The sequence below is a fragment of the Periplaneta americana genome, chromosome 9 (genome assembly GCF_040183065.1).
Source record: "Periplaneta americana isolate PAMFEO1 chromosome 9, P.americana_PAMFEO1_priV1, whole genome shotgun sequence".
Classification (NCBI taxonomy): domain Eukaryota; kingdom Metazoa; phylum Arthropoda; class Insecta; order Blattodea; family Blattidae; genus Periplaneta; species Periplaneta americana.
The window spans coordinates 127,905,927-128,194,284 of record NC_091125.1 but is presented as its reverse complement, the minus strand read 5'-3'; the positions used below and the strand labels follow the sequence as shown (position 1 = coordinate 128,194,284).

The 288,358-nt window shown below is 35.2% G+C and overlaps 8 protein-coding genes and 1 non-coding gene across 12 annotated transcripts in view; 5 read left to right on the top strand and 4 right to left on the bottom strand.

Moving 5' to 3' along the window:
- Scox (Synthesis of cytochrome c oxidase) overlaps positions 1–21,129 on the bottom strand; it is a 21,458-nt gene extending 329 nt beyond the window's left edge. Inside the window, exons 1-5 of the mRNA XM_069835826.1 lie at positions 20,801–21,129; positions 20,087–20,279; positions 18,975–19,172; positions 18,119–18,327; positions 1–13,770 (exon numbers count right to left, since the gene is read on the bottom strand). The exon at positions 1–13,770 is cut by the window's left edge and continues 329 nt beyond it. Of these exons, the coding sequence (XP_069691927.1) occupies positions 13,621–13,770; positions 18,119–18,327; positions 18,975–19,172; positions 20,087–20,279; positions 20,801–20,851 (801 nt within the window). The 5' untranslated portion in view covers positions 20,852–21,129 and the 3' untranslated portion in view covers positions 1–13,620. The remainder of the gene's footprint in view (positions 13,771–18,118; positions 18,328–18,974; positions 19,173–20,086; positions 20,280–20,800) is intronic.
- A 432-nt stretch (positions 21,130–21,561) lies between these two features.
- On the top strand, positions 21,562–31,408 carry LOC138705613 (cyclin N-terminal domain-containing protein 1-like). Its single transcript, XM_069834213.1, has 6 exons — positions 21,562–21,613; positions 21,891–22,080; positions 24,832–25,000; positions 25,845–25,955; positions 27,263–27,459; positions 30,831–31,408. Exons 1-6 carry the CDS (start codon positions 21,562–21,564, stop codon positions 31,039–31,041), a joined length of 930 nt encoding a protein of 309 aa, XP_069690314.1. The 3' UTR covers positions 31,042–31,408.
- Positions 25,364–25,436, top strand: TRNAS-GGA (transfer RNA serine (anticodon GGA)). The gene has a single exon. It is a non-coding gene; the product is annotated as a tRNA-Ser (tRNA).
- A 29,184-nt stretch (positions 31,409–60,592) lies between the features above and the next one.
- Positions 60,593–83,327, bottom strand: LOC138706498 (protein RCC2 homolog). The gene is made up of 9 exons (XM_069835848.1): positions 83,215–83,327; positions 79,814–79,957; positions 78,464–78,595; positions 75,476–75,564; positions 72,224–72,338; positions 69,970–70,136; positions 66,346–66,526; positions 63,890–64,068; positions 60,593–61,603 (listed from the first exon to the last, which is right to left on the bottom strand). Exons 1-9 carry the CDS (start codon positions 83,273–83,275, stop codon positions 61,433–61,435), a joined length of 1,239 nt encoding a protein of 412 aa, XP_069691949.1. The 5' UTR covers positions 83,276–83,327; the 3' UTR covers positions 60,593–61,432.
- Positions 83,328–84,733: 1,406 nt separating this feature from the next.
- LOC138706493 (zinc finger CCCH domain-containing protein 10-like) lies at positions 84,734–95,209 on the top strand. Its single transcript, XM_069835840.1, has 7 exons — positions 84,734–85,691; positions 87,013–87,168; positions 88,769–88,994; positions 90,545–90,686; positions 91,458–91,775; positions 92,870–93,047; positions 94,421–95,209. Exons 1-7 carry the CDS (start codon positions 85,544–85,546, stop codon positions 94,597–94,599), a joined length of 1,347 nt encoding a protein of 448 aa, XP_069691941.1. The 5' UTR covers positions 84,734–85,543; the 3' UTR covers positions 94,600–95,209.
- Positions 95,210–106,847: 11,638 nt separating this feature from the next.
- On the bottom strand, positions 106,848–135,772 carry Dpck (Dephospho-CoA kinase). The gene is made up of 5 exons (XM_069835847.1): positions 135,295–135,772; positions 123,109–123,312; positions 120,045–120,132; positions 118,287–118,446; positions 106,848–109,594 (listed from the first exon to the last, which is right to left on the bottom strand). Exons 1-5 carry the CDS (start codon positions 135,404–135,406, stop codon positions 109,439–109,441), a joined length of 720 nt encoding a protein of 239 aa, XP_069691948.1. The 5' UTR covers positions 135,407–135,772; the 3' UTR covers positions 106,848–109,438.
- Positions 135,773–135,967: 195 nt separating this feature from the next.
- LOC138706495 (RNA-binding protein 48) lies at positions 135,968–150,645 on the top strand. Of its 2 annotated transcripts, XM_069835842.1 has the most exons (8): positions 135,969–136,226; positions 137,429–137,670; positions 139,837–140,027; positions 141,643–141,809; positions 143,586–143,767; positions 146,375–146,559; positions 150,203–150,377; positions 150,485–150,645. In XM_069835842.1, the coding sequence occupies exons 2-8, from the start codon at positions 137,665–137,667 to the stop codon at positions 150,593–150,595; spliced, it is 1,017 nt and encodes a 338-aa protein (XP_069691943.1). In that variant the 5' UTR covers positions 135,969–136,226; positions 137,429–137,664; the 3' UTR covers positions 150,596–150,645. The 2 variants fall into 2 exon arrangements, with proteins under 2 accessions (XP_069691942.1, XP_069691943.1); XM_069835841.1 differs by lacking the exon at positions 137,429–137,670 and having other exon boundaries at positions 135,968–136,226.
- Positions 150,646–151,345: 700 nt separating this feature from the next.
- On the bottom strand, positions 151,346–272,483 carry LOC138706496 (uncharacterized). 3 transcript variants are annotated; one of them, XM_069835844.1, is made up of 6 exons: positions 272,351–272,483; positions 172,278–172,427; positions 166,524–166,709; positions 164,866–165,072; positions 157,944–158,228; positions 151,346–155,489 (listed from the first exon to the last, which is right to left on the bottom strand). In XM_069835844.1, exons 2-6 carry the CDS (start codon positions 172,422–172,424, stop codon positions 155,280–155,282), a joined length of 1,035 nt encoding a protein of 344 aa, XP_069691945.1. In that variant the 5' UTR covers positions 172,425–172,427; positions 272,351–272,483; the 3' UTR covers positions 151,346–155,279. The 3 variants fall into 3 exon arrangements, with proteins under 3 accessions (XP_069691945.1, XP_069691944.1, XP_069691947.1); XM_069835843.1 differs by lacking the exon at positions 272,351–272,483 and adding an exon at positions 172,579–172,711; XM_069835846.1 differs by lacking the exon at positions 272,351–272,483 and adding an exon at positions 172,579–172,711 and having other exon boundaries at positions 157,971–158,228.
- On the top strand, positions 172,947–180,975 carry LOC138706481 (uncharacterized). Its single transcript, XM_069835817.1, has 6 exons — positions 172,947–173,075; positions 173,168–173,225; positions 173,568–173,729; positions 177,397–177,478; positions 177,826–178,010; positions 180,668–180,975. Exons 2-6 carry the CDS (start codon positions 173,223–173,225, stop codon positions 180,755–180,757), a joined length of 522 nt encoding a protein of 173 aa, XP_069691918.1. The 5' UTR covers positions 172,947–173,075; positions 173,168–173,222; the 3' UTR covers positions 180,758–180,975.
- Positions 272,484–288,358: the final 15,875 nt, after the last annotated feature.

Here is a 288,358-nt window from a genome sequence, read left to right as displayed (position 1 = left end):
TTCATGGCAATGGCTCTGGAACTAAATTAATCATTTCAGTAATCAATGCTTATATAAAACTGGCAACTCTACTGCTTTTTTTTTGTTTTGTGTGTATGTGTCTTTTTTTTTTTGTGTGTCAACAACATCTTCTGACACAAAACATTTCACTTAACATTCTTCAGCAACAGATGTTGAATTTTCAAGACGAAAAATCTCCATCAAAAGAGTATAAGGTAAATGTGTATGATATAAATAATACATTTACATTAATTGTAATTGCATATTTATAGCGTATATTTGCACGCAAATATCAGTTTATGTTTTGGTGTACACCATCTTTCATAAGTCCGTGAAAAATTTTAGAAATTCTCCACAAATAAACTAAGCAACAGATAACTGCAATTCTTATACCGATAGAATGAGAAACTCTCCAAGTTTTGTTAGGAAAAAGCCTGTATTGCATAGTTGTCATGGTGTGGTGGCCACCCAGGTCACCGGATTTAACATCTTGCGATTTTTTATTGTGGAAATTTGTGAAGGACATTGCTTTGTACCCCCACTCCCCACTAAACTTCAGGAACTTCTCGACCATATGACCACGGCTATGGCACTGACTGATCATCTGATCACAATATGCTGACACACGTGTGAGATAAAATGGATTATCAGCTGGATATCTGTCATATCAGCAAGGGTGGACACACTGAGCATTTGTGGGATGTATAAAAAAAACTTGGAGAGTTTACCTACATTTCTGTGTAATAAAATGTAGTAACCGTTGCTTAGTTTATTTGTGGTGAATTTCTAACATGTTTCATGAACTTATGAAAGACTCAGTATATGAATCCGGGTTCTAGCGGTAACAAATGCAGGCTTGAGTGAAAATAAATATTGCAATTCAGCAAGTCTCTGCTAAGCTTGAAAATATTTAGAGTAAAGTTCTTATGACTGTACATTTAGGCCATATGTGAAATGAGGGAATGGAGCATTAACTCTTATTATAAACCTCTACAAATCCATTTTTAAATAAAATTAGACAATATAAACCCTTAATTTCCCTTAGTATAATGCAATCACTAAATCACTAATGTAAATAACTCAAAGGCTAAATGGGTTGATGTTTGCTTCTCAATATTAAAAATTGACGGAAAAGAAAAGTAAATTGGACCCGGCAAGGATCAAATCGCAATTCAGATTTCTGACACTTGATTACAATTAGTATATAACAAAGTGAATCTTCAGTTTGTAAATGTTAAGTACATAGAGCAATTTTGTCGAGAAAGGTTAAGACAGAAAAATTACCGACATCTTCAAATAGGCTTTCTTACAAATATCATCTCATCTAAATTATGTAAACCTTCACCTTCTCCAAAGTGAGCAATGTATGAATTATCAGCTTGTAACTGAGCAATGTAGTAATACTACGTGAATACATTCACCATTCAGGGAAACTCTGTTACACAATTTATTCTTGAGTTACTTTGATGTTCCTATTTTCTTAATTGCCTCAATTTCCCAGACTTTTCAGTACACACGAAAAGTAAAAAAATGGAATGACAACTACACATTATGTTTAGGAACTCTTAACTGAAAGGCCTCAAGTTAAGATAACAATATAGATGAGAGGATATTTAAGAAAAACAGATTTTAAATTTCTGAACTAATACAGGCTCCTACAAAAGACCTTTCTGGTTTCGAACACATGTAATTTATGTTTTATGAATCTGAGGTGCATGAAAATAGCAATAATGGAAAGAGAAACTCGAAAAATTTAGTTGTGGCAATATTGTTTTCCTAGCTGGTAACACTGCCTCATAATTTGTTCGCTGTTGAGGCAAAATGGCTGATATAGAGGACAGCTTTTTATGTGCTTGATTTTCATGTATAATGGCATTACTGAACAAAGTTTGGTGCAGATCTACCCAGTGTGCTTACATTGATTTTAAGACAAGATTCTTAGCAAGCAGTTGCGATTTCATCCGTACTGACTACAGTTGCTGCAAGCCCTAAAACCAGAGGACAAAGTGTTACAAAGAAATTTCTGCATAAGTATGCAAACTTTAACTGAAAACGATGAGGAATTTATTCATTCTGTGGTCTTTTCTGACGAAACCACTTTTCATCTTTGGTCTTTTGTGAGAGCCCTGTATTCTATTAGCAAAGAAAGTTCAAGGTTGGGAATAAATTTCGGGTTCCAATAAAGGAATATCAAAATATCAGTAATTTTTCTTCCCACTGTTATACACAACATTCTTTTACTTTAGGTCATTAGCAAACACATAACAATAATAAATAATAATAATAATAATAATAATAATAATAATAATAATAATAATAATAATAAATCTACCAACAACTACAGTTAGAACAGTGTCATCTAATAAGCATAACAGTAAAAAGAATCAGAAAACCAATATTCCTAACAAGAGATTGCGCAATTTCATGAGATAAAAACAAAAAATTCTTTTGTAAGTGGAAAACAATGCATACTGAACAGCAAAACAATAATCATTCATGGGTGTTATTGATTCAATTTGTAAGTAATAATTTTATTACATTCACTTCAAATTCATTTGAAAGACATTTCAGGAAAGCAGTGAATTACAGAACTGCAATAAAATCAATTCTCCTGTAAACTATAAACATATTAAGAAAATATCTAATGTGAAATAAAATGCTGTTGTATAACTTCTGTAAATATGCCCAGATATTTAACTCGAAAGTTGTATCTCCATGACACTATACTCTAGGTTCATTAGATTTATTACAATTATTATTATTACTATTACTATCAGTATTACTACATCCTTATCCTGTAACACAGAACTCGAGAAGTGAGTGTAGAAAAATGTTATTTTGTTTTAAATATTTCTATAATTCGTCTTAAATGACATAAAAATTGTGTCTGCTTAACCATGAGAATGTAATTTAATTTACAACGTGACTAAGTAATTATTATTTACGGAAAATTGAAAATCAGGCTTCATCGAGGTCTGAATTTTATGAAAACACGTTACTTACAATGAATCCTGCTGGCACTGAAATGGGTATAATATGGTGTAAATTTGCACGACTTCATACATGAAAATTCTATAAAAATTTAGTTTCTTGGGTTTTTCTCGTAATATAAAAATATTCCTCATTCCACAGCACAATTATTCAGTCTAAATCTCTGGCTTTTTTAAACAAATTACGTCAATGCAAACCAGTAAAAATACGAAAACAAAAACATGACACTAACAAATGCAGTAAGAACGCTCATTTTAGAAATGTAGGGAAGACCAATTCTTGAACACTCCATTGAGAGAAATCGTAAAATATGAGGAAACTTAAAAAGATTTATGTGAATGAGAAAGTGAAAACAAACTGTGGACCGTGAATATTAACAGAGGATTCTTCCAAATACAAGAAGTGTGACCAAATGAAAATAGTTTGTTTCACTGTGTGTTTGAACCAGTATTATCTGGTTCGAACTGATTTATGGCAGAAATTTTTAAACATTCTCGTGACGTAAGAACCACCCCAGAGGCTAATGTAAAAAAGACGTACCTGTAAAATAAAAAAAAAAACAGTGGTTATTGTAATGAATATAGATGTAATGTAATTTTTAATAAAAAAAAAGCCGCCCTAAATAAGGGTTCGAATAGATCGGCCTACTAATCAATTCATTAAGAATAATCATGAAAACCAATTGTGTGACAATTTGAAAGGAAAATGAAAACATTAAGATAAATGATTTGAAAACATAGGAAATCATTTACAATAAAAGTTTGTTGGGTACAAATGATTACTAATTATAGCTAAGAATGATTTTAACACATGAGATCCTATGGTATCAATCGTTGCGTCAGAAATTTTAAATTGTTTAAGTTGATTTAAAGTTTCTCGTGGGATCGTGCCACGGGCACTGAACATGAGCCCAAAAACTGTCCAATGTATGATGTGGTATTGTGCTCCAAGATGCTGACAACAAGGCTCATATATGACTTGTTTTTCACGACACACCTCTTGTGACTGTTGCTCATTCATCTCGAAACGGATTGTGGGATCAAGAATGACACCCTTATCCTTCTGCTGATCAATTATGATGATATCAGCACATCTAGTAGAGCCATCAGAAGAGACGCAACCAACCTCCTCATAAACCTCATAGGAAGCATTCTGACAGATTGAAGATGTGATGAGAGAACGAACCTTATTATGTCTGTTGATTCGGAGCAATTCTCCATGATGGCAGAAACCCAAGACGTGAGAAAGCGTTTCTTGCTCGTCGCATCTTCTGCAATGGGTTGAGTCAAGAGTTCTACCAGGGAGAGTATGTACAGGTATTGTATTACAGTTCATCTTAATGGCTTGCGTCCACTGACTGCTCGAAAGTCCCTTTTTGGTTGAGATCCACGAATTACCTTTCTTCCAGTGGGAATAGAAAACAACTTCCAAACCTTTACTTTTCATTTGCTCCATTGCTCTACTTAGTAACCTGGTTACTATACGTTTTGTTTTATGTTGGAGTTGCTGTGGCAGACATCTTAGAAACAGGCAGTACTACAGCTTTTCACTGCTTAAGGTTGCCATGTATGGAAAATCATAGGTAAAAACCCATCCTCGATCTCTATGAAAGAAACGACAAAATAAGTATGTACAAGAGACCATAAAGTTTTATAGCATCCACTGTATAGCTCGGAATTACCACCATTGGATTTTCAAGCATTCAGTTATTTTAAGAAACCTTAAAGGTTACAAATTCATTAGAAATAAAAACACTATGAAATTCTCCACAAATTATTCGACAAACAGTAAATGTATAACTTCGTGGATGAAACTGAGAAATCAATGAAGCTATGAGGTAGACGTCTGAACACACAAAAAGGCTTCTTCTAACATCAAAGTTTACAGAAAACACACTGATAGCAGCAAAATTTTCAATTAAATTACAATTCATAATTCTAAAACAGAGCATAAGTAGATTTCATCTGATCACACTTCATATTTATATAAATTATTATATTGCAGACATCTGAATTCTAAACACAAACTCTTACGAACAATAAAATCTAAACAGAGCAAGCAAATCAAACTTCAAGAACAATGTTCAAAGGATGATATCTTATGTAGACATACCGAAATATTATAAGCAAATTACGAACTAAAATATTCCTACAATAACAAATAACAATGCTAAGATAAACTAATTCACACCATTATTTCAAATACAAAACATATGAAACAAAACAGGTAGTAAATCGTACATTATGAAATCTCTGTACAGGCAGACATGAAACAGAAAAAGTGTGAAAAGAAAGTTGCCTATTAACGATGATTGTTAAAGGTATAGCTTTTTCGTTAGTCAGCAGCCAATATGATGAAAAAAAAATCCAATGAAAAGAGACCGAAAAAAAAAATCTAAATTTTCGAACTTATTATCTGACATAAACGAACAATTAGCATCATGCTGCAAGTATTTAGTTCAGAATTACAGGAGGCAACAATGGAATCTATAAAAATTCTCGGGAGTGACAAGGAAAAAAGTTTTTTGCCTCTCTCACATTGTAAGCAATGTTATATTAAGATACTGAATTTATCCTATTCCACTTTTTCATTTAACTTGATCTCTAATATTAAAATATTTTTGGATACTTTTTAGTAATACTTAAATACCTAACTCAACAATTTTCTCCACATGCATGCCTCACTTTGACATTCATATGATATCTATATGATTACATTTTATTGAAATGATTATTCATTAAACAGATCCTTCTTCTGAAAAACTTAAAGTTTGGACTATTTAGTGTCTAGTCTTTTATGATCTCTTCTAGCATATCAGCCAGATAATTCGAAACATGAGACATTCTTACAAATTGTTTCAATCTCAGCACCATGTCTTACTTGATTCTCGCTTGATTCTCGCAGGTTAGGCCTACTTATTTCAAACATATATGTTATTTTCAAGCACAAGCTGTGATACATTCACATATTCTATTGATCCAATGGCCGATTTTTTTCATTATACTAATTTTTGTAGCTTTTGTCACTAAAAAGGAAAGAGAATAATAATATAAATTTCAGAAAATGTTGTTTCTAGTTCACATTAAAATAGTGAAGGAGAGACAATGACTGTTCAAACATTGATTTAAGCTACCGGTACATCAATATTATGAATTCATTTGTCACATTTCACTTGGTTTAAAAATTAAAATAAATTTTAGTCATTTCGCTGATACTGCAAGTTAATAAATTTCTGATAGAATTAAAAAGGAACATTTTAAACCTAACCTCAAATAAATAAGTCATTTAGACACACGATGTGTTTATTCTGCTCAATGAACTAACGATGTTTATACAATACCAAATAAATTACAGCTTCAGATTAAGTATTAAATTAAAGTATTAAACTCAAACTACCGGTATATAACCTTGCATCCTTGTGCCTAAATGAAATTAACTTTTTCCACTGACAAACATAATGCATTCATTCTTGAAAACATGTACTATGAGACATTACAAATAATTATCATTGTAAATATAAGTGAAATCACTTAAGTGTGTGTGTGTCCAATGCCTGCCTACTTTACTTAAGTGATTCGGTTCTGCTTATTGCGGAATAACATATAATCAGACCTGTAGTTTATATTTTTCTCATTGTTTATATATTTTTAATAATTAGATAATTTTAATACAAACATCTTTCTCTTCAGCCTATAACAGAAATAAATTATCAATAACATAATATAATATAATCTAACTACTGCATGTAATAAATTGTATTTAACATTCCAATGAAATGTAATAAAATATATGTTTCAGAGGTCTATGAACCTATATAAAATTTTGGGATAATGATAAGAATATGTTCTCGTAAAAAAATTATTATTATTATTTTTACCAAAACAAAAGTACCCATTTCAGTCTATTTTTAAGTCTTATTGCTTGAACAAACAGTTATCATCTTAGGAATTAAATTCAGTACTATTTCATAAATGCTACAAAGATTTATATAACTGATTTTCTACTGAGCTGCCTTGTAAATGCAAAACTCTATCACTGGTTCCCAGCATTCATTTGAGACACACATTATAGCAGAAATCAAACTTCATGATATGAAACTGAGCAGATGTTGACTATTTCTATTGTCTTCTGATATGGTTATCTATCACCATTCGAGATAAAGACATGTATAGAGCACAATTAATTACGTCCAATGATAGAGTAACAGAACAGACTAGTAGTTGAATTGTGAAGTGGGAGAGAAATATTAAATTTTACTCTGAGTCCACTCATTTAAAGATTTGGTTCCTTTATATGCTATAAATTCAAGGACTAATGCCCACATCAAAATTCTTTGATCACTTCTTGTCCACATAAAAATTCAACAATCATTCTTGTTATATAAAATTTCATCAATCATTTCTTGCCCACATCAAAAGTGATTGAACATTTCTTATATAAATCAAAATTCATACATCAAAATTCATTGATCATTTCTTGTATACATCAAAATTCATTGATCATTTCTTGTCCACATTAAAATCCATTGACCATTTCTAGTTCACATCAAAATTCATCAATCATTTTTGGACCACATTAATTCTCATCAATCATTGTTTGAACGCACCAAAATTCGTCTATCATTTCTTGTCCACATCAAAATTAATTTATTTCTTGTTCACATCACAATCCATTGACCATTTGTTGTCAACATCAAAATTCACTGATCATTTCTTATCCATAAAAAATTTATAAACCATATCTAGTTCATATCAAAATTCAGCTATTTCTTGTTCACATTCAGTTCTACTGTTCATTTCTTGTACACATGAAAATTCACAGATTATTTCCTGTTCGCATCAAAATTCATCATTAATTTCTTGTCCACATCAATCATCAATCACTTCTTAGCCCTATCAAAATTTATCAATCATATTTTGCTCCCATAAAATTTATCAATAATTTTTTGTTCAATTGAAAATTCATCAATCATTTTTGCCCACATCAGAATTTATGGAACTTGTCCACAACAAAATTCAATGACAATTTCTTGTCAACATCAAAATTCATCAACCATTTACTTGCCTATGATCCTATCACTGGAGTAATAGACAGGTTTCTCGATCTCAGAAATGGAATTCTACTTTGCCAGACTGACCAAGTCGAGGAAGGCCATAAATGATGACCATATCTGGAGCTATTAGAAACCATCCAACCACATTAACACGAAGTTCAATCACAAAAAAATTAAGAAAACATGTCTGTATACCGAAAATGTTAAATTAATGTCAATTTACAAATATAATCTACAACAGCCTGCTCAAAGAAATAGTGCTGTTTTGTACACTATGAACTTCAGACTTGGATTGATTTGAGTTTATACAAGGAATGAGGTTGGACATAAAAAAAAAAAAAAAAAAAAAAAAAAAAGACTGAATTCCGTGATTTCAATATAAAGTGCTGGAAACATCGCATTCATTTAAAGGAACAATTTACTCGTGTAACAATTAACTCCCATAATCATAAATTAACTCAAAAGGAAAAATACAGAACACATAAATCATAGCAGATTTTAAACTGTGCTAACTTTTGATATTTATATTAAAATTAAAAAGTTTCTGTAAAAAACTGACACAATTTTAATTCACATGCCTTCACTTACAAGCACTTGAATTTCATAGGACATTTAAATGTTTATGCCAGTGGTTTTCAACCTCCAGTGGTGACCCTGATGAGAAATGTGGGAAGACTGATGTTGAGTTGTAAGGAGGTTTTATGAAGAACTTGATAATTTTATTGAGAAAGAAAAATGAATAAATGAAAAATGTGTCTCAATTAAAACAAAACAAAAATATATTATTGAATATGTGTTTATTAATTCTAGACAGACTGCAAAAATGTAATTAAAAATTTATGAACTAAATTATTTCCATAATGTTAATGTTAGTACTGCAATAAAATTTTAAATAAATAAAATAGTTTAATTCTGAGGTACTGGGTTTATTATTGGCAGCCAGGTAGCTCAGTTGGTATAAAAACTGACTACAGACTGGAAAGTCTAGGGTTCAATCAGGATGGTGGCGGAAGTTTTCTAATTACCAAAATTTCCACAATAGACCCAAAGTCCACTCAGTGTCTTGTCAAATTGAGTACAAAGTCTTTTCTGAAGGTAATAAATGCAATCCGAGCATGGTACCAACCACACCACCTCAGTGTAGTGTCAAGGTCACAGAAGCATAGAGCCGCATCTCCATATTCCCATGCACCTTTACAGCATTAAAAGGAATATATTATTATTATTGGGTGCATGATTTTAATGCTGAACACTTGATCTTATGTCAATGACACTTCTTAATTACTCTTGGCATAAGTGATACCAGTTTTCAATTTCTGCATCTTCTATATGCATGTTGGAAAATATTGCTGCAGTTTGGCAAGATTCAAAATGAACATATTCTTGCAGGCTTGAACTCTCAACTCTGCCACCATATATATATCTTTATTCATGAACAAAGATATTTTTCACATGTCATAATTAACTCTATCTAAAGAAACTGCATTAATTTAGATAGCTTTCTGTCTAAAAATTCATCACGAGGTTCGATCCCATGACACTTTAGCTCAGAATGAAGCAAAATAATCACTATATCACAAAGGATGAAGGATTTCTTTATTATTAACATTACTGAATTCCTTCTGTGCTAAGTACGTATTATCCAATAAACTACAAATATATTTCATTTCAATTCTTGTATTAACATCAAAGTCACTAATGTAATAAAGGTAAAGGTACAGACGCCATGAAGGTGTATGGGAGGCATGGCAAGTTTCTATGACCTCAGCACTAGAATGAAGTTAAAATAAGTAACACATGTATTACATCTTTCAAAGACAAAACTTCTGACATTAATGTTCTGTTCATTATATGTGATATTGCGTATGTCCAGTATTTCACATTTTATTCAGAAGTAAATTAGGCTTTCATTATTATTATATGAAAATCCTTCTGCTAAGCCTGTAACAGAAATAAATTTAATTAAAAATCTGTTTCTTGTGTGTTTCGTATGTGTAATATTATTCTATATTATCAAAAAAGTACAGTAATAATTTTTAAGACACAATGTTTATAAAGTTTAAAAAAAAAAGAAGGTATTAGCATCAGTTCATTTGTTTTGTGCCCATCAATGCCCATCACATTAAAAGATTGCCCATTTCAGAATGCCCCTGCACATGTGCTCACACAGTAATGTGTAGATTAGTTTTAGTCTCTAGAAAGTTTTCTTGCAGTGTACATTATGTATTCTGAGTTATACTTATTCAATATATTTCAGAATAATTATTCCTAATTTTAACATGTGACAGAGGACATGTAATTAAACATATTTTTGTTAATAAAATAGTGTCTGAAAGTGCTTCTGTATCAAGATATAATGATATGAAAGAAATTACGATTTCAAAGAATCTCTATGTGAAGACATTGACCTAACCTTCAAAATGTTGTGCAACAGGGAATATGACGCTGAGGATGTTGCTCTGCATAAATTCGCCATGTATTATTAGCATTGCCATAAACTGCCCCATATGCCATATACATCCGCTAATTCAATATTCGCAAATAAATGCATTTTTGATTGGAAATTCATAAACAGGTCTGACAAAAGCTATTTTTGATCACCTCTGTGGTGTAGGGGTCAGCATGCTGGTCTCTTATGCAGAGGGCCCGGGTTCGATTCCCAGTCGGCTTGAATTTCCTGGTTGAGGTTTTTCAGGGTTTTCCTCAACCGTAAGGCAAATGCCAGTAAATTCGGGCCACAGCATCCCTGAAAATCACCGGCCTCATTCATCACCGAAATCATATTCATAACAAATCAGTAATATATATATATATATATATATATATATATATACAGTCGCCATCTAGTTCACAACAATAGAACCAGTCTCAACAATAGTACACAGGCCTTCGGATTTCAACCAAAGATTAACTCGCGATAGACCAGAGATGTTATAGCGAGTATAAATAACAGCGAGGAAAAAAAAAAGCTATTTTTTGACATAAAATGAAAACAAATCAACTTTAATTGTTTCCATGCTAATGGGAATAGCTGAAAAACAATAATATTAAAGACAGCCGTGGACAATAATAAGGTCAATGAAAAGTTTTTACTTTTACCATATTATGTGGATACTGAAGCATTTCCGGACATTAATTTATTAAGAAAAAATGTCTAATTACGTATCTTCCACAGCTGTTAGTTAATGGAAGTTTAAAAAGGGCGCATCAGCTATTATGGCTATTTGCGACCTTACCAAAAAAAAAAAAAAACCCATAGGCTGAATTCTAACACGAACTAAAAAACGTCACATTAAAAACGAGGTACTTTCACATATGAAAATTAGAAACAGTTATTCTGACACATCCTGTAGACTAAATGAATTCTATTAAAAATAACAACATAGCCTAGATTATTAAATTTCACTAGGGAAAATGACAGTAGTGGGCATCAGGTTATTCATAGATAGGTAGAATGCCAGTTTACTTTGTTTATCACTTCTTACAGCAGGAAAAAGACAGAGGACTATTCATGCTCAGTGATGTCAGGCTGCAGAACCATACTTCTTAAGTTTGTGAAGGAAGTATAGAGTTTGTTTTCTCTCTCTCTTCTTTGGCCTGAAGTGACAACAGAGTGTTTTATATCTTCATCCTTTCCTTGTGCACCAATTGCCTCCTAACATAATGGGACACACACAAATATCACTGGCTATTGCCATTTATAAGCTGGGATTGCCAGTTATATAATATTTCGTAGTTTAGAGTCACACATTTGGAAGGTTGGAAACCGCTGATTTATTGCATGAAAGAAGTGCTATGAGACTTAATGCCAGATATGTTGTTGATTATTATTACTGCGAAAATTGGACATCATAGGACTATCACTAAAACCATTCATAAAGTGCTCACTTCTATACAGAAAGACAGATGAAGGCTGTAATCCACCGTTCTATGTCAAATTAAAGACATTAAAAAGACAGAAAATCTATACATATTTAATTATATTATGTTGTATTAATTCTAATTGTGAAATGAAAATAAAGTAAAAACTGAAATGGAATAAAATTACATTATCTACAGAAATTAAGTAAATTATAACCAAATCAGACATAAATGTGTACTGGGAGACTGGAAGATAAACTTCGTGTCTCAGTAAGATTGTGATACAAATGAAAACAGAAACTCCTATGCTGCATGTTAGGCACTAATCACAGCTAGCTGCTAACACATCTCTAATTAACTCATTTTTACAATGTTAGAACAAACAAACATGGAGTACAACATTAATCAACATTCTTTTTGAGAAGTGTACAGAAACTTGAGGAAATCTGCACGGAACTCATCTCTTCAACTCTCAAAGCTAGGAAAGGCAGAGGCTGAAAACAAAATAAGTTTCAAAGGCTGGGCAAAGATTTGTAAAATTGTTTCTGTGAACCAAAGATTACATATGGTGCTATGTTTTACAGAAAAAATTTGCTTTGATTTGAGAATAGTTTTAGTAGTGTAAAGTAGTATTATTATTACTGTTTTTAATATTAAAAAGAAAAATGGGTATAGGAATATTTATTTTTCACGGGGGAGTATATCATACAGTTACTTGAGAGGATAATTAAAGATGGTGAGTCAATGTTCATGTGACCAGAAATTGCATGTTTGCCTCGGACTGGATGGTCAGGAAAGCAGGGGTACAAAGAGTAGCAATAGGGGCAGTTGGACGTGTGTACACATTCCACATATTCCTTAAATGATCGCAAATATGTGTCGAGAACAGTACTAGTCGTTTCCTGAAACTAGACAAACTTCAGCCTTTAGTGTAATAACATTTATATCAATTAACACAATGTGAAAACTCAAGTGCGCAGGTTGACAAAAGTTGAAGGTGGATGACGGGAAATAGATTTTCCCCTCCCTTTATGCGCATTTTTTTGTCAATCACCAATGACAGCTTTTGCGACCATTTCCTCTCCAAATGTGCTTGTTTGTCATTACATCATTTCTCATATGACAATTACAAAAACAGAATCGTTAATGGAAACTTGCTGAGGGAAAAATATGCCCTGAAGTCCTCTCTGACTTGCAACACCTGAAGAGATGACTTCTGGGTTCTGGTAAACAAACGAGTGCTTCTCATCTCAAATCACACAGAAAGTGAAAAACAGCGAAGAGTAACTTTCAATGTGGAGCTGGTGAAGATGATGGAGACACAAAAGTGATGGGGACTGTCTCATCATCCAGCTTGGCCTATTACAAACTGTACACTGTACATTTGCTTAACAAATATAATATCTCCTGAAGCTCAAATGCCAGCAAACGACCAGTAATGATCACTGGAAGATTTCTTAAAACTTTCAAAGTTTTAATAACATGAACAAGAGTACAATCTGCTCTTGAATTTCAAGATGTCCATAACAACTTTGCTATTTGCTCCTGTAAGTACTCCAAAAGCATGAAGGACACATAGCAAAGTGACTTAATAACGCCACCTCGAGACAATTTGTTAGTACAACACTACAATAATTCTAGCAAGGCGCAAACTTCAAGAACGTCATGTTAGGACTTAGAACACTCTTTGGAGTTGAGGACCTGGTATGTCCTCTTCAGAACCAGCTCGGATTGTTAAACTGATCCCACTTAGCCATGTTCACTCGGATACTGCTGGTAATTTCTTCCACTAGTCGGTTCTGTCCATAATAGTCCACAAATTCGCCATCTGGATTCACCAGGTACATGATAATAGTGTGGTCCACCTGTCAAACAACGTAACCATTACTATTACCTCTGCAAACTCATACTGTAAAAGGAGATGAACAACTTGAAAATGAAATATAAAACATGAAACTAAGCAATAATGATGTTATATTACCATTATGAGACCTAAACTACGATGGTTGGATGATGTTCAGGATGATCTAGTTAAAGCAGGAATTAAGAGATGGAGACGAAGAGCCCTAGAGAGGGAAGATTGGGCGGCAATTCTTAAGGAGGTCAAGGCTAAACTAAAAGGGCTGTATGACCACAGATGATGATGATGATTACCATTATGATCCAGTACCAAGGGCTGAGGTTCTTGATGCATGGTACTTGAGTTCGCGACTTACAAACATTTTCACATACCAATAATTTAATATAAATAATACAGTATAAATTATATTTCATAACTGATATTTTCATAACATGTGCGCTGTTTCTATTTTTATATCTCAAGAATTTTTTATTATCATTATTACTGATGTTGTTGTTCTTACAGTTGTTATTTAAGCTTGCACGCAACTCTAGACTCGAAAAATGAAAATAAACAAGAATGAACTACAGTAGACTCTTGCTAATCCGGCCATTCCTTGCACAGAGAGGTGCCAGATTACTGAGAATGCTTAAAAATGTCATTAACTCAATGTTGTAAGCTGCGCCAACCACTCCACTTGCACTTCTAAATCAAAACTGTAACGTTCCACATATGGCTGGCATGTATACATGTATGTACGTACAGTAGTGGCAAAAAAAAAAAAACAGACTGACCCTTGTAGCTGATTTCACAGCCTTGTTCACTCTAGAGCATGATAGACTGGTAACTAAGACTTTCGCGGTTCGAATCCTGCCTGGGAAGGAAACTTTTTTTTGTTCCTTATTCAAATTTATTCCCAATACTTTTCAATTGCCGGTAAAATTCATGTTCTGGGAATAATAAGTTAATTAAGTAGTAAAATATCGCTGCAATCGAAAAGTATTGGGAATAAATTTGAATAAGGAACAAAAAAAAAGTTTCCTTTCCAGGCAGGATTCGAACCACAAAAGTCTTAGTTACCAGTCTATCGTGCTCTGGAGTGAACAAGGCTCTGAAATCAGCTACAAGGGTCGCCCCGGTTTTTTTGCCACTACTGTACATACGTGTGTAAGTAATATTATAATGTAACATATGGCGCTGGTGCAAATTTCCCAGAAAACTATTATAGTAGAAGTGATAGGAAGTACACTAGAAGGAGGCCAGATTAGCGAGTCTAGTGTATTGGTATATTCTTAGAATTATAATTAAAAAGATCATGATTCAGGCACACTGTTATTCAAATGGCTAACAGCATCAGCTTCCCATGCTGGTAACTGGGTTCGAATTTTGGTGGGTCTAACAAGCAAACATTCTTATGGCGGCAGATAAAGTTTTTTTTCTTCCACCATAACAATAATGCCAAAACAAGTGCTTATACAAATTTTGGCCACTTGAGCACAATTACGAGGGCCATAAAAATAAGTTTCCCTGGAATCGTTTACAGAAAGGAAACACAATTTCATGGAAAGATTTATTGGAACAGATACAGCAATTGTTGAGCTATTTTTCAACATATTCCCCACCGGAATTAAGACATTTGTCATTCCATGGGATAGATTTTTGTGTCCCTGTGTCGTAGAAGTCTGCCACCTGGGATCGGAACCAATGTGTGACAGCTATCTGCACCTTTCTGTTGATATCATGGTATGACGAATGTTTCAATTCCAGTGGGGAATATGTTGAAAAATAACTCAACAGTAGTTATATCTGTTCCAATAAATTTTTTCAATGAAGCTGTGTTTTCTTTCTGTAAACAATCCCAGACAAAACTTATTTTTTATGCCCCTCGTAATGCGCTCGAGTGCCAAAATTTGTACAAGCACTTGTTTTGACATTATTAACATGGTGGAAGAAAGAAAATTAACTTCTTTATCTGTCTCCTTGAGAATGTTTGCTTATAAGAGGAATTTGTGGTGGACATAGACTGTCAGCGTTGCCAACTCATCTTGAAAAAAATATACCAGATGAGCAAAAGAGTAAGCTCTTATGTGTAAAAAGAACATCTAGATTGCGGGAATATGCCAACAATTACACATGCAAGGCTAGGCTAGATTCGTTCTTATAAACTATGGTTATCAGTGTTATCACGATTAACTTAGTAATTGTGCTGATTTTATCATAATTCATTAGGATCAGTCTGCACTGTCGTAATGATGATAAAGTTAAGCTTTCTATTGGTAATTTAAAACATATATCAATAGAATATAAAAGGCACTATTACATATAAATATTACATAAAATTTATCTACGAACACAAGTCTAACACACATTAGTTTAACTATTTGAATTATTTATTTATAATATCAACATTTATATCACTAAACTTTCCTTAAAGAATGCATTGTTGTACTACTGTTAAAATATAACTACAAGTTGAAAGCACTGAGCGAGCAGGAAATGAGAGAAAGTGAAGAAAAGAGTGAATGAATGATTATTGCGTCTATAGTGATATGATCTGTGATTACATAGCAGACCGAGAACATTCGTGCTATGTGCAAATCAAACAATAAAATGATATGAAATTTTTAAAGCATTCATGATACAACATCTTAAATTAAATGGTTTCATGTAAGCTTTATTTCTGTATGATATTTTAGAATCAAATATTAAAAAAAAAAAAAAAAAAAAAAGCTATACTTTGGCCAGTCAGTCATATAAAATATCCTACATTTCAGGCTATAAGCATTTCTCGAATTACTATGGCTAAGTGTCACTCTAATGCTGGGTTGCAAGAAATCTGTTCCATAAATTGCTATTCTCTCGTTAAGTAATGGACCTTTAAAGTATAGGTCGTTGCAAATGTGATATTTAACGATCTGTTAGCTATTCCACCTTTAAGCGGTAAAAATTCAAAATGACAGAGCCATCGTAGCCGGCACAAATAATTTGCTTATTATACATGCGTGTCGCTATGGTAATATTGTGTTTTTGGATAGTCATTGTTTTCAAACTTTGCACGACAGGCATCAAATACTGACCCAGGCCAACATGCAACGATTCTTGGTATAGATTGATAGAGAAGTAAACTTTCCTGTTTCGGTACATCTCATTCAAGTGTCCAATAGGGCTTTGAATTTTCATATGGCTACAGTCTATGCACCAATAACGTTGGAAAAATTGAAAATTGAGAAGAAATCGTGTTTTACTGTTTGTACAGAATTTCCTTGAGGCATAGTAATGTATTGTTCTCTCATTCTTGCAATGCAGTCACACATCTTATTATTCTACAAACTGTAGATTTATAAACATGAATATGATCCACTATCACATTCTGAAATGCTCCTATTGCGTAATAGCGCAAGGCAATTTACTGCGTGCGATTTGTTTTCCAATATAATGCCCTATTTCATGCAACAGAGCCATGAATGTGTCTTTCGATAATCTAAATCTAACCTTAAAATCAATATTATCGCATTCTTCTCGAGGATTCGATCTGTCTCTTAGTATTCTTGGTCTTGGTAGATGTTGTATCATATCAAACATAACCTCTACGTCAGATGATTCTATAATAGTAATAAAATTATTTTATTTACAAAACTTTTCCTATACACACATGAATCTCGAGTTCACTGTGATATGTATATTACATTTCACTTACTTCTGATGATAACATATCCACGAAATTACTTAATACTGTCAGATACAAAAACAAGAAATATACGTACAATATAGCAGCTAACGATTCGTTAACAGTTTATAGCTCCGATTTTAGACCTATAGTTTACAGAGTGCTTTAAAGAACCAATAGCTTTAAAGGTCGTTCTTGCAACGCTTACTGACGCTAAATGAACAGTTATAGGACCAATAGTGTTTAATGAACCTATAAATGCTTTCTTGCAACCCAGCATAAATATGTTAGATTTAGCCACAAAATGGCTAAGTTGGCAACATTGTTACAACTGTGTTTCGTGTTAGGTTTTTACGGGATACTCCCATTTCTTCTACCAGTACTGCACCAGTGCTCTATTAAACATCATGCAGTGCTTTGTGGATTGCTCAGGAAAATGTTACAATCACAATAAGATCTAACATTAAATTTATCACTACTAGAGGAGGGACACTCAGGTAAATGATGCGAAGTCAAGTACTCTCCGCTGAGTTAAAAAAACTATGACGTTATGTATTTCTATTCTGAGATCCATATATTTAGTTTCGTTTTATTAGCATATTATTATTATTATTATTATTATTATTATTATTATTATTATTATTAGTACTATTATTACAAAAACGCGAAACAACTGTAAACCACAATTAAAAACGATTGCACTCACAATGTAGTCCTCGTCCTTGTCCCTTGGCCCTGCACTGAAGTATACTCTGTAGGCTTTGCAGGCCTTCTCCACCTGTTCGACGCTGCCAGTCAGTCCCAAGATGCGTGGAGAGAACTCCTCCACATACTTTCGCACAACCTCAGCTGTGTCCCTCAGAGGGTCCACAGTTATAAACAAAGGCAGCACTGGAGGGACAACTTTCTCTGCATCTAGCAAACACAACTCTCTGATATAAGCTCAAATACAACATGTACTACTAATTGCAAATTCAGTTTATTTGTCTGAACAGAATTCAAACAGAGCTCTTAGTTCTAGTTCCTTTCACTACACATTTTGTTGTTTCCAAAGGAATCATTCTCTCTTCTCACTCTCCCCTTTTTTTATGACTTTTCTCTTTTTTTCTGTAATTATGCTGTATTCCGGATTCTCTGTGCATTTCCGAACATAGACTATGTTAATATGAACTTTTTTTTTTCCTTTTCCTGTCAGGAATCACTTCCTGAAGTTTGTCCCTATAGTTTATATATTTGGGAACGGATGCACACAGCCCCTTTCTGGTACCTCTTGTAAAATAGTATAAAACTACTAAATAAAGTGGACTGTTTTTTGTATAATTCAGACCCAATAATGGCTGACCTAGACTATATTTGTGCCAACCATTGTCGTACAAATATCACCAACTATCTACATTAAATACTATTGAGTATCCTAAACAATATTCTTTAATAGCATGCCACAAAAATCATCTTGCAGTATGTAGGAGTTTTCTCATTATTGTGGTATTTAAATGCTGTTAATAAATATGCAATAACATAAGTTACCAGATAGAAATTCTGTATCAAATGTTTGCACTTACCAAGTGCCTTTATAACTGCTGCCATTTTCTCAAGTTCATCTGGACAAATATCAGGGCAATGTGTGAAACCAAAATAAATCAGAAGCCATTGCCCTAAAAAGTCTTCACTCTTACGAACTTTATTGTTGTGATCAATTAATTCGAAACTTCCTCCAATAGACGCCTTCCCCAGCTGTCGTTTCCGCTCTTTCTGAATGGCTAAAATCATAATATAATTAAAAATAAACAATGTGCATGTAGCTTTGAATCTAAACAACTATGTTCAATCATTGAAACTGTGATAATTCAGTATTGCATAATTACACATTTTTCTGCGGTAAATTTAAAGATACGATGGAAAAGTATGTCACTGATGACTCACAAGGTAGTTATCATAGGGGCGTGCTTCCGAACAGGGGCAGCGGAATTTCCCCTAAGGTTAGAGCTCAATTTAGGTGTGTGTGTATTAATCGAAAATTAGTGGCTAGAAAATATTGAGAATAGGACGCATGTTTATATGACATTTTTTTCGATTAATACACACACACACAAACACACCTAAACTGAGCTCTAACCTTAGGGGAAATGTCACTGCCCCTGTTCGGAAGAACGCCCAGAACTATATTCGGGGGGGGGGGGGTTCAATTTCTGCTTGGTATCTAGCCATATACCATCTCGCTATTACCAATTCCATAGACGCTAAATACCCTAGTAGTTGATACAGTGTCGTTAAATAACTACTTAAAAAAATCATCTTACACCACGTATTTTCATTTATTTTAGTAGGTTATTTTACGACGCTTTTTCAACATCTTAGGTTATTTAGCGTCTGAATGAGATGAAGGTGATAATGCCGGTGAAATGAGTCCGGGGTCCAGCACCGAAAGTTACCTAGCATTTACTCATATTGGGTTGAGGGAAAACCCTGGAAAAAACGTCACCAGGTAACTTGACCCGACCGGGACTCGAACTCGGGCCACCTGGTTTCACGGCCAGACGCGATAACCGTTACTCCACAGGTGTGGACACCACCACGTATATTTTTATCCCAAATAACAGGCCCATATATCTGTAGGGCCTCATCAGTGATAGGACCTACTTAACAGTAACTTTACAAAATCATGAAACCATACCTATTTCCTTTTCACGCTTCAAATATAACATAAATGCTAACAATCCTCCTCCAATTACAGCTGTTATAGAAAGACTTTTCCAAGTTATGGGTCCTCTTGATTCTTTCGGCTTTTTTGGTGGAAGCGCAGCATTACAGTATAGTCTTGTAAGACCAATATTACTCAAAGGCTTTCGAGGCACACAGCCAACAACCTAGAAAAAAATATATACAGCAATGGGTAAGGTTCGCAATGAATTTTAGCTACTGTTTTTTCTAAAATATCTCTCCTGAAGATAAGAGTGAACAGATTTATCCATGCCAGTTAAACGTAATTGAATACTACCATAAAAGGCCTGTTTCAGAACACGGATTCCTTCCTTTCCCTCTTACTTCAAAATTCCAACCTTGTGCACATAAAATAAATTATTGGCACTGAAAAGTGCCTTTTCGTAAGCATGATGATGCGCATTCGACAAACGCAGACAAATCTGCTCTTTTTAGTATTGTAAGATATAAATGTCAGTGAGGAATCCGTATACCGAAATTTTCCCAAATAAATTACGTAACTTTTGTTATTTTGTGAATTCCATACAGACAATAAAGGACATAAACTATTATAAATAAAACTCCAAACAAATTTCTAGGCCTACCGTAGGCCTACTACTTCCAGAAATTTACTCTTCAATTGTTTTAACGAAGTATAAGCTACAAGCAGATGATAATGTTAACCTACCGCTTCTCTCATGTTCGACATCAAACGGCATCTCGTAATATAAACAGACATCGTGAACGATTATAAAAATGAGAGATGTTCACACGCCCTGCTGTAACTAGGTTATGGGATGTCAACGTTTTATATGTATTATCTTTTCACGATAAGAACTTCATTTACTACCATGGGCACCAAATATAATATGCAAACGCGTCTCATTTATATGAATATAATCATAGAATATTAATAACCAATTACAGACTTTATTAAAATAATCACAACTATTTAACCAAAAACCTTAGAAGTAAGCCGCTCCCAACATCCATTCCGATCCTATCACAATCAGTGTGGCCAACTCGATTCTTAGAAAACTGCTATGAATCAGTGCAGAAACCGCTAAATTGTTATGCTGTAAATGTGAAATGAAATTATTTTGCCACTGTGAGTGCTAAAATATCCGCTAAACCCGTATATCAGTAATATAAATTTTATAAATTTTACTCGCTAAATGAACACATAAAAACGTCAGATCTAGCGGGGAAACCGCTGAATTGGCGACACTGATCACAATATTTATTGTATTGAAATGAATTTCCCTCTCATGAAAAGTAAATTCCCCCTACAGCTACCCGTGCCTGCAAGAAGGTAAAGATGAAACCTTCACTCCCACTACATGTTACATGTGACTAGCGCGTTATTTGAATTTGTTTAAATACCTGTTACCCGTATTTAAATGACATATTGATATCACTGTGTTGATATGGTAAAAATCATGAATTACTATGGAGGAAGATGTTGATACAAATTTTAATAGGTGGAACACAGAATATATAGGTAAGACAATAATGTCCTTTAGACAGATTGACAATGTAAGGTTAAGGAATTGAAATTAATTTATTACGGGTACTTTACTGATGGTATTCGTTTTTAATAGAGATAGTCATCATTATCTACTATTTTATTTTTGAATGTATACAACAGATCAAAAAATTCTGTAAGTTCTAATCGATTAGGCAGTATCTCAGTAATTTTAATATGAAAGAGAACAAATTAAAAACGATAGGCTTGGTATTTGTGTAACTACGCACTAATGCATTTGTATTTATTTCAGATCTTTATCAGGAGGAATGGTGGAGACAGTTGGATTGTCACAGTAAAACGGCTTATAACGAATGGGTTATAGATAAAGTTGTTCCTTTTATCATTCTGTCACCTACAATTGTTGAAGTGATATTTTCAATATGCAAGAAACTTGACCAACCTCCTGAAACACGGTATCTCACAATTGAAATATTTGACAGGTAAGCATAAAGTACTTTAGCCTACACTGGTCTTTGTATAAAAAGGGAAGAGTGGATTTGATCTTCATATCTCGAATATTATTTACTAAGAAATATTTCATATATGGGGAGAGGGTTAAGACGATTACTTGTTGACATTAACTTCGACGGTCAACATGGACACGGAGCATTTGATTTGTGTTGTGGAATGTTGAAATAAACTATGGTGAATATTACTTATATCTCAGCCACTATAGGAACTTGATACAATGCCTTGGATTTATAGTATTGATTAGTAGAAATTGATTTGATCACTGGGAGAGCTATAAGCCCACTCTAACTTAAATACGTACCTTACTTATATATGAATAATTTCACGTAGTGTTCATTTTTTCTAGCTGTCTTCAAAAAGAGTACTACTAATACCTTCCTTCTGCACTTCACTTCGTACTCGAAATCATTCTCCATACTAATATTAAAACCTTTCAGTGCTTTTCTGTTACAATCTTCTCTTTAATCATCGCATTCGACAATTTCACTAATACTGGGTGTTCAGTTCAAAATGTGTCATGGCTCGCTGTATGTCGTCATGTGGCTATCCGATGAGCCTAGAGAATTCAATCTTCCTACACTTCCACAGAGGCGTATTACCTAAATGCGAGAGAAGTTGCCTAGCAAGTACGGCGTTCATTCTGAAGATTACTTACCGATACGTACGGTAACGCCAATAGTGGCAACAATGTGAACTGTTTGGAAACACATACTGAAGTGAGTTTTTTTTCTTACTGTCGGGATATGGGGAGAGGGTTAAGACGATTACTTGTTGACATTAACTTCGACGGTCAACATGGACACGGAGCATTTGATTTGTGTTGTGGAATGTTGCCGTATGCAATCGATGATAACAAATACCCTGCGTACGACTTGCCCGCGCAAAACACAGTTCGAAAGAGGTTATGGTAGCACACAGACTTTACAGACCGCCATCTGTTGCTACGACATTCAAGTTATACCATACACGTTCTCAAGTTCAGATTGAACTCCTTGAATAATAGGCAACTTCTCTGACATAAAAGCTGAAACTCGCTTCAAATCGCTGACTCACAACAGTGACGTCATGACACTTTGAAATGAACACCCAGTATAGGCCTGTTATTACCACGTCTCTACCTATAAATTTCTTTAACTTGCATCTCCAATATCTATTCCCATCCATTCCCAACACACATTCACTAACACTTTCTATGTTTCTTATAACTGTTCTTTCCTTGCTCTTCAATTCCAAAAAAAATTAAGTTGTTCTTTCTTTTTTCTCCTTCCCTTACTTAGTTATTTTCGCTTTGTAATTTTCGAATTTTTTATTAATAAAATTACATCAATGCTCTCTCTTCAAAGCTATAGATATTCATTCTATTTCACTCTTTCACCACACTTATTTCTCACTTTATATCGATTTATGTACGGTACACTACTTCGCTTTGCTACGTTAGCAAGAGCTTGGTCACGCACTTCTTACACGTCGCACTGCTCATTGAGGAGTGGGGGGCTGCCTGATAATATACGGTATTTACCCTAAAAATTTTGTAATATACCTGTACGAGTATTTCGTGGTTCTAAAGCGACAACTGGTAAGCACATGAGTTTTTGTTGTCAATATTAGCTGAGTATCCAAAATTTAGCAAGTATTTTAATGTTTACATATCAGTTAATGAAGGGGATTACCTCACTATAAATGAAGTATAAAACAAATTGGCTTTAGTAAACTCTTTAAAGCAATTAATATCATAAGAATTTATAATTTTTCTACTATTTCATCACTACTGGCTCTTTTTATTTTACAATCCTTTGTTATTAAGTTTGGAATAGCAACAATATTGAAAAGCAAAGGGAGAGAGAGAGAGAGTTCACGAGGGGATGGAACTTTAAGTAGTTCTGAAACTGAATATGAGGTAAAATTCTCATAGAATTTAGCGTGAAGCAAGGTTTTTGAACTTTTGAAGGATATGATAGGTACTGAAACATTTTTAAGTCTCCAGTTCTACAGAGTAACTCTTGTATGAACCCAATAAATACTCCAATTCATGTTGAATCTTTCTTACGCTACTTTTAACACTTGAATATAAATAATTGATTAAATGGGGATCTTACTCGTGTTAATTATGTAAGCATGTGTGGCTTACAGCTGTTTCGGTGTTGCTTGACACTATCCTCAGAGCCTACTAGATCCTACACATACAACCCAAAAACCAAAAACTCAACACACTAGAACAATATGAAATATACAGACACACTAAAACACACTCTAATCAAATTCTCAACACACAGATCAATTTCAGAACACACACACTGTTTGACACAACTCTTCATCACACGAACGCACCCGCACAACAGGCAGCGAAGTTGAGATGATGCCGAGACACAGAAGGCTCTGAGGATGATGTCAAGCAACACCGAAACAGCTGTAAGCCACACATGCTTACATAATTAACACGAATAAGATCGCCATTTAATCAATTATTTAACTCCAATTCAGTTCTTTCATCTGATAGTGGAGCAGACACATAGCTCCTAAACGCTATATCTATATCTATGACCCAAAAATCTTGAACCTGCAGTTTAGGAATGTAGAAAAAATTACATTTCAAGACAATAGCAAATCTTAAAATTTTAATTAACATTCAAAGACTAAACTTTGATAAAAATATTGAGAAATAAAAATGAGCTCATTGTTTCTAACACAAAATTAAAATTTATATTGATTGTTATTGACAGATTTATGGCACGACATCATAAGCAGTTACACGAATGCATTTGGGACAGATCTCCTGACAATCATCTGTTACGCCAGTGGGAACGTGTAACTGAGAGAATACAGAGGCAGATGATTCTACGTGCAATGTCCTGTATGCAGCTTGCCTCTAAGTTCGTCAACTATAAGAAGGTATGTATCTTGAGAATCATGCCCACAACATTACGTACGAATAGCCTAGCTTGATCTATAATGGAGAATTAAGTCTGTTCTTTTATAAAGAGCGTGGCAGAGGTATCTGATGATTTGAAAAGTCGAGGTTGTGAAATTTTTCTTTCATACTTTGACATGATTGTGACTATAATAGTATTTAAATTCATTAATATGTCACATCAACGGACGTGTATACGTCACCAAACATCGTAAGATGAAGATTACATTTGTAAAGTTTCTTTCAACCCATAAGCGGTGCTGACTAGATCAGACGCTATGGACAGTACTCTATAACAGAGTCGCCAGTATGAAAGGATAATTTCAAGGCTTTGGCATGAGACGAACTCGATAGCTCAGTGGTAGAGCGCCTGACTGGAAAACAGGAAGTCGCAGGTTCGATTCCTGCTCGAGGTTGTAAAATTTTTCTTTCATACTATGGCATGATTGTGACTATAATAGTATTTAAATTCATAAATATAACTCTTTGAAGTGATATAGTTAAATGAATTTATTAGTAATTTCTAAGGGAAGCATGTGAACTAAGTGCAGCAAAAATTCAAATAATAAGTAAATAGCATTAAAAGTACCCTTTAAATATTTCTATGGAGTGGAGGTGGGGACAGAATGATGGACACTGACCCACTGAAATTTCTTTCCTAGTTCCGCCTCTGCACAAAAGCCTACACACTAGAAACGACAGCACTATGAATAAAATCTGTATTATTAAATCTATTGTTCACTAGATTTCTAAAATATTACTAAATGTTGGTTTTGAAACGATTATCCATTTCTTGCAGTACAACATTTATTTTCTCTATTACAGTGTCTGCATTCTTCAGTTATTATGAACTACTTGAAGAGCGTTGGCCAAAGTTTTACGTTACACAATATCATGGCTTCAGAGAAAAGAGTGTATGAAACACTCAATTTTAAGGTATGAACGAAATTGCAATACAATGTGTTCTTCTTAATGTGGTAATCCAGGTGAAGAACGTGGAAGTCTGATCTTTATGTTTCCTCACAAAACAAATAAAAGGAAAATAAATTCATTCTTCTAAATTTACAATGCAGTATTAATTAGTAAAACACAATAAATAAAATAAAAAGGAAAAAATAATTGAAGGGTACACGGAAAAAAATAATCTAAGTTCAAAAATTCTGATGCCATATTATTAAATAGGATCTGCACTACAATTTTGACAATACTGCACATCTTTATTACACACTTTTAATAGTTTGTATCACTTAAGAATTTACTTACTTACTTACTGGCTTTTAAGGAACCCGGAGGTTCATTGCCGCCCTCACACAAGCCCGCCATTGGTCTCTATCCTGAGCAAGATAATCTACTCTCTACCATCATATCCCACCTCCCTCAAATCCATTTTAATATTATCCTCCCGTCTACGTCTCGGCCTCCCCAAAGGTCTTTTTCCCTCTGGACTCCCAACTATCACTCTATATGCATTTCTGGATTCACCTGTACGTGCTACATGCCCTGCCCATCTCAAAGTCTGGATTTAATGTTCCTAATTATGTCAGGTGAAGAATACAATGCGTTGTGTAACTTTCTCCATTCTCCTGTAACTTCATACCTCTTAGCCCCAAATATTTTCCTAAGAACCTTATTCTCAAACACCCTTAATCTCTGTTCCTCTCTCAAAGTGAGAGTCCAAGTTTCATAGCCATACAGAACAACCAGTAATATAACTGTTTTATAAATCACTTAAGAATTTAGTTATAATAAATTAAGTTGTGTCGGACAAAGTGGGTGAAGAAAGAATGATGCTGAAACTGATCAGGAAGAGGAAAGGGAATTGGTTGGGTCATTGGTTGAGAAGAAACTCATGTGTCAAAGGAAGAACAATTGTTTGTATGCATCTGAAACCTGACTAGTGTAATATGTAGCTAGTCGGCGATGTATGCAATGGAGGGGGAAAAGAGCTGGCCACTCTACTCAATTATCTCCTGGCCTAGTTGCCTTATAAGTGGTGCCTTGTTGATATCACTTGTGAGGTTCAGACAGTTGACTAAACAATCTCAACAGTTACATGTTATTTTTAAGGGCTTTACGACTTGTTTTATAGTTTCTTTTTTATTTCAAGAATCAACAAAGTACAAGTTTTGGTAAAGGCGAAACAATTTGGCGTAACATTGTTTAACAGAAAAATCTCCATATGACTAAGATTTTCAGGTTAAAGTGTAATTAGCATATATTATCTTGAAGGTTATATTTTACAGCTGCCATTATATCATCCACTGATGTATGTTGACTATCTAACAGAAAGGCTTTCAAAACTGGAAGTAATTAGTGATATAAAATTACTGCATTCTACAAGCATCAGTGTTCTGGACGTGGTTTACATTCAGCATAAAGAAATATACTCGAGGCTCTTTCATATGATATCTGGCAGATGGGAACGCACAGAGGCAGAAAGGTACTTGCAATATTCAACCTAGAATATAAGTATTTCAGAAGCTTACATTAATGCAGGGATGTGCATGCAGATACAGAATACTTTTCAGCATTCGTACAAGGAAGTTAAATTAAAAATTATAAAGAAATTCGTTACATAAAAATAAAATGTTAAATACAGCTATGATTAAGATCTGTCTAGATTCTATTGGTCTTACATTGTGCAAAAATCCTCTTTTCTGAAGTGAGGCCACCTTAAGGGAGTATTTCATTACTGGTACTTCTAACAACAGAATGACAGAGTTTAATTTTGAAGTATTCAGTAAATTTTGTTTGGAGTCTTCTCATCAAGTGTATGATTCTTCTTAAGTGTTGTCAATCAACGATATTGATTTTTAATTTATTTTTGTTCAGGAAAAGACCATGCAATAAAGGTTGGTTTTTGAAATTCTTTGCTTTTTCTAGTAACTGGTTCATTGAGAATATGTAGTCTATGCATAATGTATCTTTTTGAAACCATATAGGCCTACTTCTGAAAGGAGTACTTATATTTTATTTCAATGAGTCTACTAGTTAGTATTTCTGCATTATTTTGTAGCATGTATTTAGTAGACTTATTCCCCTGTAATTTTCACAATTATTTTTAAGCCTTCTTTGGATAGGGGTATCGTATTGGCAATTTTCCATTCTTCCGGTATATGTCCATATTTCCAACATAAAGTGTTAAGATCTAAAAGTCTTATAAGTAAGGCGAGAGGAGCTTATTTTATAAATTCAAAATTTGCTCCATCGGTTCCTGGAATCATCTTATTTTTTAGCTGATTTAATGTTATGAGTTCATCTAATGTTGTTGTCTTCTAATGCCAGGCATTTGACAAAGCCATTTGACCTCTTGCACTCCAATATTTTTCAAAAACATTATCATGGTCAGCCACTGAAGCACAGATTTTGAGGTGTTCCGAATCCATTTCTTGGTTTGAGTTGCACAATGGGCAGTTAGGGGGACTGATATATTCCAATTCTATGCAGGTGTTTGGCCAAACAACCATGGCCTGTTGCCAATCTAAATGCAGCTACAGACGATTTTCGTGGTAAATCGGGAATTAACTGTGGATTATGATGCAGAGAGTTCCATTTTTTTCCCTTGAGATTGTGTTGAAACTATAAGTTTGATTGTTCATCTAATGTAATTGGATCTACATCTCCTTCATTTTTTGAGATAGTAATAAAATCATCTTCCCCTGTCCTGTCTCTGTAGTAATTTTCCCATTTATCTAATGCAATTGGGTTTATGCCTGCTGTTGGTATCCTTTTCATTTTCACTTAGCATTTTTATTATTTTGCAACTTGTATTGAAATGTAATATTTCTAGTAAGTATCAGTATGTGGTAGTTATAAAATAGATGAGATAGATGTATGGCAAAACTGGTATTATTTCTAAATGCACGACTTAAGGACTCATCCTTAAGCTAACGATACAGAATGAGTACTTGTTCGAGTCCTTATGGGGGAAAAAAATTTTCTCATTAAATATGGACCCATGTCAACCCAGCATCATGACGAATTTCGGGAGCTAAAATGAGTAATGAAGTTCTGTTTTGTAAGCAAGATAGTGACCACATTACTCTTGTACTAGGTGGAGAATCGTTCACTTCTACTAAGGCATGTGAACGTGAGCAGTTGGCTGGTCGGCTTTGGCTCTCCATGGGCTGTCACACCACGTATTTATTTATTTATTATTTCTAAGTGGAAGATTTTTAATACCTGTTACACCACTGTTTAATTTTACAGTTCCTTCTTTTGTACAGTTGTTATGCTGGATTTGTTTTCTGTTCTCAGTTGCCGGTTAGTCAAACTTAGCCATGTGTTATAGTCTCAACAAGTAATTTGCTTTTCTTTCTTTCTTTCTTTCATCTGAAGAGGAAGTTAGATTTATGTCCAACCTTTTAAACATCTTGCACTCTATATTTCATAGGGGAAGTCCAATGCTTCCTCTTCTATTTAAATAATTTTATCCTTTATCATAATAGTTGGCTTTCATACACAGTGTGCATGTAATACTTACTTACTGGCTTTTAAGGAACCTGGAGGTTCATTGCCGCCCTCACATAAGCCCGCCATTGGTCCATATCCTGAGCAAGATTAATCCAGTCTCTACCATCATATCCCACCTCCCTCAAATCCATTTTAATATTATCTTCCAATCTATGTCTCGGCCTCCCCAAAGGTCTTTTTCTCTCTGGCCTCCCAACTAACACTCTATATGCAATTCTGGATTCGCTCATACGTGCTACATGTCCTGCCCATCTCAAACGTCTGGATTTTAAGTTCCTAATTATGTCAGGTGAAGAATACAATGCGTGCAGCTCTGCGTTGTGTAACTTTCTCCATTCTCCTGTAACTTCATCCCTCTTAGCCCCAAATATTTTTCTAAGAACCTTATTCTCAGACACCCTTAATCTCTGTTCCTCTCTCAAAGTGAGAGTCCAAGTTTCACAACCATAAAGAACAACTGGTAATATAACTGTTTTATAAATTCTAACTTTCAGACTTTTTGACAGAAGACTAGATGACAAAAGCCTCTCAACCGAATAATAACAGGCATTTCCCATATTTATTCTGCGTTTAATTTCCTCCCGAGTATCATTTATATTTGTTACTGTTGCTCCAAGATATTTGAATTTTTCCACCTCTTCGAAGGATAAATCCAATTTTTATAGTTCCATTTCGTACAATAGTCTGGTCACGAGACATAATCATATACCCTTAGTCTTTTCGGGATTTACTTCCAACCCTATCTCTTTACTTGCTTCAACTAGAATTTCCGCGTTTTTCCTAATCGTTTGTGGATTTTCTCATAACATATTCACGTCATCCGCATAGACAAGAAGCTGATGTAACCTGTTCAATTCCAAACCCTCTGTGTTATCCTGAACTTTCTTAATGGCATATTCTAGAGCAAAGTTAAAAAGTAAATGTGATAGTGCATCTCCCTGCTTTAGCCCGCAGTGAATTGGAAAAGCATCAGATAGAAACTGGCCTATACGGACTCTGCTGTAAGTTTCACTAAGACACATTTTAATTAATCGAACTAGTTTCTTGGGAATACCAAATTCAGTAAGAATATTAAATAAAACTTCTCTCTTAACCGAGTCATACGCCTTTTTGAAATCTATAAATAACTGATGTACTGTACCCTTATACTCCCATTTTTTCTCTAATATCTGTCGAATACAAAATAGAATGTATGTAATGTGCATGTAATATAATTCAAAATTTTTATTCAGCAAAACACGTGTCCAATTTGTAATCTGCATTCTGCTACAACTTTAGTATAGGTTTTCCCAAATTCTCATTCACTGGTAACAGCTTGCCTTCACTTTGTTCTTTCAGGGAGAGCTTCTTGGCAGTGGAATGTGATAAGTTATTCCTGGCCTGCGCTGTTGTGGCATGTGCAGCTGAAATCTCAGAACCCAACAATGGAGCAATTATCCAACGGTTGAGTCAAGAGACAGGCTGCCTTCTTCAAGATATCGAAGGCCTGTCTTCTATTATATCTGAGATTATTCTTCCAGACAAAAATGCTGCTTATGTAAAACCATGAAACACATTTTTTACCTGGACTGTGCTGCTAGATCTCGTTGAAAGGCATAACAAGATAATGATGTTTTATTCTTTTGTAAGATATATTCTGCTTGTTGATGATGAATGGAATAGTGTGCATATTTATATTATTTTTACTTGAAAAAGGAAAGGGAGAAACTCTCATCCAGAGCAAAGTTTCTTGACCTCCAGGCCATTTGAACCCTTCTGAATCTATAGTGTCAAATAAAAAAAAAAATGATATTCTTTTTAAGGATCCTCTAACTCCTAATAACTCAAGCAGTTAAGATTTTTAATTAATAAACATGGGCTTAAAGACCAGGATTAATTAACTTTGTAAATAATGTTTCTATGTGAATAAATGTAATAACAAGTGTAAAATATTTATTAATTTCTACACCTTTTTCTAATTCAAGAAATGAGATTATCAAAGCTGATACATTTTTCAATTGTTTTTGGGTGACATATACGCCATCTTTTGCCATTTTTTATTTGTAACATTTCCTGGCTCCCAGAATTTACGTACTGTATTAACAAGATCATGGATCACTGAATGATTTGGAATGTTAATACCTGCAATCCTTTTTGATACTATCTTTGAACTTTAAAGACTGAATTTGTTGACACATACAGTAATTACTGTGCATGAACACTTACTGTGCAATATTACCATGAGATCCAATGAACAACAGAGTTTCCAGCCATGCACACAAGGTCACGAATGTTGTGGGAAGGTGTGATGGGGAAATCCCATCAGCAGTCAACAGCCCAGTTTGGTGAAAAGATGATGTACTGGTTACGTGTTGTGTTCATTGTGACATTATTTATGAGTGTTAGTGTTTGGCAAATTAAGAAAGTGAAATGGCTTTCACTATAACTCAGAGAATTTTTGTTGTAGAACAATTAATGAGACAGAAAGGTTAAAAGAAATTGAAGCAACATTATTTATATGAGAGTAGGCTATCTGGAAACACGAGTTCCTTCATAATCATAGGCTTATAGACTAAACTTCTTCTTAAGTAGAGGTCTACGGCATCTGCATATGATAAAAAAAAAGGACTGCTGTAAACAATCTTGTGAACGAAAGGGTTAATGACATTCGACATTCGAGCGTGCCTGGAATTGAGTCCCAAAAAAACTTTGGAAGTGGAGGATACTCACTTTGAGCAATATATTTAAATTTGGTAAGTACACCTAATGTCATTTTTAATTAATTTATTAATTTAATAGAATATTCTATACCGTGGTTCAAGCAGTGACAAAACCAGACAGGTGACAGAAGAATTCACTTTTCGTTGGATCCCCCTGTGTATCTACAGTAGAACCTCTTTTTAATGAATCTCTGAGGGATTACTTTTTCTGTTTTTCCTTAAATAGGGGTTTTCCTTAAAAGGAGATGTACATAAAATGGGAAGGAAAGGCTAAAATAATTAGTACTAACATGTGTGTTATATATCAAACTTACAGTTTTTTATTTGGCTGAATCCGAACCACACTGAAACTCGGCATTGAAAATTTATTCTTTCTTCTTCATTATTCCCCATAATAAAGTAGTTAGAAAACCATGCCTTTTTGCCATATGCGATGTTATTTGAGGATTAGCCTCGACATCCCTTATTATATTCACTTTCTGTCTGATAGTTAATTTCTTCCATATAGTCGCCATTTTAACAATGCATAAACTAACAAAAAAAACTTGGAAACAAGATCCACATAACTCGAGAGAACAAAGCAAGCAAAGCAACCACTCTGTGAAAGCAATGCAAAGCAAGACTATAAAGATGATAAAGAATAATGTTGCTACGTTACTATCAATTGAGATGTGCTATTAAATATGCCAGTACTATTGATTATTGAAAGCCGATTATTAATATTTCAGGCTTCATTATCACAAAATCAATTGAAAGCATTCTTTAAAAGTGGAATTTCCCTTTAACTGGTTTTCCTTAAAAGTGGGAATTAATTATTCTTATGGTAATTTGGCTGGGACTTAAACAGACATGTTAAAACAGGGTTTTACTGTATAAGCCATTTTAAGTTTGTTACAAGTACGAACACACAAGTGTACAACTATTCCATATTCTCGCCCACTCAGACTGATGAGAATCGTAATGTTGACCAAGATTCTGATATATACTATGCAATTGCTCACTAACAGCAATTTTGCACTTTATAGCAAGAGATAATCTGCTCACCCAATAATAAACTTCTTATTGTAGATAACATTATGTCTCCCTCTGGCGTTCTGTGTTAGGTTTATGTCGGAAATAGGCCTGCTTAATTGTTTTATTTCGTTTCTTCTAAACTTGTAGAAGTAAAACACGTTTTCAGTAAACTGTCCACTGCATTCCCATTGATTCAAAATAAATATGTAGGTAAATACTAGAAAAACAGTTCTGATATTTGAACAGTTAAACTCATACTGAGCTAATATTTCAATAGCCTACAGAATGACAACCAACAATGCTAAGTCACCCATAACTCATGCATGAGCACAACAGTTTCTTATGACTGCTTTGTTGGTAATACATACTTTTATTCTAACATACTAGGATTTTTGATGAAGTATACCTATTATTCGCAGAAGTAACAATAATTTTCAACATTTTCATAAATTAAATAAATAATGTAAGATTGCGTACTCTGAATAAGAAAAAGAAATATTTTAATCAACACAGTGTGGTATAGCTTATTAGTACATCAAGACTGGCTGCCATTGGAGGACACCCTGTTTGTTAAACAAGTTAGAACTGTCTGGAACACAACAAATACAAATTAAATGTCACGAATATCTAGAACCCTGTTGATTATATTCAGTATCTAATTCTAACAACGAACAGAATAAATAATTTGAAACACATCAAAGTTTTCCAAAACTTTATTCAACTTGCATGGTTTTGAACACCGTTGGACAGATGGACATTTAAGTTGAAAGTCTGTTGACACAGGTTTTCTATCTAATGAGGTAGTTCAGTCCTTCTCTTGTACAGCAATGCACTGACGAACGACAGTGACATTATTCAGGACTAAATACTCTACATTGGTGCAAAGACTAAGATTCTCTATCAGCTTCTTTTGTTTTCAATTAGATAAATGGAAACAAACGACCAAAAGTCACTTAACTTATGGGAGCAGATTTAACTACATAATATGTCAAGACATTACATTAATCAGTGTATGTTAATAATTTTCTGTGGCTAGATGGTAATAGTAATCCTTTTATGCAGCAAAGTAATCCTTTTATAACCATTACTGCGTACTGAATTGCTTAATTCCTTTTACTGTTTTCAAGCAGGTAAGAACAATGCGGGATACAAGTTCTTTTTCTTCTGATCTTTTCCATAAACTGTTATATTTGTTTATGCAGAGGTTATAGTTTGTTTGAACTCTGAATGGAAAGTACAATCATTTGTTTTTTTTTTTTTTAATTAGGCCTATTATTTTCTTCAGTTGCACGTGGAAGGAAACAGCAATGAAGTTAATATTCGTCATATGAACAAAAATATTTCTTTCTTATTAGGATCAAGGGAAGTTTCTATGAAAGGGAATTCCTTCATAGCACCATACACATTCCACTGGCAGTCTTTTACTTCCTTTTGATTCAAAACAAGTATTATTGTTATTATTATTATTATTATTATTATTATCATTATTATTATTATTATTAAAAGATGAAACGAATGAACTACTACCAACAAAATTAATTCATGCTCACGACTTAAGTTTTTTCAAAAACAATTTAAGAAAGATAAACAGTATCAATGAATTTATTAATGGGAGATGAATTATTTAATATTTCTCTCTCTTGAAAGATTTTTTCAACTTCAAGCGAGGATTTTACTCTAAGCACATATCTTTTGCTTTTCAACTTACAGTAAAAGGACATGTGGTGGGGCTCTCATGATATGAGGTCAGACTTTTACTTAAGACATGGGTGAGAACGGACAAACGTATGCTCTAGACAGGATATGAACCCACGATTGGGACTTCCACACAACATTAGAGCATCATTCAGTAGTCATTACCAGTATTGGAAGGAAATTGGTGTGTAATGTTATCCTACCTTTGGAAAATGTAAGATGCTTCTTGCATGAAATGCTAATTCAAGCATATTTTCACTATGTGTGATTTGTCACTCTAAAACCACAACATTTTTATTTAATATTTTAAATTTTCATTATTGAACATTTCCATGACTGACTATGAGCCGCCACTAACTACTTGCATAGGCCTCAGACATTGTTTACACTATGGCAGATTTATTTAATATTAGTAGTGGCTTATGTTTTACATAAAACTAAACTCATAATAATGATGATAAAGAAATTAACTTGTTAGATTAGGTCTTAAAGGCCTCTTGCACGTCAACCTAAAAGGCTTATTGTGCATCCCCATTGGAATGGGCACTAGCATTGTCTTCCAAAAATTAACTTGTTGATGATGGCTTTATTTTGTAAATATGAAAATAGGTTACATTACACATACGATGAAAACTGAATATAATATCAGGCAGTATCTTTACCCTGAGGGGTAAAGATCAGTCTTTTGGGGATCAGTAGGGATTTTGACTACTTATGTTTCTTTTTCCAAGACAAACAACTTGAATGACACATGACTGCAGTAATTATACCTGCTTCCATGAGTTTAATGTGAGAAGCTGAATGCCACTTTTGGTCTGTGAAATACATAATAAAATTAGTACTTCCACCTCACACAGAACCAGTTAGTCAATTTTCTTTATCTTCTGAAACAAATGACAAAGCACCATTTAAATATTCAACTCCACAGACTTGAATTATCCCTAACGAATTACGAGTACCACATACCATCCATTTTCCATAATTAAATACTACAGCAAAGAACTATCAAAACTATATTACAATACAAAATACCATCAATATTTAAATAACTATATCTAAGTATAGAGTACACAAAATAAAATGTGAGATCTCTCATTACCTTACAACACACGTTCTCCAATGACCAACAGTAAATGAATCATCACAAAATGTAATTAAAGATGAAAAGTTTCATTTCTTTCATAAGGCGTAATATCAAAGAAATTATGGTACTCGTTTAAAAAATTGCAGTCTTCTTTCTTTGTACGAATAAACAAAAATCTGGTAAATACAGTATTATCACTACCAGTGATTTTCGCCAGTTTGTACTTGTTTTATTTCCCAACAATACGATGTTTCGTATTAGTAACTGATCATATCAGCAATACAGTTTCCACACCGGTACTAAAATAATTCAGTCTAGCATATGTAAGCTTTAAATTCAATTTATACAAACTAGAATCATGTTTACATCATATGAGAATACTGGTTCTGAACTTTTTAAGCTCAGTAATAAAATTTGTATAAAAAGTAAATGTAATGTTCTAAATAGATTAATTGTCTACATATTAATTTGTATCATAAAATGCTGAAATCAATACCACTTACAATCAACGATTAAATACTAATCTTTGGTGCTATTGTTTGAAAAAAAAAAATACATTTGTGTATAAATACGATATGATTAGGAATTCATAAATTCATTTCAAACTCCAAAAATATCGTCAAAAACACTGAAAAAGTAGTTTTTAAGCAAATAAAAATTATAACTTATGTATTAATTAAGTCTTCTTATGGCTTGTAAATTAGTCACGTTTTACTACAATTAAACACGCTATATTATGTATATAACAAATACAAATAGCATTACAAATTTTTCTCCTAGTATTCATGCTCAAAATTGTGCATGTCTATTGTTGAGATAAAGGCATACCATCATTTATATTCTGAGGCACAAACGGATTCATTAGTTAATATCAAGGTTTGGTTCGTATATTTCCAAATACAAGGGTCATTTATGTGCCTGGGGTACACATCTGGAAATTGTAGTAAAGAGAATATAATCTCTTAATCTGAATACAAAACCTCATAAAGGAACAAAATGTTCACGTTTCTCCAAAGGCTGTACAGTAGTATACACCTTATAAGATTGTTTAGGATACATTATTCAAGAAGTACTGTTATTGTAATGTCAGTTTTCATGCCAGAGAGCTGGGTTCAAAATTCCAGCAAATCCTAAAAGAATTTGTGGTCGACAATAAGTATTAGAACAGATTTCCTCAAGGTAATGATATTTTCCTTGTAATAATACTTCACAATTTCTCCATTTGCTATTGCTTTTATACATAAAAGAAACAGATGTGCAAAGATGTAATGTCAATGTGATGTGACCATGAGTCTGCAACGGCAGATGCTATCATTACTGATCCATAATAGATACTTACGGACTTAGTCCAACAGACTGCGAGTTAAGTAACAAAAAAATGGGATATTTATATATTCTCATCGTTTTCCTGAAGTAGATGTATCAGTGGCAGCTCTGGAGTGAAGAAATGACTCGCCAACAAAAGGGGTTCTCTCTCTCTCAAGATGAGTAAATTTCTCTCCAAACCGCAATCTATTGTTAAATTACCGAACATGCTTTCATAGTACCACTGGTAATAATACTAGACACTTTAATTATTGCAATTAAAATTAAAAGTCACCTCATTGTCTGTAAATCATATCAATTTTTCTGTTTTTTTTATTTTTTTTTATTTTAGCAAAGCACTGGTTAAGGTCTACAAAAATTAAACAAATCCTTCTTGTCTTCCTCTTTCCAAAGCGAAAATGGAGTTTCAGATGAAATGCATACTAAATCGTTTGTGGGATTAATTGTACGCTAATTAGTGCAATGAAAATCACTATAAAATCACAAAATATTTAATACACTAAAATTAATACATCATCCATTTCTGTAACTTAAAACTACTATAGAGTATGTTGCAAGTTCCATGACAATATATAGAATATGACGTATGCTAATCTTACACATTAGTATAATCCAGGCATGTCAAAACCCTGCACATTGTGCAACTGTCTATGTGCGATGTGCATTCTCCATTCCCCTACCTGAGGGAGTGAATCGCCTTGGAGGGGAATGCGACAGGGGTACACAATACCTGCAGCAGGTTTTGTTTCAGTACGAGTGCCGATTTGGCTGTGTCTGTGAATGAGTTACGATAAATAAAGTGAGGAGTTCCCAGATAACGAAGAAGAGAAATTACGAATCATATAACATAATTGTTATAATGTTTTCCTCAGCCAACAACAATAATTATTTTAAAATCCAAGTCTCTCATTAGCCTATGTCGAGGTAATAGTGTTGTGAGGTGACAATTTAGATCAGATTAGTAAAGTTCTCAAAATATGATATTGCCAGCACTTATTTCTTAATCAGTACTCTCACGTCAAAAGTACTTGACAATGGCGTTGTTTTGGAGTCTGTACTAACACAGCCATCAAAGGTTAGACGACTTACGACTTTCATTTCATAAATATAGTGAGGAATACATGTGAGGCTCTTGAGGTTGCAAGGAGAGAAGAAAACAACTATTTGCAAGGCAGAAAAATTTTCTGGAAGAATATATAATGGCAAATTTTCCATCTCACGTCACAATATTAATTCAATATACTGATATTAATACATTTTTAAATCTGACATAAAGAGAATATCGTTGCTTCACAGCTTGTGAACTACACTTTTAATTTCTTTGAGTAACGCTCCCAACTTTTCAATACTTGCTCTCAACGTTTTCAAATAAACTATATGTGAATTTAAATTCTAAGCTTAATTTATATTTATTAATATTAATATTAATTTATATTGACATACAGCAAAGAAATGACTTCAGTGTAAAAACTTCACAATGTCCTACTGCATATAATTAATTGGGAATATAATATTTTCTTCAGCATTTGTGTACCGATGGTCACAGTAAATAATAATGCTTGACGAACAATGAAAGAGTAGGTTCTATTACTTTAAAATAATTAGTACCTACTACGTAAAATGAAATACTTGTTCATTTCTTGTTGTTTCGAAATTACCGCAATTTTTTTCTTTAAATACTGTATAAAAATCATATTAATAAATTATGCTTTACAAACCACCACTTTGTGAAGTATAACTGAGTAAGCCTAAAGTTTCTTGTATTACAATTGTCAAATATAGACAATGATAATAACTGTGTTTTTTTCGTTCTGCTAACTATGTTTATAATGTTCAAATGTCTATTTAATTCAACCCTAGATTATTGTACACCCCTCCAGCTAAGAACGGGTAAGAGCAACGCTTGATTGATGCAACCTGCACAGACCGGCGATCTGCGCACATAACTGCACATTTAGAGTCTGATTTCTGACATGCCTGGTATAATCGCTATGTGGAACACTCCCGCAATGCAGTACTCAAATACTAGTTGACACGAAATGAATACTCTGCTTGTATTGTGTTAGTTGCCATGTCAACACAGGGCACTTTCCTTGCCTCTCAACAACAGACCCACCCTCAACACAAGACCACAGAGATGAGTTGTTAGCGAATTGCATCAGTAACTGATTTAATTGTGGTTCAGAGCTGTCTGTTCAGAGAAATTCTGTATATAACAGTGTTGATGGTAACATTTAACTAGCAGCAAAAAAACAGTGAATAATATTTATAAAAACATAATAATAAATTCAATTGTTGGAAAAAAAAAATGTTTTTCTCAAAAAATAGTAACTCGACAATTCAACACTTCAATGGAGAACTGCCACTGATATATATATATATATATATATATATATATATATAATGTTATGTAATTATTACAAAATTACTTTCTTTTTATTGTGACCAATGGATTTTTAAGTAATTTCAAATTGTTATGATAATCAATTTGATGGACTATTGAACAGAAGAATGAGTCTATGTGTTGTCAAACATATAAACATGAAATAGATTATATTCTACAACTACTGACAAACATGACATAATGTCACGAGCTTCCACTATCCAGAGAATAAAATTTCAAAATTAATATCTCTCTGTGGGAGATGACATGCAAATCCCAAAACCATGGACATAACAATCATTCAAATGATTGCCCAGAACAGAACAAAACATACAAACTGACAGCCATCACTAGTTGTAAAAATAAATAAAACTACAACTTTCATTTTTAAATCTGCGAGTGTCATTCAATGGAAGTCATTGGAATGTTCCTTTATACAATGTCATAAGAACAGTATTTATAGAACAAAATAATAATCCACATTCCACAATATAATATAAACTTATACCTCTAAAAATTTTAGTTATACTAAAGTAATTTTTGACACAGAGAAATAAAACAAAGTGTTACATTAACTGAAGGGAAGCAGAGGTGTAGTCCTAAAAGAAATGTCAAAGTCTTTATAAATTTCTGTAATTTGTATTAAGTAACACTGAACTTCAAGTTGTCTTCCTATTTACTGTAGATCTTACAAGTATTTGAAAATTTAAGCAGCAGATATACAATTAATATAAAATTAAAAGAAAAAAAAAATGTCATAAAACTGCTTGATATACATCGTGCTTCTTTTCCTTTATACATTAAATTAATACGTTAGTTTTCCTGAACTTCAAATGCATGTATATGTATTTTCCTCTATTTTTGACATGTGTTATTGATGCTGCAGTTAAGTGATTCATAGACACATATGTGGGGTCATAATAATTTTAGGAATGAAAGATTGTGAAGAAGAGATAGTCCAGAAACAATAAATAATTATTCTTCTTGTAGTTCACTTAAAAAAAATTAATACTCATTGATAAAACGTAAAAGTTCAAAAGAGTTAAAACTGTTTTTTTTTTTAAAGATAATGTATAAGGTTATTCAAAAGTAGGTTCCCATTTTGAAACAGCTGTATCTTCTGTACATATCAGCAGTTTGGTTTCATATAGGTACCATTACAGTTTAGAAGGTTTGGGGTTTTTTTTTATCGATGTGTGTTTTGTTGCTATGGTTATTGTGTCACACTTGTATAAACAATAATTGTTGTTCAAAATACAGACGACAGTAAGAGAGTAATTTTAATAATTTTTACAATAGTTTTACCTTTACATGACATGAAGATTACTGTCTGATGTGGTTTTATGTCACATTTTATAATAGGACTGTATTTCTATGAAGAAATTGAAAATGGGCAAACAGAAACAGTGATGGTAACTGGGCAGCAATATTTTCAAATGTTGCAAGACTTTGCAATACCAGCATTACAGAATCATGAACTCGAAAACATTGTTTTCATGCAAGACGACACTCCATCTCACATAAACAATAATGTAAAGCACTATTGTGCAATACATTTGGTAATTGTGTAATTAGTAGGCATTCTCCGAACAGTTGGCCTTCTAGGTCACCAGACATAAATCCAGCTAATGGGATTATTTAAAAGACAGTCAATATCGGATGTCATTGAAAACATCCCTAGGAATGTGCTTACTAATGCCGTTTATAGCATAGAAGAAAGACTATTTCTTATTGAACAACACGATAGTGGTCATATTTAATTTTTTCGTGTTTTAATAAAATCTCATTTCTTTACGAACAAATTGGTGTTTTTATTATTTGACAAACTTATCACTATTTCAAAATGGGAACTTATTTTTGAATAACTTTATACCTACTTTGAATTTCCATATAGTCCTGTTTCGGTGTGGTTTTCACGATCATCAGTGGTCTACTGTATCAGCTGTTGTGCTTATCCTTGTTTTGCTATCCTCCGTCTTCTATGAATAAAGGATGTTTAGATGGTGGTGAGGATGACTGTCAAATATTATGTCAAATAATGTATGGGTGTTAAATTGTAATCGAGTATTGACTATGTTTTGTGGATACGTTATTGTGTGTTTATTTATTTGCTATTCTAATATATTCAGTTACTGACTTCCTGGGGAAATGCGTAATATCTCCATGTTTGTTTCTATATTATTTGAAACAATAAGATACAATAAATATATTAAAGCAATTAGCAAATCACATAACACTTCAAATTATGCCGAACATATCACTCACTAATAATAATCATCACAATTACAATAATACAGAAAGACATGGAAATTTTACACATCACACTAAAGAGAAAATAAAACTGAACATATTAAAATAATACGAAGTATATAAACATACGATAACATATCTGCAACAGATATTAAATAATTACAATTAAACACCCATACCCTACCCCATTACCTCCTGGCCTAGTTGTCTCATTAGTGATGCCTTGTTGGTGTCATTTGTGGGGTCCAGACCTGTCTTTGGACAGTTGACTAAACAATAACAATGATTTAATGTCACGTAACAATCAACTCCACCAACATCCAAATATCCCCACCTATAGAAGACAGAAGAGCAGAACAAGGAATAAGTATGACAGTTGATGCAGTAGACTGCTCATGATGGCGAAAATCACACCAAAACGGGACAGTACAGTAACACAACGTACATTACCTTATAAGAAAACTTTGTAAAGTTATAAAGTTGTCACATTTTTATAATGAAATTATTAGTATTGCCTGAATAAAAATAATTCAGTATGATGTGTGATAAAAACTAAAATGAAAAGAATATTATTAGGTAAAATCTATAATAATATTAATCATTACAATATACAAAATATTAAAAAAAACACAGAGTCCTCTGGGTTACTCAGTAAATAAAGTGTGATTGCATGAAAAGTTCTATTCTCATTGTTAACCAAAAACTTCACTACACCTGTGCTGGTAAGGAAAAATACAACACGAATTACATGCTTATTAAAGAAAATCAGCATTTCTTCAAACTCAGAAACTCTCTCAACTAATTTCAGTAACAAAGAACTGTAGCCGAGAATCAAATTATATTCTAACAGATAAAAAAAAAAAAAGGAATATTAGAATGCTATTAATATTTCTATATAATATGTAACTCTATCATTTTTCGCTAGTTCAAACATGAATCTTGAAAGCTTAAAAAATATGTCATTGAAATGCATTCAAAATAATTTTTTTCTTATGCATTTGAATCAGAATTCTTTACTTCCAGAGCGTATCCCTGGAAGATATGCAAATAATTTTCAACACATTAGATCTATTTCTAGGAGACAACTAATTATTGCATTAACACAAACATCTGGATTTACAATCTTAAATTAAACAGACAAAATTTTCAAATTTCTTTGGTGTAAAAAATATTTCAATTTCTCTTTGAAAAATGTGAATAGAAATTAAGAAGAGGAAAAATAACTGTGCATTTTAAAATATACACTATGTAACTCTTCTGAAATTAGTTTTTATTTTATAATGATATAAAATTTCTTCGAAGAAATAACTGCAAAAAGTCAATGAATAATGACAAATATGTGTTTATTAAAGACGCTCTTTCAATGACATTGTACAATTTCAGTCCAGTAAGAAATCCACACAATAAAATTCACTGAGATCAAATTACTTCCTTTGTTGTATCGAAGTTTATTACAGATAGATTCGTTACGACAGATGTTTTGCTGTATACATTTTCAAAACTATAATTTATCAGTCACTGTCTGTCAGAAGTTATCAACTCAAGACAAGGAATTAATATCATAAATTGTCATTAAAAAGAACACATGTACACTAGTGCTCTGTATTAGAAAGGCAAATGTCATTCTTAATTCTCAGCATGTGATTTGTAAATTGATCAAAAGATTGTAAATGCTCTCATTAAATGTTACAACAGTCATCAGAATCAGTTTACATGTATAGGAACTATGGACTTGCACAAGAAATGTCGTAATAATATTCCAGATAGGTGCAGTAGTACAAGAAAACAACGGAGTGCAATGCATTGTGTCCTTCTGGCATTAGACATAAAGTGAAACGGGAAGTACCTAGTTAATAGTAACTAATTTGAGATACAACTTTGAAAAGTATCTGTGAAGATACCACTGAGTCATATAAGAGACCGGGCGGTAGAAATTTCATGTTCTTTATAACTCTGCACAAGAAGGGAGCGATGTACCTCCCAAAAAAGAACCAGTGCTCAAATTTTGTAATAGACTTGGTAGACTCCAATGTTTTTCTAGAAGTTGTGACAAAATGAAAACTCCTACTCTGATATAAATCTGAACCTGGACTCTCCATTATACAGTCTGTCACTCTACTTGTTACAACTTAAATCTAAAGATATAACAGTTAACACATAAAAAGACAGCTTTAAAGTGGACGTGTAATATCTAGTATAGTTTGAGTCCAGCCTTCGCTAAAATTGATAGCAAGTGGGAGACATTAACTCTTGCATTTTTCTTGTATGTAAGTTTGGGTATCACTATCATTATTGTAAAGTTTGAGTCAACCTCCACTAAAACCAAATGCATATAGCTGGTATGTCTAGTATGAAATGAATTTGATAACTTTGTGGTACCGGTAGTGTTTTATTTTTACAAATGAGAAGTGAATAGGTATACTGTGGAACAGAGTTCTTCTATAGGTATGACATTTTCGTAAGAAGAGAGAAGAGAATGCCAGAGAAAATTTTGTAGAAAATATTTAAATTCTGCAGTATCAAGTAAATTTACTATTTATAAATTGGTAAAAAATATCAGGAAAGGTACTCAATAAAATGAGAACCCAAGGGTTACTGAAGAAAAATTGGATGAAAGTACGTGTTCAATTAGAAGCGAGGAGAAAAAAAAAACGCACACACACATACACACACGTGCATGGTCATTTCGTAAGTCATAGCAACTATGTTATAGTTATTTTACGACAGCTTAGGTTATTTAGTGTCTGAATGAGGTGAAGGTGATAATGCCAGTGAAATGAGTCCAGGGTCCAGCACCGAAAGTTACCCAGCATTTACTCATATTGGGTTGATGAAAAACCCCGGAAAAAACCTCAACCAGGTAACTTGCTCCGACCGGGAATCGAACCGGGGCCACCTGGTTTCGTGGCCAGATGTGCTGCCGTTACTCCACAGGTGTGGACACTATGTTATATCTTCTGAATAACTGAAAATGTGGTTAGTTCAGTATATACAAGTGAAAACCTGTTGTACATTGTACGAGATGCCAGATTGCATCTGTGTTCAGTGGTGGCTAGTTTACAGCACACACAAAATTTAGTATGCTGAGGCAGTGCTCCAAGATGAATGTAAGTAAAGTTGAACAGCGGTTATACGTGAAAATTGCAGTTCTTTTGGCAGAAAACTCGTCAGAAGGGTGTTAGCTGTGAGTAAAGTATTTTGTTTCCTTTTGTGCATAATAAAACAATGATTTCTATTTACACATCTTTCAATTTCCCTTACCCATTACCTTCTGTACCCGGATCCAATTTGGTACTAGCATTGTGAAGCACATTCCAGTGACCTTCAATCGTAGATAGTGAATTTCTATTCCTGCAGCTTTATTGGCTTATATAATATAGTTGCCATGATTTATGAAATGACCATATATACACACATATACACCTCGAGTATCAGAAATGATATTACACAGATCAAATTTCTGCATATTTAAAGAACAAAACTAAAATCCTTTCAACCATATATTATCACAATACACTGCTCTCTTAAATTGACTGAGCATTTTGGGTATTAAATCAATGGCTTTCCCAAAACACGCTATGAAATTTTTCATATGTAACAATTCTTTTCTCGCAAAGGAAGCAAAAACGAGCAAAATTATATTAAACTTTTTTGTTTGAAATATCTCAAAGAATAACCTCCTGAAATTAATGACATTACTTATGGTTCATCCTGTATATTTTTTTAGTTGGTTATTTAACGACGCTGTATCAACCACTAGGTTATTTAGAGTTGACAGAATTGGTGATGGTGAGAGCTATTTGGCAAGATGATGCCGAGGATTTGCCATAGATTACCTGACATTCGCCTTATGGTTGGGGAAAACCTCGGGAAAAATTCAGGTCATCAGCCCCAGCGGGAATCGAATCCATATCCAAGCACAGCTCCGGAGCAGTAGGCAAGTGTCTCCATTGACTGAGCTGCGCTGTGCTTCTCATTTATATTATATTATTTATATACATAAATTATTACAGTAAAAACAGAATTTTCACGCAAATGTGTCACTTAAATCCTCACTTACTTCAAGTTTTCAATTATAAAAATCAATTTTTAAAAGTGATATAAATATAAAAATGTTTCTTCCATTTAATTTTAAATCTTTAAAAACCTTTCTTTATTAGTTCATCAAAGCATAACAATTATGCTTACGAAGAGATGGTAAATTCTTGACAGTGAGCCCACTCTACCATGTATCCTAACACCTTGAACACTTCGATGAATTCACAGCAAAAAGCAAAAATTAATTCTGCATATAACAATTAGAGATCAGATTTTTATGTACTAAAAATAATATAACAACTGGTTATAGTTATAAACGAGTAAGCAATAACCCCATTCTGGTATAAACAATGCCACTGTATTTGAAAGTAATAGCCAATTATAGCTAATGCACAAACTTGGTTGGTTGTGTACAGTAACTGACGAAGTTCGTGCCATTCCCTATAATTGGCTACAACTTTCATGATGTAGACTTGTGAGGTGGTTTTAGTGGATGGTGCTTGTTTTTCCAATGCAAGTTCAACTGAATGGACTGAAATGTTGGTTACAAATTAGCAAACACATTTCACTAGATTCATTCTCCCAGTCTTTGTTACCCTGCTCTTCATTGTTAAATTTCAGAGTTTTGTCAACAAGACCTCAAAATCGTTCTAACCTACATCACATCCACTCAAGTATACATGGTGTTATTTTCAACTTTTAGTTCATAAAAACTCGGACTCTAATAATTAATTCATCTCAGCCAAACATTTGTTCTGTAAATATTATGTGACCAGTCTCATTTATCAATTTATTTGGAGTACTTGTAATAAAAAAAAAATCACAACCAAAAATTGTGTGACAATTTAAGTTTAGTGTCACTGTATGTTTTTGATTTTAAATAAAGACCTATTAAATTTTTATTAAAAATTATTATATTTTATGTGCATGACTACCAGATACAATGATTTCTAGATACTGAATATGAACACAATCCTACCAATAGTTAAAAAGAAATTTCTGTGTATAAACAGCATGGCCAAAACACTTTTTTTATATCAGGGATGCTGAAAACATTTGTGAAAATCTCGAAATTAATTTTTTTGCAGCAACACAATAATTTCTCTAATAAGTATTATATAACTAGACTTTGCTACACTTCGGTTCAAATCACTAAATTAAATATGAAACAGTTTTCAAAGTCGTTAATCTGAAATATTCTCTTTTCGCATATAGCAAGTTTTGTGGCTAGTGTGTAATTCTTTAATTTCCTTCATGAAATGAAAGAAATAATTACCTCAGCCTCACTCTTAGGATAAAGACAGATGAAGTTTCGCAGGAAAAAATTCTACCTTACTTAGAAACAGGGGCGATTTCTCCGGGCATGCTATGCTTGCTGCGCAAGCCCAATATTTTCGTAGAATGTATATTTCTCAAAATGGCGTTACGTATATTAAAATTTATTTTGAATTTTGGAATACTGTATAGGCGTAATATCATCCGCAGGTTGCATACCGTAAGTATCCCAACGCTTGTTCGTTTCTTGGAGCTACAGGAAAGACGTAGAAATAGCGAGAATATGATTCGAGCGCAAGTGCCTTCCTCCTTAGTCCATCCTAGGCGCACATGCTTCTGTTGTGTGTCATTTGAAGCTCTGGTCCGAGAGCTACACCAACGACTATTTAACGTTACACAGAGCAGTATTGACAGCGGGAATGTGCTGTGATTTGCGAGTGCAATGTAATTGTATGAGCGGAATGCATATGTTAGCTGCTGCATGTATTATTAATTCTTAAACATTAATTTGAAGTATTGCAATGAGTTCGGAATTGTGTGTTATTGAAATCTTATTATTAAATCCATTTTCCCGAAGGACTATTCAAGAGAAGACAGACATTATAGAGAATATGTGCTCAATACAACAATATGCATTGGTTGGCAGGGTCGAAAAAACTAAATAAAATGTTTTGTTGGTTATGTTTGTTATATTATATCGAACTTCTACATCTGATATGCGAATATGATCCATGACTCATAATGATTTCATAATTATAAAATAAATTATTTACGTGGGTCTGATTATTTTGATTAATTATGAATTATTATATCCTCCCATCTTCCCCTATGAATAAAAGAGCAAGCCTAACTTTCGTGACTAGCATTCGCCCCTGCTTAGAAATAACTCTTGGCTTGGCTTTTCGAGAGCTGGATGTTGAATAGATCTTTGCACTTAGGCTTGCTTCGGCCCATTATGTGCCCTATATATGCGATGACTGTCCAAGTCTCACAAGTCGATCTCGGCAGCGTAGTCGGTATAGCGCTGGCCTTTATGCTCGAGGTTCCGGGTTCGATCCCGTCAGTAGATTTACTGGCATGCAAAAGAACTCTTGCAGGACAAAATTCCAGCACACCGGCGACGCTGATATAACCTCTGCAGTTGCAAGTGTCGTTAAATTACCATAATTTAATTTTCCAAGTCTCACAGGTGGTCTGGGTGGCATCCTTGAATCCTATGTTGACAGGTGAACTATCCTTCCCCAACAATGATAAAGCCAGATCCCACCTGCAGATGAGTAGCCTGATAAGCACTACAGCTGAGAGCCCCAAGTCCTTCCTGTAACAACATTGGAAACCTGAACTACCCTCGACCTATTTTCATCTAATGCAGATGATAGATGAAATGATGGGAAGGTGGAGTGTGTTCGTGGAATGATAGAAACAGGAGTATCTCGAGAATGTCTGGTGTATCCACTACAAATTCCTTCATGGCATGCCCGGAGTTCAAACCCAGGCCACATGGATAGAAAACCAGAATACTAGCGCCTCAACCAAAGATGCAGTGAATCAAACCAACATTTACAGCTCATATACAACTTGTCTCAAAAGCAGTAATCAAACACAACATACAATTGGAAGGCAGAGTAGTATTAATTATAGGAATATATCAACAACCAGTTCTCTTTGCTACTGCACCTAGCAGAATAAACTCTTTCACTGGTGTGATGCATATTGCTAGAGAATATGAAATACAGCTGTCTCTTATAAGATTGCTCAAATGAAAGACTGTATCGCAGCAAACTCGAGATTACAATTCTTGGATAAATTGCCTACAAACTCAGGAACTGGTAGCTAAAGCAGCTCTCCTTATTTCCAAGGCAACATGACAACCGTAAGCTATTCTTACAATCCATTTACAGTGAAACGTGATTTCTCTTTTCATAGATCTGAGTGAGGACGAGAGCAATGGTGGATTGATATCTGGCAATGGAGTGGAGTGAAATCCTGTCATAAGACAGCTATATGTAACGATCCCGAGAAGTAGGTTTTCTTCTTACCTGATGAAGAAGATAGAACCAATCTTCGAAACATTGTGAATTTATTTTATATTTTATCACCATCAATGGAAAAAGTCACTCCACTTCATCGCTTTTCCTTTCATGATTTAATTGGCTTTTCGCAGTTTTGAGTAACAGGTTTTCCTTAATGGTCAGGTGGTTACCATGTTCTTCACTGAACCTGATGTTCACAGGTTCAAACCCAACAAATATCTGGGCCTATGTAGGTTTAGAGGCAACAAACAATAATGCAATATTTTTTAGTATTTACGCCTTTCACAGTTGTTGAAATATCCAATATTCCAGTTTTGCACATAGATCCAATCACCAGAAAAAAGGGGAACCCATGTATTAAATCCATTACTAAGAGCTAACTGGACCTAATAGATAGGTTCCTCCCCTTCACCCACTGTGTAAGTGGTGTAAATACCCACAAAAACCTTGCAACTTGCTGAACCCTGCAAAAATCTAAAATCAATATGTGATAAACATTCTTTGGTAGGAAAGTGATGCCGGAGGTCCCACCTCGTAGATTTACAGCAAGTAAAAGAACACTGATGCTGAATGATACGATTCTAGACAAAATTTAGTGGTCATTTCTATTCCATAGTCAACATTAAAACCTAGCATTTAACTTTTCAGGTGCCTCTATCACAGGCATGAATTTCCACAATGCCAAACTAATAGTCCAGGAATGTCCTTGTGCATATCTGGAGGATGATCAATGATCAGGACCAGACCAATAAAACAAAATAATTTCAAGTGTAACAAATGAATGTTTCTGTTTCATTTCTTTATTTTTTGGTTAGGCATAGCAGTTGCCTCTAATGCTCTTTTCTCTCAATAGAGGAGAGCACATTAAGTCAATTGCCACTACTTCTCGGACAGATGGCCAGCCTGTCGTATTTTTTTTTTTAATTCTTTAGATTCTGAATAATGTGGAAGTTAAAAAAACTTTAAATTATTCTGCAATATGTGGAACCAGGTACACTCTTACTGAAACCTATTGTCAGTTTTTTTCATTTTAGTATCTTCTGACTTTTATCCAATACAGCTCTTCTCCATCTTCATATTTTCTTTTCTGGCATTTAATTGACAGATCCAACAAGTAAGTAGGACTTTCCTCAGTTCTACTAGTATTGCAATGATGAATTTTGTTTCTGAGGCAAGAGCATCTGAAAGACAAAATTGTTTACCCTCAGTAAAAGGATCGTATGCGACAATGACTAGCAGAACATATTTTAATGTGAATAAAATATGGCAACTGAATTTTTCCTGGGATCTTCATGCTATTTGCTATGTTTAATGTACAAACCTTGAATCTAATTAAAAGCATAAAAACCATGTAATCATTGGAGATGATTGATAATTTATACAAATTGAATTTGAACAATGACAAATTTTTCACAGAACCCTTTATTTAAGCAATATAAGCCGTAAATCTACGATACTAGACTCCAGCTTTATTACTCTTCTGAAAAAAGCCACTGTCTGGGTTTGAACCCATAAACCTCAGATCTACTGACAATCATGGCCACCACTCAATCACTGGAGGTGATTAACTCAATATAATATTCAAAGATGAAAACAACTATGTTTGCATATTGTCTTCTAAACAGATACAACACAGTTCGACATTACAAAATCCATCTTTATGTACGCAAGGTTAACGAACTTCCAAGAATTTCATCTCTCTGTGGAATAAGCTGCAACTATGGCACAGAAGATACTGATGACTACTGCAACATGCTTACAATGAAGATGCAAGATGAAATAAAACCATCATAGGTATCTGATGCATTTCTCAACATCATTTATAGACTTTGTCACTGTTACTACATGTACACCCCAAATTTTTTTTTTATATGAGGTGTAATGAGGGTTCTTACACCATAAATACACATATATATTTACCTGAATATGTAAAAGCATCCACTATCTCTAAATTTTCTGCAACAAAAATCTTGTATCAAAATGAATTGGTAAAAATGCTTGTATGGATATCATTTCTTAAAAGTTCTAATATCAGTACATAAATATGAAAGATTATTTCAGTTCTAAATGTTGTCGATAGGCCATATGACACAATATTTATACAGAGTAATTGTGCAAAACGAACAACTATAACAAAAGTGAACATTATTATACTGTAGGCAAATTTCAATGAACACAACGTTTTGAACTACGGTACACAAAATGCATTAAATAGAAGCGAAGTATTCTTATTTCAAATAATTTTGGCAAAGACTACCTCGAGAAACTAAACTAAAATGCATAGCTCTTCCAAGTGACTCCACAGTTTTTTTGTTACTCTGGTTCCTTCAAAGAAAATACAAGATCTCTTGACCCTGATGAATACACAGCTATAAAATCATCCCCTAATTGCAAAATGTTTTTCACAATGTGGAATCAAGCAATGTGTTCATATAAAAGTGAAGTGTACATGACAAAAAAAAATGAATGTCTGTCAATCCAGACTCACAACTACTTGCAAAAGAGTGACTAAATAAAATCTTATATATTTAACATAAAACTATACACCCAGTATATATATTTTTAAGTTTGAATTGAATATGATTTTAAAGAGAGAACGTTGCCATTCTGTTTTATCTGTCAGTTCAAGAATTATCTTTGTCACAGTGGCACCTTACATAATATAAAAACCAATATTTAAATGGTTGGTTATTGATGACATTTTTTGCCACCTTCTCAAGTAAAAAACCATCTATCGTCAGGACGTGGACAGGCCACGTGTTTTAAGAGATGAAGATATATTTAACTATTAACGAGGCAGTTCCAGATAATGAAGTCAATGTAGTTAAAAGGATTAAATATATAGTAATTACTAGTTCTGAATAAGTACCTGACACCGAGGCAGGCATTTAATTTTCATTCTTCTTATGTACATAACATCCATCACATAGAATACACAGGTACTTTCCATACCGAATTTCTTCTGAATCTAACAATGTCCGTTTGTAATCATGGCGACAAGAACCAAGTTTAGAGAGAAATTTAACAGTTAGCAAACACACATTTTACGAAAATAAGAAAGGATAGCAGATGTTGTAAAGGAATATAAATTGCAAATTTTGAGATGTGAGTGCAATTAAAATATGGGGGATGTTTAAGTGTTCCTTTAACGGATGTATACCATTTGAATATTAAATGTATATCTTATATTATAATGAACTGTATTTCAAAGTCTGGCATTCTATAGAATCTAAAATAGATTGCCTACTAATATTTTCACCTTAATACCTAAAATATCGTATACAAATAAATGCTATCATATCACTTCTCAAGACGAAAAGTTTGCTTGCTTATTGTAACAGTTATATCAAGTGTGTGCCGTGATATATTATATACATTTTGTCATTATTGATGATTTTCACTTAGTTGACATTTGCAATTAACATCCACATGTTAGTCCCGAGGAAGACAATACTATTAAAACAGAATCAAAGACAAAGATGTTAGCTATCGGTACTTCGATGAGAAGTTGCACTTCTTTTCTGCTTTCATATTTTCAAATGTAATAAGAAAACTTTAATTTCAACCTTTCTAAGACCACTATTACTAAAAAATAAATGGATATTCATATAAAGAGAATCTGTTTCATAATGACGCATACCTTGTAAATAAAAAAATACCTAGTTTTCACAAACCACAGATTCGCGGTTTTTTTTATATGACAAAACAAACATTTTATGTTTCAAGCCCAGGTAAATATAGTCAGTTGAACTCGCAAAAAAAAAAAAAAAAAAAAAAAAAAAAAAAAAAAAAAAAAAAAAAAAAACCCGAAATATTGGTGTATATCGATTTTTTTAAGAAATTTTAATTTGAAGTGCCCGAAGACTGATATTTTGCCCAGCGAATAGGGATTATAAAGAATGGACACTGAGCGAATTTTCCTGTGTTTTGTTTCTCTGTGCGCCAGCGTATAGTTCCACTTTCAAGCGCTAGAGGTTAGTGTAATCGAGCATACGCTAAGATAATAATTGAGAATAGAGTTGAGACACAGGATCCAAACATCGCCTACCTTACTGCATAATCTAGTAACGCTTTGCTTCAAATAAATTCAAGTTAACAGCTTTTCCTTATTTCTCAGTGACAAACTAGTTGTAATAATAATATTTTATATTTCAGATATCATAAATTATATTATGAAATAATATAATACATTATAAAAATTAAGTATCGAATTCGTTTAATATTTGTATATAATATAATATAGGTATATGGTTTTACTTCTCATAAGAGTTTTGTTTTTCCATTTTCAGCGCTATCAAATCATTACATATTTTAATTGTTGTTGGGGTCAACGTCTCAACTCTCATTATAAAGGAACTCTAGAGTCTAGACATTACAGTTAATGACGGATTTATTATTTTATGGATCCAATTTATTTTGAGTACATAATGTGCCTAGATATATTAATTATATTTCCGCTGTGTCGACAGCTAGCTGGTGTGATGTCAGCGCCAACTCTAGGGATAAAGCAGAATCTCACGCTTTAGCTGGCTTGAAGGTCATTGAAATCAGTCCGGCTACATCAAAAGTACCAACGCGAAGTGTCCATTCTTTATAATCTCTATTCACTGTTTTGCCTATGTACAACATTTTGAAATTAATATTTAAATCCTATTTCAATACAAAATTATTTAGAATCTAACATTCAAAATGGATTTTTGAGTGACTATTTTTTAATATAAAGTAAAAATAGCCTAGATGTATTGTAGTGCCTATTAGTCTACATTAGGTTTGCTCCAGCACGGTTCAGAATCAATTCTGAACTGCCTGCTCATGCACAGTAGCTTATGTGCGTTCCAACAAGACTATAACTGATTCCAAACCAATACTGAAGTGCCAGTTCCCTGTTCCAATGTGCTTTAGAACTCGTTCGGAATGAGTGAAATTAGTTCTTGATTAAAAGCAGGAATTGGGAATTCTTAACTACTGACACATGTGCAGATGGTTCAATCTGAAGTTATGGTTAAAATGCTTCAAGACTAGACAGGTTAAAAAAAAAAAAAGTCCATCATGAGTGATTTGGATAGCGAATATTTTATGAAGAATTAAATTCGAAAGATGAATATAATTTTAATATGAGAAAAAACTCCGAAGGCCATGAAAGAAAAGTTCAAGAAACATTCCAACAATGTAAAATCTCGAACTAGTTCTGACACTGTACATAACTGGCACATGCATCGAAAGAAGTTTGGTATTAGTTCAGAACACGTTCTGAATTCCTTGCTGGAACAAACCTATTATTCACACAGGATGAGAGGCTGTTACACAAATTTCTGTACACAACATGTAAGTGCTGATAAAAAACTGTTAGTACTTTTAAAATATACAAAGAACCTTAAAATTCTCTTGATACAAACCTCTAGTCTTTGTAGAAATATACAGTTTTTGCATGACGCAAGTCAGAAAGACATTTCTCAAATGTGAAATAACATTGGCTTTATGTTTTTTTTTGTGCGAAATAATATAAAAAATAAGCAGATTTTTATACCGAAATTTAAGATTTATATTCACTGTAAAATAGGATCCCTACTTATAAAAACATGTTTTATCATCTAGAGAGTGATACACAGTGGTGGCTCATGGATAAGTAACAGTGCAGTTACAATTTACATAATTAGAAAGGATATACAATACTATTAAAATGTCCTTTCCATTTTTTTAAAACCATAAATAGGTTCTGTGTGTATTTCGAAAACGGTACAGTTATAACAATTATTGTAAATTAACACTCGATTGTTTCAAATTTCGAACATCTAAGTGTGAAAATTAAAAACTATATGAAGACTGTAGAATAACCCACATAGTAGCTATAAATTCCTGTCTATATATCTCAGACGACAAGGATGAGGGATTGAGGTAAGCCATCAACGTAGCTCAACAGTAGCAAGCTCGACTCGAGATCTGAGGTTGCACTCAGGTGTGGATTCGAATTCCACTTGGGTTCATATCTGGTTGAGTTTTTCCCGAGTTTTCCCCAACTGTAAAACGATTGATTGTCTTTGACTACTGTTCCTCACACAATCACTCACGAAACACGATTTTTTTTTTTCTGAGGCATCATGACACATTCACTGAACTCAAGACTCAATACTAAGACTATACACTTTTGGGCAACAGGGTGAGGGTTGTTACCTTCAGTTGTTTGCTGGTGATTAGAGACAAAAGCCTAAAAATACGACCCTATGTTAAGGTCTTTTGAGAAAAAGCAAAATTGGCAGATGTAGAGTCAACTCTTTACTGTGTACCTGATTTTAAAATCGTTATGAATTCAATGCACTTTACAGAACTATTCAGAATTTAAACACTGTCATGAATATTACAGTAAAAGGGGGCTAGAAATGGCACGGAACTCTCTGTCAACTCAAGATAGGGTTGGTAATAAATTGAAATGTAGACTAGTTTATTGAATATCTACAATGAAAAATTTTACTAAAAATAGTGTTTTTGTTTTTGGGGAGGAGGAACATATTCTTCACTGTGTTATATCCGAATCTGTGGTGTATTGGACCGCGTTATATTGGGCTTCTACTGTATATGATTTGTTCTATATTATACAAACAAGTAAAATGTATATTTATAGCAGAAAATAAATATATATTTAACCAAAACTGCAAATTTACTAAAGCACATGAGCTCATAAAGGGCAGCCACCACTGGAGATATCAGAGATTAACAGAAATTTCATTAAAAGCATTTGATATTTCCAAAACTTATCAGAATGTTTGTTTTTGCATTTATTACAACTTCTTCCTTGCTCCTTAAATATGGTCTTCTGGGCACATAAATAGCAGTGACTTTTTTAAATTTCAAATGTCCCGAAACTAATCAGCAAACAGAATATGCCGAAGTTCAAATGAAACAAACTGAATTTGTATTCTGAAAACTAGAGCTATTACAAAACTCTCATAAAATTACTCCATTCTCCTATAATATTCTGCACATCTGTATAAATTACTCACCTGCTTCTGAAAAAGTGCTCTTAAGGGAAGACTCCACTGAAAATCATGAAAATTTTTCCAAATTTTTTTAGCTATTTCATTTATTCAGAATTTATATTTTCATATCCCAAATGGATTCAGCTCAATTCTGATTACAAATACTCGTATGTTTACACTTTGAAAATTAAGGCTGGAAGGGGGTGTGGAATTTAAAGAGCTGTCAAAATTGTTTTTCATCGAAGAATTATTTTTTAAAATGTCTGATTACAAATCTAGTAGCTTTTTGTTGGCTCCCTGAAGTTACTAGATGAATATAGCGGAGTAGAATATTAATTTGCATAAATATTCATTTTATTTTCAAATCTATTTTTCTGTGTTCATTGTTGTTGATTCAACACCAACTGTCTTATGCCAAATATTAATCAATTTGGATAAAATTTTTACTGCAAGTATTTGTGAAAATTATTAATAAAATAAACTAGCAGTATTTCTCACAAAATAAATGCATAGAAACATGCAGCTACCTCATAAAAACTTGCAATAAAAATTTCATCCAGATTGATTAATATTTCGCATAAGAAAGTTGGTGTTGAATCAACAAAAATGAACACAGAAAAATAGATTTGAAAATAAAATGAATATTTATGTAAATTAATATTCTCCTCCGCTACATTCATCTACTAACTTCAGAGAGCCAACAAAAAGTTACTAGATTTGTAATCAGACATTTTAAAAAAGAATTCTTCGATGAAAAACAATTTTGACAGTTCTTTAAATTCCACGCCCCCTTCCAGCCTTAATTTAAAAAGTGTAAACATACGAGTATTTCTAATCAGAATTGAGCTGAATCCATTTGGGGTATGAAAATATAAATTCTGAATAAGTGAAATAGCTAAAAAAAATTTGGAAAAATTTTCATGATTTTCAGTGGAGTCTTCCTTTAAACGTATTACATAGTCCAATATAGTACTGAAGACCAGTTGCATATACTAGATGCAGAGAAAGAATGTGCAACACATTTCAGTATGATGAAAGTAATATTTAGAGCACTAACAATTCTGTACACATGTCTCAATTTTAATAAAGTGATTATTTTTAGTTACTTTACAGTATCAATACAATCATATCTAATAAAAAGGTTAAAGACGTTCTTATTACAGACCATGGGGCCCAAAGAGCAGAGGGAGGTTAAGGTTACCCACCTTCTCTAGGCAATAGGCATTAGTAGCAGTCCTACGTGCTTGCTGCCTTTACTCCCAAGAAAATACTCATATTCACTTCTGTTAGAAACTGAGTAAACCCTAGGACCACAGTGCGACTGGAAGGATTAGATAAATGCAGAAAATTCATGATCCTATCATAAATCGAACCTGCGACATTCTGGCTTGCAGCAAAATGCCTTAACCACGTCACTACCACATGTCCCCTCATTTCTAAGAGCATGTCAAATAATCAATCAAAGTTGTTCAGAAAGCTAGAAAATTATAAGAACTTCACAAGAGTTAAAGAAAGAGAGGGAAAAATTTTGTGATGTTATCTCACATATGAGATATGAGAAACGAAGTTCCAGATTCACTGAGGAAGAGAGAAAGAAACTGTGCTAATAAGAATAAAAATAAAAAAACTGAAGTAAAGTAATAACACAAACAAATGGATAAAAGAAAATGTCCTCTATCAGAATTCATCAAGAATAGACAAGAGCATTAATACACTCTACAAAACAGAAAATACATATTATTTTGTCACTAGTGTGAAGTGAATATGTATGTACTGTGAAACATGGAGTTTTTATATCCGATATGGTCAAATGACTTTATTGTCAAACGTCCGGCATTAGAAAACAACAACAACATATCCGATATTTTTGTGAAGTTCCCATAACAAGGAAAGTGCTTATGAAAATTGTTGGAGAAAATATTCACATACAGCAGTGAAAGTGTTGTAGTTGTTAAATCACTTAGCTCTCTTGTTCTCCAATATAGGAGAGTGATGTAGCAAAAAATATAACCATTTTGTAGAAATGGATGGCTTATATTCACGAAAAATATTCAATGCTAAAAAAAAAAAAAGACTGACTGAATATCACGAGGCAAGAATTACATTGTACTATTAAGCACATCTTTAGAAAATATGATGCATGTATCTATGAAGGGATCATCACTTCGAAATTATACTTTAAGGGTTGTATTCATAAACGAGACTGTGGTTTAAAACTTCACAAAATCGACTTTCGTAGCAAAATTTAACTTTGTTGGAAGTTCTATATATAGAATACTTCTGAGACTTTGACTTTGGTAAGTCGACATCTGACAATCTGATTATAATGTTGGCAATCACAATCATGGTCTTCCAAACAAATTAAATTAATGGACAGTTGAAGTAGAGTAGGCATTGTCACAAACAGAGCCATCTTTTATTGAGTCAGAAATCAATGTAACAACTGAACATCAGTTCACATTACACGATTGTTAGCTATTATTGCAGCTTTATATGAGAATAATTATTTTATTGTCAAATAATTCTGAAGACATGGAAGATACGAAGATGCCACCAGTGACAAACTTATGAAAGAGTTTAAATTATGTACGAAGCTTTATTATACACTTAACTGATGAAAATCATTCATAGTACGGATTATCCAATTTTTTCGATTAACCATTCAGTTCACCTCCTTCATTACCACGGATAATAGAGGTTCTACTGTATTCCTCTATTAAGCCTGGTTCAGACGGTGCGTGTTTCTGTGATGGATTCCAAGGTGGGTGCGTGGATGGGTAACCTGCGTACTGACTGGCTGGCTCCCGTGTTGCCTACGGTGATGGGATTTGTTCACACAGAGCTGGCTCTTTTCACAGTTCAAATGGGAAAATCATCTGCTTCTTCATCTGTTGCCAACACTCATGGTCAGAAAGAAACTAAACCGTGAGTGGAAAACAACTAAAGTCCTACATTAACAGTAGTAAATGTCGTAATAAAGTAATTACACCATAAGTGCAAAACAGTTAAAGTCCGATATTTAATTGTTGTTTCTTAGAAACTAACGAATATAAAAAAAACTGGTTTAGTTGGAAAACAACGAACATGGCGACATGGTTTCAGTGGTGATATTATATGATCATCTTTGGTTTCCAGCCTGCAAACCATCACGAAAAATAGCAAGGAACCTACCCTCGAAATCCAGCAAGCTAGCCATCCACAGAGCCACCAGAGCGCATTACTTCTGGTGAGTGACCACGGAGGCTACCCATCCGCGCAGCCACCTTGGAATCCATCACAGAAACACGCACCGTCTGAACCGGGCTTTACAGATTAATTCAATGCCACCAAAGGTAGAAAAATAAAATAAAATTAGTATATCACTGTATGTGTGCAATAAATGTTTTGTTACGTTACATTTCAATAATTCAACTACCTTAATCATCAATCTCCTTTAAAATTTTCATGTGACTATGACCTATAACCTCACAGGCTTTATATCTACCAGTGATGAGCAGAATCGAATAATTTATTCAAATAAAAGTTCTCGAATAATTTTATCATTTAAATAACGATTTGATTACTCATTGGCAGTTTCTCGGTTCTCTTATTCAATATCCAGCATGACAGTGATAGCAACAGCAGTAATCTGTGACAGCAGTGTATTATGCAAGCACAGGAGTTTATATATATTTTTTTTATTATTCTAATCACATGCTGTAGTTATCTGCAACTTCTGATAAAGGTGATGCTCCGTAATTAGATGAGGAAAAGAAAGAGAGAGGTGAGACATAGAGATAGAGAGAAAGAGAGAGATGATCTGGAGCAATTCTTTATTGCACGCAACTACGTCATGTTTATATGTATACGATTGATGATCAATCGGTGTTCTCTATACTGTTCCCTTCTGTTCTCATTCTTCACTTCTCGCAGCATCTACCATCTGAGTAAAGTATTCGAATACTTGTTCATGATTCGAGATATATCTCGAGAACTTACTTGTTCATGATTCGAGATATATCTCGAGAACTTACAAAAATCGAATAATTCGTTTTTTTTTTATTCGAATACTCCCATCACTAATATCTACTGCTGATGATATGGTGCTACCATCTGTACCTGGCATCATGACCCCAAGAATAACAAAACCAGTTCTCAGCAGTCAGTTTTCCTGACAATATAATGCTATGTCAACCAAGTTACATACACTTCTTTCTCTGTGTCTAATAACACAACAGTGTCTCACCTTTACTATACAAAACTTCAGTTACTAGAGAGACGGATTTTGAATTTTACTATATTCTGACTGGTATCAGGATGTGGATAAAAAAAATGTCATGGGTAACCATCTGGTTTTGATATTTTTATTGCAGAATTTAGTATATTATACTAATAAAAATTATAAAACTGTATAATACAAAGTAAATATGTATAAAGAGTTACTGTGAGTAAAGTGCACACATCAATACTGATCGGCTGTAATACCTGATAAAAGTAATTTGCTGAAACCAGTCTTGAAGTAGCAATTATTGCTTCAGTTTGTCTGGGAGCCTTGTATGCCCGACACCCATATTCTCTCGATCTATTTCACAAACATTAGATAAACATTTCGAACAAACTTGCCTACCTCTGTCAAAAAGGAAGGCTCACTCTATTATTACACAATACTGAGTTGTCAGATGTATCAAGAGTTGTTGAAAACCTACCAAGACAAATTTTGTAGCAAAACTTACTATTCTTAAAAGTACATACCTAACCTTAAAAGTAAATAATTAAAGGCCCTTTTAATGTTTAGCAATGAATCAGTGCTGGAGGAAAATGGCAAGAAAAAAAAAATTTTCAATACTACAGCTAATGTTTGTTCAGATCTTATAAAATTACATATAAATTACAGAAGGTCCATAGAAGTTGGCACCTCTGTCAAACCATAAATTACATGTATATTCAGGTAAATATAGCAACTCACTCCCTTGGAACTGTTAAATTAAAGGCATGTTCAAAAACATCTAAAAGTCCAGGCAGAAAATTAAACACCACTTGTATGACATATCCTCTGACGAGAATGTGCTCGGCAACACCACTTCCTTCTCCCATAAACATAAATCATGCACCCTTATGTTACTGCAACCACCTCACTTCCTCCCACACATGAAGGCATAGAACCAACCACACGTGGCAAGGTGAACTGGCTCACGGGGTGAACTCTGGCAGCTTCATGAGCCTGGCCTTCTCCTGCTCTGTGTGGTCTCTTGCTATGAGCATCGTGTGTCCTAGCCCACAAGAGACTTGTTGTACGTAGATTCCCTCCAATGCTTTCACCTCCATTGGAGTAGTCGAGGACTTGTGCAACTCTCCAAAACCCTAACATGATACAAAATGAAGTATTAAATAATAACTAGGGGTGTGATTTTTTGGTAATAACGATATATGCGAAATGTGTTAAAAATTTAATTTTATGCATGAAAAATGTAAATCCCTTAATGAAAGTCCAAATTAAGTGAAATACAGCCACAAATTTTCGCGAAATTGATAAAAATCCACGAAATTACTTCATAACAGGTTTCATGGAGAATTCGCAGGAAAAATGACTCTTTCTTCCAACTAAAAAGTGAACATTTTCTTCATTATAAAATATACATGACATTTCTACTTATTTCATCATTCAGCATTACATGCATGTGACATCTGGCAATAATGTATGCATAGTTTCAGAAACTATTTCCATGGAGTAGTGTAAGCAAACAGGCATTTCTTCTTCCCGCAATAAAAAAAATCTTCATGTGATCAAGAAGGCAGTGCCATCACCCCTTCACAGTTGAATGAAAATTAATGATGCAAACAATTTTCTGTTAGTTCCAAAGAGGTTGTTTCAATAATAATTTAAAAAATGTTATTTTATAATTATCTGAGTTTATCTAGAGTGCGAAATATGCACGAAATTGCTTGTTTTCTTTTGACGAAATATTCACTAAAATCAAACCATTTTCATCATCAAAATCAATATAAAATAATCACCATAAAATCACACCTCTAATAACAACACTTAATCAACATCATCACCATCGTCGTCATCATCATTATCATCATCGTCAATTTTGTTATTGTGATCATCAGTCATTATTAAACTGAGGGGAAAAGGCACTAAAAATAGGAAATCAGCAGCCTAAAAGCATTAAAAATATTAAAACGGGCACTGCAAGTTTAGATGCTAAATTTTAACTAAGGGTTTAACAACAAAAAATTTAGATATGGAACCATTCCATCTGAAAGCGAGATGCCTCTTTGAAAATACAGATAAACCACAGCCATCTTATGTGGTGTGGTTAACTGTTGAGAACAAGGTTACTAATGCATGTACTTGCACTCTTTACAATATGATGCAGAATATCGAATCACCATTTGTTGTAAAATTTGGATCATTATTAATCCACTGCTTATATAGCAGGAATACTTTAGGCAGTTTTTGTTTCGGCATTCTACTGAATTACAACTATGCTGAAAACTAAAATTGATACAGGCTACTACTTGAAAACGCAATACTAACACGAAACTACATAATCTACTACCTACAATGTATTTCAACACAGGTTGCAAATGAACACAAAAAAGAGATTTGATTATTTAAAAGATACCCGCTTCTAATATGAACTATTTAACCGTGGCTACTATACACATTCTTCAAATGTTATTCCATCAACACTGACTGTTGGCTTGTTGACACAACTGTCAACTGTATTGCTCCAACTAACATTGTACTTAGTACTATTTCAACTATAATGAGAAATTTATTAAATTTATAAATTCGGAGATTGTTTTTGCGTAATTCTGATATTTTAGGCACTTAAATAGGTTTTTGCATAATTCTGATATTTTAGGCACTTAAATAGGCAATAGACAAAAAAAAAAATGCAATTTAAAATAGTATTTGTAGGCAGTGACTTATGGCAGTGAAGCATGGACAATCAGAAAAGCTGATGAGAAAAGGCTAACAGTAGCTGAAATGAGGTTTATGAGATGGACAGCAGGATGCTCATTGCTCGAACACCGTAAAAATGAAGACATACTGAAAGGACTAAAAACAGATCCTATAGTTCATTTTGTTCAACAATATAGACTTCAGTGAGAAGAAACATGTCGAAAGGATGGATCACACTAGATGGCGTAGACAAATTCTTGCCTTTGTACCAAGAGAAAGGAGAAATTTGGGAAGACTACAAAAATGCTGGAATGAGACCGTACCGGATCCACAAGGATCTAATACATGAAGGACATGATGATGATGATGATGATGATTTATAGGCACTGATATGTGCCTTCCATGTAACACACGTTGATCTGAAATAGATTTTTAACTTTAATTCCCATGTTTTACAATGAAAAGAAAAGATAGGCATTTCAGACCATGTCCTCAGCTTAGCCATTATCATCACTATAATTGTGATAATCACTAATACGATCACTTCATTATGATCAACAATACTTCTGCCATTATCGTCATTATGATCATCAACATCATGAACACAATCACTATTGTCATTCTTGATATTGTTTTTGTGATCACCACCACTGTAATCATTATCATCATCACCACCACCATCTACTATCTGGATCTGCTAAATATGATGAAAGAATGTTGCATCTACATACCAATTCACCGTATGTAGGACTTGGACCCCAGGCAATGACACTGTCATCGGCTGCCATAACAATGCTAGTAAATCCACAGCCTACACTGCGAACAGCCCAACCTGTCAAGTCCTGGATTGGCTTTGGATACATATTGGCCTCACCAGTTCGTTTTGTTTGACCAAATAAGTACACGGCACCTGGAACACAGAAATATCAAATACTAATAACACTCTGGTTACTCACCTCAGGAGCCCAAATATTAATTTCTTTAAAATAACCTTTTCACGGTCTTCTTGTTAAGTATCTCTATTTTACTTACTTACTTACAAATGGCTTTTAAGGAACCCGAAGGTTCATTGCCAATGTCTACACCGTCACATAATGATAAGGAAAGCAAGAGAAGGAAATAGAAAAATAACAAGAAAAACTAACTTCAGAGCTTCCCCCCCCCCTCCCACCCCGTCAAAGGGAGAAAAAAAAGATTGCAGCAAAAAGTCAGATTATGCAATAGATCCAATTTACATTTCCACAAGACAGAAATCAGTAAGTTATTTTTATTTGTTTGTTTTTTAACAACGCTAAATAAACTGCGAGGTTATTTAGCACAGATGGAACTGTGAGATGGAACTGAGGATCCACCTGACTTCCACCTTACAGTTAGGGAAAACCTCAGAAAAACCTAACAAGGTATCTGCCCAACAGAATTGAAATCCACGCCCAGTACAATCTCAGTTGCACAAAAGGATGTAGGAATGGATGAAATTTCGTGTGGACATATTCCTGACCTAATCTCTGGAAGTAAATTGTCAGATAACATTGCAATATTATGTTCAATTCAGATGTTCTCTGGTAAACCGTAGGTAAATACTTTATTCCAGCCATACATGGTTTCTTGATTTATTCTGGATAAAGCATACATTTCAGATGTAATGTTCAATGCAGGCAAACTCTGCAGTGTAGTTTTGAAAGTGAAGCCTGTAATCTACATATTCAGTGTGAATGTTCTTTTGCTCTGTTTTCCATCCACCAAGCTGCCAAGTCTACTGTATCCTTCAAAATATGTAAATGAAAAGAGTCTGACTTCAGCACAAACTTGCAAATTCACTTTCATATTTCAATTATTTCTAAAATAAAATAGTCGGCTACCTTCAATTAGGATTGAAGTTTTGTCAACAGTAATCTCACTAGAGCTTTTTGATTTTAACAGAGAAAATCAAAACTCGAGTGGCATTTAATTGACTATTACACAATTAGAAGAAAGTATATAAAGATTAGAAGTAACAAAGTACTCCAATACAATAAAATATTAATTGGCTTACGAAAATACAAGTGTCTTCAAATGTATTATTGTACCATCTCAATATTACGCTAGATGGCTGTAATGTTTTATGATTATGTTTTCTTGTTATCAGTTGTGCCAACTATGGAATCTTCATTGAACTCTGTGGATGGTTACTAGTCAAGAAGGCTTTGTTGATTCAGTTTCATTTTTATTAAAACATTTGCATTCCACTTCAATCATCCGGATCCCAGTAATCAACGTCACTTGACAGATGATTTTCAATAAATCTTAGTATTAAACAATCTCTGATACGTGACTATCCATAATATCATATAGCAGAAGCTATAACAAATATAAACTAAATAATATAAACAAGTGTTAGAAAAGTTTTAATTAGGGATGATGAAATAAACAAGAAACGTTTTAATTAACGATGATGAAATAAAAAATAAACATGAATAATTTTAAAAGAAACAATTATTGAAAGTACAATTTTCAAATTTGAATGTTTTAGTGGTTGGTGGTTCAGTTGATGTTATATTGGACGTGTGCATAAAAGAAGTGAACTTGTTGATGTACATGGTGTATCCCTCAACTTATTCAGGATTTCCGAATGGTGCTCTTCATATATGACCAGTGATCTTTATTAATTCTTGTTCTTGAATGCCAATGCGAGTCATATTTGAAAGTGCTGTGCATCGACTGGAGTGGTTTGTAATTTTCTGTTGTTTGAAGTCCAGACCAGTGCAGTTTGAAATGTTGGCAAACAAAGAAACAAATGCTAGGGTAGTGATAAAAATAAACAAATGCTAGGGATGCGATAAAATTGTGTGATAAGCAGCCATGATTGGTTGAAAGACGTCCTTTCGTAACGTTTTATTGGTCAAAAGTAGTGTGACGTAGTAAAAGTGTAATAGTCAGTAAAAATCAATTTTCATAGGGGTAAAAATCAGTTTTGTCACTGTATTTTTTTAGCTGGTTATTTAACGACGCTGTATCAACTACGACGTTATTTAGCGTCGATGAGATTGGTGATATGAGGCCGAGGATTCGCCATAGATTACCTGGCATTCACCTGTCCACTGTTCTGGCCAATGTTTAAATTTAATTACTTTTATCAAAGCTGATAACAATAAAGTTATACAAATTCTGGTTTTGAAAGTTTACATAACATCTGTTCAGCACAACTCACCTAGTTCATTAATGGCAAGACTGAACGAGCTGCCACAATGTACAGATTTAACACCTCGAGACTGAGTGTCAAAGAATTTAATAAGTCGAGGAATCATCTCATCCTTCTGCTCTGCATGACCCAGACGGCCCAGTCCTCCCCAGCCCCAGGAGAAGACTCTTTTGTGGGAGTCTACTGCAACCTAGTGACAGACAAATATATACATTTTACTAACAAAAACATCTACACTTACTGTATAGAATTTATTTTAAGAAAATCGTCTGCCAGACATCTTGGGGTTGCCAAGAACACAGAATAATATTATGCATACAAGAATAATAACTATTACACTAAGTAAATGAGTCAAATTTACGTGAACATAGAATATGAAATTTAGAAATAATATAAATTATACATAAATTTTTACAATCACAAACTAAAGAAAAAAGGGGAGGAACTATAATATTCGATATAAATGGTTTTTCATGATTGTCACAGACCCTTTAATGGTTGAAGTGATTATTTTAGGAATATCATGGATTCCAAAGACAAATAGGGTTATCAGAAAGGTGACATCAGTGTAGGTACAATTGTGTAACAATGTGACCTGTTGTGGCTCTTGTTAAAAATGTCTGAACATGTCTGGGCAAGTTTTTGTACATTTCCAGATCATTTGGTTTCTTTCGTATGGACTGTAAACCTTTTCCTTATTCAGAAGAAAGCCAAATTGTTGATCCATAGGTTTATAAAATGAGACTTTACTGAAGCAAAGGCACTGGATAGAGATATCACTTGAAGAAGTCTTGGAACACATTCTTCTATACTGTCCATCCATAAACTACAAAAGAAGTAAATTAAAATCATCAGTACCAGTTGCAGAAGTCACAGCTCTGCAGTATATATTGACTACATCCCAACTCTGGCTACTAGCAACAGGGATCTATAATGAACACCGATCAAAATACCCCTCATTTCTCATGAAAAACAAAACTGAAGAGACTATAGTGGACTTTATGTTGTCAGCAAACAGCTGGATACATTAAGATGATTTATTGACGGATTCCAAATTTTTTAAAAGTATTAACAGTTAATTTTGGGATGGTGCCCCTCGCTCCAATCATTAAACCATGCACTTCCCAGACGCCTTCCATCTGGTATTTTTCTCCAAAATACGAAATAGTAGACTCATAAATTTATTGTTTTTAATAAAAGGCTCAATGGAACACAGTTTCGAAAACAGACGAACTAAACAGAAAAAAATAGCATTCTTGATATCTGAGATGACTAGGAGAATTTATCTAGAAATAAGTTAGGTCCGCCATAAGCATTTCAACCCCAATGGGTATGTCATTATCAACTACATGGGTTAGCCTAATCAGCCTGTTCTGCCAATGTTTAAGGCAGGAGTCTATCTTTTTTGTCTTCTCACCGTTCTTCTTCCTCTGGGGTTATAATGAAGGACTTTCTTTGGTATTCCACTGTCGTCCATCCTTGGTATGTGTTCTGTCCAGTTTCGTTGGTAGACATATATCTTATCATTTCTTCTTTGTGTTCCTAATTTTTTATGTATATCCATATTCTTGATTTTATCCATAATCGAGCATCTTTTCACCCATCTTAAATTATATCATCTCTGCAGTCTGTATCCTACTTCTTTCTTTTATTCCCATTCATAGCTATGTACAACTAATATTTTTAATCTTAAGAAAGTACAGGTAAATATGTTCAGTGGCTTTCATGCATCTTTTAGACAGCAATGCCAATCCTTCAATCTAGAGACACTGGCACTTCTAGCTTTTTTAAATGTATGAAACCACTGTTCTTGTAGAAATACCTATTGTCATTCATAGTCTGCTGCTGCAACATCTGGACTCTGCTAGATGACACAGAACTCTGTTCACATCTAATACCTGGCTTTTGCCTAGAATACAGATATACTGTCTTGCTGAGGGAATACTGGTACACATCTGCTGATCAAAACTTGATAGCAATATTTCAAAATAGTTGTTCTGAGTAGAGAGAGTTCCATATCAACAGCACAACCATCTGAGACATGTCTGAAGCTCACAATATCACCGTAATTTCACAAAACACAAAGCATTTAAACGACTCCGGCTAATTCTTCATTAGAGTTCTTAAACATAGGGTACTACCCACTGATTTCTTCTTTCAAGATCAAAAAGAAAAATCCATTTTTTATCACGAGTCAGTAACCATTTCTAGAGCCAATTACCTATGGTTAGAGATGGTGGATTTTCGCAATCACGACAAATGCGAAATATGCCCAATTGTTGTCGAAATACTAAGTAATTTTTTGTAGTTGTAGTAGTAGTAGGCTCTTGAATGGTCTTCATTTGCTTTCTCACTTTCCAGTAAGGTTGCCAACTGTTTTTGAAGAAAATATAGGAGACTAAAGAATCGACAAAATTTCACATAGAAAATGGTCAAATTATTCGGTTCAGATACTAAAAAAACAACTTTATTCTACACTTCGGTAGCTAGGCTTAAATTAAGTGTATTTTGAGACAGATTTTGTCTCACGAAATAGTTGTAGTTGACTGCAGTTTTCAGCTCTGATTTGATTAACTGTATCGTGCTCCTGTTTCGAACATCTGTCCAATTATTGTTCATGACATGAAACACTCTGTATATATGAGCATTACTACTTGGTATGCTTAGAACAAAACTAGCCAGTTATTATTATTATTTTTTTTTTCAAATTTATAACATTAACACTGTTAGATTTTAAATGGGGGAGTACTAAAACCCATTCTTGCCAAGCATTATGTAAAGACTGCATATTTTAATGCATCTCTTGAGCAAAACTCATCATATAAACCAGGGGTAGGAAACTCGTATTGTAAACAGAGCAGTCAGGCTGAGTATCTACGTACAACAGTAACTGTAGCGGGAGAAGCTAAGCTCTCTGAGAGTGGCTGTTTCCCGTCCCTGATATAAACAATCATCACTCATGACAATATCAAATGTTTAGGATAAAAAATTTTACATTATGCAAAAATAAGGGAGAAAAATGCTTGGAGAAGAATAATTCGGGACCCGGGAGACTGCAAACATAGGAGATCCTGGGAAATATGGGAGGGTTGACAACCCTACTTCCCAGTAAAATTTTGGTGTTGAGTCCAGATGGGATGGCCTCAGATTTGAGCATTTCTAAAATGCTCCATGTCCATCATTGAGTCTTCTTTAATACAAAGAACACATTTTGAGTGATTTAAAAAAGTTCTGCATAAATGTGCTGCCAAGAAATTATTAGCTGAAACATTGCTAAAAGTATAGTCATACCACAGTCTAGTATATCGAAGCTTGAGTTGTTGAGGTTGCTAGGAACAATAGACTGTGCAAGTACTATTTCGCATTGTCTGTAATGAGGTGATAGTAGCGATCCTAGCATCTATGGATGCATATTTATTACATATTGAGCTTCGTGACTGTATATACTAGACTGTGGTCATACTAAAGCTAAAATTATCTAAAAAGCATTTCACCCTGAACATATACTAATACTTACATACAAGTTTAACTATGTGTGATTAACATTTGAATAAAAACTTCATATTGCTCTTCATAAATTTGTATGAAAATTTTTTGAATGAACAACAAATAAATGTAATGCATTCTACTAACTGTGTGATTTGATCCACAGGAGAAATCGACTATCTCGACAACTTCTACCGGGGTGATGTGCCCATCCTTTGCCTTCTCTATGTAGAAAACAATACGTTTTGGAGCAGTTTCACAATGGAACCCAAGCTTATTGCATGTTACAAAGTACTTTCCATCTGTATTGTGACCTGTAAAATAAAATAAATAAATAAAAGTGATATAATTCATTCATTCATTCTGACCATGCTGTATATGTCACAAGACACTTGAAATGACAATGTTATTCAAAATTCTAGATTTTGGTATGAGACTTGTTGTTGTTGTTGTTCAGTCAACTGTCCGAAGACAGGTTTGAACCTCATAAGTAACACCAGTAAGTAGGGGTGGGATTTTACAATACACAAGAAATGTGTTAAAAAAGTAATTTTATGCATGGAAATTGCAATTCCCTTAATGAAAGTCCAAAATTAAGTGACATATATCCGCCAGTTTTCGCGAAATTACTTCATAAACACGATATTTTCAACAAAGAACAGGTTTTATGGAGAATTCGCATGAAAAATAACTCCTTCTTCCAAAGAAAAAGTTAAAATTTTCGTTATAAATATACATGAACATTTCTCACCTAATCGTTCAGTATTACATATGAAGGGTACACGGGAAAAACGATCAAGGTCCATCAAAAATCGAAATTGAGTTAATAATCCTATCTTATAGTGGAAAAGAAGTACTATCATGTGGCCTAGCTAGTAATAAGAAATCATCGTTCTTGACATTCCACTACGTCAATTTCTATTAAATACACACATAACAAAGTATTAAGTGCTTAAACTTTAAAATTCGTTTTTCTCGAAACTTTCTAAAATGGACCTTGATCGTTATTCCCGTGTACCCTTCATATGTGTGGCATCTGGCAATGATATAAGCATAGTTTCAGGGACTACTTCTAGGGAGCAGAGCAAGCAGACAACAGTCATGTCACTTTCCCGTAACAACTACCTTTGTGTGATCTAGAAGGCAGTTCCCTCACACCCTCATAGTTGAATGAAATTGAATTATGGATTTAATTAATGATGCAAACAATTATCTGTTAGTTCTACTAAAGAGAGTGTTTCAATAATCATTTTACAAAATGTTATTTTATTATTTTTAAATTTCTTTAGAGTACGAAATATGCACGAAATTACTTGTTATTTTACGAAGTCATTTGATGAAGGAATCCAGTTGTGGGGTAGAGGTGCTAACAGTTATATGCAATGGAATTTCGTAAAAAAAAAAAAAAAAAAAAAAAAAAAAAATGCACAATGCACGCAGACACAAAAATGCGACACTTCCATTCATTACAGAAAAGTATAGCTAAAATGATGTTATTAACGCAAATGAGAAAAAAAAATGTTTTTGAGTAGAATGTTTTCTCATATATGACATTCAAATTTTTTGTCCCTAGAAAATCGTACTAACGAGATTCTACTATATATATCATTCCCCCCCCCCCCCCCCCCCAGATTTTTAACTGTGCTATTAATTTAATGCAGTAATTTTGATTTGATAGAAAAATAATAATTAAAAAAAATTAAGTCAAATTTAAAATTTATTTGTGAAAGGCCTAAATAAAAAGTATTGTATTTCATCTTCCAAATGCGACAAACCCCAAATCTCAACTATATATAGATCCAGAGTAGTAAGTGATCTCATGTTACAATGTATGCATAAATTTGGGTAATTTCAAATAGTCATAACTACATAAATAATAAATAATTGTCGAAACAAAAAAATATGTCTCTCCTTATTAGTTGCCTGGAATTCATGGAAAAAAAAAATCAGGCCATTTACAGGAATATTAAAATATTCCACAATGCCTCAGTGCTAATAATATCGTAACATGACAAGACAGAAAATTAATTCTGTATTTGTATAAAGCTTGATAAGTTGTAGACTGAAATTATATCACAAAATATTTTAATATTCAATTCCAACTTATCGGAAACCAAACCTCAATATAACTCTCAAGCATTTACAAGAAGGTCGTGTTTAGTCAATGTGCATTTTGACATGGAATGACTCATGTGTGCTATTAAAATCAATGTGATATACAACACCATACCTTTGTGAAATAGGCCTCAGAAGTTGTTTTGCGCAAAACTCACCTCTATCCTTTTTAGAGTATTTGTTACTCATTAGAATGCTCAAAGTCATGGTTTGTAAAATATGGAGTTCAGTATAGTGACATGAGGTAAAAAAAATATACATTATCACTACAAGATAAGTAACTTACCAAGCTGTCCATATTCTGGTAAGCCAAAAGAATGCAATGCTCCCTTGCAGTCCAGAATCATACTGAATTCTGCCCCACAACCAAGTTTCACTATTGGTGGACCTTTGTAACTGATCTGAAAGTAAAGTAAACAATTTTTTAATGTAGCAACTTAAAGGAATTAAAAAAAGCAAAATCATTATGTTACTTCACATCTGATTTTACCATAAACACATACGTAAACATTTTCAAGCACTGTACATATTTTGAAGCCACAAACTGTATTTTTTGTAAGTAAACATAGCAAGACATTCATCAGACACAGAAGGTGACGATGTAAAGATTTTCTAGGAACATTATTAACCATGTCTTGACTGCGAAAAGGATTGATTTAAGGACATTTTTGAGATGACCAATTTTGATAATACTGTTTTAGATGAAAGTTAACTTAAAACGAAGTATAATACAGCACAAGTACATTAATTCATAGTCTTCTGCCAAAGAGCAGGTCCTTTGCTGCAAACCCAGAATTTTTAATCTTCTCTCTTTTCTGCCTTCCTTTTAGTCTCCATGTACTATCCAGATATCTTAATGTTGTCTATCATCCGATATCTACTTCTGCCCTGAAATTTTTTCCTTCCAGTGCATCCTTCAATAGACAGTTTTTTCTTAGCCAGTGACTCAGACAATATTACTCATATATCAACAATCAAAGAGAAAGTTGCAGCCTGTCATCTTTGGTCAGGTACAATATTAATCTTCCTTTTACTTTCATCAGATTGCATCACTACTTCAATGCGTAGCTGTAGCATTTGTAATGGAAAAGTCCTGAGTTCGAATACTGTTTGGACTATCTTTTTGTTTGTTACTGGCTTACTATGTTATTCTAAGTTTTGAATTATTACCATAACTTATGCACAGAAGCATTTCTCGTATGATCAAAATAGAGAAAGAGGTGTATATACAGTAATTTTTTTATTACAATGTCTCACAGTAAACATCATCATTATTCTTAACCCGCATTTGCATTTCTATGGCATGTTTCTATTTCAGAGATGTAAAGAACATAGTAACAGTTGAATAATTTCAAGGAAAAATTGTTCCAGAGCCGGGTATCGATCAATTTTTCCTTGAAATTATTCAAACCTGCTTTACAGGGAGCTACTACCTGAAAGCCAGATTTGTATAGTAACAGTTCTTTGTTAACTGAAGTATATGTCTCAATAGCATTAGATAATGCCTATTATTTAGGTGTCTTTGTCATAAAAAAAAACAATGGCACCACCATCTTCGCGTAAATAGAGGTTACTACTTGCCAATAACAAATACTAGAAATGCAGTGATTTTCAGTAAGAAAATAATGTTTAGGTAGTTGATTCAAAGTAAAATAATTAGGGGAAAGAGCAGTAGCTGTCTTTCTCTATTACCGGTATTTTAAATATATGAAAACAAATTACAGCAATGATTCAAAACTTAGAATAATATGGTAAAAAAAAAAAATAATAAATAATAATAATAATAATAATAATAATAATAATAATCTTTTACTGTCACATACCTATGTCCTGAACTATCAATGTGACCAGATTGAAGTAGAGGGAAGGTAACATTAACTTACAAGGTGAGTTTATAGTGTTCAGCTTTACTACACCTCTTGTTGCACCATTAACTTCCATCTCAACCAGTGTCATTAATATCAATGATCTCAGAAACATCTTCACCTTTCAGTGTAATATTATGTAAGTTATAACATATATCTATTGAGGCATATATTGTAAAGGTAACAAATTACATATAAATGTGCCAGTGCTTTATTCATCTACTGGGTTCAAAAAGTTCCCGGAATTTTACTACCATTTTTCGTATTAATATATAACAAGGGATATTATACATTTGTTTTGTTGGTAACATTCATGATGTCATTTCCTTAAAGTTTGTTGATAATGGCGATTGTTGGTTTTAAGTTGTAGGCAATTGTTTATCATAGTGTTTTGTTTGTTCGTCGCATTTTGTAATTATGTCCACAGAGCAACGTACAAACATCAAGTTCTGTGTTTTGTTACACAAAATTCCTGCAGAGACATTAAGATTGTTGGAAGAAGCATATGGCGAAGCAGCAATGAAAAAAACTCAAGTGTATGCCTGGCATAAATGCTTTTCTGGTGGCCGCAATAGCATCAAAGATGACGTATGCAGCGGCCGACCAACAATTGCAACAAATGAAGCAATCGCTCAGCGTGTGCGTAATGTTGTGAGGGACGACCGACGTAAAACCATAAGAGATAGCATCAGAGGTCGGAATATCAGTCGGAAGTGTACACAATGTTCTTCACAAGCATCTCAACATGCATTACGTGTCTCAGAATTTAGTTCCGAAAATGTTGTCGACAAAACAGAAAGAAACAAGAATGACTCTTGCTGGGGACATGATCAGTATGGCTGATGAAGATGGTGATTTCTTAAACAAAATTATTGCTGGTGATGAAACTTGGTGTTACTTGTACGACCCAGTCCCTAAACGACAGTCATCTGAGTGGAAATCGAAAACATCTCCTCGGAAGCAAAAATTTCCTAGGGACACTTCCAAAGGCAAAGTTATGTTGGAAGTTTTCTTCGACTCTCAGGGTCTCAACCACCATGAGTTCATTCCAGAAGGTCGTACTGTAACGAAAGAATTGTACGTAGAAATCCTCCGTCGCCTCCGGGACGCAGTGAGAAGGAAACGTCCAGAAAAGTGGGTAGAAAACAGCTGGTTCCTTATGCATGTCAATGCACCTGCTCATCGCGCAATTATTGTAAAGAATTTTCTTGTCAGACACAACATAACTGCTTTGGATCATCCACCATACTCTCCTGATCTCTCACCACCTGATTACTTTCTGTTTCCCCGTCTGAAAAGTCATCTGAAAGGACGGAGATTCAATGCTGAAGAGGTTATCGCAAACGCGACGAGAGCACTAAGATGGGTTTCACAAAATGGCTTCCAGGCCTGCTTCCAGGAACTCTACACGTGTTGGCAAAAGTGTGGTGTTGCGGAAGGCAACTATTTTGAAGGGAATGCTGTAGAATAGTGTTTAAGGTACGTTGTTTCTATGATACTAGCAAATTCTGGGAACTTTTTGAACCTAGTATGTATATTTTACTGATTATAACATGTATCAAATGGATTTATTATTCTTTCATAGAAGAATTCATTGGTTTTACATCTAGATAAATAAAAATCTATACTTAGGATTAGGTATACTTGAAACTAGTTCCATCTGGTATACTTACGGCCATGGCATTTAGGATGGTTGGATTTTGATTTCCTACACCACATTGGCCAAATTTGTTGTCTCCACATGCATACACAACACCACGATCTGTTGGAAAAGAAAAAAAATTACTAGTTGTCTTCAACATTCCACAAAGCCAATACAACACAAGTACTTGAAGTCATGGCTTTGCAGAGTAAGTTCACATTTTTCTAAATTAAAGAGCTATGACATATGAAGCAGAGGAAGATGACTATGAAATACCTAACAAAAGGGACTGTGTAATGAAAAGTGAATATATTGGTAGGCTAGATTTCTTCTGAACTATCGCTATGCTTTGATGTCAGTCAAATCATACTGTTCAGTTTAAAAAAATTCCATGATCTCATTTTAACTGGCCACAAATTCCAATTTCTCACAACACAATCTTCTGTAGGGAATTCAACAAAAAGACAGAAACTAACGAACATTATCCTTTTAGGAATAGGAAACACATCCAAAAATGGTAACCATAACCATTTCATGAGAAAAACAAGTTAACAGGCAACATAAAGATGAGAAACTGAAATAAGAATAATGGGCATTATTACAACACTCACACAGTGAAAACTGTGCAGTGCGCAAATATGTGAGTAAGCAAGTAAAATTCAAATGACGACTTCAGTTAAATAAGTTAATTCATTGGCCATATTTCATTAGGCCCACATTTCTGCTTAATAGCACAGACAGCATGACAAGGAGAAACAAACAAATGACTTTGTAATGCAGATTGTTATGCGTGTATGTTAAAACTGAAAACATTGACTACTCACTGCTCTGTATGTTGTTTCTCTATTCCAGTGAAGTAATTGAGTCTAACAGTGACACTAAGTTAAGTGGATATTTTTAATTTCAGCAGTGTGAAGTATTTGTTTTCATACAGATAATGTCGCCACACCTGTCCCTTCCTCCCGCAGGAATCAAAATCGTTATCATAACAGTTTTGAGGCTTGAGATATCCTGTGGCCACTGTATGTTCATTTGTCTAGTCTGCCGACCCATACAAGGTGCACATATGGAGATTTATTGATCACCATAAATACTTGGCGAGATTCTCAATTTTTTGTAGCAAACAGCATTTGAACAAATCTGCCGGTTGCTGAGTTGTAAAACTTTATCAGTAGTGTTCATCCCGAACACTCTATATGTAAATCAGAATACTGAATTCTGACAAAATAACGAAAGAGAAGTTCCAGAAATTTTATTCTTCTGACGTTATCAAAAGGCTCATCATACAAGAAATAAAGGCATTTAAAACAGAATTACACTTTCCAACTTATAATAAAACATATTACAATACTATATCCGCTTAGAGAACGACTCTGACAGTTGTGTGTGGCGTTGTCAATATGCACCGGTCGAAGCTACGGAGCTACTTGACTTGCGCGGCGGGACAATGGAAAGTGTTTCGTTTACTATTACCACCACCCACCGCATGGATGCCTGACAACTGACCACGTTGCTGTTCCGAGAGACATGGCAATGCCAAGCTTTTACCATGGAGATGTTTACAAATCCCAGTAAAGGGAGAGGCCAGCTCAAGGTGTTTCATCTCTCTCGGTTCCTCTCTCCCTTCCACACAAGAACTGTCAGAGTTGTTCTCTACTAAGCAGATATACAGTAAAACCTTGATAAGATGTGCCTGCTTATTACGCTATCTCGTGTAATACGCTTTTTTCGTCCGCTCCCTGCACATTTCATATATAACGCCTTTATAAAATACCCCGTTTGTTGCGCTCAAGTCCCGCATAATACGCTGATTTTGTGGAATATTTTCGATGTAATTTTCAGCAATGTAATGTAACAGCAATGAAACATCTTGGTCATTGAACTCACTGGTGCCATTAACCTGAAAAGTATTGGTATTCGACCCTTTACCTGAGCATTTAAACCTTCATACTTCATACCTTAGTATACCCCACCCCCCTTTTTACGCTCTCTTATGCGCGGTTAAAGCCTACATACAGTTACAATACCTCACCCTCTCTCAAACAGCATTCCTCACTTGGCAGTAATAAAATTCTGGAAATTTTTGCTGGGCAGTTTGTTGTCCTTTAGTGTATTGAAGTGTCTGTGAATGTGATTACAATAAGTGTTAAACAAAAAGCACTTTCTGTGTCGAAAAAATTGGAAATCTTACGAAAGTATGAGAACAGTACTCTTACTCAGAAACAACTCTCTGATTCATTAGGAATGCCATCATCGATATTAAGAACGATAATAAAAAATCGCGACTCAATCACTGCAGCTGCGATGTCGAGAGGATGTAATCGCAGGAAACTGAAGTGTGGTAAACATGAGGATTTGGGGTACACGCACATGGCAAACAACTATAAATGACTTTTTTTTCGAAAGAATTAAGTATAGTATGTGTTTGATGTACAGTAGGCTACAGTAATTACATAATGGAGTAATACTGTATTACCTTTCATGAATCATGTATTTCAATAAAGAAAAATGCTAATAGATACTGTATATAAGTCAAAATTAGTATACCCGCCTAATACGCGGTCCCAGTTAATACGCAGTTTACACCTGATCCCTTGAACAGCATCTTATCGGGGTTTTACTGTAGTATAGTTAAGATGACATGACTAGGAGAAGAAAACTATCTGAAATACACCCAAAATTATTTTTTCAACATAAACTTATAAGCAGAAGATCAATGAAGCAGCAATGAAGAGATTTAGGAAAATAACAGACATCACTTCCACGTGGTGTCCAACTGGTAGAATTACAACAGAGCTCAAAATACAACCTAGTAAAATTCCACTGAGATGAAAGATGGTAATAACTAGTCATTAGCAACGAAACAAAATTTACTGTAAATCTTTGCCTCAGAGGAAAACCAGTTCACACAAACTACTGCAGTGTCAGTAAAGGATGATAATAACGACATATGACAACACTGATAAAGAAAAATCCATTAATCATTTTAAAAATAAATAAATGAATAAAATAAAATTACCTGTAAGGAATAAAGTATGGTTTTTTCCACATGCTGCTCCTACAATGTTGTGGTCTTTCACGCCCTCAATGAGAGTGGGTAGGTCTCGACGCTTTATGTCACCTACTCCAAGTTGTCCCTTTTCGTTACGACCTAATATGACAAAATACAAGTATTACATACTACTGCGAGAGATGCAATTGGACTGCTAAGAACAATTGGCAAAAGATACCTAGAGAAGAATAAAGAAGTGTATGTAGTACTTGTGGACCTAGAAAAGGCTTTTGACAGAGTGGATTGGAATAAAGTGATGGGGATCCTAAAGAAAATTGGTGTGGATTGGAAAGAGAGACGACTGTTCAGTAATCTTTATATGAAACGAGTCAAAGTCAGGATAGGAGAAGAAATGTCAGAAGGAAGTGAAATTGTGAGAGGAGTACATCAAGGATGTCCTTTATCACCTACCCTATTCAACATCTACTTGGAGGATATAGTGAAGAACTGTTTTCAGAACATGGGAGGAGTGATAGCAGGAGGAAGAAAAATAAGTGCATAAGATTTGCTGATGATATGGCATTGTTAGCAGAAGAGGAAATGATACTAAAGAATATGCTACTGGAGCTAAATGACAGCTGTGAGCAGTATGGAATGGAAATAAATGCCAACAAGATGAAGACCATAGTCTTAGGAAGAAAAATGCAGTATATAAATTTGCGAATTCTAAATGAGGGAGTAGAGCAAGTGGACAGCTTCAAATACGTGGGGTATACTATAAGTAGTAACATAAGCTGCTGTCAGGAAGTCAAAAGAAGGATAGCAATGGCCAAGGAAGCTTTTAATAGAAAAAGGAGCATCTTCTGCAGACCTCTGGAAAAACAACTAAGGAAGAGACTAGTGCTGTAGTGCTTTGTATGGAGTGTAGCATCGTATGGGGCAGAAACATGGACATTACGATGAAATGAAGAGAAGCGACTAGAAGCATTTGAAATATGAATATGGAGAAGAGGAACATGTGACATGGACAGACAGAATAAAAAATGAAGCTGTGTTGGAAAGGGTGGGTGAAGAAAGAATGATCTGAAACTGATCAGGAAGAGGAAAAGGAATTGGTTGGGTCACTGGCTGAGAAGAAACTGCCTACTGAAGAATGCACTGGACGGAATGGTGAACAGGAGAAGAGTTCGAGGTAGAAGAAGATATCAGATGATAGATGATATTAAAATATATGGATCATATGAGGAAACAAAGAGAAAGGCAGAAAATAGGAAAGATTGGAGAAAGCTGGGTTTGCAGTGAAAGACCTGCCCTTGGGCAGAACACTAAATGAATGAATGAATTGCTAACAACCAAGATACGCTATTAGAAAATTACCAAAACTCATAGCTTTTCCCTCGTCTGTCACTATAATACTGTGAACACTGTTGCTCCCTGATGCAACCAGTCGTACCCGCACACCATTTAGTGGGGTGAAGCGATGTGGTGACCACAGGTTTCGTCCAGTTGCTCCTTTCGTACCTATTCAAAAAGATACGAAATAAATTATTTCAATTATATTTAAGTAATGAACTATGATGAAGATTGATGACTACTGTATATTAGTAACGTCATATCATAAGATTCTAAAAATCACCATCATTCAAACAAGTAAAAGGCCCAAGGTCTGTTACAATCTCAGTGAGTCATTCTTGGTCCACCCCCTTCCTCCCCCCTTTTTTTGGCGTCCCAAAGATCTCTTCCCCTGAGGATGGTATTTTTTTATTAGGTTATTTTACGACGCTGTATCAACACCTCAGGTTATTTAGCGTCTGAATGAGCTGAAGGTGATAATGAAGGTGAAATGAGTCTGGGGTCCAGCACCGAAAGTTACCCAACATTTGCTCGTATTGGGTTGAGGGAAAACCCCGGAAAAAACCTCAACCAGGTAACTTGCCCCGACCGAGATTCGAAACCAAGCCACCTGGTTTCGCGGCCAGATGCGCTGACCGTTACTCCACAGGTGTGGACTAGGAAAGTATTGGAGGATGGCTTTTGGAAGTCTATTATGCATTCGTTGGATATGGTTTTTCCACTGCAGCTGGTACTTGTTTATAAACTGTGAGACTAATTTAATATAATTGAAGTTTTTAAGATTGTAATACAAAATAGGAAAATGCATCAAGCTGCAACAAAATCTGTGCTCTGCCTTTTGAACAGTGAGAAGAAAGAGAACTGAAGGACTATTTCAAAATCCAAAACGTTAACTATCTAAAGAACATAAGTGTAGGAATTTATAGAACTAAAAGTTAATTAATATTTCTACAAGCCATGCATCTACTTCTTTCAGATGGCATTCTTGTCGTTCCACTTAGGTATCATTAATGGTCTTTAACACTCCTAAACACCACGCACAAATCACCACATGTTTTACAACATGCATTATTCAGTCCTTGTAACTCAGTTCTCAGGGTTTTGTGAACCATACTTAAGATGGACACCATCCATTCAACTACACTTGTGTCATTAATGATTCTTTTCTCTCTTGTACGGGAACCTGGAGGCTTACACTGCAGCCTAAGGCTTATAATGCTTACCACTCCTGTTCTGTAAATAACTGGGTAGTCGAACAGCCGTACTCTTGTACAAGTACAGCACGCCACACTATGAACTTAACCCGGGCTATGGTGGTTGAGGGAAAAAATTCCAATCAGGTAATTTGTCACAACCAGGATTTGAACCCGGATCCGCTTGTTTCATGATCAGATGTACTAACCGTTACTCCACAGTAATGGGCTGTCATTAATAATTTATAATGTCTATAGATCCGGCCACTAGCGATAAAAATGTGCTAAGGTATGATGTTAAAAAAAAAATTCACAGTCAGCTCAAAGATATCCTGCAACAACTCTGATATTGATTAATTTTTTTTTTAAATCTAATGACAGATACTTAACACTGTGCCATTCACTCAAGTGTTCCCATCTAGGAGTGATGCACCAAAGCTGTGGTTCTTTTTGCCACTGTAGGTGTTGCACTCAATGCACAATGGGAGGCAAACTACATAGGACCACACGATAATGATTAATAAAGCTGGAATGCTGGTAGAGGAAACAGGAGTACCCTAGCAAAACCTACTACCAAGCATTGCTTTTGTCCACATACATTCCACTTGGACCTGTAAAATTATATTGTTTTTGATAGCGAAAGTGTTGTTTGCTATGGAATCTTGTCTTACAGCTCGAGTAATTAGGAATTATATTTGGGATTTAATAAATATCTGCATGAGGCAGAGAGAAGAAGAAAAAGGCTCATGCCATGGAGAGGGGAGAACTGAAAGCTACATCACAATAACAGGCTATATTATCTTTTTTTTCCTCGTTCCCCCACCACTAGGAGATCCCTCTTCCACATCCAGCTCGCACCTCTTCTTTCTATAGTATAATATCGACATGACACAGTATACATAATTTTCGAAACTTATTGCTGACAATGTGGTTACTTGTCACTATCTCTACATAACCTTATCACTGATAGTGTGGCTACTTGTCACTAATATATCTCCTCATCAAACTCAACTTAACTTCGTTACTCAAAGTGGGGCTATTTGTCACTAACTGTAAGTGTTAAGGGGAAGGAGCAGGAGGGATAGAGAAGGATATCAAATTTTCCCTCTAACAACAGTACAAATTAACGTCATGTCTATTATCCTTCTGTTCGGTTTGATTTAGCTTAAGCTTACATTAATGATTCCTCAAAATCTGTGCTTCATTGGCTGGTCATGATAATATCTTTGAAAAATATTGGAGTGCAAGAGGTCAAAATGACTTTATTGTCAAACGCCTGGCATTAGAAAACAACAACATTAATGATTCAGTTTCAGCTTCAAGACCTCATAGCACCTACTCAGGACGATCAAATATCTGAGGAAAACAGCAACTGCCCAAGACAACTTCTCGAATCTGGGATGTTGCAAATACGCAAAGCATATTTTTTACCCAGTTATTTTACGACTCTTTATCAACTGTTGTGGTTAACTAGCGTCTGAGTGGGATGAAGGTAATAATGACAGTGAGATGAGTCCAGGGTCCAGTGCCGAAAGTTACCTTCCATTTGCTCTTAATGGGTTGAGGAAAAACCCGGAAAAACCTCAAACAGGTAACTTGTCCCTACCAGAATTTGAACTCAGGACTGCTACCCAAACATTCTAATGTCATACAGTCCAAAGGTTCAGGTGATTTTTTGCATTTCTCACGATACAGCGCTCCAAGCAGTTACCAACTGTGAGTACTAGGAATAATAGACTGTGCCTGTACTATTTCGCATTTTCTATGATGAGGTGATAGTAGAGATCCTATTGGCTAGCAACTAAAATTCAACTGTCACTGGATGCATATTTCCTATGTAGGCCTACTGAGCTTCCTGACTATATATACTAGACTGTGATATTACTATGTCTGTTACAATAAATGTGTAATTGTGCGCATTATCTATATTAGCATAATGTTTAAATGTTATTGCTGAGCAATATTAACGACACTTTATGACCTAAAACAAATATTAAAATTTCTTAAAAGTTGAAATTTCCCTGGTACTAATGCTTGAGATGGGCAGGGCATGTAGACATATGGGCGAATCCAGAAATGCACATAGTGTTAGTTGGTAGGCCGGAGGAAATAAGACCTTTGGGGAGGCCGAGATGTAGATGGGAGGAAAATATTAAAATGGATGAGGGAGGTGTGATAGACAATGAACTTCTGGGTTTCTTAAAAACCATAAGTAAGTAACTAAATGCTTACCTTTGGGTACATTCTTCCGTCCTGTGAGATCCCAATTAGTACCTCCACAAACAAGGAACATGCCACAGTCATCTGGTCCTTTCACTTTCTGTTGAGAGAATTAATGCATTAAGTCTTGTACATGAACATTATAGTATATGTAAATATACTGTCACGTAAGCGAAAAGGAAGGTGTAGACCTACCACCTACGTGAAGACAATTACAAATGTTAAAAAATACCATTATGTGACTTTATTTACTTTTATCTAGAATGAACTTGAAACTCACGCCAAGATTTAGCAAGATTATTAAAATGATGTGTATTATAAAGAAGGGAATTCCAGTAAAGGTCGGTTCACAATAAACCGGGAACAGAAACGACAAGAACGAGAACGGAAATATTTATTTTAACAATATTTCCGTTCTCGTGCTTGTCGTTTCCGTTCCTGGCTTATTGTGAACCAGCCTTTAGTAAAACCGTGTTAAGGTTGAGTGATAAACAGTAGTGATTTTTTTTGTAATTAGAGGGGGAGGGGGAGTTAGGAAAATGTTAGGAGGCTATAATGATTTGAAATTGGGCAGATAGTTAAAATTTAAGAACGATATTTTGAAAGAGTAATAATGAACAATAGAATATACTGTATAAAAATAGCAGATTGTTGCAATAACTTCAAACCTATAATATGTAAAAGGCTAAAGCAGAAAGAATAAGATGAAATGTAGGAAGACTATAATTATAAATTATGGTAGGAAGAATAGAATGCAGGAAGGAACGTGAGTGGAGTGTGATTTGGGAAGAGTAATATCAGATGGTGAATATTTAAGATCAGTAAAAAGAAATGGACTGTTTGAAGTTAATATCAGGATTAGTGGCGTTATTAGTTAAACAGACTGTCGGGATTTCATATTAATTGTAGGAAAATGTAATAGAAAGTTATGGTGGATCCCGTATACAGAAATGTGATGGTACATCACAACTGTTATAGATGTTGAAGACAATAAATATTATCATATCATATAGGCCTATTATTATTTACTCTTATGCCTATTTAGAGCAAATTATATATTTGACATATAACAAATTATTCTAATTTTCTTTTGAAATTCTGACTGTAAACGTTATCTGCATTCACTCAACATAATAAACAAATAAAGCACCGATATCCAATAATAATGGAATACACGCAAATTTGTTAGCCGAGCAGACATATCGAAGTGGGCCAATATTAAATAAATTACACCGAATATTGAAAGCAATAATGTAGATCTACGGGGTTAATTTGCAGCCTCTTCTGAGTATATGTTTCAAAACTAATGTATTTTAAATAGAATTAGGAATCGAGGGGGTATGCAATTCTTCGCACAAACATTAAGTGGTCCTTTAACGCTTCATAACACCCGGACACATTGATTAATGAAAGCGCCAATCGAGGTGAAAGTGTTGAACGACTACAGCATCGCAACTAAGAAATGCAATATATTCAGACACCAGACAGTGTGCAAGGAACAAATTTTGCACATGTTTAGCATTCATATAATATAACAAACTTGCCACATCTTTGTCGTCTTTTTTGTCACAAGTACCGGCTGAAGCAAATCCATCCTGACTTCCGTTCTCATTGTCATTGTTCGCTGTAGGAAGAGGCGATTCCGTTTCGCCGTTTTCTTCTTCTTTCGCACTAATATCTTCATTATCTTCCTTTTTTTCTGCTTTATGTTGCTTGTTATCAGATTCTTCACCAATATCTTCAGCTTTCCTTTTCCCTGACATGTTCAAATTTAACAGTTTTTAACATCAAATGCGGTGTAAACAAAATTATCGATCGCTCTTTCTATTGTTCTCTTCTTTGCGGCTTTTAACGCTACCTCGTGAAAAAATATTGAATTCCTACTTTTAATTTGTAACCATTAGATGGCGTGTGTAATCAAGCTCTGAAACGACTAAAATGAAACACAAATAACACGAAGTAGGAACATGGCCGAAATGTTACCTTTGTGTTGATATAATTATTGCATTTATATTTTCCAAAAATGGCTAATATTGTGTAATGTGATTATGAGAGATGCGACAGCATATTTAACGAATTACTGTGTTTTTTTGTAATAATAAGTTGCTAATTTCGAAGTAAACTGGAAATGTTTTATTGTTGATTAAAGCAGGATATGTCACACTGTGGGGTTGGTATATAAAAATATTACCAAAAATAAATACTTTGAAGTTTAGTACCAGGAATATTTACGTATTGTTCCGCAGTAAGTGGCATTGGTATGTTCATTATGTTGACATTTATGAAATCAAGTTTCTGAGAAACAGTCCCCGAAGTTCATTTATGAAAGAACAAATGAACAATGTCGTCAGAAAATGGTTCAGATAGCCCAAACGGAGACAGAAATAGTGAAAATGGAGAGCTTGTGTGCCGCGATTTTCTTCGTAAAGTATGCCACCGAGGGAAGCGTTGCAAGTACTTGCATCCCAATGAAAAAGAACAAGACGGAGGTGAGATATTAAGTAATTTATTCTTATGCTTACCCACAGATTCACATTACAGCTTGTCATCTACTCAACTCTTAAAAATAATGACACATTGTATATTAGAAACAACAGTACTTTGTGTTTATATTATCGAAATAAAAAAATATGAGATGAAATCTGGCCAGATTAATATATCAGAAATATCGTTTTCTCTAAAATTTGTAAGGGTATTTGTTTACATTAGCGGCACTAACTGTAGCTAGATGAGGGAAACAGGAGGCCTAGCAACATTTGTGACTAATCTTGTCACAGCCCTCGATCTCATGTCACTTAGCTATCCTCTCATCTAATTCATTTTATAACCTTGTCACATTCGCGGTCTCATGTCACTTAGTTATCCCACCTAGAACTCAATATCTGTTGCTGCAATCAGTTTCCCTATAGCCACCCACAAGTAATGCATATTCGACACTTCGTAAAATAACACAGAAGCAGCTTATATTAGGTTTTTTCGTTACCTTCCCTCCATCTAATCCACTCTTAAACTTGTCACATTTCTCGGCCTCATGTTACTTAGCTATCCCCTCATATAACCGACTCTAACCTTATCACATTGTTGGCCTTATGTCACTTATTTATCCCCTCATCTGATCTAACCTTTGACTCACAATATTTTCGGAAATGTACATTGGCGAAGGGTAAATAACATGCAACACGATCAGACGCTACCACTAACGTATGCCAAATATGATAAATCCACGGTGCTGTTGAAGTAAATAATTATGTTTGTAAGTACAAGTATTGGTTAAACGAGCGTTGAGCGGATTCTGCCGATTTTGGAATAGACACCGACGCACTTAATCGAGCGCGCTTCACTCCATGAAGGCATTTGCAAGGCATGGAGGTAGAGGATTTAGCATTAGAATGAGGTGGTGTGATCGGCACTAAGATGTTCTGACTGCCTTTTACACTTAGGAATGGCACAGCACTCAGTTTGATAGGAGACTTGGTAAAGTTCTTGGCCATTCTAGAAGTTCTGACAACGAGAAAATTTCTTCACCACCCAGAGGTCGGAATTGAATTTGAGACTTTCCAGTCCGTAACCAATTCCTCTATCAACTGAACTATCCATCAGTTGATGAAGGATAAGAATAAAGTGCAGTTTTTATGAATTTTACAAACATTTGTAAGAAAAATTCACGTACTGTCAGATGACCTTCACCAGTTTGCAAGGTAATATATTTTTGACTTGTTCAACAACTGACAGAACTTTTTTTCTGTAAATAGAAGAAAACTTGTAGGGTTGCTAGAAAGACTAATAGCCTATGTTTTTATTTTGTTGTAGAAGGGAAGTTCGAGTTCATTTTCTGCCACGATTACCAGAACTCCCAGTGCTCGCGCAGCACATGTCGCTTTGTCCATGGAACTCGTGAGGAAGAGGAGTATTATAAAGCAACAGGAGAGTTGCCATCACACGTGCTGGAAGCTGTTGTCCGCAAGGGTAAGTGAGATTGATTGTTTGGACATGTTGCATTAGGCCTATACCAGTGGCAATTTGTGATATTATTTATAGGTGATTGCAATTAACTTGTATCCATAAATTTTACTTGCTTATTTACTCACTTACGGCTTTTAAGGAACCCGGAGGTTCATTGCCACCCTCATATCAGCCCAACATCGGTTCCTATTCTGAGCAAGATTAATCCAGTGTCTACAATCATATCCCACCTCCCTAAAATCCATTTTATTATTATCCACCCATCTACGTCTCGGCCTCTCCAAAGATCTTTTTCCTTCGGTCTCTCAACTAACACTGTATATGTATTTCTGAATTCGCCCATATGTGCTACATGCTCTTTCCATCTCAGACATCTGGAATTAATGTTCCTAATTATGTCAGGCGAAGAATAAAATGCATGCAGTTCATTGTTGTGTAACTTTCTCCATTCTCCTGTAACTTCATCCCTCTTGGCTCCAAATATTTTCCTAAGCACCTTCTCAAACACCCTTAACCTCTCTCGAAGTGAGAGTCCAAGTTTCACAACAATGCAGAACAACCAGTAATATAAAAACTTCTCAACTGAATAATAACAGGCATTTCCCATATTTATTCTGCATTTAATTTCCTCCTGAATGTCATTTATATTTGTTACTGTTGCTCCAAGATCTATAAATTTTACAACCATGCAACATAGATTTAATCCTGACTGAAAGAAATAAGTAACGAAATACGAATAAAGCATTTACTATGTGTGATATCAGCTATTATTAGATTATATGTTGATTTCCGCCACCATTCGCAACACATAGCTTAACAGCTGCATTTGTGAGATTGCTATATTAGATTTGCATGCACGAGAGATGATTCAGCTGTGTGGCACACCTCGCTGGACTGAATGGAGACGAATATTGTGTCACTGTTATACGAATCATTGCTCAGAAAGAATTAATTAAAATTTTGTTGAGAGACTTTCGGTGTTGGACCTTGGACTCATTTCACTGGCATTATCACCTTCATCTCATTCAGACGCTAAATAGCTTAAGCTGTTGATAAAGCGTCGTAAAATAACCTACTAAATATAAAAAAAATTGTTGGGAGAAGTAACAATTCAACCTGGATTCAGTTAAAAGACTATAATAAAGATGGTGGTTGTGAAATGCAAACCTGCATCCAGGCCAGAAACCGCCAGTGCATTGTACTATCATTAACTTTGAAATAGACAGGTAACTCGCATGAAGGTGAAGAAAAGGGTTCTAAATTAAAGCAGCCGTAACATCATAGATAACTTGCTTGCCATTATATCTTGAGTTTGTGCAGTAAGACACTACCGAAGATGAATTTTAAGGGGCAGTACAATTTTTAATATGGTTTCCTTGCAAGAGTAGATTGATAATTGCATTTAATTTTGATATATTAGGGTGAAATTGTTCTAGAATATATATCTATGATTATATGCAAATTTTTTTATCCATATGACAGTGGGTGCATAATTTAGTATACGATTTTTTCCAAAACTTTTTATTTTTTATATTTATTGGTTAAAAATTTACACCAACAGTAACTTCGTTCTAAACAATTGAATGTGAATTTATGCATGCAGGCATTGCACCAGATGTCCCTCGACCTGGGGAAGCTCCTGTTTGCAAGGATTACTTAAAAGGTGAATGTCGACGTGGAGGAAAATGCAAGTTTCGTCATCTGTCTGTGAGAGAATATGAGGTGGAATTGACGTTTGGGGTGAGGAACCCCCCAATTACCAATGTCACAACAAATGGCATTGGGCTTCTCACTAGAAGAAGAGAAAGATTTGAATTTGAAGATACAAGGTAATACTATTTGCAATGCTTTGATTCTGTAGTTCCTTGAGAAGCATGCTCTATTATTATATTTTCCACTGAACTACATGTTTGCATACTTAAAATGTTGAGGTGGGGGCTTACTGTATAGTTTTTGCCAATAATTTTTTTCACAATTGGAAACTTTTATTCCCCCTCCCTTCTTCTGTCCATTTATCCTACGAATTAACATGGTGAGACTCAAAATGCCAAAGATGCATAGTAAAACAGCAGTTTGCTGTTTACTCACCTGTTTCCTAATCTTCATTTACTGTTTTCTGAGAAAATCAATCTAGATCCGTGGCCACTTCTTTCTCTTGATACAGTAGAAGGTAGTTAGTGTACCTTGCTTGTTGTTTTCATGCTGCTTGTGAGAACAATAACTCATGAATTGACATTAATTGACTGGGTCACCCCAACAACGTTGTAACAACCACAAGTTATAAGGTTCAGAATGTTGGGGAAACATAGTTTTTAACGAAATACCCACTCTAGAAGGTTTAGTTGTGCATTTACTTAAATCCACGAATTACATAGATTTAATTATAAAACTCAACTAAACCTTCATGGAGTGTGGATATTTTGTTAAAAATACTTTTTCCAAAATTCTGAACCTTATAACTTGTGGCTGTTACAATGTTGTTGGGGTAACCTATTCAATTCTAAAACGAAACAGTAAAAGAAAGAGAGTACAAAAATACAGTTAATACAGCAGTTTTGTAATTGATTTCACCGCTTTATATGTAGGCCTGAGTAGTTTTTGATAAAATGCTATATACAAATAAATTTATTTACTCATTTATGACCGTGTAGGAAAAAACGTACCAGTAACATACGCGTCTGCTACAAAAGAACGACTAAATAATAGAGATATAACATGCAAATTTCTCTCTATTTATAAATGATCTAGTATATTATGAATAAAAACAAAGGATTTATTAATGATTTAATTCCCAGTTTTTGAATAGCTTAGAATTAAGCTGAAGTAGTTTAGATAAACTTAGAATTCTTTGAATTCATTCCTTGATATTGTTCATAACCCTTAAAAAGGCACCAGATAACAAATATATCTTTATTAATTAATTGGTTAATGTGACTGACATTAATTTAGCCATTTGTAACGACTCCAGTGACTAGGATAGCTTTCTCACTATTTTTTTCACCAGAAAATTAAGGTACACAGATTCATCCTTCATAAACGAGTTTTTGTATACTTCAGTCACACTGAAAACATTCCATGCTATACGATCCTTTATGGCTAGCTCTGTGTTAGGAAATTTGAATAGCACTTGAAAGGATTAGGCCATTCATGTAGGCAGATTATTAGACATTTTATAGAAGAGAATGAAGCATCTAGAGCTTAAGATTGTGTTCCGTTTCTTAGTATTCTCTCTCTGTTACATGATTTCTTTGTTGGAATATGTTATTAAATGGAAAAGGTATACCAACATAGTGATTTTAACAAAGAAAATTAACACGACTTTGTCAGAATTCTAATAGCGTAGCTGTTCTGAGAATCCTTCTTATTTCATTTTTTTAAGGTTTGATTGCTTTCCTGGCACCGGAAGTAACGTAGTTCTGGAGAGAGAGTTTGGCCCACCTGAGGCAAAGAGACGTCATTTCATTACCCCTGAATTACAGCAGAATAATCAACTGATAATTGCAAGGGAGAACCACAATCAGGTACGTAAACTAACTTAATTTGAAATCGGAAAGACAGTTATGCATTGCTTTTCTTTACTGGAAGTTTCGAAGTATGATTATGTTTCCTTATTGAGTAAACATTTAAAAGGACATTATCATGTTATATTAATATAGTAGAGCCCCGGTAATTTGAGCTAATTGGGGCTGAGGCACCTCGAATTATAAAAAACTCGGATTATACGAAAATATTACTAAGTCAAAGGGTAAATAATGAATAAATATTTAGCACAATACAGTACATATTTTGATGCACAAAACAACTGGAAACTTATTATTTTGCCATATCTGAACACTGTAACAATCCCATGCAGTTGCTTTTTTGAGACAGTGCAATAGTTTCGTATTTCATTTTGTACCAGTGATGAGGTTGATTGTGAATTATGGAAAATAAGGTAATGATGGTAGGGGAAACGGAAGTACTCTTGAAAATATGTTCTAACACCACATCCAATAATTTTGACTAACATTTATAAAAAGAAAAAGTCGTCATCTTTATCATCGTCATCATCACCTACACTTTCAGGGTTTAGACCAGTTGACATTTTCAGTTCCAAAACAACCCGAGAGTATGTCTTCCTCTACTTCATCTTAGCACATGTTCTTGTTATTTTTCTTAATATTATTTAATTAATGTTATTTTTGGTGGCCTTATTAAATAAAATAAATTAACCCATTGTAAATATCTTGAAAATATTTTTCCATAATTTTGAAGTTAGTAGCAAGAGATTTAAAGTAGGCTTTTAATTTCAGCCAACACCACACAATCACTGTTATTCGGCAACAGTGTTGTCACATGCAGAAGCACGTACATTACTACTGGATGATGAGAATGCAATGCTCCGCAAGAAGATAGAAGAACTGAAGAAACAGGTGTCGGATCTTACAGCTACAAACGAGTTCCTTCTGGATCAAAATGCCCAGCTGAGGATGGGAACCAAGCGCACAGCCAATGTTACAGCTGTCACAGTGCCTGCTGTCACCATCACCAACACAGGCGCTCCCACCATGCAAGTCCAACCAATCACAGCACAGATCCAGCCTGCTCAGGCACCTACACCTCAGCAGATGGTAAGACTTCGTATTGTAGTACTTGCTGTGTTCTTTGTCTGTGCTTGAAAGAATTATTACATACTTCATTCTGGGTAAAAAGTTTCTATAGCTGTTGTGGAAAATTGTAGCATGATCTTCATCTCTCTATTCACAATCCTTTTCCGTCTATTTTTGTATTCGTAATCCTTTCCGTCTTAGTCATTTTATTGATTCACAGTTTTTGCTTTCCCTTATTCTTATTTTTCTCTTTTCTCCTTTTCCTTCTCGTCTGGCTGGCTTTTCAAGGGCTGGACCCAGAATGAAGCTATGCATTTAATCTTTCATTGGCCCACTGTGCACTCTATATGTGTTGATTGTTTATTTCGACAGGTGGCCGAGGTGGCATTTGGGAATACAATACAACAGGTGGGCCATCCTGCCTCTGCCCTGATAGAGCCGCTCTTATCTCCAGATGAGTACCTGACAAGCCCTGAGCCCCAAGTCCTTCCTGTACTACCCCAAGACTTCACCCAGCCTATTTTTAACTATTGCAGATGATATATGAAATGGAAGATGGAGTGTGTTGGTGGAATGAAAGATGGAAATGAGTGTACCCCGAGAAAACCCTCCTGCAACATATGCTTTGTCCAACACAGATTCCATTCATGATCTGGCTGGGGATCGAACCCGGGCACTGAGACACAAATGCGGTTTTTCTTCTTATACTTCTTTATGTTCTCCATTATTGTATGCTATTTTCTTTCTTATTCATGTCTCGTGTCGTTTTCCTCTACATGACGTGCTCCCTCTTTTTATCTTTCTTTCCTTCATTGTTCTCCCCTCCTTGTTTTTTCGTCGTCCTTCTATTCATCATCCTTCACTACTTTTCTTTATTGTCCTGCATTATTTTCCTCTTCTTTGTTCCCTGTCTTCTTTTCCTTTCGTCTCCACTGCTTTTTCTTACCTCTTGTATCTCTTTTATATTTAATTTCCTCTTTTGCATCCATTTCTTCCCTCCTTTTCTACTCTTCTTTCTCCCTCTTTCTTTTTGTGCTACATATAGGTTGTCTTTGTCCTTGTAAGTAATGTAAGTAACCAAAGTTTCTAAAATTGCTCATCTATTGTTATTCCAGGTGAATGCAGCTGTGGCAGCTGGCACTTTGCGCACCGTGACAGCTAGTGTAGCAACTGTACCAGTATCCATTGCTGCAGTGGCCGGGGCTCCAGTGTCGATAGCAACTGTGTCCATGGCTCCTGTGCAGATTCCACCACCAGTTGTGACAATGGCCCAGCAGACACTTGCAGTGGAAGGTATGCACCAAATTTTGAACCTAAAGCTTAAATTTCCATTTATAAAATGAGGAGTGGCGAACAAAACGAGTTTAGTCACGTAAATAAGAATTTTCAGGAGAGACAAAAAACTGTTATTTTTAATATACCTTTGAAAACATTAAATGTTTACATTATCCCAGTTTATGACACTTTGGATATTGTTTCATTGACATTTTGAAATCAAAGTTGTGTTATTTGTATTTTAAACACATTTAAATATTGGACTAAATCTTTTTTGATCAACTCAGGGTGGACATAATCTTTTTTGAATGACCACTGAAGCCTTTGTTGGCTTCACTGATACAACACTGTCTTCAATATCACTCATTGTTTCAAAATGGATAAAATAATATACATTTAAAACAAGATGTAAAATGGCCAGCACTAAAAATTAGCAGTACAGATTAAGAACATAAACAATGTACAAAGCATGATGGGATCATAGTTGTTAATGGGATAAAATTTCTTTTGATCAATTTTAATGTGAACACATTGTAGGAGAAAGTATCCTTAAATCAATCTTTTTTTGTGACTAAACTCGTTTTATATATTTTAATGTACCGAAGTACATATGACATTTCCATGCAGATATTCTGCGTCATCATATGATGAAAGAGTAATGGAACAGAGAAAAATTCTCTCCGGCACCGGGATTTGAACCTGGGTTTTCAGTTCTACGTGCTGATGCTTTATCCACTAAGCCACACCGGATACCCATCACGGTGCTGGACAGAATCATCTCAGTTTAAGTTCCAACTCCTGAGTTCCCTCTAGTGGCCGCCCTCTTACTACGTCATAGATGTCTATGAACATAGGACTGAAGTCCACACATGTGCTGAGGTGCACTCGTTATGAGTGACTAGTTGGCTGGGATCTGACGGAATAAGCGCCGTCTTAAATCACGAAGTAATTTACGCATATCATATATATATATATAAATTTTTTTATATTTTAATGTACCGAAGTACATATATTTCCATGCAGATGTTCTGCGTCATCAATATCGTTTTGTTCGCCACCTCCTCAAATAGCTATTTTATACCTGTAATTAAAAAGTTCGACATTTTACTGAAGAGAAAAAAGAATATTTCTTTAAAACTTTTTTGTCAAAAAATTAGTGTGCTGCTCAAACTTACGTTAACTTTCAAGTAGAAAGACATGATGCTAGGGACTGGATTAATCTTGCTCAGGATAGGGACTGATGTTGGGCTTATGTGAGGGCGGCAATGAACCTCCAGGTTCTCTAAAAGCCATTTGTAAGTAGGTGATGAATAAACTTACTTGCACAGTTTCATTGCATTGATGAAATTGTCTAATGACTTGATGAGGAGTATCTGCATTACTTGTTTCAGGGCCACAACCACCACAGCAGCCAGGCGCTCCCCCACAGCAAGGACAGCAGCAAAATCCTCAGCAGGGTGGGCCACAGTCACTCCCTATGTCAATCAGTGGGGCTACAGCTCCTCTTGTGTCATACCCGATTATGACACAGGACCTCCGACCAGTTCTCCAGACAAGTCTCTCTCACTAAATTTGTTTTTATTTTCATTTGGTTCGTGTACTTTATTTAATTTCGTGTAAAGGATTAGTGATACCCAGGGACCAGACTCATAGTGTATCATGTACCTTTATTTCTTTTGATTTTTGTGCACTGATGTAGAGTATTCTGTATACATCTGTTTTGTTGCAAGGAAAGGAAAAAAGCAAGTTAAACAGAGACATAATAATTTGAATATGCTTTTTATTTGTAATAGAAACATAGCAATAGTGATTGTTACAAGGATTGACTCTTGTAAGGAAAGGGACTAACAGGAGTGGAAGTATCTTATTCTGTGGTGCACAGAACATTGCACTGTCGTGGTTTATGTCGTTTCTTTAAGACCGAATTTGTGGTGAATCCCTAGGAATTGGGTGTTGTTTCAGTTTGTGTGTACCCCCATGTATGTGTGTGATATTGTACAATTTGTACAATGACATATTTCACCTTCACTTTTTACCTCCTCTGTTCTGAGAGAGGTTTTATTATTATTTTTAATTACAGGTGTATATTATGAATAGGACAAATTGTCATGGAATGAACTTTTTGGGAAATATTTGTGCTAACCTATAGTGTATATTATTATACTGCCTCTTGACTGTCACTGCGTTTTTGTTATCAGAATGTGGAATACAACCTTATACCATGCATAATCATCAACAATAGTAATCAAGTATTTAGTAATATTTGCCTATTTAGATCTCTTCAGCAAATGTGTTCTTTGCCTGTACATATAATAATTTTGGGCACCCAGTTAATCTTATTCTCACATGTTGATACACTTCTCTATTTTATTTTCTCCAGGCCTGCATAGTTCAGTCTTACATCTCATGAAACAAAGCCCATATGTCACTTTTGCACTGTTCAATATAAGAAGCGGTAGTTGGCTTAATATGTTGATTTTCTTGAGTTCCACATTGTAGAGACTAAATTTCGTAGGATTTGAACAGTGTTACAATATGAAATGTTATCGAAAGTAAGCAAAATAATAAACAGAAGTTTGCAAATATTGCAACAAGAGTGTGGTTACAAAGCCATGGGGCATAGACACAACATTTTGCGAAAAGTTGGTGCCAATTGGTGCCAGTCTGGATGATGATGCACAATTGAAAATATGTGTCCTTTTGGCCAATTTCCCTCCCTCCAAAAAAATAAAGACTATTTTCAGAGAAATTTACTAATATGGACATCACAGCTGGGAAAATTGAATGTGCATAAAGTGCCACAATTATGCCGTTTGTATTAACAGTAGCCAGTTTATGAAATAATTGACTCTGCCAGTTTTCAGTGTCAAGATTCCAATAGATTTAATACCTATAAATGGAACTTTCAACTACTGTCACGTTTCCAAGGCTTGTGAAATGCAATACAGATTTCATTTGTGTATTGATAGAATCAGTTGGCATGATATTGTACATTCAACAGTAAATAACCTACATGATTTAAAGCTTAGTAATAATAATTCAGAAACAGGGAATGTTACGAACATAGTTCAAAATATGTATGAATTGATTGGTACATAAATTGACTTCATATTAGGAACGCATAGCTCCCAAAGAGGAACTTGTAATCTCATTGAGTGTCATTATTCCCAGAGGAAATCGAGATTCATTTAGGATCTGCCAGTCTGCTACAGGACTACATTGTGAAGTTCACCATTAATTGCAGACTTGTCATGTCTTCTACATGCCTTATTAGCATTGGTATAGTCAAGAGGATTAACTTTACATTACACGCACCCTATTAACTATTCTTAGGGCTGTACAGGATGTCTCTGTGTACTCTAATTAGAAATTCTAATTCCACCAAGTTGTCTTTCAACATTTCTGAACTTCTCCCCTGGCAGCAGTTTATGTGTAACTCACTTCAGAGACTGGAGTGCCTAGAAGGCAGTGTTACATTACTGGTAACCCAAAGATATGGTAAGATGACTACGTATGATTATGTGGCTCCAGGAGATGTTTTAAATCTAAACTCAGTATAAATTCCAGACCATGAACGAACACAGGAACAATCCCTCCAAGGAAAAAATTTCTGTGCTCTGACTAGGAATCGAACCTGGGACCTCATGAACTGTAGCCAGAAGCTCTGACCACTAGACCAGAAGGCTCGTCATATCCTTTGGAAAAACATTCATATACAATATTATCAAAAACTCGTTTGTTAAAAAAAAAAAAATCTAATTCTGAAATTCCATCCAGAACATAGTCAAGCTGACTACATATTGGAAGAGCCCAAGTTCAGTTCCAAGTGGAGGATTTTTTTTTTTTTTTTTTTTTTTTTTTTTAACCCTCAGAGGATTTTCAAGTATATTTAAATAATTTACATATAGGCGGAAATTCAATTCGGATTTGAGATTCATGTAAACATGGATTCTGTCTTCTCATTTTGTATGGCATTTTGCCTTCTTTCTTCCTGCACATAAATCATAATATTTTCTTCGGCATTTTGAAATTTTCATTGTGTTACAGCTTCTCATTCACTATTTTTCACTTTTATTTTGTAGATCATCCATAACGAATGATTTCAGTGGTCAAATATGTATATAGCTCCTTCACTTGTTCATTTATGACTGTCAGAATAGCACAAAAAGTGGTAATTTTTTCCTCGCATTTGGCTGCATTCCTCTTATCTCCGTGACTCCAATGTCACCCATCACGGCATGCATATGTTCTCACCTTTCCACGTGATACCACTGCCATCCTTCTCCAACTGTTACATGCAAGCGACAAGTGTTTCAAATTTCACCCTTTTTCGTCACACCTGATCTGCTGGCATGGTCTCCCATACCAAGTGCAAACAAAAACATTTCCTACGTCAAAAAGAAACAATCTTACTGCAAATAACATGCAGACTAACTTTCTCTATCCCTGTTTTAGAGACTGAATTATGATTTGAAATATTCTGGCAATTTTATATTGTAGACCACCAGTTCTGTGGATAATCATCAGTAGATGTTTCCATTCAGTTGTGGTTCGTCTCAGAACATAGCCTCCTTCATAAAGTCTCATCTTGCTTCTCTTCCCCTCCTCCCCCCATGCGTACTTGATCTAACGCTCTAGTCCAGTGGTTGCAATTGTGACGCAATAGAAATGCAACCCACACACCACTATAGCAGGGAGACGGGTGGAGTGGGTACCTCCTCAGGTAATGCAGTGAATAACAGTGCAGAGACGGACTGTGACCAAAAAACGAAAGCAATATAATATTCTTTTACTTATTAACTATACATACTATACTTTTTTCCATGTTAATTTTTTATCCTCCTATTAATTATTTTTGTATTATTAATAAAATAAAATAAATTTATTTTCTTATTTACCATAGAAAGAGCGTGTACTTTACATCAGCAGATATTTGAAATTAGAAAAACGTACCAGGCTGGTCACGAAGTTGTAAATTACACTACATACTTCAAAAAGCCGTTGAAGTATTTCACTCCGATTAAGACATAGAAGCCGATACTTTTATTGTTCATTTATTATTCAAGTTACAGGTAAGGGCGTGGTAGTCTTCATAACAAGAAAAATAATGACAACGTACATTGTTCTTTTATACTTCATTTAACATTTTACAACAAATTAAGTATCTCATATTTTTGCCATTTGCACAAAATAAATACTTTTCCTTCCATGCTCCTTAAAATTAAGTTTTTACTTACAATCTGTTTTGGAAAAGACATCGAAACATATTATCCTATACACTTGTAACATTACATGTGTATGTCCGCTGCTGATAAATGTCTTTACTTATATCGAAGTGATGGCTGTAAACAGAGGGTGGGGATATGTCATGGTTATGCTTGAGTGGAGACAAGGGCTTGTGTTGCGACACAGCTTTTGGCGATCACTGCTCTAGTCCAAGGGTCTTCCTAATGTACACCTTTGACTTTCATTTCCAATGCCATTCTTGGTATTCTTCTTTCATTAGTCCTTTTTTAAATGACTGAACCATTTTAATCTCATTTTCATTATTGCATCTTTTAATTTTTTAACTTCTAATGTCTAATAGCTTAATTTATGATTTTGTCCCTTCTTGTTTTCTTTTTTATGCTTCTTAAAAATGTCATTTCTCCTGCCTGGATTCTACTTATGTCCTTCTCAGTAATGGTTCAAGTCTCAGTACTGTATGTAACTATAGGCATGTAATACCATCTATACATCATTTTGATTTCTTTTGACACCTCCCAGTTCCACAAAATATTTTTTACTGTGTCATAAAATTTAGCACCTAGTCCTATTAGTAATTTCTTGTTGAATTTTTCCTGTGCAATGAAATCCTGCTTCCTAGATAATCTACTTAAACTTCTTTTAAGATGTGATTTCCGATTTTAATGTAACTGTTATTTGTGGATAAGGAAGCTTAATCTTATTTATGATTTTGAACGAAGTTAGTTTAAAATTAAATCCTTGAAGTTATTAGTTTCTCCACTATTTCATTGATCTAGAAACATACAACTGTCTTCCCTGGATCATGGAGCCTATGTATGGCTTTGGAACTTGGATATATCTACGACAGTGTAAAAAATCTCAACATGTTGAAAACATTGAAAGTTTCAAATGATATAATCAATATTTGAAATTGTGATCTACTCCATATTTCTTTCACTCTACCACCAGACTGTTTACTATGTCAGTATATTCATTCACTGTTTTATGCCCAAGTGTAGGTCCTTTACTACAAACCCAGCATTCTCCAAACTTCCCCTCTTTTCTGCCTTTCTCTTAATCTCCACATAAGGCATGCATTTCATGTATACTGTCTTTTCAAGTATAGAATAATTTGGCAAATTCACATCTCTATAAAACAATTCAGTTCTTTAATTTTAAATAGTGGTAACTCTTGAGACGTGTGTTACAATTTGTTTGGGGATATTGTCACTTTTAGATGGAAATAAAACTAAGCTTTGAAAGTAATTTCTCGAGATGTGAATTCAGTCAGAGACAAATGCGTCACTCTCACATACCGATTATGGGAGTATACTGATGATAATAAAATGCAGTAGACACTGTCTAGAGGTTCTACAGAAATGGAAGTGGTAAAAGAGAAAAGTAGTATTAACTGTGTAATAATGTAATAAGACTGGTTTGTCTGTAGCATAGAATTATTCAAAATGGATTTTCATTTCAGGAATTAATGAAAATAGTTCATTCAAGGGCAACGAATTACTGTAGAAGTTTAAACACTGCAAGGAAAGGGTTCCATTGGTTTCACCATTTAGTACTGTTCGATTGAATAATAATGAACATGATTGAATTGCAATCAGTACAGTTCAGATGAGACATTAACAAGTAAGTACCTGTCACTCAAAAGCCTCAGAAAAAAAAAATCACATGGCCACTATGATCTCGTAATGTGTAAGGTTTTATAGTGATAGAAAATTGCCGTCATCAGAAAATTTGAAGGCTTTTGTAATTCTGTTCCAATGCTATAATTGTTAGTTACAATAAGCACCAATACTGAAATAGTCCGTGTAATTTCAAGTTTTATTTCAATATACTGTCATTACCATTTCAAACTGTAACTACATTAAACATTGTTTGGGAGAAGGTTAATTAAAACTACTGATTCGAAATGCTGAGATTTTTTTATCTCAGGGAAATTGAAAATATGATATGGTTATGAAATTTTTTTTGTTTTGTTTGGATTCAGACAACTGGGATATAACCTCAGAAGAATTCAAAGGATATATATATATATTTTTTCTTTTTACAGAATTATATTTCTTCTTATATGGATCAACACTTAGAAATAAAGTTTATAAGTTGAAATGATATTTTTCTTTGGTGAAACCTTTCCTCTTCTAATCCTTCTATTGGTGCATATACACTTACAATAATGTAATAGATACATGTCTTTCATATGAAAAAGTAAAGGATATCGATACTAAAATAACTAATTTTGTAAAAGTTATTGGCATCATCAGTTTACTTTTCAAACCTAACTTAGTACAGAAACATACAAGATTAAAGATGTACTGTACATTTTGGCATGACCCACTTAGTCTATGGATCAGAAGCCTGACAAAAAAAAATGTTCAATGTATAACTTTCAACAAAATGAGATCCATGAGGAAAACAGCATGATACACACTTTGGGACAGAAAACGAAATACAGAAATTTTGGAAGCATTGAACGTCCAACTTATAAATAATTGATTAAATGGCGATCTTACTCGTGTTAATTGTGTAAGCATGTGCGGCTTACAGCTGTTTTGGTGCTTCTTCACACCATCCTCAGAGCCTACTAGATCTCGGCGTCATCTCGAACTTCGCTGCCTGTTGTGTGGGTGCGTTCGATTGTTGAAGTGTTGAAATGTGGTGTCAAATAGTGTGTGTGTTCTGAAATTGATCTGTGTGTTGAGAATTTGATCAGGTTGTGTTTTAGTGTGTCTGTATATTTCATATTGTTCTAGTGTGTCGAGTTTTTGGATTGTATGTGTAGGATTTCCATATCTGTATTTATGTTATTGTATGTGTGGTTAGCATTAGTTATGTGTTCGGCATATGTAGATATATTGTGTCCTCTGGTTATTGCTTTAATGTGTTCTTTGTATCGAGTTTGGAATGATCTGCCTGTCTGTCCAATGTAGAAACTGTCGCAATTATTGCATGTGTGGTTGTATTTATTTGTTTGTGTTGTTTGTGTGTTGAGATGTCTTTGTAGTGTGTTTTCTGTTCTGTATGCTATGTTGTATTTCTGTTTTCTGAATGAGGATGCCAATTTGTGTGTTTGTTTTCGTATGTTAGTGTGATGTATTTCTTGTGTTCTTGTGTTTGTTCAGTTTTGTTTTGTTTATTGAACGCACCCTCACAACAGGCAGAGTGTGATGTATTTCTTGTGTTTGTTCAGTTTTGTTTTGTTTATTGAACGCACCCACACAACAGGCAGCGAAGTTCGAGATGACGCCAAGATCTAGTAGGCTCTGAGGATGGTGTGAAGAAGCACCGAAACAGCTGTAAGCCGCAAATGCTTACACAATTAACACGAGTAAGATCGCCATTTAATCAATTATATATTCAAGTGTTAAAAATAGTGTACGAAAGATTCAACATGGGTCCAACCTATATTAAATTTTCTTCAAATCTACAGAGTTCATTGGAAACAGCATATCGAGAGAATGCCAACAGAAAGATGGCCAAAGGCAGTGTTACATTACCGCCCTTCTGGACAACAATCTGTTGGAAGACCATTAAAAAAGATGGCATGAAATCGCAACAGACCACTAGATCTAGTGCTTGAATTGCATGATGATAAAACCTTTCCTCTGCCAAAAATCATGACCAGGCTATTATACCCTTCACAGATGTTTTATAAGTTGCATTACAGATTAAATTAAAACATAAAATACACTTGTGGAAATGGAAAAGAAAACCTTAAGAATCTGCTGGATATAAAATATGATTTTGCTGTATGTGGAGGGACACTGTATGACTAAAATTACAAAATTCTTGGAAAATCTTTGCAACATTATTCCTAATGACCAGCCTCATGGTCTAGTGGTCAGAGCTTCTGGCTATAGTTCATGAGGTCCCGGGTTCGATTCCCGGTTAGAGCACAGGAATTTTTCCTTAAAGGGATTATTCCTGTGTTCGTCCATGGTCTGGAATTTAGGTTAAGTTTAGATTTAAGACCTCTCCTGGCACCACATTATCATAATCATCTTATCACATCATCGGGGTAATGTAACTCCGCCTTCCAGGCGCCCCAACCTCAGGAGTGGGTTACAACTAAGCCACGGCCAGGAGAGAAGACCAGAAATGTCGAAAAGACAACCTGGTGGCATTGGATAAAAAAAAAAAAAACATTATTCCTAATCTTCCTTAGAATATGGTATGTGCACTTGCTGAGTGACACACTAGTATACATCGTGGCAAAGAATTCTGCCCTGAAAACAGATGACTGGACAAGCTGTGAGGTTGTTGTAAGTTTCTGCCTACTTAGTAGACATAACTAGTTGTCTGGCTAAGCACCTGCATTCTATATGACCGTGCGTTTTTTAAAGTGCTTTATGACTTTGCTGCAGCAAAAAGATGGTCGAAAAAACGCAATTCAACCAGCTGATTGCAAAATGGTGGACATAATGTTCACTGCAGTAATAAATTTAACCTTAAAAGAAACTAACATGTTAAATAGTTTGGACTTCCATGATAATGAAATGAAATTACTATTACTAGACGATTTTAACAATAATAAACGTTGCAAAAGACCAAAACACACATTCCGCCATGATGGATTGTGGAGAAAACTCGTGAAATGGTGTTGGATTTGCTGCAGCGAAGGTAAAGCAAATGTAATAAAAGAATGGTCTTGCTTCACGTTTCACTTTAAAAACACGCACAGTGAGCAAGAGGAAGAAATGGACAAGCACCATCTAAGATGATGTCCAGCACTGAAGACAACAAAGGTACTGGGAGGAAAGCAAGGGACAGTTTATGGGTGTGTAATTTTATCAATGTACCTGTCATGGGGATAATTAAATTATTGAATTTTGACGGTCTGATGTTGAACACTGATGCATCAGAACATTTAGGTGCCTTCCTGCAGTCATATTGTGGGGGTCCTTTGGCTCATTAAGGAGTATACATGTTGTGTGTAAATGAAAAGAAGGTACTGCAGATGATTACATGGCGTTTCCTGTTTTTTTCCCCTCTTGTTCTCTTTTAAGAACTTTAGGTTTCTTGCTGTTTTTGATCAAATTCCATTTTGGACCAAATCACTTCATCAATATTTTCATGTAAGCCATTAGAAAGTATTCAAGATTGCTTTTGAAGTCATTGTTCTTTCGTTTGTAGAAACTACAGTGAAACCTGTTCAAATCGGAACCTGAATAATCCGGAATCCTATTTCGGAACAATTTATTGGTTCCGGCGAAATTCATATGTATTATGTGTAATGTTTCCTGAATAAAACGGAAACTGTCCAAAGTGGAAACGGAAACTGTCTGCTACTGTTCAAAACGGAAATAATATTTTGGAAACACTACTTTAATGTAAACTGTATTTTGAAACAGTATGTGCTTTCAAGGAATGTACGAAATACGTAAGTCACTAAGATAAAAATAAGTTTTCTTTGTAAAATTTTTGAGGGTGCGAGGGTGTGTTGGCCTGGTGATCATAAATTTTGTTACCCTATTGACTAGGCAGACGACTCCCTTCAAAGATGTTCAATGCTTCACTCCTGTATAAGCTACTGTTGTAGCTGGGTAGAACACAAGTGTATTAGTGATTTCGTGATAAAAAAAAGTTGCGTAATATGTTGCACTATCATTAATTGATGAAGTAAAAGTTATCGAGGAAAATGAGAAACGAAGAGTATGGAAAATAATGTTGAAATTTATGAATGGAAAACTCAGGTGTAACTTAACACTTTAAAAAATAAAGGCCGTATCATGACTGAGTGGCTTGGGGTCAATAATGGTTACATAAAAGGAAACAGAAAACAACTGGTTACATAGAAATAAATAAACTGTTGTGGGAGTGGATTGTTCTTGCCCTTTCAAAGATCATGCAAATTTCTGGACCTATTCTGCAAAGAAAACCCTTGAACTGGCAAAAAAATTAGATAACCCAGAATTCAAGACCTCTAGGCTCCCAGTCCAATTAAATAATGTGCTGTGATATACAGTACAGTATTATAGTATAGTGTTAGATATTAAATTTGGTGTAGGCTAATTAATAAACTTTATAATGTTTAATGAGTGAGGTATGGTACAATTTATACAGGAAATAAGATTTTCATCAAGATCATTCTCCAATTAAATAAGCGACAGGGAACTGATTTAATGCCAGTAGTGTTAAACGGAATATTTTGTAATTTCTACAATTTGCGGCATGCCATTTTGTTTTTCATTTATACAAATGATAAAATATTCCATTTTAACTTCACACCTGAATAACACGGAAACCTGTCCATAACGGAAAAAAAATTAGGACAGTATCACTTCCGTCTTGAACAGGTTTCACTGTAGTTACAAAGTTCCTCCACCCCCTCTGTAAGATATAAAACAAAGAATTGATTGTGAAACACAGATGAAAACACCAAAAGTAAACATCTGAAATCAAATCTTATGAGTCTGTTAATAGCCAGCAGCACAACATTTGTTTCACCATAAAACACATTCTCAATTTATTTCCATCACTCACATAAAGAGTGTCACAAGCTCAATTTTCAGGTGAAAAACATCATCTTCCTGCTTATTAGTTTCACCTCGAGGAAGGTATTTTTTTTATATAAAACACTGGACAACAAATTTTAGCTTATTTTATGCTTTGGAAATTAAAAAAAAAAAAAAGTGCATTCCCTCGTTCATTTTTAGCTGTTGAATACGAAAGTTATTTTAAAAATGCTGGATTGGTTATCATTTATGAGTAATCAAAGAAAGTATTGGGTACATTATTAATGTATCTTTTTTTACATGGTCTAACTAATAAAACAATAGTTTATCTCTATATTACAAAATGCGCCTCTTTGCCTGTCACTTGTACACCAGCTCTGGAACATTCCTTACAATGATCCAGCAATAATCAACGGGAAAAGAGATGTTCCACCAGCCCTGGTATTGTCTCTTCATTGTGGAAATTACTTAGTGGAAATGTTCTCCATGCTAGTCACTCACTGCACTGCAATTGCCTGGGAAGAAGTCTAAATGGGAGTGTAACATATGTATTTTGAGTGACATATTGCACCACTTTGGTAGGATATTAGACATTCCATTAGTTCTTTATGTTTTTCAGCCGTCACGTTTCCCAGAAATTGTCACCATGTTTTAGAAAGCATCCCATGTTTGAAAAATAAGGGGATCAAAATTTATCATGTAAAATAATTATTTCTGGGAAATCAGGAAATCTAAGCACAAAGGAATGGAAGGACTCATCTTAGGGGTTTTTATACCTTTCTTAAAAAAACTGTAATTCTGAGCAAAGATCTTTTGCATCCATATTTGTTACTTTGATTTCTGTCTTGTTCTTCAAGGGTCTCTGTCACTTCACACATGGTCCTGCAGAGATAAATGTAATCAAACGATGTTGACTCAGACATCATGGGATAAGAAAAAGTTAGCCATTAACTTGGTTTGTCTCTACTAAATAGGACTTCTAGTTTCACTACTCTTCAAAAGAAAGTCATGTTAAGAAGTTTTATTGCCTCTTAAAAATTCATTGCTCTTTATCTGGTTTACGTCAGCAAATTCTGAAGTCTGTGATAAGCATAGTACCGGTAAGCATTGTACTTTAACTGAGCTTCAAATTGCGGACCTCAGATCTAATGGCAAACTTAGTAGTCACTACCATTCAGGACAATACCTAGTACTAGAGTCGACGGCAATTCGGAAGGCAGTAGTCTGCTAGCGTTTGCGACAGATAAAGAGAGCAAGGCAGCGTACAACATTGCCACATCGTACTTCATGCGCACGAGCAATACAAATAGCGTACGAAAGAATTTAAATTATCAAAAGACAATAATGACCTTAGCCGTTGATTACTGTAAGCATGACACCAAACAAACTGTCTTTCCTTCAATAACAATATTCTTTGCACGGTTCTCAATCCCACACCACATGCTTCTGCAGTAGTTTCTTGCGCCTTGGCAATGTTGCAGCCAGCATCAAGATGGCCGGCAGCATTCTGCTCGTCGTTTTTTAAATAATTATACACCTTAAACAATATTTTCCGCGCCTGCCTGTGCAATACTTGTCTTTTTACAGTCTCTTCTTCCATTTATTTATCTTACACTCACACACACAGTAAATGTTAGTTTTACTTATTCAATGTATTGGAACACTCACACGTGAACAAACAAACTCGGCAAGTACTTGTTATAGACTGATTCCAATTGGTTCTACTGTATAAGCTTGTGACGTCACATACCAGAAATGCTATGGCGCATATAGCAGGTAACCACCTTCCGAAATGCCATCTAGTCTAGTACACTAGTATGAAAGTAGATTTTATATTAGACTCAAAAATGATGACCAGTTTTACCACTGCACTACAACATGACACTGGAAACATGTTAAAAGCTGTACTATATATTTTCAAATCTTAGAAGTTGCTGACATTTAAACTGATCTGCAATGTTCTCTTTTCTTACTTCCAACAAAGCACATAATGCATCGTAACATTTTCTTAAGTATTCCTTCATCTCTACATTTACAAAAATCCTGATAACTTTCAGCTTAAATCACAAATCCAGAGTACGGTATATAACATATCGTCCACAAAAGAAAGAAATTCTACAATGGGTTTCAGATCAACAAAGCCTTATACTCTTTATTTTCATATTCTAGTAGAATAACAATTTTAATTAATGCTTACAAAAGATATCTTAAACTTTAAAATACTTATTTCAAAGTCCATTGTGTTAAACGTGTAAAAGGTCCTTGAACACTCAGGAATTTGGCAATAGCAATCTCCTGACATCTTCATACAAAGTGTTTCAGAATAACTATTCCTAATTTTCATATGTGATAGAGGGCATGTAATTAAACATTTTTTCTTAATAAAGTAATGTACGAAAATGTTTCCTAATTTTCATATGTGATAGAGGGCATGTAATTAAAACATTTTTCCTAATAAAGTAATGTCGGAAAATGTTTCCATAATATGGTAGAAGTTAAAACTCTTCATTGATCTTATTATCATTCATGGCTGTCTTTAAAATGTTTTGGCTATAATTGTTTTTTTTTTTCTTCTGAGGAGCGCCCAAAGGCTTGCACCACAGCCTGAGGTTTATGGTGTTGATTTCCTAATTGTGGGATGATTGTTAAAGTTCTTAGGATGGCATTCCTTTAAGTACCAGTGACGAAGCTAAGGTGTAAATACTAGGTAGACTGAAAAAATCTGCTTACCTTATATCTTTTTACAGCAGACGTTTCTTGGCTTTTCTATCAAAATTTTTTGTGACATAGACCCCACAAGATGATGACCTATTTTCACCCTCAAACACAACACAGGTATAACCCTAACTTAATTGTCTCAGAGCATTCTGTTAGCCAAGGATATTTCTTATAGGGTACCATGAAAATTGAAATGTTCTATTTTGTCTTCCTCCAGCCGCTATTTTAATATGTAAATATGATGTCGATATCCTATCTTTGTAAGCTCATTTTGTTTCATACGCCAACTTCAAAACGGTTTTTCTTTTAATTCCACAAATAATGACCTCCATGTTCTCTCAGTATGAGCCATTTCACACAAAATTAATATGTAACAAACACACGCCTGCACTTTTGATTAAATTAACACTAAACAATGCAGCGCATTCATGGAACACAAACATAGCAAGGCCATTATGCCTCGCTACCAAAAGTCTCTTGCAGTGAAAAAATTGCTACCAGTGAATTTAATAAATGGAAGGATTGGAGTGAAACCAAGTGTTACAATAAATCGTTATTACTAACTTATACTGTTACTACATATAACTTTAATTTTTTGGGTAAGATAAGCCTCAAAAGGCTCCTAAAAGCTTCGTCACTGTTAGGTACGTGATTTACTGCTTGGTGCCATCTTATCGATTCAGCTATGGCATCCAGGTCTAATGAAGTCTCCCTGTTGATATTCCACAGCCTTCTCAGATCAATGGCATCTGTTTGCAGATCACATACTATGTTCTGCTGTATCCTATATTGACCTGAAGATCGCAGCAAAGTAAATACCATGACTCACCATCTGTTCGAGGGAGCTACAGAGCTACCAGGTCCCTGGTTTGTCATAGTCCGCTGTGAAAGCCCCTATGACTCTCTGGGATCATATGCAGCTCCTCCAGACAGATGACACCTGTAGGTGAATCATGGCACATCTGCTGAATCTCCCAGCCGACCTAGAACTACTGAATATAATAGATGAAGTTGAAATCAATGAAGGCGAAATGAGTCCTAGGAACAATGCCGAAAGTTACCCAGCAATTCTGCTTCAAATGATTGAGAGGGGAAACCTCGGAAAAAAAACCCCAATCAGGATTTGATCCTGGGCCTACTAATTTTACAGTCAGACATGCCAACTGTTACTCTACAATGGTGGACTGTCCATTACCTTGGAAACAATTAAAGTTGATTGTTTTTGTTGTTCGTCACAAAATAACTTCTGTCAGATCTTACTAATTGTTAAAATTGCAACAGTTTACAAAGGTTGAATTAACAGACATGCATATGGCATATGGAACAGCTTACACCAATGGTAATGAGGCCATAATTTTCAATAGTTTTTATAATTTTTCAATACAATTTTCATGATATTTAAACAATTTACTATACAGCCATCAAAATGCAAAACAAGTTACTTTTCACATCGAGATTCTTTGAAATCCTCATTTCTTTCATATCATTATATCTTGATATAGAAGCATTTCCGGACACTACTGTTTTACGAAAAAAATGTTTTATTACATGCCCTCTACCACATCTGAAAATTAGGAATAGTTATTCTGAAACACCCTGTATATAGTATCGCCTTAAAAGCGTGGCTGTAAATTATTCTGCTCAAAATAAGTTAAAATAAGCTCTTTATATACAAATTACTTAATACAGTTAAGGCAAATTCTTACAGAAAAGTACCTGAAAAAAATGAATGTAGTATTTTGTTATCTTAATGATTCTTACTTCAAAGAAATGACAAATAAAAACTTTTATTTTCTACACAGCCATTATGTTAATTATTTTATATTGGGCTTTCACTGCCTATTGTAATCAAATGATACTTAGCTACAAGTAATGTGTTTTAGAGTGACGAAGGTTACTATCGTACATAATGACTTAAAATGGAATCTATAAATTAAATAACCCTGCCTAAGCAAATGCTGTTCTGCAATGGACTAGATAACAGTATGGCAGCAATGACTACCGACGACGAGTAATAGTTGACTGCTGGGAGTAAAAAACCTTGAAACCAATCCATATCAGCAGTGAAACAAGACCAGTGCAACAAAGACCTGCAATAGCCCGCAACTTCCAATGTGCTTTGTAGCTTCTCAGGACAGATAATATCCGCAGCACCTGCCAATAAAACCAAGTGTAAATATCGATGAAGCTGATAAAATATAAGGTGACTTGAAAGATTTTAGAACAACAAAGGTATTTAAGTTGGAGACAGAACGTTTAGGATTGAATGGATTGGTTTTCAAGAGGTCAAGGCTGTTATAGAAGAAATAAGACGTAAAATCTGTAACAGCAGAATAAACAAACTAGGAATGGTAGAGGTATTTTAAGTTAAAAAATCAGCACTATAGCACAAACATTTAAATACAGAAGAAAAATCTAGGAATAGCAGCAACAGAATCAAAGTACAGTAATAACCATAATAAACTTTCTATTACAGTCTAAAACAGGATTCTTACTGAACTCATGTCGGAATCTACTCCAAAAATGGCACAAACAGATCTCCACAATAGATAAATGCAAAATATATATATATATATATATATCTGCCTATACTATTTATTTATTTATTTATTTATTTAAGTATAAGACTGAGAAATTGAAGCTTGAATGAAATATTATCCAAATACTGAATTTCCCCTGCCATGTCACGTGACAGTGCAGGCAGTCACGTAAAATGTCAACTCAAATACTAAACAGAGTCACCATTGACATTATTAACATGGTGAGAATTTTTTATGCCAGTATGTCACTGATGGAAATATTGAAATTAAGAAAAACTACTATGGTGGGACTCGAACGTACTACTTTTCGGTCTGACGCGTTATCTGTTACACCAGAGTTTCATGCAGATAAATATATTCTCAAATAAGTACGATAACAAGTGCGCGCCATTGTTTCTTCTTAATCAGAGTAGATTTTACAACCTTGCAATTAGTATGCAAATCTAGTCTTTCAGGTAAAGCTCCCTATAAAGCAGATTTGAATAATTTCAAGGGAAAAATTGTTCTGGGGCCGGGTATCGATCCCGGGACCTCTGGTTGAACGTACCAGCGCTCTGCAACTGAGCTACCCGGGAACTCCACCCGACACCATCTCAATTTTTCCCTTTTATATCCACACAACTCGCGTGGGCTGACGAAACGCCAGAGGACTCAATGTGGATCTCTGGCGTTTCGTCAGCCCACGCGAGTTGTGTGGATATAAAAGGGAAAAATTGAGACGGTGTCGGGTGGAGTTCCCGGGTAGCTCAGTTGCAGAGCGCTGGTACGTTCAACCAGAGGTCCCGGGATCGATACCCGGCCCCAGAACAATTTTTCCCTTGAAATTATTCTTGCAATTAGTAGTTTGTATATGTACCTAATTCTTTGTATTTATCTATTTTGCTGTGAAGATCTATGTGCGCAGTTTGATTTTGATACGAGTTCATTAAAAGTTCCCTTAAAAATGTAAATAAATCCATTAGGTTCGAGAATTAGGAAGACGACAAAAAAAACATCTAAGAACATCACTAAACACATCTTAATTCTAAAAAGAATTTAACTGATGGTCTTACACACACCCCATCCAGTGGTACAAAAATAAATTCCTTCATTAACCATCTGGGTAACTTAAACAGGAAGTGCATATGTTAACACTGTTCACCACAGTACATCCTCTAGTTATATTCTATTCCTACTTCTTGGACACAGGACCTCCCGCTCCTAACCTGCTTTCCATTCTTAAGGAAGCCATGCAAAGGATTGTTTTTCTCCTTTGATGCAGCCCTTATATGGTCAGTAACATTGATCAGTAATAATGAGTCAATAATACTGGCAGTACGCATCAATATTTTAGCAACTCTACACAATCAATATTAGTGTTAATATTTCTGGTCAGTATTAATGCACTTCTTGTTCAGTACAGAAGCACAAGTACAATGCATCCTAATAAAAGGAAGACATGTTTAGCTATAATATTAGCATTCGTCACAAAACACAGAGTTAAACATAAATGACGGGTTAAAGATTGGCTAGAGAGATGTAACCTTATATTGGCTAGAGAGATGTAGCCTTACATGTATTTGTTAGGGAAATACAGCTTCTTGATGAGAAAATTTAAAAAACTATTTCCGAATGAATGAGAGTCTACCTTACGAAAATTACTTTGAATGGTACATCCCTTTTTAGTAGGGCAGAATACGAACATGAGGTCCCTTTTATGAGTTGAAGGGAGACAGGCTGTAACATCGCGATATTTTGCAAATGGGAAGAGTTTTGAAGATTTTAAGTTTCCACTGCACTATTGTCTATCAGTTCAGCAAAAAAAAGTTGTGCCTCCTTTATGGATAAACTGAAAAAATACCAAATGATAAATAATTTATTTTAATAATAATGCAATATTTGTTTATTATAATATACAAACAGAAATATAAGAATTAGGTTCATTCTCCCAATTATGAGGAGAAAAGTGTCAGTAGATTGTTGTGCTGAGCATATATCTCTCAAGCAATCATTCTGATGGGGGCAGATAAAGTCAATTTTTTTCTTCCACTATGTTAATAATGTCAAAACAAATATTTATATGTAAATTTTGACCACTCAAGCGCAATTACGAGGGCCGTAAAGAAAATAAGTTTCTGTGGGACTGTTTATGGAAAGAAAACACAATTTCATAGAAAAATTTATTGAAACAGATACAACAATTGTTGAGCTATTTTTCAACATATTTCCCACTGGAAATGACACATTTGTCATACCGTGGGATCAGCTTTTGTATCCTGTGTCGTAGAAGTCTGCCACCTGGGATCGGAACCAGTGTGTGACATCCATCTGCACCTGTCTGTTGATCCCACAGTATGACAAATATCTCAAATCCAGTGGGAATATGTTGAAAAATAGCTCAACAATTGCCGTATCTTTTCTAATAATTCTTTCCATGAAATTGTGTTTTCTTTCTGTAAACAGCCCCAGGAAAACTTACTTTCTAGACAGCTCTCGTAATTGTGCTCGAGTGGCCAAAATTTGTATAAGCACTTGTTTTGGCGTTATTAACATGCTGGAAGAAAAACAAATCAAATTTTTTATGTGCTCACATAAGAATGTTTGTCAGTTGAATGACGTGTACAGTGGAGTTCAGTGTGTAGACTAGTAGACTAGATATATGCACACAAAGCTTAGGAGTTGAAAGTTGTGTTGAGAGAAACAGGAGCTTTTGATTTCTTTGAAATATAAGTGCACGAAACATCCATGACGATTGTTCACACTAATCATCTGTATCAGTTCCTTAGTTAGAGCTACGATGTTATTATCTTCTTAATTTCTTCCATTAATTAGAAAACAAGATGTGTATTTTTTCATCATCCATGGCTGCGCCTTAAAATACTGACGGAAATACTGATGAGCTCCTTTAAAAGACCAGTATAACTGTCAGTATCCCCACCACTCTGGTGCTCGAAAATCAGGAAATTCGAATCTCTTTCAGTATTGGCCGTCATTCCAGTGCTCACTCATATGATCAGTATTTGTTAATAGTGACGGTATTATTGACCATGTAAGGTCTGCATAAAAGCTATTGCCCTCAATCAGATTTAAACCTGCAAGGCTCGCATGTACTTGTGAGTGCAGTAACCACACAAATCATCCAAAATGACAGCAGGTGCGACCTTTCTGTAGCATTTTCTTAATAACGGAGTCACTCTCAATCACTGAATGGTTACTATATTCGTAATTTAATCTGAACTTCGGAGTTTGGGCTAGATCAAGGATTTTGGATTTTTAAAGCAGACAAAAATCCTAAACAGGGTAAACTTTGGAAGGGGAGTAAAAGTAAGAGGGCTCCAAGGAAAATTTACTAGTCATTTCTTGCCCATATTTCTGCTTCATCATGCACAGACGTCTTTACAGGCTTGTAAGACTAGTACTGAATACATTCAGTTTCTTATGGAAAAGATATATAAAACATAGGGAAGGGACTGAATATGGGTTTATAAAGTAAAATTAACGTATTAAAGAAGAAGTAATATATTATTTAAAAAAAATAACAGATACTTCTGTGTACGAGATAAACAGTATCTCTCCAATCTACTTTACAATTTATATTATAGTAGATCCTCGTCTATTGGAATTAAAGGGGTGGTGAAAGAGGGCAGATCCATTTCAGACAGTTGTTGTCTAGTGCCTTGCATCTGGCAATGAAGCCATTAGCAGTCGTGCTTTCCAATACTTTTGAACTGTAGTTTCTTCTGATCTTAATGCTTCACAGGTCTTCAAGTGATCTTCATTCATTTCTGCTGGATCGTTACACAGGACACATATTGGTGAAGCTGAGATACCTATTCTGTAGAGATGACTTGCTAGACAGTCATGATTTGTCAATAGTCTGAAGGCTGCAACTGCTGTTTTCCTTGGTCTCTGGGGGATTATATCTGAGTTGGAAAGTAGTGTAATCCATTTGTTGTCTTTAGCATTTGATTCTATTTCTTGTAGATATGAATGAGAAAATTTTGTAGTGATCAAGCGTTTTATTGAGGAATATGACAATCCAATGCCACCAGGTTGTCTTTTCGACATTTCTGGTCTTCTCTCCTGGCATTGGCTTAGTTGTAACTCACTTCTGAGGTTGGGGCGCCTGGAAGGCGGAGTTACATTACCCCGATGATGTGATAGGATGATTATGATAATGTGGTGCCAGGAGAGGTCTTAAATCTAAACTTAACCTAAATTCCAGACCATGCTGTGCTCTAACCGGGAATCGAACCCGGGACCCCATGAACTATAGCCAGAAGCTCTAACCACTAGACCATGAGGCTGGTCGGAATATGAGAAATTAAATTTAGGCTTTTGTTTTATTGTTGTGCCTTTCTTTGCAAGTATGTCTGTGGTTTCATTCCCCATGACTCCACAGTGTGCTGGAATCCATTGGAGATGGACAATCTTATTAACTTTTTGGAGTTGTGTTAACATTTTGTAGCATTCTCTTATTTTTGTTGACTTCTTTGTAGCATTTGAACATATTCCCTGAATTGCAGCTTTAGAATCTGAAAGAATTACTGTCTTGTATTTATTTAAGGGAAGATAATAATTGTCGGAGAGCAATGTGTATAGCCTCTATTTCACCATCATAATTTGTTGTGTCTCTGCCAACAGAATGATAAAAGGAAAAATGTGTACATGTAACCCCAGCTCCAGTAAGGTTTTCTGTGGTGGATCCATCGGTGTATATGTGTAGCCATTCTTCTGTAGGGTATCTAGTATTGATCGTTTCCAGTGCTAGAAGTTTTTGTATTTCAGATAGTTCATGGTAGTGAAATGAAGAGACTGCAGTCTTAATACGTACTAACAGTGTGAAACAAAAGCATGCACTTCATTATATTACATAATACACTCTACACAGTTTTTTTGTCAATGTAAAAGCACACACCTGATAAAATAACACCTACATCACAACCAGTTGTTATCTCTCATTCAACTGTAACTGGTTTCACAATTTATTCTTCGGTTAAGGTGTTGATAAACAAAAGGTACGTAAACAAACAATAATTTTCACGTGACAAGACCAACACTGGCCCTTACTGAACACAAAACAAGTGAACTGAGGGTGTGAAAAGCAAATTTTTTCTACCTATCGTATTCATTAAAGGGCACTTACCCTTATTTGTAGCCTTGCTTTGGGGTGAGAACAAGGTGATGGTTGTTTCATTGCATTGGCGTGCATTGACAGACCTCCAGAACATGATGCAGTTATATTGTAGAAAGAATTTTTTTAGGGAAAAAGTGTGTGTTTTACTTACTTACTTACTTACTTACTGGCTTTTAAGGAACCCGGAGGTTCATTGCTGCCCTCACATAAGCCTGCCATTGGTCCCTATCCTGAGCAAGACCAAACCAGTCCCTACCATCACATCCCACCTCCCTCAAATCCATTTTAATATTATCCTCCCATCTACGTCTCGGCCTCCCCAAAGGTCGTTTCCTCTCAGGCCTCCCAACTAACACTCTATATGCATTTCTGGATTCGCCCATACGTGCTACATGCCCTGCCCATCTCAAACGTCTGGATTTAATGTTCCTAATTATGTCAGGCGAATAATACAATGCGTGCAGCTCTGTGTTGTGTAACTTTCTCCATTCTCCTGTAACTTCATCCCTCTTAGCCCCAAATATTTTCCTAAGAACCTTATTCTCAAAAACCCTCAATCTCTGTTCCTCTCTCAAGTTTCACAGCCATACAGAACAACCGATAATATAACTGTTTTATAAATTCTAACTTTCAGATTTTTTGACAGCAGACTAGATGACAAAAGCTTCTCAACCGAATAATAACAGGCATTTCCCATATTTATTCTGCGTTTAATTTCCTCCTTAGTGTCATTCACATCGTTCACATTTGTTACTGTTGCTGTTTATTTGATTGTTCTATCTTATTGTTAGGTTTCGTAACAAGCTGTTTTTTACAGTGATGGGTTGTTAACCCTTAGCCCAACCCCCAAGCTGGAGGACCACCCCTTATTGGCTTTCCACGACTGCTTATTCAATATATTTGCAGCTACCCTCCATATCTGGAGGCGTCTCCTCTATCGGCAAAAGTGTGTGTTATGATGCAAAAAATATTGTATGTAAGCAAAAGATAAAATATACCCGAACACATAAATGGAAATAACATCTGAACAGACAATCTAATAATATATTGCTAAACAGACTTTTACAGTATATAGCAAGAGATAATAGAAGTATAGGGGCGACCAAATTCAAGATGGTTACAGCAAATTTTTGAGGTTGTAACCAGCAATGATGCCTAATCCCCATTGAAAAAGAAGAATATTTTTAATCCATTATTTCAGTTAAGTCTGGTTTAATTTTTATACAACTTCAGTTAATCTTGTTACTAAAGTAGATATTTAAAAATACACATCGCAGAAAAAAATTCAACGACAAAATTCGTGAGGTAATAAGTGAATCCCAGGCAAGTAATTTGAACAATAAATCTAAGACAGGAAATGTCATCATTTGCCACTAGAGGGAATCGATGTTGTCACTACAGAAATTCCTTAAAAAGCTTCAATGTTTGCGATGTGAGGCTAGTCTGAAAGTTATGGGTGACAAATAAAATTTGGAAGAGGGGAGGGATTTCAGATGCTACAATTTATACAATGAACATTTAATAACAAAATGAAAGGAAAACATACTTTAAAACAGAAATGAATACACATGTAACTAACAAGTCTTCCACAGACCATTGCAAAATTCACAAAAATTGTTCAAACTGGAGTCCACATGCCTAATGCATACACTACACGCCAAGATTAAACCTTATCAGCTAACTGCTGGCTAATGTCCACATGGCTCAGCATAGGCTGAATGATCATCCAACCAGTACAGAGATTACGTGTGGTCAACATGATGATTGCTCCAGTCGAAACTGGATTTCGCTATTTTCTGTAGCTCCCTAAATTCATCACAATTCGGGGTGGACACCAGTCCCATATACTGACCAAAATTTCATTAGAAAAGATGCCGACGACAATATGAGGATGATGATGATGATGATGATGATAATAATAATATTTCATATTATTAATAATAATAATAATAATAATAATAATAATAATAATAATAATAATAATGATGCATTTCTAAGTACGAATATTTGACCTAATTCATTATGATAATCTCGGAAAGTGAGGAAAATTCATTTTCTATTGGCCATCTCAAGGATCTAAACTACGTAAGACTGCAACAGTTTCTCATGTTGAAATAAGGAAAATTGAAAATATTCCACAATTGCAGCAAGGGTTTCGATAGCCCATAGACTATAGTTAAAGCTGCAGGAGGAATAGTACAAAATGTCAACATGCTGTGACAATTATATAGAGCCTTAATATAATCATATTTTCAACACTGCACACATGCACAAATAGGGTTGCCAACTCACCTGTATTTCCCGGGATCTCCCGTATTTGACCCTAATTTTTAACAGTCTCCTGGCTCCCATATTATTCTTCTTCTCTTCGAGCATTTTTCTCCCTTATTTTTGTATAATGTAAAAATTTTTATTCTAAACATTTGAAGGGTTGGCGGGAAGAATGATGAGGGTCCATAAAATGAAATTTTTTAGTTAGAGGTGCCATCTATTGGATTATGTTAAGAACTAATAGAGGCTTACATGGTTATTACAAAATCTCCAAGTGCAATAAAAAAATTAAAAGTAATGACATTAAGCATACAAATTAAAACAGTGTGTTTTAAAGTTTAAAATTCATTTTTCTCTAAAGTTTGTTATTTGGACCCTCATCGTTATTCTCACTAACCCTTCATTTGATTTTGCTGTGATTTGTTTAAATGATGAGTTTTTTTGTTCAAGAGATGCATTAAAATATGCAGTAATTATTAATAGAACGTAATGCTTGCCAAGAATGGGTTTTAAAATCAAACAGTATTGTTACAAATTTGGGGAAAGTGGCTAGTTCTGTTCTAAGCATACCAAATAGTAATGCTCATGCAAAGAGGTTATTTCATCGCATAAATAATAACTGGACAGATATTCGAAACATGAGCACAACACATTTAATCAAATCAGAGCTGAAAACTGCAGTTGACTTCAACTATTACTGTAGGATAAAGATGTTTTTTTAGAAACTGAACCGAATAATTTGTCTATTTTATATGTGAAACTTTGTCTATTCTTTAATCTCCCGCATTTTCTTAAAAAAAAAAAGTTGGCAACCCTACGTACACATATTCCACTTTCATACACGCACACACAGCAAATAAAATCTTGCAAGAGTGTTCCACATACACACAATATAATCTGGCAACTGTGTTCAACTTACCTGTTCATGAGTATCACTTATTGTCCCTGAGTTTTCCACAACGAAGTGTGCCTGCTCGCATTTACGTTCTAGTGACATCTGGACACCAATGCGCTTCTTGGCTTTAGCTTCTGACATCGAATTACGGTCCATCAGTCGCTGAAGCTGAAGGTCTTCCTCACTGCACAACCACGACAAACATACGTAATTCTAAACTACACTCTTTATAACTTACTGCCTTCAACTTTATTTTAAAATATATAGCAATTATACATCTTGATTACACAACTTTTAACACTGTATCACTTCGGAATATGTATGATAAGACTTTCTTGTGTTAAATTTTAACGTACCTTGTTTACATGTTTCGACCTATTTATGGGTCATCTTCAGAACTGGTCGTTGTTGGTCTTGGTGCCTCTTGTTGTTTCCTGTGAGGGTGCGTTCGTAGTGTAGAGTCAAAGAGTGTATGTGTTTTTAAATTGAGTTGTGTGTTGAGAATATCGTTGGGGTGTGTTTTCGTGTGTCTGTATATTTCACATTGTTCTAGTGTGTTGAGTTTCTGGCTTTTTGGTTGGATATGCAGTATTTTCATGTCTGTGTTGATGTCTCTGTAGGTATGGTTGGCATTTGTGATGTGTTCTGCATATGTGGAGATGTTTTGTAATTTTGTTATGGCTGTGATGTGTTCTTTGTAACGTGTTTGAAATGATCTGCCTGTCTGTCCTATGTAGACGTTGTTGCAGGTGTTACATTTGAGTTTGTATACGCCTGTGTGGTTGTATTTGTTTGTTTGTGTTGTTTGTGTGTTGAGATGTTTTTGTAGAGTGTTATTTGTTCTGTATGCGACCTCATTCAAGAAATTAAATTACAACATCGCATACAGAACAAATAACATTCTACAAAAACATCTCAACACACAAACAACACAAACAAACAAATACAACCACACAGGCGTATACAAACTCAAATGTAACACCTGCAACAACTTCTACATAGGACAGACAGGCAGATCATTTCAAACACGTTACAAAGAACACATCACAGCCATAACAAAATTACAAAACATCTCCACATATGCAGAACACATCACAAATGCCAACCACACCTACAGAGACATCAACACAGACATGAAAATACTGCACATCCAACCAAAAAGCCAGAAACTCAACACACTAGAACAATATGAAATATACAGACACACGAAAATACACCCCAATGATATTCTCAACACACAACTCAATTTCAAAACACATACTCTCTTTGACTCTACACTACGAACGCACCCTCACAGGAAGCAACAAGAGGCGCCAAGACCAACAACGACCAGTTCTGAAGATGACCCATAAATAGGTCGAAACATGTAAACAAGGTACATTAAAATTTAACACAAGAAAGTCTTATCATACATATTCCGAAAATATAGCAATTATTTACTGATGTAAATGTGGGGAAAAGCATGTAATGGTTTATTTCTAGTTACTTGAAACAACACACGGGAAAGATAACTAAAATTTAAATTACTGTACATGTAGCTAAAAAAAAAAAGCATGCACACGCTCGCACACACACACACATTAAATAGGGCTCACATACAAACTTCTTTCAGGACATGGAAAAATGTAAGAATTTGATTTTATCATCATGCACAACATACTACATCCTTATATCATTATTAAGGCCGTGACGTGTTCGAAAATAACATGTCATCGTTATTGAAGGCATGTCTTTATCAGTATACTATGTTTTCTAATAAAATTCCTACGTTCAGATACTTACCAAGTTACAACTATTATCTTATAGAGGTAATCTAACATGCTTCCAGATTCAAACAGGAGTGGTAAGTCCATTACTATGAACTGATGACCTGTAACATTACAAAGGAACATCCTTGAGCTTTAATGTTCTGCAACAATAAATTTTTCTATGTAGCATTTCAAATAAATGTCAATAATAATAATAATAATAATAATAATAATAATAATAATAATAATAATAATAATAATAATAATAATAATAGTAATAATAATAATAATAATAATAATAATAATGTCTGTTGTTGTTTAGTCAACTGTCCAGCTTGAACTTCATAACTGACACCAATAAGGCATCACTCATGAGGAAACTAAGCCAGGAGATCTTATTCGTGATTGAAGGATTAATGAAGATAAATAAAATTAATATTAAGATGGTCACTGCCACCACCATCACCACGACTACTACAAGAAATGTATCTTCTCACATTTCTTCTGAAATTTTTAATTCTGTTTTAAAATTTGTAAAACTATGATTATAGTCCAGAGAAAAAATATACGCAAAGCATGTGTGCTACATTTTGTAAGTATTACTCGCACAAAATAGCCACGATTAACAGGTTGGGTTTCTGTTCCACCACAAAGTCAGTTTTTCTACAGAATTCCTTGCAGTTACAGTGCCACTTGTGGTTATTTTCAATGCACTATACACAATATGTAAACATTAGCTAATTTAAGAAATGTCGGAAATCAAGGGGTCCCTTACAAGGTCCCTATTTCACTCAGCCTACTGCAATGCCAGTGATTTTACTTAAACATTTCACTATTCTTGCCAGACCCTGTAGTAGATTTAATGTATACAAAATACAGTTTTCTTCATACTGTACTCCAACCACGAGAAAGTCTTTGGGGACTGAGACGAAGCGGGGTAATGCTGTGAATGAATGTTGATGTCATAAGATGTCATAAGGTCACACACGTGGGTACTCGTATCTGTATTGGCTAGCTCTCACAGCACAAACAATAACATTGATACACACATATTGATACTACCCTAGTTACAAAATTAGATCACTGTTAATCTCCTGGTCTTTTAATCTCTCCATACAGGAAATGTTGTTGTTGTTGTTTTCTAATGCCAGGCGTTTGACAATAAAGTCATTTGACCTCTTGCACTCCAATATTTTTCAAAGATATTATCATGACCAGCCACTGAAGCACAGATTTTGAGGTGTTCCGAATCCATTTCTTGGTTTGAGTTGCACAATGGGCAGTTAGGGGACGATATATTCCAATTCTATGCAGGTGTTTGGCCAAACAATCATGGCCTGTTGCCAATCTAAATGCAGCTACAGACGATTTTCGTGGTAAATCGGGAATTAACTGTGGATTTTGATGCAGAGAGTTCCATTTTTTCCCTTGGGATTGAGTTATCAAATTTTGTTTGTTGAAGTCTAAGTATGTAGATTTAATAAATCTCTTCACAGAGTAATACGTAGATTTAGTAACAGGTCTGTAAGTAGCAGTGCTGCCCTTCTTTGCTAAAGCATCTGCATTCTCGTTTCCCAGAATTCCACAATGGGACGGTATCCATTGGAATACAATTCTTTTATTGAGTGATATTAATTGAGAGAGCATTTTAGTTATTTCTGCTGTTTGAGATGAAGGTGTGTGTTTAGAGACGATTGATAGAATAGCTGCTTTGGAGTCTGACAATATAACTGCATTCTTAAATTTATTGATGTGGCATAGAAGATTCCTGAGACTCTCACTTACTGCAATGATTTCACCATCAAAACTTGTTGTTCCATATCCAAGAGATCTATAAAGTGAGAAGAGACAGCACGTAACACCTGCACCGGCACCTTGTTCTCTGGAGATCAAGGATCCGTCATTGTATAAATGAAGCCAGTTTTGTGGAGGGTACCTAATATTAATTGTCTATAAAGACAATTGTTTCAGTATTTCAGTGTTTACTTCTGATTTCTGTATTTCTTCTGTTAAATTTAGATTATATTCTATATTTAATAGAGTTAATAGGAAATAACATATGCAGGAGAGCGCATGGTTTTTAAACTGACGTTATAAGGGTAATATTATCTATCTACTGCGCTCCAATAGATGACGCAATAGTAAGCACATTCCTTTCATGGTTGATCTCCTGGTTGGAGAACAGTACATTAAGAACAAAAACAAAATTCCACAACTAGACCCACCAATAGTATGCTCTCTGCTATTAGTAACAGATAACACCTAAGTATCAATCATAATAGTACCAGTAGCTGAAAATAAAAGAGTGTAAGCATGTTAATTCAAAATCTCACTGTCTACAACTTTCTATGTGTAGCAATACCTACCTACCAACATATGCATACAAGGTGCATATATTAAAAATTGGTGTCACTTTCTAATTAGAAACTTTACAAGTTCTATATATACATTGAGTCTCTAAGGTCACACAGCAACTAGTGAATGCATCCTGCCTCAACTGAAGTGGGCATTCTCCCCCGATTAAATTAGTCTCGTAGACACGGCAAGAAAAAAACGGACACAATTACAAGGACGAATCTGTACATTTGAAGTCCTCCATTTGGACTGGCTGTTGTTCAGTTTGTCACATAGCTCTGTTCCGTGGAGTACTGTATGACAGTGAACAACGTTTTCAGTTCATTTGGTGTTGCTAGTGCATGCATGGTGTATTGTGGGTCCCTATCACCATAGCATGGCACATCTTCAGGTTGTGGATACAGGAGACGGCCTCCAGATATGGAAGGCAGCTCCGAATATATTGAATAAACAATCACGGACAGTCAATATGGGGTGGTCCTCCAATTTAGGGGTTGGACAAGGGCTAACAACACATCACCGTAAAAAAGAGCTTGTTACGAAACCCCAACATTAGCCTCGGAATGAGACTGATTCTTTGCCACGACCACAGCAAAGGAATAAGGTTATGAGATTTGGTATTTGGAATATCACAAGTCTTTATAGAAGAGGAGGGGTAACATTAGTAGCAAAATAACTAGCCAGATATAGAATAGATTTTGTGAGTGCACAGGAGGTTAGGTCATGCGTAACTGTCAACTTGCCTTGGAAAAAACATCTTACAGCCGCCCAAAACATCTCACTGTAGATTTCTGGATGTGTAATTTCATTTAATAATCTTCTCTTCTCCACATTGTCGAAGATGATCTCTCCGAGTGCCTCGCGATTGAGTTGTCCATCTTTGTGAAAAACTTCTTCCCCAAATTCCTTTCTTATCCTATGCCACGCTTTCCTTCCAGGCTCGACAACTGCAACATATTACAGAAGTACATCATATGAATAAAGACAATTTTAATTGCGCCATTTTGATTACCACGAAGTGAAGTGAGATAATCATTTTCATTCTACTCTTAGCTCTAACTTTCGCAAAAGTGGAAATAAGCAAATCAATAAAATACATTCATATTAATTTCAAATGATTGGATATGTTTTAATCAGTGTTTTATCCTTAATACAATTATAAAAAATAAAATATGGGTGATCAACGTTATCCCTCAGTAAGACTGACCACCATACAACAGCAGCACAGAATTATAGAGGCAGCATTGAAAGATAATCATTCTAACCACCATTAAATTTCATCAAGCAGTTTTTAAATTATGTGGGGTGAGATTGATCAAAACCCAACCAGTAATCAGCCCAAGCAGGAATCGAACCTACAACCGGGCGCAACTCTGGATCTGCAGGCAAGAGTCTCAGCCAACTGAGCTACACCGGTGGCTTTCTTCATCTTGAGTCCATATATTTTTTGTAGAGAGTACCATATCTAAGCCTGTACTTCTCCGCAGCTTTTTGTAAGGACATATCAGCGGTCCCTAGGAAGAACACTGTAACTGAAATTTTGATGAATTTGAGTTTTAATCATAGACCAGAAGGTTTTAAACCATCTGTGGTATAAATATGATTAAAATCGACTGGATGTTTGGGCAGGACAGAAATACTGTAACCAACATTGATTATATTATGTAGAATAATATTGTAGCCTATCTCACTTAAGAATTTGTCGACTATATTTTCGCAATAATGCCCTGTTAAAATTATTCTAAGTGACATACCATAGTCTTCTCTGTAGGAAATGAATGAATAATTGAATCAGTGTATGTAATTTGAAGGTATTGTATCTGCATTCTGCAACAACATGTAGACCTATAGTCATCTTATTCCATTCTAAGTTGTCAGCTTTGTGTGAAACGAGAAACAACAAAAGACGCTACAATACAGCAAAGTAAGCGAGGATGTTATTTCTTGCAAAGGAGGTGTATCTATGAAGATGTAGAAGAAAATTTTCCTGCTATGGTAAGTTTGATTATGCTGTGTTTTGTTGTTACTTACTGTATGATGTGTTTTTGATAGATATGGACTGACAACTTCAAAAAGTGTCCAGCCTTTCAATGCTCCTCAAAGTTAAACAATAATAATAATAATAATAATAATAATAATAATAATAATAATAATAATAATAATAATTGAGAGTTGGCCATGACAATATGTTTCTCAGTCCTAAATGTGCCTCTACATTATTTATGTGTTTTCAAGAAGTATTGCCTTTTGTTTGTATTCATTTATGTTCATGTTATAAGAAATAGTGATCTGTGATCGTGTTCATGTTAGTGTTGTGTTCTCTTAAATATTTTATTGACATATGGTCATTTTATTCATTCGTGTGTGTTTAATGATTTTCGTTAGCAACACTTTTCCTATCTTCCTACGTTGAATAGGAAGTTAATCTCTTGACTTTATATGTTGCAGTACATTCATTTAATTTAAATGGCATAATTAATTGTGAACTGTGATTGTGGACGTGTTCGTGAATTGAACTATTAAGTAGGTTAATGAAATATTGACATTTTCATTGTGCAAGAGTTTATTTATATTCGTTAGCAACACGTTGCTATATGTTTGTTTTATTTAACCTGATTCATATCTTCGTTTATGAATGCCAGTGAATCCATTAAATGCCTGCTCTGTGATAATCCTAGAACTTCTGAAGAATATAGTTTAATTTTATGTGCAGAGTGTAAGTGCTGGTTCCACTGCAGCTGTGTCTATCTATGCAGTGATGAAGTAAGAGTCCTCGGTGAGTCTAACTCCCCCTGGCTCTGTCCATCTTGTTCATCAAAAGGTGGAACACATAATATCTCAGCCCTAATTATGTCGAATTAGTCTCGTGCCCAATTTGCACTGGCAGTGATGTTAAATATTACAAAGGCTTGAAAGGACTGCGAATACACTGGGCTAGGGCTCATCCCAATGAACCTCCTGACGATCTTCTGTTAAATTCAGAAAATACTTCTTTTGAGTTTTTCCATCAAAAGATTGCTAATTGTAAACTCAATACAAGGTCTTGATAATCCATTTTTGAATCTTGTGTACACCACTTTTAACACTTGAATATAATTAATTGATGAACTAGTGGACTTACTCGTGTTAAATATGTAATATTCGTCCGGCTTACAGCTGTTTCAGTGCATCACGCACCATCATCAGAGCCTACTAGATCGCGGCGTCATCTCGAACTTCTCTGCCTGTTAGGAGGGTGTGTTTTATTGTTGGAATGTGTTGGATTGTGGAGTCGAATAGTGTGTGTGTACTGAAATTGATCTGTGTGTTGAGGATTTGATCAGGGTGTGTTTTAGTGTGTTTGTATATTTCGTATTGTTCTAGTGTGTTGAGTTTTTGGTTCTTGGGTTGTGTGTCGATCACATAACCAATGCCAACCATACATACAATAACATAAATACGGACATGGAAATCCTACACACACAACCCATGCATTGTTGAAGCTAAAGTAGCAGACGGTGATGTAAAGGGAGCTGTTCGAATTCTATCTTCTGATTCAGGAGTAGCTCGTGCTTCACGAGTTATACAAGAGACTTTAGTACAAAAACACCCTCCACCATCATGGCCCTTGGCATTTCCAGATCCTCCTACCCCCCGATGAAGTGTGTTTGTCAGTATCTCAAGATATGGTTTTGCAAGGAATAAAAAACTTTCCTAATGGTTCTGCATCTGGTATTGATGGGATTCGCCCCCAACATTTAAAAGCTCTCACATCCAAATCTGCTGGAGATTCTGGTAGGCGACTCCTAAATGCTATTACTAGATTATGTAATCTAATGTTGGCTGGTAAAGTTAATCCTGAAATTTGTTCTCATTTATATGGAGCATCTTTAATTGCCATTGAAAAGAAAAATGGCGGGATACATCCAATCGCAGTTGGAAATACCTTTTGCAGATTATCGGCTAAGTTAGCTTGCACTTCTGTTAAGGAGAAAGTTGGTCAACATTTACGCCCTCAGCAGCTTGGTTTTGGCACCGCTAAAGGATGTGAAGCCATCATTCACTCAGTACATTCATTTCTAAATCAGAACGAAGGCAGTCAAAATGTTCTTCTTAAGATCGATTTTAGAAATGCATTTAATTGCCTTGAAAGAGACACAACGCTTGAACTTGTTAAGAGCAAGATCCCTCAACTTTATGCATTCTTGTGGCAAGCTTATAGAAACCCATCTAACCTGTATTACAATTCTGACATCATTTCATCGCAGACTGGAGTCCAACAAGGTGACCCGATAGGTCCACTGCTATTTAGTCTAACCTGAATTCTGTCATTACGCATTTGAATAGTACCTTGAACATCTTTTATCTGGATGACGGTATTTTGGGAGGGGATCCAGATATGGTCCTTTCTGATCTTGAAAAACTTACAGATTCCTGCAGATCCATTGGGTTGGAGATTAATCCCGATAAATGCGAATTATACTTCTGCTCTACACAAGACGATACTGTAGTGTCCGCATTCAATAATATAGCTCCAGGGATTAAGATAGTATCTCGATCTAATTTGACTCTCCTTGGATCTCCCATTTTTCTTCCCACTGTAGAGTCAAGTATGCGTGAAAAGCTTGAAATTATGAAGCAACTGTTTGATGGTCTGCAATCTCTTTCCACACATACAGCGTACTTTCTCTTAAAGAACTGTTATTTAATTCCTAAATTAACATATTTTCTTCGCACCACCCCATTATGGCTTTTTCCATCCCTACTTCCAGAGACTGATGATCTACTGAGAAACTGTCTGGAATCGAGTCTCAATATACGTCTTGAAGATAACAATTGGATTTTAGCCACTCCGCCTATTGCTTTTGGAGGTCTTGCAATCCGGAATGTGAGTGATGTTTGTCTGCCTGCTTTCTTGGCTTCTGCATATGGAGTCCTTGATTTCGTCAAGTCCATTCTCTCAATTAACGGTGATGAAATCGGGATCTGTTATGTGAACGAGGCTTTGGAGAAATGGTTCAGCATTACAGGAAACAACAACCTCCCAGCTTCTCGTGATATTCAGAAACAATGGGACCACATCCATGCCTCTGATATCTACCAGGCTCTACTAGTGTCTTCATTGTCTGAGGTCGATCAAGCTAGATACCATGCTATACGACAGAAGGAATCAGGGTGTTGGCTTAAGACAATACCATCTTCCAATATTGGCACATTAATGGACAATATGTCCTTTAAAATTGCTGTCGTCTTAAGACTCGGGTGCAAGATCTGTTTTCCACATAAATGTCTTTGTGGAGCCACTGTTGATCCCTATGGTCACCATGGCTTAAGTTGCCCCAAAAATACCGGAAGATTTTCCAGGCACTTTCAATTAAATGACATCATTAAAAGGGCACTTGTCTCTGCTGGTTTTCCATCAATCCTGGAACCTATTGGAATCTGCCGTTCTGATGGAAAAAGACCAGATGGATTGACCTTGACACCCTGGTCTCATGGAAAATCTCTACTATGGGATGCCACTTGTGTCGACACTTTAGCACCATCCCATTTGCCTGTCACCTCCAAAGTTGCTGGTTCTGCTGCAACATCCGCAGTGAGCATCAAAAGGAATAAGTATCAGGATCTCCAGGACAGATACTTGTTCTCTGTTTTTGCTGTTGAGACGTTGGGACCTTGGTGCTCAGAGGCTAAAATGCTGGTTTCAGACATCGGGAAAAAGTTGCAAGCGCTCAATGGAGATTCCAGGTCGACTGACTTCTTGAGACAAAGAATCGCTATTGCTATCCAGAGTGGGAATTCTGCCAGTGTTATTGGGACATTTCCTCAAACACTGACTTTGGAGGAAATATTTTATTTTTAAAATTCAAAATATTGGCCTAATACCGGAATCAACTGTGTTTGTTGAAGTAGCATGACTTGAAGAGTCCTGAAGGAATTCTGTTGGAAGACGTTCAGGAATCTTTGCCACATTGTAATAAAACCCTCAAGGCTTTGCAGAATGAGATCATTATATCTCGCGACCGATTGACAAGAAGAAGATTGTGTTCTTCACAAACAAGACAGCAGCTCTGCCTGTGGACGATGAGTTCCAGAAACTCTGGCGTTCTGTAACAGTTGAGAGCATGGATAACATGAAGATAGAGGAATATCTGGAGAAACAGGGAATCCACTCCATGGAAGATCATAGACCCAAGAAGGCGACACTCCACAAGTGTAAGAAACCGAACCAGCGCAAGAAGCAGCTCAAGAAGCCGCGAGACAACGAGCACTTGGCTGACACCCTGGAAACGTACGTTGACAAGTGAAGATCGGAGAAGTGAGAGTGGGATTGATTATTTCTTGTGACGTTGGTAGAGGAGACTGATGCTGTTGACTGAACATGAAGACCGGTAGACAATGCATGTGCATTGTGTGCGACTGAAATGATGACGAAAGTGTGTATGTTATATCATGTAAATTCCAATCAAGTTAACAGAAATGTAAAAATAATTTTTGTGTTGTACTGGTATTAATAAACAAGTTACATTCCATAAAAAAAATAATAGGAAGCAAGGATGAAGATGATTTTTCTTTAGTTAATGGCTTCATGTATCAAATTACTAGCCACCGTATAAATAAATAAATAAATAAACAAACAAAACAAAACCAAACAAACAAATAAATAAATAAACAAATAAAAAATAAATAAATAAATATTTCGTAAAATAACCTTTAGTTTTAATTGCTATTTTATGGCCCATATTCATCAGTTCCGGTTAATGGAGGAAGTTTTATTTTTAATCCATGTACTTTACACACTTTCTGAAGACTTCATATGATCAATTTTAATCTATTTTCATTGATTTGACTTTCACAATCTAATAAGACCACAAATAGGGAAATAATAATGATAATGGTGATAATAATAATAATAATAATAATAATAATAATAATAATAATAATAATAATAATAGGGCCTAAAATAATGTCTAAATGAAAGCGTAAAACATTAACAAAATGTCCTATTAAATCCATGCAATCCCCCCTTTCAGTTTTATTTTCCCCCCTCAGGGAAAATATTCTCATATCATTTCTGACTGTAATACAAAATAATATCAATTTTTAACACCAGATGAAACTAGTTTGCAATTTCTCAATCCTGTAAAAAACAAATAGCCTTGAAAATGCAACTTATCTTTGTGATAAATTAATGTACAGTTGTGCTTCTTCTTCCTTTCACTTTTTCTTTAGATAAGACAAAGTATTACAAATACATCCATAATCTACAGATTTTTAACTCCTTTGCCGTATAATTATCACTTTTAGTTCCTTTTCATGCACCGTAGGCTATGTATATGAAAATAAGCGAAACTTGTTTTAGAAATGATAACATTAAATTATTCAAACTTGGTATGGAATTACGAAATCCCCTTTTTGTGGGTTTCTGGACACTGGCATCAACTTTCTCTATTTAAACAGAGCCTTTATCAACTTTCTCCAGTGCTGCACTCAGAGAACTTAAGGCATATATTTTCAAAACATTTCAAAGGATTTGGAGTGACATAACCTCTATTTAATTGTCTATGGAAGTAACAGTGTCACCGACTGTGGCAAGCTTAGTAGCTGAGACATAAAACACTGCATGAGCCAACAATGTTTATAAATAAAGTTTTGCATTTGCCTCTGTGTTCATTTGATTTCCACGAAAAATGAGACAAATTAACGGACCTAACTTCAGTGCTTCAAACTATGGTAGCCTATCTTAAATCGTCCAGAAGACAGAGAAGAATCAGCAGATAAAGAAATAATGCAAATGAGTTTCATTAACTTAAAACAATTTGTCTTAAAAACTATATACTATCTTTTCTAGCATCCTATACTCAATCTCAAGCATTTCTTACATGAAAGACATATATGCTGTGAATTATATGTACGTGAAAGCTGTATTTTTTTTTAGTAGGTTATTTTACGACGCTTTATCAACATCTAGGTTATTTAGCGTCTGAATGAGATGAAGGTGATAATGCCGGTGAAATGAGTCCGGGGTCCAACACCGAAAGTTACCCAGCATTTTGCTCATGTTGGGTTGAGGGAAAACCCCGGAAAAAACCTCAACCAGATAACTTGCCCCGACCGGGAATCGAACCCGGGCCACCTGGTTTCGCGGCTAGACGTGCTAACCGTTACTCCACAGGTGTGGACTTGTGAAAGCTGTAATTAAGTCCAAATTTTATCACCCTTTATTACTAATCAGATGTAATATCGTACAATGTTATCAAAGGTAAATAATATGCAAATCTAATCTTTCAGGTAAAGCTTCCTGTAAAGCAGATTTGAATAATTTCAAGGGAAAAATTGTTCCGGAGCCAGGTATCGATCCCGGGACCTCTGGTTGAACGTACCAGCGCTCTGCCAACTGAGCTACCCGGGAACTCTACCCAGCATCGTCTCAACTTTTCCCTTTATATCCACACAACTCCCATGGGCTGACGAAATGCCAGAGACCCATATCGAGTGCACACAAACACTGTGTGACTTGAAATTGTGGTTTTCTGTTAACGTACACAGTGACGTATATATTATGCAAATCTAATCTTTCAGGTAAAGCTTCCTGTAAAGCAGATTTGAATAATTTCAAGGGAAAAATTGTTCTGGAGCCGGGTATCGATCCCGGGACCTCTGGCTGAACGTACCAGCGCTCTGCCAACTGAGCTACCCGGGAACTCTACCCAACACCGTCTCAACTTTTCCCTTTATATCCACACAACTCCCGTGGGCTGACGAGCTTCCTGTAAAGCAGATTTGAATAATTTCAAGGGAAAAATTGTTCCAGAGCCGGGTATCGATCCCGGGACCTCTGGTTGAACGTACACCTCTGGAACAGAGGTCCCGGGATCGATACCCGGCTCCAGAACAATTTTTCCCTTGAAATTATTCAAAGGTAAATAACTTTCTATTACGGTATTTGAAGCTCATTGTCTTGAGTATCCAGTGCACATAGTTAATTCATACATAGGCTACATTATATCGATATACAAAATTTAAAAATGCAAATGCTGCTAAAGACCTTGCACTACAGCAGCTTAATTTTTGTTTTTTCTTTTTATTTTACGACACTTTATAAATTGCTATGGTTACCCAGTAGCATCTGAGTGAAATGACAGTGATAAAGCTAATGAAATAAATCCAAGAGTCCAGCACCGAAAGTTACTCAGCATTTGCTCTTAATGGGTTGAGGAAAAACCCCGGAAAAACCTCAACCAGGTAACTTGTTCCAACCAGGATTTGAACCCGGATTTGCTCGTTTCATTGTCAGACATGATTAAAAATACGGAAAATTAGAAAAATGAAATACAGAAGAAATTCAGATATTGAAACACATTAGAAAAGTTTTATTTTATATAATGGAGTGCAAGAGGTCAAATGACTTTACTGTCAAATGCCTGGCATTAGAAAACAACATTTATTTACGGTCGGCACCTGTTCATTCACTCTTCAATGAAGGAGAATGGAGATGTAGTAGATCCGTGGCCTCATTTCTTTTAGGGATCATACTGACTTTTGCCTTAGCACCTTAGGAAAACCACAGAAAACCACAGACACGATTAACTGTCTCAATTTAGAAGAGTAGGCCTAGTCAATAGGCTCTGAGATGATTGTATTAAGATAGAGCCCTATCAACTCTGAGGGCATGATGATGGGAAGGGTGTTATTGTTATTTTAATGGTCCGAGTTGAATTTCACCACGAGATACCACGATACTGGGATGTTGATGGTATAAGATGAGCTGGGGATGGGTTTTGGTCCTGAGACTCGGTCAGGTGTGGGGATGGGTTTTGGTCCTGAGACTCGGTCAGGTGTGGGGATGGGTTTTGGTCCTGAGACTCGGTCAGGTGTGGGGATGGGTTTTGGTCCTGAGACTTGGTCAGGTGTGGGGATGGGTTTTGGTCCTGAGACTCGGTCAGGTGTGGGGATGGGTTTTGGTCCTGAGACTTGGTCAGGTGTGGGGATGGGTTTTGGTTTTGAGACTCGGTCAGGTGTGGGGATGGATTTTGGTCCTGAGACTCGGTCAGGTGTGGGGATGGGTTTTGGTCCTGAGACTTGGTCAGGTGTGGGGATGGGTTTTGGTCCTGAGACTCGGTCAGGTGTGGGGATGGGTTTTGGTTCTGAGACTCGGTCAGGTGTGGGGATGGGTTTTGGTCCTGAGACTCGGTCAGGTGTGGGGATGAGTTTTGGTCCTGAGACTTGGTCAGGTGTGGGGATGGGTTTTGGTCCTGAGACTTGGTCAGATGTGGGGATGGGTTTTGGTCCTGAGACTCGGTCAGGTGTGGGGATGGGTTTTGGTCCTGAGACTTGGTCAGGTGTGGGGATGGTTTTGGTCCTGAGACTTGGTCAGGTGTGGGGATGGGTTTTGGTCCTGAGACTTGGTCAGGTGTGGGGATGGGTTTTGGTCCTGAGACTCAGTCAGGTGTGGGGATGGGTTTTGGTCCTGAGACTTGGTCAGGTGTGGGGATGGGTTTTGGTCCTGAGGCTCGGTCAGGTGTGGGGATGGGTTTTGATCCTGAGACTCAGTCAGGTGATAGACACATGTTACTTCACAGATGCTGTAGTCTGGGTTGCCAGAGACTGAATTAAGCTCCATCAGCTCAAATAGGATAAGGAAAGCAACGAGGGAAAGAATTTAGGAGCAGGGGGATGATTTCAGCTTAAGATGGACTGGAGTGGAATCTGTCAAGAGCCTCGAACAAGCAATTGTAGCCTTCCTCCCTCATAAATTCCTGGCTATGCCACTGGTTAATCTAATGTATTTGTCGATAGTTCAACCCTTCTTGTAACTCATTATCAACAATTAATTTATCATTGCTGCTGCCATCACTGGCACAACCACCAACACCACTCATTTCCTTCAATAATTACGTCCTTTGACCTGCTTCGTCCTCTATCTTTTGAGGACCACAAAAAAAAAAGATAAAAATATGACATGGAATAATTAAATGATTGGTGGTTGTGTGATTTGAGTAGGTTACAGCCTCATGAGAATCATCTTAGTGTAATCATAAAATAAAAAACTTTAACTTTTTAGTTTATAGTAATATCGTGAATGTAATACATATAATTCTTAATTATGTTTTATTTAACGACACTCGCAACTGCCTCGGTGATATCAGCGTTGCTGGTGTGCCGGAATTTTGTCACACAGGAATTCTTTTATATGCCAAATCTACTGACATAAGCACACTTAAATGCTATCGACCTATGCCGGAATCGAACCCGCAACCTCGAGGACAGAAGGCCATAACTCTATCGACTGTGCCACCCAGACCGACTGTAATACATATACAATGATATTCAAACTTAATTTATGTTTTCAATAATTATACTTTTAGTAGGTTATTTTACGACGCTTTCTCAACATCTTAGGTTATTTAGCGTCTGAATGAGATGAAGGTGATAACGCCAGTGAAATGACTCCGGGGTCCAGCACCGAAAGTTACCCAGCATTTGCTCATATTGGGTTGAGGGAAAACCCCGGAAAAAACCTCAACAAGGTAACTTGTCCCGACCGGGAATCGAACCCGGGCCACCTGGTTTCGCAGCCAGACGCGCTGACCGTTACTCCACAGGTGTGGACTTATACTTTTATGTTGTGGGCTGCATCAGCCCACTCCTGCTAAGAAATAAGATGCGCGTAGATAGCTATTATAGAAATGGTAATGGATATATTTTCCCGATTAAGTACCCATTTACATGTTCAACGTTAAAAAATTGCGAGATTCCTTTTGTCTAGCATTAAACAAGACTACTTGTGTTAAGACATCATAAGATAACAAAATACAAGGGACACAACAGAACTATAGTTGTTTAGTCAACTGTCCGAAGACAGGTCTGAACCTCACAAGTGATACCAAGAAGACACCACTTGTGAGGCAGCTAGGCCAGGAGATGATGGAGTAAGGTGGCCAGTTCCTTTACTCCTCTATTGCATACACCGCCGACTAGCTACATATTACACTAGTCAGACTTGAAATGCATACAAACAATAGTTCTTCCTCTGACACATATCGCCAAGTGAGATGTACTGCCCGATAATAGATGTACATATCAGCCAGAACCTCAGTCAGAGGATAGGACTATAGTAGGGTTCGTTAATTTGCGACATTATACATATCGGTTGGCCACAATGAAGGACTACTTCATCTACTGTATACTGCATACCAACATACAGTATATTTTTATTTTAGTAGGTTATTTTACGACGCTTTATCAACAGCTTAGGTTATTTAGCGTCTGAATGAGATGAAGGTGATAATGCCGGTGAAATGAGTCCAGAGTCCAGCACCGGAAGTTACCCAGCATTTGCTCATATTGGGTTGAGGGAAAACCCCGGAAAAAACCTCAACCAGGTAACTTGCCCCGACCGGGAATCGAACCCGGGCCACCTGGTTTCGCGGCCAGACGCGCTAACCGTTACCAAATACTCGCCGTTACCCCACAGGTGTGGATAACATACAGTATAAAGTAGTATCGTATGTAGGTTTGAGTAGAGCGTAAGTCAATTCCTACTAATTGCTACATATTAGTAATAGTTTTATCGTCATTATGTAAGTATCAATATAGTTACCTAACGTGTTATTAATCGTTATTAACTGCTCTGGTAAGTGTTGCAGGAACAGAACAGTGATCTAGGAAGAGAATAAATACGTACATCTAAAATAATAAATTTAAGTTAACATTATTATCATGCAATAAGCCTACAAATACAAAAATAAATACAGTATATAGGCCTAGCTGTTTTGACGTCGGGGTATACAATGGTTGTGTGAATAAAATATAGGGCCTACATATTGAAGCCGGTGTGGAAATAACTCCTGTCATATGACATGAAAAGAATATGTACAGAATTCTATATTTGTAAAGAGAGCACTGATTTTAATAAATGAAAATTAAATATGTATTCATGCACAAACCTTTTCTTGCAGCAACATCAGCGTCTATTACAGGAATGCCATGCTCCTTGAAAACCTCACAGACGGTACTCTTTCCCGTAGCTATGCCACCTGTTACTCCAACTATAAACATTTTAAATTTTAGTACTTTATCTACACGCTTTTAAAAGGCGGTCCTCTGTACTAAACTATTACGATCAAATTGGCAACTCCAAGGACATTTATGCATTACATGTACATCTTAACCACAACACACTGAAACCGCAACTCACTCGCCCCATTCACCTGAAAAACTGAGAATCAACAATCAGCTGTTTGTTCAATTGCCAACGTAGAAAGTTATTTTCCCTCTTTCTTTATGATAGTCCATAGTACACGGTACAAAAATCAAAATGAATTTAGTGGTGGCCACTGTTTGAATTGGAAAAATAAAATCACAAAACCTTACAGTAGTTCTACTTCTTGCAGTTCCGTCCAGTATCAAAAGGTCAAAAGTCAAAGATCAAATCTTTCGTCCGTTCTTTGTACTTTTCTACATACGTCACTACTGAGTATAATATTATGAAAATACTTGTGACTTAATTGAAAATTAAAGACTGTATGAACATTAGAATCCTTGTGTATGAAATATAAAAGGTTAAATTTGTCTTCCTCTTCATATGTCCAAGGAAGGTTTGCACACGGCCGTGGGTTTGCAGATGAATGTAGGACAATTTCATCGTTCATATTTGACATCTTGTCGGATTCACACTAGAAGTAAACATGGCGTAGGTCGTGTTGTATGTATGGAGCTGTTTTGTTCATCTAATTTTATGTCAACTCGAGGCTTTATACTTCTTATAACAATGACGACAAATAAGAGAGACGTTGTAAAATTACCACATCACGTACCTGCAGAATTATGTACAACAAGAGCCAAATACAGACAAGGCAAGAAACTCACAGCAGTTAAGGTAGAAGAATTGTATCCTACATTATGGCAATGTCTATTTTAAAGTTAGTTTTTACATTTAATGTATGGTAATTGAACCTCTTTCTTCTTTTGCTAACCAATTGTGTTGTTGGTAGTGTTAGTAGTTTTTGTATATAATAACTGTCGACGTTGTACTCCCTTGTATTCCCATTGTTTTCCCTTTATCCTAGTATTCTTATTTACATTGCCTTCCTCTTGGAGTCTTGTTCTTGTATTTCCCGGATACTATTTTAGCCTACTTAGGATAGTAAAGCTATGAACCTGTAGATTTTACTTTTGCCATAAATGAAAGTGGACCAACATTAGTGCAGATTTTGAGTACTGTCCGTTTTGTTAAATATATTGACAGTTTATTATAATAAAATTGCACCATTGTGAGTTATAAAGGCTAATAAATAAGCCTATTGTAATAGCATATAAGTTGAGAGTGTACATTATAACGAACCTTGTTAAAGTTTCTAGCTCTAAAATAGGCCTAATATGTTTCAAAAGTCATTTGTTGTACTTTATGTCCATTTTGTCATAAATAAAATCTACTTCTTCCTCATCTACTTGATTCATGTTCTTTTTATTACGGTATTATTCTTTGTAATGTGTTATCTATATTGGAATTAAGATAATAATGGGAAGCGATCATATTATTGTTTAATACATCATTTGTATACTAAGTAACGTTTATTAACTGGCGTGATAACCATCACTTATCACTGCCATCTCCGCAAAAAAAAAATTATAACTATCTTCCCTTTTGGTCGGCATCACTTGTGACAGTTCTGTTATCACGAACTTATGACGCACTCCATCTCGTATAGTAAAATCGAATCTTACAGATTATGTAATGATTCTGTAGACCTATTTATATTTAGGGCCACCTTTTTGCTGTATTAGTAGGTCTACTCAAAATGCAAATGCTATAATGCAAATTGAGAATAAGATAGATATCTATCTTATTCTCAATTTGCCTTATAGCTTAAGTCAGTGCTTGGTACTTTTTTTCTATACAGGTTTAGATATTATAACAGTTGAATACATGCTGAAACTCCTACTACACAATATTCGACGTCACTCATTCTGAACGTGGAACATACCATCTTGCATTGGTATGAAAATAAATGAGTTGTACACAAGATGTGTTACGATACATAAATCATTACTACTTTATCTACTCTCTGATTTTTATAGTGCGACCTGAGGGGACTATGTTCGGCCTAATATGGCTACCAACTTAGGCTGTCACACTCTTCATCATTATGTTTTCCAAATCCTGGAACTTCACAGAGTCACTACCAAGGGTACCTGGAAGACTAGAAAATAATTAATAATCCGTGGCACTACAGCCTACGAATGCCAAGACCGATCAGCCAGCTGCTGGCCTCACGCCACATGCCGAAGCAGAGGTAGACGATCATCCAACCAAAATGGAGGTATTGTGTGGTTAGCACGATGAGCCCCTCCCAGCTGTTATAGCTGGTTTGCATAACTGGATTTCGCTATCTATCATAGCTCTCCAAGTGCATCACGATGCTGGGTGGGCACCGGTCCCATACATTGGTCGAAATTCATGAGAAAATTTCTTCCCCCATGAGGACTCGAACCAGCGCGCATTCCGTAACGCGAGTCCGAGGCAGGATGCCTTAGACCATGGCGTGAGACCTAGAAAATAATTGACGGAAATAAAAAAAAAAAGTGTAAGGAATGAACATGCATTCTTAAGTAAGAGCAGTGCAGTGGCACAGAATATATATAGTCCTTTTTTATATCCTCTTTCCTCTGAATCCTATGTTAAAGAAATTATATTTCGGGACTGTATGGCATGTTAATAGCCCCACTACTACCACAAATCTGCTTTTTCATTGCTCTAAGTTCATTTCGTATCTTATCAGGATATTGGACTAGTGGAGCCTTTGCAGGCTTTCCATCTAGTCAGGTGCCCTTGCTTTCGTCTCAAATAATATCTGATATAACTGTTTTCCTAATGGCAAGGGGCATATCAGCAGTCTAGTCTTCAGGAGCTTTAACAGATTCTACCTCATCCCTTGACGCCCGGGTGATGACTTTTAAAATAATCCTCTTGCATCTGCCATACTTAGTTTAACTAGTGTCTGAATACAGTGTGTCAAGCCAAAGATGATTAGTAAAGACAGGCAAAATATAAAAATTTATATTCTGAACCATTCCTGTTAGCGGTGTCGGAACAGGGATTTCCACGATTCACGATGTGTGGAATGCAATAAACGCCAAAAAGAAGTCCACATTTCAAAAAAAAATTTAATATAGACCTATTTCTTTTTCACATATTGCGCGATTCCCCCCCCCCCCTCCATTAAAATTACAATAACTACCACTGAACAGGAATTTCCATACATTATAAGGAGATAATAGAGATGTATTCCAGTAAATAGGCTACTTGAAAAATCAAAGCCATCCATTTTACCAATATATATCCTGGGATTCCCCTATTCTACATTTGCTCATTCTTTCGAATCCTGTGAAAGTTTTTTCATTGTTGCCATATATACTTTTACACGTGTAAATGATGTTTTAAACGAGTTCAAACCATCAAATTTGCAATCTTTTCCAGTCAATGTAAGAACTTTTTTCTCTCTCTACAGTGTAAAAGATTGTGCTACCAAGTTCTTGCATTCAGATGAAGATTGGAAGGCGTTGACAAACTGTTTAGTTATGCAAATTTATTGTATTTTATTTGGTAGCATATTACATATAATATTATTCTTTGAAGGGTTATTTTGTAAATAATAATGTAAACTTGCTCCAAATGGTTTTAGAACGAAAATATTTTAGCATTGAAGTACCGTATTTATTTCATATTGTGTGAGACTCTAATAATCAGATAGCTAGTTGTTTTTTTTTTTTCAAAAGCTGTTATGCTACCCTACAGTTGGAGAGCAGTTGCGATATTTTTGGTCAGAAGTTCCGCACATCTCATGTACTAAGGTACATAGTTCTTTTTTTTTTTTTTTTTTTTTTGGAAACTTTAGATAAATATTACATGCTTATTCTTTTACTTCAACATGTCATGTCGACCATCAACTGCATTTGGGCGTATGTGAATGTTAACTACTTGGGTTATTTACCTGATTGTGCTTTATTGCTAGGTTTTTCCAAACTATAAAAGGGATGTAAGATATTCTCATGCGGAATCATTTGTCTTATCCTGCTATCACCAATTCGATTGACACTAGATGACCTTGCAGATGATACAGCGTCGTTAAATAATTGATACAAAAAAAATATCCACGTTGCTTATTCTGCACAGTATGTACGTGTAAATGGTTGTGTGCGAAAATCTCAAGATTTGTCAACCAAAAGGGAAGTTATTTACAGACTTTTATTTATTTTTATTAATGGCATAAAAGTAATTAAACTAATTTAGAAAAGGCTTGGATTGACCTTTTCATTCCTGGTGAAAATAAAAATAAAGGAACTTGAGGTTTCGAAATTTGGAACTAACTGCATTGTAGTACCTAAGCATTTTCTGCAGCATTCCCTACAACTCACGCAATGACACAATCGGTACTCTTATTTAATATATTCCTTGACAAAACAGCTGTAAAAAGTGACCACTTTAGGTGTACACAGTCAACAGTGAGTCGCAACACATTCTGGTGTGTGGAGTGCCATCACTGGGACTGCAAGATGAAGTTCGAAGACTTTGTGCTCGATTTGGTGATGTCAGATCATTGGTGTTTGTCCCGAAATATGCAGAAGAAGAATTCACTGACGTGTATCACGTTCAGTACTCCAGAATTCAGTCTGCCAGGTACTTTGGTTTTATTTACATTTCATACCACATTTCGAATTTATAATATACTACATACCTTTAAAAATACAGTGCATCCATTGTATTTCCTTACTATTTGTGGTACTTACTTCTGCAACTGTGTTATGAGTTCCCTTTACACGCCTCATGCTGTGTATGCTAAGGTGAAGACCTGAAATAGCAATGAGGCAACACATGATAAACACGAGAAAACTATTAATGATGTCCATATTTGTTTTAATTCTCCAGTGACCATTATCACGTTGTTTAGTCACCTATCCGAAGACAGGTCTAAACCCCACAAGTGACACCAAGAAGGCACCACTTATGAGGCAACTACTCTAGGAGATAATGGAATAGGGTGGCCAGTACTGTCCCCATCCATTGCATACATTGCCGACTAGCTACATATTACACTAGTCAGACTGCTGATGCATACAAACAATTGTTCTTCCTCTGACACACATCGTCAAGTGAGATGTACTACTTGATAATAGATGCACATATCAGCCAGAACCTCAATCAGAGGATCATTATCACGTGTAGCTGTACAGATTCTCCTTAAAATCTTTTTTTCCCCAAGTCATAAGCAAATTCTGGAAATTATGATGAAATAAATTCTAATGCCACCCAGGCTTGAATCTGGACTCTCTCAGTCTGTGTTATATCACAGTCTAGTATACACAGTCGCGAAGCTCAATACATAGTAAATATGCAAACATTAGATAGTTGCTCACCACTAGGATCGCTAATATCGCCTCATTACAGGCAATGCAAAATAGTACCATCACAGTCTATTGTTTCTAGCACCCTCAAAACTCAAGCATCGTGACTGTATATAGTAGACTGTGGTTATATTATATTGTCAAAGTTCCGAAATCTGAGGAGCAAATCATACTTCTATACCGCCATAATCATTAGCAATCTTCTGATTGAGGTTCTGGCTGATATGTATATTTATTATCAGGCAGTACATCTCACTTGATGATGTGTGTCAGAGGAAGAGCAATTGTTTGTATGCATTTGAAGTCTGACTAGTGTAATATGTAGCTAGTCAACGATGTGTGCACTGGAGGGAGAAAGGAACTGGTCACCCTACCCCGTTATCTCCTGGCTAGTTGTCTCATAAGTGGTGCCTTCTTGATATCACTTGTGAGGTTCAGACCTGTCTTTGGATATTGACTAAACAACAATCATTAGCACTTCTAGACTTGCTCTACCAACTGACCAAATCAGCTCCATTTTGTGTATAGTACTGGCTTTAAAATTCTTCTGGGAAAGGAAATATGTTACAGTGTAGTAGTTTTTCATGTGGTAAGTTTAAATGTGAGTTAACAGAGGAATTATGGAATGATGACAGGAAAAATGGAAGTATCCCTAGAATATTTCCCAAATACGTCTTTGTTTGTCACAAATATTAGTTGGTTTCATTGTTATTTGAAACCAGATATTCAGTTTGATAAGGCAACATTCTATGCACTGTAGTTGTTTGGCTAATAACTAATTTATTTGTACAAAATTTGTATTCGTATTAATACATATTAATTTAATTATTTTCTTTCTACATAATGTACATCATTTCACATTTTGACTTTATGCTTTTGTTGCTTGAAAGATACGCCAAACGTCACTTGGATGGTAGATCTTTTTATGGTGGCATTCTTCATGTTTGCTATGCTCCTGAGATGGAGTCTGTGGCAGAAACCCGAGCCAAGTTAATCCAGAGAAGAAAAGATGTGGCTTCAAGAACAAGAGGAGACAGTTCCAACATTCCAACACAAAGTAAGTAATTAAGTCAGGGCAGTAGTGCGTGATTATTTCAGAGTTATACAACCATTCCACAAATTAGTTCACGTGGGCCCATGGTGCCGAAAGTTTAAGTCAGCAGATGTGGGATATTTAAAATTTGTTGTAGTAGGCTTCCTGTGAATGCTTCCAAAACGTTGACCAATTTTTTTCAATAATATTGGGCTTTTTGGTCTAGCTGCTACTGTATTTGCATCTGAACTCAAAATAATTGGGTTCAGTTATGGCTGATGGTTATGGATTCTTAGGAAAGGAAAAACCTAAATACAGCTCCTATTAAATGAAGAAAGTAAAGTATTGGCCTCATTGGCAGTGTAATTTCATTGTTTAAATGTTTGTTATTTTTATCTGTGAGGGAATTTAAAACAGAAAGTGTATGTGAATAATCCACACACTCTTCAAGAACTAGAGAATGAAATTAGGCAAGTGTTGAGAGAAATTACATATAGAGAGTTGCAGAAGGTGTTTAAGAATTTTCTACACTGATGTGATTCTTGCATCCAGAAAAATGGACACTATTTTCAACATATGCTTTGATAAAAGGTGAGATCAACATAACTCTTTCTTATTACCCTTAGCATTTTTTGTGCGGGATTATAAGCCTAAATCACCGTCATTTACGCATTATTTTTTTCCTCCCTTGTGACAGTGGTCAGATCTCCCCACTAAACATGCACACTACAACTGGTCATAATGCCTGTGAAGGTACGGTCACACATCACTACTTTTGCAGCGATTCAGTACAAAAAACTGCGCAACTCTCGTACTGTGACGTGTGAACAACGGTGCAACCCGAAAAGTAGCGGCTGCCAAACCTGCTGCACGCTACTTTTCCATGCTGCATGCAGCTTAAAAGTAGCGACGTGTGAACAGGGTTCTCAGGGTTGCAGCCACAGCATTTTTTATATCGGTTTTGTTGAAACTTTTGCTGCGGTTGCGACCAGTGTTGCCACCCATATGTGCCAATGATACTTTTATTGTTTGGATGTATTTTAATGCTAGATGTGATGAAAATAAATTATTTGTAACAGTTATTAAATGCACAACACAGTCTGAGCATATTTGCTGACGATATAATTAATTTCTTTAATTTTCTGTAGCGTAGTTTCAAACAGGAGGGCTGCCAACATTGATTACGTGAATATGCTGTTGGTTATCATTTAAGTATATAGGCGTTTTTAAAAGCTTTATAGTAAAAATAATGCCAATTTCTGAATACTAGTTAGGGCAGAAAAGCAAATAATAGATAAGTAATCATTCGCATGAGTTTCTTAATAATGCGAACATAACCACAAAATATATATTGAGAAGTCAACACGGAGATGGAAACCTGCAGCATGACTGCGGCTGCAAAAGTAGTGCTTTGTGAACAGACTCACAACCTCCAGTTGCAACTTTTGCTGCACTCTGGTTGCGCAGCACGAAAAGTAGCGTGCAGCGTGCTACTTTTGGCTTATGTGTGAACACGACACGCAACTTTTGCAGCTGCAGTACAAAAGTTGCGCAGCAAAAGTAGCGACGTGTGACCGTACTTGTACCTTAAGTTGTATATGCCATGCACTGTACTTTTTAGGACTGGCCATCTAAAAAAAAAATGATTTTCATTTTTAATATCAACAAATTCGTTCCCTGCTAATAATCTAAAATATTATAACAATGGGATAGAGCTGGTGAAAGTACCCACAAATCTCCCACCATGTTGAACACTGTGGAAGTCTCGAATCCATACATGTGTACTGATACTTTTTGCAGGCCAGGATAACAATACGAACCAAGTGAGGCAGTATCACCGACGGAAAAAGCACCCAGCCCTGCCACTTACAGAAGAGAGATTAGCACAGGCTAGCAGCTCGAGCGATGTTAATTGTATCTGGCAAGGGATCCCTTGTGAAATAGACCCTCGGACTATTACACCAGCACCAGAATTGATTGAGGTGCATTATCATCATTCTTTTAAATACACCTTGAATTGTTATGTATGACATTATGTTGGTCTGAAAGAGGTGCAGTGTTAAGAAGCAGTATACAGGGTGTTTCATAATTATAAGTACCAAACGACAGGAGTAGATAGAGGAAAATGAAACAAGGCAAAAAGTAACATAGATCCAGAAATCAGCCATTTCTGAAATCTATGGGATTTTATCATGCCTCATTGTACATGTGCTCTGGAGTAACATAACATCCAATATGAACTAGAGGAAGAAAGCGTTTAACCATGTGTTCATTATGACTACCTTTCATGACAAGGCAGACATCAGCACACTTCATCAACAATCGTACACATTCGAATATCTCTGGCGTGTTTCTAATGCATTGACAGCCATTGACAATGTGCTCCCGGAGTTACAGGTCCGAAATACACAAAAAAAAGTACAGAGGATTGAAGTTGGAGGACCTGGGAGGCCATTAGGTTACTTAAGCTGCCATGGCCTGTGTGTAAGAACTCACGGACATTCAAATGAAAGTGAGCTGGTGCTCAATCATGCACAACAGCTGCCTTTTCCAAAGAGAAAAATCATCTGAAAGGTCACATAATTCATGTCGCAAAATATGAAAGTACGCACAACTATTAAGTATGCCAGGTAAGAAATGAGGTTGCAAATATACAAGATGAATTCAGTTGGTGACCATGGTGATGACATAAGTTATCTCGGAAACTATTGGTTTTCGGACCTATGTTGATTAAGATTTTTTTGCCTTGTTTCATTGCCCTGTAATCACCTCTGCAATTTGAACCTATAATTATAAAACATCCTGTAGATAGGATTTTTTCCATTGCTGTTGGTGAATAAGAAATTCACGTTTCTGAGATTGGCTTTATCTTCGTCTTCAGGTGAAAAGTGAGTGAGAAGGGTATTCTACTCATTTGGATCTTTAAAAAACAGTTAAATCTACTTGATTGACCAATTAACAACAAGGATAAAGTCCAATTCATACCTCTTCTTAAAAGCAGTGGCGGTTCCTCGGGGAAGAGAAGGGAGGAACGTCCTCCTCACATTTTTCTTCTTTTGAAAATAAATACCAAATAAAATATGTTCCTTGAAATTCAAGGAAGATTCGATAATTTTTAAGTTCACAGCTATAAGAAAACCTCGGTTGATCGAGTTTTAAACGATGCGTGCTCATGTGCTGTTAGAAAACTGTGAGAAAGATGCGAGATTGTTTGTGTGGAGGAAAGCCAATCCATTCCTCCTTTACTGCAGTTAGCACACGTAGACATCAGCGCACTAGCGGCCAGAGAAAGAAGCAGAGTTTTAAAGCGAGTAAATGAACGTAGAGGAAGGAGATCCTCCTCTGAATCAGCGCATTGGCGGGAAATAGAAACCGACTGGTCGTGCAGCAAGCTCGCTACCGCTGCCATCTAACGATCTTGCATTCAACCAGACCATAACACATCTAGGAGGAGGCACAATAAAAACAGTTTTAACGCAACGCTATGAAAGACACCATATAAACCTTTTTTTTAAATTATAAATCAAAAATATTATTAATTGCACTTTATATAGGCTACTATTTATGATTTGAAACTTTCAAGGATATTTGAAAGTTAAAGTCGGGTTTATATAAAACAAAGAGGAAGTAATTCTACGTTAGTATCGCAGATATTTTTGGCCCCTGAAATTCACTTCCATTCATTATTTACTAGACAGGGCAACAGCCAAGTTGTCAGTTTTGTACAAATATATTTGAAATTGAAAGTAGGTACTCCTAACTACATTATTTTTAACATAAAAAATTAATTGGCCACCGGAAACTTTGAACAATAATGGTAGTATGACTTTACAAGAACTGATATTCTTCAAAAGCATGTGATACTGAACTTGTAAAATGTACATGTGGCAACACGGGTGCAGTGTTCTCGCTTTTCTCAGATTATTTCCCATTCCCATTTCCGCGGTTCCGATTATGTGTTAGTACCTATAGTCTCTTCCAACACATGTGATGCTGTAGTGTGCTCGAAAAATGCTGCGAGGTGAATTTCCTTGTAATTTTTAATTTGTGCAATTATTCAACAATGAATGGAAGTGAAAACATTATATATTTTGGAAAATTCAGGAAACTCAGTTTACAAGAACAGATTATTGCTATACAGAAGGGAAGGCCAACCCCAAACTTACCTGGTCTTGTATGCATGTTGGCTAATTTGTAGCATGTGTCATTCAAGGTGGTGTCATTTCGCCCTGTTACTTTCTTTACTCCTCTTAAGAAATACGCAGGAGCCGCCACTGCTTAAAAGAATGGAACTTAATGTCAAAATACTTATTTCAATTGGTTTGGTAATGTAACACATGAAAATTATTTTTAACGATTTTTTCTCTTTAGACGCGAATTAGTCTTATTTATTATTATTACTATTTTGAAAACAATAGCGAATTTTCAAATGCCCTGAGATGATTTAGACCATTTTGCAAGATTTTAATTTTAATACTGTTAAGCTTGCAGGATTGGTAATAAAATGGCAGTCATATTTTACATAAATAAACCCTGAAATTTACAAACTTAAAGTGCTATTTTTAAAATAAGATATTGTATGATTATAGAACACCAGAGTATATGGTCCACAGCGACCAGATGATGGCTGGGCACTTGCTGGTGTACGGGAAAGGAAAATTATTCCAGGTGTCAGACACACCAGCCAGTCAGAGGATGCCAGCAAAAAAGTAACACTCAATGTATATTCATCCTCTGCGTCACAGAGTACAAAGAACAGTGCTTCCATTTTCAGGTAATGTATACACGAGAAAAGTTGTTAATCTCTCTGGTAGTTTGCAAGACACACTCGTTTAATTTTTAGTGGTGAAGTTGAATCACTTTTATGTAAGATTGTGTTAATTTAGATTAGAATGTCTAAATAAGAAATTTTGGTTAACACTTTAAAGCCCACCCACAGTTTATAGTTGGGGTGATCTAAGCCCACATGTAGCTCAGTCTAACATATTTAACTCCTCTTCTGCAGGACATCTACTTAGGCCATGAGCACTTTGTATAACATTCCATGAACATTTCTCGATACTAACATGATTTGCGCTATGCTGCTCTGTCAATTTAATAGTCTAAGCGTAAAAACATGCTGGAGTAGTTTACTTTGTTGTGCACCATGCCTTGCACCTTGCCGTGTGACAATTGGGAAACAAACCAACACTCCATCATCATCATCTTTAGCTCGACAACCCATCATGGGTCCTGGCTGTCCATAGGAGTTTCCGCCATTCATCCCTATTTCTAGCAACACTCATCCAGTTTTTAACTCCAATAGTTCTGGCATCCTCCCTGATGCCATCCTCTCATCTGATCTTTGGTCTTCCTCTTCGTCTACTTCCCCCTGGTTCATATTGGAGGACTCTGATGACACCAACACTCCATAATGGGTAAAAATATGTTGAAACCGTTCATCTCGCCAAGCACCGCACCATTCAGCGGAAATTGATTTGAGTTTTCAGGATACAGCTGCCTGAAACTAGTGTTCTAATTGGTTGGTTGTTGCAAGGCATGTCATTCTCTCTAGGGCACAGTAAAGACTTTAGCAAACAGACGAAAGCGATCTTCATCGCACCATTAAACATAATCATGTCGTAGCTCTTATGATAGACAATCAATCGCGCTGTAATTTTTAGGATTCATACATAAATGTATAAGGAAAGCATAGACAGAAAATTCGAATTCAGTATCTTTTTTTAGAAAGTGAGAAAAAATATTAACTTCGAAGTGATCCGTTCAAAATAAGCATTAACACCCTCAAAAGTTGATAAGCGACAAACTTTTGTTATTTTTCACTTTAGATGGGGGTCAAAGCAAGAGAAATGTTTAGAAAGAATGAAAATTACTTTTAAAAGTCACTGCTACTCAAAATGTTTAATAGTTTTCGAGTTTCAGTGAGTTAAAGGAGTGCTTTCGCCTGGCAGGTTTCTGTATGCAGAGAGACTAAAGTTTTGTCTGTTAAAACTGCGGATTCTCATAGAAATCATCGTGCTGATTTCAGAATGTTTCCATTGCTTAAGGTTTTTAAGTTAATCGTGAGTTTTGAAATTTAAGGATGCACTGGAAGGAATGGTGAACAGAGAAACGTTCGGGGCAGAAGAAGATATCAGATGATAGACAACATTACTTACTTACTGGCTTTTAAGGAACCCGGAGGTTCATTGCCGCCCTCACATAAGCCCGCCATTGGTCCCTATCCTGAGCAAGATTAATCCAGTCTCTACCATCATATCCCACCTCCCTCAAATCCATTTTAATATTATCTTCCCACCTACGTCTCGGCCTCCCCAAAGGTCTTTTTCCCTCCAGCCTCCCAACTAACACTCTATATTATCTTATAACCTTTTTCCTTTGCTGTGGTCGTGCCGGAGAATCAGTCCCATTCTAGGCTTACTGTTAGGTTTCGTAACAAGCTGTTTTTCACGGTGATGGATTGTTAGCTCTTCGGCCAACCCCCAAGCTGGAGGACCACCCCTTATCGGCTGTCCACGACTGCTTATTCAATAATTATGTGGAGACCAAGAGGAAGGTGAAAAATAGAAAATTGGAAAATGCTGGGTTTGTATTGAATGACCTGCCCTCGAACAGAAAACTATGAAAATGAAAAGTGGAATATTTTTGCTAATAATAAATAATACAAATTACTCCTATTAGATATAATTGTTACCTGAGAGATGCTACCAACCTCCCTTCCGCAGTAAGTGGTTGCTTATGTATGTGGATTTTAGTTTCTGCTAGGGTCGAGATATAATTGAAAATTGACTGAGACATCATTAAATATCCATACAATCTATCTGGAAATGTCTTTAGTTACTGACACAAGTGATACAATTCACCAAGTCTGGTGTGTTTCTTACAACCACATATTATTGTTTATCACGTTGTGTTCACTGAAAGGAAATCACTGGCTGATTGAATTTTTCCCACCATATTAAACGGCGAGAAGCATGGTGAGGTGCGCTACTCAGAGTGGCGAGATGAACTCCAACATGTTTTTACCCTAAAGAAAGCATAAAACAGTACAACGTGGTCTGTTCTGACGAGAATTGAAGCCTCCACATACCAGTAAGGCATTGTGTCACAAATACTTTCAAGTCTGAGTATTTCTGACAAAATAAATATTATTCAATGCCTTGAAAATGGCACAAATGTTAAGGATATTGCTGGAAAGAGTAAGGTAATATTTGAATAATTTCAAGAGGAAAAAAATGTTCTGGGGCCAGGTATCGATCCTAGGACCTTTGGCTGAGCGCGCCAATGCTCTACCGACTGAGCTACCCAGGAACTTCACCCGACACAGTCTCAATTTTTCCTGAGTAGCTCAATCAGTAGAGCATTGGTGCGCTCAGCCAAAGAATCGACATCTGAAAGCTAGATTTACATAATATATACGTTAACAGAAACTCACAATTTTCAAGTCACACAGAATTTGTGTGCTCTTGATGTGGGTTTCTGGCATCTTGTCAGCCCATTCGAGGTATGTGGATAAAAAGGGAAAAACTGAGATGGTGTCAGGTGAAGCTCCTGGGTAGCTCAGGTGGTAGAGCATTGGCGTGTTCAGCCAAAGGTCCCGGGATTGATACTCGGCCCCAGAACAATTTTTCCCTTGCAAATCAAGCTTTCAGGTATAACTTCCTGTAAAGTTGATTTGAATAATTTCGAGGAAAAAATTAGTTAAACGTACCAATGCTCTACCAACTGAGCTACCCAGGAACTCTACCAGACACTGATCCAATTTTTCCCTCTATATCCACAGACCTCAAAGTGGATTGACAACCATCAAGCAACCAACATTGAGTGCACACTAACTCTGTGTGACTTAAATTGTGGTTTTCTGTTAACCAACAGTGGTTGGTAGAGCATTGGTACATTTAAACAAAGGTCCCAGGTTCGGTACCTTGTCCTGGAACAATTTTTCCCTTGAAATTATTCAAGTCTGCTTCACAGGGAGCTTTACCTGAAAGCTAGTTTTGCATAAGGTAATATTTATTTATATTTTTTTCTTTATTGATTTATTTCTTCTTTCATTCATAACTTCACTCATTCCTTACTTATTAAATTTATTAGAATTCTCCCCACTATCACAAATTTAATTTCGTTTCTCCACAATCTACTCACATCTTTCTTTTTGTTATATGCATTTTCCCGATAATTTCATTTTTTTAGACGAATTTAAATGATTGCACTTTTCAGAACAGTGTGATGATGTAGATATTATATAGTGTGATTTTGCAAATGGCAGTTTTGAATTTCATAGTTAGTCATTATTTCAAATAGTGGATTGTGCACCAAACTTTTAGGTGTCCTGCTTATTTCATTATGCATTCCTTAGGATTAATGTCAGATCCCAGATGTATATTATTTTTATTTACTTTTTTTTTTTTTTTCAGGTTTATTCCACGACAAGTGAGTGCAAAGAGTCGAATAGTCTTCAGAGATAAGTCAGATGGCAGCAGAAATGCAACAGACGATAAATCATCAGAAAAAAGAAGTTCTGATCAGATTGACAACATCAGTGAATCCTTGGATGCAAGCATCATGGAAGTTCGAAAGAAAATAAGAGCTGTAAGCATATATTACTACAATTTATATGAGTTGTAATAAGAAGAACTTAAATTCAGCCTAGTTGTTTCCATGAAATAGTTATTTTCAAGATCGGTTTTCTTTTTCAGGTTAGTGTACCAAACGTACAGATTATTCTTGAAAGAAAAGATCCATTGGCAGCAAGTACGTCGGGACTGCCCAATGGTTTTGCTACAAGTGCTAATGATGAAGTTAAATGACATGTACTATTATAGTTTCTACATTGTACATAATATATTTTGTTTGTAAATATGTCTGTTTTTTTTCGTACAATTAGACCAACACTCCTCAAACAACCCTCTTGCCATCATAATCTTGATAGGGGGAAAATTTTCAGGAACATTTATAATTGCATCAGTACAATTCTGAGACTTCGCAAAATCAATAACATTAAAAAAAATAATAATAAAGAGAAAATTTGCAGAAACGTTTATAGCTATATTAGAACAGTTTTATTATAAAACTTTAATGTGTATTTTCTACAGTGAATTAAAGTTCATAAATTGTTAATAAATGCAAGAGTCGATTTTTGTTTTATAATAATAATAGTAAATTTGATTACATCACGTAATTATATTAGGAGAGTCACATCATAGGTTTTTGAGGGGATTAATATTTTGGTGTGCCGTGAGTAGAAAAAAGTTGCGGAACATTGGCTTAATGCAAACAAAGAAAACCCATGCATTGTATTCTGGGTCAGGCTTAGAGAAAAAAAAAAGTATCTTGAAAAACGTAACAGGCTGTCCATCAGAAAGAAACTCGTGGCTAGCTAAGAATGCCAGTAACTTAGGTTTGACTCACTCTGTATATTTATTCATAATTAATATATAGTTACATTCTTAAAAAAACTTATTTTATACATAAAAAAATTATCAAAACAATATACACAAGTACGTATGAGAACCCCAGATGCCAAGGAGCACAAGTAACTTTCTTTTTAACAAATGTAGACCTCAGTAAATGAATATGAGGGAAAATTTGTGACCAAGATATATAAATGAAACTCTTTCCTGTGATGTGACATATTGGTTAGAAGTTCAATGATTTACTGAAATATCAGGTTGAGTTGGAAAACAATCGAATTAAGCACGCTTGTTTTCCTCCTATTCCATGAAGGCTTTCAAGCCAAAGGTGACTATTCCTCAAAATTAAAAAAAGTTATATTATCGTATCTTAATCAGCTCTCAAGACAGTGATCTATCCTATGCAAATTACAATCAATATTTTTCTTCTTCATAATGTGCTGCTCTCTCTGAAATCGCATAGGCACAATATAGTAAATGCTAATTCCATCAAGCCACATACAACAAAGCAGGGACATCTAGTGAATTATTTCAAAGAACATGAAAAAAACAAATGCATGGGAATCAGCAGTCATTTGGTTGTTTACTAAACCTGAATCAAGAAGTTAAGCATACTGGTGTATTTATTATAAGATATAGTTATTATATTTTGGAATTATGAGTCCTGAAATAGGAAGGAGAAGGAACCAGTAATCGAAGAAAAGAGAAAGGAAACGAAAGTTAGAGGAATATGTTAACACTAGAGGAAATTTTGTCTCTAGAAAAGTATTTATGGATTCATCATGCAATTGTTCACTAAACTGTAACCAAACATAACAGCAGATAGGAGGCAGAGAATATTCAATGATTATTACAAACTGAACTGGGATCTTAAATCAGCTTTCATTATGAGACATGTCAAATCTGTTAATAATAATTTAAAAAAAAATAATAATAAAAAACAATATAACAAGGATAATTCTTCAAGGCATAATTATACGAGAATCTGCAAGCTTCCAGCAGTTGATGAACATGAGGGCATTATTGTGTGCAAAACTTTTTTCGAACAAACATTACAGATTTCTGAGGGTAAAACTGACCACATCTTGAAAAGGAAGCAAATAAGAAGAGGACCAACTGCGGACAGACGTGGTCATCATGAACCCCATAATAAAACAGGTCGAGAACAATAAATTTGTATGTGATTTTATCAATGAATTTCCATCGTACCATTCACATTACAGTATGAAGGATAATGCAAATAGAAAACACTTGCCTCCAGGTTTGAATCTGTCTATATTATACAGGATGTATAAAGAATGGTTTATCATTCGATATCAAGAATGTAAAACTAAATATTAGCAAAAAAACATAAAAACAAATCTGAAGAATTAAAACAGATGAAAATCCAATTACTAATACTACATGATATTTATAAAGAGACTGGTCTGCTCACAGTTAAAATAAATTATATAAAATTAAGAAGCAATACAGAAATCAATTAACTCAACCGAAACTAGATTATAATACAAAATTAATTATTGTAATCATCTCTACTCTGTAGATGAGTTTCTTAACATAAATTCATACGAAATTGTTTTTTAATAAATAAAGTTATTTACATTTAGTTACAAATAATACATTAAGAGTGAAGTGTTTTCCTTAATTTTTAGAGTTCCAAAATCTTTTGTGTTTTCATTCTAATTAAACTTTACTGTTTTTAGTTATATGTATATTTTCAAATGTATGCCCTCCACCTTCAGTATTTGTGACGAAGCCTATCATTGTATGTTTAATGGCTTAATAAATTGAATTGAATTATGTTTTATGTTGACATTTTGTATGTTCTACCATTCTTGTATACATTTTACTAAACCAAATTGGTTTTATCACGTATTTTTATCATTGTTTATGGTCCTTAAGAAGACTATTTAGTACACTCTATACTTTTACGTTCACACAATATTACTCCTTATGCTACCTGACGACAATTAGGCGAAAGTACTAGTAGCCATTTAATTTTTCCACATGATGTTCACTTATTGAGTGTTTCACAATAAATATGACAGTTAAATGAAAGCTCTCTGTTTAATGATTTATCTACTCTACTGGGAAGTGAGAGGAAGATAACATTAAGTTAAGATCCAGCCATTGGAAACTAACTAAATTTTATTATCTTCATGAAATGAACGACTCAACTGAAAAATGTCAGTAAATATAGTGGACCAACTAAGTTACATGAAATAAATAATGCCAAAATACAATAAAAGCTGTTCAGGCAACAAGAAATTATTTCAAAACTGGATTAAGATATATGAGTAAGAATATGATGGAATAAAAGCATGTTATTGCATATAACTAAAAATCAGTTCAGCTACATGCTATGAAAGATATGTTGTGAAAAGAAACTGATTAAAAAAATAAATTAACTTCAGAAAGTACTTTGTATGACCACATCATGTCAAGAAATAAAAATATTGTTTTTCATTAGTTTCAAATCTGTTATTTGTACAGACCCAGAACAAAATTTGGGCCACCTGAATTTTCCAAGTTCCAGTTATAATTTATTATACTTGTTGATGGATAAAATACTGAAAATAGATTACATATCATCTTCAATAATATTAATTAATTTTTTTCTGTTAAAATTTTAACATCTGAAAAATATAGAATTAAATAATATAAATATAATGGAGAAGAAAAGATATCGTGTAATCATCTTAAAGGTATTATCTGCGGGATAAAAAAATATTCTTGTGAATAATTTTATCTTGACAAGATAATATTATTTAAATAATTTTTCTGATAAGAAGTAATTGCTAAATTACTATAATTTGGTTTAAGAGACCATTACTTGCTTTCAGTCATCTGATGATTAATTTATTTTTAAGATTCAGTTAATCAAACTATTTGTTGAAATACTTTCAATTACAATAGGTATAAATCTGTGGTTTGCCTCACAGATTTCAGAACAATTTATCCTTTCAAATGTTTTTAACTTCTATTTGTTTATGTACTTCCAATTTTGCTTTATGTGGAATACCTTTCTTTGGCAGAATATAATAATAATAATAATAATAATAATAATAATAATAATGATTTAATTTTATATATAGTATCTAAGATATATATACATATATTTAGTTTCTTTTTATTTTTTTTTCTACTAAGCATGACCAGTATGTTATAACTGGAGCTTGGAAAATTCAAGTGGCTCAAATTTTGTTTTTGGGTCTGTACATTACGAAAAATTTGAACTTTACAAATACTTGAATTTTTCTCAAATTTTATTAACACTATAAAATTGTATACTTAATTAAAAAAGATAAAAATATTTTCTTTATATGTATGCAATGGCTTCACTTCGAGAAAGATTCTCAATTGCCACTACTTCGAACAGAATCCCTGAATAAAGACCTAAGATTTCATGACTGTATATATGAAAATGGAAAGATGTAGTGATGTGCACGTTCCCTTGACTGACAGTAAAGAAGCAATTGCCAAAAATTAACTTGTTGAAATACAAAAAACCTATAAGAACTTTATGTACCATTAACCAATCATGAATTGTTTAAGTCTCTGTTCCATGATAAAAGCAGTTGAACGAAATAGCAATCAAGAGGACACAGATGATAAGCAGGGATTGGACGAAGAAGATGAAACTGGTAGAGTTCTCTTGACCTTCGACTCATTTAAACGATTTTAACTTCAACAGTAAAGGAAATGTTAGTTATCTTCCACACTTACATAAAATTAAAACTGAAAGCATGCATTTATAGATAGTTCTCATTGATCATAATCGATTCAACAAAGAATTTAACGGAAGTTATTTAAGTCAATTGTAAGCAACTACGAATTACTCCAGACAAAGGGGTACATGTGCAACATTGGGTTAAAAGAATTAAAAAAATAAATTAAATAATGAAAAATTGTGTGCACAAACAGTAAAAGCACAATAAAACATACAAAATTAGAATCTAAAACTTTGCCTTAATTTTTCAACATTACTTGATCTTTGAACTTGAAAACAGAAGTTATATATTTGCATTCCTTTGTATTTAGGATCCTCCCATATAAAATAGAAACAAGTTCGTCATCATTTTTATATCACAATGGTGCAGTCTTTATCCCATTCTGACGATATGTTATACTTCGACAATTGCTTGCTTCTTGTGAGAGAAGCATCTGGAGGAGTATTCTCAATTCCTGCTGCACGTACTAACTCCTGGTTTACTCCTCTGGTCTGTTTAAGACGCAAGATATGTTGTGGGCAGTTTTCATTCCCAGACACAGTACGCAAAGGAGGACGCACCTAAAACATAATGCAAAAGTTAATGGAATTGAAAGAATTCCTATTAAAAATGGTGATACTTTAGTTGGAGAAAATTTAATCTGCAAATTATTCTGACAAGTCGTTCTCTCCAATTGACTGGTTACTGTGCTTCATATGAGATATGAATAAAGTTAAAAATGTTATTGATGCTTTGATCTCTGAAGCACAGAATTGGAAATATTTCTGAAGAACTTCAACAGTGCTTGCAAAAAATTTTGGATACCATTCTGTTTGTGAGATAGCAAAATTTTTACGTAAAGCAGTAGAAATTAGAAGAGTTGACACAAGAATTATGGAGTTTATCCAATGCACTTTTTACTTCTTGTGATGTGGAGAGTTCATTCACACTGTACAAAAATCTGTTTTCTGATAGGCATAGGAGCTTCACCATACTAGGGAAAACATGATTACATTTGTTTCCTGCCATTGTCAGTTTTAATGTGGGTAAAAGATAGAAATGTTATACTTAAGTAATATGGTGAAACTCAAGTTAATTGTTTAACCCTTTCTGCTTGAATGAGTCCATTTGGAATCACTAACATTTCTGTAATCTCTGACTCATATGATTTGCCTGATGATTCCATTTGATATCCTCAGAAGTAGTTTCGTTCTTTACTGAAAGTGCAGCACCCACCCAGTTCCTTGGCCAGCTATTATTAGGAAGAGGATTACTTTTTTTTTTTTTTTTTTTTTTTCCCATGGCCTTAGGTCAAAATACAAGATAGATGCAAAGCAAAATTGTTTCACTCACAAAAAACAATTCAGGTCAAAAAGGATTAACTGTGCTTTACTGCAATGTGTAAGGTTTTTCCTTTCAATAAATTGTGCATGCAATGAGGCTTTAAAAACTGCCATCTTTTTCCTCCATTTAACATTTACTAGGTATTATCACAGTCTAGTATATAGTCACGAAACTCGATACATAGTAAATATGCATGCATAGATAGTTGCTAACCACTAGGATCACTAATATCACCTCATTACAGACAATGCGAAATAGTACCGGCACAGTCTATTGTTCCTAGCACCTTCTCAACTCAAGCTTCGTGACTGTATATGCTAGACTGTAGTATTATTTTTCGAAATTTATATTGCATAGTGAATACTTCAAGATTAGAGCATATTTGCGTGCATATTTCAAGCTTTATAAATGCATATACATCCTGGCTCCAGATATAAGATTCAAATCTAGTCAAAGATGATGAACTTCTAAAAATATTTTGCAGAGGCTTGGCATGCTGTACCATAGAATCACAGCACATCAAAGAACTCTGTTGCTGTAGAAGCAAGTGCTACAAGTTATATTCACTGGTTATTTCTCGCTTATCTTAAAATTGTCAGATCTTTCAGAAAAGGCACATGATCTGTTTGTGGTGCAAATTGAAATTGCTTTCTACAACAGTGGTTGGAATGTCCCATTGCATCTTGAAACAGTTTTGTGTAAATATTAAAATAGTAGACTTCTATGACAAATATGTCCAAACAAAGGACAAAAACAAGAATAACAATAACAATCTTGCCAATAGGCATATCAGCAACAGTTGTAGTTCTATGTACTCTTCAGGAGGCCCTTAAATGTCTGGACTCAATAACACCGCATTCATGACAATGCAGAGACTGTGCTGTCGAGCACATGCAAATTGTTCGAAGATGCTTTAATAAAACAATATATTGGTCTCTGTCAATAATATAAATATATACTTCACTGGACTTCACCTTAGTCTACTGAAATACGTGAAATCTTGATCCTTGAAAAGCCAAGAGAATTCAACAACAAAAATAATGATAAGATAATAACAATAATGATAATGATAATAACAGTAGTAATAATACAGAGTCAATGGTAACTTCTGCACCAAAATTTAAGAGGTGATTCTACATGTTAATTATAACAAAACTTTTACTACACTTTTCCTTTAATGAAGCACTGTTGAACTGGGAGGGGGGGGGGAGGGGAGTCTTTGCCCAATGTTTGCAGCGCTCTATTACGGTAATGGCCCAAGAGAAATGGCTGATTGGTATACAAGCAGATAGGTAAAAATAATGTAACATTTAATGAGCAGATAGATAAAAATAATGTAACAGTTAATGTCTTGAATCTTTTTTGCAAATTAAAACCATTTAGCCATCAATTTAAACTGAATAATAGCGAAAATCGTTAAAATAAATCTTGCAATGCAGCGGACGTCGCATATTACCGACTGAGTACAGCAGAGAAGGGGAAGATAAGGAGTGCAGGTCACCAAAGAGAAATAGAGACGTAGAACTTAAACTGAGGATTCAATCCGGCATCGGAACTAGAATCCGGTGTGGCTTAGTGGATAAACTGTCAGCACGTAGAGCTGAAAACCTGGGTTCGAGTCCCGGTGTCAGAGAGAATTTTTCTCTGTTCCATCTATTCTTCACCATAAAAGTATTTTGCTAAGCTCTTACCTTAAAAGAAGCTTGAGTACTACATACTTTGGAATCTGGAGTACCGAAAAGCTTTCTAGGAAGGCTGTCTTCATTTTTCTTATTACAGCGTGCAAGAGTCACCTTTTCAGCATCAAGATCGCATGTTTGTGATTGGTTTTCCACTGCAATGACATCTAGTGGTATAGTTTGGCTTTTGGTAACTTCATGTTCATCAGGATTATCTTCCAATACTTCTTTTGTGTCTATTCTCTGATTTGTCTCATGATATGATGACACTTTATTTGAATCATACACGCACTCCACCTAAAACAATAAAGAATTAGGGAAAAAAAAAATTAATATCTGAAACATCACCACTAGGAAAATGCCAGACAGAAACTTTATTAAATATCTATATCATGAAGTTGGTACAATGTCCCATTATACCGTTATACAGGGTCCGAAAGAATTATCTCCCCAGTTTGAATTGGCCACCATACAGGTTTCTTGAAGTTGTGCTTGAGTGGCATATATCTTTGAGCAGCACACACCATGCTATTTCAGTTACCATCATGGCGTGGAGAGGTGAACATTGTGCATTTTATTGTTGAGCATTAAAATAGTACATTATGGAACGAGCCTATAATGGTAGTAATTATGACACGAGTATGCGCTCGTTTCATAATTTTCATACGAGCATCTTAATTACCATTATAGGCAAGTTTCATACGACTTTTTATGCTCGACCATATTTCTAACTTGAAATTATTCATAAGTATTAATGTTATTCTTATCTGACTGGGGAGCGGAACTGACCTTGTGCAATATCTCGTAAATTGAGAGATGTGCACAGACGCGAAAGTATTGATTTTTCCGAGACACAAATGTCATTGACCTTGATATAATCTAGAGAGTAAAATAAACATTAATCTTGATATAACCTTGAAATTGATTTAGACATTGAAAAACGAGATGACAAATTGAATTTATTTGAATATTATTTACAATTAACGCTAATTATTATAGTAACAGAACATAACCTTCTGCGACAGTATTGGGTTTCCAGCCTCTGTGACGTTTCGCTAATTGTCTTTCGATTGCATATCTGAGAATAATCGATATTTGCGCTTTCATATTGCTACAATGGTGTTTTCTAATTGGTGGAACACCTGAACTTTAATGAATAGGTGTACTTTAATGAGGTCCATTAAAGGGCTGCTACCAGGTGTATAATTACTACATTTCAGCATGGTCGAGCATAAAAAAATAGTGACTGTGATTATTGCAATTTCGTGCCCATTTTAGAGTAGGTCGACACGAAAGAATTCCTGGTAAGAAAACCTTACTGATATGGGTGACAAATGTCATTCAAAAGGTTCAACTTTCAAACAGAAGTTGTCTGATAGATGTCACAACATTCGGGCTCCCAAGAATATTGCAGCAGTGAGGCATGCTGTTACATCTTCATGATGTTCAACCATTAAACATGCTCTGGTATTGGGAATATCTGATTGGAGTGTCAAACGAATCTTACACCTATACCTCAAGTTCCATCCCTACAAAGTTATGGTGGTTCAGGAACTTCGGCAATGTGACTGGCTCAACTGCCAAGATGTTTGTGAGACCATTTTGGAAAATGTTCCAGGTGATGCTGTTGTGCTCCGTAGTGACTGAGCTCAATTTCATTTGTCAGGCTGCGTCAACAAACCAAACATTTCATACTGGTCCCCAGAAAACTCTTGAGAAATGCATCAGCGACCTCTCCACAGCAAGTGTATTACTGTTTGATGTGATTTTGCACAATTTGGAATAATAGAGCCATGCTTTTTTTGAGAAAGATGGACACACAGTCACTGTTTGAGGAATGAATAGCTCGTGAAGGCAAGCATTTGGACGATATTATCTTTAAAACAAAGTGATGTCAAAATGGCAAACATTCTTCTCTAACATGGTAAAATAAAATTTTGAATAGAATCTATGTTGCTCTTGTTATTTATGTTTCTAATTGGGGAGATCATTCTGCCAGACCCTGTATTTCAGATTGTCAAAGGTGGTTCAGATCTTTTATCATGTTGCAAATGATGTTCTCATTTAGTTTATTTTCGTGACTGTCATTTTTTTTTATTGGGTTATTTTACGACGCTGTATCAACATCTAGGTTATTTAGCATCTGAATGATATGAAGGTGATAATGCCGGTGAAATGAGTCCGGGGTCCAGCACCGAAAGTTACCCAGCATTTGCTCGTATTGGGTTGAGGGAAAACCCCGGAAAAAACCTCAACCAGGTAACTCGCCCCGACCGGGATTCGAACCCGGGCCACCTGGTTTCGCAGCCAGACACGCTGACCGTTACTCCACAGGTGTGGACGTGATTGTCATTTAAAAGACATACTAATTCAATCACCATGCTTTACGAATTTAGATCTTTCGTGGTCTGTTTCGGTCTTCAGTTGAACTTATCATGATAATATATTGTGCAACAACATTTACATAAAACACTACTTCACAGCAGCACCACTTGAAGGACCACCTAAAAATGGGAGGATACTATAACATGCCACGTGACCTAATCCTGGAAAGAAAGTGCAAATTGGGCTGCAAGGGATAGTGTGCCGTTTTGTTTCGGCACACTTGGTTCATTTCTTTTCTTTTCCTTTCTTGCTTTCTTTTCTATTCTTATTATTTCCTTTTTAGTATTAGTTTACCTCATCTTTTCATAGATGGTTTTACTTCTCCTCCATTTTTAGTCTTTCTTTCTCCTTTAGATAGCTTGTTTAATTTCTTCCATTATTGTTCTATTATTCCTCACATATAAGGAGCGAACATTGTGATCACGTGACTTGAGATTGGTATGTCATTGGCCATTTTGCTTTTGGCGTCGGTTTTGGGGAGCATTACCATACAGTTTGAGTTTTGGGGAGAATTTCGATTTGAGTTTAGTGTGAGGGAGACACTCGAGGAGGAAGATTGGACGACAGCTGTGGAGAGCTGTGCGTGTGGCGTCTATCTGCGATGGGGTCGCAGATAACCCAGTGAGGGCAGGGGCATGAACTGGTGTAGCCAGGTCTCGAACGGGGTTCGCAACTCACTACAGGCAGTAATGTAGTCGAGCTGGGATGCAGTGTGATGTGTTATTTGGGAAGGCGTGAAAGTTGAAGAGAGACCATTGTTATGTTGGTTTCGAGACTGGCCTACCAGGAACCATTACAGGTTTTTATATGTCAGTTATGTTAAGTTTGGTGTGATGAGTAGAAACATTTTGATTTCATATAGAGTATGAGAGAATAAGCTGGCATTCGTCAAGGGTTTAAACATTGGTTGTGTAAAAGTGATTGCTACTATCAGACAAGTTGGGACTTGTCTAGCAAGCTACTAATGATTACAAACTGTGAGTACAGATGGCGTTACTAGTCGGTGTAATGGTGAATGCCAGTTCAGTGAACTGCAATAATAATCCAAGTTAGTTGGAGTGGTGAATTAACAGTGATTGTACTTTATTGGAGACCTTGGTTCATTTTCTTTTTTGAGAGTGTGATTAATAAATGTGAACAGAGTGAGTTGATGATTTACATGAAGTGTTTTCTTCGTACCACCTTACCAAAGAGACATTCGACCCTATCATAGCTTTCTACGGCAGGGTAATTCTTTATTGTTGTAATATTGTTTACTCAATACTTTTATCAACTATTTAAAGTACACAGAGGCCTACCGTTGCAATAGTGACGCAACTCCTACAACCTCTCCCATCCAACTTCCAGCCTCACTTGCCCATATTCAAAATGCTTCAGTTAATAAGGCTCTGGGTTCGAATCACAATGTAACTGGTGTAACTGTTTCAACATAAATGGAGAAATTCCATTTTAAGCCTTGTCCAGAAGGTTATTAGAGGAGAAAAACTCGCTCTGGCGCCGGGGTTCGAATCCAGGTCCTTGGTTCCACGTATCAAGCGCTCTAATCATTGAGCTATGCCGAAATTCAATCCATAGCACCGGATTGAATCCCCCTCTAGTGTTTTTCCCTTAGTGGCCTTACTCCATGTTCGACATATATGTTGGCATAATTATATTGAATGCGCTTCTTGTATAACGGCAACTGACTTAATATAAGTCAACATATATGTCGATCATGGAGTAAGGTCACAATGGGAAAACACTAGAGGAGAGGGATTCGAGCTCAGTGGTTAGAGCACTTGGTACATAGTACCAAGGACCCGGGTTCGATCCCCGGTGCCGGAGCGAGTTTTTCTCCTCTAATAACCATTGTCACCATAACAGATAAATTCTGTAGAAAAAAATAAATAATTTTAACGTAGATTCTTGTCCAGAAGGCTGAAGAAGGCAGCTCCACCACTCGACTCAACTGTATCAGGCTAGGAACCTTTCTTTCAAGCTTTCAATGAATAAACAAAAGATATATTTCAATGAAATCATTTAATATGCACTTAAAAAGTAGATTTGTAATTGAAATTTCATTTCTGCCAGTGTATGAGACCAGTACCCAGCCAACAGTGATAAATTTGGGGAGCTATACTAGGTAGTGAAATTGAAAACCCTTGTAATAGCTGAGGGGATCAGCATGTTGACCACACTTTACCCCTTACTGGTTCGATGATTATTCACCTCTATTGAGGCTTGTGGACAAGAGACCAGCAGCTACAGTAGTTGGTCAGCCTTGGCTCTTCATGGACTGTCATGCCACTGATTACTATTACTGCTTAAGATGATGTTAATTAATTATGCATAAATTAGACCTAAATACCAGGGCATTCAATAAGTAATGGCAACAGTGCTATAAATCAGCACTCCTAGCCGTGAGCATCGGAATATTTTAGTACGTAATAAAGGAGCAATTATTGCATAAATGTAGAATATTTAAAGTCTTTAAGTAACCATATTTTCTGAATACAGTGACTGTTTCTGATTTGTATTAAGTAATATCACCCTAAAAATGTTCAGTAGGTATGAACAAAGATGCTTCAGAAAAATACAATTGCAAGAGGAAAAAATGCAACTCAGTGCTTTATGGCATTACAAGAAGCTTGTGGGAGATAAGTCATACCATACTGAACTATTGCAAGATGAGTGGAAGTGAGGCATTTGCTTGCAATCAAGAGTTTAGATCCATTGAGCTTTAGATCAATCTGTGAGAGAGATGTTCAGAAATAATGCTGCAATGATATCCACTGTCTTACAAGGATTTTCCAACATATTGCTGACATGGCAGGGGACTATATTTGAAGCGTGTAATGTCAAAAGTAACAAAAATTAATTTAGTGTGAAACAGTAACTATGTTGCCTTTACTTTTCGAATGCCCTACCAGTTATTCACATTCTGTAATAATATTTTGTCATTCATATAAATCAGCATTTATAAAAAGTGACACAAAAGGTACTACTTAATTATAACAAAATTCTATAAGAGAGAGAGAGAGAGAGAGGAGGAGACAGAAAAGAGGAGAATATGGGAGGGAAAGAGGGGGAGAGGGATGGGGGACAGAGAGAGAGAGAGAGCATACGGGCTATTCCATCTCAAATCGACTGAAATATAGAGAAAATTGACCTTGCAATTTTTAAATACAATGAAACTTTTTCTGTCCGTTGACAACTGTGATACAATGCTTTATGCAAAGTTTGAGGCATCAGAACTTCATAGTGTTTAAATTAAAAACATTTAAATTTATCGTATTTTAATAAAATTAGCAACTTTAAACTGTTGTGGCTCCGAAACCCTTTCACCCAATGATCAAAATCATGGTTTATTTTGATACTGAGAAATTATAGTTTATATTGACATGTAAACAGTTTTTCTTACTTTTTATGGAAATGGAGAAATTTAGATTTTTCTTCATTAAGACGCCTTTGCCCACGAAAAAATATTTTTAAAATATATGGTTAGATTCTGCATTGAAAGTACAAATAAACACATATTTTTTACTGGTGCACCGTTGATAAAGTATTGAAAATATCAAATACAGAAAATAAATAGTACGCGCGTGAACTAACCAGCTGACTGTAGGTAGTCGAGACAAGCAAGGGCAAGAGACAAACATGTGATGTGTTGTCTAGCAGTCATGGCTGGGCTAGCTTTATCACAAGTTTTCATAAACACAGGAGTAAAATGACGCCCAATGCTCGCTTATCTTCAGCTCTCGGCCAGTGTGTGGGGTACTGCACCGTTCAAGTCTAGGCGTGTGAAAATAATTTATTTAATACCCTTGAAACTTATTACCGAGCCACTAAGCAAACAATGCCGAATCCCTCTTAATAATGCAAAGTTTTTTCTCAATATTTTTTACATTTTTACAAATGAGCAAAAAGCCTAAAAGTATGTAAAATCAGATTATCTGTCTCTCTGTATACAATAAAAATAAGTATTACTTCTTATCATAACCTACTAAATGTCAGCTTCAAAATGAGCTCCCGTTCAATGTTCTGCAGTAAATAGTTCCAAAGTTCTGAGTAATGAAAGAGGCTTGTTTTTATAAAATATGCTAAATTTGTCGCTCAAGAGTACGAAAACCGTTTGACTTTCGATAGTATATTTTTGAAAATGCACTCTCCTCAGCACCTTGTATAAATAGGGAAAAAATTAGAGTATTAAAAAGATGCGAGGTTTTTTACTGATCGATTTCATATGGATAACCCATACGTACATCTGTATGTGTGTGTGTGTGTGTGTGTCTATGTGAGAGAGAGTAATATTATATATCCCAAGTAATAAAAGAGCACTGTGAAACAAGACTGCTGCACTGTTGAAGGAAATGTTGTAAAGCTATTCTAGTATGTACTTTCTCCTGTGCACTAGCGGCTGCAAATTCTTTAAATAAAAACATCAAACAGTCCATCCAAAGACTGAAGTATCAGCAGCGTTTCTATTTATTCCACAGGTAGGCTCTGGTCCAATGATGGGAGTATCAACTCCCACTTTTGAGGGTTATACACAGATATTAACAAAATATACCTGAATAGGAGTTCGAGTGACTTCAGCACTTGGCGATCTTGGATCAAGCAGGTTAATTTTAGGTTTATCACCATCAGCAGACGAACACGGGGATTCATCAGAAGTGAGCACCAGGTCTTCCATTGATACAACAGGTAGCAAACTGTCTGAAAGTGAGGAATCTTGCTGGCTACACCTCTCTACAATGCAGTCTGGAGTTGAAATCACCTGTTGGCAGAATCATAGTTATCATTCTGAACTCTACATGCAAGTGTATTAAAAATTTCAATCACTACAAATATAAATATTGAAGTAGTGACTCTAAACATAAAGTACAGCTGTTGTTACAGTCAGCAATGAACAATAATTTATTTCAACATTTAAGATCGTCAATAAAAACTAACTATTGACCAATGAAATATTGTACATCTATTCTACTAATCTCAAAGAAATAGTTCCATTCAAGTAATTAAATGTTACGTTACATCAGCGATGGGCATTTGAGTGCATTTGCCCTCCGTGCACATGGGGAATTCCAAGTGCGAGCGCTGCAGCGCGCTGTAGTGTGCCAGCAGCTATAACAGCTCTTACAGCTTTTAAATGAGCTAAATTTAGGACTTCAGGGAAAAGAAATTCTTAATACACAATTTGCAGATAGAATTGCAGCTTTTAAGGAGAAATTGCTGTTATGGATACGTCAAATGCAAAAGGGTGAACTATATCATTTCCCATCCTTATCTAAGCGCATAGAATTTTGAACGAAAATTTCGAAATGTACACATGTATTCTATCTGGTATATTAGAGGAATTTACATCAAGGTTCCACGATTTAGATTGCCTGGAAATGGATTTGCGTATTTTTGCTACATGTTCCGATTCCAACTGATTATTGATAACGACCTCCCTTTATTATAATGTGAATTGATTGACCTGCGATGTGATCGAGAAATGCAAGCGAAATATGATTCAAGGTCGAGTCTTATGCAGTTTTATGACGGATTCTCAAGAGGACGCTTTCACAATTTGCATAAGCTGTGTGAGAAAGTTTTGTGTTTATTTGGTTCCACTTATAGATGTGAACAGTTATTTTCTATTACGAAAATAAACAAATCTCAAACAAGAAATGATAGGCTTTTAACGGCAGTTCTTTGCATAGCTTGTGCTAATGCAGTTTCTCCAAATCTTGAGAAATTGAGTAATATGAATTAATGTGCAACAGACATGTTTTGTTTTGTGTTTAAGGAAGTGTTTCATTACTTTGTGTACTTATTTAGTTTGGTAGAAAAACATTTTCTTTTGAAACATACAGTATGTACTGCAACTTGAATAAACTGGTTTTCGTGCACTCTATAAGCACACTTCTCTCGTAGTATACCATACAAGCACAGAATGCATAATTCTGCCCAACCCTGCGTTACATAATGAAAATTTCTCTAGGCCTATTTTTTATTTTATTTCTAACATAAAAGTCTCTTTCTAGGTGTGCAGTAAGAACATCGAAAGAACAGTACTAAGTGCACATTATCCTGTTCGGCTAGCCCAAACAAATGGGCAGTTGAGAAATCCACAATAGTTTTCACAACCCAATCACTCTGAAGATCCTAATTCCCATTTCAGAGCTTCCTTATTTCATAAAATTGATACTGACAATTAGAACTAAACATGTAACACAAACTAACCTGTATTGGTGTTCGAGGAACACCAACGGAAGGTGATCTTGGATCATCTGTCAAAAGACGTAACCGATGAAGTTTCATCATGTCCACATGAGGTGAACCTGCTATAATATTACATATCGTGGAATTCTCTAGGATGGGATTTATTGTTTTACTTCTGGTTTTATTCTTACATGGTATTCCTTCCACCTGCAACACAATTTGTATTTTTTATGAGCAGGACACACATATAAAAAAATGTATTAAAAACTATTTTTGTTACTGAAAATATTAAAATTGTAATTAAATAACATACCATAAACTACAGAGATGATGAGCTGATGAAGTATCGATATTGGATAATACTTCAAACTATTTTTTTTATAATGTCGATAAATTATAGGATTAAGGCAATATTAATGTTAGTTATAACTAAGTATGCACAATGCTTGTATATGAAACTGTTTTCTTATACTTACTTATTTACAAATGGCTTTTAAGAAACCCGGAGGTTCATTGCCGCCATCACATAAGCCCATCATCGGTCCCTATCCTGAGCAAAATTAATCCAGTCTCTACTATCATATTCCATCTCCCTCAAACCCATTTTTATATTATCCTCCCATCTACATCTTAGCCTTCCCAAAGGTCTTTTTCCCTCTGGTCTCCCAACTAATTCTCTATATGCATTTCTGGATTCGCCCATATGTGCTACATGACCTGCCCATCTCAATCATTGGGATTTAATATTTCTAATTATGTCAGGTGAAGAATACAATGTGTGCAGTTCTACATTGTGTAACTTTCTCTATTCTCCTGTAACTTCATGCCTCTTAGCACCAAATATTATCTTAAGCATCTTATTCCTGTACTCACTGTCACCTTCACGTAGACCGCCAGGATAACCTAATCTAAATAATAATAGTTTTACCTTGAAGAGTTCGATTATATAGTCTACTGACATTTTTTTCGTAAATTAAATCTTTAGACCAGAGAAAGGTGGACATAAAAAACGGGCACATTGTTAGGCAATTTTGAGGATACTCGTATGCAAGGCATACCAAAAGCCTAAACTAACCTAACCTGTCACTGATTCTTATTTACAAGGCATAACAAAAGCCTAAACTAACCTAACCTGTCACAGATTTGAATATGTAAGGCATAAGAAAGGTGAGTATCATGATATTAACACTTATAATAATAAGAATTCGGTAATTTCTCAGAATGTGTTGGTGTACATACACACACTAAACTTAAACTTAGTGTATGCAAGGCATATTAAAACTCTAACCTAACCTTTCCTCAATCTGTGACAGGTTAGGTTAATTTAGGATTTTTGTATACCGAGCATCTCAGATCACATACATAACTGATTGCTCAGCCTTATAGACTTTGACAGCAACAACTTTTATCGATTTCACTATGCTGCCATCTAGCTATTGCACAAGAAGTCACGTTATAACTCTCATTTGAATTGCATAGATGTACTTCCATCTAATGGTTGTTCTCAATCGACAGTGGCGATCCTGGTGGTTGTTCTCTTTCACATGTTACTGATTTTAACATAGGAATGGCCAATCTGTTACATATGTGATCAGGGCTTGCATACACTAAGTTTCGATTTAGTGTAAAACTAGTCTATGTGCAGCGACACATTCGCAATGTCAACTAAGCTATGTTGGTATGACTGAGAAACAGTTGAAGGTGTACAAGCGGAGTATGAAGGGAAGTATCTATGCGCTAGTTTAGCCTTTATTTTTAATTATTTCCTTTTTTTTTTGTTGTACAGATAATTACCTATTTAGTAGACATATAAGCCTAAATAAAATAATGAGTATTGTCAATTTTGCGGCTTGAAATGGCCGTTTCAATCTTAAAAATCATTTGAGGTGTAAGATCTCTACAAAAATGTTTGTCCTGCTTTCGAACCAATTTGTCCAGTTTTTCACTCACGGTCAATATAGAGTATCCACCAGCCACTGAATGAATATTGCACACTTTTATCACTGCCAATGTGGCGCTATAAACCAATTTTCAATACTTTTATCACAACCACAAGACATTTCAACTCTTATTGTACTATATATATATATATATATATATATATATATATATTTATATATATAATTATCACTACATTAACACATTTAATATATCACAAGACATAGACTGAACGAAATAAATGTAATTATTATGAAAGTTGCATATTTTCTTCATGGAATTATGATCCACTTCCATTAGATGGCTACCGACACCAGCAGCAAGGCCAGCAATACATGCAAACGGAATTATACTAAATGTGAGGAATGTTACTACAGGTGTGTATTATGTGATAGATTAGGTTAGGTTAGATTAGGTGTGTAGTATTATGAGGCTAGGTTAGGTTTGATTAGATGTGTATTATTATTATTATTATTATTATTATCTTGGCGACACAAACCCACTGTTACATTAACGAAATATGGCCGTATTCATCATTCACGCACAACGATTTTCGTATATAAGTAAGATACGTCTTTAGGGCGGGTTGGGTGGGCTTACAGCTCTCCCAGCGATCACATCAATTTCCTCTAATCAATATTATAAATCCAAGGCATTTCAAGGTATTTTATCAAATTCCTATAGTGGCTGGGAAAAGTGATATTCACCGTTTATTCTCTACACAACAAAGGCTCAACATTCTGAATTAAAAAAAAAAAAATATGTGTTTGATATACAAACTACTACAAATTACCAATAAGTAGGCTAAATCTTTAATACAGTGACTAAGATTAACAACCGAGACGACTCATGTGATTGTTTCTATCAAGTCTCTTAAGCGATAGCTAAAAATACAAGGTACAAGCATCTTCAGTATTATGGTTAGGTACCTCACTGCCAACAATTGAAGCGTCAGCTGGAACAACGTTGTAGTTACAAAATTTTCATTCGGCGTGTTTCCGTGTAATAATGTTGTATGTCATGTTACTTTGCTATACTCCTTGGCTTGCAACAGTCCATCAATGCAGTACGTGAAATTTATCCACTCAAAAGTTTGCTACCCTCATAAGAACAATGTTGTACGCGTACACATTTTTACAGCTCCTGTAAATTTTACCAAATGTAACTTATAACCAGGGAAAGGATTTATATGTAAATACATATTTACTTATAAAGCTAATATAATTTATATTTTGCATTATCTTTATGTTTCACAATGTGTAGGGTTGAAAAATCCTACTTTTATTTTCCATATTTTTCCATATTTTAGAGTTTAGTACATATTTTCGTTAATTTCCATATATTTTCCATATTTCATATAAAACAGTCCATATTATATTAGGTTTAACAATAAAACAAAACAAAATTCCATTAACTTTTAAAAATACATTTCAACAATAGAGATTTAAACACATGTTCAGTAATCCCTTTAACATCAGAGTTATTTGAAAATTAGCAGTCCTATCAACAATGGGAAAGTAAGTTACAAAACTGTATTAATTTAATTTAAAATTTTTAACAGACTTCAGTTGTGCAGCTCAACAGTTAAATGCCAGTCAGAGTACACATAGGTTCAGTTTTGTAAATCATACTATAAAGACGGTAAATATGCCAAAAGTACGTCATTCAGTCAATTTAAAATCAAAACTAACAAGTTACATTTCAGAATTTAAAGAAGATGGTTTATCAACTGACAATAAAATATTATTTTGTAATTTGTGTCAGTGTGCAGTATCATCTACACAAAAGTTCCTGGTGCAACAACACATTACAACTAGTAAACATCAGGCCAACAAACAACTAAATTCCAAGCAGAGACAATTGTTTTTAACACAACCAACAACATCGAATGTAAGATCTGAGTTTAACATCGACCTGTGCCGTTCTCTCATCTCTGCTGATATTCCTCTCTACAAACTAAAGAATAAGGTCTTCAGGGAATTCCTTGAAAAATATACTCAACATACAATCCCGGATGAGTCAACACTTAGGAAGACGTATGCTCCATCCATCTACGATGAGACAATACAGAAGATAAGAGATGAAATTAAAGATAGTTCAATTTGGGTTTCCATTGATGAGACTCCCGACAAAGAAGGTAGACTTGTTGGTAATGTAGTTATCGGTTTGTTAAGTGAACAATATTCTGAACGAATTCTTTTACATTGTGATGTTCTAGAAAAGTGCAATAACAAAACTATAGTTAAACTGTTCAACGAAGCTATGGGTATCCTGTGGCCAAAGGGTATTATGTACGATAATGTGTTATTCTTTATTAGCGATGCTGCCCCTTATATGGTCAAAGCTGGACAAGCATTATCTGTTGTATATCCTAAATTGACTCATTTTACTTGTGTGGCGCATGCATTTCATCGTGTGGCAGAAGTGGTCAGAGACAATTTCCCTAAAGTAGATTTGTTGATTTCATCAGTGAAAAAAGTATTTCTCAAAGCTCCCAGTAGAGTTAACGTGTTGAAAGAAATGTACCCTGAAATTCCATTGCCACCAAAGCCAATTTTAACTAGATGGGGTACATGGCTAGAAGCAATTGAATATTATGCCGAACATATAGACTCTATTAACAATGTTCTCCTTGCATTGGACTCTGAAGATGCAGTCTCAATTGATACTGCGAAAACAGTTACCTGTGACATAAGTGTGAAGAATGACTTAGCTCACATTCAGCATACATTTTCATGCATCATAAAAACGCTCAAAAGTCTCCAAAATAGGCACCTTTCACTATCTGAAAGTTTTGAAATTATAAATAGTACTGTGGAACAACTGAATCGTGGTAGAGGTAAAGTTGCAGATGCAGTAAGAGCTAAGGTGGACACTGTACTTTAAAAAAACCCTGGATATGAAGAACTACAAAAGGTTGTTGCTGTGATGAGTGGTGAATCAACAGTGAAGATTAACTTGGACTTATCCCCAGCAGACATTGTGAAATTGAATTATGTACCAGTTACTTCTTGTGACGTCGAACGCTCTTTTAGTCAGTATAAATCTATCCTCAGAGACAATAGAAGAAGATTCACTTTTCAGCACTTGAAAGAAATGTTTGTAACCTATTGTTATGGTAACAGACAATAAAAATTGTGTTTTGTTGAAACTACATTGGAAGATAAGGTACGTCCATTATATTTTTTGTTTAGTTTGATTAAAATGTACCAATATTTAACGTACATAGTCATTTTTTTATAATTTTAAGTCCATATTTAATTCCATATTTTGGTAAAAATCCATATTTAATTCCATATTTTGGTAAAAATAACTACATATATATTTACATATTTCATATATTTTTAGTCCATATAAATCCGTTCCCTGCTTATAACGTTGTTCCAGCCGATGCTTCAATTATCTTAAAATACTGAAAAAAAAAAAAAAGAGCAAATTTGTCTGTTTCCCGAATGTGCATCATCATACACTTTTCAGTGTCAATAATTTATTTGGATAAATCGCAATCCAGTAGAGGAAGTTATCTCCACCCACATGAAATGTGCATTCTACACAACACTCACCCATCACGTAGAGTGTTAGGTGAGCTAATAGGGGAAAAGTGAAGAGGTGGTGGGCGGAGCTTCTACGTTCTGCTTATTGCGATTTTCCCATTTGTTTTGTGTGCAGAAGGTTGGAATTTTGGGGGAAGAGGGGAAGGAATGTAGCCTTGTTGGTATCCTATTTTAATAGATATTACGTGTGCCACTATTTCCGCTGTCACTAACTGACAAGCACATCGTCTTAGAAATTTTTAGAAATATATTGTGAACTCTAATTATGTCATTAATATATTACCTGGATAGGAGTTCTAGTAAAATCAGTTGCAGGCGACCTCGGATCCATTAATGTTAGTCCCGAATCGTGTGTCGGAGTTTCTGGTTCAGAATTCGGACTCTCCATCGGCTGAAATATGCTCTTAAAGTATGCAGCAGAATTCCCCATTACCTAAAACAGCCAATGAAACAATTTGCCCATGAAAATCAAGACTAGTCATACAGTCTGTAGGTGTAAAATTCCTTAGGTAATTCGCATATTTCGTCTTGAACGAGATCGTCTATTGTCACACCTCTATATTTTAATGAAAATTTGTACGTACTAATTATTTCTTATGTATAAATTTGCCTTAATAAGTTCAAAACCCTTATTTCTAATGTTCTTAGATTCAAATTCAAACCGCAACCGCCTATCCGCACCACATGTCACGTTGCACTGCGCAGGAATCAGCAACATTGAACTGATGAAACATAATTTCCCTGGTTGTGGGCAAAGAGTGCAGAATCACGAACCATCATACAAAGACGTTATAATAGCCATCATAGACAAATGTGACCATTGAGCACTGCAGGGAACAACGTCTTGGGCAGGGAATGATAAAATCATTTTATTGGCAATGAAATTCCCGCAAGAGCGTTCGTAATATAATCTTTGATTTTATTGTTGCGCTAATTTACTTGTTTTGCCTATGACGAAGTAAACAACAGTAAAGAATCGGCTTATTTGTTGACAAAAGACTCGAGTTTATTTAAACAAAGTGTAGAACATGAGTTATTGTTGTTAGTAACTGATAATTGTGTAGTGATATTTCTTGCATTTGTAAGTGTGAGAATATACTTTTTGTCCTAGCGATGTAAAAACGAATGTATTTTTTGTTATATATAGGCTACATATTTATTCTTATTTTATAGGTTATTTTCAACTCTAAAGGGCAAGTTAAAGGTTTTGCTCGTCAGGCCAAAAAGGATGGTAAGTTGGTGTAGTTAATAATTTGTAGATAGCATTGCAGCTAATGAGTTCATGCCACTATATTTTTTAAGAATATGTGTATATGTATAATTATATTTAATAAGATTTTTTGGCCCTGTTCTGTAAGTTCAAATATTCCTGTTCCCTGCATTCCATGTTCTCTTAGTTTAATTCTTTATTCGCTAAAACTCAATATCTGTTGCTGCCACCAGTTCCCCTGAAGACATTAATATTAGTATTCGGTACCCCGTAAAATAACACAGAAACAACAGATATTAAGATCATCTCGTTCTTAGCCAGAAACTTTTCTGTAGCACGTAACTAACATGTTTTTATATGCAGTATGTTTCAGGCGCCACTGCTGCAGCAAAAGCAACAGGCGCAAGAAAGAAATCTTCTGGTCCAAAGTTTGAGTTGACAGAAGAACAGAAAGGTGATATTAAGGAAGCATTTGATTTGTTTGATGCTGAAGGAGCTGGAAAAATAGAAACCAAAGAGCTGAAAGTAAGTAACATATCACTTTATAGTTCTTGTTTATTGTTTGAAAAGCCATAAAAATATGGAATCCGATAACGAGTTAAGCTTTTGTTAATCCAACGGAACAGGGTGAATAGGCTACATCGGGGTTGTTGGTAGACTAATGAGGGAAACAAAAGTTGGTTCTATATGCAAACCATCTATATGTTTCTCTCTTCTCCTTCTCCCTCCCTTAGTCGCAATCTTTTTCTGTCTATCATTCTGTGAGCTGTCACAGTACAAATTAATAACATAGATAAGTAGGCCTTATATGTATTCGCTCATAGTTTTCTGCTCAAGGCCAGATCTTTCACTGCAAATCTAGCATTCTCCAATCTCTCCTATTTTCTGCCTTCGTCTTAGCCTCCACATACGATCCATATATTTTAATGTCGTCTATCCTCTGATAGGCCTATGTTCTCCTACCCCGAACTTTTCTTCCGTTTACCATTCTTTCCAGTGCATCCTTCAGTAGGCAGCTTCTTCTCAGCCAGTGACCTAGCCAATTCCTTTTTCTCTTCCTGATCAGTTTCAGCAAACATGTAAGTGTTATGAAACTTTTATCTTATGTCATTGGAAATGGGTGGATTCGAACCTGTGACGTAGCCAATGGCATGCATTCAGCTCCTTCAACCCCAGCACTACTGGTGTAACCAAATAATCAGCTACAACATTTTTCATATTTGTCCGAAGATTCTAATATAATTTTAAAATATCGTCTGTAGCTCTCACTACATAGATTTTCTTTAAGAGCGTAAGTATTTCTTCTTTCCTATAACCCCAATTCAAAAATTGTTTAATGGATTATTTAATGACGCTGTATAGACGACTGTGTTATTTAGCATCGATGGAATTGGTGATGGCAAGATGATATTTGGCGAAATGAGATCAAGGATTCGCCATAGATTACCTGACATTCGCTTTACAGTTGGGAAAAACCTCGGAAAAAACCCAAGCAGGTAATGAGCCCAAGCGGGAATCGAACCCACGCCCAATTGCAGTTACGCTGGTGGGTCAGAGATGCTATAGCTCAAGTTATATCATTTTTGCCCCAACTAAAAAATTGTGATGAGATGACGTAGTGCTGTGCATGCATAAAAACCACACTGTATCAAGGAAAGTTGACTGGTTGTGGGTAATCATGGGCGGGAGAGAGTGGAGGGAAAGAAAGTTGCTCAACAACTAGCTGGGGAGGAAAAATGTCACAGTTGTTTAGGAATGGAAGGTTATTGAAAATAACTGCTTATATTGGTTAACCTTAAAATTAATTTAACTTGAAGGATGTTAACCGATCAAACATACCCCTTTCTAAAAAAAATAGGAGTTTTAAAGTCGGAAAATTAGTCAAGAAAACAAAATGGGAGGTTAGCTGCTAGTAGACATCAATGAACAATTTACAGTGAACTGTGAAGAACCAGAAGATGGAACATAAAAAAAGGATGTCATTAGATGCCGAAGATCGTCAGAGACATTCCTAAACAAAATACAACAAATAATAAGAGATTATGAAATTTCAGTGTATACGATTGAGTTCACATTAGGGTAATAGGTAAGGTAAATACAAAAAAAAAAAAAATACATTTTTACAACTGCAATCTTGATTATGAAACATTTCGACAGGCATCTATTTTTCTATAATCAGTAATACTGAAGTTGACTTTAGTAGCACCTACAACACAGTATGTTACTAAAACTGTCGAGAATTTGCATTAGGTCCAACATGCTTACTTGGATAAATTCATTTCTGCGTGAAAGATCCTGCAAAGTGAAATATGGAAACAGTTCATAAAAATTGAAACTACTTCAATGCAATATGAGGGATTAGATACCTTCTATATGCAAACGACCTGGTTTTCTGGGTAGAAACCCCAAAATACAAAGCTAAGATTAATATCTAGCAAATTTTGAATAAAGGTCTAGAAAGTCTTGAGACATGGTATAACAAAAATAATATATCATTGATTCTGGTTCACGTTAACACTTTGTTTAAAAAACTTAAAATTGTTTAACAACACGTTAAAAGTGTTAAAATTTTTATCGACAGTAAGCTTCTGCTTACAGGTATGAAAACGTTTAGAAAAACCCTGGAAGAAAGAATCATTCTTCTCTTTGATAAACTTATTAGAAGTTCAGATGATTACTGGATCACATATCACATCACAACGAAGCAACTTAAAACGCAAAATGGATTTATTCAGCAAGCACTAAAAGTCAAGGACAAGGTTGTCAATAACTAATCCCCTCAACCACTAATGCAACATCTAAATCCCACTGAATGGATATAATTAACTCCTCTACAGAATTTCAACAACTCATCAAAAAAGGAAGCCTCGATGTAGAAAACATTAAACAATTAGGCCTTGAAGTACCCTGAAGATGGCTGGGTCCGAATCTACACTGATGGATCAAAATTTAGATAGCCTATGTAAATACAGGAGCAGGAGTATACAGCAATCTTTTCTTCTTCTACTTACCAATTGGTCTCAGCTTATCAGCTTTTGACAGGGAAGTAGCAGCAATATGAATGGCATTAACACCGCACGCACGCATGCACACACGCACGCACGCACACACGCACACACACACACTATATATATATATATATATATATATATATATATATATATAATCCAATCAGAGAAAATCGGCAATTAAGACAGATTTCTAGATTATTGACAGTTGAATCAAAGTGAAATCTCATTTTGCCATCTATGGACAGATGAAGTAAGTAATGCAGTAACCCATACCCCATACTCCTTCTAGAAATGGCTCACGAGACAATTGACTTACAAGGCTGATTGCACAGTTTCCATTGCCTTTCTCTTCTCTATCAGATTTTGCATACTTCCACCCCTGAATACCTTGCATCACGATTTTGTAATCTATCCATGCATCATAATCTGTACATGTAGTCACAACATGACACACTATTGTCAGTCCCTCTCCACAAAACTGCCGTGTATTCTTCGTCTTTTACAACAGACACTACTCATTCTTGGATTTCATTACCTGCAGACGTTAAACGCTTTCAAGTCCAAAGTGAAATGTCTTATTTTACATTGCAGAGTGTCCCAGGATATATATTGTAATTCACAATAATTGTAACTAGTTTATTAAGTAATCATGTAATTTAATCTTCTGGCTTATGCATATTTTCCTGTTTCAATTTTTTCGTAGGTATACCTATAATTTTCTTTTGTATTAACATTATATTATCATGTACTGGTATTTCCTTTTTATCCTCTGGCTAAATGGAAGAGAAGGCCTTGCATACTTAACTATGCCAGAATAAATAAAACATTATTATTATTATTATTATTATTATTATTATTATTATTATTAACAAAATACCTGTTGTCTGTCTTTAATATTGTCTCTGATTGTCTCATAAGTCACATTTGTTGTTCTATTGATATAAGTGTGCAATGAAGTTAATAATAATTCCTATACTTAAAAGATTTGTTGTGTAATAAACGTTTATTTTCTAGGATAATTAAAATTGTTGTGCGTGTTATGTCATTGAGACCGAAATATTAGAAGAGAAAGAATATTTAATGCTGTGCTGTAAAGCCTATAAATTATTCTGAATTTTCATTGTGTGTTAAAGTTTAACTAAAGTTTGTCTCTAAGTTACTGTGTTTTCCATTATTCATAGGTAGCAATGCGAGCATTAGGATTTGAACCTAGAAAGGAGGAAATTAAGAAGATGATTGCAGATGTTGATAAAGAAGGCACAGGTATGTAAATGAAGTCGTAGTTCAAGGATTTCTTACAGCACATTTTAAACACCATCTCAATTGTAGTAAGATTACTTTCATTTAATATGTTACATTCTTGCAATGGAAGTAACTATTTTGCTTACTATTATAGAAGGAAAACATAAAACTTTCCATAGATTTTATGAATAAGAGTGAATTTGAGGACAGCAAAATATAATATTCTATTCTTACAAAGAAGATGCAGGCAGTAGAAATTTGACATTATATATATGGATAACTCAAATTGTCAATCTTCACTCGTAAACTGAAACAACTGAAACTGCAGATGTAATAGATTAAGCTATTTTCTCTTGTGTGGATGACAGGTTACTTGTCCTATGATGAATTTCTTGGACTGATGACTCAGAAAATGGCAGAGAAGGATTCCAAGGAAGAGATCCTGAAAGCATTTAGGTTATTTGATGATGACGAAACTGGTAAAATATCCTTCAAGAATTTGAAGAGAGTTGCTAAAGAATTAGGAGAAAATTTAACAGATGAAGAACTACAGGTATGTACTGGATTTTTTTTCCTCTGATGAAATAATTTGTTCATTTGAAACCAATTGTAATTGTAGTACCTACTGTAATGAAAATGCCAATTGAACATAATTGGTTTGTTAATAGAAGGATAGCATTTATTGTCATATATTATCATTATTTACTAAAATTTGGCATGTAGGGGAGAGTCAGGTAGTATCGGACATCGGGTAGTATCGGACAGTGCGTTTCTTTCATCTACACCATATGGTAGTACCTGAATGACATGGTTACGTTTCTCTATGCGACATCACAGAAACGTAACCATGTCAATCAGGTACTATCATCGTGTGGTAGATGAAAGAAACTCACTGTCCGATATTACCCGATGTCCGATACTACCCGACTCTCCCCTATATTTAGTTACTTTATTATTATTATTATTATTATTATTATTATTATTATTATCTGCATGAAAACATAACAACAGTGTCCATCTTCTCGTAATTAATTTGTAATGTAGAAATAATAATTGAGATAATAGTGAGGTTCGAACACATGTCGTGTAATAGATATTTCACTGACTGAGCCGTGACAGGACATAATGACTGTTGCATTTTTATTATTTTTTATGTGGAAATCTCATTTGTAAACCTTTCACTCTTTTGCACAGAGTATTTTTGTAGTCGAAAATGTTTTAACTTGAAAATAACAACATAATGACACAATTATATCTGATCAGTTCTTAAAGTGCAGAGACATCTGAAAACCATAATACAACTAGATGTAAAGAAATGGAACAATGGCTGTGTCTTCTGCAACTGGTACTGATGATTTTAATTTACTTCTTTTGTGGCTTATGGATGGACAGTATAGAAGAATGTGTTCCAGATTTTCATCATGATTATTACACCACAGACAAGTAGGATTATCAATGCTTTTGCTTCAGTAAAGTCATTTTATAAACCTATGGATCAATAATTGGCTCTCTTCTGAGAAAGGAAAAATTTTACAGTCTATAGAAAAGGAAACCAAATGACCTGGAAATGTACAAAATGTATTTATCAGAAAGGACAAATTTTTAATTTGAAGCGCACAAAATGTTTGCTGTCATTGATTGTAATGTGTAGAGACTCATAAAGAACACATTCACAATTTGTTTTATTTTAAGTTTGTGCTGATATTTATGTTTTTCCATTTGCTAATTCCAAACTTTAATTAGATTTGAAGTGTCTAGATGCGTTTTACTTATTGTAAAAACTGGGAGTAGACAAATTCCGGGTTCTAGGTGGCTATGCCAATAAAAAAAGAATATGTGACACCTGAATTATTTATTGAGTTCAAAAAATTTTTGAGATTTCGATTTTTTTATGCCACTACAACTAATACATAAAGTTAACAAAAGCAGTTGTAAGAAGTAATTCGAATGTGCTTCTTAAATTAATATTGTTATATTTGTTGTGAATTTCAAGATATTGTCGTACATAGCTTCAGAGCATCTCTGAGAGCGTGTATTTGCGATGCATAGATATATTTTTTTTTATTAGGTTATGTTACAATGCTTTGTCAACATCTTAGGTTATTTAGCGTCTGAATGAGATGAAGGTGATAATGCTGGTGAAATGAATCCGGAGTCCAGCACCGATAGTTACCCAGCATTTGCTCATATTGGGTTGAGGGAAAACCTTGGAAAAAACCTCAACCAGGTAACTTGCCCCAACCGGGAATCGAACCTGGGCCACCTGGTTTCGTGGACAGACGTGCTAACCATTACTCCACAGGTGTGGATGCATAGATATTTAATATTGTTTAATATATTTCAGTATATGTATCTTTATCTTAGCTCGAATGGCTTTCTCATTGCATATGTGAACAAAATGTGGTGGCTCCTGAAGTTGAAGTTGGAGATTGTTACAGACTTTTGTACGAATTTTATATTTATTACGTTAATTTCGTGTTTTTACGCACATTTTACACGCCATCTAGAAAATATTTTTTAATGTGTCAAGTTCCAACCCTGGCCATAGCTGGTATGTCTACCATTAGGAGTGTACTTGTGATGAACTAAACCCTGATGGTAAAAAAATTAGTGCCAGAACATTAATCACTAGCAAATGATGTTCGGTCATCTTTGGAGCAATGATACTGTTGCTTAATTTTTGTTTTGCCTATGGTGACATCACCTAAAACATACTTCTGAATGATATCTGCTTGTGTGTCACTGAGTTTGTGGTGAAATTTTGTGCAGATTATTTATCATAGTGGCATGAAACAATTACAATGAGCACATACCACATAATAAACATGGGCTGCTTGCCATACAGTGAGTTGGGTTTAGGAGAGCTAAAATTCTATTTAACATAGGAAGGTTACATACTTTTTTTTTTTGTAAAATAGGGGGACATTTGAATTGTGAAAGTTTTAATGGCAAGCAAAGTAATTATCTCATGCCTCCATGTTAATTATTGTACCATGCACTTCATTTAAACCAGATACCCAGCTTTGAAGCCATTAGCCTGTGAATTTACAGTATATGTGCATACCACCAAGTATCACCCTTATATTGCAAGTAGTTCGAGACTAATACAATAAAGTCGGATGCTTTTTGAGCAGGTCTTATATAGCCGAAGGTTAAGTATTTTAAGGAATGATATGTAGAATATTGTAGAATAATTTGATTGATTAACAGGAAATGATTGATGAAGCTGACCGAGATGGAGATGGAGAGATCAGTCAAGAGGAATTCCTTCGAATCATGAAGAAGACAAGCTTATATTAAGATTATAATTTTGTGTTTTATGTTCTATTATATTTATTTAAGTGCTTTGTATATATTATGAATTAAATTCGTGAACATATTGTGTATGCATTTCAATGCAGAGAAACATACTGTTAAAGATCTTAAGATTGTGAGTATTTGAAGTTATTATTTTGAAACTACTCTGGAAAGTGTTAAAATGATGTACAATAAGAATTAAAGTAGTTTTGTTATGCTCACTGCCATATTTAATATCTTGGGCGTCAGTATAATTTCTTTTATTTACATTAGGATTTAACAGTATTCATAATTAAACTTGGTTTTCAGATGTGTAGTATATTATTTATTAGAATGAATGTCCAAGAGAGTTCTACCGAACTTATTCACATAATAGTTTTTGTAATATCTGACAGCGACCAGTCAATCTGTATTTTTATGCAGATGTAATGTATAAACTTCCATATATGTAATATTTACTTTTAGTGTATTTGTTTACTCTTACGGAATACTTTGAAGATGGATCTTTATATTTCTGTAGGGCTATCTAAAACTAGTATCCTGTTTCAATGAATGTTGTTAAAAGTGGGACTTAATTTTTAATATTTAAATTTGACTTTTTCAGACATATTTTAATATTTAAGTTTGATTTTTTCAGACACATAATCACAAGTAGTTTTGACATTTTCTCTGAATAGTCCCTTGTTCCTTGTCATTACTTCAGTTCTCCACTATCATTTCACCACTTAGAAAAGAAAAAGACGTCAGTATACAGTATTTTCGTCACATCACAAGAATATGGTAATGATCTTGGCCGACTTGAGGATCTAAAATATTTTTTTTTGTTTTGCAACATTCTTCATAATGGTGAAACTTTGTAGACTTAAGATTGAGTTCAGTTCCTTGTATTACTATGTAAATCATGGGATATATTTTTTATACAGGGTAAAGCAAAAATCTCCATATGAGCATACAAGCATTTCAGAGCATCAATAACGAAACATTCCAATCTGCTATGAAAATCAAAATGTGTTCAATTTGTCCATCTTGAACATCATGACACATTGACACTTGGTCCACCATAAGTCTATAGGAACTGATATCTCGGTCATAAAGATAATTCATACCACACTTGTCGAAATAAGGTTTTTTAACATTTAACAAATACAACCTATTGCGGCAAGGCGCTTGAAGTAACAAGTCACAGTAGCTCAGCCTGGGAAACACGTCTGTCCATTCGGAAATGCAACGGCTTACTGGGGCGAGTGTGGTGTCCCTGGTGGCATCACCAATATGGGCACCACATTTAGCAGGGCTGTCACACTGAATTTGTCAGCCCCATGAGTGGGTGTTGCTGTGGTGGCAGTAATTAGTACTATACCGCCACTCCAGTTCCCCATGGAGTGAAGGAGCTAGTCCATGAGATGGGCCGAGAACCTCATGCGGCAGCCAGAATGGGTGGTGACAACAATCTCTTTGGCTGGTGCTGATTCCACTGCAGGATTCCCCATGTAGGGGTGTGGGAGAGGATTTGGGTTGTGGAATGTTATCAGCAAGAATGTAAGTTGGCTTCACTCTATCAATGTTGATACGTACGGTCTTACTGTTGATTTCTGTGATTAGTGTCCTTTCGTCTCGTTGCACAACTTGGTCAGGTCCTGTGTATGGAGGCTGGAGGGCAGCGCTGACATGTTATTCCGCAGGAACACGTGTGCATGTGGCCAGGTCTTTCAAAACAAATGTGCTGGGCTTTTCATGCTGTGATGCGGGATTGCATGAAGACATCTCATCTGTTGCCTTATTTTGGTGGCGGGCGAAGTCAGAGGTGGCTTCATGGTTATGAGTCTCTGTTGCACTCAATCGGGGAGGCAAATAAGCTGTCCATACATGAGCTCTGCTGACGATGCTCCTAAGTCCTTCCTGTGGGTGATGCATATACCAAGTAGAACAATAGCTAGTGCTTGGAGCCAAGACATGTCTAGATGGTACATAATGGATACCTCAGTTGTCGGTGGAATCGCTCTACCATACCATTAGAGCTGGGATGTCAGCTGGTTGTATGGGACCTTGTGGCACTAGTTAACTTCGCTAGGTTCTGGAACAACTGGGATTCAAATTGTCAGCCTTGGTCTGTTGTGATATGAGTTGAGCATCCGAAGCTGGCAACCCAGCATGCAAGGAATGCTTCTGAGACTTCTTCAGCTGTGATGTGCTCCAATGGCCAGTGGAAGAATCTGTCTACTGCTGTCTGGCAATATCAATAGGTATCCCCAGGTGGACATTCTAGAAACATGCTGATGGTGGGGAGAAATTTCCTAATGGGGCTGTGACATGTCTGGTGACTTTGGTTCGCTGGTAGACTTGGTAAACTCGATACCAGGTATGACGATCTCACTGACGATGGGCCACACGAAGCGCTCTGATACAAGTCTGGGTGTCAGGGTGACAGAGACCATGCATTTTCTCAAAGACTTGCTTACGGTGAGGGGTAGAGATGAGGGATCCGGAACGAGATGTGGATGTGTCACTGACCCGTTGTCAACCAAGAACCTGTGCTTGCTGTTTCTGTCGACTGTGAAGAGGCAGCTTCCATTTGTTGGGCAACCATTCACTGCTGTCACTGGTCGCCATTGGTGTTTACCTGGAATGAGCAAGGCTGGACACACTTCTGAACTCACTTGCAGAGAGATTATGATCGAATCATTGAATCATGATCCAGGAAATGAAATGAATCGATTCCTTTTCATTCATCTTCTCGGTCGTCACCCGTTATGAATCGTTTTCTACAATGAATCTTCTGAAACAAGGTTACTTCATTGCTTTGTGAGTTGGGTAGAAACATTCACTTTTGGTTGTGGGTGGGGGCTCTGCACTGAGGAAAGCGAAACAAAGCAATATACAACATATGCTGTTATGTTTGAGACATCTGATGGCTTATAGAGGAATCTTATTAAGATCAGCTGTTTTTATTAAGAGTTACAGGACGAAGATTAGAACTTGTTAATGCTATATTTGTGTTTAAACAAAATATTGATATAGAATATGTACTTTATTAATGTTTTGAAATGGATAGAAAATGATGAATCTTAATTGAATTTATAGAGTTCACCATATTCATATTTATACGTCTTATTCATATGGGTATGAATGTTATTATTGCTTATCACATTTTTTTTTATAAAAACATCTTTGTCCTAAACGAAATAAGAGAGAATCTCTAACCACTTGAAATAAAAAGGTAGCTGAAGTTTAAAAACGACAAGTTAGGCTGGTGCCATTAAGTCTAGAGGAAAATGCAAAAAAAAAAAAAAAAAAAAAAAATGTGGATACAATATAACATAAAGGTACCATTTTTAGAACATTTTCAGACACTATAATATAAAAAATCAGAAAAGGAAGCACGCATACACATACCAATTAAGTAGACCTTCCTGGAATTTTCAAAGGCAAAAAAAAAAACCCCAATTGTTTTGAACAATTTATTATCCCAGTGCCTCACTCTAATACCACAGAGAACGACCATCTTCATTTCTTACCATATCAATTTTCCACTATTCAGTCAACTGCAATATGCTATCATCTAGTGAGCAAAATGTGTACGTGAAGCAAATAGTAATGAATGATATCGCTGAATAGAAATGGAAATGCAGTTCCTATTCATTCATACCGGTATCGGATTTGCTGTGAATTATATGAACAAAATGAACGAATCACTTTGGTGAATCATTACAATTGAATGTATTCTTCCAAATGAATCAGACTTCCCATCTCGACAGCAGAGGCCGTCATTCTAGGTGGTAGAGCTATTACGAGAGTGGGCAGGCTGGTTCTGTTACTGGAAATGAGAGCAAAATGATCCTTGCAGTCCTGTCACATGCCGAGTTAGCTCATCCAGTCGCAGGGAGAGTTGGGTGATGTCGCTTGATTGTGCGGATGGTGGATTGATAGCATGGACGGTCGCTTATAGTACTGGAGACAACACTTCCAGAATTTTGTCCACCAGGGCTTGCCACCTTGTCCAGCAGAATATCTGCCTGCATTGAAGAATGGCTTGCACTTGCACTAGTAAGTGCTGGATCCAGAGCTGGTGAAGGAGGTTATTTGTACTTGAGTTGGCCCAGCTAAGGACCGAAGGTGTCATAAGAACTGAGAGGGTTTGCAGCCAGCTCTTCTTCCATGAAGAGTTGCCGCTCCCATTGCTCTTCTGATAATGACAGCTGATGCACAAGGTCTGTGGAGGTATATGTAGGCATCTCATGATGGAGGGTTAGTTATAATGTCCTTCACTTCCGCGGCGTACTTGCTATCCAGTTGCTACACCATGTGGGCATATTTTGTGACATTCTGCGTGATGCCAGCATTGCCGAATTGAGCTTCGGTTTGAGCAAACCAAGTCCACCTTTGTGGCTGAGGGGTTAGTGAGTCTAACTCCGAACCCAGCGGTCCCAGATTCGGTTCCCGGTCAGGACGAGTGCCTGGGTGAGGTTTTTTCGGGGTTTTTCCCCTCACTCCTATGGATGAATACCAGGTAACTTTATCAGGCGATTGGAACCCCACTCATTTTCGCCACTTCCTTTCCTCCCCCATCATCCTTTCCTCATCATCCCGTTCCTGGTTTTTCAGATCACTCTTACCGGCAGTCTCCCGAAGCTGCTGACTCTCTCGACCGGCCTCCGTGGAATGTTGTTCAGCGATCTTGGATGGTTTCTGCAATGGCACCTGAGGCAAACCTATTCGGGGGAGGAGTTTCGCCTCGAACTGACAGGGGGACCTTGGAGGAATTTGCCAAAGCAGGAATGGTATATGGATTCTGTCGGCTGTAGGGACTGGTCGTTAAGGGAGTCATGTGGTTAGGGTGGTCCGCATAGGGGATCTGTGGCATGAAACTCATTCCATATCGAAGGTTAGCGCAATAGATCTCCATAGGTCGCAGTGCTGGGCCATCCGTGCCCCCCTCAGTTAAATTCCATTCCATTCCACTGAGCAAACCAAAGCACCATTTCGTCCAGACAGAAGTTTCGTAGCCAATATGGAAATGCTCTTGGCACCCACTATGGCAGTGACAAGCCCCATCGCGGTAGTGAAGACACCACTTATAAGCAGGGAACAGCTTGCCTTGACCTTGCATTTTCATGTTGTCAGATTTACTAGATTCTTTAATATGCTCAAGTAGTGTTATCTTGTCACTAAGAAGGGCTATTTTATCACAAAGTTCTTTGATAACTGTCGACCTGGTTGGCAAGTTGGTATAGCGCTGGCCTCCTATGCCCAAGGTTGCGTGTTCGATCCCGGGCCAGGTCGATGGCATTTAAGTGTGCTTAAATGCGACAGGCTCATGTCAGTAGATTTACTGGCATGTAAAAGAACTCCTGCGGGACAAAATTCCGGCACATCCGGCGACGCTGATATAACCTCTGCAGTTGCGAGCGTCGTTAAATAAAACATAACATTTCTTTGATAACATTATCCTTCTCCTGAATAATACAGTCTTTCTATTGAATAATGTAATTAAAACCATTACAGTCCACTTTTTGATCCAATAATTCAAACACATCACAGAACGATAACTGTTTATCCACTTCACAAAACACAACAGATTCATCACTAATATATTTAATATTCTTGTACGATTTAACTCAACTATTGTGTAGAACAGAGCCACGTACAACACACTTGCATCCTGTAACAGTCTTCTTTTTGCAATGTTTACAAACTTTAATTACAGTAGTTCTCCTAGAAGCTTTGTTTTCATTTACGAAGCAGAGCAACTACAGACACGACTGCACTCCATGACAAGTCACTAGCCACTACTAGTCTATTGAGCCAAATGAGAAATCTGGTCCCATGTGTACACACTAGGCATTTGATCATGAATTCTCCAGTTATTCAATAGTATAGATTAACTGATTATTTATTATCAGACTTCCAGGTGCCCATTGCAGAGATGTGGAATTTTTCTCTTTCAGTTGCTAACTGGAAATATTTCTGAAGTTCTCAAATTTTTATAGGTATGCTTTGAGGATTTTGTAAATGAAGTCAGTTAAGAGTAATGCTAATCACCGCCAAGTTTCATGTTTAAGGAAGCGCACAACTCAACCATTGACCTGTTGATAGCTTTTTCTTAATAATTCTGGGATAAGAAATACGTTACATATAGAAATAAAATCTGTTCTGCAGGAATTATCTCAAAACATTAACAGTACTGAGAAACAAAATTTACTTTACTTATAAAAGATGGAATACTTGTAAGGTTCAGTTTCAAAGACAACATTTATATTTAATTTTAATGAATTGAGATGACATTATTATTGATGTAATATTAGTGAAAAAATATTATGTGGTAATGTATTATGATACTGATTTGCAAGAAACTCTGAATGTGATCCCACGCGAGAGTAATTTATCAGTCATATACAAATATATGACAGAGTGTATGATCTTTTTAACAAATTCCATAATGAGTAGTTTGTCTCTCTTCAGTGAAATTAAAACATTGAAAATATTTTTAAAATGTGTGTCATTCTTATATACATGTTACACTTAACAGTCGCATACCAGTGCCCTTTTGTAATCATTATGGCTTAAGGATCTTTTATATCAATTTTATTAAATCAGTTTTCATTTTACAAAGCGATTTTTCGACAGCTAGAAAGGAAGTAAATGTTCTAAGAAATATACAATTTTGTTTACTACATTCATATAATATGATAATACATAGTTCTGTACCATACACAAATACTCATGTAAACAGAAACAATCATTCGGTTTTTGCCTCTGGACATGGACACCATCATAAGGGCTGAAATTCTAAAACAATAAGTATTTACATGTTTTACAGCTCAAAATAGTATATAAAAAGAATAAATATTTATAAAAAGAATAAAAGTGATGTAATTATTCAAAAAGGTAAAGAAGGCATTACTGTCAAGTGAGGTGAGTTCGGACAGTTTTGAGATACTTTTTTATATAGTTTGTAAATAAAAAATGCAATAAGTATAGAAACTACATAAATTGTGGGGTATACGTCTAAGGAACATATTTCCTACTTAGTTATTAATAGTTACTGATTACTGCAATTTATAGAAATTAATATAAAGTGTTCGAACTCACCCCAGTGTTCGGGTGAGTTCGGACACTAAATAGTTATTTATTTATGTTCATTGAATTTCCTAACTATCTGTTAATACATCCATTTATTGAATTATATTTGATTACATTTTTATCTAGATCTTGGTTCAAATTATATATTGATAGGTCGCATTCCAGATATTTAAAATTATTCACCTGTTCTATTAACTAGTCTGTTATAACGATTTTAGCTCTTCTATTGTGTTTTCCTTCCACAGCCATTACTTCGGTTTTATTTATAGAGATTTTCATATTAAAGGCTTCTAAAATTTTGTTTAGTTTTGTTACATTCTTTTGTAGATCATTTTCAGTTTCGGCCAACAAAATCTGGTCGTCAACAAATAGTAAGGTATTTATTGAGTTATTTAATCGTAATATTTTTAGGGTTTAATGTTTGACATTTCTCAATAATTGCACACACACACACACATCCGATTAACCGAAACATCGGTTAACCAAAAGCATTTCAGCCAGCAAATTCAAATTTGCGTGCATCATGTAGAAGTTCTGCTTGCGCTGTTTGCGAGATTTGACTGCCAGAAAAAAAAAAAAAACCTAGTCTCAGCTCTGAAGCAAAAAAAAAAAAAAAATTGGTCTTCTTTTCCTAAAGTGTATGCCAATGGTCATTTTGAATTTGTCAAACTAGGCTAGTCAGTTTTCTGTTTTAATTCGTAAGACGTGTGATAAGAAATATATATGTACAGTTTTGTGTTTGATAACAGTGTTTCTTTGTTTCATACTGCTCCTATGATACTGGTACAATTTGTTTTTGTAAATGATCGATTATCCAAAAAATCAGTTATCCGAACACCTCCCGTCCCCAATTGTTTCAGATAATCAATGCTCTACTGTATATAAACACACACATTTGGGATAAGCGACAGCCTTGCCTGAAACATGATCAAACTTTTAAAGGAGACCTTTTGTTTATTATTATCTGGGTGTTATTATATAGTGACTTAATGGCATTGATCAGTTTATGAGGAATTTCATAATATTTTAGTATTTCCCAAAGTTTCTGTCTATCTACTCGATCATATATCTACAAATTTCCTGTAATAAAAAATATATTTAAAAAAATATCCTTTGGGGTCAGTAGCTGATCCCCCCCCCCCCCCCAATTGGTATGCGACTGTTACAGTTAATTAAAAAAATATTTTTGTTCTTTGGTAAAAGTATTTTTAGTTCTCTTGCAACAGCTTATTACTATTTCCATATTGTAATTTGGAATATATGAAGTGCACAAATAGACATACTGCAGTAATTTTTATTAGTGCTTTGAATATACAGTATGTAGGTAGGTAAAGAATACAAGAAACATAGATGATATAAAATAATTCAGTCTTTGTAATTTTAATGTATATGTGGTAAAACTTAACAATTTCACGTTAAATATTCCATATTTATGTAATGTAAAGCCTTTTGTGTGATATGGAGAGAAGAAAGATCAGTATGATGATGTCGTTATTTTGAAATGTGTGAAACATTGTGACATTAAGTCGATGGAAATTGGAAGAGCTTGTGTAACAATAAAATTAATTTCAGTTTTCAGAAAATTTACTAGTTACCACATTCAAGAACTTATGATACTGGTACTGATTTTCTTTATATTACATTGAAATACAGAATGATTGAAGTTACATTGTTTCGATTACATTTCAATAAACACATAATCTTATATTTATTTTTATGTAAGTGAGATCTGACTTTCTGTAATATTTATATGTGAATTTTATTTTACTTTTATTTTATTATACCTACATAACATATTTTATACTTAAAGTAATTCCATACAATTTTATAATCATTCATTATACTAACATTTCTTATATTTGCAAAATCCAAAAATAATGTAATTAACTCAAAATAAGGAGTGAAAGAAGAGAGAGAAATCATTAAGAAGTTTTTGTAATAATGTCATGACACTACACTGTTAATCTGACAGTGAAATGTATTATTGAAAACAAAGTTGCCTTTTTATGAGGAGGAAATCCGTAGTTAACACAATATTTTAGTTCTAAAACTCTGCTGTAATAGTTGTATGTATTGTCATTTGAATCCAAGCTCACAAATTTAATAATTATTGTTAAACCAGAGCTCCCATATTTTAAAACTGGGACACTTTAGAAGAAGTAAATGCAAATATGTTTTTGAAACTTATGTATGTTCTATCACTGGATTATTTTGCATGCATTTACAGTGGACTGTGCTTGGAATAAACTGTAATAAACCAATACTCACCAGCATTCAACAACTGTGTGTGTTGAGCAGTTTATGATGAAAATCCAGTACTGGTGTTTGGTGTTTTGGTTCTTCTCCTTTTCGATCTTATAGCACTTCTCTGACATACGGACTTTTTCTAAGAATTGTTATTTTTGGGGATTGATTCATGAAATTCTGAACATGAAATATTTCTGAAATATGTTTTTAATATAAGTTAAAGGTAAAGGTAGCCCGGTCACATGCCATGTAGGCACTTGGGGGATATGTAGGTAGAGCCCCATGTTTTCTGTGACCTCTGTACTAAAATGAGGTGGTGTGGTCAGCACCATGCTCCGACCGCCTTTTACCCCCAAGAAAGACCCAATAGATAGACTGAGTGAACCTCGGGGCTATTCTGGAAGTTTGGCAACAACAAAATCCTGCCACCACCCGGGATCAAACCCCAAACCTTCCAGTCCATAGCCACTTGCTGTACCAACTGAACTACCTGTAATGATTTTAAAAGGTCCCGTGCTGTTGTACTGTGGTGTAAGGTGTCATGCCTTGGGATAACAATATAGAATTCACGGGTCAGTGTATGGGCCTGGTGTCCACTCAACATGTTGAATTTGTGGTGTTACAAGCCTTGGTTTCACATGGGAAGGAAAAAAAAGAAAAAGAGTTTCACAATGCCAATCTGGAGTTGTCTTTCTTGTTAGTCCAAAGAGAACCTCTGCCTCTGAAGAAGTTGATATCTTCTTCTTTAAAATGAGAGAACACTTCATTTCATTTCTTAGAAATTTTCTTATTTCCCCTATTTCATTCTTTTAATTTATTTTCATTAACATACATTTTGATGTGTGTGAAGTCATTAAAGAGACAACTTTCATTTACATTTATAGTAGAACTTTAAAAGCCATAAGTAAGTAAGTAGAACCTCTATTACCCGTGATAATGAAGAGGAGGAACTGAACGGTTAATCACAAAAATCGAATAATCCGGACATGCTAATATCTGTGATGAATAAGGCATTCATTAAGTGATGGGGGGGGGGGAAGGGACTTTTCAGGAAAACAAGCCAAAGCATGGAAAACATGGACTGTTCTGCGTAAACCAGGATACCTGTGAGCCCAATGTTAAATCCGAAATGAGTAAAATTGAATAATAAGGGTCAATATAGCATATGTAATATGCTTTTTATATAAATGTAGAGCAAAAGAATTGTAGACAAAAATTGTGATATATATGGCTATAAAATAATTATTAATGTTTTGAAGGACATGTACAATATGTCTACATTGAAAACATATGTGTGTTAGCTCTCCTCACAAAGCGGATTCTGGAAATTTCCGATATTTCCTAATTATATTCTCTTTAATTTCTCACTCCGTGTTTTGAAACTGAAGAGGCAATTTGGATGTGTCTACTTGTTAATGAGTCAAGAAGCCTCAAAACATGACTGCAAGGAGGTTCCAAAATTTTTTGATCTATCCCTGATAGAAAAGGGTATTACTGTAAGGACAAGTAATGTAAACAAGTTTGTTAGAGATGTGCTGATATTTACTTAAAAACTGTATATGGCAATCATTATATGAGGAGTTTATTTTCAAAACGACTCTTGTCCATTCCCATAACTTTGTGAGAATCATGATAAACTTTTTAGGTCTAAAATTTCTTACCATCTAGGCAAGAGACATCATGAAACCAAAGAGGTAGGATGCATTTAGAATCAAAAGGGAGCATGAGACTCTTTGATTCCAAAGCTGGAACTAATATTTTGTCGCAAATTCTGCTGTTAACAAGACTCAGTTTGATTTCAATAGTCACTTTTAACGCAAGATTTTTGTGGTTTAGAGAACATTGTGAAGCCAAATCATGACAGTTGTATGTAGAGTTATAATTGAAGACTGCATAGACACAGGAAGCTCGTTTTCGTTACCAGGTAGATAAGAGATACTTTGAAAATGAGCTTCTCATATCACAAATAAAGTTCAATGTAAGAAGATAATTCACATATTCATGACATGTTATAGGAAGATCGTAATAAAGATGTACAGTTTCTTTAATTTGCTATCGCTCAACTAATATCTTTGAAGTCTCAGCATTCAGTGTTATTAATGCATAATAAGTATGATATATGTAAGTGAGCAACAAGAGGTGTTATGTACTATATATGCACACATACAGGTCTTAAAAAAAAGTCTGTTAAGACATGAAGAAATGTGCTTGCAGTATATTGAGATATATTGCTTTTGTCGTTTATTAGTAGCAGTTTGAGGTTCTTATTAAGGAAAGGAAATTGGTGGAGCTTAAAGAAACGTAAAAAATGGAACATCTTTATTGTGAAATCAGTATAAATGAAAATTGATGAACTTGTAAAGGAGGCCTAATAATTATAAGACATTAGTAATATAAAACAGTATAAAATATATGTGAAAGTTTGAATGAGATTACGTTTTGTAATTGTGTTTGTAAGGATGAGAAGTGAAAGAATATGCACATTTTTTTTTAATTGTGTTAGTTTCAGAATATTGAAGCTACCAAATACTTTGATATAAATATACTAAAACTAGTTTATTCCAAGATAATATTGATTTAAAATATTTTCGCACATTAATATTTGCATAAATTTTATGTTTACATATATTTTCATATGAGTAACATACATTTTTGATGTTAATAAACATTTTGAATGGATGCTCATTGATAATGTATACTACAGATATGTATAAAAGTACCAGAGAATTATTTTGACAATACCTTTACACAATTTAATAACATTTTAAAAATTTCCACACTTGAGAATTGAAATTGTGTGTTGTAAACAGTATTCAGTAGAGAAAAATATATTAAAATAGAATTTTCTCTAAAATTTCAGTAGTACAGTATAGTTTTAACTTAGTAGAATAGTTTTTCTTTCATATCGACTCATTAAGACGTGTTTATTACAGCATGTAACGAATCTTGTTTGTACAGAGATATTTTCAAAATAAAACATTGCGTTAATGTAAATTAATTTATTTTTAATATTACTTTTACATTATAATTAATAAATTTATTGTGATTATAAAGAATTAAAGCATTTTAAGAACATTATGTTAAACTAATGTTATATTAATTTATTAAAACACAACAATTTTTGTACAATTTCTGTCTTCGTACACTTTAAATCAAAATGTGTGGATTCCATTTAACACGAAAATATTAATTTTTGGTTTTGTCTTTCACAGCAAATTGTTGGGTCTCACATCTGTTTCCTTGTAAACTAACTTGGAGGACACAATCTAGTAGATTTTTTTTTTCTAATTTATTGGATGTTAAAATATTATCTTATTCAGCTTTTCAGCAAATTCTGAAATGAGTTTTCAGTTTTAAATTTATTTATTATGTGTTGAACAATAAATATCACTGTTTCGCTTATTTTTCTCAAGGTATACTGGTAACCTTTCAGAACAAGATTTATAAATTATCTCCTTTACATCAATCAGAACAAGATTTATGAATTATCTCCTTTACATCAATCAGAACAAGATTTATAAATTATCTCCTTTACATCAATCAGAACAAGATTTAAAAAAATTATCTCCTTTACATCAATTAGAACAAGATTTATGAATTATCTCCTTTACATCAATCAGAACAAGATTTATGAATTATCTCCTTTACATCAATCAGAACAAGATTTATGAATTACCTCCTTTACATCAATAAGAACAAGATTTATAAATTATCTCCTTTACATCAATCAGAACAAGATTTATAAATTATCTCCTTTACATCAATTAGAACAAGATTTATGAATTATCTCCTTTACATCAATCAGAACAAGATTTATGAATTATCTCCTTTACATCAATCAGAACAAGATTTATAAATTATCTCCTTTACATCAATTAGAACAATCTCCTTTACATCAATCAGAACAAGATTTATAAATTATCTCCTTTACATCAATCAGAACAAGATTAAAAAATTATCTCCTTTACATCAATTAGAACAAGATTTATGAATTATCTCCTTTACATCAATCAGAACAAGATTTATAAATTACTTCCTTTATATCTGAACTGAATTCTTCCACCATTCCATTCTGAACAATGCTGACTGACAGAGGAAGTAAAACATGCAACAAGCTTTCAACTACCTTAATAGAAAGAGTATTGACTTATTTGACAAAAGAAACTGTATACAGTCCAGTACGATATACAGCAGACAAGATTTTCATTGATTATATAAACAGAAAAACTAATAAAATAGAGTTTTGTTTAATTAATAAAAATATTTTAAAGTGTTTCTCCATTTCTGTAAGACAATAATAGTAAGGACATTAAAATTTAAAACGAAAACTTAAAAATAATATACGTTTACGAACATTATTGCAATGTTTACTAGAATTCAACTCTACAAACAGGATTGTTACATACTGTATACTATTTTAATATATTATATATTATGTGATTTGCTTGAATGGCAGTATAAGTATAATGGAAGTATGAATAATAATTTTTAAATTTTGTATTTCATATTTTTAATATTGAATTCTTTACTTTTCAACTTTGTTTAAATGTTTGATCACATTATGTTTCAAACACTGAAATAGTATAATCGGCCCTTTTACATATATATTTCAATTAACTACGCGAAAATGTTCGTTAAGGGATTAATCGGAAATATTAAGATGTATAGAATGAACTAACTTAAATTTGCTGTATTCTTATGCAACAATTTTTCGAACACTAAACACATTGTTACACAGTAGTTAATTAATCAATTGAATTTAATTTTAAAAAATTTCTGGTGAAAACTCAGCAATAATAATTCAACAAGTCACTAACTGTTACTGTCCTCGTTGTGTTAGACCTAGTAGGTTACGTCCTATTTTCTATCTTTCCTTTAAAAAATTTTCAAGTTTCTCTGGTGAAACATTGGTCATCACTCATCACTCACTCACATTGGACCTCACATAATTTCTTACTCGCTTTCTTGTGAACTTCTACAAGGATGCATTTAATGTAAAGATTATTTTCATGATGTCTTCCCTGTAGATTAATTCAGGAACTAATTTGTTGTGAAGTTCTTACGTTGCATATGAATTTGCTTTCATTGTCTCTTTTGAAGTAATTTCGTATTGTTTTAACTTACAGCATTTTTTTTTTTTTTTTCAGAGAACTATAAATTGTGCCCATTTCTTACGAAGAATGGTGAAAAGATTGTTTTTTAAGAAATTTTTGCAGAAGATACACAATGTTATCCAATTTTTTTTAGTGAAGACACTGCTCTGCTGTTTTCTGTGCTTTTTATCTTTGACACTTCCTGTCTTCCGAAGTATGTTCCCCAAGTCGTGGATTATTTTGTACTTGGAACATAAAGACCAGGGATTCTTTCCTGAAATCGTCTTTAAACTGTAGGTTGACTCATTTGAATCATATAAACTCTCTTTGTGCACTAGAATACCTAACTAGGCCATTTTATGCACAGAAAATATGCAATTTCATGTGTCTTTTTACTTCACACACATATCTTTAATGGTCTTGTTTTTATAACACCTTTCACTAAAAATACCCAGTGGATAGCAAAATGCTGCATGACTGTACGACAAAGCTTTGTTCACATGGTATATGTACATTCATGATTACTACACATTTCGCCATTTTTTCCATTTCCATCATTACCAAAACAATAATACTGGTAAAGAAGGCAGTTACATTTGTTTATACAGGGTGTTTCACTAAGTTCTTTCCTGGTTTATGGAGCTGATTCCTGAGGTTATTTGGAACAAAAAAAGTCAATAAAATAATGGGGTCACATTCATAATTACGGAGTTACAACACATTTTCGAAATACTTAATAGTGAATGGAGCACTAGGCATGTTAGATTACTGCATCTGGGGGTGGATGAAAGACATCATCTATCAGGTTAAGATACAAATACGTGAAGAGTTGCTTCAGTGCATTCTGGATGCCGCTGTGACAATAAGAAACGAATGTGTGAAGCTGTGAAATGCTACACGTGTGGTTCACACTCATGCGGACCATTTCCTTGAGATTTAGGGAGGCATTTTCGAAAAAGTGATGTAAATTCACTCTAATTCAAAGAGACTCATACATAAACAATCAGTTGTTTGTGTTTTTTTTTTTTGCTTTTTTGTTAGTGAAATCCTCAAATATAAGTTTTATCTGCCGTTTTTCAAATTACTGTAACTCTGTAATTGAGGGGTGTTCTGCAATAATAGTAAAAGTGGGTTTTTGGCAATAAGTAAAAGTAACATTGCTTTCATTAAAAAGGAAAGGCCTTTGCAAATCTGCGTTTTTGAATTAGTACTATTGATAGTTTATAGCCTATGTTTAAGTTTCATGTATTATTCATAAAAATCTCGTTAATGAATTTGTTATTTTGATACATTAGCTCCGACTTACCTTGTTATTGCAGTCATAAGATACAACTTGCCTTGTTATTGTACCGTAGTCATGTTATAGAACTTGCCTTGTTATTGCAGTCATACGATACAATTTGCCTTGTTATTTCATATCCATGAAAACATTGCAGATGTAATATGAGTTAAAATGTAATACAAGAACATAAAATAATTTAAAAGTTGAACTTTATTTTCACAATACAAGTTAAGTATACAATACATGATATAAGAAAATAGAACTTGTGTCAAAATCAAAATATGTTTAAAACAATGGCATCACCTTATGAGTATTATTACAGTATTGTTTCCAAAACATTTTCTTCACATTGTTTTAATCACGCATGAAGGAATATTTTATATCAGTTAATGTACTAGGTTGGATTCATCACATTCAGAATCTAGTGCTTCTGACCTATGTACATCTTTGAAAAGCTTCCGATAGTACTGTCTGATCTCTTCAGTGACATCTGAACATCTGCACTGGCACTAGAGCCCTCTACTCTCTACGTAAGGAAACTGCGACATAATCATATTATAAGTTGTGTATAAGCAGTAAGGCATTTCATACTCGCCATCTAAGTGATGGAACAGCAAGATAAGTGCATTTGCTTTATATTTCTAATGGTGGCGACAATACCGAGGTATGTGTAGGTACTTACCTTGTTATTACAGAACACCCCTCAATTACGAATGTGATCCGATTAATTTATTTACATGTTATGTTCCAAATAACTTCAGGAATCACATCCATAAACTGGGGGAGAACTTCTTGAATCACTCTGTAGATTATGTTTATTTCACCCGCAAGTTATGGTAAGGAAAATCGAACACTAAAAGGGGACAAATAATAAATCATGGTGTATTTGATTAGTTAATAAATTGAAAATAATAAAAGGAGTTGATAGAAGTAAATTTATGTTTTGTATGGCATAAATAACATTAATGGAATAACTTTATGTCATTCACACAGGAGAAGTCTGAGGGTGTTAGATCTACTTCGTTGTTAGTAGTTATAAAAAATATTTATTTTCTCTTATAAGTCAGAAAACCTCTAGTATACTGTGTGCGAACAATATAAACTGCCAAAATTATATAGACAGTATATATCGGTCTTCTGAACAAGATGTCTAGTGAAATTTAATTACTTATTATAATTTTATTTTTAATTTGTAAAATACTACGTTTATAGTAATCTAATTATTTTGTTTACATTTCGACTGAACTTGAATGCCATTGCCAATACCTTGCACCCAACACATAACAATACTCAACAGCGACATAACAGAATAACAAATGACTGCTTTAGCATATGTATCGAGAATAGTAAATAATTATTGTCTATTCTAATTTTCAAGAAAGTTATTCAAAATAGTAATATGCGTTACAAGAGCGGTATGTTGAAGTTTTCATGTTCGAGGAAAAGTTTGAAAAAGCGAAACGTAGTTGAGCTTTTTTAATTTCCGAGAATTGAAAGAAAACATACCGCTCGTGTATCGTACATTATTTTGTGCGAAGATCGTTTATTACATACCTGAAAGAGGAATTTCTAATTAGTTGCAATGAAATCTCCATCTTGGTTTCTGTTCAATGACGGCAAATTTGCAAAACAAAAATATCTATCTTCAACATTGTTGCTTTAAATTGTTCTGTGTTTACTATACTCCAGCAGGCCGTGATATACGTTTGTTTTTTTTTTCCCCCAGTCTATGATGAGTCTGGAATCTTGTTGATTTTTTCATGGCTTCCTTAATGTTACTTGCATCATGAATGCAGTAACTTTAGTGGAGTTGTAGAATTTACTTAATTTTTGCAAATATTTAAAAACAATAATTAACAGTGCAATTTAGGTGAAATTGCAGTGGTAAGTTTCCAATTTATAATTATTACTATATTGAACGTCTCTAAAAATAATATGTTAAAAGCCTAAAGCAGTAAAATCAATATGTCACTTAAGCGGTAAGAAGAGGGAAATTGTTATGTGTGTTAGGTTGGGAATACTGAATGTGGAATTTTAGACTTTCTGCGGATTGGTTTTTTGCGGAAACCAAGCAAATACGCACGATCTCGCACAAAACATTTTTTGTCTGGAAGAATCTTGATAGTTACAGAAGAATTTGACCTTTTTCTTCAGTTATTTATGGATTTCCACCATTATTTTTTTGGCAGTTTATAACATTTACACCCTGTATAAGCATTTAATTCTTAAAGAGCTTAAATTTAAAGATTCACTTATTGTAACCAGATTGTAAAGAATTTTTCGTCATTAAATTCTCGTTGGTTAAAGACTAGCTATATGCATAGTGTAACCATAATATTGAGAACTTCGTCATTAAATAAATCCTCAAAGGATTAAAGAAGTGCTGTATGCTTAGTGTAACCACAATGTGAAGAGATTTTCGTCATTATTGTAAAACACATAATATAATGCTTACTTACTTTATAATTGTATTCTGCCATATAGCGATGTTTCAGATTACCTTATGAAAATTTCTTTCATGAAACAAAAATATTAAAGATGTTTTTAGTAAGAGTTATTAGGCTAATAGGCTATAATGTGTAAAGTAGTATACTGGAGTTGCGCACCTGTAGAATATTAAAATATTATGAACTTGAACTTACATTAAGAGAAATTTAAACATATTCCTTAACATATCTATAAAAATCTCATGCCTAAATTGTAGCATTTCGAGTAATACCCAGTAATGAAATTCCTGTGTGTTGCTATTGCCTTAGAATAACTATTGTGTCATGCTTGTTAATCTAAGTATGACTTCCACTTCCTTTCCCACCCAGTAATTAATTTTAGTAGAAACAGTATGCGTATCTATGTAGGGATACAAAATTCATATCTAAATTTACAAGAAAAAGTTATTTGAAGTGTATAGGAAGTAAATAAAAAGTCATAAATAGTTATTAGGGTTGCCACCTGTCCAATACTCTGTTGGATTCTGGACATGCCTGGCTTGTCCCATTAGGAAGCTATTGTACCATGTTTTAGAAGCAGCAGAAACAGGGAGTTATTTTTTTTGTACAATTATTTCTTATTTTGCTTTCAGAAAACAAGTCTTTAGTAAGCAACAACACCACCACCCTATCCTAGTGTTGTGTAACAATATACAGGGTGTGGAAAAATAATTTGCAGAAAATTTGGGAGGAAAAATGGGATACCGAGCTAAGTACAATTACAGACCAAAAAAATAATAGATCATTTTGAAATTATTAAAAAAATCTTTTTCTCTTACTCAAATGTTTTAATGACAGACTTCTTTTTTTATGAGAAAACAAATAAATGTGTTTAAATTCACTTGCATACATCAATAAAAATCACGTTTTTATAATTTTAACTATTTTGGGTTAATTTATATTTTTTATTTATTATTTATAATTTTATTTTTTGAGTTCAGTTTAGTCATGATATAATAATTTTGAGTTAAGTGATCCATTTTTTTGGCAATTGTATTTTGAGAATAGGAACAGTGAGTCGCAGATGTTTGCTATGGTGCTACATGCATTGTCGTGTGTTGGCTTTAAAACTGCAGTTGTGAAATGTATTTGTGGCTAGTCAGATGGAAAGAAAACTCACTTATTTTAGCAAATTTATGTGTTTGATGAACAATAAAATGTATCGTAAACATTCAAGATTAGCCATCAACATGACAAGCTGCACAATAAAGATTAGAAAAAATCTGCAAGTGAAGTCAGTGGACTAGCCCAAATACGTTTCACAAATGCATCTTTAAAGGTATGCATGTTGATGCATGAAATGCCATAATGGAAGATTTGCGACCCTTGTTTCTTTCCTGAAAATACTTTGTTAGGTACCCTTTCTTTACTTTTAAAATTTTCTATAAATTGGTTTTCCACACCTTGTGTATCCTTTAATAATACGTAATAACATACGTAACTTAAGCTAGTTCAGGTTGTCTATGATATCACTTTGTCCCTGTGGCAGCCCTCCAATGAAGGAAGTTTTTGTAAATTAAATTAATAAGGTTGATAATTTATAATTTTAAATTTTGCTCCTCGTTTAGTCTGTAATCTAATTAAGAGCAGTAGTGTATACTGATTGGATTTATGACTATTTCAGCGTGCACAAAATTGCAAGCTCAATATTTTATATTAATTTGTTATCAGTTTACTTTAGCCTATAACACTTAATATTTAAAGGTTCAAAAACTTTAAAACTTTAAAAAACCTTACTGTGTTAAAATATGTTAAAAATATGTTGTATGGCCATTTCAGAGTTATTTATTCCATCTTCAGCAGAGTTCTAAGAAATGTGGCAACCGTAATCATTATAATTTATAATTATGTTAGTTATATAGGAATAACAGTGGACATTAAGAAAATTAGTATATTGGTTACATGCAAAATTCGAACTCACAAACATTTTTCGCTACTTTTCTTGTTTTATATCATCTGTCCTGATAAATTCTGGATGTTATCCTCTCTTGTCTGACTGCCATGCAATTGGAACTGAGATTCGCAGATTAAAATCTTGCTAAAGATAATTAACTTTTAATCGTTAGCATTGTTTTTCCTGGAAGTCCTACATAATAGATTTACATCACATAGAATTGTCCTTGAATGAGAAGGCTCCTGACAGAATTGTGGATCATTTCCTCACTAAAGTTTTCTCTGCAGGTCTCTTTAAGACTAGCAGATTCTAATGTACGAATCAGAAAAAAGAATATTCCGAAGTGGATTGTGAAGTTTCTGAAGACTTCTATAAGGAATGAAACAGAACTAGGTTAACGAGATATCTGACATTAAAGAAGTACAGTCGGTGACTCAGGAGAAGACGAGAGCAGACTGAGGAGGAAGGGATGTGAACAGATAACGTATGACAACACGTGCAATATTTGTACTGCAGTAAGCGGAAACATTAGGTCTCCTTCTGTTCAACGTAGCTTTAATTTCTATACACATTGTTACTCACGTTTCCTGCACGAGTAATAACCTGGCTACTGGGATGCTTATCTGAGCGATGTTTATAATAATCAGCAGCGATAGTCAAGAAGGTCACATTCTTTCCGCTCGTCTTCTCCTGAGTAACGGAAAGTAAGTATATTATTCTCAGTGTAGCTAAGTCCTCAGGACTGACTTAATTTATACCCAGCTCTAAAGTTTTGGAGATAAAGTATTAAAATTCTAGTGACTGCTATGATGTATAAATTCATATTATTTGCCAAAACTCTTTCGCCTATCCTCTTGGTAATACTGAAAGAACTCTTGCGCAAAGTGTTTAAAACAGAAAGTAATTATTTTTCTTATTTACATATTTCCGATGAGTAATCAGTATATTTGAGCAATTTTAGTAGTGATTTATATACAAGATGTAATATGTTAACAGAAAGATTTTATAATTCGCTATCTATGTTAGTATTTAAAACCCAAAGTACATTCGTATTTATTGTATTCTAGATGCTGGGTGGGAAAGCAAGAAAGTTACTGTAGCTTGTAGAACACTTTTCCATCCATTCACAAAATGCATGGAGCTCTACTACTATGCCCTTACATGCCTTGATACTTTGGTGCTTGGGTGTCATTGTAATTTTATTGAATTTGAATGTGTCTATTCTCTACTAGTATCAGTAACTCAAAAGCGAACTTCTGGCATTAGAAATGAAATATTTTTTTTATCTGTTAAAATTACTACATTTCACTCACTTTCTTGCATACTACATTGTTAGATTGTGTCATACATGCTGTTTTGTTGAAGCATCGTGTTCCAAGACATATTTTAATGTTATTTGCAATACTTTTATATTCTGTAAGTATACCGGGTACCCATATAAAATTATTGATGATGTAAAATCAGATATATACTCACATGTATTCGTATATTCTGCATACACCTGCTGCCTCTGTGATTCATAATCGTCATCATCCTCATTATCATAATTATAGTAAAAGCTTTCTGGATATCACACTTTCCAGTAAAATAGTGCCGTAACTCGAGAATTATGACTTGTAAAGATATGCTGGTCATCATAAATAGAGTTCGTCCAGCTATTTTTTTATGATAGGCTTAAAAGCAATAAAATGTCCCTCTAACTAGTATGGAAACACACATTGCCTTCATAGACTTCAAAAAAGCATTTGATAGAGTTAATCGCCATATCTTGTTAAACATTACTATTAAATGATAATATACCACATCAAATTATCAAAAACATATTTCACTTATACAAAGAAACTTAAATTTCAGTAAAAACTGGAGATACTGTACCACCTTGGAGGAAAATAAATTCAGGTGTTAGACAAGGTTGTGGACTTTCTCCACTTTCATTTAATATCTATTTGAATGCTATCATCAAATAATTTAAATTGACACAACATGGGTATATATCTGTAAACTGACATCTGTATTTAGATACATTAATCTTTGCAAATGACTTAGTACTTTTAGCCTCTACAGAAGATGACCTACAACAATCTGTACATAACTTGAAATCAATAGCAGTTAGGTATTCAATGAAAATTTCTACAGACAAATGTAAAGTTAATGGCATTTTAGGAAAAGAACCGATGTCAAGCAAAATTCGTATCAGTAATCAAATATTAGAAAGAGTAAATAAATTCAGTTATCTTGGTTATAAAATATAATTTATAGCAGAATCAGATATACCAGACAAAATTCTTAAATTTAATAAACCTGTGTGTATCATCAACAGCATTATGAAACCATCATTAGTCCGAAGACATACACGCCTTTGCTTCTAAAAAACCTTGGCGAGATCTGTTCTATGTTATGGCAGTGAGGCTTGGACTCTTCAGAGACGTGATGAAAATCGCATTACTGCCAGTGAAATGAAATTCATGCACTGTACAGCAGGTTATACGAAATGGGACAGGAAAAGAAATGAAGATGTCTTGCATGAGCTCCAAATGATACCTTTTGTGGATCACATACATCAATATCAAAGTAATTGGCTCCAGTATGTAAATCGAATGTCAAACAATAGAATACCAAAAGAAATCCTGAATTATAATCCAACAGGAAAAGGTTGTTAGGACATCCTCAAAAACGATGGAAGGAAAACTTTGGTAGACTGTAATGCAACAATTCTTCAAAGGACTACAACCTGTGAGGAAGATGATGATGATGTAAAAATATGCTATTTCCTAGTAAAATACTGCTGTAAAAATATTTTAATAAATAGGTACCAAAACTTTTGATAATTTACTATCGTGTTGTTAGAATTTCATACCTCCAACTAGTAAATAATTTATGAAAGTAATATGTGATTTTCGACATACTGGATTTGTGATATGGGCTTTTAGCTATTAAAGTCTTTGAGATATTTGCATGGGAGGGAATGCGGAGAGTTACATGTCAAGTGCTGTATTCTTCCATATGATCTCTATCATTCTCAGTACATTCCAACATATATGTAATTAAGGCCACTGCCGTAATTTCCGTGTAATGAGCATACTCGTGATGTAGGGTTATACTGAAGTGTGAGTTTGAATCCCTTCTGGACCAACTACTTGGTAAGGTTTTTTCCAGGGTTTTCTCCAACTTAAATGAGAGGAAGAAAAAAAACTGCTCACTTCAAAATTAAGAGATTTTTTTATGTAGATTTTTGATTTGTATACAGTTGTCAGTGATGAAGTCTTTTTAATCTTCTAACTAGTGACTGGATGTGAAAAGTCTGTCTGCTGTTCCTTTCAAAATGATGGGTCAAAATACACTTGTTACCATTTCTGTTCAAAACGCACGAGTTTCAGGATCATAATCTTTTCCATGTTTTTCATTGTTGTTTTGCTTCGCTTTTGCTTCGTTGTAACATTGTTGGTGAATATTGTCATTGTCATTTCAACATTAAATTCATTAGCATAAGTTGCAAGAGCTATTGCCCTTATGGACGATGTTGCAGTTTGTGCTATGCTGCTTCTGCTGTTGGTGCATCATACTTAACGGTTAGAGATGCAGTGAAAAGCTTCAGAGAAAATTCAAAGTTACTGTAGGAAAAAAATCCATAAGCTTTATTTGAAAACCGTCTTTAATTATAAAAGATATTATATCACATAATAGAAAATAACAAACATTTTTTATGTGTAAAAGTCATCTTCAGGTCATATTGGGATCATTTAAGAACACATGATTATGGTAAACTATGGTCTTATATAATATGCATGTTGTTATGAATGAAAACTTATTTGTGTAATATAAACGCATATAACATGAGCAAGTTAATAGACATTGTATATGCAGACACACTGAGAAAATTATTAAAATTAGAATTAAAATAAAACTAAAAGATGAATAAATTGTTTAATACTTTTCGTCTCATCCATTTCTCCATTCAACTTCTCATTCGAACCTTCCATTAATATATTATTTTTTCAACGGTTACTTTCGTTATATTTACCTCTTCCAAGTATGCTTGAAGAAATAATTCATGAAATAAAATGCACTTTTCAGAACATAAATATCCCTTGAATATATTGCAAGAAACATTAAAATATGTAGGCCTACCGTATTTAATGCAATTAGCTATGTTTTTAAATTTTTTAAATTTAATTTTACTGTTCCTAGACTGCCTAAAATGGTCTTTATTGTGTATTGGTTAAGTCCTGTGAACGTGTAAGTTTGTGTTGTACGTTGAATATAAGTGAAGTTATATTTCACATTGTAAAATTTCATTTGTTAATTGTGTTTAGAAATTTTGTATGTCTGCTACATGTTCTTCAAACTTTTTGTATTGTTGTAATTATGCAAACTAAACTTTTTTTTTGGAATGTTTATGATTATTTCAGTGATTTTTAACTTTTGAAATATGGTATGCTAGTACTGTCAAAGTCGTAAGTGTGACCATACTGTGGTCTTGATGGATTACATTGTACACACATAATATTTGTATTCGGTAATTCACCAGTCAATTATTTACAGAGTTAAATACACATATGTGTACATATATTTTTCCCTAGTATAACATTCACAATCAATTTTCAACTAAGTATTGAAGTCTTCACATGTAGTTAAGGTTTATATGTATATATTTATTTAAATATATATTTTTTAAATTCTAGTCAATTTCACTATATTAATAAATACAAGTATACAACTTTTAATAATTGTATATTTATTTATTGGAATTACAATAAAGGAATTTGATCATTGGATTATCTGTTTTTATTATTTTTTTCTCCTAAGAACAGTTGAATATAATATATGGATAAGTTATAAAAACGTTGGCTTTTGCAAACGTTTGTTAAAATTTAATTTCTCTCATACATTTTTAGCCGCTTACAGCTTCCAGTCTCATGGCAATAATGACGACATTGTAAGCTTTTCTGAAATGTTTGAGAAACTTCACTTCAGTACATGATAGCAAAATTCAAAATCTTCACTATACTCCAGTCATCATCAAAGCTTGAAATTTTACATGGCTAAATTATTATGATATTGTGATATACAGGGTGTTTAAAAAATACGGGGCATAATTTCAGGTATGTATTTCCCACATGTAGACAATCAAAATAGTTAATTACAACATGTGTCCAGAAATGCTTTATTTCCGAGTTATGGCCTTCACAACATTGAAATTCACCGGAACGTTTTTCTTTCCGCAGGTCGTTGCCATCAAAGGAGACATTAAGAGGGCACTCTGACAGTTCATTCCGAGGCGAAGGTTACATTCAGTGTTGTGTAGGCGTTAGACTGTGCGACATGTATTCAAATCAAGAGCTGGCAGAGATACACTTCATGTACGGTAAGGCGGATGGCAATACTGCGCTAGCTCGTCGTTTGTACCAGGAGAGGTACCCACAGCGACAATGTCCAGATTGGAAGACATTTGTACGTCTCCATTACCGTCTGTGCGAGTATGGGAAATTTAACTCTCCTGGTTTGGGAAGGGGACGACCAAGATCTACAACTCCAGAAGTACAGGAGGAGATTCTGGAGGCTGTGAACATCGACTCCTTCTATCAGCACACGAAGGGTAGCGTTGCAAGTCAGTGTTCCTCATACGACTGTCTGGAGACTGTTGAAAGAGTATCAATTGTATCCTTATCATTTGCAACGTGTACAGGCCCTGTCACCAGCAGATTACCCTGCACGAGTTAGGTTCTGTCAGTGGTTCTTGCAGCAGTGTGGTGTAAATCCGAACTTTCCTGCCTTAGTATTATTTACAGATGATGCACAGTTCACACGAGATGGCATAACACATTTCCACAATCGGCATGTATGGGCTATGTATGGGCAACTGTTCCATCTCATCACCAGGTGCGGTTCTCACTCAACATGTGGGCCGGTATCATTGGTGATCGATTGTTTGGACCCCATGTACTTGTAAACAGACTTACGGGGAAGGCGTACACAAACTTCCTGGAAAACACCATACCTCATGTTTTAGAAGACACTCCACTGATCAATCGTCAACACATTCACTTCTTGCATGATGGCGCTCATGCACACTTCAGTCGTACGGCTCGCTGGTACTTGGATCGAAGGTTTCCTGATCGATGGATAGGTAGAGGTGGCCCAATTGCTTGGCCTCCACGCTCACGCTCACCTGATCTGAACCCTCTCGATTTCTACTTGTGGGGCCATTTAAAATCATTGGTTTATTCGTCTCCAGTGCCTGATTTGGAATCCCTTTGGAATCGAATTGTGGCATGTTCTGAGGATGTACGCAATACTCCTGGAGTTTGGGATCGTGTTCGCAGGTCAATGAGACATCGATGTGAGGTCTGTATTCAAGCAGGAGGTGGACTTTTGAACATCTTCTGTAATGACAACGACTTGCGGAAAGAAAAACGTTCCGGTGAATTTCAATGTTGTGAAGGCCATAACTCGGAAATGAAGCATTTCCGGACACATGTTGTAATGAACTATTTTGATTGTCTACATGTGGGAAATACATACCTGAAATTATGCCCCGTATTTTTGAAACACTCTGTATAGGGTGATTTACAAAGTTTTACTGCCACTTAGGGAGGGCCTTCCTGATGTCAAATGGAGCAAAAATGTAAATAAAAATAGAATACAACCTACAGTTAAGTCGCTACAGACTATTGAAAATTTGAAATTAGAGGAAAAATTTAATATCACTACAGAAAAAACAAAAAATGGATACAGTTCCCACTCTTGTAACTGTTTACTTGTAAACTTCAGTCTACTCATCAACTCTTAGTTTTACGGAGAATTTCAAATGTGTCTCCTCTATTCATTGAGTGTAACTTTTAAGCCTTATATTATTTTGTAATTTATTATTTAGTAGTATGTTTGCATGCATTATTTTACTCAACTTGTGCTTGTTCCTATCATTTTTTTGTGTTCTTTAAATATTAGTCTGTAATCATTAACTTGTATTACTGCAAATTGTATCAGCTTCTTTTGTTTCTGGCTAAGTGGAAGAGAAGGCACACACTTGTGCATTGCTCACATCGCATTCCTTAACCTGGCCTGATGTAGAAAAGTCTGTAAAAAAGTTAAGAAAGCAGTTGGGCTTGCAGCTATAGATTTGGATTTTCTTTTCAATGAGCTTGTGATTTATATTGAACTCACCTGCACAAACTTCTATGACAAAATGTAAAACAACACACATTTGTTAAGAAGGTTTACTCAAGTGATAAATCATCATCATATGCCAAACACGAATTTAGGCCATTGTTGACCCGTTTCGGTTCCATCTAGACAGGGTACAGAAGACGTTTTAGTGGTAAATGAATGTGATATACCATATAAAAAACTAATGAGAAATGAAGACAGTGGAGTAAAATATTATGAACACTGGTAAACATTTTTCTTAAGCTCATCAATATTATTAGACTAAAAGCTACTTTTAAAGTTTAACAGTTTTATTTAAAAAAAATTAATAATAATAAAAAATAAACATTTAAAACATACATAATGAATATAATTATATTTTTTTAGTTAACAGTATACCTGTTTTCTTGGATTTCCTGGAAGAACCGTGCTTAAATGTACAATTTATTATTTTGATGCCAATTAATCAATTTAAACTTAAAAGTTAACAGTCATACCTTCTATCCACAGTATGCGGAACCTGAATTACACAAGTGAAGTGGGTAGACATTAGTCACGCACACACAAATATATTTGTCATATCAGTTTTTATCTTGCATCCTGATTATCTTGCATCCTGATTATCTTGCATCCTGATTTGTGAAAACCAAAATAAGGTCAGCCTAGCAAGGTTGATTTCGCATTTGTTAACTTCGGGACAAAAGCACGTTCAGTATCAAATTTCGAGGATTGTCTGGCTCATTCGAGAAAAACACGCCAGATTTTTTTTAGGCAGTTTGTGACCACTGATGAAAGCTGTATCCACTTCTGCATACCGAGACAAAACAGCACTGATGTACTGTTTTTTCAATAAATAAATGAAGAAAGGAAGGCAGAAAGAAGAAAATAAGAAGCTAATGAGTAAATAAATAAATGAATGAATAAACGAATGAATAAATGAATGGATAAATAAGAAAATGAATGAAGAAATAAAGAAATAAATTATGTATTCAAGTAAATAAGTACCAGTAGGCCTACCTATAGAGAGGCCTGGGTTTATATAAAAATACATTCTGAAATTAGGGAATACAAATAATTATAATATAGGCTGATTGATTTATACACATACAAATTTACTTAATAAAATTGAAGACATTAACTTATTTTTAATTTTCTTATTATGTTTTTGTCCGTTACATGTTAGAAGTTTTGGGTGTATCATTTACATTGAGGAGTTTTTTTACGTTAGATTTTTGATAATCGAAATTATTTCTTGTTTGTTTGTTGAATATTTGAGAACTTTGTTGAAAATATTATGTTCAAGAGTCTAAACTGTTAGTAACATTATTTTTGGAGATGTTACTGTTATCGGTTATAATTTAATTTTGGTCTGACGTTTTTGTATTATTAGATATAGAGATACAGTTTTTTCTTTACTATTTGATCGTCCATTTTATTTTTTAATTATGTTCCAAGTTGTTTTGATTTCATTATCAGAGTTTTGTATTGTTGTATTATAGTGTAATTCTTTAACTTTTTGGATCACTTTGTGTAATATTTTTGAATAATTTTTAGTGTTGTTTTAAGTTTGTATCATTGTCATTTCTACTCTGTATATATAATGATCTGGAAACATCCAAAATATTCACAAAAATAAGGACAAGAATGCAACTAATATTAAAAATGTGTATAATGAATATATAAATTATCAATATTTTCATTTATTTTACTGTGCTGCATTATAAACATAAGCATAGTGCTTTAAATGGCACATTTTTTTTTTCCACATTTTGCCCGTGACAAAATAAGGCAAATCTATTGGTACAATTACTAATTCTTAATAAAAATAAATGTGTTATTAATCCGATTTTCTTAAAGAAACCACGTATTCAATAAAATGTTAATTTCCCTTGTTAAATTTTACGTAACTGAATTTTTAAGCATTAGGAGAATATGAAACTCATATATCTGAAATGAATTCATAAAATTTCCAGCTCAGTTTTTTCTGGCTTAATATTACGTGAATAACGAGGAAGAATTCAAACTTGATTTCATTTTAAAATGTCGGAAAAATCATTATTAATAAAATTCGCTGCCTCCACATGATTTGTGCATGCGTGAACTGGACCTGTGGTTTTGCTATTTCATATTTCAAAATTTGTCCGAATCTCCTTGAACGCTTTTTTTTTGGCATTGTAGAGTTTTTGTTAACATATCGAACCACTAAGCAGATTGAGAGTGACAATATGTTTCGAGTAACTGTACAAAACTGAGAAAAAAGTCACCAGTCTAACGTCATGTCTATCTCGATATAGGCAGGGGCAGGTATTTATGGAGATTAATTTTATCATTTGTGTTTTTTAATATTGATGTTGGCGGAGATTGTTGGAGGTTGATTTGTACTCTTGGCGGAGATTAATGGAAATTTTGGAAAATACAATTATTTTAGAATTGCAGTATTAATTCAGTATGAACATTACTTTCCAAATAATTAACATTAAAGGTTCGTTGGATTCTGGTAAAGGTGCGGTATGGCTAGTAGACAATATTTGTTGGATTGAGACTGTATTTAACCCACATTCATTAAAAACGAAAAAAAAAAAAAAAAAAAAAACAACTTGCAGCCCTCAAATTAACACTTTCAAATTATTAGTGAAATGTTGAATTCTCCATCTTTTGAGTTCACTAATGTAATCAGAACACCTGGAATACCATGTAATGTAGCTACTTGGATATATAACAAATTCAAGTGAAAAAAAAACTAAAAAAACAACTCAGCATATGAAATTCGCTATAAAACGACGCAATAATAATAATTCGCGAATGTGTTCATATTTCGCTATTAGAACTCTATTTCGCGATTTGTTGCGATTGTTTTATGCGCATATTATTAATCAGAATCACTTAATTCGTAAAGATTAATAAAAATCTATTGTATGTCTATTATGTCGTGATTTTCGCGATCTTCATAAATACCCGGCCCTGATTTGTAGGAGAGGATATTTCGTTACGAGCTCGTACAGTACATCTGCAAGAATGCCACTTCATTAATGGAATGCTAGAAATAACTTTAGTTGATTATAAAATATAAGGGAAGGGGCACGAGCTAGAGACTGCCCTCGCACGTAGGCCACTTGGTAAGCTCATTCTACCAGGGGCGGCCAATCCTCAGGGGCCACCGGGGCCATGCCCCACCAATATTTCGTTCCCCAGCAATTTTCTTTTCACATTTAAAATGCGTAAATTTTGTTCAGGACAGTGTACTGGATTCATAATTGTTTCAATAAATTTCATAACATGGCGCAATGTACAGTATGTCAGTAAAACGTCAAAGATTGTATGACACTAAATATTGTGAGCTTGGGCCCGCGTCAAAGGGCCCCACAACTTGAATCACTTTAGCGCTCAACTGCCATGGTGTGAGGTATGCAATATTCGCTATCGACGGAGATTCACGAAGTGTTACGAAGTTACCGTCACGAGTATAATGCTTCTCGTTGGGACCCGACGAGTCTGGCCCGCCTGCTGGACGGAAGCGAGTCGCAGTTGTTTGTTGTACTGTGAGTCGTAGTGTCACTGAACAGTGGGTATAGAAGTGTCCGTGTGAACTTTGAATAGTGCATGCGAGCGAAATGTGAAAACCTGAATAAAGTGGATTGCCTATTAAAACATCGTTTTCTTCGTTAAAATTAGAAGATAAACTTGAAGTTAAATGACTAGGCACACATCAACCTAACTTCAGTTTTACACAGGCGGATGGTATGAAAAGAACATCCTGGTTTACAAAGAAGTCCTGGCTAACTGTAAGTGACGAAAAAAGTTTATTTTGTTTCTATTGTCTATTGTTTGGTGGCAAGGAACTGTGGACGTTGACAGGTTGCAAAGATCTAAAACATTTAAGGGAGAGCATAAAAAAACAAGAAGAAAGTGCAACACATTTCGAAAATGCTTGTAACTATTTGGGACAGTAAATTTCGCAGCACAAATTGATTCCGCGGTCAAATTTTCATTCCAGAAACACAACGAGCAGGTCACAAAAACGGACATATGAGGGGCTTACGACCAGAGGGGACCAAGTCCACCAGTGATCAGTTTGTGGATTAATACAATCTCGGATGAAGAAAACTTAGATTCATTCATTGCCATATCAAACAAAGTCCAAAACTCATTTGTTACTACACAGAGGGCAGCATTTCCTATGGAAGGTGAAGGTTGCTAAGCATGAGCCAGGAACTTCAAGACTCAATATCTCAGTCCATCTGGAATAGATGGACTTGGTCCACTCTAGTTGTGAACCCCTCATATACAAGTACGAGTAACCTATTCTTTAGTATTTTGCGGAACTCACGAATTATAACTGAGGGTTCAAAACGAAAATCAGGGATCTGCAAATTTGGAAAATTTGTTAGACTTGTTATCTTTACTTGCCAGTCTTGATAATGTATTGGATGAACACTTAAACAGTACTTCTGTTTTTAAATATACTTTACACATACAAAATGAATTATTAGGCAGTATATATGATGTATAAATCGAAGATCTGAAACAGAACATTAATTCTACAGATTTTGTTGCAGGCTGACGAAACAACAGACATAACCTGCAAAAACCAATTTCTTATTTTGAGATACATAAGAGGTTGTAAACCTGAGGAAATATTTCTTTCTTTCAAAGACGTGAACAACCGCACGGCTAACGGTCTGAGCGAGGTTATAAAACAAAGTCTACAACCTTTCAATTTAGAAAATAAACTCCTAGCTCAAGCATATGATGGTGTTGCAGTAATGGGTGGTAGTTTTAGTTGTATTGTACTGAACTAATTTATAAGCAGAAACAATTAACTAAAATGAAATAAAAAATCTTGGTACATTATTTAACGAATACCGCAAAATTTTTTAAATATCTGGCCTCACCAACAAAAATGATCACGAGCCGCCACTGCATTCTATTACCCGGAATGGAATGGTGTGCATGTCCTAAAGCCCCCAGCGCTAAAGATTCCCTTGCGGGCTGCCTTCGAACTCCCCTACAGCCTACAGAATCCCTTTTACCTTCCTGCGTAGACATCACTGCGGTCCCTCAACCCCAGCCTCACGATCCCCAGGAGAGAGTCCACGGACATAGCGCTACCACCAGCAACTAATGACCACATACAATGGTCCAAGTTCGGTGGTGGCCCGCAGCCGACTCTGCATTGGAGCAAGCCCGAAATATAGGAAAGAAACGGAGATGATGAAAAAATAGTGGAAGTGTATTTATCATGGCGAAATAAGTCCGTGGTCCAACGTCGAAAGTTACCCAGCAATTCTGCTTCAATTTATTGACGGAAAATCTCAACCAGATACCTTGTTCCAACTCGGATTTGAACCTGGGTCCGCTCGTTCCACACTCAGACATGCTAACCGTTACTTTGAACACTATAATGAAGGAAAAATTCTAAAGGACTGAATTACGTACCAGTAATACACAATTCTTTTTTCAAAATAGGTGATAAAAGCCTCCTATTCTTAAAATAGGGTACCGGTACTACTAATAAAATATACATTTATGGGCACTATAATAATAATAATAATAATAATAATAATAATAATAATAATAATAATAATATTAGATGATTATAGCAGTAGGGACGATTTATATACACTTGTTTATTATACAGTTAAAAAAAAAAAGAGATTTCAAACTTAGCAAGTAAACAAGTTTGAATGTTTAAAATAAATGCGATAGGGTGAAAACTTGCACTAAAACCAGAAGTAAGTGTAAGTTAAACCAACATAAGTTGAATAGTTATATGATAGAAAATGTGTTATTAAATTGTGTAAATATTGTGTATAATCACTATTTGTGAATGTATCAGTTTTAAGATTAAGTTTATGTACTTTTGAACTATTAATAAATAATAATAATAATAAATCTGTAGCCGAAGTTTTTCTGGTAATTTTAGATTTTCCAAAAATAATTGGTCCTAACATATATAATTAACCGCCCTGAAACCGAAAATCGCTTTTTTGAAATTTTTGTTTGTATGTCTGTCTGTCTCTGTCTGGATGTTTGTTACCTTTTCACGTGATAATGGCTGAACCGATTTATATTAAAATTAGAATATAAATTAAGTTCGTTGTAACTTAGAATTTAGGCTATATGGCATTCAAAATATTTTATTTAAAAGGGGAGTTATAAGGGGGCTTGAATTAAATAAATCGAAATATCTCCCTTATTAATTTTCGTGAAAAATATTGCATAACAAAAGTTTCTTTAAAACTAATTTCCGGCAAGTTTTATTCTATGCAACATTTTGATAGGACTGATATTTAATGAGATCAATGAGTTTCAAAATTAAAATAACAACGCCATCTAAGGTGGTGTAATGAAATAAAAAACAAATGGCTTCGTCTATTAGGGTGCCTTGGACAACAACAATCGAAAGCTATGAAACACAGCCTACAGAGAATGTTTCTGTGTTTGTATGAAGTAATATCGGAAGCTAAATTAACCGATTTGTATAATTAATTACTAATTCACCATTGGAAAGCGTAGTTTCTCTAGATGGACATAATGCTATAATGTTATTACAGTAACTTCTGAGCGAATCGAGGACAGGTAAGATTAAAATAGCTTCTTATGCACAGAAAACTTGATAGGCATTCGTTTCCTGTATTTCCTAAAATAATTTTTATGACCAAATGAGTGGTCTCTGGATCAAAATGATCGCATTTTAATTTTTTTAAATACAATTTAAGTAACATAATAAACGATTTATCCTTCTATCAAACACGAATGTTCCCTGGATCAAATGTCCTTTTTTAATTATGTAATTACTTTATATTTATTTCTAATGTGTGCAGCGGAGCGCATGGGTACGGCTAGTAATAATATAAAACTGACTTTTCAGGAATAGCTCTCTGAGCTGGAATCTGCTGGTAGAGTTCCTGTGTAGCTCAATCGGTAGAGCGTTGGTGCACTCAGCCAAAGGTCCCGGGTTCGATACCCGGCCCGGGGACAATTTTTCCCTTGGAATTATTCAAGTCAGCTTTACAGGGGGCTATTCCTGAAAAGTCAGATTTGTATAATACACGTCACTGTTCCTTAACAGAATACCACAATTTAAGTCGCATAGAAAAAGTGTGCACTCAATGCTGGGTTTTAAGGTCTTGTCAACCCACTTGAGGTATGTGGATACAAAGGGAATAATTGAGCCGGGGTCTAGTAGAGTTCTTGGGTAGCTCAGTCGGTAGAGCATTGGCGCGCTCAGCCAAAGGTCCCGGATTTGATACCCGGTCCAGGAACAATTTTTTCCTTGAAATTAGTCAGTAATAATAATAATAATAATAATAATAATAATAATAATAATAATAATATTTGAACAGACTCTTTCAAATATCCTAACGTGGATTTTGGATTGTTTCCTCACTTATAATAGGCCTATACAGGAATAAAATAGGCAAAAAGGGCAATGTCTTAGCTCTAGTGATGATGTATAATTTGACAACATTTTGTTAAATGTGATACTTATTAATTATTGTCGCCTAATATGTGTAAGGAGATAGTATGCGTCATTTAATGCCAGTTTTTTTATTTGAAAAATGTGTCTGAGCTGAAAAAACATCCTATGTTTAAATCTTCAATTTGATTGGAATAGGTGTGACGAAATATACGAAAGCTAATCTTGCAGTGACAGTATTTTACAACATTTTTTGTATATCGTGAGTTTTACTTTGGGTTCTTTCAAGAAAGCGTAAGTTAATCAATCGTGGTGTAAGGTCGTTTGAACATTCCTTTGGTATCTTATATAAAGCATCTGTCCGTCTTATGATATTTTGTGGTACCTGAGGGAGAGTCGACCGATATACTGTAAAGCTTCTCACATTCTTCAATCAACTAGGAATTTTAGCCAATAAAAGGCAGTCAAGCAGCAGAAATTTCTTTGAAAGAAAATAGCATTTTGTGGCACACCTGAGTGGAGACATATTGCTTTCTTCTGCTCAAGTGCTGCAGATAAAATCGACTACAGACGCATGCACGCAGACTTTATAACTAGAATTTTATTTCTAAGAAGATAGCAAGCAATTTCGTACGCGAGATAGAAGCGGTAAAGTTCACAGTTCTATATTTACGCATGATCCTCGGTATGTAATTTATGTTAAATGCCAGAAGACGAGAGTTATTTCCACGATTATAAGAACTATTAAGGAATTAATCTACACTACACCACAATATTTATCTCAAAATGACGGGACACCTGTCTGGGCTCCATTATAACATGTTCGTTGCGGCTTTAGAAATTATCGCTTTTCTACAGAATTTATCTTCACTACAATACAAGTTCTAGATAATCGAAAGAGTGTGATTTCTCTCTTTCTTTTGTTTTAATTTGTTATAATTATGAGGAATAATTTGACTAATTTTATTTGAAATTGTCACCTAAGGTAATGCTACTCAGGAATACACAGATAAGAAATGAATTTAATATTAGGAAAATAAAATTGAAATGGAATTAAATTTTGCCCACTTCTTATTCGTATTTCGATATTCTGAACTGCACCTGTCTGGAGAATAGTCTGTCAGTATGTTGACAATTTCTTCGCGTCCATTTTTTATAATCTTCACTATAGCTTCAGTTATGACTAGACTTCGAAGATGAGGCACACTTACTCTGAAGTTAAGTAAGCACAAAATAATACACTGTTTACAAAGCAGCTGGCAAGGTAGTTCTCTCCCCTCATACACATCATGTCACTTGGATATAGCTGTTGCAATACAGGCCTAGCAAGGAAAAAAAATTAAACATTCGCCTGAAGGAGAAAAGTAAATATTATATTGGTCAGAATACACTGTATTATCGACTCTCGGTTGTAGAAATCTAATATTTTTCTTAGGCCTATGAAGTTATACAGGACATTACTATTTACAAAGGCACTTTCTGACAATTTTTATAATAGTAATAATAATAATAATAATAATAATAATAATAATAATATAAAAATTTATTGATTAAATGAAACAAATAAATAAAGCTGCTTGTGTTTAACAAGTTGCCATCTACACCTGTGGAGTAACGGTTAGCGCGTCTAGCCGCGAAGCCAGGTCGGGTTCGATTTCCGGTCGGGGAAAGTTATCTGGTTGAGGTTTTTCCCTCAACCCAATATGAGCAAATGCTGGGTAACTTTCGGTGTTTGACCCCGGACTCATTTCACCGGCATTATCACCTTCATCTCATTCAGACGCTAAATAACGTAAGATGTTGATAAAGCGTCGTAAAATAACCTATTAAAATAAAAAAAAAATAAGTTGCCTTAAGACATAACTGACATGATCAATCAATTAAGACAATAAATATAATGAATACTGTTTTTATTTTAATTTATACAGGATGGAAGTGAAATAACCTTGCAGATTGAAAGGAACGATTTAGAAAATGAAATTTGGAGTTTCAGCAATCCGACACATCGCGCGAACACACGCTTCTTGTGATACAGATGTAAGAGGTCAATGAACTCGGTAACTCGGTGTGTCTCGATGAGCTGTTCTCTGGCGCTGTGTTGCAATCAACTCGCAGCGTGCAATGGCTTGGATTGAGAGGTTTTTAAAATTAAATTTACACGAAAACCGTCCACACTATTAAAATACGCCAGAGGGGTAAATTATTCTTTATTAGTTTTCTTATCGATATGGACAAAAATCACGATCCTACTCGCAATAGTTACCAAATAAGAGGTTGTTTAACATTTTAGAAAAAAAAACAAACATTATTTTCTGAAAAAAAAAAAAAAACTATTAAATTTCCACCAATATGATATAGTTTAGTGTTACATACAAAACTCGTTGGGAAAAGATCACAATGATGTTAGACGTTTAAGTTTAACACACTGTCTTCATTCATCTCTCAAAAAGGACCCTATTTAGTCCTCTTCCTTTTCTGTACATAGAGCGCACAATTGGCCTATTGAGGGCCTAAGTGCATGGAACCGTCCTGGGTCCAGCCCTCGGAAAGCCAGCTAAGCCCTATGTAAGATGATAATTCCAGTCCGACGGGTGGCCGGGTGGCATTCGTGAATCCGATGCCAACAGGCGGGTCATCCTGCCTCAGTCCTGATAGACCCAGGTGTATGATAAATTCCAGGACCCGGAACTCCAAGCAGTTAAATTCTGTGTCACCATCACAGATCTGTACCTATTATCCCCCAAATCTTCAGCCCAGTCTATTTTAAAATAGGCTATTGCAGATGACAGATGACGTTAGGTGGCGTTAGAACGTGTTGGTGGATTGGCGGAGGGAAACGGGAGTACATTAGTCTTTCTGCCACGGTGCAATATAGAGCTGCAGTTCTCAAGACTGATCTAATCCGTTTCTATAGCAGTTCAATCGTTCAAACTGAAGCCTTATTTAGCCATGTTTCGTTACATCCTGATCCAAATGTTAATATTTTCAATATGAATTTTTCTAAATACAGAATAATTTGTTATCATATTTCGCAGAATATTGTTGGTAGTTAATCTCAGGTTACTTTCACACCTTATTTTCAATTTCTTTTTTCCTTTCTCTCTGTTTTTAATAAGGCTATGTTTCGTTTTCCTTGTTTATGTTTTATAACTTATGTAAATTGTAAGTCTTGAACATTGTAATTGAACTTTACCTGTTATGTTCAATAAACAAATAAAATAAAAATATCACAACCACACTGGCGGCCACCGGCGTAGCTCAGTCGGATGAGGCGTTTGCCTGCCGATTCAGAGTTTGCGCTTGGGCGTGGGTTCGATTCTTGCTTGGGCTGATTGGGTTTTTCCGAGGTTTTCTCCAATCGTAAAGTGAATGTCAGGTAATCTATGGCGAATCCTAAGCCTCATCTCGCCAACTATCACCGATTCCATCGACGCTAAATAACCTAGTAGTTGATACAGCGTCGTTAAATAACCAAGTTAAGAAACCCACAATGGAATGAGGTCACTGTAAATGATCTGCTGTTAAAGATTATTTTTACGAAGCTTTAGGTTTGGACAGGAGTATCCTTTCTTCTCCGCTACATTTCGCTACAGGAGGTGGCCTCAACAACCCGCAGAACTAGAATATAGATCCGAGTTCGCGAAAAGGAAAGGGACTGGACTGCTTGATTCCCGTAACTCAATTCCGTTCGACTTTTCCTGTAGTGTGTCGCTTATAGACTGGAACGCAGACAAAAGCAACGTTATGACAGTCTGCCGCGTTCCTGTGAAGATGAAGGTCGTTTCGTAAGCCCTACAAGTCGTAACCTTTGCGTGTGTTGGAGTTCAAGTGCAGAACCCATATCTGCCAGAGTGGATGCCGCCCACCTCCTGCAGTATTATTCTCATACGAGTTTTCTTTTAGTTTTTAAACATGCGGAATGCAATATCCACAGTCATTCCATATATATCTAAATTGAATTCCACAGAAGATTCAGCTGAGACTCGATTTCAAAGAATAAAAAGTAGGCCTACTGTTCCTCTAAAGGTGCGTACACACTTAGCGAACGAATGATGAAGCGAAACTTCGTTGTTCGTTCGCTGTTTGGAACAACGTACAAATCATCAGCAAATGGTCAGAAAACATTCACGTTCGCTGATTATCCGCAATAATGGCAGACGAAAATATAATTATAGCAAGTGCAGCCGTTGTTATTATAGGCAGTTTAACAAAAAGAAAGTTAAAAACCAAAAGGCGATGGTAGCAGACGCCACTCTACGAAAGTCGCAATCAATACAGAGGCACTGACTTGCTTCATGATTTACGTCGAATGGAATCGGGACAGTTTCACAACTTCTATCGCATTTCAGAAACTGACTTCGAAATATTACTGTGCAAAATAGGGCCAAAAATTTCCAAGAAAGACACAGACTGGCGAGAAGCAATATCTCTTCAGGAAAGACTAGCATTAACACTTCGATATCTCGCAACAGGAGATTCGTATACAAGTTTAATGTATTTATTCAAAGTGTCGAAACAGCTGATTACCAGAATTGTTCCAGAAGAATTGATTCCCAATACTTTTCGATTGCAGCGATATTTTACTACTTAATTAACTTATTATTCCCAGAACATGAATTTTACCAGCAATCGAAAAGTATTGGGAATAAATTTGAATAAGGAACAAAAAAAAGTTTCCTTCCCGGGCAGGATTCGAACCACGAAAGTCTTAGTTACCAGTCTATCATGCTCTGAGTGAACAAGGCTCTGAAATCAGCTACAAGGGTCGGTCCGGTATTTTTTGCCACTACTATACATATAGTTGGGTTATGTGCTATTCACTGTGCGTCCCTCTGTTGAATTGAACGTATTGTAAATAAGAATTACTGATATAAGAAACATTTGCATGTCGTTTCTAGGGAACTATGTAGCTTTTGTTTCGGTAAAAATGATGAATTCAATATGCTTAAAAATAATACAGAGTGATTCAAAAGGTAGGGTCAACCGGCGAGGAGATGATTCAGGGCGACATTCAGAGCAGGAAAGTCCTTTGTCAGTTTTATTTATTTGCAACCGTTTCAGAGTTACAACAGATCAAATAATTAATTCACATTTCATGATACTTACAATAAGTACTAATTTACTGCCAATTGTTTTGATCTACGTTTGTTTACAAAGCATAATTTCCACTATTGATGGAATGACAATGAAACACACACCGTGAAATGTTGTGATTGGCCAACACGGTCTCCTGAATTAACGCCTCTGGACTTCTTTATATGGAGTTTTATCAAAGAAAAGGATATTACAGACAGAGATCATCTGCTCCAGCGAATTAATGCAGCTGCAACAGACATCAAACTACGAATCGGGCTGTTAGATCTTGTGCACAGCGCAGTAAGAGAACTCGCCTAGGCATGTTTGCGTGCAAACGGAGGACATTTTGAGCACCTGCTCCAATAAAGTACTATAAATTAGTAATTATTGTAAGTAAGTCACCTTAGCTGTGAGTAAATGTTTGACCTGTTGTAACTCTGAAACGGTTGCAAATAAATAAAATTGACAAAGGACTTCTATGCTCTAAATGTCGTCCTGAATAATCTCCTCGCCAGTTGACCTTACCTTTTGAATCACCCTGTATATTATTTGATGAAATAGTTTTATGATATTTTGATAATGGCAGAAGTAGACTATTAGTTGACGTTACTGGATGCAATAATACTCCAGTAACATCCAATAATTACACAAATTGTATTATCACTAGAGATGGTAGTTTTTAACAAAAAATAAAACGTTTAGCACTTGAAAAAATCAAATTTAGCATTTTATAGTACTTTCAATGTTACAGTTTAGCATTTTGTAGCATTTTGGAATGAAACATTTTTATGGAAAATTTGGTCGCAGAAATTTAATATCATGAATTTGTTAACAGAAGCATTTTCTAGATTTACGAGTTAAAATTTTTTAAAATAATAAATAACCAAAGGAACATATAACATTACAATAAGATTGTGAACATTGAGAAACATTCCAAAAGATATTGTGTGAGTTTATCCCGACCCATCTTGTTACTCAATCACAATCGCTCGCTAACACAACTTGTTTGTGAGTGAAAACTGGACCTAAAGAGATTGCATAGACAGTCAATATTCTAGCACGAGGCAGATTAGTTAAAAAGTCGAAATAACGGACAGATAACAAAAGAGGGTATCAGGTAGGTCACATTCCTGTGCAATTCATACTGTAAAAGCTAACATGGAGGGTCGATCGAAGTACAGTGTGATCGAGAAGTCTCTCCGCAGTACTTTTGTAGCCCACGGCGGGAAGAAGTCTTCCCGCCACGGTGTAGCCGAGAATCCACTAGACAGATAATTCAAGTGGCAGCACTGGGCGCTAAGCATATGATGGACTGGTGATGTGAGGTTGTCAAACCGGAATGAATGGGGGAGTGCCAAATTTTACAGAGTTACTAGAATTAATAGAGCTGCGGAGGGACTTTTTGATCGCACAGTATTTGAAAAAAAAAAAAAAATTAAGAACCTGTATGAGGCGGGGCATTTTAGATAGTTTCTGTTGTTTTTATAAAACCACAATAAAATGTAATTTCGCTCTTATTTCGCAGAAACATGTATATTTCTCATGTTGTAAATATTCTATTTCATATTTTATGGCGGATTAAATAATATTACACTAATATAGTTCACATTCTTTTAAACATAAAATTATTTTGACTGCATTTGAGTACATTCGCATTTATTGTGATTACGAAAATCTATACCTTATTTTATTTCAAGGAGTGCAGTTCGGTGTTCAAAGGAGCCACCGAACTGCACTCCTTGAAATAAAATAAGGTATACCATCTCTGAACTACTATAGGCTACGTTTATTTTTTCTAGGTAAAGGTTCCCTTTAAATTAATACAATTTTACTTACTTTTGTTTCCATAGCAACCAAGCAACGTGCGGTATTGTCAACTTACGAAGCATGTAAACAACATCGGTAAGTACGAGAAAAAAAGTACGATCATTCAATAAAGAATTAGATTGAAAGTCCTGAAGGTAAATTCAGCTTATTCTGTGAAAGAATTGCAATGTCTTAGAAGAAAAAGCCTTTGTTTATCTAATAGGAACTTCTAGTCCATATATTTTGATAATGTTAATTGCCGAGACTCTAACTTTCTAAAATTTTATAAGGAAATGAACTCACGATTGTACAAAAATTACAAGGTACCACAACAAGATTTATTAGAACTTAAATATATGATAAAAGTATGAAAAAAATGTTACTAATAATATTTTTTTAGAATTCACTTTTCACTTTAAATTAAAATGTCTAAAATTTGAACATTTTCACACATATTATTTCATAACTCCACAACCATTAGAGATAGATTTCTGAAATTTTGTACACTGATTTAACAAGCATTTATGCAAAAGGTAGACTACAATAATGCCCATTTCTTTGAAAATAGAAAAATTAGGTCACAAAACATGTAAATTTTAATATATTTTATATAGGACAATTAAAAAATTAATTGTATTAAAATAAACAACTCTACATGTCTGAGAGTAGTCTACTTTTCAGAAATAAGTGTTTATTACATACAGAAAAAATATTAAAGATGTCAGAGAGACCATAACAATGTTATGGTTACCAAATGATGTAACTGCAGAATTTTTTTTCATACTTAGGTAAAACTGGTTTGAAAAATATTATTAGCAACCTTTTTTATACTTTTATCATATATTTAAGTTCTAATAAGTCTTGTTATGATACCTTGCAATTTTTGTCCAATTGTGAGTTCATTTTCTTATAAAATTTTAGAAATTTAGAGCCTGCATTTTCTGATAATATTTGTGGTCGTTCACGTACATATACCCTTGAAATAACCGTAAGTAGAATGCAAGATTATATAAATATATGCTGTATCTCACGAGAGAAATTGAAATGTAAAAGATGAAAAGAAACGTAGATATAAAATTACTTTATATTTAAATATCTTAGAACCACTGGCACTTCAAAATGTGTTATAGCTCCCTTAAGACACTTCTGTATGTATCAGACGTTACACTTGAGAATATATCATCCAACAGCTGTTACAATATGTTCCACAGTGCATTATTCCGTATTACTATAGTTGCTATATTCTCTTCTATTCACGTACCAAGCGTACCCTTAACGTCAGGGGAAAGACACGAAAATGGCAATCCAGCTCGACTTGCGGTAGCTCCAAAATCCCAGCTTACTTTGCTACCTATAAATTATCTTTTAAGCAGAATACGACTCCGGCGAGGCACATTCGAAAGACATTACCCGGCGTATATCTGCATTGTTATGTGCTGCTTGACCTCAAAGAGGAGTTTCCATATATGACGCACTCAATTTGCTACCTCACTGATGAATCTTCCAGGCAGTCCCAGTGGAGAAGTGGGCCAATATAAGGGGGAGTCGGAACGTACAGCGTAGACTCTCTTTTAGATTGAGTTCAAAAGAAATTTCTTGTAGAAGAATCATCCATGTGTGCTTGAGTCCTTATATAAACGTTTATGCAAATGCACCAATTTTAGCTGTACTTGATGTATAGGCTAGCTATGTATCTAGCTATATGGACAGTACGCACAGAGTGTAAGAAAAGTATGAAAGATTATTAATAATAATAATTTTTATGCAGCTTTAAGCCATTTTTATTTGTTGAAGGCCTGGCTCGGGACCTCGCAGAATGAGGGTGGTTGTGGAGAATTGAAGACGTACCTCGAACAAGAATGTAACCAACAAATTTATAATACACGTTTCAGAAGAAAAAATAATTTCATGGGCGTATTTCGTTAGGCCTATATTTACTGGCAGAACCATTTGATTAATCAAGGAGACAAGTTTATTCAGCTATTGGATGCATTTATTTATTGTCATAAATGGATGTTTCAGAATTGCTTTTTCCTCCGAAGTCACATATTTCATTGCCTGTTATTATTCGGTTGAGAAGCTTTTGTCATCAAGTCTGCTGTCAAAAAATCTGAAAGTTAAATTTATAAAACAGTTATATTACCGGTTGTTCTGTATGGTTATGAAACTGGACTCTCACTCTGAGAGAGGAACAGAGATTAAGGGTGTTTGAGAATAAGGTTCTGAGGAAAATATTTGGGGCTAAGAGAGATGAAGTTACAGGAGAATGGAGAAAGTTACACAACGCAGAACTGCACGCATTGTATTCTTCACCTGATATAATTAGGAACATTAAATCCAGACGTTTGAGATGGGCAAGGCATGTAGCACGTATGGGCGAATTCAGAAAAGAATATAGAGTGTTAGTTGGGAGACCGGAGGGAAAAAGACCTTTGGGAAGACAGAGACGTAGAATGTTATGTTTTATTTAATGACGCTCGCAACTGCAGAGGTTATATCAGCGTTGCCGGATGTGCCGGAATTTTGTCCTGCAGGAGTTCTTTTACATGCCAGTAAATCTACTGACATGAGCCTGTCGCATTTTAAGCACACTTAAATGCCATCGACCTGGCCCGGGATCGAACCCGCAACCTTGGGCATAGAAGGCCAGGGCTATACCATCTCGCCATCCAGGTCGACAGAGAGAGACGTAGATGGGAGGATAATATTAAAATGGATTTGAGGGAGGTGGGATATGATGATAGAGACTGGATTAATCTTGCACAGAATAGAGACCGATGGGGGGCTTATGTGAGGCCGGCAATGAACCTGCGGATTCCTTAAAAGCCATTTGTAAGTAAGTAAGTAAGTAAGTCACATATTTCATTAATTTGATGGTACGCCATTTTTCGAGGGAGGTCTTCAGTTGGTGAAATGATGATGACAATGGCGAGGGGAAACGTGAGAACCCCGAGAAAAACCCCTCGCGCCCGCTTTGTCCATCACAAATTCCTTCTTGACCCAGGCGAAGGTCGAACCAGCCCGCGTCGCCACGATGGAAGGTAGAGAGGGCAACCACTCATGCTTATAACTTCATAATTTTATTGTTACTTTTTCCATAAAATGTATGAAATTAGTTGTTAAAAATGAATCAAGGAATAATATGTGTTACATTAAATAATATTCATTTTACTTTCGAATCCATTTTTCTGTAAATTTATTTTTCTTGATTCAACACCAACTTGTTTATGCCAAATATTAATCAATCTGGATGGAATTTTTACTGCAAGTATTTATGATGTAGGTGCATGTTTCTATGCATGTATTTTGTAAGAAATGCGCTAGTTTGTTTTATTAATATTTTTTCTCTAATTATAGAGAAAATAACATTTTCAAAATTTCGAAAAGAAAATTGAAAGTGAATAAAATATTAGATATTTCATAAAATGGTCCCGCGCCGTGGCGCGTGAAATTTCGGCCAGTGTATGGGACCGGTGCCCACCCAGCATCGTGATGCACTTGGGGAGCTACGATAGGTAGCGAAAATCCGGTTTCTCAAACCAGCTATAACGGCTGGAGGGATTATCGTGCTAATCACACGATACCTCCATTCTGGTTGTGTGATCGTCCACCTCTGTTTCGGCATGTGAACGTGAGGCCAGCAGCCGGCTGGTCGGTCTTGGCCCTTCATAGGCTGTAGCGCCATGGAATTACTTTACTTTTACATTTCCAGTACAAATTTTGAATAATATTTTCATTTTAAAATTTCAAAATAACAATAATTATGCATGATGGGGCACTCTGTCACACATTTAAAAGAATCTTTCGAACAGAAGAACATCTCTCTTTTGCCTTGGCCCGGAAATTCTCCGGATCTGAACCCAATCGAGAATTTGTGAGAACTTGCTAAAAAGAGAAATGCCAAATAGGTGATTGAGAATATGCTAAACAGAGTTGAGGATGTTGTTAAAACAAAAATTTAAGGATTTCACAGCAGTATTCTGTCTTTTGTTATATTATGAAAATGTGAATATTGTTCAAAATGTGTTCTGAAAATGTAGTGGAGATAATATAGTTTTATTTTCAAACACAAATTCCACTAAATATAGAATTAAAATAAAGTATTTGAAAATTTGTAGGTGGTTCTATTAATTTACCCATGTATTATATATACCGGTATACAGTATTTAAAATATTTTGTCAATTGTTTGTCTTTTATGAACATAAGACACAATATTAAGTTATATGGGACACAACGTCTTAGAAATTCCGTATAGAATTTAGGAAATTAAATAGGCAATGTAATGAATTAAAATTTAACTCTAGCGAAATTTAAATCCAAGACCATAAGTTCTACTACAAACGCTTTAGGCTCCTTTATATGCATCGGTTTGCTTGTTTGAGTTACGAGGTAAAATATAATATGACTTCTCAATTCATAAAAGCATTTGTGACACTTTTACACTGACAAGAATTGAATCCAGAGATGTCGGGTACTTCATAAGGTCAAATCTTATAGATGATAGAAACTTTAAATCATATCGTTTCTCTGCCGCAGAAAATATGTACATACACTTCTTCTTTTGAACCGGCAGTATATAAATTGTGCGAGTGGCTTTGGGGCTATTCGGAGAAACGTTTGGCGCATTTTAAACGATGTTCCAGGACTTACGTCTTATCCAGCACTGGATGATCGAGGAGAAGTTATTAGATTAGTTATATAAAATGGTTGTGACATGGCTCAAAAGGTGGAGGATTTTCAGCTTCTTTGGTTGACTATCTAAATCACTGCTGTCCCCTGAGGTTTCATACACTGCCTAATCTGAAAATAACTGCATGTCAAAAATGTCATTTCTGTTGTTATTCTTTGAGGTTAGTCATTTATATTATCCGTAAATTCTATGTACACATTAAATAGGACAACACGGCGTAAATCTATCGTTTTTTATATACAGAATTACAATGTATAGGCCTACACATCTTTCTGTGCCTAAAGTTTTATCTTTCTTATCCTATATCGTCCCTATATTAAATATACATGTAAGAAGGCATTCTCTATTTTCCATTCACTAAAAAAGATTGTATCGTTACCCATCTAAATCAGGGAAGGGCATCGTTGCGCCCCACGGTCAGATAAGATGCAGCAGATAAGAAAGGGTCCCTGTTTTGTGGGCATAGTTGCGCCCCGTTCCCATCAGGTAGACAAAAGGGGCATGGCATAGTTGCGGCCCGATGAAATAGGTAGAGAAAAAGACATTACGGGAACTCGAGGCTCGTAATCAACCAATCTTATTGATTTCTTATTCGATTTAATATTCATTATAGATACCGTTAAAATGAACACCTTGATGTTGGCAGTACTTTATTAACTGCTTTTCTACTGTTTGTACCCTGTACTGGAGGGTAAAGATATCGGTGTACAAACAAAAAATGCAGTTCATTTGTTACATGTGATCGATAAAAAAGTGTCATTTTAAATAGCAAAATTAATCATATGCTACCTTATTTCAGTGCAGTTACCACTATAATATTTTTAAGTAGCCTTAATTTATTTATTTATTTTATGACGATCACTTTCGTGTGTACTATGCCCATCGGGGCGCAACTATGCCATGTCCATTCTGCTACCTGATTTCTTCGGGGCGCAACTATGCCATGCCTAGGCCTCCCAATTGACTGCGGGCCGCAACTATGCCATGCCTAGGCCTCCCAATTGACTGCGGGGCGCAACTATGCCATGCCTAGGCCTCCCAATTGACTGCGGGGCGCAACTATGCCATACCGCTAAATCAAAACAGACTCTTGTACAGGCACTCAACTGGGTCCATAGAGCAGAACAGGTTTCACGGCCTCGCGCGGCCTTGAGTCCCCCACCTCCGTGCGCATAGCCGGCCGGCCGTGAAACCTGTTCTGCTCTATACTGTTCACCCAGTACCTTGAATTGAATTGAATTTATTGGAGGGGGGCACTATGGCCCAGCACTGCGACCTGTAAGGTCTATTGCGCTAACCCTCAAGCTAAGCTCATTCCCAAACCCACACCGACTGACTACACTAAGGTTCGCTGTGTATCCAGGTGTCGAGCAGGCAACCACACTCGTCCCCAGGCCAGCCCGCTCCGTGCGTCGCCAGCCGGTGATCGAGGAATGCTATAGAATGATGACGAAATGAAGAAATAGTGATGGAATAATGTAAATGCCTAATATCGGGAAAAACGGGAGAACTCCGAGAAAAACCCCAACTGCGACCTTGTCCGCCGCCACAAGTGTCACTATGGATCCCAGACCTGAACGGGACTCGAATCCGGGCCGCCTGCGTATCAGGTCAGGGGTCTGATCACTCAATCACCGCAGAGATTCTCATTATATCTTACTTCGATAGTTGCGACATCTTATTCAGTGATCTCAGGGTTGATTCCTTCCAGAAACCACAGCATGTTCATAACGCGTGCGTCCAGTTCACTTCTAATGTTCGATACTATGGTCATATCGCACCTTGTTTCGACAAGTTATCATGGCTAAGGGCTCGATCACACGGTATGGGAATTTCTCGAAACGGACATTTATTGGAATCGATTTCTTGCGGACAGCAGTATGCAGATACGGAAATAAAATTTGGAACTCCGTTATTGTATTGTTTCGCTTACGACACACTGCGCACGTACAGTAAACAAGACTTGTGGACAGTCGTGTGAAATTGTTGCCTACATACAAGTGGATTCTCATCAAGACTCGTTCCAAATTTTAATTCCGTAGCTGTAGATGCGGTTCGACTTTTTCCATGCAGAATGAAATTGAAATTATATACGGGGAAAAAATCTAACCGTGTGTACACTACTGTCCGCAAGAAATCGAATCGAATAAATGCCCGTTTTGAGAAATTCCCGTACCGTGTGAACGGGTCGTTAGGTTATATGCGAGGAGAAATTTGCACTTGCTTTCTCTCTTATATCGAATATGCACACTTCAAGCTTCTCTTATTTGTTCGCCTGTTTCCATACTCTCTTTCGCTATCATAACGTTAATACTCGATCACAACACGATAACACCATAGTCTAGTATATACAGTCACGAAGCTTGAGTTGTGAGGGTGCTAGGAACAATAGACTATGCCGGTACTATTTCGCATTTTCTGTAATGAGGCGATATTAGCGATCCTAGTGGTTAGCAACTATCTATGGAAGCATAGTTACTACGTATTGAGCTTCGTGACAGTATATACTAGACTGTGATAACACACTAGACATTCCACTTCGCACGTCATCTCTGTATTCCTCTCCTTCACTGTTACTATTTCTCGTCATTGGAATTCTCTACTGCCAGAAGTCGAGGGCTGCCGAACCTTGAAATATTTTAAATCCAAGTTAAAAAATTGTCTTATGACGAGTTACCAAACTAACTTACTGTTATGTCAAGTGTTGTATTTTTCCACGTATTCTCTACATTTAGATATTCTAGTGATATTTATTTTATTTTGTATGTTTTTGTTTCAGCATTTTTCCCTATATCCCCATCATGTTATGTCTAGCATGTGAGAATTCGTGCTACTTGTTATCATATCTTTCCTTTGTGTGTGTGTGTACCTACACTCTGTTTCTGGAACCTGTAGAGTAACTCAACGCATTTGGGTGAAGCCGATGAAAAGTGAATGGGCGGAGCCTATTAGTGCGGAAATGTGTTGCGGATTGCATTGACTCACGGCCGCTAAGGGGTAAGATGCGCGTGGCAGAAGACGCTAGGTAGAGTGGTATTTTAGGCGCTCGTCTTCAAGCAATGCATTCTCCCAGAGCGGTCGTTGGACTGTCCCCCTCCACTCACCACTTGCGCAAAGGACTTGTTTCGTCTCCTATAATCTACAGATTCCAGAAACGGAGTATAAAAATTGTTTATTGTATACTCTGTACTTCAATATATTATTATTATTATTATTATTATTATTATTATTATTATTATTATTATTATTATTATTGTTTCTTATTTCTACACATTTTACGGTACTGTATATGTCTCACTCATTTTGACTTCCTGTTCACATCTTATTATGCCTTTTTTCTTTATTTCTTTATGTTACATATTTCTCATTTATATTGACTTACTGTTTATATTGTATTATGATTATTTCCTTAAATTTTTATGTACTATATTTGGTATATTTTTAATGTTCTTTGTGTGGAAGTTTTACTCCTGGTTGAGTGTTAGAGGAGCCCCTATAACCTTAACTCTGTCAGGTTATATAAAACCATTATTATTATTATTATTATTATTATTATTATTATTATTATTATTATTATCCAATAACATTCTTCCAGTCATTTTTCTCTCATCTCATCCCTATTCTGATTTCTTGCAGCCATTAATTTCTAGGCCTACTTCTATTTTTTCTCCCGAGTGGACACCATTCTGGGTAAACTTTCCTCTTGCATTCTTTTGACATGTTCATGCCATTTAAATTACTTATATCTCACATAATTAAGCATAGAATTCGTAACATTATTTTTTTCTCTTTTAACTGAAATTCTAATTAGTTTCCATGTTTTAGATCCATATGTAATAGTGCCTACTTCTCACTATTTACACTTCATGTCTGTCTATTCTTTATCAATTCAAATCTTCAAATTCTTCGCATTCCTTAGTGCAACCTAGCTGATCTTCCAATCATAAATTCTCAATGTCTGTTCCTCATCCCATATAAAATGTCTTATCTAATTTCCTTCTAAACCTTATTTATCATATTCTTCCAACAGTTTTTGGTAGGTTATTTTACGACGCTTTATCAACATCTTAGGTTATTTAGCGTCTGAATGAGATGAAGGTGATAATGCCGGTGAAATGAGTCCGGGGTCCAGCACCGAAAGTTACCCAGCATTTGCTCATATTGGGTTGAGGGAAAACCCCGGAAAAAACCTCAACCAGGTAACTTGCCCCCACCGGGAATCGAACCCGGGCCACCTGGTTTCGCGGCCAGATGCGCTAACCGTTACTCCACAGGTGTGGACTCCAACAGTTTTCTCAACATTAATTCCATGTCTCATATTCCTGCGTAATTACCACCAGATCATCTGCAAGTAACAAGATATATAATGTATTTAATACATTCTGACGATACTCCTCCTTCTCCATAAGCAGTTCCATTTTAATGCGAAACATTTATGCGCTTAAGATTCGAGAAATCTGGTCACATTTTATGTTAATTCTGTGACGTCATCGAAGCTCGTAGATCACGAAAGTGTTAAGAGCCACGCTGTTCAGCTTGGGCTGGGAATATGTACGGTAAATGTAAGAGCTCAACCACAGTATACTGTGGCTCAACGAAATATTCAACTTATAAAAACAATTGTTCGTATACAAATGGGTGTGATTAGCAAATGCGGGGCTAGAAAGACAGAAATAGTTAATTTAATATATTGTAATTCTTAATTATTTAATTCTGGTGTTAATTTTTAAATGAATCCAATTCTCTGTTATGACATATTGTTATTTGTTACAATAAATTTCTAACAACTCATTGGTGACATATTGATGTGTGAATCGTTTTGACTGTCAATTCACTGTTGTCTCGAGACTAGGTCTCATGGAATGAGGAAGAAATTATGAAGTAATTAACAAGAAGGCTCCACCTTGTCCCAACCATCCCAACCGTGGTGACTAATAGCAATCACGGACAGCATAAACGTTTCACGCAATTTTAAGGATTTGATGAATCCCGTGCCACTTTTTGTTGAATGTAACGTTCTACGTTTCATTTTCATATGTTGCAAATAATTTTGTTTGTGTTAATTCCTTAAAGGAAAGAGATAAAGAATAAACAGGTTTGAAATAAGAATAAATTATTAAAGCAATGTTATCTCGCAAGTAATTACATGTAGATCATTAGCTTTTCTACCTCATATGGCATAGTTTAATTAAGTAAACTCTATAGCCAATAGAAGTGTAGAAGTGAGTAGGTTGTAGTTCTTTCTGTTCATTCTATATTCGCATAGAAAACTAACTTCAGGGTAATATTAGGGTAAGGTTGCCTATGTCGTTCCACTTTAGCATTTATAATTTTTATTGAACAATAAAGTTTTTATTTTCTACAGTCCTTTACAGAGATACATTCTCAGAATATTTACCTTTCATGTAAAAAAGAATCCTTGAAATTGATTTAATATTTTTTAAATTAGAATGACATTTTCGAAACACTTGTCAGTGGTGCCATTTAGGCAACTAGTTTCCTAAATAGCACCTGCGGTTTCTTAAATCGCACCTCTTTATCTGCAGGGAATAGGATGAAAGAAAACTTTTAGTATTGAACAGTATTTAATATGAATAATGTAATAAATGCAAATTACAAGTTTATTGAAATCAATTAAAAAGAGTAACGCTTATTGAAATTAAATTGAAAAAATAGAGCATAAATTACCTAACATTTAAACTGTCTGAATGCGCTTTTCTTTGTTACACCCTTTTCTCCACGATTATTTCAAAGCTACCGAAGAATTGCTTCATGATATACGCTGTCAAAAATGGTTTGAAGATAGAAACATCTAAAGGCTGGGGCTATGAGTATTATCACGAGGAAGCTGAAGCAAGATCACACTATTTTCCCGAGATAATCTAATAAATTCTGAATTTTTGGAATGGATCGTATAGGTGGACATAGAGAAGCAGCATTTTTTTCTATGGTAGGTTTGAGTGACAAATAAAATGTTTGAGCTATTCGACAAATAGTTCACTGTTGATGTAACCTGACTCAGAGCAAACAACTAACGGTCCTGAATGAGCACCAGCTGATAATGTAGGATGCACTCTTTGACGTTTAAAAATTATCATGGGAGGCACAAAATATCTGGTGCGCTTGTACAGCACACACATGTTGTGTTAACGCCTTTCTCACCACTTGATATTGCATCCACCTGATGCATTCCTCATTCAGCTAAAATTTTTGGGGACTTCTTTTGGACGGTTAGAATTGCTACAGTTGCTCATATCGCACCGGTGCGAATTAGGCACCTACAAAGTGGTGCGAATTGAGAAACTACGTCATAAGGTATTATTTCCTTCATTCTAGCCTATAATCACCACATGTTCGAAAATCGTACAAAGTTAAATATTCTTTAATATTTCCTTAAACCATTAACATCTTAAGATTATATATTGCTTTGCATACAAATCCGTTATTTAGTTATGACATGCTAGCTAAATAGCCTATACATCCACCTGAACGATTATATTAGATGCACTATCACCACGCTGCTGACACAAAGAAGTGGCAGAAATCAAGTGACATGGTGGAAGTTCATATGGTAGATTGTAACAATACCACTAGATGCCACACTACTACAGTAACTTGTTTTAAACTAGCAGTGGTGCCATTTAGGAAGCGGTGCTATTTATGCTACTCTACCCTAACTGTAAAATAAAGCGCACGAAAAAGAAATCTCTAGGCTTATGATTAAATAATGTAAACGTTATTTTCAGAGAACAAAATATTCATAGGGAGATAAAAATAAGAATGGAAAAATGCAGACAGGACGAAAATTCTGTGAGCACGATGAAAAGTGGACGGAGATTTAAAATGAAGTAAATACGTGGGCCAAAATTGTATTGGACGAAATGCATGTGGACTCACTGTCTGGGAATCGATTCCGAGGTCGTAGGATTGTAAACATTATGCTGTTATTGTATCTTGTCAGTGGAATCAAATCTAATTTTAATTCAGAAAGTTTACTTATCTCTAAAAAAAGTCAACTGTAGACGATGTTTCTTATATGCTACTCTGAAGCCAGTCTGAAACGCATGTCTACCCTTTCAGGGATCGTAAATGTTCTTCACACTTATTGATTTCCTTTAAAAAAAAGTGAGGTCATAAAACAGTGCGTAACATGAAATATGTAGAGCCTATCGCTGTAATCTAGAACCTCACGACTTTCATTTGCGGTATATTTTTTTCGATCTCGTAAAAATGCAGAAGTAAACTTGTTGGTTTTGACTGAGGACTATGCCACGAAAGAGTGTAAATAATAATGATGGTGAGCACTTCATCTTGTGAACAGAAATGACAGTTTTTATATTATTCAAACGTGTGCACAAGTCACTATTTCAAGTCAGTGGCAAATTGCAGATGATATGACAATGATTATTACCTCACAATGAAATTATTCTTTTTGGAACAAGTTCTAATACAATATGGACTTACAGTTACTTCATATGGGTTCATTTGATTCGAGATACAAAACTCCATACTGTGTTTATCTGAATGTAAGGCCAGTTACACACTTGAAGAGATCTCGCTAGCGAGAAATGTGTAGCGAGAAAGAAGCAAAGAGCTCTCCTCCACACACTATAGCGAGTTCTCGCTATGTTCATCTGTGCACTGCCATCATGCAGAGAGTATTTTTTTGATTGTAGTAATCATTCGTTGAAGGAAATAGTACAGGTTATACAGGGACATCATTTTATTTTTACTTCAATTTTTATTGTACCTGAGTTTTTGAATGTACTTCACTCCCACCCCCTCTACTAGTAAACTTCCAATGCAGTTAAAGTCGCCTTATGGTGATAGTAAATAGTACTGAGTTAGTGAGTATAGTATGTTCCAGAAATATGTTCGCGTTTTCCAGTAACGAAAGAGCTTTCAATATTGAATCATATTTTCGCACAGGTACTGTCGTCCGTTTTCCTACGTCGCATCCAGGTTTCCCCCACCCGCTTCTGCTCGCCCCTCTGTATAGTGGGTGAGCTGTCTTAGCTCTTTTCTGAAAACATTAATTTCTGTTAGGAATTGGACGTCTACGTAATATTATACAACTGTTTAAAATAACTTAAATAAAAAGGTTTTGTTACGTAATTAACTGTCACGTGATTTCCCCTCTTTCTACGACCCTCAGACAAAATCACTTGGACAGACAGTAGATAGCATGTCTGAGTAATTTTATCTTTTCGGATCGGGCAGAAGTGAAGATTGAAGTTACAGTACGTAAGGTTCTCTTCAAGTGTGTAACGGGCCTTAGTGCCGTGAAAACTTATAATAGCTTGAGACTTTACATGAATAAAAAATTAAACAACTATAATTTTATTTACGTATTATTTGTTTCAATTAATTTTTACTTATTTTGTATAATGAGAAAATATAGTTACGATGCAAAAACGAACAACATAAAATCACAGTCTAGTATACACGTATGCAGTCACGAAGCTTGAATTGTGAGAGTGCTAGGAACAATAGACTGTGCCGGTACTATTTCGCATTGTCTGTAATGAGGCGATATTAGCGATCCTAGTGGTTAGCAACTAGCTATGGAAGCATATTTACTACGTATTGAACTTCGTGACTGTATATATTAGACTGATAAAATGGCAATTTTCTTATGTTCTCGACAGGCTGTTTATGCGATCTGTTGATGAGCTACTATATCTCCCTGGTCCATTGTTGAGAGAAGAGATATGGTAATGATTAATGAGAATATACAGAATTCACAGTCGTAGTGTAGAGGAAATCTTACGTAAATTTGTTGCAGGTATACATGAATATTCTAGTCATAATTATTGTTAAAATATGCGTACATACCTTCTTCAGAGAAACATGTAAATATGATACAATTAGGGAACCCCTGTTTCATTTTATAGCCTTGGTTGAGTCCACAGAAATTGCTTGGAGCAACTGCTACAAGTTTGTTCTGAAATTGGCAAATCTCCACAAGTTCCTTTCTCAGAAGCGGTGTTTCATCATCGGAAACATTTGAAACATAACTCAATTCTTATGCGGACTTTCACCCACTTGAAAGAAGTGACCTTTGAAGAAAGGTATTTACTAAAGATTCATACCAAAAATAAGTACTTTTTATTTTAAATATGTGTCAGAGCTTCATTTCTTATAAAATTATCATGTGACTTGCTATAAATGTAACTTCATGACAGATCTTTTCTGTGTTTAAAAATTTAACACATTGTGAATTGCTGTTAATCGAAACAGCTTAAATATTTTATAAGTTGATATTGTGTTTGTCTGCGAATTGTCTTACTGTACGTACGTACGTACATTACTACTTCATGTTCATAAAGAGTTCATAAACATATTTTCCATATTTATAATCTGAGCTATTTCATTCTCTTGACAGGGTTCACCTTAAATATATAGGCTACAGGTTAAACTGTGAATAATATCTTTAATTTCAGGGCGTTATTGTTTGAGATATTTCAAACAAAAAGATTTAATACAATTTTACTCGTTTTTGCTTCCTTTTTAAGATAAGAATTGTTTTATATGAAACATTTCATAGCGTGTTTTGGGAAAGCCTTTGATTTAATTCCCAATATGCTCAGTCAATTTAAGAGAGCAGTGTATTATGATATTAAATGATTGAAGGGATTTTAATTTTTTCCCTTAAAAGTTCAGAAATTTGATCAGAACAAATGTAACTTATGTAACTTTTCGTTGTGCAAAGGAATTTTAAAATGTTACATTTGTTCGAATTAAATTTCTGCATATTGAAAGAACAAAACTAAAATTCTTTCAATCATTTATTATCTCTTAAATTGACTGAGCATGTTGGGAATTTCATCAAAGGCTTTCCCAAAAACACGCTATGAAATGTTCCATATAAAACAATTTTTATCTTGAAAAGGAGCAAAAACGAGCAACATTGTATTAAACTATTTTGTTTGAAATATCTCAAAGAATAACCCCCTGAAATTAATGTCATTATCAGAGCTAGGAAGTTCGTAAAAAAAGCAGTAGATTTCAGTTGAGTACAGCGAGGAGTATAGATACCACCCGCGCCCCACCCTGCTGCCTCTCGCTACAGACGATACACAATATGTTCACAAACAACGCATAGTGGCATTCTGTGGAGCTGTGTAGAGTCGTGAATAGTTTGAAGAATATTGTTAATATTTTAGGTTCTGATCAAAGTGAGTTATTGTGTTATTATTGTATTATTTACGTAATGTTAATATTATGCATGATTCCAAAAAAGTAAACTCATTTGATATTAAATAATAATTATGCAAACAGGAGTGTGTAACACGTTTATTTTTTCCCCGATTATTCTTCGTTAAATGTTGACGTCTCGTGCTGCTATGCATTCGGTTGCGTTACAATCCAAGTTCAACATCGGAATTACGTACGAACTTCCTAGCTGCCATTACAGTAGAAACGAAAAATTTTCTTGAAAACAATTATTGATTTAATATTATGTCCCACATACGAGATACACTATTAGATTCACAAAGTAGTTGTTCACCTGATGATAGTAATAAACATTGTATCATATTTCAGATTTGTTCCACTAACGTCTTGTGGCGCAGAACGAATATTTTCTTAGTACAAATATTGTTTTTCTTTTTCTGAACCTAAAAGTAGTATTTCTTTTGATAAAGTAAAAATATTCATTGTTATTTTGTTAGACTATAATGAGGCTAGAATCATAATTGTATACTTTGTTATTTTTATATGTATGGGTAAATTAATTTAGCTTGTGATTTACGAACTTTATAATTACAAATTATTGTTTTGTTATATTACTTTCTTGTTCTAAGGCTGTGGACGATTGCAGCACATGTTTGGTTACCAGCCGGCTGTACACGTTAGTCGTTCTGCTTCACTGACACCGAGACACGCTCTATTACTTGTCACTTGGTAGAGATATAGCTCACACAACTTAACAATTTTTGGTACCAACTTCCTAGCTCTATAGTAGTCATTACTTACGGTTCACTCTGTATATTGGATTTTCTTTACTTTCAGTAGGAGGCCTGTGACATAGGTTAGCTGGACGCCGGACGGACAAAACAAAACAAGTTTGTATTATATATCATGCGGATTTAAATCATCTTTGAAGCTACGAGCCTTAACTGTCGTAAACACTGCTTCCTAGGTTTTATTATTATTTATCTCATTTTGTCTATGTTTAGTTTCTTTCTTTGTAATAGGAGACGTTGATGACTTTAATTTTAATTTTAATGATCGTGTTTCCTAGTTGCTAAACAAGCAAGAATGTACTATTATTTTCAGTGAGGGTAAAAAATTAATAATTTTAATCGATTTGAGTTCTATTCTATTTTTTACCTTATATTGCTTATCATAATTGAACTTGTTTTTTTTTAAATAATAAACGCTGATAATTTTAAATTTAATTTTAATAATTTTGGTTCCTAGTTGCTAAGCAAGCTTAAAGGTTATAATTATTTCCAATAACGGTGAAAAGTAACCATTTTAATGGATTTGATATCTCTTCTGCTTTTTCCTCATATTGATTTTCATAATTTTATTTTAATAATTGGGGACCTAACATTCTGAATGTGCTAAGTGCCAAAAACAATTTTTCTGAAATATTGATGAAAAACACACTGTGAAATGCATGTTTAGATACCTACAACGCCGTCTTTTGGCGCACGAATGAGTCGCTTACAATTGAGCTACAACAAAGACAATTTATGATATTCTTCTCTCTTAGATTGAATAAAATGACATTTTAAAAATTAGTACTTAGCACATTTAAGAATGTTAGTTCTTCAGTTGGCAGTAATTAATCTCGTTTCATTGAGGAACTTATTAATTATGAATGACTGAATGAATGATTATAATACGAATGAGTCCCCCATGAGAGTACCCATCTACTAGGCGAGTCATTAGCAAAGTACCATTTGGTTCTCTCGAATTTCCCTGATTTCAACCGCCTTTCGATAGAAAAAGGAAAATGCGAGGGAAATTTTGTCACCTTTATTAGGAAGTACAGCTCAAACAATTTCATAGAAACAATCAATAGTAGATTTCTACATGAGCTCGCTCGATTGCACGAACAATATCCAAACGATACTCAATTTTAGTCCAGGTTCTCTGTAGCATAAATCTAGTGTAATAGTTGATACTTCTTCCACAGAGCGATTACGTAAGTTGTTGAGATCATTCACCTTGGTGGAATACACAATGTCCTTGACATAACCCTAAAGAAAAAAACTAATGGAATAATGTCGGGAGAACGACGAGGCCATGTTATTGTATCGCCGCGTCCAATACAACGGTTCGGGAAAGTGTTGTTCAGTGTTATAATGTACAACATGCTCCATCTTGTTGGAAGATTATGCTAAACTGTTTGTGTACAACCTGTGGAAGTAGTATGTCTAGGTACGGAGGTGAGAAAGAAAGATCCAATTATCATATCTAGCATAAGACCATACCATACATTTAGTTTAGGACTATCTCGAATATGCTTTTGACTATACGGGGATTTTGATGGCCCCACATTTTTATATTATGCCGGTCAATTTTCCAAAACAAATGGATTGTTACCTCATCAGAAGACATAACATTACTAAAAAAATCTTGGTTTTCATTAATGCGCTGTAGGATATGAAAAAACATATTTTTATATTGTCAACTCTGAAATCAGCCAAAAAATTAGCAACTCCTGCAGAAACAAATAATATAAAAAATGCATGGTATTCGATATTTTTAACACTTTCTCTAGTTAATTCTACTTGTAAGATTTTTTCTTGTGGAAGGAATTTAATAATTTATATTTTAAAATTTGTTCCAATTGAATTGTTTTCAACATCGCAATGACCTCACGTTGTCCAAATTGTCTCAGTTTTAAGTGTATGAAAATTGCCCCGGACCTTCCTTAGACTGCAAGACATGCTTCAGTGCCAGTACGAACGAAACTTCCAACCAGTCGTAGACAGACAGTGCAGTGGACAGATCCGATAGATCAGCGACGGGGAACAATCTCTCTTAGAGAGCTTAGCTTCTCCCGCTGCCTTAGTTGCTGTTGTATATAGATACTCATGTTGATTGCTCTGTTTACAATACGAGTTCTCTGTTCCTGCGATAGATGGAAAAAGTAAACAAACCTAGCCTGTACCTCTCACCTCTGTCCACTATGTCCATCAGTTAACTTGTACCTCTCCGACTGGTACCTGAACTTCGAAGTTTACTTATAAGGAATATAATGAACTTTTTTTTTCTTTTTTTACGGAGGAGGGGCTCGAAGCCTTACACCTCAGATTGTGCTTTCCACTCCTATCGTAAAGATGACTGTTCAAGTCCATAGGACCGCATTACTGTAAGCATCATGATTCACTATTTGGTACCATCTATCGATTCAGCTTACACAATTCTCAGTTCCGACGACACCCGATTTTAAAACAAGATAATTTATTTTCGTCATAATTATAATTATATTTTTTTTTGTTTATTATGCTCTTCCGACCACCTGAGAGTTCTGCAACCTCTAAGCCATCCGTGTACAATCGACGGTACAATTCTTCCTACATCTTTTTTTGACCCGAAACTGTTGAATTGATGGTAAATGAAGGTGAAATTAATGATGGGGAAATGAGATCGAGGGTCTAACATCGAAAATTTCGCAGCACTTGTTCAGAATTGGTTAAGAAAAAGTCCGGGAAAATAAAAATAATTCAATTAAACAACTTGTCGCAATCAGGATGTGAACCCGGGCCCACTAGTTTTGTAGTCAGGCATAATGTCTACTGTCCATAACGGTGGATAATTAGCCTACTATATTTAATAACTCTTATGAAATTAAATCAATGCGATTGTATTAAGGGTGATATTCTTTTATAAGTAATCTTTCATAATTTTGATCAAAGATATAACTTAAAATGAAGAAGGTTATGTTTGACCGCTATTTTTTTTCGGAACGAATTGTGTTATAGCCTTCTATTCGATTGTCATCGCTTGATGACCATCACAATTTTGTGGAACGAATTAACGACAGTAACGGAAGCTCCATTATACTTTTTCCAATAGGCGCTTTCGTTTATTAATGCATTTATTGCTGTTAAAATACACAACTACTTTCTTGTATTTGTCTTTCTGCTGTGGAGATCTGTATGCTCAGTTTGAGGAGAGGTTTCGACAATCATGAGCTTTGTAACATTTTCTTTACGTGTGGATCATAATGCTATTAAAAGTTCAATTCGGTTATTTTCTTTCATTATTTCTTTGTACTTTTTATCTTTGTATTTACATCGTTTATTTAATTACGCTGCACCAACAACTAGATTATTTAGTGTCGATGTAATTGGTGATAGCGAGATGGTATTTGAGGAATTACCTGACATTCGCTTTATAATAGAGCAAAACCTCGGAAAAACCCAAGTAATCATCCCGAGCGGCAATCGAACCCACACACGCCCGAGAGCATCTGCGGATCAGTTGGCAAACGCACCTACCGCCTAGCTATACCGCTGGCTCTTTTATTTTATACCGCCATATTTTTTTTGTTTCCCTAGTGACGTAATTGGAAGTTAGAGGAAGAGAAGAGACAGAAGAGAAATAGGCAGACGAAAGGAGAAGAGGAAACGCAAAAGAAAAATTATTGGCTATGATGAAGATAACATTGCTGATGTTGGAGAAGGAGAAATGTTTTTAAGAACACATGATATAAATCAATCTGGAGGCTAAGTGACTTAGAATTTTTATTACATGATATAAATCAATATTTTTATTACATGATATAAATCAATGTGAAGGCTAAATGACTTAGAATTTTTATTACATGATATAAATGAATCTGGAGGCTAAATTACTTAGAATTTTTATTACATGATATGAATCAATCTGGAGGCTAAATGACTTAGAATTTTTATTACATGATATAAATCAATCTGTAGGCTAAGTGACTTAGAATTTTTATTACATGATATAAATCAATCTGGAGGCTAAGTGACTTAGAATTTTTATTACATGATATAAATCAATCTGGAGGCTAAATGACATAGATTTTTTATTACATGATATAAATCAATCTGTAGGCTAAGTGACTTAGAATTTTTATTACATGATATAAATCAATCTGGAGGCTAAATGACATAGATTTTTTATTACATGATATAAATCAATCTGTAGGCTAAGTGACTTAGAATTTTTATTACATGATATAAATCAGTCTGGAGGATAAATGACTTAGAATTTTTATTACATGATATAAATCAATCTGTAGGCTAAGTGACTTAGAATTTTTATTACTGATATAAATCAATCTGTAGGCTAAGTGACTTAGAATTTTTATTACATGATATAAATCAATCTGGAGGCTAAATGACTCAGCATTTTTATTACATGATATAAATCAATCTGGAGGCTAAATGACATAGATTTTTTATTACATGATATAAATCAATCTGTAGGCTAAGTTACTTAGAATTTTTATTACATGATATAAATCAATCTGGAGGCTAAATGACATAGATTTTTTATTACATGATATAAATCAATCTGTAGGCTAAGTGACTTAGAATTTTTATTACATGATATAAATCAATCTGGAGGCTAAATGACATAGATTTTTTATTACATGATATAAATCAATCTGTAGGCTAAGTGACTTAGAATTTTTATTACATGATATAAATCAATCTGGAGGCTAAATGACATAGATTTTTTATTACATGATATAAATCAATCTGGAGGCTAAGTGACTTAGAATTTTTATTACATGATATAAATCAATCTGGAAGCTAAATGACTTAGAATTTTTATTACATGTTATAAATCAATCTGTAGGCTAAGTGACTTAGAATTTTTATTACATGATATAAATCAATCTGGAGGCTAAATGACTTAGATTTTTTTTATCACGTGATTTGAATCAGTCTATAGGCTAAGAGGCTTAGAATTTTTATTTCAAATTTTCTTACGCAATTTATTCCTACTCTCCTCCAGACAAGATTTCGGACGACTGGTTTGTGTGCTGTGATTGACATTTGAGGGCTTAGCAAACTCTGGCTAGTTGTTACTCGGTCATTGTCCAACCCAACAATATAGACAGCGTGGATTAGATCCTACAGGCCCAAGTCCGCTGAACCGTGATGTTTCTTTATATAAAATAACTAAAAATTTCGGATCACGTATACTAGTTTTATCTTTGGCTAGATACACCCCTAACAGAGGCACATGGGGGATTATTTGTGACGTGTCACGCCTAGCAGAGGAAAGCCCAGGGGTGTTTTGCGGAGGAGGGGGTTAGATTGTGTGTCTTCTGTCTCCTTGATGTATTTTCTGCGGACCGCTGTGCATTGACTTCTCCCTCGTGCGAGAGGGTTGGAAAAGTGGGGGAAACTGGGGGTTCCGTATGGAACTACGATAAGTTAAAGGTATATATGGTCTTGGGGGTGTGTGTTAAAGGAGGAGGCGGTCGGTGGTATGGGGAATGTAGTCTGGAAAGAATAAGAACAGATTGTCGGTGGCTTGGAGGGAGAGAGAGAGAAAAAAAGTTTTTTAAAGGGTTTTGTGGGGAGGTTTTCCACAACAGTGCCGTCCCTCCTTCCTCGGTCTGTATTTTTGTGTCACAGGCCTACAAGGTGTTGTGACTGTAAGCAGAAGTTATACCACGCCATAGCCGACGAACTTAACTACGTCGCGTACAACGAAGGGTTTTCTAAAGGACCGTAATTTAGAGCCTCCTCCCATGGAGAAAATTAGAGTTTGTAATGCCAAGTAGCCCACTTGTGCGTTGTTACAGGCGCGGTTTTCTGAAAAAATCCTAAGTTAGAATCCAGTGCGTTTTTCTCTTTTCTATTATTTCACTCTTTAATTCCAGGTTAGACAATATTTTTGTGAACTGATTTCTTTTTATAAATTAAAAGGACGAGACTCACGTTTAGCAATGGGTTTCTCGATGTTTCTTGGCTTCTCCAGTTCACGGTACAGAAATTTTGCCTATATTTTTTATTACTTTTAAATCTTCTTTAAGGGGGGACTCGAGTGAAATTGATGATTTTTATTTTTTTTATTTTAGTAGGTTATTTTACGACGCTTTATCAACAGCTTTGGTTATTTAGCGTCTGAATGAAGTGAAGGTGATAATGCCGGTGAAATGAGTCCGGGGTCCAACACCGTAAGTTACCCAGCATTTGCTCATATTGGGTTGAGGGAAAACCCCAGAAAAAACCTCAACCAGGTAACTTTTCCCGACCGGGAATCGAACCCGGGCCACCTGGTTTTGCGGCTAGACGTGCTAACCGTTACTCCACAGGCGTGGACGAAATTGATGATAAATTGGTAGAAAGTGCAATTGTGTTTTTTCTTTAAAAATTCAATGAAACCTTATTCATAAATTTTTATGGCTGTATGGCGCTCAAAGGAGCCAAGGAGCCAGCTGTTCCGTATGCTTTGCCTTACCTCAAAAGAAATTGTATTTTCTCCAGAACTATAGCAGATAGACAAAACAAAATTTTCACCAATCCTGACTGATATGTACAGTTCCCCAGAAAAGGAATGAGACGATGGAATATTCTAGTCTCAGATGTAAGACACTGCGCATGATCGGAGACCAGAACACTGATACACAAGAAATTGAATATTTGAGTTACCGGTACTTAAATTCAGACGCTTTGGTTTGTTGCTAGCATCGTTCCGAAATACACTTAAAAACTACAAAAATATGGTAATATGACGTAAATAATAGACAAATATATACGTAAATCGTATAGTTAAATCGACATTTGAACCTTCATGACTAGATCGACACTCCGCGCAGAAGTGAAAGGTTTCGTGTCGTCCCAACAGCTCAGTCGCAGAGTCTACTGCGTATTGTGCAGAAGAGAACGGGTTCGATTCTTAGCCTATACAAACCATTTCTTTTGTCTGAATAACGTTGAAATAGAGTTTTACAGAATCCTGAGATTAAGTGTTAATGATCACAGGCAATACAAAATTACAAATTATATATATATATATATATATATATATATATATATATATATATATATATAAAGCGTTGCGTCAGAGACAATCACAAACTTGTGAAACTTGTGCTGTATTATATTCCACATCATCATCATCATCATCATCATCATCATCATCATCATCATCATCATCATCATCATCATCATCATCACCATCATCATTATCTTTCTCGTTCTCTTCATTTTTCTAGTCCCACTTCTCCTTTTTTTCCTGTTTATCCCTTATATATTAACATGAAAATAGTCCCTATTACTACTAAAATGAGGAGGTGCATAACCCCATCAGATTTTAATGTTATTTTGGAGAATATATCTACTTTTTTGGAATTAACCCATTACTGCATAGCGTCCTAAAAATGGGACGTGCGTAAAATACTGATTTCTATGGAACTTTTTCTTGTTTAGTACAGTTGGAGGCATTGTTTAGAACGTAAATTATTACATTGTATTATGGTGTTGCAGTATTTGAATTCCGCGCGAACATTTGTTCACACCAGCTAATTTTTTACAAGATGGCAGGATAACAGTATTTTGTGACGCACCGCGTGTAAGTACATTCCTAGTTACTCTGAAATGGTGATACAGAAATCTGATTTTTATTTTCACATAATGAGTTGAATACTTCAGTTTTCATGTGGTATATAACAACAATAAAATTTTCTTAGATGTTGCTAGGTACAAGGTGAAATAAAGTGCCGTCCTAAAAATAGGACTCCATGCAGTGTGTACTCCTGTAGTATTCTATAATATGTACAGTATATGGTTTCCATTACATTGTTTTATTTCCAGTCTAACCGTGAGTGAAATTCTGGGGTTAATGGAAAATCAAAATAATAATAATAATGAGAGTCTGATATATGGACCCCTCCAGAAGATTTCCATTATACAAATAAATACAGTGATAAATCGGACGACGAGCATGAGGCTTATTTGAATAATCTTGGCGGTAAAATGCTACTTAGTAAAGCGGAATTAGACAAAAAAAATATGTAATGATGATAATGAGGATGACATTGTTGATGAAAGTATGCCAGAGTCTTCTAACATAAAAGCTGCAACAAATGATTTTGAAAGTACATTAGACAAAAAATGGAGCTGAGGTTTCTCGCACAAGTTATTGCCGTCCGAAAAGAAGGAAGCTAATATATGAATATTTCCAAGACAGGGAAGGTAATTCCAGGTAGAAGGCCATCATACTACTACAACTACAAGTACTATTATTACTACTATAACCACCAACGTACCGCGCCGTGGCATCGTGGTCTAAGGCATCCTGCCTCGGACTCGCGTTACGGAATGCGCGCTGGTTCGAGTCCTCATGGGGGAAGAAATTTTCTCATGAAATTTCGGCCAGTGTATGGGACCGGTGCCCACCCAGCATCATCATGCATTTGTGGAGCTACGATAGGTAGCGAAAATCCGGTTTCGGAAACCAGCTATAACGGTTGGGGGGAATCATCGTGCTAACCACACGATACCTCCATTCTTGTTGGAGGATAGTCCACCTCTGTTTCGGCATGTGGACGTGAGACCAGCAGCAGGCTGGTCGGTCTTGGCCCTTCATGGGCTGTAGAGCTACGAGTTTTTTTACAATCACCACCATCAACACCAGCGCTAGCAGCAGCAATAGCAGCACCATCACTAGCAGCAACAGCAGTACCAGCGCTAGCACAGAAACAGCAGCACCAGCGTTGGCAGTACCGATGTTAGCAACAGCGGCAACAACAGAGTGGTGGTCCATCTTCGCTTATTTTCTTGATGTTGCCGTAGTAAATGCTTTGTTTCTGTACAGAAAAATGAAGCCTCAAAACTCTTCAGAACCGCTCCTCAACTTTTGCCGTTTCCTGGCTTTTACAGTACTGAAAAGACATGGGGTGAGTTCCCACTAAGGAAAAATTGTTCCCATTCCATCAGGAGACATAAGATTTGATGGTCAACGCCACTGGCCAGTTGAAAATGAAACTCAGCGAAGGTGTGCTAATTGTACAGGGAAAGCAAAGTTCATCTGCAGCAAGTGTCAAATTGGACTCCACCCTAAATGTTTCTACCCTTACCACACAAAATAGTGTTGTGCAATAAGCAGGCTTGTGTGAGGAGGACAGTTGAACCACTGCTTCTAATATGTGTATATGTATTTGCTACATAATAAATACATAAATACTATTTGAACTAAAAGAGGGGTTATTCTATTCAGCTACTGTATCACTGACCACTATGCATAGCGTCCTTAATTTTTATCCCAGAAAGTAAATAAAGATAAAAATGGTAAGAAAGCATTCTTAAGTCACCAACTAGCAAACTTCAACTCAGAAACGTATTTTTCAAGTCATTAATAACTTTATGCAGTAATGGGTTAATATTTTATTTATTGCAAAAAACACATCATTTGCTTTAGTTTTGCGAAAAAAAAATAACAATAACAATGTTATTTGTAACGTGGAGAACATTTTTCAATTACGTATTTTGTAGTGGTATACAAATCATTTATGGCATGCTACATAATGTCATACTAGATTGTCTGCAGTGAAATTAGGCATAAATATTGCAAACTGAGAGCATTGGAAGCTGCAAAGGAGCAGAAGAGTCTCACTTACAAACCTGGATTTTTTCTTATAAGGTTTGCGTTGTGTCAGTTCTATAACGCATGTAGAACTATGAGTTCTTCCGCACTTTGGATTTTTATACATTTTTCTTCATTCAGTTTGCTAAGGATTTTACAGTTTTCATGCTAGAAGTATGAAATTGTTCAGCTTGTTCTCGATACACATGTTAAACGAAACTATCTAAAAGCTCTTTTTTTTTTCTAACTTCCAGACTTATACAACATAAAATGTGTGTGAATGAAGTTGATTTAAAAAAAATTAAGATATGTGAAGAAATATTTTTTCTCCAAAACTGTGCATTCATTCATAGTGTTCTGACCAAAAACCCAGCTTTTTCCAATCTTTTCTATCTCCTTCCTTCCTCTTTGTCTCTGAATATGATCCATACGCGTAAATATTAAAAATCCAACACTAAGTTTTATTAACAACATAATAGTGATGTTGCATGCAATTTTTTTTAATGAATTGGATATAAAGTAGAGGAGAAGAAGGCTTTTAAAATAGGTACTATTTTAAAACTTAATAATAGCTAAAAATCAACATAAAGATACGCCGAGGTGAAATTTTGTCATCTTTGGTAAAAAATTGTGATTTTCTATATTTATCATTAGAAAATTGCTTAAGGTCCAAAATAGCCCTCCATCAATTTTCATGGCCATAGAGCTATCTAATCACCTGTTAGAATCAGAAGAAACTCTATGCGTTACTTTCATCTACTCCTAGTTATAAACTTTTAAACTCATTTTTCTCGATTTTTGTTTTTTGTACATTTGCCTTTATTAAAAACGCTACTCTTCCTACAAATGTAGTAGACACATATTTTTTGTGAATGTTCTTGAATGCATGCTTAATAACATCAACACTTCATTTAAATCTCATGTTTTAATTTATGTATCTACGTTCTTTACATACTCGCAATTTTTTTTTGGAAATTTTTATACTAGACTGCTTTAAATATTTTGTCTTATTTTTTTGAGTAACTGGAATGGAAACCCTCAAGGGTATTCTGTTTCTGATAGACTGATAGCTGTGTAGGCAAAATTTCAGACAAAAATTCGAAATTTATGGGAAAAATAGCAATTTTTCAAAATACCATTTAAATTTACAAAAATGTTAATCATTTATGTGTTTATTAACCAAATTGGACGAAACTTTGTAAAGTGACTATTCATGTGCAGCGTGATAACTATATAATTTTTCAATCTGTAGTTAGAATATTTTAGAAAATTGAAATTTCACTTTGACCTAGGCCCTACTCTTAAGAAGTTTTTGTTTTTGTGAACTTATGTATGCAACTTTAGATCTCTACCTTAAAAAATGTAGAAATGTACCATTTCACGAGTCTCTCCCTTTAATGTCACTGTATCATTTGGGAGGTTGTCTAGCGTGGGTGGAGTTGACGATCCAGAGATGATATTTGGGTAGGTGAGTCAGAAAATTTTCCGCAGGATTACCTGGTATTCGTATTACGGTGGGAAAACCCAGGGAAAAACCTAACCAAGTAATCAGCCCAACTGGGAATCGAACCCACTCTAGAGCGCAGCCTCGGAGGCCGAGACCAGCTTGATACCACTGATCTTTTGTCGATTCCGACCTCATACGTGCCCGTCCTGATCTCGCTTATTCTTTGCCTTTAACAGCAACTAATTAGATAATAAGTACGTAATTTATCATTATTAGCGAGTACCCCTCCAAATTTAATGAGGTACTATTAAACGAGGAATTCTTGTATATTTGCATATTTTATCCTGAAGACGAGCCTAAAGATTTTGATTAACTGGGGTGAATCTACCATTTTCAGATGCGAGAAAGAGATTTAAGGCGGTTCCACAATAAAGCGGGAATGGAAACGATAACGGGAACGAGAACGGAAATATTGTTAAAATAAATGTATTTAAATGTGAGCATTCACAATTATTAACGAGAAGCTTGCCGGAGCCAGGAACGGGAACGGAAACGTGAACGTTAATTGTGAATGCTCACATTTAAATGCATTTATTTTAACAATATTTTCGTTCTCGTTCTAGTTGTCGTTTTCGTTCTCGGTTTATTATGGACCAGTCTTTAGTCCGTTTCTGGTCGTGAGAAAGCGATTTAGCTAAGTGTCGGCTTTTGGAAAACTCATTTATGGGTTAAATTACCAGATTGATTTCTACGAACTAATAAGCAGTATTCTCCTATACCTGTAAATTTGATCAACAGTAATCTCACTAGAGGTTTTTTATTTATCCCACTCGAGTGGGATTTAATTGACTATTACACGATTAGAAGAAAATATATAAAGATTAGAAGAAATAAAGTACTCTAATACAGTAAAATATTGACTTAGGTAAAATTCTATTTCACTAATGCTAGCTTCACCAAAACGTTTGAACGGAGCCGCCATTTTCAGTTGACTGTCTATGCAGTAAACAAATGACGATCGCAAAGCATGTTTTATAGTACCGTAAAGAATTTTCAGTTTGAAATGTTGGCAAACAAAGAAACAAATGATAGGGAGTTGATAAAAACAGAAGAAAGTATATAAAGATTAGAAATAAAGTACTCTAATACAATAAAATAGATATTAATTGACTTATAAAATTTTATTTCACTAATGTTTCCGTCACCAAAACGTTTGAACGGAATCGTCATTTTCAGTCGACTATCTATGCGGAAAACAAATAACGATCGCCAGACATGTTTTATAATACCTACCGTATAGAATTTTCAGTTTGAAATGTTGGCAAGCAAAGAATCAAATTCTAGGTAAGTGATAAAAACAAACAAATGCTAGGGAAGTGATAAAATTGTGCTATAAGCAGCCATGATTAGTTGAAAGACGTCCTTTCGTACAGTTTTATTGGTCAAAAGTAGTATGACGTAGTAATGTCTATCTATATAATAGGCTTAAGAACTTTGATGAAATGGGTGAATATACCGTTTTCGGGTGCAAGAAAGGGATTTAGCTAGGTCTTGAGTTCGAGAATATTCATTTTAGGGCTTAAATAATCAGATTGATCTCTATGAATTAATGAGTAACTCTTGTATATAGCTATACAGAATGTTAAAGAAAAGTATCCAATATTTTAGGAGGTGCTAGTATGTATCAGAACAAGAAAAAAAGTCTAATAAACTTGGGTCCTACAACACATACTTTCTGAGCTCTGAACACTATATAGGATGTGCTCAATGTGACCTCCATTGATGGAAAGGGGTAAATCTACCGTTTTCGGTTGTAAGAAAGCGATTTAATTGGTCTCGACTTTGGGAAAATCATTTAGCCCAGGGATGCAGAACTGGAGAAGAGAGAGGTGGAAGTATTGGGAAAGAGTTTGTTCCCCCGTCCACAAGGCCGGAGCCTTCAATGACGTATCAGTGACGTTTGACAAGCACATTGAATACATATCTCTATGTTTTTTTTTTCTACATTACCCAAACATTATCCGTGTTCTTATTTTCTATTACATTCATAAAGCCTCCTATAATGTTTAATAAGAGGATTCTATTATTAACTTATCAGAAAAATTTGGATCCTCACTTTTTTAGTTTGGTTCATTTCTTTTACATTATTCTGTAGTCTATACAGATGGAATGCGCCTGTTTTACTTATACAAAAAAAAAAAAAAAAACAAAAAACAACAACAAAACGGCAAAACATTAATTTGTTTCCTTGATCAGCGCGAACTCGATGCATTCGTTTCGCCCCTCTTAAAGAGCATCAAATTGGCCGTGGTTGCTTAATAGCGCTGATGCCAAATGTATTTCTTTCTCAAATAAGCTATTAGCACAGTCTAGTACATACAGTCACGAAACTCAATACGAAGGGAATATGCATCCAATGACAGTTGAACTTTAGTTGCTAGCCACTAGGATCGCTACTATCGTACATTCTATTGTTCCTAGGACTCTCAGTTGCTAATCGCTTGGAACATTGTATCGCGAGAAATGCAAAAAATCACCTCAAGCTTCATGACTGTATGTACTAGACTGTGCTATTACATCGAGAAGAATGATTAAAGATTCATTTCGTACAACGCAATGCGCAATCAAATGAATCAGACATCAACTGATTGGTGATCAGAGATTGATTTAATTTGTATTTCTGCAACCGGGCCTTAATATTGGATATTTTGAATTTGTTTTCCCATACATGTTTCGAGATGATAAGCTAAAGTTCTTCTTGTCTGCAATTGAAATGAACTGTTGCCTAAACTACGAGTAGTTAAATTAATATGAAATATCTGTATAGCTTAAATGAATAATAGTGTGAATGGCGGAATTTTAGCGAAGCTGGGAACATCCGGTAGCCTACTCCCTCAACAAATTTTGCAAGCTACCGATACTAGCACTGGCGGGTACAGGCCCAACATAAGCGCTGCTCTGTTGAACTTATGCCGCTTAAGTGCTGTCTCTTGTGCATCGCGAAATGAGCGGAGTTGGCGACTTTTAAGTGAGACCTGGTAACACGATCCAATTCTCTGTCTCATATCGGAACAAGATCTAAGGACTTCAACCGGAAGGAACATTTCCACATTACCTTAAATTTGCCTCAGCGGTTTGACCCCATGCTCATTTACCTGCACGAAAGTTTCTGCACAATTTCCCCGTCTCTTTTTTCTCTCCTTCCCCGTTCTTTGATCTCTAGGGCCATCTTGCAAGAAGAACTGGGAAGAAACGTCACTGGCTTGTTCTAGTTGACCTGGGAAGAAAAACTTTCTACTCCTAGCCTTACCTTCCCTCTCTCGGGAACAACTCGATAGAGATAGGAAAGGAGTGGGGAGTTTGGGGGGTGAAACTTGATGGATAGTGCGATGTCTGTTAAACCTCAATTTAAATGCATTCCTTAACTCCATTCCTGCCTGCGGAACCAGGAGCACCCGACTGCTAGTCCGTTCCCTCCTCTAGAAGGCCTCCTCATGTCACAATGGCGAGAGATCGGATCTACTTCAACTGCCTAATCGCAATCCCAAACGAGGTGATTTGAGGAAAGTTACACGATAACTAACTTTTCACGTAGAACTACGTCTTTCTCATTTCGATGTATGGAGGAAGTAACTTGAGAATTTACTGTCACAAAAATGCAACCTTCTCTCCTTGTATTTCCCTTGTTCTCCTTGTATCTCTTTGTTCTCCTTGCCTTTCCCTTCTTTTCATTGCTTTCCACTCTTTTTCTTGTTTCTTCCTTTTCTCCTTCTCTTCATCGTATTCCCCTTGTTTTCCTTGCCTTCTCATTGTTCTTCTTGTAATCCCCTGATTTCCCTTGTCTTCCCTGTGTTCTCAATGTCTTCCCCTTGTTCTCATTGCTTTTCTCTTGATCGCCTTGTATTTCCCTTCTCTCCTTACGTTCCTCTTGTTCTCCTTTTCTTTCCTTGTCTTCCTTGTATTCTCATTGTTGTCATTGTATTCCCCTTGTTTTCCTTTTTTACCCTTATCCCTGTTTTCCCCTTGTTCTATTTTTATTCACTCAATTTCAGTCGCCCTTGTCAGTTCGATACACGTTTCGAGGACCAATGTTATAGAGTGAGTAAATAAAGTAAATCGAATTTAACATTATTATTATTATTATTATTATTATTATTATTATTATTATTATTACTATTACTATTACTATTACTATTATTATCAACATTATTCCTGACATATCAAGTGTAGACATATTTTTTTCCCTTCCTGAGTTCTTCGTTGGGTCTCTCCATTTCTTTTTTCTTTCATATTTTATCGTCTGTCCTTTTCAAAACTTCCTTATTCATCTCTATCGTCTTATGGCGTAACTGACAGCAGGACTGAAACGATCTGTTTCGCATTTCATCACGTAGATGTCTTCCACTAGTTCGAGGTGTTACGCTGGCTTCAGAAATTTTCAGGCGTTTGAGAGTAGTTTTCTTCTCTCTCTTTCTTCTGTGCATAATATTAATAAAAAGTGAAATTTTACACATATATTATTACGACTTGAGGCGCGGTCTGCGATGCGCGAGCTGTTAGAGGTGCGGCATAGTAGATCCTCAGTCGCCATACGGCATTCGCTGTAGTCACAAGTCGTGTTACAAAAGTCTTGATTCTTCAAGTGTAGAAAGTTAGTGTATAAAGTTTAGTGATTATTGTGCATTTAGGTAATGCCTACCAACAAATTCTCATTGCGTGAACGTGTGTATAGCCTATATACAATACGTGCATACTCTTAAAAGGCAGAATGTCGTGTGTGAAAGCAAGACGTACATTTCGAATAAAGTGTCCAAACAGACGAAGCCCAAATCTAACACCTTGTGATTTTTATTTATGGGAAACACTAAAAGTTAGGATTTATAGGAAAAATCCTCAGTCTATAGATGAACTAAAAGACTATATACGAGAAGAAATCGAGGCTGTCAATGATGTGTTGTTCATTCGTTTATCAGAAATCAGTTGTGTGTGGCGGCAAATGGGAGCCATTTTCAGCAACGACTGTGAGCATGGTAAGTCCAAATTATTGAACATTTATTGTTAATACTGTTATGTATTGTAAAAGTGCCGGAGAAATGGTTACGCGCTCTCCAGAAACCACGCTAGCAGTGGGCCACGAATCATCCGCCGTTTTCTCGCCTCACGTCATAATAATGTCTCTATAGTAGCGTATAGTACACGTTTTTACTGTCTTTTTTTTTGATATTGTGTTATGACTCTAGAGGACTCATGTATGAGTTGTCATACCTTAATCAGTCAAACAAGCAAGAACCTGGTGGATTTGATGTCTCTTGTACAGAGTTATTAGTCGTCTAGAACTCACCGCCACTGTCATCTACCAATCTTTGGACAAACCGCGAGGAACATTGCTGCGGCGGATGGTGGCTCTCACGTCACGTAAACACAAGATGTGACATATTTTTCGAACCGGAGATAATAATGAAAGTGAAGTTGTGGAGAGTGTTGGTGAAATGACGAGCGAAAAAGAGAGAAACCCAAGAAAAACCCTCATGTGTTTGGCTTTTCTCACCACAGATACAACTTCGTCATCGTCGAGATTCGAACTCGGGTCTGCAGTCATCGTAGACCGGAGCTCTGGTAACTGAGATACCAGGGCGGATGTCCTATTCTCATACGTATTAGTATTTCTTACTTCTTCTTGTCTTATTTTTTGCACTCTCTTTTCCTTCCGTGCATAATATTAATACAAGGTGATATTGTAGTAGCGTGTAGTGCAACAAGTTTTTACTGGAAGTCTACAAATTTATGGGTTTCCCTCAAGCCGGTTTGATTTCGAGGGGTTCCGCTAACTGAACCGGAGAGGTTACCAACATCTAAATTGATCCGTTCACGTATACGAGTCAAACTTCCCTCATCGCACTCCGACATCGGAGGTGAAAGAAGCCGCACACCGAAGTTTCCAATAAGATTGGTCACATTGATAGGAGTGTACAAACCTCTTGGCCACAAATTCCTTGCCTCTATACATAGACAAGTACAAGTGGTCAAGGGCCGTGTCTGTGGTTCAAGCGCTAGCGCGCTGGTCTTCCATCCGGACTGCTCGGGTTCGATCCCCTGCTAGGTTGTGGTGAAATTTGTGGTGGAGAAAGCAAACGTTGCAGAAGGTTTTTTCGGAGTACTTCCGTCTTTCATTCCACTAACACTGTCCACCTTTACCTCATTTCATATATAATCTGTAATAGTTAAAAGAAGGCTAGGGTAACCGGTCTTCCATCCAGGCGGCTCGCGTTCGATCCTCGGTAAGGTCCTGATGGTAGACGAAGCAGATGTTTCAGAGGGTTTTTCTCGGGTACTCTCGTTTCTCTCTATCATTCCATCAACGTTCTTTCAACCTCCCCTGGTTTCATCTGTCTTCCGCAGTAGTAAAAATAAACTGGGATGAAGTCTTAGGGGTAGTACGGGTTTCCGATGCTGATATAGGAAGGACTTGGGGCTCAGGGTCCCTGGGACTTATCAGGCTACTCGTCCGCGAAACGGGACTTTGCTTATCAGAGGTTGCGGCTGAATGACCCACCTGTCAGCATTGGATTCACGAATGCCACTCAGACCACTTGTCGGACTTGGACAGTAATCACATATAAGGGCGCACAAAGAACCAAACTGTGACTAAATGTACGTACCCGTCCCGGGTCCAGCACTCGTAAAAGCCAAGCCAAGGCTGGGGTGATTTTAGTTTATATTTCGTATTTAAACATATTATTGTACATTTAATCATTAAGTCAATTGTAACAATTCTTCCAATATTAGAACACAAATTTGCCAAAGCTTGAGTAGAAATGGTTTATTATGTAAATAATAAATTAGCTGACACTCCATTTTTCTCTTCATTCATTCATTCATTCATTCATTCATTCATTCATTCATTCATTCATTCATTCATTCATTCATTCATTTATTTTATTCCATAGATCTTACATGAGCAATGAAGCTTTAAGATGTGGAACATGTCAACATTTTACAATATTACAATAATCTCCCTCCACGCTTTCCTGCGTAATATTTGGTTTGTTTACTCCCTGTCTGATGGGTTGTACAAGATGATTTACTTCTTCACTACTACAGGGACATCATTTTATTTTTACTAACATTTCTAATATTAACCTGGTTATACCTTTGGATTAACGGCTGAGAACCGGAAACACCGTTTGCTACCCCCTTCCACGACTGGAGTTCGATGATACTGGCGTAAAATACAAACAAATCACTTTGATAGGTATAGGAGGGAAGAAAAGTAGTTCATTCATTTACGTAAACTAGGAAATACGGCGATTTTGAGTTTGATCATTTTCATTAAGTTTTTGTTTAATCAAAATAGAGTACTATATTAACAATAAGTGTTTTTATTCACGAACTGAGCTATCCATTAGGACGTAATCATTATAAAGTGTATATTATACTGTGTACAGCACATTAGCGTACAATTTAGAGAATGAAGTTAAATTGAAACATAATCATAATATGGAAACACATTTCTGAGAATGGTGGCCGTTCATTTCGATACAGGCTTCAGTTCTTTTGTGCATATTATCGCACTATAGACTATTGTATCTAATTCCAATTACCAGTTTCGTCCTTCGTACTAGAACTCATGCTGAAATAATTCTGTACCTACTCTATAAAAGAGACCTTACGTACTGTAAATTCAATCTTCACTTCTGCCCGATCCGAAAAGATAAAATTACTCAGACATGCTATCTACTGTCCGCCCAAGTGGTTTTGTCGCAGGGTCGTAGAAAGGGGGGGAAATCACGTGGCAGTTAATTACTAAACGAGACCCTTTTATTTAAGTTATTTTAAACAGTTGTATAATATCACGTAGACGTCCAATTCCTAACAAATTAATGTTTTCAGAAAAGAGCTAAGACAGCTCAGCCACTAGCCTTTACAGAGGGGCGAGCAGAAGCGGGTGGGGGAAACCGGGATGCGACGTAGGCAAACAGACGATAATACATGTGCGAAAATATGATTCAATATTGAAAGCTCTTCCATCACTGGAAAACGGGGACATATTTCTGGAACGTACTAGACTCACTAACTTAGTGCTGTTTAATATAACCGTAAGGCGACTTTGACTGCATACGCGGCCTTGGTTCTGTGTAGAGGGCGGAAGTGAAGGGTGTCCGGGACAAAATTAACCAATAAGAAAGTTTAATAACTCACCAAATAATTGATGGATGAAAATGTTGTTTGCGGGAATTGACAAAGGGACTTCCAAAGTTTCGAATGACCACTAATAAACTTCTATGTGTGCACCTCTTGTAGCATGACAGATGTCCAGGCGATATTCAAGTTCTTGCCATGTGTTTCGTAACATTTCTGGAGTGACAGTTGCACAAGCAGCGACAATTCTCCGACGCAGATCCTCCAAATCTGCCACTACAGTCTTAGGTCTGGGGATCTGAGAGGCCATGCTGTAGGTCCACCTCGACCAATCCATCGCTGAGGAAAGCATTCATTCAAGTGATCTGTAACATGTAATGCATAATGAGGCGGAGCTCCGTCTTGTTGGAAAACATATCCCTGTGGAATTTGAGGAATGGCGTAATTATGCAGTATATCAAGATACACATTTCCGTTGATAGTGTTTTCCACAAAAAAGAACGGTCAAATCACAGTTTCATGTGTAAGTCCGCACCAAACATTAATCTTAGGGCTGTCTCTTTCCAATTCCCTCACTACATGCGGATTTTCTGATCCCCAGATGCGACAATTATGCCTTTTGACGATCCCACAGACGTGAAAGGTGGACTCATCACTAAACACGACCTTCTGCAGATATCCATTTTCAATATCAATTTTCAACAGCATGTCACTAGCGAAATCATATCGTGCAGGCAAGTCGTTTGGTTTCAACTTTTGAACCAATTGAATCTTGTATGCATGCAGACGTAACCTCTTGTGCAGAACATAGTTGACTTTGGAATTGCAAGTTCCCTGCTGGCACAGCGAACAGACTTACACGGGCTCCGTTGGAATTCTGTCGACTTGCGCTTCTGTCGCTTTCTTCCCGCGTGGTGTTTTCTCTGCAAGAGAACCGGTCTCTAGAAGCTTTCTATGCCAAGTTGTTATTGTGTGCCTATCTGGCGGTTGCTTCTCAGGCCACTGTTGTCTAAATCTTCTCTCCACTATCTTCGGATACTTGAATTCGGCAAGCCAATAGCAGCATTGAACTTTTTGTTGCACTGTGAACGCCATTTTAATTACAGCTATGTCAACAACAAAGACCAAATGTTGCCAACATCACACATAAAACTTAAAATGTCCCTCTTTCATTTGCCTCAAATTTCATTTTCCTATCTCCATTATTACGCGAGTTATTAAACTTTCTTATTGGTAAATTTTGTCCCGGACACAGTGTATATTAAAAATCTCAGGTACAATACAAATTGAAGTAAAAATAAAATTATGTCCCTGTATAACCTCCTCTGCCTTGTTGACATTCACGAAAACACGATTGGTGAATGAGCACAGCACTTCTGATGCCTTAACATGGCTGACGAAATCTAGGAGTCCATATCTTGATCTGAAGCATCAAATGGCGTCTTGTGACGTTTGTCGCAATAACACGTCATAACACAACATATCATTGCAATGTAAACAAGAATTTAAATATAAGATCCCGTTTTTTATATAACACATGTTACCACGTCACATGAGCATAGTGTGTATATAGCCTGTAGTCTTCCAAGGCCTGTAACGGGGATGAATTTACGTTAACCTTTCAGAATTCGTTGTCCTCAAAAGAATTAGAACCCATGGACGTCTAATCCAACGGCTGGCATGGTGATTGAGGTGTCTCAGGTTCGTCGATCTCCGGTCAGGTCTGGGTGGAATTTGTGGTGGACGAAACAGACGTTGCAGAGAGTTTCTGTCGGGATATTCCCGTTCCCGTCTTTCTTAAAATTATACAAAAAATTAATTTCTCAGTATCCTGTTTTAGCTAACATAAGTAGTACGATTAAATTCAAACTTAAAATTAAAGAAATTATTAAGGGAACTTAACATAGGGTTAGATAATTAATTGCTAAATATCAGTCTTATACATTTGTGATTATTGGTTATAGGCTAAACTTTTTCAATTGTGATTGCTTTTTATCATATAGACTCTTGTTTTTGTAATCTGTGCTATTTTATTGTTTATATTAATTGTTTATTTTGTCTTCTTCTTTCTGCTTATCTACAGTGCAGTTTTGAACTCTCGACCCCGAGCATTTGCCCATATGGGAGTAAATTCTTTAATTTATAGCCTACTCCTGTTTAAATATTTGACATGTTCATTCTTGTTTGATGTGTATAGTAGTTTCTTAATGTATTATTTAATAGACTATGCAATTTTGTAGTTTTCTGATTGCAATAATTGTAATAAATGTGTGTTTAAATTCCATTATAACTAAACATGACTGAGTAGTTAGGTTTGCTCGAGAGGTCCATTTGGAAATTTCTGGACAGCGGATGTTTGGAGGCTGGACCGCATCAGCAAGAAAGCATTTTTAGTGTCAGTGGAGGTCAAATTTCTGGACAGCAGATGTTTGGGGGCCTGGACCACACCAGCAAAGAAAGCATTTTTAGTGCCAGTTAAGATTAAAATTTCTGGACAGCAGATGTTTGGGGGCCTGGATCGCACCAGCAAGAAAGCATTTTTAGTGCCATTGGAGGTCAAATTTCTGGACAACAGATGTTTGGGGTCCTGGACCGCACCAGCAAGAAAGCATTTTTAGTGCGAGTGGAGGTCAAATTTCTGGACAGCAGATGTTTGGGGGCCTGGACCGCACCAGCAAGAAAGCATTTTTAGTGCCAGTGAAGATTAAAATTTCTGGACAGCAGATGTTTGGAGGCCAGGACCGCACCAGCAAGGAAGCATTTTGAGTGCCAGTGGAGGTGAAATTTCTGGATAGCAGATGTTTGGGGGCCTGAACTGCACCAGCAAGAAAGCATTTTTAGTGCCAGTGGAGGTTAAATTTCTGGATAGCAAATGTTTAGGGGCCTGACCCGCATCAGCAAGAAAGCATTTTTGTGTCAGAGGAGGTTAAATTTCTGGATAGCAGATGTTTGGGGGCCTGAACCGCACCAGCAAGAAAGCATTTTTAGTGCCAGTGGAGGTTAAATTTCTGGATAGTAGATGTTTGGGGTCCTAGACCGCACCAGCAAGAAAGCATTTTTAGTGACAGTGGAGGTCAAATTTCTGGACAGCAGATGTTTGGGGGGCTGAACTGCACCAGCAAGAAACATTTTTAGTGCCAGTGGAGGTCAAATTTCTGGACAGCAGATATTTGGGCGCCTGGACCGCACCAGCAAGGCAGCATTTTTAGTGTCAGTGGAGATCAAATTTCTGGATAGCAGATGTTTGAGGACCTAGACCGCATCAGTAAGAAAGCATTTTTAGTGCCAATAGAGGTCAAGTTCCTGGATAGCAGATGTTTGCGGACCTGAACCGCATCAGTAAGAACGCATTTTTAGTGCCAGTGGAGATCAAATTTATGGACAGCAGATGTTTGTAGGCCTGGACCGAACCAGCAGGAAAGCATTTTTAGTGCCAGTGAATGTCAAATTTCTGGACAGCAGATGTTTGTGGGCCATCAGTAAGAAAGCATTTTTAGTGCCAGTGGAGGTCAAATTTCTGGACATTGGATGTTTGGGAACCTGGACTGCACCAACAAAGTGATAAAGATTATTATCGAAGGAGGTCATATTTATAGACTTAACAATTAACATCGTGTTTTACATTTAAATGGTGATCTGTTCGCCCGTGACGTCTGATGTTAACAGTATGGCGGCGATACATCTATTCATTACTACGTACAACAGGTGGATAGTTCTAGGTTATTCTGTGTAAAATATTGGGTGCCGGAAAGTAAAACCATGTGCTTAGTACTATATAAATTTCTATTCTTAGTACGCAATTGTTGAAGATAATGGTGCCTACTGTGTTCTAATTCTTCTGTAGAATTATCTTTGAAAGTGCTACGATATGGAGTATCTGTGCCTGTCATTCACCCTAAATTCGTGTGTAGGTTTCGTGAGGGTGCAGTCAAGCACTCAATTTGCCCTTAATTCACTGCGCGAGCCTCTAATCCAGTTGAGCCGATGTTGTCCGTGATTGATGCTTTGTTGCGGGTGTCTTGTATGACGCAGTTTGAGGATGATTGACACATCAGAGGCATCCACGACTGAGTGGCCGCTATTTAGCTCAAGAGGGAATTATGATTGGAAGGAGTAGAGCCGTTTTACAACAAGTTTATTCCACCGCCACGCTGTAAGCGGCACGTAGGCCAACGTAGCCTATGATGTATATTATAACGTGAATGGTCGCTTCTCTTTCTTCTGTTTTTTCCTTTCACCAGTTGTACGAAACTTTGAGAAAATATAATTCTACAGGAGAACTAGACCAAAGGAGGTACCAGAAACTAAATAAGCTATTTAATACGCGATATTATCAGCACGTATTGAGCCTTTTTCCCTGTACTTTTGGATATAAATTTCTTATATAGATACTTTCGTTATTCTTGAAATCCTATAACAGCTTTTCAATCTGTTTGTAGAGCGTAGTTCGATTATTTGAGGAGCAAACTTTTAAAACCTGATATGTCCATTTACAGAAAATGCAACAAATATGTGTCTCTGTAATAAACGAAGATTCTTCCATCGTAGAATTTCATATGAATTTTTCATTCATTCATTCATAGTGTTCTGCCCAACAGCAAGTCTTTCACTACAAACCCAGCATTATCCAGTCTGCCTTCCCCTTAACGTTAACAGAAAACCACAATTTCAAGTCACACAGAGTTTGTGTGCACTAGATGTGGGTTTCTGGCTTCTTGACAACCCACTCGAGTTATGTAGACATAAAGAGAAACATAAAGAGAAAAATTGAGACGGTGTCGGGTGAAGTTCCTGGGTAGCTCATTTGGTAAGAGCTTTGGAGCGTTCAGCCAAAGACCCCGGGCTCGATACCCGGCCCTGGAACAATTTTTCCTCTGAAATTGTTCAAGTCTGCTTCACAGGGAGCTTTATCTGAAAGCCAGATTTGCACAATGTGTTAATTGTTACGAATATAGTCGGAACGTATCTGATGAGACGTTTTTGTTTACATTCTCATTTCACATGTCTTGCGGAGTGGATGATTGCAGTCACAGTTACCCCCTATTGCGGAGAAATGACCTTAAGGAGCATTTTAGTGTTGCAACATGTTACATTTTGTATTATCGAAACTATTGGACGTATCAAAAAACTTATTTGACAAAACTTGTTCGCATTGAATTAATGTAATGTAATCATCCCTTCCTTCCTGTATAATATAGCATAGCACAGCATAAAATAACATAACACAAGATAATATAATATTAATATTGTCCTCAAACAGATAGCTCTATGAAACCATGTATATGGTTAATGCCGGTTCTGTTGCATTTCTGTTTCTCAGATATCTACTCGCCTTAACTCTTACAATAGACAATCCATTTAAAACTTAACAACAATTTTATTACATAATAGTAGGCCTACTCGTCATACCAGTTGACCCTTGTAATCTCTATTAAGTCTAAAAATATTTTCCATTACCCTGATTAGTCATTATTACAACACAAAAAATGAATTTCTAACATTTTACTTAAAACGTACAGCAATCCAAAGTTAATAATTTGTCTTTCTCTTCCCATCTCACCTTAACGATAGATATAAATTTATCTAATTATTTAAGATTATATTAGTAATATATTTATTGCAGGCAAATGACCATTTAGTTAATAAGAACAGGGATTTACAACTTGCGTTTTGCATACTCGCTTATTGATTTTGTCCTTTTGGTACATAGTTCGATATGGTAGCGTTCACATTTTTTGTAGCACATTTAAGATTATATTCATTTACAGTTCCGCATAATTTATTATACGCTATACTATTTTTTTTTTAATTTCAAAATTTTCTTTTCTATATAATCATTTTCTTAAACTTTGAGTCTCTGGACATAATAACAACATGTGCAGTGCGTCTTCTTTCTGGCTGCAGAAGGGGCAAATATCAATCGTTTCATATAAATTCCCACGAAATGTTACAGATGTTATTCAATAGAATGCAGATGCCGCATTACAAAAAAGGGGAAATACATGAAGATCTAAGAGATAAGCGCCAGAGAGCAACGGAAGACGTGGACTTTGTTTCTGAGCTCGCTCGACCTCTGTGATGCACGTACAAAGGAATAATGCAACTCGCGCTGTGTTCGGTGATCGGATGCAGTATTTATGACACTTCATGACCCCGCCATTGAATGTTTGCAACCTCTGAACTACACTAAAAGACGTCTCAATCTCTTAGCATCACCCTCAACCCTTTTCTTCCCTTTTTCAGATCGCACCCAGACTCTTTTATCCTGTTCTCGACTGATGCCTAATCACATTTCATCTTCCCGAACATATTTTTTGGAACGTACATCTATTTTTTCACGTTTTAAGTGAAGTGTAATTGCTAGTTTGACCTACATGAAAATATAATTAATATACATTGCAGTAGTCTCATAATAATAATAATAATAATAATAATAATAATAATAATAATAATAATAATAATAAAAATAATACGTAAAGATTAAAGTACCGGTATATGTCGAATATGGAGCAAGGCCACAAAGGGAAAAACACTAGAGGAGAGGGATTCGATCCAGTGCTGTGGATTGAACTTCGGCGTAGCTCAGTGAATAGAGCGCTTGGTACGTAGAACCAAGGACCCGGGTTCGATTCCTGGCGCCGGAACGAATTTTTCTCCTCTAATAAATAATCATTGTTATAATAATAACAATAATAATATATCCACTTTTCATTTTTCTAATTCTAGAGGTTTCGTATTAATTTTAATCGATAGTTCGGTTGCATTTGTCGTTGTAAAGTATCCTGCTTTTTTTTCATTCCTTTGTGTGTGTGTTTTTTTAGCATTGTACACTTTTTGTGTAGGATAGGAAGCTGGTCTATCTCTACAATCCCCAACCTGGAGGACCAGTTAATTTTTAATCAAGGTCTTCTTCTTTGACGAATCAACGTCTTTCTGCGAGGCACCATTGCCTATTGGTTGATGGGAGGGATTTAATTTCCTTCCTCATACTCCTTGATTTCTTTCTATGAGGATTTGTGAAACAACACTTTTTCAGACAGAGCCTACATCTATAGATGTCTTGAAACAAAGGATCACTCATGTTATCCAGTATATCCGACCTGCAATACTTTTAAGCGTGACAGAAGAATGTCAGGTTCGAGTGGGGCACTGTCTTCAAGTAAATTCAGAATTTATTCAGATTTACAGAGAAGGATTCAGAATTACAATTCAGAATTATTCAGAATTACAAAGAATTACAAAGACTACAGTCTATAGAATATAATTACAACAACAGAAATAGAAATAAAATAATACATAAATATAAAAAAGAGGATACAATAATATTAATAAAATTTGAGGACCGAATGAGCAACGCTCGTGTTCGGTCGCACTTCAGATATATTATTAATATAAGAGGAATATATAAATAAAATAAAATAAAATGAAATAGGAACTAAAAGTAAAATACAGCTAGAATGAAGTTACATAATATAGACAAGAATAATATCGTACTTGAAATCAAGGAGGACAATTTATGAAAAAAAAACATATATATATATATATATCGAAATTATAGAATACAAATATAATACAGGCTGATTAATTCATACACATAGACTATAAATTTATTTAATCAAATTGAAAAGAATTATTACGTTTCTAATTTTCTTGTTATATGTTAGTGAGTTACATGATAGAAGTTCTGGGAGTAATTTAGCTACAGAATTATACAACCGAGGGCCAAAATTAATGCTATGCTTTATATCAGCAGATATTAAACATTTAGGTTCTACTAATGTTGAATTATTATTCCGTCCTCTGTCATGATTATGTGCTTGTAATATAAACTACGATTTTTATGATAAAATTCTAACAGGATATATTTATAAATTTGTTCAATATTAAATACATTAAATTCAGAATAAATTAATTTAGTCGGATAATCAAAACGTTTCTTCAAACAAATTTTAATTGTTCGTTTTTGTAGTAAATTTAGACTAACGGACTAAGGTTGGTTTTTGTACTTCCGGTGAAAACAATAATGCCATATTGAATAACAGACTGAAAAATGGCTAAATAAACATTTCGTAGAACTCTAATGGGCAAGTAGAATCGAAGATTAACGAATTTATGAATTGTTTTACGAAGCCTCTTGCGTAGCACACGGAGCACATTTTGTACATTTGCGGTAGTGAACATACTGTTTAAATTGTATTTCTAATTAGAGTAATGTTTCCCATTTGTCAACTGACTTCTGTGTCACACGGTATTAATTAAACATTTTATTAATAATGTGTTCACTTATTTAGATAACTTTTTTTCAGTTCTAAGATGTCTTCAGTCTTCCGGGTGCAATGTTCATTTTATAACGTCGAGTCAATGGTAATTAGTGACATATTCATTGGTTTACATGGGGAATCATCATGCTGATCACATCTTGCATCCGAATGGTACGACAAACGTTCACCCCTGCGTGAGATCAAGAATCTAATGATCGGCCATGTCCCTCCATGAGATGTCGCGCCACGAACGTATGCATATTGTTTTGGTGTTATGATTTGTAATAATCTTCAGATTTTTTTATTAAAAAAATCTTATGGGCTTTCATTCAATTGAATTGCAACGTGTAATTTAAGCATACCCATTTATTATCATTATCATCATATAGCTTTCAGGGAGTTAGGCCACTGTTGACCTATTTCGATCTCAAATCAGACGTCGAGGGGTCTCTCCAATGGCCATCCTTGGTTTCTTGTGCCTGATGGGGTGTAATTTTTAAGTAATGTAGGCAATCTATTGCGTGGCATTCTGTTCACATGTTGTATCCATCGTGATTTATAATTTTGGATTTTGTCGGAACTGGGTATACTCCTAATTCTTCTAAAATGTGTGTATTTGTTGAAAATCATCCCAGTTATAACCTAATCTTTTTCTCATATATTTCATTTCTGCTACAGTTATTTCAGATTTATCTTTGGTCTTGATCGTCCAATTGTCTCTACCATCATATTCCACCTCCCTCAAATCCATTTTAATATTATCCTTCCCTCTACATCTCGGCCTCTCCAAAGACTAGATTAATCTTGCTCAGGATAGGAACCGATGGCAGGCTTATGTGAGGACGGCAGTGAACCTCCGGGTTCTCTAAAAGCCATAAGCAGACAGTGAATGCTGGATGACTTAAGGAAATGTGAAGTTGTTTCGTATCGGAGTATATGGCATGTGCCGCGTCGTCCGTCTTTTGTGTACCTGGCGAGTACAGCAGCGTACATAACGAAGGAACCCCGGTCCGTCCATAGTAACATTGCAACGCAATGTGTGCAGTTGTGTTATCCTGCTCAAGTATTTAGTACGCGTTGAATAGTGTAGTGCTGATCCATTCATAATGTCGAAGTCAAAACGTTAAATTCGCTCAGAGATACGAAATGTAATTAAGAAGTATGAGAGTGACATTTTATGTATTAACGAAGACAATATCGTGTGTAATGTATGTAAAATTGAAATAAAAACCAGAACAACTCAGGCTATAGAGAAACATTGCAACAGTACAGCGCACAGGAAATGCGTTGAAATGAAATCTGAGGAACCATCATCATCATCATCATCACCATCATCATCATCATCATCATCATTTAGTTGTGCGGGTCTAAACGACATGTGCAACATGATGCTCAGTGCAAATATTCCTCTAAAGAAATTGAGTGATCCCCATTTTAGAGTTTTTCTTCAGAAATTCTCTCGATACAAAAATTGTTTAAGCGATAGGCGAAGACGATTCAGCTTCGACAACTTACGAGAATATATCGTCGTTTACTACAACGCTGGTAATTGCATCAATGATGACGACGTATGTACTACCGTGCGTTATTTCTCTTTTCCTTTTGACTGTACGGATTTACAATAGCATGTTGACGTCGTCTGTTTACGTTTAAAACCTGTTGAGCCAATGGTCTGAATGGAAAAAATGTAACATATAGTAAATGTGCAACTACATTCAACGATAAGTCACCCCGCATCCACTGTCTAGACATAAGTATATAAGTATTATTATTATTATTATTATTATTATTATTATTATTATTATTATTATTACTATTACTATTACTATTATAGTGTATCGGAGGAGCAGCAGTATCATACATAGTTAATATAAATATAATTAGAATAAAGAGTTTAATTTTTAATTAAATTAATTAATAATTTTATAATTTGGACATTCATATTATACCTACTGAAGTCAAAATTTATGAAAACAGTTTTTCAAGTAATGTTTTTTTATGGCACAGCTTTGGAGCCACCACTGAAATGACGAAAGATGGTGAATCATACTTTTCAACTTCAGTATTTAAATCTGAAGTTATCGTGTTCTACGTACTATATAATAAGGTAGGAGGAGCTAACACGTTGTGTAATCTTATTAGCCTTTTAGTTGAAGTTTGTTTTGGTTTTAATATATTATTAATATTTTTAATCTTCATAAAATTATTTAACTTGTGATTTATATCCATTTCATGAAATAATGTTACCTAAATATTTAACTGATTCACTTGTTCAATGATTTGGTTGTTTATGACAATTTTACTTCTTACTGGTATTTGCCCTTGAAATGGCAATGTATCGAGATTGTTAAGTTATATTCTTGTATTTTTTTAGTAGGTTATTTTACGACGCTTTACCAACATCTTAGGTTATTTAGCGTCTGAATGAGATGAAGATGATAATGCCAGTGAAATGAGTCCAGGGTCCAACACCGAAAATTACTCAGCATTTGCTCGTATTGGGTTGAGGGAAAACTCCGGAAAAAACCTCAACCAGGTAACTTACCTCGACCGGGAATCGAACCAGGGCCACCTGGTTTCGCGGCTAGGCGCGCTAACCGTTACTCCACAGGCGTTATTTTGTTAAGTTTGTATGTTGATTTTTGTAAATTATCTTCAGAATTGGAGATGAGAACTTGGTCATCTGCAAATAAGAGGGTGATGAGTTGTTTGTTGCGTGATATTGGAATTCCGATTAGGTTTTCATTTTGTCATTTTGAAATGATATAATGTAAATATAGACAATATTGAATAATATTGGTGACAACGAACATCCTTGACACACTCCGCTATTTATATTGATTTTGAGAGATAATTTAGAATTGTATTTTATTTGTATTTGATTATATTGCATATATCTATAATTGCACTTAATAAAGAAGGTGGTATACCTTCAAAATTTCGTTATATTAAACAAACGTTCTCTTTTCACACAATCAAAAGCTTTTTCATAATCCACAAACAAAAGATGAGTTTCTAAATTGAATTATCTTCGTTTTTCGATTTTTAATTTAAGACAGAATATTGGGTCTGTACAAGAACTATCTTTCCTGAATCCATGCTGGGTCTCATTTATTATTATTATTATTATTATTATTATTATTATTATTATTATTATTATTATTATTACACGTCATGGAAGCTCTTGGCTGCTGTACATCCTTATTCAGATTGTTTACCAACACAATATACTTACAAACTGTGGAATTCTCTGCAGTTGAGACGACACAGAACAAAGTGAATCTATCATTTTTTCCGGAGTAGGCTATACATCCTGGTTCTCTGTGTATATTTCTAGCTAGAAGCGCTACTGATTCAGTGACAGTGGGGCAGAGGATTAGTGATTGCAGAATTGTTTGACCTCGGCCTTTTCATATCCTTGTACCCTTGAAAGACAAAGCAGGGTTTCTGTCCTTTTCGCGGCAATGCGAAGCCATCGATAGAAAAGACAGAAATGAAGAGTCCAGTCGAGTGGTGCTAAGGTGTGCGTCCAGCAATGACTGGGAATCCCCGGCGAATAAGCCTCCGTATCATAATCTTCCCTCAGTCTCGGACTCCCAAAATACAAAGCCGCTCAGTCCGATGGGAGTCCTCAGCAAGGACAAGATTGCTCCCTCGTAATAATAGCGTGAGGGTCACGTGACTGGAAGCATGATAAGAACGGGCAGGGGTGACCAGTTCGTTAAAATTATGGCAATTTTCCTTACATACGAATCTGTGTTAGGTTTATACATTTTATGCATTTGAACGATTTTGACGTAGAACACGGTTACTTCAGGTTTAAATACTGAAGTTGAAAAGTATGATTCACCGCCTTTTATTATTTCAGTGGTGGCCAAAGCTGTGCCATAAAAACTTTAGTTGAAAAACTCTTCTTATAAATTTTAACTCCAGTAGGTACAATCTGAATGTCCAAATTATAAAATTATTAATTAATTTAATTAAAAATTAAACTCTTTATTCTAATTATATTCATATCCACTATGTATGATACTGCTGCTCCTCCGATACACTGTAATAATAATAATAATAATAATAATAATAATAATAATACATACATACATACATACATACATACATACATACAGTCCAAACCTGTGGAGTAACGGTCAGCGCGTCTGGCCGCGAAACCAGGTGGCCCGGGTTCGATTCCCGGTCGGGGCAAGTTACCTGGTTGAGGTTTTTTCCGGGGTTTTCCCTCAACCCAATATGAGCAAATGCTGGGTAACTTTCGGTGCTGGACCCCAGACTCATTTCACCGGCATTTTCACCTTCATCTCATTCAGACGCTAAATAACCTAGATGTTGATAAAGCGTCGTAAAATAACCTACTAAAATAAAAGTAAAAAAATACATACATACATATATATATATATAGTCGACCTGGTTGGCAAGTTGGTATAGCGCTGGCCTTCTATGCCCAAGGTTGCGGGTTCGATCCCGGGCCAGGTCGATGGCATTTAAGTGTGCTTAAATGCGACAGGCTCATGTCAGTAGATTTACTGGCATGTAAAAGAACTCCTGCGGGACAAAATTCCGGCACATCCGGCGACGCTGATATAACCTCTGCAGTTGCGACATAACATACATACATATAGCTTTTAGAGAACCCGGAGGTTCATTGCCGTCCTCACATAAGCCTGCCATCGGTCCCTATCCTGAGCAAGATTAATCCAGTCTTTACCATCATATTACACTTTTCTAAAATCCATTTTAATATTATCCTCCCATCTACATCTCGGTATCCCTAAAGGTCTTTTTCCCTCCTGCCTCCCAACTAACACTCTATATGCATTTCTGGATTCGCCCATACCTGCTACATGCTCTGCCCATCTCAAACGTCTGGATTTAATGTTCCTAATTATGTCAGGTGAAGAATAAAATGCGTGCAGTTCTACATTGTGTAACTTTCTCCATTCTCCTGTAACTTTATCCCTCTTAGCCCCAAATATTTTCCCAAACACCTTATTCACGAACACCCTTAATCTCTGTTCCTCTCTCAAAGTGAGAGTCCAAGTTTCACAAACATAGAGAACAACCGGTAATATAACTGTTTTATAAATTCTAACTTTCAGATTTTTTGACAGTAGACTACAAACGGTTTAATTAACAAAAGAGATTCAAGATATTAACTGTTCAAATTATTTTTACCTATCTGCTTGTGTAGCAATCAGCCATTTCTCTCGGGCCGTTACCGCAATAAAGCGCTGCAAACGTTAGGAAAAATAGTATGTTACGATACAAGTTGGGAAGTGCTCTTTACAAAACCGAGGAAAATTTTGAAAAACGAGCAGAGCGAGTTTTTCGATTTCCGAGAATTTGTAATGCACTTCACGAAAGTTTATTGTACAGTATTTTTTACACGATAGTATAATTTCAAATTAATATTTTTAAACATATTAATATATAGTAGTACGAAGTTACACGATGAACAGCTGACTGATGTTAGCAGTCTGGCCAACGTACAAATTTCACCAACTTCAATGTGAAGGAATAAAATTATTCAGGTACTTGTAATATTTCGTGTTCAATTAGAATAATTTTGATTTCTTTTTAAGTAAAGTTTGAATTGTTTAAATGAAGGTCAATATGTTTCAAATACTGTGATTTGTTTCGTATAATCTATATTAATTAACACTGCCTTTTGCGTCTGTATTTTACATGCATTGTAGCATACATAAAAGGCAGTGGTTTTATTTACAACACTAGAGCAGTTATTTGTTATATTTCAACATACTTATTTAGGTTGGCAACTCTGAATTCAGTAAAATGAACTTTCAATGGTAACGGCCGTTTGCTGTAACCACGAGAAACAGACTATTGTGCGAAAACTATTTTTTCCTGCATAACGGTGCTTCATCGAAGGAAAAGTAGCCTATAATAAAAGTTGTATTATATTTAACATGTAGAATCACCTCTTAAATTTTGGTGCATCGGTCCCCTTCCACCCTGTATATACTGTTTACTAGAAAACTTTTTATTTTATTTTAGTAGGTTATTTTACGACGCTTTATCAACATCTTTGGTTATTTAGCTTCTGAATGAGATGAAGGTGATAATGCTGGTGAAATGAGTCCGGGGTCAGCACCGAAAGTTACCCAGCATTTGCTCGTATTGGGTAACTTGCCCCGACCGGGAATCGAACCCGGGCCACCTGGTTTCGCGGCCAGTCGCGCTGACCGTTACTCCACAGGTGTGGACACTAGGAAACAAAATAACAAAGGAAACAAATTAATTCTACATTAATTATTTTGCTTGTTTAGTCAACTGTCTGAAGACAGGTCTGAACCTCACAGGTGATAACAACAAGACACCACTTATGAGGCAACTAGGCTAGGAGATAATTGGGTAGGGTGGCCAGTTCCTTCCCCTCTCCATTGCATACATCGTCAATGAGCTACATATTACACTAATCAGACGTCAGATGCATACAAACAATTCGACCCTCCCAAGTACTAACATTGTAACTCATTTTTTACATTTTTCAGGAGATGAAAATGAAGTTTTAAAATGATCGTGTAAATTAATGTATACAAAAATGTAGAGTAACAATAAGATTTTCCATACAATTGGGAAGGTTTAGAGCTATACAATGATAGTATTGGGAGAAAAAGAAACAATTTAAGACCATATAAACTAGGACAACTCAAAACCATAGAAAATTGAGTTATAATGTTAGTACTTGGGAGGGTCGAATTGTTCTTTCTCTGACACATATCGTCATGAGTAAATAAAGTACTTATTGTAAGATTTCACGGAATTATTTCATTTGACTATTGTGTGCCGATTCTAATAATGTAAAAGGAGATTTTGTGATGCGCTTTGCGCTCTGCTTTGTGAAAATCCCTGAACATAGAGTCTACAGACGTTCCTTCAGAGCTGCGGACATGCTGACCTAAGATAATGCTTGGCGAAGCCGACATTGTAACTCCACATTTCAAATAGGTTTACCTTGAGAAGTACATAGCACTATTCTTGTCTTGCTCTTTTTATCCTTTCTTCTACTATCCCTCGTGATGGGGATCGTGCAGCAGCAGTAAAGGCTGATGGCAAGCTCGAAATGGATATTAAGTTTTTACTGTAGACACACAACACTGTCGTCATGCACAAAACTGCTAACGAAGCAGTATACACAGTGCAAGTGTTTTGTGAGCTCGATTCAAACCCGGATGGAATTCTGCACGAGATGATCAGACCTTCTACCTGTTCGATATAAGAGGTGGAGGGGATATGGACAGTACGGGCAAGAAAGAGCTATCTCATCTTCTGCAGGCTAGCTGCCGCTTTGACAATACTAGCGTGTTGACTGTTTACTACGGCTTATGATTATTAATTATTTTTTATTTATTTCCTTGCTTATCATATCTCATGTTAAGTTTAGATTCGACGTATCGTATTTATATTCTTTCTAATTGCTTGTTAGTTATCAGTTGTAAAAGTTTGCTATCATATCTGTTGCTGCCGAAAAGGTGAAACAAGAAATACAGAGCGGTTGGTAGCGTTCGGGGCCGTCAGGCTGCGTTCCGTACCTGCGCTATACCTCACGTTGGAACCGGGAAAAGGGAGCCGAAGTCGCCGCTAATATTAGCGCGCAATGTAACTGTTTACTGAAAGCAAAAATTGATATTAAAACCGGAACTAACAATATTGAGCATTGACCTGTGTTACAAACGTTATTGCTGAACATTATGTCTCTCAGCAGTGACACATTTTTTACATATGCATAAAGAAATCTCTGTTATAAGTTCCTCAGATGTGTTTAAAGAAATTTCTCGGCTAATATTTTTTTACTTCCTCTATTACATGAGCATTATGGTCGATTTCACTAAGCTTCTTTAAATCAGCATAAACGACTTGTCAACAAACGAGTAGTTTAATTTTAACGTGATCTTTAAAAGTTGACAGTTTCACCATGCCTTGTTTCTTTAAAATTAACGTGCGTTTACTAAAGTGGCGATTTCGTACTTGTATCTTTCATGTTATATTTCTCATACGACCACGGCTTCGAAATCGCGAATTTCATTGGTTACATATGATCACGGCCGACTTTGTTTTGTTTGGCATGATAGGCAAACAGGTAAGAGGCAGAAATTTCAAGAACATCTAAAAGTTCTTAGTTCTTACAACAAATTCCACAATTTGGGACATCTGGCCGACATCTACGGCTGACCACTAGGATTCAGAATTCTTCTTAAATATAGCATGTTGTCATACCGTAATTAAATAAAAGACATGGAATAACGTTAAAAAAGAAGAGATTTGGGTATCATATGAAAAAGAATTAAATAGTTTTCCAAATGTAAGTAGGAGAAATGTAGAGCAGTTAAATGTAACCTCAAAAGTAAATCCAAGAAGAATTTTGCGGACGATAAGGTGTACAGCTTTAGACTTGATGCCACAATTATATACACAGCATTCTCAGCAGTTGGTCTTAGGCTTAACTTTAAGACGGAAAATCGCCTCTTTTATAAATTGCATACTACTTTTCCACTGTATTTCATGCAGATTTATGTACCGTGCAACAATTCTGCCCTGCTTGTGTAGCAGGATTCAGGAGAGGTGTCATTAAATTACTGTAGATTTTAAGGGTTATTCATTGTCTCCTAAAAGTAAACCTCTTTGCACCCTTCCCATTTCAAAAGGCATCTTCCTCTTACATCTTTATAGCCTAATGTTGTGTTATCGTGTACTGACTCTGGCTATCTATTTGCAATGTCACCAAAATTAGCATTGAGGTAGTTCTGATGATTTAGGAAGTGAACATGGATTTTTTTGTGGAGATGTAGTTGATCGTATATGCAAAGCATAACAAAATCCTAAACTAACCAAACCTAACCTGTCGTATGTGCAAGGTGTATAAGTGGAGTACGAAGGAAACTATTTCAGCGCTAGTTTAACTACAATTTCTATATGCGAAGCTTTGAATATGAAATTGTTTGAATATTGAATGAAAAATAGGATCTTCGATTGTAGAATCTTTCGTCCATATTATTGCTAGGAGATACGATTGGAACATGTACACAATCTATCGTGTCAATGACGACAGAAAATTTAGCTATAGGCTTACTATAAAAATAATGAATGTATTGTGGTCGTAATGTTCATAGTACATCTGATACTTTTCACATATTCTGGACAATACAGCTTTTGAACCCCGTTCATATCACCAATTAGGCCTAATATTTTAAAACTTCCGTAACATAAAATCTTAAAGCGAGAAAAATCCGTTGAAGAGGCGTTAAGTGGGTAATTCCTATCTGTCGTATTCTAACCTATATTCAGTTTCTTCTATAATCATTCTTATTACAGTACCTGTTTTCTTAATGTGTAGCTGTCATGGAATTCTTTATCACTTAAATCTTCAAAATCATTATTCCGAGTGTTATTACCACATATAAGTTCGCCATTATGTTTGAGTTTTAAATAAAGAATTTCAGCATCGAATACGTCCGCCATATTGTTGACTTTTAACCCATCGTTACTGTTTTAACTCTTTTAAATTTCCCCACAAAAGCAAGAATCAGTCTCCACCGCTGTGGAATAACAGTTAGCTGCCTGATTGTGAAATTAGCGGGCCCGGGTTCAAATCCTAGTTGGGACAAGTTACCTGGTTGAGTTTTCTCCGAGTTTTTCTCAACCATTAAGAGTAATTGCTGGGTAAATTTCGGCGGCTGGACCCTGAACTCATTTCGCTGGCATTATCACCTTCATCTCATCCAGACGCTAGATAACCATAGTTGTTGATAATGGGTCGTACAATAACCAGTTTTAAAAAGCAAGAATCACACGAAGTGATACCGGGGCTACGAGGGGGTCACAGTTCATTGCTCATAACACTATCTTAAGCAAAGTCATCAAGTTTGAATTTGTTCATAGTTGGCAGAGCTGTATTGTATATTACGTGCTTTGAAGTCAGACATATTTTCGGTTGCCTCACGGAAACGAGATATAAAATAAATTGTTTGCTATGCAGAGCTACTGTATTCTGATTAACTGTTTACTTGTCAGAATATATGCATAAAATGCAAATATAAATACATATAATATGTATATATCTAAACACACGATTTTTCAAAAGATGAGGTCAACCAAGTAGGAAGTGAAAGTGGAAGGGCAGTTTATTTGGCTTCTATATAGTGGAAAAGTCATTGGTGAAAATAATCTCAACTTCCTTGATGTAACGCTTCCCATACTGTTGGACGTTGTTTCCATACATACATCCCAGTGAATACGGTACAAATTAATTGGTGTACCAAAACACACCCGTACATAAGTGGTTAGATAAGCATTTGTAGCACGATGGATTTGAAGGGCAGGTTCTGTCCCTTGGTCAGCACTGTTCCCTGATTTAAGACTATCGGATTTCCTTTTAGAGAGCTGTTGAAGAAAATGGTGTAAAGCTCCACGAAAAAGATCACAGATCAGCTTGTGCAAAGGATTCATGTAGCTGCAGCATATGAACTACAGCGCAGGTTGTGTTTACAACATACAATTCAACGACATTCTTAATTATTCTTACGCAACAGACGACAGCATTTTCAACATCCTCGTCAGTAAACGCAAAACATTGTCAAGTTCGAAATAATTAACATGTATTATATGCCTATTTTTCAGCATTACATAAACATGATTTACCTTATGTGGGAAGAACTATATTTGCATTGAACAATAATGGATACAAATGGTCTGTTTATTTTATTCAAGCTCCTCTTTCACCTACTGTTTGGTTTATTATTTTCTTTTGAGACTCTACCTTTAACGCACGTTCTCTATAACTGTGGACCTACATCAGAACGAAGTGTTACAAAAGGTACCTAATCTATAAAAAAAGGTTGATTACAGAGCCCACTTTACTGGTGTTCAAGTATCTTCATTAGCTGTTGTCCATTTCTTGTTGTAACAACTCATTTCCCGTCGTTTAATGTATTTCTACAGGTGTCTGTATTCTCAGAAGCGAGTAAATTTCATGACGTCAATTTTGCTTTCCGATCATTAGTGGCAAGTTGAGAAACTTTTACTTGCTTCTATAAAACAAGAAAACCTTTCTCAAACAAGGAAGATCATTTTCATTCATCAGCGTTTGTAAGAAATAAGACACTCCTTCATTTCAAAAAAATATTTTGTCAGAAACAACATTAACATAACATCAGGGGGTAATATCGACTTTGCATATCGTTATTGACATACGAGTAAATATCGATATGCATAGCCGTTTCCGTTCTCTGTTTATTGTGAATAAAAAATCTTCACTTTCACGTCCTCCATTTCCAATTCTCGTTCAGGTTCTTGTCCTCGGTTTATTGTGGACTTAAGCATTTCCACGGTAGCCGAAGTCGTATTTCCGTTCCACAAAATCCTTTAATTTTCTGCATTAAGAGCAGGTTGAGTGTAAACTTTACACGTTGAAAAATAATGCATTCAGTTCCTCTTCCTAGACATAACTTACACAAAGTCTACGATAGTGTTCTTCCCCACAAACTCCTTTTGAAATTTACATAAACTAAAAATGCCACATCTTTTAACTCATTTCGCTTACATTCTCATAACCAATCAGGATTACTTCTGACATTATACCGTCTTAAAAACTTATATCGGCCGGCACTGGGTTCACCGCTGTTACTGTGTGTAATATACATGTCCCAAATGGAAAACATCATACATTCATGCTGTACTGAAGTCAAATTTCCACGTGCGACGTTGTATTATACCGACATTCCTACCTCTAAAAGCGACATAGACGACCAATATTGTCTAGAATATGCTTAAAATTTTGTATTTTTAATTTTATTCCTATATACTGTATCTCTCAAAACCTGAAACATTCATAACAGTGACACATTGATGATAATAATACTAAAGATACTTGAAAATAATTAAGTTGACTAGGATTGCGATCATTACAATGCCGATGCAATCTGGCTCGTGACTGAAATAACGGTCGTTCATTACAGTGTTAGAAAACCTTGGAATCATATTACATGGTACGTTACAGCTTGAAGTAGCTGTAAATCTCAATCCAACCCCCATTCTTCTATCCGCCAACTCACACCATCGCCACACAAAAGTCTTTTACAGAAAATCCCAGCCTCCCCAAACAAAACTCTTCATGTTCTTTAATGAACTTTCTTCTTGAAATTGTGTTCCATGTTATTGGTGACTCCTCTTCCACCTTTCGCCTCTCACCTTCTTCTCCTCCCTCTCTCCCATCTCCGGAAGCTCAGTTTCAACAGATTGGGCCCTGGAGACCGAGTTGAAATATCGACGTTCACCATACGATAGGGGTTGTTTTAACCATGGCATCTTAGGGTTCAGGGATGAGTCCTGCCGCGCTAGTCGAGGGGGGGGGGAGACACCCGAGCTAAATGAATTGCCACAGCGCGAGAGAGATCATATCAAAACCAAAACCACCACGTTCGGATCGAGCCCGACCTACTGAATATAGCATATATATATATATTTATGTTGTACTAACCTGTATTGTAGGCTGCATATAGCCTCATTGTTGTTTGTTGTTGTTCTATTTCCTCTCTCTCATTTTTCTTTTACCTACCAAATCCCTTCTAATCTTCTAATATCCTTGAATGCCATTCAGTGTGGCATGACAGATAAGAATATGGCACTATACAGGGTGATTCACGTGGATTTACCGCCACTTAGGGAGTTTATTTCCGAAGATATTTTGAGCAAAAATATCATATAAACATGTGTCCTAATCTCAATATTTTCAGAGTTATATTAATTTGAAGTTGTTTTTCTTTAGTTTTAATGGTAAAAGAATATTACAAATAGAGAATGAACTATTCAGAAGTATTGTTTTTTTTAATTGGCTAGTGTTCTCAAGCTAAAATTATGTTGTTTTGTTTGTTTTTCAATTTTTTACTAAAAATTGCACCATTCTTACGCACTTATCACAATTGTTACAAATCATACGACTTTAGGAACTTGATTTTTTACAGTTTAATTCTGCATCCTAATGTACAGTCTTAAAAATGTACAAGAGTGGCGTGATTTGTAACAATTGTTGTGATAAGTGCGTAAGAAAAATGTAATCGAAAACAATTCTGTACGAAACAACTATGGAATTCACAACACATTTTTAGCTTCAGAATAGTCTACTAGCTAATTAAATAAATTATAATCCTGAATATTTCATTCTTTATCTGTAATATTCTTTTACCCTTAAAACTAAAGAAAAACAACTTCAAATTAGTGTACCTGAAAATATTGAGAATAGGATCCATATTTATATGATATTTTTTGCTCAAAATATCTTTGGAAATATGTTCCTTAAGTGCCGGTAACTCCTTGTGAATCACACTGTAATGTAAATGATGTAGGGTAACATACAGGGTCAACCCAAAGTAATGTTATTAATTTCAGTGGGTTATTCTTTGAGATATTTTAAACAAAAAAAGTCTAATATAATTTTCCTTGTTTTTACTTCCTTTTGGAGATAAAAATGTTTTATATGAAACACACTTCATAGCGTGGTTTGTGAAAGGCATTGGTGTAATTCCCAGTATGCTGAGTCAATTTAAGAGAGCAGTGTATTATGATAATATGCCTGAAATAATTTTACTTTTGTCCTTTAAATGTGCAGAAATTTGATCCGAACAAATGTAACATTGTAAAATTCTTTTGCAGAGCGAAATGGAATGATGACGAAATGCATAAATGTTAACGGAATAATGTAGATGCCTAATAAGGGTAAACGGTAGGACCCGAGAAAATCCCTAACTGCAATCTTGTCCGCTATAAATGTCACTATGGATTTTTGAATGAAAAATTCCAGACCTTACCGGGCCTTGAACTCGGATCGCCTGTGTGACAGGCTGAAGGTTAACCACTCATCCATCGGAGGGTGCCTTAGAGCAGCCGTGGCGAAAATGCCATCGTGCGCCGAGCCACTATATAACCTGCAACGTGCATAGCACCTATGGAGGGGGGCGGACACTCAAAGGGGAAGTGAAGCAACTGTCTGACTTATTAACGGTTTTTCATTTTCCTTACGTCAAGCACTTAAATAAAATTATATACAGTACAAGGCTACAAACTAATGTTTAGTAAGTGTAACGAAGAAATAAATGAATAAGAAAACATAGGACACATTATCACAACCTAAAATTAATTGTCTTCAGAATGTCTCTGCGACAGAGTTTCAAAATCAAGAATTATGTCACTTACTGCCAGTCGTAGTTGATCACGAAGGTATTTGTCTGTCAGTCGTGAACTAAATTTGATTTTTACTATTTTCATTGTTGAAAATAATTTTTCACAAACGTAAGTTGTAGCGAACATGGCTTCAACAGAGCAAGCGAAAGAACGAAGCTTCAAATATTTATTTTTTGCCAAAGATTTGAAAAGTTCAACATTTGTCAAGTCCTTACATCTAGCTTTCATTTAACATCACATTGTAAATCTGTGAGTTTAAATTGAAGATCTAACCGCATTATTCGTACATCTACTGAAAAAGGATCGACGTACAGAGATAAATATAGTAATAATAATAATAATAATAATAATAATAATAATAACAATAATAACAACAACACTTAACCTTTTAATATTTCATCAGTAACATGTAGTAACTTATAATGCCGCTTTATGTTATACAACCGTTTCCCTAGTAATACTTGTGAACAAATCATACATTTAATAAACTCATCATATTGTCAGCAAAAAAATTCGTCCTCCCATCCTACTTGAAACTTTCGTTTTTGTAGTGGTACATGGTTTCGAGAGAGACATTGCGACGATACGCCACTCGCAGGTCAGAGACAAATACAAATGGAACGGAGTTTGACTCCAGTGAGTGAGAGGGTCGGGGTTGTAGGTGGGAAGCAAGGGAAATGCACTGCGAGCCACAATGTGCTCGTGAGTCGCATTTTCGCCACGGCTGCCTTAGAGCGTGTACACTATTCAATTCCGGGTAGTACAATGGACCCACCTAAGTGGCCTACGTACGAGGGCAGACACCAGCCCGTGCCCCTCCCCTCAAGGGAAGTAATAGTTAGAGTTCTCATTTCTGAATGGTCCCATATAGGCCTACCCATATCAATTTAAATTATGGTACTTAAAGAAATTTAAAGACTTACGTTGTCAAAGGCTACACGACGCGGATTCGAGACATTCGTATTTTATATACTAAACCTCACTGACTTTGCAGGACAGCCACTTGTTTTCAGCTAAAATAATGGAGTTGAGTTTTGTCACTTTCATTGCTCTAAGAATAATCGAGTATTCCGAGGTACAGTCAGTGAGCAGAGCTTGAAATCCCTCCGTTTACATACTGTACATATACGATTTTCTTGGTGCTGGTGGTATTCGGACTGCACTAACTAGGTGGACAGACCATGCCTCCTTTCCTGCCGACCTTGCAGCATGCTGTAACGATAATGCGATGACCGTCTTCTTGCTACAGCTCACCAGCACATCACTAGTTCTGTGTATTCACTCAGCATGAGTAACGTGATTGCAGTTAAGTTGGAGTTATTGCCAAATCTGTAGGAAACTAAATAAGAATTAATTTATATATGCATAAATTATTTCAATAATTATTTTTGCCAAGGAGTTGGCTACAATTTTGCCATTTGTTTTTTAAACTCTCCTGAAAAATTTACTAAAAGATCTTTTCCTACTAAAAACACATATCTGTAGCACTGTTATAATATATAAAAACACGTCGCTCTCATCACATATGCTTAGGAAATATTTTTTCCTTCACAGTGCACTTGACACAAGAGTTGTGTTTGATCTAAAGTTAATTGTCGAAATCGAAAGAAAACGAATAAGAAAATAAGTCAGATAATAATACTGTTATTTTTAGAGTACATATATAAATTATCACACCTGACAGAAATATAATAAAGGAGTATAAAAACATGTGTATGTGGAAACAGAAACACAGCGTACTGTACGTGATGTGTGCAAGCTACAGTCACATCCAAAGCATGTTTCTAATGCATCAGAATTATCAGATTTTGATACATTAGGCAGAGAACGAATTTTGACATTCGTCACATAACACGTAAAAGACATTGTTAGCATGTTATCCCTTTATTTTAGGAATATAGTTAATTTACTGTTATATTTTCATCTTTGGACTGTGTGCTTGAGAAAAGAAATAGCAGCAGGTAGTAGTAGTAGTAGTAGTAGTAGTAGTAGTAGTAGTAGTAGTAGTGGTAGTGGTGGTGGTGGTGGTGGTGGTGGTGGTGGTAGTCAATGTTTTGAAATAGCTGAAAATCATATCAACTTATGAGTGAGAATATGAATACCATAAAAATAAATGAAATTGTTATGGCATAAATTAATCGTCAATTGCAGAAACCACACAAGTCACATTTTTCTCAAATTCAATTTTTCATATGATTGTAATATTCATACGAGTAAATAGGCCTTTCAAGTGGTACAGAAATTCCACACGTCCAGTGCCCGGTGTACATTTCACAATGGCAATAAGCTATATTGAATTGCAGGAAATTGCAGGGACACAACAAATCCAAAGCATGTGGAATTGTTTTCAGTTTCATTTTCTCTGTTTTTTTTTTATAGGATTAAAGGAATTAAAATATTAAATATGCTATTCATTTAATTTTGAATTTTTGTATGTTTGTGTACTTTTTCAATTTCTTGTCTTAAATATACATGTAAAGTTCTTTATAAGATAAAGAAAATCGTACTTTATCGTCTTGTTCACCTAAAAGTTGTTTTAAGGGGAGGCAGAGGTGAATATTTCAAAATCCAAAAAATTTATCCGATTTGCTTTAAATTGATCATGGATACTAAGTATGTTATTAGTAATGGACATACCAAGTTTCAACTTTCTAAGTACAATAGTTCTGTAAATATTAATAATTTTATAAAACTTTATATCGTTTGATATAAAATGCTACATGCACCATATTGTAAGAAATTTTCAATATTTCTCTTTATATACGAGTATGTATGTTCAGAGAAGGTATATAAATAATGATAACTATTAGTTTATTATGGGAATAATATAGTAATGCAGTTATCTTGGTTTTAATTTCATACTTTTAAAGGGCACAAAATCAAAAACTAACTTCGGAATATGAAAATAAAGATAATAAAAATGTAAAAAACCAAATTTTCATTTTTTCTTCAGTTTTGTTCGAAAATTTCACCTCTGCCTCCCCTTAAAGAAATTAATTGGTTGTTACTAATTGTGAATTGGAGAAATTCCACATGTCCAAGCAATTCAAATTTTTTCCAGACAATATTAAAGAAAAAAAATCATGTACGAATTTATGTCATACACTATAGCTTATTATTATGCCTTAATAAAAAAAATAGTCGCTTCAAAATATCAAGACAGTCAGTTTTTTGTTTCCTGAAAGATTTACTGAAATGGACATGTGGGGTTTCTGCAATTCACGATTCAAATACGAACTATCGTGATACCGTTTTGCATGTTGGGAGAAAGGAAGAGTGCAGTTGCTGTAATGTAGCTGTCTTACATTTTGAGTGATAGGTCACATTAAAGTGTGCTGCAGAGCTTCATTACACTCATCAGCGGTGTGACTGGCTGACATACAGATGATTGCCATACTCTGTGCGAATGTGAATCAATAATGGAGAAATTATTACCGGTATATAATATTTTTGCAGTAGTAATAGTAGTTCATTTAACTTCGCTTTCAACTGCAAATATTATTCATAATTGAAATTCTACTTGGACAGGAAATGGTCGTAAAACATTGCCTGGACCTCACAATCAGAAACAAGGTTCTTTTACGTGTCGTAAATCGATGACACGTGACACAAAGCTTTACTACTTAAGATTTTATCGCCTTTTAAAATATCCATCGCTTTTGGCCAGGTTGGAACCTGCGAAATTGGTTTCATAGGCTCAGTGATGACAGACTCCTGTTCTTTGTATAAAAAGTACTCTCCGCTGCACACGAGCAGTACGCAAGAGTAGATCCAAAGATACTCGTATTAGAAGGATAGATTTACTACTGTCGCTGATGCCCGGTATTATAAATATAGTTAATTCGGAGATGAAATTAAACCTAAGTTAAACCTAACCGAAAGTTTAACTCATCATCATATCATATCATATCATATCATATCATATCATATCATATCATATCATATCATCATCATCATCATCATCATCATCATCATCATCATCATCATCATCATCATCATCATCATCAAACAGTCAAAGATCTTGCTTGTTCCGAGCTCATTTTTATCCAGTATTCTTCCAATAGTGTGACCTTGGCTAAGTTTTCCATTTGGATGCTATTTCAGAATTAAGGCGGGTGACGGAAGAAATTTTGGTAATTTTCAGTCAAAAATCACATTTTCGTTTTCTTGTGGAAAATGAATTAACAATCTCTTATTTATATGTTGAGAAAGTTTCAATTCTTTGCGGCACTCAAAAGCATAAAAATTACGCAATATAATATAATGGCTGAACCCTTGAACTTCAATTCCATGTAAATTTTACAAGCTGTTTTCTCACACTTTTTACAGCACATTTCATCTGGTTCGAAGTGTAAAGGCTCTTACAATTTTAATGTTAGGAACTTGAAATTTTTACTACATATCCTATACACAATTGTTAACAAAATAACGTATGGGTTTTATGATTAAATGAATACTTTTTGAAATAAAAAATGAAGTATTTATAGTGACAGTGGAAAATTTATATTTTTGGTACGCAGTGGTTATAAAATGTTCCCCCTTTTGTAGTAAACATATAGGAAAACTGATGCGTGATGTTTTCCTAAATATGCCACTGGTCTTGAAAAAAGAATTCAAACATTTTACTCAAAAATTGAGAGACATATTTCAGAATATTTTTGTTAATAACTCAGAAACTAATTAACTCACAGAAATGAAACTTCACCATATCATTATCTATCACTCTGTGATTATGTGTACAAAGAATCAAGAACGTCGTTTGAAAAATGTACAAAATAGAAATTTCACCTATCATTCTCCTTATTGGGTAACCTCTCTTTAGACATCCTTTCGACATGTAGGGCTGTATTCATAGACATCTTTAGCGCGGGTTTCCGGTGGATGATCAGCGTTTTTCGTATTCATAAACCAGTGTTAGCGATAGGATATGATCTGAATTCTGTACAAGTAACCAGTGGATAGCCGGGGCTAGTTTAGTACGCACGTAGCGCGTGCTGCGAAATGTCTATGAATAGCACCCGTAGTCTCCATTTATTTATGTAATGGTGTATTTTATCAAGAACTGGTTCGACTTTAAATTCTGATAATATTTCTGTGTTTGTATTGTGATCCTGCCATATTTATTTTGCTGTCCGCCTCATGAATTTCATTTCTGCTGCAGTAATGCGGGATTCATTTTTTTTTCGTAGCCCAAGTCTCACATCCATGCAGTAGTATGGGTATTGTCAAAGTGTTTATATTTTTAATCTTGTTTGTTTCAGGACTTGGGAGGGTTTTAGCATATCTTCACTAACGGTATCAATCCTGACACAAATCCTTTATTTTAGTTTTTACAATGTTTTTTTACATTTTCACTGTAAACGTGGCCTTTTACATAACTCCAAGGAAGAAAGTTCAAGAGCGTTAGTCAGGGGAGCGAGAAGGTCAGAGAATCTGTTCTGTTCTACCATTCCACCAACCAGGACAGTGCTCATTTGGAATACTCTGAACGACGTTGAGAAACGTACTATAGAGCATTAATTTCTAGTATAGGTCTTTACAATAAAAGTTGCTCGTTATATAGTTTTTATCGGTCCAAAGAAACGGCCCGATATCATATCTCATTATTACGTATCAAGACGAAAAATTACCTACGATTTACTGGACAAAATTGCGTACAATTCGCAATTAATTGATAAGCAATTAAATGTAATTTTATCAGGACTTGTCCATGATGAAGTATAGATCAGAACTACATATATAACTGGGTTATGTAAAACCCAGGTTCTCCTCTAATAATAATAATAATAATAATAATAATAATAATAATAATAATAATAATATATTTTTATATACAGATATTTCTAATGTTTACACATCTTTCTGTACTTAAAGTCTTATTCTTGTTTTCCACTATTCTCTGTCCATCCAATAATAATAATAATAATAATAATAATAATAATAATAATAATAATACTGCATTAATAATAAATGTTTTTTTTTGTTGTAGCCTACGTATTTGGAATAGTCCTATAAGTTTTCGTGGACCTGTGGATTTTTCTCAGAAGGAAACAGCCCTGTTCCAAGAAATCCGCATCCTTCTTGTAAGCTTATTAGTGCGGAGTGATGTGGAGCGTGCAATGTGCAGCCAAAGAGACGCACTCGGACGAGAGTAATCGAGAAATGGGACAGAAATATGGTTGAGTAGCTGAGTGTACATTCTGCCGGTTTATACGATATTGTCATCGAAATCCAGCGCTATCCATTTGTCCGCTATTATTCCTGCTCTTCTATTTAAAATATGGCCCTGTTTAAGCAGTACGATACCAACAGCGCAGCGCAGCGGCGAGAACCGTTTCCTTGTCTCTTCCTCTTCTGTAAGGAGTAAGGGCATGTAATAATGGTAATGATAATATATCAGTGGCGGCACGGCAGTGCCCGCAAATTGGCATGCAATTAATTTATCTCTTTCTTTTAGGGCCGATTTCATCAAATATAGTGAAGTTTAATTGTTACTCAAAGTTTTATTTTAATTGACACTTAAAGGGACACTGCATTTCACCAACAAAAATTGGGCTTTAAGTTCTTGTTAAACTAGGCCTACATTTAAAGTTAACTGGTCAATATTTGGTAATTTAAATAATTAATCCTGCATAATTTTCTTCTTTAACTGTGATATTCGTTATCCGGAAGTAGTAGTAGTAGTAGTAGTAGTAGTAGTAGTAGTAGTAGTAGTAGTAGTAGTAGTAGTTTTATTTTTTCTGGCAGTGTTAAAGCCATAAGGCCTTCTCTTCCACCCAACCAGATTTCAATAATATACATGAAATACAAAATTATGTGATAGATTACAAAACAACACAAAAGAAGATACCTTAGAAATTACATAAAATATAGTAGAAAATTACAAATAGTCGAGATCAGTTACATAATATAAGGATAATATAAAATAAAGTAGAAAATTACGTATATATTCAAAATCAGTTACATAACATAAGGGGGGAATATATATATATATATATATATATATATATATATACATACATACAATTTATAAGACAAAAACTGCTCGAAATAAATTCGATGATTAATTCACTTGAGATATAGTATATAGTTAATATACTACTGTAGTAGGAAAATACATGTGGATTACAAGACATAAAAAATTGAAATGCAAAATCGTACTCTATGGCATACAGATACAAATGATTAAGTAATATATCAAGATAATAAAAAAGGAAAAAAAAAAAAAAAGAAGAGAGAGGAGAAAAAAATAACAACTTGGTAATTTAAGATTATTTAGAGACTTCCGCAAGAGTCTAGTTCTGTCCCATAAAACATTTCTAAGTAGAGTGTACTTAAAATATTTCAGATTTAGAAGTAGGTAAAACCAGTAATTTTATTGATGCTTGAAATACTATATAAAAATGCAAAATTCTCAACTAATGATTTAAACTTCTGTAGGTTTTATATCGACAGGAATTAACATGGAGGCATGAGACAATACTTTTCCTGCTATTAAAATTTCACTTTCACGCCAATCTCTCCATTATAAAAAAATCGGCCTTGATATTAATGCCATGTTAATATGTTTCAATGCGATTATTATTATTATTATTATTATTATTATTATTATTACTTACTTACTTACTGGCTTTTAAGGAACCCGGAGGTTCATTGCCGCCCTTACATAAGCCCGCCATTGGTCCCTATCCTGAGCAAAATAAATCCATTCTCTATCATCATATCCCACCTCCCTCAAATCCATTTTAATATTATCTTCCCATCTACGTCTCGGTCTCCCTAAAGGTCTTTTTTCCTCCGGCCTCCCAACTAGCACTCTATATGTATTTCTGATTATTATTATTATTATTATTATTATTATTATTATTATTATTATCATTATCATCATTATCATCTACGTTTTACTTTTTAATATAAAATATTCTTTTATTTATTATGATTATTTATTAATTAAAGCTAGAGATCCTGCATTGGAGCACTCCAAAGTTATAGCGACTTCTTAAAACTTCCTTTCTAAAAGTACAGCAAGTTAAATTGCATTGTATGGGTATAGAGAAAACTATTTGTCACTTGGATATGGCTGACATGTCAACAAAATCCAATGTTCGTTGTATTGAAGTGCAACTCTTGTTCTCTTTTGAAAAGGGGGTAATAAAATTCCTGCCCTGAACAAATTGGCGTTATACAGAGCCAGAAGTCGTGTCTTTCCTTACATGCCTCGCTTGATAAGCGTGGAGCCAATTTCCTTTGTCATATCTGATAAATAAATTGCTGAGAACACGAGTTTTCTGGGTCACCTGTTCTCCAGGGCCGGAAATCGGATTCAGACACTACGCTTCTAAGTTTCTATTGTGCGGTTGGAGGTTTTCTGTTGTATGGAAGCTGACACGAGTGAAATTACAGCATAAAATGGAGGTATATGCGAATCGCACTACGGGGCTTCGTATTATTGAGCCTATTGCTTAGTACCGAGACATGTTTCTCCACTTCACAATAAAAGAGATTTGAAAAGCTCCTGACAACAATTTAAAAGCGTTCTCAGAACACAAAGCGCACCTGGCGGAGACTCGACGAGACTTCCATCGAGTGTCAAAGTCATTCTAAGGTTTCTCCGGGCAAGAACAGCCCAAGTCCATGAGCAATGCATCCGAATGACTAAAATAAAGTCTATAGTACATAACACAATATCAAGAAAATTACTTATTCTTTAATAATTCATAAACTTATATAAAAACAAACGATTTTACTTAAAAACAGTTATTAATATTTAGAATTATTTAATCTTGC

Coding starts and splice junctions, on each gene's coding strand:
- LOC138706481 (XM_069835817.1), top strand. Junction 173,730..177,396: donor TAGAAACCAAAGAGCTGAAA/GTAAGTAACATA, acceptor CATTATTCATAG/GTAGCAATGCGAGCATTAGG. Junction 178,011..180,667: donor TAACAGATGAAGAACTACAG/GTATGTACTGGA, acceptor ATTGATTAACAG/GAAATGATTGATGAAGCTGA.
- Dpck (XM_069835847.1), bottom strand. CDS start 135,406: ATGTTTATAGTTGGAGTAACAGGTGGCATAGCTACGGGAAAGAGTACC. Junction 120,133..123,108: donor TGTAAGATGTTTTTTCCAAG/GCAAGTTGACAG, acceptor GTAATGTTACAG/GTCATCAGTTCATAGTAATG. Junction 118,447..120,044: donor AAGATAATAGTTGTAACTTG/GTAAGTATCTGA, acceptor GTGGTTGTGCAG/TGAGGAAGACCTTCAGCTTC.
- LOC138706498 (XM_069835848.1), bottom strand. CDS start 83,275: ATGTTCCTTGTTTGTGGAGGTACTAATTGGGATCTCACAGGACGGAAG. Junction 75,565..78,463: donor CCATACTTTATTCCTTACAG/GTAATTTTATTT, acceptor CTTTTCCAACAG/ATCGTGGTGTTGTGTATGCA. Junction 64,069..66,345: donor TCTTGCCATTAATGAACTAG/GTGAGTTGTGCT, acceptor TCTGTGTTCCAG/GTGCCGTGTACTTATTTGGT.
- LOC138706493 (XM_069835840.1), top strand. CDS start 85,544: ATGTCGTCAGAAAATGGTTCAGATAGCCCAAACGGAGACAGAAATAGT. Junction 85,692..87,012: donor TGAAAAAGAACAAGACGGAG/GTGAGATATTAA, acceptor ATTTTGTTGTAG/AAGGGAAGTTCGAGTTCATT. Junction 93,048..94,420: donor GCAGACACTTGCAGTGGAAG/GTATGCACCAAA, acceptor TACTTGTTTCAG/GGCCACAACCACCACAGCAG.
- LOC138706495 (XM_069835841.1), top strand. CDS start 135,972: ATGAATGTAGGACAATTTCATCGTTCATATTTGACATCTTGTCGGATT. Junction 140,028..141,642: donor TCCAGAATTCAGTCTGCCAG/GTACTTTGGTTT, acceptor GTTGCTTGAAAG/ATACGCCAAACGTCACTTGG. Junction 150,378..150,484: donor TTCGAAAGAAAATAAGAGCT/GTAAGCATATAT, acceptor TTTCTTTTTCAG/GTTAGTGTACCAAACGTACA.
- LOC138706496 (XM_069835844.1), bottom strand. CDS start 172,424: ATGGGGAATTCTGCTGCATACTTTAAGAGCATATTTCAGCCGATGGAG. Junction 166,710..172,277: donor TTACTAGAACTCCTATCCAG/GTAATATATTAA, acceptor ATTGTGTTGCAG/GTGGAAGGAATACCATGTAA. Junction 155,490..157,943: donor GTACTCAAGCTTCTTTTAAG/GTAAGAGCTTAG, acceptor ATTATGTTTTAG/GTGCGTCCTCCTTTGCGTAC.
- LOC138705613 (XM_069834213.1), top strand. CDS start 21,562: ATGGAGGAAGATGTTGATACAAATTTTAATAGGTGGAACACAGAATAT. Junction 25,001..25,844: donor AGTTCGTCAACTATAAGAAG/GTATGTATCTTG, acceptor TCTCTATTACAG/TGTCTGCATTCTTCAGTTAT. Junction 25,956..27,262: donor ATGAAACACTCAATTTTAAG/GTATGAACGAAA, acceptor TATATTTTACAG/CTGCCATTATATCATCCACT.